General features: G+C 35.7%; 2 protein-coding genes and 1 pseudogene across 2 annotated transcripts; 1 reads left to right on the top strand and 2 right to left on the bottom strand.

Annotated features, from left to right (window-relative positions):
* Positions 1–66,388: 66,388 nt before the first annotated feature.
* Positions 66,389–67,671, bottom strand: LOC148674547 (uncharacterized; annotated as a pseudogene).
* Positions 67,672–75,413: 7,742 nt separating this feature from the next.
* Positions 75,414–173,132, bottom strand: LOC148674546 (G patch domain-containing protein 2-like). Its single transcript, XM_088624742.1, has 10 exons — positions 172,974–173,132; positions 162,891–163,598; positions 159,831–159,895; positions 156,668–156,850; positions 156,180–156,259; positions 112,714–112,781; positions 107,745–107,784; positions 102,663–102,727; positions 91,751–91,839; positions 75,414–78,239 (listed from the first exon to the last, which is right to left on the bottom strand). The coding sequence occupies exons 1-10, from the start codon at positions 173,021–173,023 to the stop codon at positions 78,070–78,072; spliced, it is 1,518 nt and encodes a 505-aa protein (XP_088480868.1). The 5' UTR covers positions 173,024–173,132; the 3' UTR covers positions 75,414–78,069.
* Positions 173,133–173,330: 198 nt separating this feature from the next.
* Positions 173,331–253,858, top strand: spata17 (spermatogenesis associated 17). The gene is made up of 10 exons (XM_088624744.1): positions 173,331–173,433; positions 173,937–174,026; positions 182,861–182,942; positions 195,527–195,577; positions 198,334–198,437; positions 206,951–207,074; positions 215,707–215,928; positions 225,753–225,901; positions 236,069–236,198; positions 253,699–253,858. The coding sequence occupies exons 1-10, from the start codon at positions 173,366–173,368 to the stop codon at positions 253,777–253,779; spliced, it is 1,101 nt and encodes a 366-aa protein (XP_088480870.1). The 5' UTR covers positions 173,331–173,365; the 3' UTR covers positions 253,780–253,858.
* Positions 253,859–288,358: the final 34,500 nt, after the last annotated feature.

The raw sequence follows: 288,358 nt of genomic DNA, 5'->3' as shown, positions 1-288,358 counted from the left end.
GGCCTGTGTTACTTGTTTTACATTTGGCAGCTTGTTTGTCTTGTCAGTGTTACAGTGTTAGATGTACAGTAAGTAAATTTATTCCAATATAAGTGGAGGATGAGGATTAGCATAGGATGTAAATTCTATCCGTTATATTCTTGAGCATTGTATGCATTGTATAATTTCAACATAACTTTGATGGAGTTCTGCACTTTTAATAAAACATCCTAACATTTTGTTTGTCTTTGTTTTACTTGTCCATATTATTTAAAAGATTAAATAATGTTTCTCTTCGTACTGACATTTCAAAGTTGCACTTTGTTGACCACTGAGACTGAGTTTTTCATAGATTGCCAAAGATCTCTGAACTTGTCTATACATAGGTAACGCATTAACGCACGTTGACTAATGTAAATTGTAACTGATGCTGTAAGGTGATACCAATAGCTGTTTAACTCTTATACTATGACTATTACCATTAGAATTGCTCATTCCCCGATCCGTGGGTCTGTCTCTGCATGTGCCAAGTTACTTTAATTACATACTTAATGTCTTTGAATTAATATATGAAATTATAAACAATAAGCTTTTAATGTGTTAATGCTGGACTTGGCTTACATGGCTATTACTAAATTATTAGCACAAGTAAGCAAACATAATAAAGAATGTTGTGCATATGGAACCATTTAACAGGGGAGATCAGGAGGTGTCCATATGCAAACAAAATCCTACATGTAAACATTTTTTTATAATCCTTATTTTTTTAATTGGCTGAATCAGATATGTATAAAGACAGAAAAATAATGCATTTGCACTTTTATGGTCTTGTTGGCTTGTCATGCCTGAATGCATCAACATGTGTTTGACTGGAACAAGATTTTTCCATGAGTCTCAAGTCTCCTGAGTATTGTACTGCATGTAGAATGACAAATGATTGTTTAAATATTTGTCCCAGGTTTCACCAGATTGCCAGGATATCAAATCTCAAGACTTCTCTGAAAGGCAGACATCGGGACTTCTCTGGTTGTCTCCCAACAGGTTTTAGGATGACCAGCATAAGACTATAAATTTTTAATGAATTTAGAAATCAAACCTACCTTATTTCCTTTGTTATTTTATAGATTTACTAATGAACTGGTAGATCATGAAGTAACATATACATATAATATCTGATATATCAGGTTTATTTTAAAAATAAATGACAAGTTAGTCATATTTAAATTGACCAGTTTTACTTTACAGATTTATCAATATGCTAGTAATATTGTAGAATTACCAGCCATTAACACAGTGTCTCATTTTTCAAATAAACTTTTGGAATCGATACATTAATATATATACAATGTCAGCTATTTTTTTGTATAAATAAACAATTATAAACACATTAGTTAGTAAACACATTAGTTGTGAGTTTTGCTTCCAAAATGCAGGACAATAAGTTTGTACAGTCCTGGAGATGCAAGGTAGGCCTCTGACAATTAACACTTGAGAACCAGACCACTTCACACATTCTTGGTTTAAAATACTGTATGTAGATCAGCCGTGAAGGGATTTTCTGAAATTGTGGCAGTAGTGTCAACATTCTGTGGCCCAGCTTCTGGCAATGAGCACTTGGGGAGAGATCACATAACAAGGGTGACTGCCAGCCTGCCTCCCATTTCTATGGGTAGAGAAAAGTGCTCAAACCACCACGACTAGGAACTGCTGGATCGCTGGTAGATGTGGTTTGGGAGTCTGTGCCCCTGATTCGTGTCCTACTTCAGGTACCATTTTGAGATATTCACATCAAGGTTTCAGAAAGTACAGTACCTAGACATGCAGGACAGCACAAATGAAGATAAAGTGGAAGATATTAACAATATGTATTTTTCGTTCATATCTGTCAGTTACAGTAAGTAATAGGAATTAGATTGCTTACCATACAGATTCTAAATTTCATATAGGTTCACAAAAATGGAAACAACATGAATGTGTTTGAAATGAAATTGTAGAAAAATATGTTATATCAGAAGTGTAATAAAGAAGACTATAGTCAAGCAGAAACCTTTTAAATACTTGCTTAAGGAGGTGCATCCAATTACTGGATCTAAGGGTTCTTATACTTAATTATACAAGGATATTTACTGTTGGATCATGTTGTTCTTAGATCTTTGTGATATACATTTAATGCAAATCTTCATATTTTATTAAGACTAGGTCATTATGGAGCAGCATAGACATACACTATATTGTTACTCCCCATATGCACTGAACTAATTCACCTGGGATCTTAACTACAATGAGCTTGGCTGCATTAATGTTAAATTAAAATTAAAAAAACACTTGATAAATATGTATTTATTAAGCTAAATTGTGAATATTATTGCATTAACATTGTTTCAAGAGAACGTAGTTAATAGTTTTGCTTTCAACTGCACTTGCACCCCTTGCTGCCCAGTGTTAAGATTACACCATTGACACCAAAGGGAGTAATTAAGTACTGTATACCAGCAACAATTAATTTCCTGAGTAACATCCTCATATAAAAGGTTACCTGAACTCATACAAAAGTTTGGTTCCTTTCAAGATGTGTGAGACAGATCGTAATTATACATTAACCTTAAAAAAACACATAATTACAAAACTGTTATATTTAAATATTGATGTAATATTTGTTTCTGTTGGCTTAAGAGCTGAGGAAATATGTAACACTTCTTTATTGCAGTGTTTCATATAGCTTACATGAAGCTATATAGGAAGTGGACTATCTTATTTTATGTGAGGATTAAAACTGGTTGTAAAGTTAAAATAGCAAATTAAGTTTAAGTGGGGTTGATGTTTGATCTTCTTCACTAGTTGAATCTAATCCTTCTTTAATTAATCCTTCTGTACAGAGGCATAAAACATGGCTTTTGTGCAATTATATGATTAAACTTAAATAATATTCCTTTATTGCATCACAGAAAAATTACTTTGACACTAGAAGCAAATTGAAGCAGTGGTCTGCAGCCATAAAATGCATTTCAGTTGAACAAGAGATATTTTTAAGAAGGACTGACAAGAATAGACTTACAAATGTGAAGCAAGCTCTTAATAAAGCTTGATATTTCTAGCTCTTGTTCCTTCTTCCAAATTCCATTAGTCATTTCTGTGATATTTCACTTCTATGTCAATTTTTAAACAGCAGTATATTAATTAAAGTAATGAAGTGCCATAACATTGTTGTATATTAAATATTAAAATAATATGTATAAGAATTTCAAGTGGAATTATTTTAGATCTGCAATTATGCAATTATAGCAATTATTCTTTTAAAGAATCTTAGACTGTTTTTATAAAGGGTGACACGTTTCTTACAGGGACTTTTGCAGAGGACAGTTAGGACAGAAGTAGCTATGGATACCTCTCAGCAGCCAATGGTGAGTAAGCAGTCAAATGTATCCTCCACAGAATCAAATGAATCCCAGGAGACGTGGCCCTTGACCTGGTGACTGAGGGAAAGAGAAATGTACATCTCAGTGGTGGATAGACATGATGAAGATATCAGTTAAAATGTAAGGGACTCTCTGAAGGGATTTCAAACCTAGTAGTTCTTGCTTTAAGACACAAGCTTGTAAGCACTTTGGTTAAATATTGGAATCGATACATTTTACAGTGCCCGTTTATTGAAGAACAGGAAAAAGGTTACAAAAGAGAAAACATTCAAAAATTATTATTAATAATAAATATGATTCTTTACATTAATAGGGCAATTTTCATATCAAAGGATCCCTAAACATTTCACATGTACTATGTACCAGCATATTAAAAAATACAGCCAAACTGTACAAGGTATTACCGACTTCTACCCGAGTTAGGCCTGAAACCGTTCTCATTGTGAGAACCATTCAACACAAAAGTTTCATTAACAGAATATTTGTCAAAAATGGAATCGTTGCATTGTGCATACGTTCTCTTTTGGTTTGGATAATGCGGCCTACTTATTTCTCATTAAAAATGTTATTCAGTAAAGTATTTCTTGCAATCAAATCAGTGGAAGAATGTTGGACCTGTTTGAAGAACATCTGAACCCTAACCCTAACCTAGCCCAAACCCTTAGCTAGGGTTAGGGTTAGGATTCTGACAAAACGTAGAACATTTTTGATTGCATGGCTATGTTTTAGGACAGAAATGAAATTTAGGAAAAGTGGTATTTCAATGTTATCTTCACATTTTTTCTTACATAAATAGGTGTATACACTGCATTGACCTTATAGGAAATGTTCTCTAGAATGCCCTGAGAGCAAAAGTGAGAAAATTTGATTATACTTTTAAAACTCTTGAATTTGTCATTGAATATACAGGCAGATTAACAAATAAAGAGAAAATGTATGAGGTATTAGTGACTTCTACCATAGTTAGGCCTGAAACCAAACTCATTGTGAGTACCATTCAACCCAAAAGTTTCGATAACAGAATGGAATCTTTGGATTGTGGATACATTCCCTCTTGGTTTGATAAAGTGGTCTAGGTATTTCTTATTAAATATTTTATTCAGTAAAGTATTTATTGCAGTCAAATCAGTGGAAGACTGTGGGACCTGTTTGAAGAACATCTGAACCCTAACCCTAACCTAGCCCAAACCCTTAGCTAGGGTTAGGGTTAGGATTCCAAAAAAAAGTAGAACATTTTTGATTGCATGGCTGTGTTTTAGGACAGAAATTAAATTTAGGAAAATTGGTATTTCAATGTTATCTTCACATTTTTTTCTTACATACTGTATATTACTGTATACACTCCATTGGTCTTATAGGACATGTTCTTTAAAATGTCAAGAGAGCAGAAGTGAGAAAAGTGAATATACTTTTGAATTACATCGATTACTATAGTAGATGATCCACTTTATGTCCAAAGCATAGTGCAGCAAGCATGACTATACTATACTTACTATACTAGACTATACCTACTATACACCTCTGTATAGTAGGTGATACTAGAAAGACATTCTGCTAAAGCAGCCCCACTATGCAGCAGAACAGGTGGAGATATGGGAAATTACTTCAATTTAATTAAGTTTAAAATTTAGGTAGGCCAGATTGAACAAGGCCAGAGTGGTATTTAGCCAGGACACTAGGTTTAATTCTCCTAGTTTTGTGTAGAGCACCATGGGATCTTGAAAGACCTTGAAGTAAATTCCTTAGTTTAACAGCTTTTTAGAAGGACAGCACTACTTGTGTTACAGAGATACCTTGACTGCAGGGTGTGTATCATTATGCAAAATTGCTTATGAAGTTGTTTCTAGAAAGAATACTTTGAACATTATTCTGTACCATAACTATCAGTGCTGAGATAAAAAAATTGGAATCTGTAGTACAATTTTGGGGATTATAATTTCTTGTCATGATGTCCTTGTTTGATTGAAAAAGATCACTGGTGTGTAAAGTAGAAGAATTAAATGTTACCTGATATATTGTAGTACTATATTGACAATGTACCATATACAGTACTTTGTTGTATGGAAGTCTATTAAAAAGTCTCACACCAGTTCAAGGCATATCTATGTATGGTGTAGACAGTCATACCACTTTGGATGCCTAAACACATTAGAAATCATTTAATTTCATCAAAACGAAATACAAATTCTTAATAAGTAATGATCTAGTACAGATCTTGTGAAGGACCTTCGTGAAAGTGTAGGAGATAACATTCCTTCAAGAACAGTATGATACACAAGAGTGTAAAACAGTTTCCAGAAATCTGCTCAGGATGCATTTCTGACAGAAACAAAACAAAAAGCTGAAAAGGACACGAAACAAGCCATGCAGTGGCTTGACATTTTGTCTTAACAGATGAGTCCATGTTTGAGCTGTTTGGCAAGAATCAACAGCAGATTTTTGAAGGTGGACTGGAGAGTAGTTTATCAGTGTATAACAGCCACAGGAAAGCATGGGGGTGGATCAATACTATTGTAGGGCTGCAACTCAGCCAAGGGTGTTAGGGATTTACATAAAATCGAGGGTACCCTGACAGCTGACAGGTACAGGCTGATTCTGATTCATCATGCCATTCCCCCTGGAATGCATCTCATAGGGCAGAAATTCATCTTTTCACATGACAGCGACTCCAACTGTACAGCCAATGCAGTGAAAAATGTAAAATCTGGAATGTAAAGATGCTTATGGAACACTAATGCCCTGTCCTGCACAAATCCTTTATAGAAACATCAGAAACGATATGAGTTACATGGGTGCAAAAAATGGCAATCAAGCAACATAGATGAATTGCGGGAGCTATTATTGGATATTTGGATCACCATTTTAGTGTTTCATTTATAAACTGTTTGGGAGCATGTAAAGAAGACAAATATGTTATTGAATAATACATTTACTTTATTTTGTACTTGCCTTTTTTCATAATTTAATTTGTGTGGATTAAATATTATACACAGTTTAGATGCTTCAGACCTGCATTGAATCTGATCTCCTGCTGATCTCCTGATGGGCTCAAACTTTTGAATGTTATTTTCTAATTCCATTTTTTAGTTTGTGCACAGGCTCTATGTCAAGTAGGTACTTACCTGCATTTTTAAACAGCTGCTTTGATTGTACATGATGCTTTGGTTTTCCCATCAGCCTTTAATATTAAGCAAAGAATTGAAGATGTTTGCCCATTTACTACTGAGGCTTCATTTTGCTGACTGTCATCTCATTTATAAAATTCTACGCATGTTGCGTACATTTGCCAATTACTCCTAACAATATTGCTGGTGCCTTTTCTAATTTATGTTTACTAAGTTATCACTTGCAATACACAGTAGCAAGGCATTGCAAAGAATGTTTTTTATAAAGCCACCAATTATTTTCTTTTCACAATACCACAATTTGGAAGCAGTAATTGCTAATCAGCATGGCATGTCAGCATGGAACATGCACTAGCAAGAAAAATGAGGATCATGCACACTTGTCTAGGTACAGGCACTTATCATAGACTTCTGCCTTTATTCAAACCTTGACTGGAAACCTTGAACAGTGCAAGCTCAAATGGCAAACATGACAAACCCTGGAACTGGAGAATTGGAGAAATCCAGAATTCCCAGGAGGTACTGTATCTAGGAGAATGCAAACTTTTTTATATTAACACAATCTTGGGTATGTAACTCTGGGGCTGCTTATTTCATTTAACTGTCCAATGTCCTTCTTTCAATGTCTCAAAAACAGAATGAGTATCCCCACTTTCTTTTTCATTATGGTGTTTTATTTTTCAGGATTTTGGTAACCCATGCATACTGTACCTCTTCTAAATGTCACTACAAAAGAAAACCTCTGGTGCTCAGTGAGAACAGAGTGGTGCAGATGTCCAAGTTAAGGTTTAATAATGTGTGCAACTTGACCCACAATAGTAATCACAGGTTCTTTCTCAAACACCTCATTGCAGTGTCCTGTCACAGGGTGTACCAGGGCAAACATCTGACAGGTAGTCTCCATTCCTTAAAGTTGGTAATGGTGTCTTTGTCAGCAATATACTTTACACTTGTAAGTGGACTACTCTTGCAAGGATGTAATTTATGTTTGTATTACATCCTATTCCCAACCTATACTTGAAACGAAAGAGGTACTGTTGATTGTTATCCTTCCTAGAAATTATGTTATGAAGTCATTTTAAAATAATTTAGACATTTTCCATAATCATGAATATAAATGGGATAATCTGCCTTAAATGTTTGAATGATGTTGTGTTCATTATGGCTTTCTCTCTGGTCACACTGTTTTTGTCTCCACTTCTATTCCAAGTTTGGAAACACCAGGGTCAAATGAATGTGTAGACTTTATTTCATGAGAGCCTCTGCTGGTATGAGTCTAGTAGTGGTCTGTAGTATTATTCTATAACTGAGACAGAAACGGGAGACTTGCTTCCAATGGTCCATCAGATAACTTCTTTATGTCACTTTTACTGCTCTTTCTGCTGATCTGTAAAATAGCTTAAACATACAATACCAGTGCAAATTATTGTAGCCATTTCTTTTCAGAGAAAACAATTAGGCTTGAACATTCTGCCATCACATTCAACCACTTGTCTAACAGTTTACAGCTCTTGAAATGTAATTAGTTTTTGTTTTTATTTTATATTACTTTTTTTTTCTCAGTGCTTCAATTGTATACAGTACATTCAATATTTTCTCAAAGTTGACTTGGAAAAATGTTTTTCTAAATACCCCTACTCTGTGTAAAATGTGTTGGACTCATTTTAACTAAAGTATTTGGTCCAGTATGTACTGTTATGAACAGTAGGAATGTCTATATGTCTGCACTCATCAAGTTGATAAAGTGCTATTGTCAGAGACAGCTTAAAACTCTACCTGCAAAGTAGTTTTTGTTTTGGCAGGAAAACAAGATACAGTAGAAGAAATATCATTGATATTATTAGAAAATGTCGATCCATTGCTATCCTATTTAAGGAGTCACTAGGCACTTGGCATGTTTGTGCTAAGATGTATCTGAAACTGGATATGAACTACAAAAAAATCCAAGGCATTGTTAAATGACAATAATAGAACAGTTCCGACAAATAGAGCAATCAGAGCAATTTTTTCTGTAAATTTGAAGAATTCAGCACTAAATAATGCTGTTGAAGATAAGTGTGCAAGATGCTCAAACCATTCCAAGAAGTCACCAAACCTTTATAAGGAAAACAATATCATATTCTAAAGTGGTATGTGGCTCCTAACAATACTGGTGTTCCTAGAAAGCTTGAAACTAAATCCAAAGCTGGATTGAACACAAAAGATTATCTTTGGATTCAAATCTCAACCAGGTTATCAAGCTTAGAGTATATCCTTAATTGTCAATTATCAATGTTTCTCATTTCAAAATGTTTCTTCAATAGTGACCAAAAAAGCTGTGATCAAAAGATTGTCTAACAGGTAAATGTGATCTAGTTTCAATTAAGTGAGTATGGATATACACATTTGCAAGCATTTAGGATGATGACATTGGAAAGATCTGTTTTGCAAGGTGAGGTGGAGATACAGTATATGCAGGAAAGAAGGATCCGACTTATGACTCATTACAATATTGGACATATTGGTAAACATACAAATATGCTTTGCCTTTATTGGCACAATAAATCATGATACTTGTGCCATCAATTGAAAGTGAAATACTCTCCAAAGCAGTGGAAATAATCAGAATCAGAAAAGAAGAGTAATTGTTTCAAATGTTGACGAAAACTCATTTTGAACAACTGGAACCTATTCTTGAATAAGGAGTGAGATTTGAGAAACTAGAAAAAAAGTCAAACAGGAAAAAAAAGAGCTTCAAAGCAACACAACTGAATAAAGAGAAAGTCCAAACAACTTCATCCAATGGCAGCTGGTTCTATTTTTCCCTCATTAGTATTTTAATTTCCTTTTACACAGTTTCAGAGTCTATGCACTGACCACAATATTCACAATATATGGTTGGATGGCATTATTTTTCCCAAAAGTGTTGATAAAAAAGTTTGAAACATACTTCTCATCCTGGTCACCAGATGTACAGTAGTAACCTGAAAGTCCACAAGAGTTTTCTGTAAGTGTGCAAGCTTTATGTTATTAACAAGGACACAAGAACATAACTTTAGGGTGGCTTCTTCTTTCTTACTGTCCAAAGACATATGGGGCACTAATACTCACACTTACTATATTAGCCTTCACTGATTCAACTAAAAACAAAACTCAGAAACCTAAACAATTGTTACATAATACACAATATAGCAAGTAATACAAGTAAATTACAGCAGTAAAGCAAGTAATACTTTCTGTCAGTATATTAGCAATATGTAATCTTCTGCAAATTATGAACAAAACTTGTTTAGTAAAAAGTCCCAAGTCTAAGCACTTAGGATGTACAGTAGTTACCAGATTTATTTGTACATTTTACATATGTTGAGGTTACCGTTTGGCTTGACCGTTTCTACAAACAGACAAGTACTTGGATGCTTACTGTTAACAGCAGCAAATACACACACACATATGTGTACACACAAAGTCAAGAAATAAAACTACTTTTGGCCTGTTTCCCTATTTCACAGCAATAAGATTTGATTCCACACTTCTGCACACATTCACCCCTCCATCTTTCTGGCTATATTAATATATTATTGCTGGCAGATTAAATTTTCAACATGCAGGGGGTGATTTCAAGCTGGCCACTATCTGATGACAGGCAGGATTGGTGGAGAGCCTTTCAAAAATCCATATTGGCCTCACCTCCATCCAAGTGCTATTGACAGTTGTCAGTCTAGAGGTGATATCACATAAACATTTTCCGATTTCTATCTCGGGTTTCCATAGCTGAGCAAAATCCTGTTAACTTCTGACACAATCATCTTTCAGTCACCAACACTGTTACGTACATCCCTGACTCCCAACATGTTTTCAGAAATGACAGAGCTCTATTTTGTAGCACAGCAGCTAGTAGAGAAAAATACAAAAGAAAGTGCTCAAGGAAAGAAATGCTAAAGAACTACAAGCTAAAGAAATGCAAAAATAAATTGGACTGTATCCCTTAAACAATAACCTCATACTGTAGGTTTATTTATACAAATATTGCATTAATCACTATTTAAATAAAAAAGATGTCACCTGGTCATTCTTACAGCAATATGACAGATTCAACTAAGAAAAATCATCATCCATTGCTTATCACCAGTCATTTAGATAAATTGAATTACGTCTTCAAAAACTTGCAACACCAGTTGGCCTCTATGATCCAGATGTTGCAGATTCAAGCTTGGGTGATGTCACACGTCTGTGAACAGGTTTCCCCATGAAGCCTTCCACTGCTTAGTCAGCCAGGGTTCTCTCAACTCCTGGTGAAATAGTGACTTCCTGGACACCTGCCGGCTTGCAATGACAGCATCAAGCAATGTAGCTCTCATTCAATTACCCTGAACCTCCTGCATGCTGCTGTGTAACTTGTAGCGTGTCAAATGATTATTTGCTGGGAGAGTGGATGAGTCAGAGGGGCCTCTCAATTCTTCTGCATTTCTTCCATGTGGGAATGGAGGTCATCACTGCATGCCACGATGTGAAAAATAGAATTGGTGATTACAAAAATTGAATGGGTCTAATGAAAAACAAATAGCTATTCCAAATCAATTAAAAACACCATGGATATCATTTAACCAAAAATAAAGGTTTATCATATGAATGCTGTAAACACAATGACTGAACTGCAATTTCAAGAGTAAATACTTTAGTGTGTAAGAATAAAAGCAAGTAAAATGGTGCTAACATGCTTGGAGGCTTTTTGTTGTTCTTCCACTAGCAGGGGTTATAGTAAAGGCTTTAAATCATTCCACTCTTCAAAGTCATGCAGTCCCCTCCACCATACCCTTCCTTGTCAAAGATAATTATGGATACATGATTATTATGTTTGATTTTTATATCTGGAGCCAAGAAAATTCACTTACCATTCACTGCCTACAGTAAAACATTGAGGTACTTACAGAGCAGGTTTGTCAGAGAACAAATAAGAGGTTCTGTAAAAACAAGGCCACTTGCATAAAGCCAAAATGTTATTCAATTTCAATTCAATTTGATATCATTATATTAGGAAGCGTGCTTGTGGTTTAATGACTTGCTTTTCAATATTAAAGAAACTGGAAAACACTAATAGATCACATCTAATTTCTTTTTAAAAAGGAAGAATATTAACAGGTTGTGATTCTAATGTATTTTGATTCATGCTTCTCTCTTCACTAGTCCCCAACCTCATGGAAAGACTATAATATAAGTTTGAGTGCACAGCTGTAAAAATTGCAACCATCGTAACCATACTCTGGGAAGTTATTATGACTCGACATCCATATGCTAAGCCTTCTTCAGGTGTGATGGAAACAGGAAAAGTAGCAGAAATCATTCAATCATGGAATGAACCTATACCTGTTCCTTTGCATGTATAGTAGCAGCTACTGTACCTACTTGAACATACTGTACCATAATAAACATTTAGAGAAGCTAGGTTGATGTAGAGCACTAAATGCAAATAATATTATATTTAGCATATATTTTAATGAAAAACGGTTACTTGAAAATTAATTAAAAGTTTGAAATAAGTACTTGTCTTGCTTGATATAGTAGTCTCTACATTTATTCATACCCTACATTAATTATGATTAATATTTGATTTCGTATACAAACCCAGGTATACACCAGGTATTTCAATAGAAACAAACTAAAAATGTGTGTGACTTTCAATAATGAACTGTATGTATAGAAAGAATATCTGTTAAAAACTTAGACTTGTATGATGTTGAAATCTTTAATCTGTCAGTGAATATTTCATTAAGCCTGCTCTGGTTTTGATAACCCTGTGTAGACATTTCAATGGAGTTTATAACAAAAGTTCTGAAGGGATAACAACAGCCAAATTCAAGCAGCTTCAGCTGTTCAAATTCTTAATCATTCCTGAAGTCATTTCCTCATGTTAAAAAATGCTAAATATATGTAAGACCCTTCTCTCACTTGCATTCAACTTTTGCATCCCTTCTCCAGCCCATCTCCATGCTTGGTCTCTCTGCATGGAGATTCTAGCCTCCTTGTCATATGGACAGGATATTGGCATTCAGCCATGAGGTTTAACTCAAATGTTCTATGACTCAAAAACTGTATAAACATTTTCAATACACTTAATTCCTATGTGGTGTTATTCCTAGTGAATACAATCTCAAACTATTCATAAGGGATATTCAAACACTCCAAGCAGAAGCTTTCAAGGCCCTCCAGACAACATGTCCTTCAGCTCATACCATAAATTAGAAACTGTGATAACCAACTGACAACACTGATTTTTATGCTGTCTTATACATTCTGTGATTGAGCTTTGTATTTTTATCTTATCGTAAACTCTTTTGTGATCTAGTGTGAGCTTATGTTAGAAGGCACTGGTTACTGAACAATACAGATTTGTTCAGCTGTTCTTTAATGCACATTAAGCATCTGGGCTCAGTCTACTCTTCCAGTCGACAGCACCCTCTGCTGCTTACTCAGAATTCCAACCTCACACTAGCTAGTACAGTTACCACCACATTGGTAACCCTCCTTCATTTCCTATTAAGCTACTCTTTGGGTTTCCCGGTTTCTTCCGCTGCTCACCATTTCCGTGTCACCTACTTCCGTACAACTAGCTCCAAGTCACCATAGCAACAGGTACAAACCAAATGGCATCATTGTCATAACTCGCTCATACAGCAAGGCTGAAAATAGAATAAAATAACATCTTGCTCAGCTGCATATGTCAGCAAGTGGTTCCAAATCCACATATTCGCTAGCTTGTGTTGTGGCACCCACAGCATACTTGCTTCTCAAACACTACAGCTGAACAATGCCAAAATTACTTATTTTGTTATTAGTTATACTGTATGTACCTACAGTATTTGGCTAAAACTCTGTACAGTTCCAGCAAAACTGCAAACAACCTGACTAGCTCTTACCTCATTGTTAAAACTCTGTATTAGTATTTCTGAGGATTTTTTTGATGGTCTTGACATTATCCTTTCTGTAAGGCTGCCAAATTCCCTCAGCTGGGTGAGCTACGCCAAATACACTCTGCATATGTCGTCTTTCTCTTGCATTTATTGGGATCTAACCAAACTACTGAAATACTTAATTTGTCTTCCATCAGCTACACTATGAGGTCCAATTTGATTTCCAATTCCAATCTTGAACATCTTGAATCCAGAACAATCTTGGAAACATTGTATGCTAAAGATGCCAGATTTATTTGAAGATTGTTGTCCTAATTCCCAATTGTTGTCCTTGTCCTTGAGTTATCCTAATTAAAAAAACCATAAACATTAAAAAAACATTAACAACAAATGTCATGTCTACTTACATTTAGAACCCAGAGGGGTAGGAACGATCGCAATAGTATCTTGATAATAAACACCACAGTTATGTTTTAATGATAATTTACAATTCATTTATAACTGAGATAACTTAACAAATATTGTTGACCAAATACCATCATTGATATCTACCTGTACATAGAGGTTGTTTTCCCAAGAAGACTATCCATATATTTTGTAATGGCTTCTTCCAAGTCAGAGTTGTGTAGTAGCCTCAGCCTATCCCGTCAAGCAACAGACGCAAGGCAGGGTACAACCTGGATGGGATGACAGTCCATTGCAAGGGAGACACACAGACAAAAACACTCACCTACAGTAGGATCAATTTTCCCAGAAGCCATTTAACCAACCAATTTGTTTTTGGACTACGGGAGAAAACCAGAGCACCTGAAGGAAACACACAAACTTGGGAAAACAAACTTCACACAGATAGCCCCCCAAGCCTGGAATTAAACCCCGGTCCCCAGCATTACAAGACAGCACTGCTAACCACTGCAGCACTGTGCTGTCCCAAGCACACTAAAATATTATAAACTTTCTTTATGATGAAAACAGACAGAAGTATCAGCGTTTCAATCTTCAATGATTTAACTTGAAATCTGTTGAGCTGGGTATGTCAAATTCACCTCTGATTTCTTGCAAACCTAAGAACATTATGACCAAATAAAGCAGATATGGTTTTCAAGCCTACATTTTTCTGATTTTGAAGGCAAGTGTTATAAATTGCTCTTGTTATGTTAAAAAAACAATAAGAGACAAATTGAAAATAAAAATGAAATACCCAGGAATTTTACAGTCCAAACAAAGCAGTATTGTATTGTAAGTCACAGTTTCACAGTTTTGTTTCTCATATGATTACAATTGTTTACAAATGTAGCTGACATTAAAGGAATAGGGTAGCATGATTGAAATTTCAATTTCATTCCATATTGATCTGTATCTAGGAGCAGTCCAATAGTACAGTATGAGACTGCTTAGCATGAGACCATGTCTTGACTCAAATATGTTTAATTCTAAGTTTCTTATTCCATCATATAAATTCAGATTTTAAATTGTTAATTTCCATAAAGAAAAAAATTAAATAACAAAGCAGCATTTTTGAAGATAAAAAATGATCAAATCATTTGATAATCATATGACAATTGTTACATCCCAGTGTGTGTTCTGTGTGTTTTTTTCTGTTCCACACTGCTGACCCTTGATTGTTCTCCTTTCCCCATTGGCCCACCATCACACCACGGTTTCAGTATGATGTCATCATCAATTAGCTCTCAGCCAATCAGAACACATTTTATGCACTATATAACATTGAGGTAATCAGCAAGGAGAGGCCTTTTGTTTGGCTTTGGCTTTGTTGTTTTTACGTTAGTTTCTCTGTACTTTCATTTGTTTGTATCTTCATCCTTGTTTTGTCATTACCTTGCCCAAGTGTTACATGTTCAACTTTTGTGTTCTTTTGTACCCTGCTCCTGTTGATTACTCTTGTTTTCCCTTATTTGTATTCCTGGTTTACTTGTGTTTTTGTGTGAACTTTTGTATATAAGGTTAGTTTAGGTTGTTGGGTACACTTTACACACTTAGTTGACTTTGTATTAGTACACTAGTTTAGTACGGGTGAGTGCCGTTTGTCTTGTATGGTTTTGGGTAGTCAGTGCAGGTTAGCTAGGGTGTTGAAGACGCCGAAGACCGTGTGTTTCTGGTTTTCTTTTGGAGTCAGATTAGCTTTCCCTCACTGTCCTAGCCAGCTCCATTTTTGTTTTTCTTTCCTTTGGCACCACTCTAGTTCCTTACCCTTATCACGCTTCCTAGTCCCTCACCAAAACCCACCTGCTTCCAAAAGGATTATCCTAAATGTTACACCCCTTTACCCCCTAAACACTTGGGGTCGTAACAATGTTTGATGGGAAAAATCAACAGTAAGAGCATACGTTTTTAAGGTTGTAACAAGCAGTTACAACCATGTTAGAACCAGTGATTAAGACAAATCCTCCTTCAGGATCTGTCACTTGTTGATCTATAATATAATACATATGTTAATTAAGAATGGCTGCACCATTACCATAAGACTAAAACTAGAAGAAGTATACCTGCCCCTCTAAGTCTTTTAATTTTGGTTTAAATAAGCTTGGTATATTCACTGTCAGACAGACAAATGTCCTCTAGTAAAGCTACTGCAGTTGTTCCTTATCTCGAAGCTATATTTAAAAAATATTTTTACGGGGTACAAGTATTAAAATATAAGTTATATGTATATTATAATTATGTACACATTGCTCTCTGTTGTACTGTTTGCGAATGGGTGGCAAAAAGACTTTTAAGGGAGAAAGAAGCTGACAGAAAAGGAGAAAACGTTAATCACATCATTCCCAATGAGAATGGCCATTATTGCGGACGACACAATCCAGAATAGTGAGGAAGGAATACACTACGGAAAAGTCATGCAGGAACAGGGATGAAAACAGGGGGGCGTGTCCATACGATGCTGGTGATCCGGGAAGGTGTAGCCGAGGCGAACAGTCCAGAATAAATCCAAAAGGGGGAATCCAAAAACGAAAGCAAAATGTCCAAGTCTGGGAAATCAGTTCAAACAGGAGATTAAAATCAGGAGCCAGGTTGGGACCAAGGACAGAAGCAGGTAGTTAAAAACATAACGGAGCCAGGCGCAACCACGTTCCGGGCTCGCACGATGCAGAGCGCCGGGCGAAGTGAGCGTCTGGCTTTTAAAGGCAAATAGAAACAAGGAAGAAACAAGGAACAGGTGGCCGGAATGATACAAACGAGGAAGGGCTGGAGCGCCCTTAAGAGGAGGGGTTGCGATCGTGACAATTATACTGTTGCATAGTAGCTCTAGTAAACATAGCACTCGGGCTTACTCATACTTCTGTCAGACTCTTGCTTATACATATTTTTTTAAATTAAAATATTTAATCAAAACTTAAAATGCAAGATGAACACTATTATGGGTGAAAGAAGATAAATATCAGCACAAAATGCTTTGGTAGAAACTACAGTCGCACTGGAATGGTGCAGTTTTCATCCATCCTTCTTTACAAATTTGCTCATGTTCTCTCAGATTGATTGGGGATTGGCGATGGACAGTAATTTTAAAGTCTTGTTACACATTTTCTATCAGATTGACTGGGCCACTCAAGGACATTCACTTTCTTCTTGATACTGTAAGTCCCTCCAGTGTAGTTCTGGCTTACGGTTTGAGTCACTGTCCTGCTGAAATGCTAATTTTCACCCAAGTTTGAAGTCTTTAGCAGACTGAAGCAGACTTTCCTCTAAGTTTTGCCTGTACTTTGCTCCATTCGTTTTCCACTCAATGCTGACAATCTCCCCAGCTAGTGCTGATGAGAAGCTGCTCCTAAGAACATTATCATGCCTGACAGTATGACTGGGTGATGTGGAGTGACCAGGATATTGGTGACTTGACATTTTCTCACATCAGCCATTTAACTTTGTAGCACTTTCAAAGTTGCCACTGGGCTCATGTTTGCTCATACTGTAGGTGATTTATTCCTCAACTGCTTGGTTTGGAAAGACACCTGGTTCTAAACCTGATTTTAAGTCTGGATTTTAACCTAGGCTTTATCCCTATACATTTTAGAAAGCTTAACGGTGTTCATGATTGAAACTTTGCTCAATAGTTACTTTGCTGCCAGTGGGAAAGCCCATTCTTTTTCCCTGTAACACTGGAGCTGGAGTCATAGAAGCCTGCAGGTAAAAGCAGCCACACCTGTCTGTTCCACTATGCTACAGAAGCTTGCTATCTTCACGGCTAGATGAACTTCATTAAAATCAGTGCGCTCTTCCACTGGCTGCCATCATTTGGAAACGTGCATGTTGTTGGAAGGAGGTGCTTGCTGCGGAATACAATGTCCCTCCTGGAGGTTGTTGTGGTTGGCATTGTCCAAACTGGCAGCTATTGTGCAGTGCTTTCCATCTGGGTGCCAGGTTCTGGTGATAAAACTCCAGCTGAGTGCTATTCACTGCAAGAGGTCATTCCATGATGCCATGTCATCTTTAGATTCTGCTTAAATGTTGTCTTTAATTAGAGCACAGATTGATTGAAAGCTTTGAACATAAAATCAAATTGGCACACAACTTACATGTGCTTCAGTTTTTGGAAACACCTCCAACACTGGCATTGCTTGTGCCTGCTGTGCTTGAGAGACTGACATGGGCCAAAACAAAGCAGCTCCCAAGCCATGGCCTCTAATTAATACTCTTGGCAAAGAGGCCCTTCATAAAAAATTAAAGTGATTCATGGCAACAACAACCTTGTAGCCAAAAGCTCAGTCTTGTTCTGGCACCCTTCAGGGATAGTAGTTTTGCTGGGGAAAGGGAAAGGAGCCGGGGGAGGTGGTGGAGGGGTTAGTCTGACATAGAAGACTAGGAACACTGATGAAACAGCTAAGACATTGCTGCCACAGCCAAGTCATAGAGATCACTGTTTTCCTGCCTCTTGTCAGATCCCATCTTTCTCTATGGCACTCAGAAGATGAGTGTGAAGTGATGGAAAGTGTTGATCAGCCAGGCAGTGAGAAGACAGAGGTAAAAGGGATGAAGGGTCTTTTAAGCAGGATACAGCCGTCCCAAAGCTCTTTATCCCAGCCAATGAGCTTTAGCAATAGAGAGGATTCATGTGGAATAGCAATGAGCCCCTAAGCTGATTTTTTTTACTTCCTTTACTTTTTACAGCCTTGTTTATTTTAACTGCAGAATTGCAGGATCCAGAAAGCCTCCGCCATAAGTGATGGAAAATAACTTTTAACTTTTAATACATAATTGCACCCCATAAATTATTATTAGTAAGGTAGAATAAAAATGACCTTGCAATGTATTCTTATGCAGGTTTGGGGAAAGTTAATTATTGAAAATCATCTGTTACACCTACCTTAAAAAACGTATTTGTCTTGCAGATTACTTTTACAATTAATAAGAAGAGGCAAATATTGTTTTTAATTTTAGTACTTTACAAAGTTTTGTAAGTATACACACTACATAAAACCACTGTACCTTTTATTTTTTTCAATTCCTTCTTACATACAGTAAGTACTGTATCTTGTAAGTGTAAAAAATACTTTTTAAAAAGATCATTGCCTACTACTGTTCATATGTGTGTGACTTTAACAATTCTACTCTGCTCTGATGAAGAACGAAGAAGCAAATCTTTCCAACAACAGACAACATCCGTCCATCTTGTAACTGCTTCATCCAATTCGTGGGGGATCTCAACAAGCGAGAGGCACAAGGCAGGGTACACCGTAGACAGGACACCAGTCCATCACAGGACACAAACGTATATTTTAAAAACAGGGCCAATTTTCCCCAAAGTCAATTTACCTACCAGTATGTCTTTGGACTGTGGAAGGAAACTGGAGTACCTAGAGGTAACATAGGGAGAAAATACAAACTCCATGCATATAGGACCCCAGGTCCAGAAATGAACCCAGGGCCCCAGCACTGCAAGGCAGCCATACTAACTACTGTGCAACTGTTATTACTTAGTGTAAGCTAAACGTTTTCTTAAAGAACAAATGTAAGTCAATTATGTGTAAACTATCTTTCATTTGATCCAATCTCAGCATACTTTGTCTGAAAAAAAATAATAATTTGAGGCACAGACGCCTAAATATATTATGGTTTTAGTATACAAAAAATGGAAAGTTGTCTCTTAATTAATAGTAAGACTGTTTAAAGGTACTGTAAGTATGTCATTTGTATTTGGAAAACTATCTAGGAATTTATAGGTTCCTAGATAGGAGTACTATTTCGTTTAAGACATTAATCACTAGCACATTGTCAGTATTTTTATAATTATAATTTGTATAAGTTGTAAAAAAGAGAAATAATAGCCACCTGTCGTTATGCCTTTTTCATGCTAAACTATTGTGAAAATGCTGTCTTTTTGTTTATAACAAATTGCTACGATTCTCTGAGCTCTGCTTAATGAGAAGAACAGAAGCTAAAAGGAAAGACGTGGGGTTAAATTAGAAAATAAATGTATATCAGAACTGTTGAGTGAAAAGTTCCCCCATCAACATTTGACAACAAGGAACAAACATCCCCCAAAAAAGAGCAAACAAGTACAGCACATATTGGCCATGGGGATATAACGCAAACATGTAATCAGGAGGATGCCAGGAAACTTGAACCTGTCCAAAGAGATCTGCAGCTCTGGGTGTTTAATTGCTCTTGATGGTTGCTGGTCACTCATGCATGGCAATGCGAGTGTCGCGCTGTTTCCTGCCTGCCCTCATTCCTGTCATTTTTAACTCCAGGTGATGAGGACTGCATTTGCAGACTGCGGCAGAAAAATATGCCTCTCAGACAAAATCAAATATGCACCCAAACGGGCAGAAACGCAACAAAAGGAGGGTATCACTGGATGCCCAAACCCTGTGGCCACGTGTTCCTAATTTGTCAGATGGCACTTTTATGAGGCCCTTTGAAGTTCTGATGCAAATGACAAACTTTACTTTTTAATTATTGATTACTTTCTGAGGAAACTGTACAGGACACCACTGAAGTTTTGTAGTGGCATTTTTGTAAATGAGAGACTAATAGCCCATTTGTATAATAATAGCAGCATGAAATGTTAGCGTATAATATGTAGTATGTGTGAAAGATTATTGTAATGTAAAAACATTGTTGTGGATGAGCCTGGTATTTCAGTTAAAATCAAGATTCTTATCACATTACCCAACAGTATAATTTCTCAGACTCCAGTCAAATAGTATTTTTTCTGTGTGAGTGGACCATGTGATTTTGATTATTAATAGAAATCGCAGCAGGCTTGGGAAAAAAAAAATCTACAATTTTCTTCATGTTAATGTCAATGACATGGGATAGGGTCTGCCCATCCATCCACGGTCGTGCTTCATAAGTGTCACAGCAATCCAGAGTTTATCCTGGAAGTATGGGACACAAGGCCTGACTACACCCTGGACTGACTTGGAGAGCACACATACACAAGGACAGAATGAAACCCAGAGGCAAAGCATACATGAACACAGGGAGAATATGCAAATTCCACATAGAAAGCACCCAAGTCTATAGTCCAATCCAGGGACTAAAAGCTGTGAGAGTGCAGTATTAACCACTGCAACACCGTGCTGCATGGGTATAAAGCCTTACTTTTGAAAACAACATTGTATTTTTGTAAAGTAACTCAATGGGTAGATAACCCCATATATTATTTACTAATGAAATCAAAGTATTTGGAATAAAAGACAACGCACTTCATCACAATTTATCATAAATACATTGTTGAATACCATTGCCAGATAAACAGTTTTTTTTACAGAGATACAGTATGCTCTGGGGTGGGAAAGGGAGCTGCTTAAAAGGAAAAAACTTTGCTGAGTTTCGATTTTGTCTTCTCTGACCACATCAATCACTTACAGTAGGTGCTTTGTTGCAAAACCCTTGCAAGATTAAAGTTGTTTTTTTATATTTCCTTATAAACCACCTTTATGGAGTGATAGAAATATTCTTGACCTATAGACATTTTCTCGCATCTCAACCATTAAACTCTGTAGCTCTTTCAATGTTGCTATTGATTTCACAATGGCATCATTAATTGAGCATCCTTTCCTGACTGGTCAGTTTGGAGGGCAGACTGATTTAGGCATTATCTGGGCACCGTCCACTTTTTAATGATTGACATGCTTCAAGTGGTATTTAGGGACTTGATATTTAGAGAAATGTTTTTAAACCCCTCTATTTATCTGTTCCTTTATACATCTTTATCCCTGAGTTGTTTTGAAAACACTTTGGTCTTCATGATTGAATTAGTGCTTGAAATTCATTACATGACTGAAAGACCTTACAGATACAGGTGTATGTCTTCAAAATCACATAAACCTCTATTATTTCTCACAGACATACATATATTAACTAATCGTGTAGTATGTCCGGGGTAAATTGGGGACCTAAATTCAGGTTTGCCAAAGGGTTTGAATATTATTCAATCATGACTTTTCCATTTTCTTTTATATTAATTATTCAAATCTTTTGTTTTCTTGTTTGGTATGAATGTGGAGTAGGTTATGTACAGTATATAACAAATATGAAATGCTTCTTCATTAACACATTCTTTAAAGTAACAAAATGCAAAAACTCTGAACAGCTCTGAATACTTCTACTAGTAATGTCCAGTATATGTAATCAATAACCAACAACTAAAAGGTTAATAAAATGTAATGAACAGTTCTTTCCAGACCCTATGCAGACAACACGATCCAGGGAAAAGTGAAGAAACATGGGGGGAAAAAAAATCATGCAGGATACAGGGATGGAAACAGGGGGCTTTTTCTTGGTGCACTGATGTTTGGGGAGGTGTGGCCAAGGCAAACAATCCAGGAGAAAATCCAAGGGGGAATCCAAACAAAGGCAAAAGTCCAAAACCAGGCAGTTAATCCAAGACAAACAAGATTTGGGAACAGGCACTTCCAGATTCCAAACTCCCACAAGCCCCAACTAAAGAGAGCACCTGGCTTTTAAGGAGAACTGAAAGGGAGTTGGAACAGGGAGCAGGTGTGGGTGATGAGTGGAAAACAAGGAAGGGCTGGAGCGTCCTTAAGAGGAGGGGTCTTCGAACGTGACAATAAACATGTTTGTTCAAGATTATACCAGATTATTTGAATGCCACCATAAAATTAGAGTGCCATAAAATGCTTTTAATAGAATTTTGAATGGAAAGCAGCATATTAACTTTTAATATTAAGATTAATTTTCTCAAAGCTGTACTTCTACCAATGAAAATATACTTTGTTTGTTATCTGCATTTCCACATGTGCACTGCATTCACGTTTTAAAAATTAGATGCACATGGGCTCAATTTGATAATTTGACAGATTAATGGGTTTAACATTATAGAGTATTTCACGTAAATCAGTGACAAAAAATCACGTATAAATGTATTGGGAAAAAAATCCAAAGGGGTGAATACTTTCTGAAGGCACTGTTTGTACACAAAGAAAGGTGATTTAATTTTCAAAATAACTTGTGTAGTGAGACCTTTGTTCATTTAATACGGTACATGTCGCACACTTACTGTATCTTGAATGAAATATAAGAGAGGACACAGTGGGTACAATTAAAGCACAGTCAATTGCTATAAAATGGTTTAGCCACATTGGTCTGCTATTTGAAGCTTTCTTTTTTACGTTTTTATGCTTACTTTATGCTTACTTACTGCAATTTATTTATGCTTACTTTATTTACAACCTATACTTACCTTAAAAATAACAATAACACTTGGAAAGCTTTCTTTACATACTGTATTTACCTTCCAAGCTGTTTGATAAGCATACAGTATTTTAATTATAGCTAAATTAGCAGTTTTCTATATTTGTTATTAAAAATAGGGGAAAATGTTGAAAAATCCATATGGAAATTATTTGTACTTTTCTTCTCACACTATGTTGTGTGACAAAGGCGATGATATGAATGGTAAACATGATTAACTGGTAACTAGACCTGTAGATAGATTTATTACTGTATATGGTATAGTCATGCACATTTCTTGTTTTAAAATTATACCATGGTTGTATTTTTTTTGTAAATTATTACTTTCTTCTACTTCAGAGTCATAGGAGTTCTTGGATGGTTTTGTTTTTTTCTGTATTACAGCATACGGACCAAGCCTAAAGTGAACATCTTCCTTCAGTGCTCTCCACTGTATTCCTCAGGCAAATAGCTAGATTCGTGCAGCTTTTCTGTTTTAGGGAAATCTTGGTGGTGCCTATAGTGGCTCACCTTCCACCAACATTAGTATTCATCACATTTGTAAGAGTGAAACCTCTGGTAGCTAGGGCTTCCTAATTAGTTGCAATTGGCTTTACTTCCTTAAGGCCCTTGCATCTGACTGTATAACTGTTGCACACCCAATAGCCTCAAAACATCCCTGTCAGCTTTCACTTAGGTAACTAGGGTTATTCACATCAAATCTCTTCCGAAAGAAGAGCTTGAAGATTCAGAAGGCCGAAACAACTAGCCCCCAGCTACACTAAACAATGAACAAAGGCAAGGAAAAGCTATGCCTGTTTTAATTTTTTTAAGACTTTTTTTATTCAGTTGTCTGGTCACCTCATCCACAGGTCAAGGTGAAGTTTTGCCCTCTACTAAAATCTTGAGGCTGAAGAGAAGAGTGAAAACAGACCATGGAAAATGTGGATCATGAGAAAAGATAGGCTTGTCCTTGGTTCAGCAACTAGACTTTACCACAGTATGCATCAAATTGATCTGCCCTGGAGGAAAAGTAGTTAATAACATGATGCTTTTAAAAATGAGATGGAAACATATACATGCACATTGTTGTACAGCTATAACAATAAACATGCTTGATTTTTATTTATCAATAAGCAAAGATTATTCCCATGGTCTCAGTTAAATACTTAAATAACTAGTATTTATTTCATTAATAAACTTCATGCCATTAACACAGATGTGTCTCCATGGAGAAAAGCTGAGGTATGCGAAAAGACGAATTCCTAATGCAAGAAATTGTATAGGGCTAATAAAAAAACATTATTATTATTATTATTATTATTATTATTATTACAGATGATAATGATCATTGTACAATTTTGTTTTTTAAATGAAGGGATTGAATGTACTGCTTGAATGTATAGCTTTCCTAAGAAGATTGTGCAGGTCATATTGAAAGCAATGGTAGGCAAGGACATACACAGCAATGGCTATTTCAACAGAGATGGTGTGCCATAATTCACTAGCCACCGATGCAGTCAGTGAGTTATAGCAATGTCAAATAAGTGAGGGAAAATGCCTGTTTTAAAGTCACTAGCACGGTAATGTATTTATTTACTAAACTTTTCAATTTAAATCAGTGATGTTAAAAAATAAATTTATATCTAAATGACAAAGTGATTTATAGGAATATTCACAAAATCATGTAATATACTGGTGAGGCAGGTTATAAGTCACAGAGTGTTTACAATACATACTCCTATGGCAAAGGTTTAAATTGAAGAGAAAAAAAAGGTAGGTTCAGTGACAAAGTCTGGTAGACATGATTAACATAACTACTCTGAAATTCCTTAAAGATTTCCAGATGGAAGCACACACATTCATGTGTTTCTGCAATCCCAAAATTAAATAACATAACATAATACAGTAGGACTGATTTTGTTGACGTGTAAAAATTAAAAGAATAAAAAACATAATAAAGTGGATTTTTTTAATAGAGAGACCTGAAATGAATATAATATATCAATATAATAATCCAAAGGGAGCCTACTTCATCCATTATTGAAGTGTAACACCTGGTTGATATGTAGAGATATTGTACACCATCAGCACCACTGCAAAAGTGGAAAATTACTTTCTACATCAAGTTGAATTAAGGGGTACATTTGGGTAGACCAGACTGTGCAAGAGCAAAGTGAAATGTAGCTACTAAAGTGGCCACTAAAATCCAGTGTCCTTATTCTTATAAACAGTTTAACATCTTATCCAAAGGACGGTACCTCCTCCAGTGTCTGTAAAGTTTGGACCAGAGGTAAGGGCGATAATTACTGGTCTACCAACACCACATACAGTAGTAGTAACTTCATTTTCTTTAGAGGTCCCCCATCCCACTATTAATCATACCCTGTCTTGCTTAGATTTTGATATCTGACAAGATCAGACTACATGCTGGTAATGATGCTTCCCAGCATGGCAGCCTGACACATCTTGAAAACACACAACAGAAGGATTTTATGTTATCCTGGCTTATTCATTGTTTCCTTTGTAGTTTCTCGGTTGCATATACTGTACTATAAAAACACATAAACACAAGGGTATCTTGCTGAAGTTGTTAAGGCTCCACCTTAAAAATTCCATCTTTCAGCCACATCCTGTGCTTATCTGGATCACAGCCTGCTCATCTCCTATATCATACAGAGCAAGCCTTTGGCTGACAGCAACAACACAGACTGTGATTTGTGAATCAGAGTTCGCATATTATAATGCAGAACCAGATCAAGATTAATTAAAGAGAAATGTAGTCAAGGGAAGGAAGGTATTTATGCTAAGCAAGAGTCAAACCTCAGGTATTAAGATATTTAAATTTTGCATTCTTTTAGGCATTTTAAACTTTCATAGTTGGGTGCTGAGCAATGCTTGCCCAAATTCAGGGACTGTGAAATAGTTTCTAGGAAGTCCGCTTTACTCGTGTGTGAAGAGAAGAAATTGATGGTTTTATTTAATAAGTCTTCATGCCACGCCTTTTTTTTCTAATGGATACATTGTAGAAACCTGTGGCATAGTTTGGTTAGGGTATGTCAGAATTAATTTCTAACTCAGAAAATCCAAATAACAATACAAAGATTTCCTCTAAAACAAAATGAAGCTTTCACAGTGTCTCCAGGCACAGCATTTTCTTGCTTTGGGTGATTAGACACAACTCACAGCACATCTCTTTAAAAGATAATAGGCATGTAATACAGAACCACCTTCCTGAGGCATAACCCTGTCTTAAACAGAGCTCTTAGTCAGCCCAGATAATTGCCCTGTAACAATCAATTAGTCATTCCACATGAGGACTCCAAATATCCAATTATTCAATTTCGTTAGCCTTCATTCCATGTTTTCCACCTGCCTTATCCATCTCATTAATTGCCAGTGTTTTGAGGTACCCAGATCCAGGTAGTTGTATGATAATTAATAAATCCCCTTGCCTCTATTTTCAATTAAATTGAAATAGAATTGGAAAGAAACCTATGCAATGTATTGATAAAAATGGAAGATGCAGTTCATTGTAATCAAGTTCATCTGTTTTTGCCCAGTAGCTCTTACAAATTGAGTAAACAAGTTGCTTAGGCAGTTGAGCCCTATTGTCTTAGTATTGCCATTTCAGGTCTGGGATAATTCATTAGCAGAATGGGTCTGGAATTTCCCAAGCTGTGACACTTATTTACCAGCATCACGACAACCTGGGTGAGCTTGGAGTAACGCCACTATAAGACACACAGCTCTTCCATTTGGTGCTTAAGCTCTTGGAAGTCACACTCACAGTGATATTTACAGCTTATTAAAACAATAAGATCCTAAGAAATTTCTGAGAAGTTTGTGCAAACATCTTGTGTATTCCTTGGCTGGATCAGAAGCTGTAGCTGTGAGGTATTTTGATTAACAATTGACAATTTCAACTGGGAATTTTATTAAATTAAATAACTGGCAATTTAAAATGTTAAAATAAGGGCTGTCTTGTAAAACCACAGCAATGTTTCTCCATCATTTTCTCTAGATTTGCAGTCTTGGCTGGAGTCTACCAGCCCATCATAATGTGTTATTTAAGCACTTCTATGAATACTCTACAACAAAGTTTGTAAACTTGCCACGTCTGAAACTAAAATTGAATGACAATATATAATGAGGTTGATATTTCAAGAAGAAAATAAATCATTTCTTGAAATATGTCCCTTAATTTTATGGAGGCTTGAAGAATATTGTCTTACAGAATATAAGACCTCAGAACACAGCTTCTCTATTGTTTAACATGATTCAGTTTGCAATTGTTAAAGCATGAAATTAGCTCAGCACTTGAAATTGGCTATTGCATTGAAATGTTTCTCATTCTCAGTCTCCTTTAGTATTAATAATAATTTTATCATAGAGTGTTTGTAATTATGGCCATACAAAAACCCATTGAGGATCAAGTAAAATCCTCAACTTTGATCTTTTATTAATGTGGCTATCCATTTAAACTCAAAGGATGAGGTAGAAGATTGTCAGCATTGTAATATTGCACTCCAACCCTTTCTTTATTGTTTTAAAATGAATAAAGTAATATTCAGCACACATTCTGCATTTTAGATAAATGGCGCTATTCAAATGATGTGTTTCATAGTATATTTTGGATAGGATTTGCATTAAGAAGGATGCTGACTGTCCTCAATTGACAAAAAAGAAAACTCTTGTATATCAGTGTACACAGTAGATACTCAGCTTTTTGCTGTATATCCATTGAGGTGTTAAACAATATTAGTATTGGGACAGTTCATGAGAAACCCATTTAAAAGAGATCAAGACTGACCACAATTTTTTTCCTTTGTCTTCTCCGTGCTTCCTAGGACACCATTTGAATACACCTAACAGAGTTGTTTGTCCTAACAGTTACAAAATAAAGCATTCCCTCCACTATCCTTGTCTTTACAGCTTCACTGTTGGCAAGGCTGTAGTGGGCTAAGTACCTCAGCTGTGTGGCCAAGAAGTAATTTCACAGATGAGTGTGCCTATGTCAAAGATTGAGCCAGACATGGAGTCCACATCTCTAGGCATTTTGTCCTACAACCTTAGAAGTGTGTCACGATATATTGTATATACATTTGGTTCCACTCACCTTTTAGAACATATTTAGACATGTTTCAGTCTTCTTTTTCTCTTATGTCAATATCTTTAATGTCATACAGCACCCTTCCTTAATTCACAATTCTCATTAAGCATAACTTCCATGAGGATTAAAGAGCCTGCATAATATGAACAGACACATTCAGAAACAAATGCTGAAGCAATAAGCTGGATTAGATATGATGGACACTTCCTTTGAAAGCCCTAAATATTGTCCTCTGGTCTGACCTATTCAAAAGACCACCCGTGATGCACAGTCTGAAATATCCTTTATTGTATTATTTTTATATACATTTACCTTTTTAACCAAATCATTAGAAACACAAATGTTATTATATCAGTCTCTTAGCCTCATGGTAGACTTTCATTCCCTGACCGTTTCCATTTCTCATATATTGCTTGTCACTACCTGCATAGCACTCAGAATATAAACCACTACGGTAATATTTCTGTTCCCAATGCAGCTTTACTGCACCTATGAAAGTCAGTAATCTTTAAATGTTCACACTGTTAACATCTGCTCAAACTTTATTGGTCCCAGCACACCACAAAAAAAGGAAGCTGCATAGGACTTACATTTAATGATGTAGTTAATGTTAACAGCTTATTCTGGGAACCAAATGGCTGAAAAATCCACAGCTAAATGTGAAACATTTGCTCTGACTGCAAACCTAAGTTGCCGTTTTAAGAAAATTAACCATTAAAAGCATTAAACATGTGTTGGCTGCAATATTATTTATTCCAAATGGTTAAATGCAGATAAATTCATTTTAGAATGCCTATTACTAATGTAAGAAAATATATCCAATGTAGGAAAATAAGTACAAAATAGCTCACACTTCACCGTCAGAGCTGATATTGCTACCATATTATGTCAACATGAATGTGAGGCTCATATGTTACATATTTTTTCTTATATTCCACATTAGTCAGGAATATCCAGGGATTAACTACAATCAGCCATTTATCTTAACAAATTATAATTTATTTGTGAGATAATCTTGCTTATAAATTAAATCTTCAGTGTTTTAAAGTGCTTTAGTTCAAAAAGGTTTGTAGAACCTACTGTACAATACCAGTATCATGTACCATTTGAGTTAATTTCTGTTTTCTGCATGAGAATAATTTGACTAGTACTGTATGTGTAAATTGGTAACTATAAAAATTACTTAATCATTGATTGAAAACAAAAAAGAAAAGTAAAATGGGGTCTGCAGCTTTGGGCATGTTTTTTTGTATTTCATTTTGTTGTACCAAAGTAAAATATACAGTATTCGGATACAGATGAACTGGATATATTCAAATTTGAATTTAAAAAAAACATGGTCTGTCAACATAATTAGTTGTGTGGTCAAAAAAAGGAGTATAATGTCTCCCTGTGAGATGCCCAAGCCTGCAATCATCTGTGCCTCCCAAGTAGCTGTACCATGTGCTTTTGATTTTAAACACCTTTACTTGTCTTCAAAAACCCCAAAGAGGAATACATGGAGCTAAATGTTAACTTTGCATTTTTATTACAGTAGCTGGGAGGGGGGAAAAGCTTATCTCCCTGACAAATAAAGAAATAAACTCATTGTCTTACATTGCACATTAAGTTAAAAGCACAAATATTCACCTTGCCAAGGGGACTGACCCTTTTGTGAAGCAATAATGTCCTCGCTCATAACACTGGGAGTTAAAGTTTGAATTTCAATGGTGCTTGCTCTCTGGAACATTCACAGAACATTTGGCAGTGTACACTGCACAATGAGATTTCTTCCAATGTCTGAACTTTTGTTTAAATGAAAACATCACTGGAATGATTGAAAGTGAAAAGCGTTATTCTGCCTACTAGTCAAACCAGCCTTCAAGATAATCTTTTTCAACATGAGTCTTTAGAGCACCTTGTCAAGAACTGATTCAGATTCAGTGCACCTTTAGGAATATTAAAAGAAGATATTTCTAAATTCACTCTTATTTCCAAACTAAAAATAAGAGTGTTTTTACTATTGTCATGCCATTCCTTTTTCCTGGTTCCTCTACCCAGTCCTTGACGGAAAATATCTGTTTATGATTATATTGTATTTGAGGTTTTACTAATATAATCAGACATAATTGAAATGTTAAGTGAGGATGTGTAGCAGTGGCTGAGGAGACACACAAGCAAAATATGTGTAAAAAATAAAAAGGGCACCCTGGAAACCCCTTTCTACTCCAAAATAGAGCATTTCTACTCCAAAATATTAAATTATATTATATCTCCACTGATCAGATCTGATTTGATCTGTTAAACTAAGATTTTTACTGTGATTTACTATGCAATAGTGTACTTTCATCATGGTGCAGCACAGAACAAAACTGATAAACTGTAGGTTCTCCAAAGTTTTGAGCTCCTGAATAAAATGTTCTCTCTCATTTGCTCATTGCACTTTGTTTCTGAAACAGAGAAGCTCTTGTTTAAGTACCTACTCCTGTTTGCCTTATTCATTTGTTTCTGTGATGTGAACACTGTCTCCTTTTCAAGACTGTATATTTGAGGTGATGTTGCAGTTAACAATGTTATGAATCTGCTATGTAGTATAATGAATGCCTACATTTTATGTTATCATCAGAAAAGGGTGTGCTCTATCAGAGGGAGGAGAGGAAAAAAGAAGGGAGGCCAAGCAGTAAAATGCAAAGAGGAACACGGGTGGCATAATGCTGTGAGCACCACCTCCAGACTTGCCAATAGGGAAGCGGAAAAAAATCTGGCAGCACATTTGTGACCATGTCAGCACTGTCAGTGCCACCTGGCAAGAAATGGGTGATTGCCAGATAGTGATAGAAAGACTAAAGTGGGGAAGGAACATGGGAACAAGCTCAATTACAGTGTCTGTGAATATCTGTCTGCAAGAGATGTTCTATAAGTGATCCACTCATGGTATTTCATTGTTCATGAGACCTCAGATGAAAATGAATCACTGTGTGAAATCAAGTCAGTCTTGTGGTCCATTATACTACTACTACTACTACTACTACTACTACTACTACTACTACTACTACTACTACTACTACTAATAATAATAATAATAATAATAATAATAATAATAATAATAACAACAACAATAATAATTGCTGCTACTGTCGTTTCCCAAAAATTTGTTTTTACAATTCTATAACAAACCTAAAGTAATTAAAGCTGAAGCAGAGAAAGTTATCTCTAAACTCAAATGATGAGGTAGAAGATTGTCAGTATTGTAATGTTTTACTCCAACCTTTTCTTTATTGTTTTAAAATGAATAAAGTAATATTCAGCACACATTCTGCATTTTAGATAAATGGCGCAATTCAAATGATGTTTCATTATATCTCTACATTAGTAGGGATTTCCCAGATCCTGAGTGCCATACGTTTCTGGAATCCAAACTAATAGCTGCTGTAACTGTGAGAGTGAAGTATAAAAGTCACACTATCTTTTTTACATTTAGTTACTGTTGAATGTTATTTTCAGCTTAGCTTGTGCCAATCATCAAGTTCTAAAGGTCAGGTTTGAAAATATGTGATATACACTGAGACAATTATGTCTGAAGCAGACTGGTAAGTAGGACTAGAGCCCTGGACTCTTCTGTCAACAGCAGGAACACACTAAGAAATGAAATGGCCCCAGGGGGATTTGACTAAATGATCCATTGCTGTTGGGCACATGTAGCTATGTAATTATACACACTCATTATGTGACTGGCAAAAGAATTATTTATTTATTTTAATTTTTTAAATTAGCAATATTCTTGATCACTAGTCATAATATTTGCACAGTTTGCCAACACACGCACCCACATGCACCACTTTAAATTTATCTCTGTATTTTGTTCTGAAAGAAAATATTACATTGTTGTTCCAAATGAATCATAAAAAGCAACTTTGATCATGATGATATATGTACTGTACAGTATACAGTATATCAATTTCAGTGGTATAATAGAGAATTTACTGGCCCAAGAAAGAAAACACATGACTGATGTGGTTAATTTCTAAACATATCATAATGTTCATTTCCCAGAGTAACACATTAAATGTTCTACACTCGTGCTTAACTGTTACATAAAAACTATGAAAACGAATATTCAGGTATAACCTCTTACAAATGCATTGAATTGGAAGTGCAAATTCTACACCCAATTTATTCATTGGAACACATACCTGTGGAGGATTGAAGAAGATATATTCAGCAACCATTAATTTAAAACAAGAAACTCTTTATTCCATATGCAGTGAAGCTACAATTACATAATGACAAGCATCATTAAGTGGTTGGGTGTGCTTCAAGCTGGAATGTCCCAACAACCTATTGAATAATACTTAAAATGTCACTGTTACACCATTAGCGCATTTCTGAAAGATTAAAATGCCAATCCTAACTTCAATAATTGGGATGCCTACATGCAATGGAGTTGGCACAAGACATATGGATAAGAGTGCCATCAGATGGAGGCGGTCAAAGTTCGAATACTGCTTAGAAACTGAAGAATCCGTTTGCAAACAATCACCACGAGGTTATCCATACACACTGTAGGAATCATGATTGAATAACGCTGTGACTTGCATTTAAGGGGATCGATTTATGGAACGGGATTTATATATTTTATTTTACACAACCTACTGTACTATCCTTCCATCCATTTTCTAATCCAATACAGGGTTGTGAGGGAGCCGGAGCCTGTCCTGGCAAGCAAAGGGTGCAATTTTGGTCACAATATTAATAGTACAGACAGGACAAAAATAACTTGGTAGGCTTACCTACAATATACAGTATTGTTATATGTTATACAGTGTATATACTGTATACAGTATATTACACACCATGTTATTTAGTCTAAAATAGCAGTTATCTTTAGTTTTATTTGTATAGATTTCAGCATACCATACTTACTCCTGTGTGATTCTTTAAGCACATTCATGCACAATGGTTACAGTATATCTATTGACACATTCTTTGCTCAGGTATTTTCTAGTGCTCTTTTATGAACTAATACTACAGATTTCACCAAGACTAATGATGTCCAAGAATCAAATGCTTTGTAAATGTTTATTGTGTATATTACTGTAAGTGGATTTGGCATAATCTGCTTAGTTAGGTGTCAGCTGTTACGGCCATGGACTGAGATTCATGTCAGGTCTTGTTGTAGACCCTATGCGATGCGGTAAGAGCTGGGGAAAACAGGAGGTGTGGTAAAAGGAAACACATAAGGGTTTAATAGTGCACAAAATAATAGTGACACTCTGTGAGACAGTGAACGAGGGAGACAAAAAACAGCATCCAAATCCAAACGGGTCCAAAGGCAGGTCAGGATACAGTCTGAGAGTCCAGCGGCGAGTAATCCATCTTGGGATGTGACAAGGTTAAAATCCCTGGGAAGGGGGAAAAACACAAACAGACAAAACACGTAGGTCCAAGGGTGATGGGGTGAGATCCTCCAAACCTTGGGCTCAGGAAGCGGGAGGTGTCGGGAATGAGGCTTATGCCCTCAGAAGATGGACATAGGGTTTCCTGGTACTAGGAGGGCCTCGCAACATCCTTACCCTAATGATGAGCCCCGAGGACTGGAGGAGCTAGTCTTTAAATAATACACCTAAGAAGGTACACCTGGGGAGCTTAATCACAGGAACAATGACAGGAATAGTGGAGCGCCCTCTAGGGAGGTATGTCGGACTTGACACCAGCTTCCTGTCCATAGGAGGAGAAGGCTCTGACCCCACCCACAGAATAGTTGACCAAAGGGTAATGATGGAAACAGGGTAGAGGAGGGATGCATGTGTATCCTGTACATGTGATATATACTGTACTGTATATAGCTATTGATGGGAATGATTATGATTTAGATCAGCTGGGTCAATTAAGAACTTTCTATTTTGTCTATTTGTTCAGAACTGTAGATATCTGCCCATAAGTCTAGAGAGGTAAATAACTACTCAACTTTCTTTTCTAACTTTTACATAGATTTTAGTTTGTCTGAGGTTTACATATCTTTTAATCCATTACATTAAAATTGTTCTTTCATCATACCTTTCCTACAATTGCCCAATAAGCACCTTTTATGATAATGTATAATTTCCAATACAGGGAACTAAATTTCTATAAATTGCTTTTTTAAAATTGAGTTATTAATTAGCACCACATGGATACTGGTAGCTTGACACCGAGTATAGATGTTCTAGATAGATGTTGGCTGTTTACAGTGTCATTTCTATCTACACCTAGCATACATTGATATCACACAACTAAATGTTGACAAGTCCACAATCTAAATTGTCTAATGTAGAAATATCACGAACAGTTCTTTCTGGGCCCTATGCAGACGACAAAATCCGGAATAGTGAGGAAACACTAGGAAAAAGTCATGCAGGAGACGGGTATGGAGACAGGGGGGCGTGTTCTAGGTGTGCAGGTGTCCAGGGGAAGTGAGTCCGGGGCGAACGATCCAAGACGAAGTCCAAATGGGAAACCAAAACAGAAGCATAAGTCCATGGCCAGGCAATCCATCCAGGAGATTAAAAACCAGGAACCGGGTCAGGATCAGTGGGGGGGATCGGGAACAGAAAGTTAAAACCATAACGGAGCCAGACGCAGCAGGACCCGGGCTCTCACAAAACAGAATTTAATGAAGAGCCTTTAATGACGTCTGTGTCTGGCTTTTAAGGGGGAACTGAAGAGGGGCTGGAGTAAGGAACAGGTGTGGGTAATGGGGCAGAACACGGAAGGGCTGGAGTGCCCTTAAGAGGAGGAGGAGTAGCGATCATGACAGAAAGCAGGCAGCCTTGTAACAGTAAAATAATCATTGAAATTTTGCTGTATTCATTCTCTACATGCCTGACAATAACTAAGGAGAAAAAGACATTTTATTAAGAAATATAATTCACATCCTCATATAAATTCAGCCTGTGGTACTTTTATTATCCAAAAGTAGGACGCAGAATGCAACAATAATTTTTAGCAAATAAAATTGTATTTTTTAGAATCTCAAGTACATGATGATTTTTTTCCCCTTCTTTTCAGAAATTGTGCCTATAAAAACTAATTTACAATCTTATAACTCCTGCTCTGACCTCTCTGAGACCACAGTAATTTTATGACAGGGTGTATGAATGGGTGTATAAAGATTACTGGGTGTATGATAACCCTGACAACAATTTTTCATTTTTGTGTAATTTTGATTGCACGAAACATACACAGATCTAAGTTAACTGTGCTGCAGACATAAGATGTTGACTTTTTTTGGTTGGTCTCCATGATTTAAACAAGATCATTAATTGATATTCACTATCAATTATTTTTCTTCTTCATTGATGTTCAGTGACTAACATGTAGGGCAGTGTAAATGCAACCATAATGTTGCACATGACTAACAAAGTTTTATGTTATGCACATTACTTAAGAACAAATAAAAACAATGCACTGTATAAAAGAATATTTTATTTAATGAAAAATATTGACAGTGACTGCTGTTGATTTAACTCTATACTTTAACAAGCTTCTTACATAAACCACCTACATAAACAAAATCAAATCATTGTCACTAGATTGGTCTGGCTAGAAAATGGGAAATAGTCCTTAAAACATCTTAGAGGCTAAACTTTTCAAGGCTCTACAAAATAGTACAATACAAAGAAATTCTGATATACATACATCATATGTACAGTACCTATTGAAAAAAAAATCATTGAAACTACTGTACAGTACTTGTAGAAAATAATTGATTTGTAAAGTACCCCCACATACTCTACAGTGACATCCATGATGACCTCATGTAGACAACATTCACTTGTATAAATTACTTCAGAAAAGGTATAAAAAGTCATTCTGAGTAAATACACTATTTTAGGTATTAAATAGCTCAATTTATGTAAAATGTAAAAAAAAACAGTATGTGAGTGTTATGATATTGTGGAATTCCATAAATTGTAGGGCCTAAATTTACTTTTTCATTTGCTAGAAGCCATTTAAAACTGACCAGTTTACATTTGTTGGCCACTCCACCAAGATAGACAGGTTGATTTGGAATTCTCACATTCAAAATTTTAAATAATCCCCTTATTTCAATACAGAAATTACATCTTTCTGAACTATGATAAGATAGACAATGTTATGCTCAAAAACATTTTGATAAAGAAACTCCCCTGCTTTCCTTGCAGTACAATCTTATTTTTGGCATAAACAACAATCCAGACTACATTAAATGTGTAATTTGCAATAGGACTAATTGTAGGAGTTCTGATGTACAGTAGGTAGTAGCCATTCAGTTAAATTTAGCCTTCAAAGTAAGCGTAAATTAACAGAACATAAATTATTCTGAAATGAGTAATGTTTTTTTACAAGCTAGCCAATACAAAGACGTCTGAATGGGCATTGTGTATCCATGGAATTTAGATTCATCAAGAGCTCAGACTGTATTCTATCGATCATGTTCACTGAGATACCACAAAATCAGAGAACTACAGTAATTGTCTGACAATCAGACAAAGAAAAGATTAAAAGCAGGTAATATCACATCAATGGAAAAATTATATCATTGGTAGGTAGCAGTTTGAACATGAGATCTGTAAGACAAAACAGGGTCAAAAGTAATGCAGAAATGTCTAATAACAAGGTTAGGTGTTGTTGACTCACATTCACCAGTTAAATACTAAAACTGTCAATTTCATACAACTGGTGTAACAGGTAACTCCTAACTTCAACTAACCTCTCTGCTGTGATGTTATATACTTTATACTTTATATCTACTTTTATGGAAGTTGTTGGTATATACAGTACAGTACCTTTAATGGTAAAAAGGTAAAGAAATATTGGAATTTTTCTTAATCCAAAGTTGTAGACACCATGTAAACAGTATGGTTTCAAAAGTGATTACAGAATGAACTATAAAACTTAAGTTTGGTAACAGGTGGCATAGGTTAGTGGTGATTTTGGTTACAGGTGGCCCAGCTCAGCCACTTTCTGGACCTAGAGTGCCATTTGTGCGGAGTTTGTGCTGTACTCTATGTTTTCCCTGTGTGTGTGGGATTCTCTGGCTGATCTAGTTCCCTCCAGGAGTCCAAAGACATACTAGTAACTTAATTGGCTTCTGGGAAAATGTGTCTTGGTGCTGTGTGTTAGTGTGACCTATGATGAACTGGTATCCTGTCTAGGTTGTATCCTGCCTTGTGCCTTTTCCTTGCCAGTATAGTCTTTGCCTCTCTTGAGACCATGTATCAGACAAAATGGAAGTTAGAACATGGATGGATGAAAAGGTGAATTTTGGTTACTGAACTCATGGTTTTAAGAGAGTTGTTTTGATGACCAATCAAAACTTTAAAAATTCAATTTTTTATCCTTTTTTTACATTAGTCTTTTTAGAAATGATAATATCAGTATTTGTAGTGAATTTGTATTAGCAGTATTAAGTCAATATCTGTAGAACAAAAGATACAAACAAGATGTATAAATATATAAACAAGATACAAAACATGAATCAAAATAAATATGAAATTGTGAAATGTGTAAGATTAGGATGAAAGTGAAATACTTGGGAAAACCTTTTAATTGATGCAATTGCTGCATGGAATTGTAATTATTTTTTCAATGTATTGTGTCCTCATTATTTCTTGAATTTATATTGCTTTCCATTCAAATACTGTAGGTATGTATTAGCATTTCCCCATTGGATAACACTGCGAACAAACAAAATAATAAAATGATTAACCAGAAGTTATTGTGTGGCATTCGTGACTTGATGAGCACTATACCATATTTAATTAAGCACTGCGTTACAACTAGCTACTGGTTTTTGCTCAAAGAGTTGGTCAAGCTGGATAAGGTACTGTAGAAATGGGTTTTGACAAATTAAGAGCAAATAAATATAAAGAATTCCTGAAACATCAAAATTCTTTGAACATACAGTATACAGTATTATGAAATGGTAATGCAGAGGGGAGGCTTTCAATATCTGACATATTTAGGTATGAAACTTCTTCTCCCTCCTTGGGTTCACTGGTGTCCTAGTTTCAGCCTTTCCAAGGATGGAGGTTAACTTCACTTACTGAAATGTATGTACATACTTTGGGGGATATCTTAAGAAAGTAAACTGGCCTCATTCCCCATGACGTCCCACAGTGAGGATTTCTACCATATGGCAGGACACATACCCCAGCAATGGCATGGAAATTCAATGTCACATCCACAAAGGCGCATGGATTTCTTGGTGTTCAAAAAGTTCAAACTGCCCTATCTAATGAAAGAAAGGAATGGGTTTTGGAAATGTACTTATTTTAAAGGAACAATTATAATTTACTTGCCAGCATACTGGCTACTTGTAGTTCTAAAAGGATATTATTATGAAATAAGACCAAAAAAAGTAGTCAAGGCTCATTCCAGACATAGAATTTTGAATGCCCCAACTGTTGCTGCCACCCTCACACAAACATATGACTGAGCACCCTCCCCCTCCCCCCAAACACAAAGCCAAAGGTCTGGATCCTGGGAAAAGAAAGAAGATGCCCTCAGATCAGACTTGTTACAAATGAAAAGCTGGTTTGGGCCTTGGACAACTATAATTAACATAGTCTTTTTTTAATTGTACTTTGGTACACTACCATGATTACCTGATCATTTCTTCAGATTTTCCTCTATTAAATAAGTACCTCATTAGCATATTCACAAATATTCCTGAATACCTTCTATTTTGTAATCAAACTGAACAAAAAACACTAGTTGTTAATTATAGTAGTCCAAGGCCCAAACCAGCTTTTCATTTGCAACATGCTCAAAAGTCTGATCTGAGGGCATCTTCTTTCTTTCCCCAGGATCCAGGCCTTTTGCTTTTGTGTTTGCACATGAGGGGGAGGGTGCGCAGTCATATGTTTGTGTGAGGATGGCAGCAACAGCTGTGGCATTCAAAACTCCATGTCTGGGGTGAGCCTGCCAGCACAGCATGGCACTCTCATCTGCCAAGCAGCTTGCTTCTTCCTACGATGAGGAGCTATGATATGATTAATGAACAAATGTCAGAACGTTAATTTTTTGTAACGTGCAAGGGAGAAGAGATTTTTCTAAGGGGGGTGGGGTTTGGGGGAGAGGGGGTGGTGGATGTTAAAACGGATGGGGGAGGTGCTTTAATTTTTTTGTGAATTCTGCACTGGTGGAGCAATCAGAAGCTTCCAGCCTTATAAATAGCAGCACAGATGTTGACAGCAAAATGCCTCCTTAATTACCATACAAACTGCTTTACTTGAGTGAACCGTTTAAAGCAGTCTCTGAAGGAAGTTCACTCAAGCAATTCGTCAGATTACGGCTAATGAACAATATTTCTCCGTTCCTATTTAGTGCTCATTAAAATGTAAAAGCCTTTCATTTCCAACAGGCACACCATAAATATCCCTTTCTGTTGAGCGACTTGTATAAAGTGGGGCAAATAAGTGGTTTGAAGAGTGCTGGCCAATTTATTATCCCTGCCTATCAGATGAGTTATTGTTGTTTGTCTTTGAAAAAAAGCAATCCTGAAAATTCCAGACAACTGAATATCAGAAAATAGGTCACTTGTTTTAAGATCTACGAATTATTCAGAGGTTCTTTGACCTAAAACTAATCTATACATAACCAAATGACAATCAATTACACCCCTGGCAGAGCTTTAGCAAAGGGATTCTAAATCACTTATTGAGTAAGGAACCAATTTGTGAGTTAATTTATACAACATTAATATGTTGATACTACAAGTTTTCATTTCCAGTCTAATTAAACTAATTACCTGCATAAAATTATTGCATTTTAGATTAAATTATTTTTGAATTTGGCAGTATTTGTATTTATAGACAAATTATTTACTATTTACTGTTCTTCAATAAACCCAATCCCTCACAGAAACATTCATTAGAGCTATTATTAAGGTTCACAAAATAATATCTCCGAAACATAAACTGAAATGTTCCTGTCTGAATAATCTGAGTTCATTTACTTACATACTGTAACAAAATACATTACCACTCTCTCACCAATTAACTCAAATATTAACAATGCATACTGTGAAAATTTGGAAAAATCTATTGTTACACATTGGAGCTGATTTAAGATTATTTGCCCTCAGTTACCAGAAAGGGGATGATAATAAATGAATTAATAAAGTCAAATTAAATAAAAGAAAATATTGACACCAGCCTACCTAACAAACAGATTTATAGAAGTTAAATAAAACACTCCAGTATCAAGGAATGTTGACTAATGGTTATGTGGCTTCTTTTGTTTCAAAGTAAAATGTAAGGCAACACCTTAAAAATATAGAAACATTAATTTATTAGGAAAAAAAAACATAATGGAAAAAAATACAAAATGCGTGCAGTATTATACTCAAATATTTGTAATAACTGTTAACACCTAGGCATAGTCTTTTTATTTTAAAAAAAATGTATTATTTAAATTCAGTTTGAGACAAGGGAAAGCATTTTTATAAAAACCAAGGTTCCGTCCAGGACAAAAGAAAAGATAATTTTCTTTTACAAATAAAATACATAAAATAAGCTAATAAAGAGGAAGGATGTTTCAGGCACGGACAATGTTGTAGTCAATCAGACAGCAGGTTATGGGTGGTAGTTCTGGATGTGGCCAGGATGCTTTTATGTGTAAAACTGGGTGTTGGTAATAACTCCATGCTTTGTAAATTTGGTAACCAGCAGAAAACTGTTAATGGTGACATTTACAAATACTACTATACTTCCGTCCGTGTTCTAACCAGTTCTTCCAAGGCAGGGCGCACCCTGGACAGGGCACCAGTCCATCGCAGGGCAGACAGACACAAACACACACTCACGCCAGGCCAATTTTCCTAGAGGCCAATTAACCTACCAGCATAATTTTGGATTGTTAGGGGAAACTGGAGCACTTGGAGGAAACCCTTGCTAAAATGGGGAGAACATACAAACTCCAAGCAGATAGCACCCCAGGTCTGGAATTGAACCCAGGCCCTTAGTACTAACCACTGCACCACTGTGCCACTTACTACTATAGCTAATACTACTTGCAAGCATGCCACTGACCATTAAACAATTTGCAATCATCAGAGTAAATCAGGCATTAACAGATCAGTTGATCCAGCATACGACTGATCCATAGCCTGTTCATCTGTCTTGGATAAGAACTGTCATCTTAAAAAAAAATGATCCACTGTAAATGAAAACAGTCAGATAGAACAACAACAGACTGAGAGATATTGCCCTAGCAGTGAAAAGCAGCGACATCGTGATGATGTGCAAGTTGGGTTCTTTCAAGTGTTACTCAACCTGCCCATCTAATCACCTCCCTGCACATTACTGCTAATGCACTGTTTGTGTTTCAGGGAACTGCTGCTCTCCCAGACGTCTAGAGCCCCTCAGTCTGTCAACTCTGACATTCAGGCTGATACAGACTTGTCAAAAAATAGTGGCGGGTCGCCAGTCAGCAGACAGGATTGGTCTTAGCTGAAACATGAGTGAAAAATATTATCATAATCTAGCAGACACAAAGGGAAACTGCGAGGGTCTCTTCATGCACCTTCTGTTATCTGTTTTTTAACTTAATCAATTTTGCCATCTCATGGAAATTTTAACTCATATCTGGAATGCATTTATTTTGTGATCTTGACACATTCTAATCCATTATATAATGTTTATGCTTTTGCTTCCTCATGATTATGCAATATATATTGATGTATTGCATAACAGGTTAATTTTTCATCTTCTCTATTATTCATTCTGCTATTTTTGTGTTCATGAACCTACTGTACTGTATATGCTATATACATATACTGTTTTATATATGCATGATAAATACAAATTTTATGGTGATAAAATTGCAATTCCAAAGGAGTAACTTGCAATCCCCACACTTCTGCCTATTCTGATGTTACATGTTTTAATGTAGTTAGAGAATTTAATAATAGCACAGCTACAGTATACTGAAGGTTCAAGACCCATACTGTACCTGTCTATTTTAAAAACCGAAAAGGTGTTAAGATTGTTTTTTTTTTCAGAGATGAGTAAATGTAACAAGAGTCTGGTGAAAAAAAAAACTAATCTGACCAAAGATTTCCTGAGGTAAGTACACTTTTCCAAATCATGTCAATCCTGAGCCCTGGTTTTGTGATGCAAACTGGCCAGTAGGAGTTTGAACAGAGATCAATAAGCTCTGTTCACTGGTTAAGCGAGCCATGAACAAAAACAATAGAGACTGCTGAGCAGTAATAGGTTCCCCATGTGAAAAATGTATTCTTTGAAAAATATTAGATTCCAAGATATGGTAGTTTAACCAGGTGAAACAATAAACAATAACAATGGGGGTCGCACCAGTTTTAAACACAAAAAGGAAATAATAATCAGAGTTCAGCATTATAGCAAAGTTGTTGTCAAGAATTTGAATCAAAGCTGAATGTTAGCTTCTCTTATGCCCTCTAATGAGTTTCTCACATTAAATACTCTTGTTACTGTAACTTGGGAAGTTTTCAAGAATTGAAGAAAGTAGATTTTGAAGCGTGTTACAGAGAATTAATTTAATGTACCAAAATTACATACCTTCCATTTGTTACATAAAAACATATACTGTAAGAGAGCAGGACGTTTGGCCAGTCTTGTGTGTTCAGTGGTTTAGTAGCTAAATAAAGCTGCACTTCCATTCAGCCATTTCTTAAAAGTGCCCAGAGAGTGGGTTTCAACCACCAGGCTTTGAATCCTGTTCCAGATACCCACAACTCTTTGTCCAGTTGTAACCCCTTGTCCTTGTTCCATTACCTTTATGTGAAACAGTTCCTGGGGTGGATTCATGGTGGTTTGGCCTATATTGTTTAATGGACATAAGAACCAAAAATCAGCAGGAAGAGTGCACAGAGTGATAAGTGAAAGGAGGTGCTAATGTAATAATTAATTACTGTCCGGCAGGGCTTAAATAACCCAGGTCGGTCAGTAATGGAAAAGACAAGTAATGGGGAGGCTCGTCAGTTCAATGAGAAGGCCAACTGCATCCCAGGTTAAAAGAGATTGCTAAACACAGCTCTTCGGTCGGAAAAAGGGAGCCTTGGGTACAGGAGAATCCGAATGGCGAGCCTCCTGATTAGAGAACCGAATGGGTCTGGAAATATGCCTTCCGGAATACCCTGGGATGCAGGTCGGCAAGCTTGAAAGCCAACTAGCTGAACAAAGGAACAAAACAGTGAAAGGAATTCGTGTGGGATGGAGTGCAGGCTTGAAACTGAGGCTGCTGCGCTGGGCGACGTGTAGACTTGAGGCTGAAACTGCTATGCAGAGCGAAGTGCTGGCTTGAGGCTGCAAACTGTTACTAAACACAGCCTGTCGGTCAGAAAAAGGGAATCTCCGGTACAGGAAAAACTGAATGGCGAGCCTCCTGAGAAGGGAACTGACTGGGTTTGAAGGGCAGGCTTGAGAATGCAACTTCCGTGCAGAATGAGACAAAGGCTAGAAACACAGGCTGATTCAAGGGAAGAGATTTAGAGAGTATGAAAGCAGTACTGCAAGTGAATTCTGGCGGCGACTCGATATGAAATAGATTAACTGGAATAGAAAAATACATTGGGTAATTACTAAATAACATGGATCATGAAAAAGGGATCGAGTCAGAGCAGCAAGCCCTGGAAAACTTTAAGCCCTTGTGATAATGCCGCAGGATGGCTGTTATGACAACAGTAAGCTACTTACACCTATGTCTGCCTTTGATCATCTTTAGAACGCACTAGTTATGACCATATCATTTTTTCATTTCATTTTTAACCTATATGAATTTTGAACCATCTGACCCTCCTGGTTCTTGAACTTATTTGATAAATAGTATAACATTACCAATGCTTCTGTCCTGCCTGTCTTTCCAAAAAAGGCGCAACTGTTAATTTCATATCAATTAGAATTTATAATAGTATGAAATTAACATAAAATCATTTTATCCAACTAATTCTCTGCTAGCCATATTTCAGTTATGTCATGTTTTCCAACTAGTTTTTGAGTTTTTGCAATTTCTTCCTTATGCTTCTAACATTTAGGTATAAACCTGTAAGAATGGATGTGCTGTTTTATGTTTGTTCTTTGCATTGTTTGGGGCATTTCTGATTCTACTACTCTGTAGTTACTCTTCACCAAGACATTAATGCCCCTCTTGTTTAAGCTCACAGTTCTCATTTTTTCCCAAAGGAACCACAAATATCATATATAATTCCATGTCAAATCTCCAAGTTTGGTCTTGCTTCCCTAGACTTGTGCATTGCTCAGAGTAGAGACAAGACTAGACTAGACTAGACTTTGCTCCTTCAAATTGTCTTGCAGAATCATCAGCTTACTTTTTCCTATGTCATTTATTCCAAAACAAAACAAATTCCAAAAATAATGTATCAACACGAGCACACACCAGGAGCCTGTTCAATTCCTCAGGAATTTCTGCAACGTGGGCATCTGGCACACAATACACCACATGAGACTCCATTGCACCTCTGTACACTATAGTGTGCACATAGTCCTTTATTTCCAAAACCTCCATTTTACTCATGGGGGTGGGATCATTGGTTCCGTCTCCTCCAGGCTAACAGTACCCAGGCCCATCTCCAACAATGCTTGAAAGTGGTTGGACATGTCATGACACCCTTCCCTTGAGGTGTTGCCAATAGTCACCAATTTAGCTCTCTAGTCCAGTCTCTCTAGTCTAAAGCTTCCCGATCCCCAGCTTCTGCTGCACAGAATCTTCCCGGAGGGCATATTGATAAGTTCCTGCAACTGTCCTGTATTTGAATTGCAGGAGAGGTCAGTAAGCTGGGTCTCTAAGACATATTGGACTCATTGTGCCAAACCAGCTGACAGTGCTTTCAGAAAAACTCCCTAGATGTCTCCAACCAGAAAGCTGGTCATTCTTCAAACAACACTCTCCATTGGCTTCATCGTGCTATTTGTTTTGGTGCACTTAATCAAATATCTTTATTAACTCAACTCAAGGCAGAATGGATATATACAGTATTTAACATGTTTAATGCCCTAAATGCAGAGATTGAAAAATGTGAAAGCGTTCTGTTGCAGAGCCTAAAGTTGAACCTGGAGGTTTTACTCCATGAAGGTATGATATGCTACATAAAAAATACAACCCCATATCTTCATGTGTAAATTTGCTTCGCCTTGGTCAGCCTTTTGTTTGTGACTTTTTTAGTCTTTTCTGTTTAAATTGTTGTAATGATACTGTTTCCAGACTAAAATGTATTAACTTGCCATGAACAAGAAACTAAAAAAGTATTTTGGCCCATTTTGCATTTTGAAGGAATAGCTTTCTGGAATCACTTTATACTTTGTGCAAGTTGACAAACACAATGTGTCAGTAGATTAATGATAATTTACACAGAGATGTAAAAAGTAAATCATCATCTTAAATGGTCCATGATGCCTGCATATGGTATGAAATACTCTCAGTACTACAGTACTTAATAATTTTCCTTAACTGTTCTAAAATGATTAAGGCAAGCTTCAAGTTTTTAAATATCTAGCTGCAATCATCCCAATGTTTCAGATGAGTAAAATAAACTAATTTGTGAGTGCATACAGTATATAAAGCCTAATCAGCTACAATAAAAAGAGAATGCATTACTGTCATTGCTATCATTTTTATAATCAGACCCGTCCCCCAATATTAATTTAATTATTGCTAAAATGTCAAACAAACAGGCTCTATATTTTCATATGTATTCACACAATAAATATGGTCAGGATTATTTCTATTTGTTTTTATAACTAAGTTGGTCATTTAAACTTACAAAGGGCATATAAAAAAGGGGTGAATAAGCTCTGGTTCTGAAAGACTACAGTTCTCTTTCTAGCATCTTTACTAGTTTAACCAGTAATTTAACTTATTACTTTGAAACCTGAAACAACCAGCCGCCCAGGGTAGTTTTTAGATGCTACTTAATATACAGAAGGGCATTCTTGTGCACTTTGGCCATACAATACATAATGGCATACTCTCAAGCACTTTGCATTTGTTCCTTCTCCCAGACCTTTACATGCATCTTTAAGACCACCTGCCATGGCACTGTGAGCTCCCATGAGGTTGGGAGACAGTCACTGTATGTGGAGATGGGATGCATTAGCAAGCTTCTTCTAGTAGGTATTAGGTTTCTAGCAACCACCACACAGAAATGACAGTGCTCGTATTTATAGATTGAAGGGAAAATAAACAAACAGTTGACTTAGAACAAAATTCTACTATGAATTCTTCTTCAGTTCTGACTAAACGTTGTCTAGAAATAGCCAGGAGCTAATCAGCTTACCAGCACCCAACCTAAAAACAAACTCTATTAGCTCACAATGTCCAAAGTTCAAGTTTCTGTTTTTTTCTTTCTGGTGCAGCACGTACATTAAGTCACCTACAGTATCTTCTCCAGGAATAAGATGCAGACCAAATCCTGTAGTCTCGTTTTCTTGTTTTTTTAGATTCTTACCAACCAATTGACTTCCTCCAACAGGTTAAGTGACACAGGATGCTGCCCTCCTATAATAAAAAGAAAAATGTGGAATTCAGAGAAGTTGAGTATAAGCTTTAAAATGTATTGCTAAGACCTCACTCAGCATATTGTTTTCAATATTCTAAGGGGTACAAGAAAAGTTAACCGAGGAGACTATTTCAGACTCAGTAGCAAAGCAAGGACAGAGGGTTGTGAACAGAAAGTAAAGGGCAATTTAGGACAGAGATTAAGAAACCTCTTAACAGAAAGAATTGTTGGTATCGAGTACAAGCTTCCCAGTCAGATAAATAAAGTTAATTATATAGACACTTTTTAAAAATGGCTGGAAAAAAATGTTAGATTTACTTAGCTAATAAATTATGATATAGACAACATAGACCAAATGTCCTCATAGAACTGATGTATAGAGAAGCATATAAGATATGACTGTGATGGACAACACATTGGCTATTTGTGTATAGTTTACCTTGGGTCCTTGTGATCAGTGTTTGGAATATGAATTATATATATCTACATTATAAGCTTAGGCTCTTTGGAGCCAAAGAAATATTTATTAATGATGGTTAAATAGTTTTAATAGTAGAAAAAAATACTGGGGGGGGGTTGATTAAGTTTTTGATCACCTTTGAATATACAGTATGTTGTGTAGTGTAACTCTTATTGTACATTGGTTGTCTAAGATTACACAGAAGAAACCTAAATACATATACTGTATTATATTGAATGAACGCCTGAAATGTAAATGTTATTTTTCCAATGGTACTGATAAATGTATTCCAATATGTATATTAAATATAATTCTATAATATATATATATATATGTAATACTAAGGTTCTATTTGGAATTGCAAGAATAGAGAAACCATCCATCTTCATTGTTCAATTAAATGGAATTACTAATTGACACACTCTCAAACAAACAGTACAGTTTATTTTAGTATATTTTTATTTTAGTACAGTTTATTTTATTTGTTAGGTCCATTTAATTGGCTGCAAACTGTAGTTTTTTTGATAATGTTTTAAGAGACCAGCATATGGGACATTGAAAAGAACATTACTAAAAAGAAAAAGATCACCACCCAGTATATGTTTGTGACTGGGGAGGGGTGGTGGTCTGTGATGGATACTGGAGCCACTAACATTGAATGTGAAAAAAAACTGCAACCATCATTGTCAATTCCCAGAAGTCTCAAAAGTAGACATTTTTCTTGTCCTCAGGAGGGCCGTGTGTGGACGCTGGGTGTTTAAGGGAAAAGCCTGGACTCATGTTGCCTTCAGTGGTGAAGATGTTCAAGATGGCAGTCCATCACACAGCCTTGCCTGCATATGAACAACAGATTTGTCAGCATGTGACAGGTTGACAGCCAGGCTTCCAGCAGCTTGTCCACTGTTATTAAATCAGTACCTCATCTAAGTGCATAGCAAAGAGGCAATCTACTTCCTCTATTGTGACGGAAAGTTTCCAGTGAAAGCCTGAGCAATTACCTTTGGGGGGTGATGCCAGTTTTCAACAGAGGAGACCCCATCAAAAGCATTACCTTCTTCTCCAGGCCATAGCTCTTACTGCTAGCCCCAACGACTCTGACTATCTCACTCATTTGTCTGCTGGCAAAGGATGTCTTCCATAGGTTAGCTGGTAACAGACACCTCAGAGAACTTCAGTTGAAAAGAGGACTTTGTAGTCCTGAATCAGAGGAACTTTTTGCCATGAACTGGTTGAGTTTTAATTCCTCATACATGAAAGGGTAATGCAAGAGTCAGTCTTTTACCTTTTCCTTGTGAGACACTGGCAAAAGCAAGATCATGGATATTTGCACCATCAGACTACAATCTCAAATTCAGCTAAATAGCATTATTTTAAATACATTTTGTTGGAATTCCTGGGTATAAGGAAGAACTTAATTTCATTCAATCCCTTTAATTTATTTATATAGCTCATTTAATCCCAAAGGTTCTCAAAGTGTTTTAAATACTGTACAGAAGGGTGTCAGCCCCATCCACCATTGAAATACGCTACCTACTAACTTCCAATTCTGACAGTTTGGTTCCACAACACAAATGGGTAACATCTGAAAAAAATATTAATCTTCTCTCTGCTGAGGTATTGTACATTATGCTGTACGTTTTTTGCAATTTTGGAAGACACTGCTTGGTGTTGTTTTGCAACATGGCAGAATAATACTAAATTCCAAGATAACAAGTGAACATTGCAGTATTGTTGTGTTAACATTGTAAATAATGTTTCAGTAACATTCCCTAAAAATGTGTGTTTCCAGAACTATACTATTGTTGTAACAGAAGAAATAAGGTTCTTGATCCCGAGATGAAGTGAAACAGATGAGTTTATTGCATGCAAGGAACAATAAAGCCGAAGTCTTGTTTCCCGCAAGAAACAACAAAACCGAAGTATTGTTCAACGTACTGTTACAAACTTTTGGGTTATATAGTGTTTTCTTCTCCGTTTCTGACGTCACTCGGTCTGATGGTAAAGAGGGGGGTTCATGGTATTTGGCCAGTTTACGATGTTCTGGGCAAATGGTCAGTTTAACATTACACCCAGGGGGGTTCCTAGTTTAACATTACACCCAGGGGGGTTCCTAGCTTGCATCTGCAATCCTTATCAGTTAACCCCCTTTCCTGCCATAAACCCCAGCTTGTGACTTAGAAGTCTAAACCCCCTACAGAAAGGATTAAATTCAAACCCCCGTCTTCACATCTTTCTTCATTCCCCCCTTATAAAATATGGCATACGTCAGTGTAGCCTATTTTTATACATACAATGTCAGGGCAGATCTTTCCTTTCTTGGCGAACAGGTATGTATTGCCATGTCATTGTACGTTCCACGGTTATAGCAAGATGTGATACATGTTTTTGTGAATGTGATGATTACAATTATACATATAAACAATACTACTCCTACAGATAAACACTATAAAAAGGTTCCACCCCAGGCCCCAAACACAGACTTTACCCAAGGCCCAATTCCCCAATTTTCAGTATAATAGTCCTGATATTTCTGTCCCTCATTGTAAATGTGTTGGGCCAGATCTGAGATGTGCTCAGAATTATCAGGAATATATGTGCAGCATTCAGTGCCAATTACTGCACAAGTTCCTCCTTGGGCCGCCAGTACATAATCTAAAGCTAGTCGGGCCTGCATGGCCACTGTTCTGAGGGCTACCATCTCATCATTAACAGCCTTCAGACTAGATGAGGTAGACTTTGCTAATTCTTCTAAAGTCGAGGCCATTTGAATTAACTCTCGACTCAGAAAGTTCATGCCGGCTTGTGGAAATATTATACCTAAATAATATTCCCAATCAGCCAATTTTCTTTGTGGTCTGTGGTTAGGTCCGAAGGGGCTGTGGATTTGAACATGGATATGAGGAACCACATATCCTAAATAACATGAGCCAGACCACTGGGCTGGCAACCATGGGTAGGCTCGTTTTCCACAAATGAAAGATGTTCCGTTTGGCGCTCCCCATGCCTCTGAAAATAAGAAGCTTATACCGAATTGTGGGGTGTGCCGATCCCATCCTGGAATTTGGAAGGTAGAGGTGGATATATTTGCAGCGATGGTAAGGTTGCACCAATTAGTGTGCTGAAAACATACGTTTCCCCTCACGTTCCTTATTGAGAGTCAGGTATGGTGGTGTATGGCTTCTGTTATATTTAGGAGCATAAGAGCCTGTGAAACACGTGGGCTCTAAGCCTCGCTCCTGTAGATATTGTAATGTTTTGCAGGTTAAAGTCGTGTTATGGCAACCCCCATAGTTTGTCATATTAAAATCTCCTAAATTATCCCTCCAAATGATCATGCCTATGACTTCCTCGCGACGCCAAGTAATGGCTCCCATAGGAAGTCCTCCCTGTACATATTTGGGTAATGCGGCACACACCCAGCAGGCACTTTGGTTGGTTTTCTTAGCTGTCAGATAGGAGAGGCCTAAAAAGGAATTAATTCCATGTTCTCCTTTGTGGGAGAGATGATCATTAATTCCTGCGGAACATAGTCCTACAGCAACAATTATTGTTATAAACAGAAATTATTTCATTCTGAGTCTGTAAATGGGGATGAGGCTCGTCGGCAGTGTGGCGCGTGGATCCAGCGATCTTTTCCTTCCACTCGAACCGCAGACTCGGTTGTCAACAGGATCTGGTGGGGTCCGTCCCACCTGGGCTGGAGAACCTGTGAAGGAAATTTCCTGATCCACACCCACTCTCCTGGGATGAGGTTGTGCCCTCCTTCAGGTGGTGGTCCCCACGCCTCCAGGACCTGCTCGCGGGCTCCTTGGGTGGCCTCTGTCAGCTACTTGCAATAATACAAAGGAATGGTTGATCCATCTGAGGAAACCCCAGTCTCAGCACCTGTAAGAGAACTTGTTTCAAATTATTACAGGTGGCTTTTGCTGCGGGAACCAAGGCAATCTTGTCCTTGTACTGCACTCCCCCCTTAAGCAGATCTGTTAAGAGTTGTGCTCACCCTGTAAAAAACATTGCACCCAGGCCCTGTTAAAATTTCACAATGCTAGACACAAAAGGGCCTTATCATAACTGCTTCTATTAGACACTCTCAAGCTGAAGCAACTCAGACTTGTGGGTTTCCTTGTCAGGGGAAGCACTCAGAATACCATCAACATACTGAGTGATCACAGCCAGTTGAAGCCACGTGATACCCTGTTCTGCATAGTCATTCTTTGTAATGCATAATATTCCAACCCAATAGATCTGGAATAAAACCACCCATTAAAATCTGGTACTCGGCAAGTAAAACTTGCTGTCCCAATACTCCTGTGGCCTCCTGCCATCTTCCCCTATACATTGCTCTATAGTACACTGTTGAACAGAGGAGTGAAACAAGCATGACAGTAGTGCTCCAGTATCCCCTAACAGAGAAACCATCACTCCATTAACAGTACATTTTTAACCACTGGACTGGGACAGACTTAGGGAGGCTACAAGGGATTTACAGGATCTAATCGTTAGGTAAACAGATTTTCTCACAAGACGTTATTCTCCCCAGTCTCGATTCTAAACCTACAGCGTTTCAGCATGTCTGGTTTCGAGACATTCGAATAAAACCAAATTGTTTCCACTATTGCAACTAATTGTATAAATTACAATTTATAATAATTTATAATAATACAAAAACTGTTTAACTACTTTTACGTCCACCTGTACTGTACTTATACGTTTCAGACGCTCTTATATTTTCCAATCTCCTTAAGTTGATTTTCGTCAAGTCTCTTTAGTTACGTCTCTAGCCAGTCCCGCTGGCTAAACACACTCACACCGTCATTTAGTAGACCAAAACTCACAGTTACACACATACATGCCGGCACACAAATTCATAAAACACACATACACATCGAGAATATATTTTTCTCTTCGTAATACAATGTGTTTTACTTTTACATGAATCCTTTTAATTCCTGAAGCGCACTCCAGGTTCGCTGCATTTCTAATTTCGGGTGCGGTACTTTAGCCCACCGGTCAATATCTTATGGTTTTGGATTTGATCGTATTGGGGGTTCAGGGAAGGTAGGTGCGAGAACGGACCCCCTCGGCGGGGTGCGAGACGGAGTTAGAGTGGCGCTGTCATCAACGGCACCAGCCCCTGCTACATCAAGTCCTTTCCCACTTCAAGTGAGAGTACAGACCTGCGGGCGCCCTCCCTCTAACAGGGGAGACCCTGATCCGTCTTTATCACACTCATACCAAGTGTTATCCCAATCAGACCCCCCTTCTCCATATGGCCACTGAGGGAATTGATCCCAATTATTTTCGTTTCCTGCCTGTTTGTTCCCCTGTGGGAGAGCAGGATATAACTTAGTCGCCGGCTGTAGCACATTAACCAGTGCAGCGTGACCAGGAGTTAATTCCTTCTTTAATTTCTCATTCTCCTGTACTGCCTCTTTTAGCTTTTTTTCCTATACTCTTTCGTAGCGAGTAAAGTATATTTTCTTCCGGGTTTTTATTTTCCCCGTAAACACACTTTTAAGTCACATCCCAATTTCTTTTTTTTTTTTCGTCATGTATCTGCCACTGTTGGTGCCGGCCGTGCACCAGGGTGGGAGCTACATGCTTGTGCTTTTGCCAATCAATACTCATATGCTTTCTTTACAGGCGTCTTCGCCCCAAATTCCCTCTGACAAACTCAGCCTTTTCCATATTTTTCTCTTTCTTTTCCGTCAACTTACACTTTTCCGATATATAAACGGACCCTTCCACCACTTTCTCAAACCATCAGTTAGCACACATGTTCGGTCTCTTTAAGATTTACTTTTGTCGTGTGTGAGGTAACAGCTCATTCAGTAGGGGGATGCTTTCACTTGAAAAACCTGTGCATTACTGCACTCATTCAGCCAAGGGCGTCTGTTACCTCCAGATCTAAATGCCTCTCCGAGACTTTAGAGAGGACTTACACCGCACTGTTCACAGGTAAGAAACGAGACCTCGAAAACCCCCTTTCTTGATCAGTAATTCACCATCCCCAGAACGCCAGCATCGCTGCTTTTGCCCCGGGGTGGACTTACGCACTGAGCTCAATCAGGGCGATTCTCGGGTCTCAACGTCCTTTAAATCCTGCTACTTAATGCTTTGCTCTTTTATTATGAGGTGTGTTTATGTTAGTGTCGTGCGTGTGTATATGTATTTCACAAACAAGGAAAACACCAAAAACATACATACATATATCTCTTCTACTCCTGTTTCCTTTAAAACAAAAAAAAAAAACCACGCCACGCCAATCTGTGCACGATCAAGGCGTAGCTAATCTCAGGACCCCGGGCGTAATTAAAGCCCACACCAATCCTGGATTATACGTGCATTTAATGCACCACTCAGCTCCAGAACCCCGGGCGCAATTAAGGCCCACACCGATCCCGAGCCACAGAACTCCGGGTGCAATTAAGACCCACACCAGTTCTGACCTTCAGAACTCCGGGTGCAACTAAGACCCACACCAGTCCTGAACTACGTGCATTTAATGCACCACTTGCTCTAGAACCCCGGGCGCAATTAAGGCCCACACCAATTCAGAGCCTCAGAACTCCGGGTGCAATTAAGACCCAAACCAGTTCTGACCTTCAGAACTCCGGGTGCAATTAAGACCCACACCAGTCCTGACTTCACGGTAAGGGTCCAAAACCCGTTCAAAACTCCACGCGCAATTAAGGCATACACCAGCTTCGAACGCCTGTACACAATACCGCGGAACCCCTGCCAGACCAAATTCTGGGCTTACAGCAAACAACCCATTACATACACCGGTGCCTTCCCCGGGCCAGAGGAATTCAGAAACTCACGTTTACTCCGTCATCTCGGGCGATTCTCGCAGGGAGCAGAGATTTCCCAATCGGTCAGAGAGAGTCGGGACTTTTAAATAAAAGAGGAGTCCTTACCTCTTAGTTATGTGCGCGCTGACCGTCTCTCCTGCCGATGGGAAGTTCTGCGCCTTCTGGAGCATCCGCCGACTACGCCAAATTTGTTGTCACAGAAGAAATAAGGTTCTTGATCCCGAGATGAAGTGAAACAGATGAGTTTATTGCATGCAAGGAACAATAAAGCCGAAGTCTTGTTTCCCGCAAGAAACAACAAAACCGAAGTATTGTTCAACGTACTGTTACAAACTTTTGGGTTATATAGTGTTTTCTTCTCCGTTTCTGACGTCACTCGGTCTGATGGTAAAGAGGGGGGTTCATGGTATTTGGCCAGTTTACGATGTTCTGGGCAAATGGTCAGTTTAACATTACACCCAGGGGGGTTCCTAGCTTGCATCTGCAATCCTTATCAGTTAACCCCCTTTCCTGCCATAAACCCCAGCTTGTGACTTAGAAGTCTAAACCCCCTACAGAAAGGATTAAATTCAAACCCCCGTCTTCACATCTTTCTTCACTATGTTGCATCTGTTTTGTGATGTTATATTATTTGGTTAGCTCAGATATTGTATAATCACAAGCTTTGAAAAATTTAATTGTGATTAATAAAGCAAGTGATTTTTAAAGTAATTTCAAGATCATTTGAAATCAGTATCAAATACTCGTTATCTCCCAAGGGTCTAACGACATTATGGGAGATTTTCATAGAGTTTTCCTAGTGATATACTGTAACATTTGAATTTAAAACATTTGAGTCATGAAGAGAGAACTTTTCCACATCAGCTATGTTCCTGGTGTTATATTATGCATTAACATTCATTTGCACATTTAGATAATGGAGCTTAATTCCATATATACAATATACGTATTTCCATATACACAGTATTTAGAATGGACTAGGGGCATTTTGAGTACAACATGTGGGAAATCAATGTCTCTGATTTTATGAAATGATACAGAAGCACTGGGGACAATGGTGCCAACACCTTCACATATTTGGTACTCTAGGAACACTTTTTGTATGAAATGTATGATCCTGCCTCAGAGTCTGACAGAGATTGACCATAGCTGTTCTTTCAAGGTGCAATCAGGATTTCAGATTGTCATCTCCTACATTATTCCCAGTTCTGTACAGCCCTTTCTGTGCTGCTGACACCTCCAATGGGATATATCAAGTAGAGGCCCCTCAAGCTCAGAAAAATTGGCAGCTGAAATTGTGACTCCTAGAAACTATTTAACTTAACTATATAACCTTTTTTCTTGTACACAACCTGTTGTTTCAAGACTGGTTATAGACCTTTTGTCCATTCATTAATCAAAACATCTGTTTTCAGGAGAAATTTAAGTCCTCATAAATGTTGTTAACATTTATTTCCTTTTAAATTTCCACTATTAATTGCCAAAGAGTCAGAAATATTGCAGATCATTAAAACATTCATCAATAAACATACATTTCAAAATAAGATTAGCATGATTTTTAATAATGAACTATGCATAAGGACCTTTGGCCGCAGTTTGTTAATTAACACTGGTGCTATTATTCGAAAGTCTCTTCCAATATGACAAATAAAGTTCAAATAAGGAAGATAAATGTTATACAAAAGAACAGATCATTGGACCTACTGATCCTCATAATTTTCCATTACTTTTGCATATAGTACAGTAGGTGCCAATATGACCTGTTTGTTCTTAAGATATTAGTGATTAAAGTACGTTTTGCTAATTATTTTACAATCATTGCCATGAGACAAAAAATATACAATTTACTTGTTTTACCACATATTCTCTAATTTTTTAATGCTTCAAAGGCTCAATTTAATAAAATACTGCAAATAAGATAAGTTAAAAATAAGACATAACCAATGACCAAGAGAAAAATAAAACTTATAAGATGTGAATAATGTTTTTAAATAATGCAGTTCTCTTGAGTCTTTAACATACCAGCTGAAGTGCAGAAGATCTGATTAACTCTGTCCCCTGAAAATGAAATTAGGGCTAAAGAAGAAACAGAATCATGCAAGGTATGTGTGTTACAAGTGTAAGCCAACAAACTATTAACTGTTTTACCTCTATAAGTGAATGTTTAATCTCAGATTAATTAAATACTCCCTTGAATGCAATTAGATTAAACAGTTTTGGTTTCTGATTATTTTCTTATCTCACTGAGTGAAACAATAGCAAAATGGGTCTGTTTTAGCAAATTGTATTTCTATTTTTAAATGCATTTTTAACATCTGACTGTTGAATAATAAGCTTCTATTTTCAGTAAATAGAATGAGTCAAAGTTTAATCAGTTTTTCTGATATAGTGAAATATAGCTTGGTGTTTTCTTTTTTCGTTTCTGTTTTCTTACAACAACAGGTGCAAGTGCACATTAACACTAAATCCTGGAAATGTGTACTCTCAAAATGAATACATTGCATTAAACCAATGTGCTTAGAAATGTTATAACAGTTCCTTTCAAGATGGAATATTTTCAACAGAAAAGCTTTTCTAAATGTTCCAAAAAGTACAAGTTTAATTTTTATTATTAGTGATTTATAATCAATCTAATAAAAAATACATGGGCCTCATGAGAAGCTCAGGTGGCAAAAGTGCTCAACCAAGCTAAACTGTTCCCCAAGTGGCATCACACAATTGGCACTGCGGTGCCAGGGGTAGGGTAGGATCAGTCAGCTTGGGATCTGACGTGAGGAGCCTCTCAGTGCTTGTAGGCTTGCATTGTGGATATGAGGGATGTGCCTCTTAATCAGGTAATGATGCACCTCTGGATCAAAGTTGGTCTTGTTTAAGGATTCAACTTACACAGTCCTGTGTCTTCCAAATGTCTATAACAAAAAAATGATGATTCTAAATCAAAAATAAATATTTTTACTTGTCTATGTTAGTTTATAAACAGAATATTTATATTTATATATTATTTTTGGATGGAACATTAACACATTCCCTTTTCAGTAAAACAATCGTTTGTAATGTAAAACAAAACTCCCAGCTCTTTGAGTGTTTTGCTGTAGGATATCCTCAATTTGGGAACAGATGAAGAGACTCAACTGTTCCTCATGCAGTAAAGTGCATCAGAGTTCACTGGAGGCACAAAATCATGGAACACTATGTGTTTGTGAAATTAAACAAATAAATGCTTAATTGTGTTTAATTCATGATGCCAGAACTGCAGTTTCAGTCTTAACTGAATATGACAGAACTTTGCAACAATATTTCTCCAGAACTGACCTTCAAACTAAAAGGTGAAATGCTTGATCTCTTTCTTCAATACATTTACCTGTGCTCTGTGCATGCTGCTAATTTTTGTGAGCATTACACATTATAGGATTTAAACAATATCCATGTTCATATCAATATCTACAAATCTTATTTTAACAGTGAATTTTTTTTTATATAAGCAGAACATTCTGATATATTTTGGCATGTTAAAGGCCCTTGCATAAAATTAAATCGAATCAGAAAGAGGGTGAAATTGTCTTTGTGGGTGTTGAAAAGAAAATCGTTGCAAGCAATCTTCACTTAATATCCAGCACTGACTTCTGTAACATGTACTTTCTCAAAATGATAAAGCGAATGAGTCTGCACCAGCAATAACTGCCCAGAATGCAAATGAGAAATCAAGGAGCATTAAGACAAAAGAAACATTAGAGGGAGTCTCTTCAAGACATGCACCGCAATGGGCTTGAAATATAAAATATTGACATACATTTAATACTTTAAATTGATAAAGTTTGAAATACTTTCAATTCCACTGTTTTCTTCTTGTCTATAAATATGAAATAGATATGTAAAACAAAATAAAATATAGGTTCAGTAAGTCAATTCTTGATGACAGAGTCATAGCCTGGCCCTATTTGAACAAAAGTAATCAAGTAATTATGTTAGCAAGTTAGTTATTCTTTAGTTAGCAAGAATGAAGTTATTTAATGAAAGATGGTGCCAATAATAGAAGTTTGATTGGTTTTGAGTACGTTTTAGTCAAGACATACTGTAGCTTGAAAGTGTTTCTCAAAACTTTTCATTAACCCAATACCAATGCACTTTACTGTATACTGCAATTTATACTAAAAACCATCATTTTAGCAAAACGTTAACACTCAATTCAAGCATCATTTTCTTTTAGCCGAAGTGTGAAGTGACTGCTTTGAAGGACTGGTGTTATACTATATTTACTAACACACATTGTTCACATCAGAAGAGGTCTCAGGCAAAAGATACAAAAACAGTCAATTCCATCTTTGATTTTATTTTGTAGTTTACTTTTATCTTTTCTATGGTTTTGTCCTTGAGATTTTTCACAGAAAAATGGCAAAATCAAAACTTGTTTTCTATAGTTCTACAGTATAGCAATCTGTTCCATTCATTGGGTGGAGATTTCTGAGTGGTTTCATTCAATCGTTTAGAGTCTTATATAGCTCTAAGTAAAATAGGCTCAATGAAGGCAGCTGCAATGATTCTATAAAGCCAAGCACATCTTGCAATATTGTTCCTTGATTCAGCTAGGACTAGAATTTGGAAACAATCCTGATTTGTTTCAATATTACGAAGAGTGTTCAATTACAAACTATGTTTATTATTTATTTGTATAGTTCTTTTATTTATTCTCATTTAAACTTGATGATATAACTAATACTATGGTTTACAAAATACCTCAAAGTATGTGCAATTTTTCATATAATTTTGAAAACAGTCTTCCTAAATTATGAGCATGTGAGTGTCATAATAATTAAAAGTATTAAGATTTTTTGTAAAGATTATAAAGCTTGTCACTTCTTTGCCCAACAAATACACAAATAATTAGTCAGTATAGGATATCGAATGTTCTGGGAAATAGACTGAAGGCATGTAGCTGTCATATGCAGCATATCCCACCAGTAATTCAGTTACAGAACAGCCTATAATGAAAACTAAATGTATACTCATCAATACAGTATATGATGTTGTAGCCAGCAACAAGATTATGTTAATTTTCCTTGATGATTTCTTGAAGAGTTATTTTTAATGTTTTAAGGGTCTATGGGTTAGGTTTAATATAATTAACTCATTTTTTTATTCTTATACTGTTAAATTATATTTCATACCAAAATAGATTAAATGACCTTAATTATAAATGAGTACTAATGTCATCCCTAAGAGTTGTTCAAATTATTTTTAGTTTTGATAGGCTTTGAGATTTTTTTTTCAGTTTTCATAGTCTACATTTTAATTATTAAGATCAGAAGCTAAACATAAAAATAAGCCTTCAGAATGCATATTCTGCTATCTCTGGTTTGCGCCTGGGCCATGGCATTAGTTGACTGTGATCAGGGTTCCTTAACTGCCAACTGTGTAGGCAGTAATTGGCCAGAGTCCTCTTGCCTTTCAGTTGTTTAGACCTGTTGGTTGCCTGACACATTGGCATTGACATCAGTAAGAAAACAGCTGCTCCTAAAATTAGTGCTCTCTGTAAGGCATTGTGGAGTCTGGACAGTGAAGAACTACCACACAAAGTCATACATTATAGTCAGTGTATTCTGTCCTCGATGCCATAGAATTAGTTCTGACTAACTCACAACATAGCAGCACAGAAAATACAGAACTTCTATAAACAATAGTTACATTTACTCTGAACTCTGCACATCAAATTAACAAATTAACTAATAATCAACATTAAAAAATTATAAAATAACCAATAATAAATTATTTGTCATCTAAATTCTTGTGGAAAGAAAACAAAAACACACTCTTTTGCAGCTAGTGAGGACATACAGATGTGAGCTAAATCTATTCCATGCACAATTTTAAATGCTAAAGGTATACAAAATATGCAATTTAATCATAATGCATTCTTTACAATAAATCAGTGACAAAAATGAGACTGGAGATATATAAGTCAAAATGAAAATAACTCAGAAACATAAAGGTGGTAAAACCTTTTGCCTCTAGTTGTTTATCTGTTTTCTCCAGTGACCCTTTTGGTTAGTATAATCGTGCAGAGGTCAATAAATAACTAAATTGTGATTTGCTTTTAAGATAATCACAATCTACGAAATCCAATCCTATATCCTATTTACTGGGAGTGTTAGCTATTTGAAAATTAAAATGAGTCTTTCATCCGTGAGTATCATAAATGGGTATTTATCAGGATTATAGGATTTTGCAGCCCCATCTGAACATATAAACTCGACTGTGTTTCCTTTTCCTTTTTTCATTTTTTTTCCTGCTATATAATTACCATGCGATGGTAACAAAAGTGACATGTTTGAAGAACAGATAAAAAGACATAAATTGGCCAGTAATGGTAATATTTCCTCATCTTCAGAAAAACCCATTTATTCTCCCTCTCAACAAATCAAGGCACTGTCATCCGGCACTCATCTTGTGGCCGGAGGGGCCTCAACAATTTCTAGATGTAAGTGAATACTGGAATGCAGATGAGGCCTACTAACTAAGGCTTTCAACCAAGGCATCTGGTCTTCGCTTTCCTCAATTTCTAAATCATCCATAATGGGGGCAAGACCTCCAGAGCACTAAAAAGAGGGAGCTGACATGCTGGACAAACTGTTAATTTTTTTCTTGAAGAAGCAGCTATATTGCACATCTGTCACTGCTGTGCAGACAATTATTCACACAGTGGAAAAAAAAAATCTGCTGCCTGTTTCTGGTGCAGTTGTTAACAAATCTAAGTGGGGATGATTGTCTCTTCTGAGCTAGAGGGTTCTGCAAGTGTTTATTGACTCCTTGTTTCCTTAATTCTTCATTCATTTATCCAGTTGTGTTTGTGTTCACAGATTAATTAATAGCTATCATGGCATTTACCCCATATGATTCCTAATTAATAAACTAGCAACTGAGACATTGGAATTTGCCAATTAACTATCATTGCTTCTCTCTCTCTTTCCCCTTATGCCAGACAATTTGTGAGTATGGAATGTATTTGACTTCACCTTCAGGTTCTTAAGTCACACTTGGCATTTAATGAACATAAAATATACTGTAGCTAGGCTTGTTTTAGGAAATTCCACTAAAAGAGAGTTTGGTATTCATCTCTGTATTTCACCTTCACATTGCTACAGGAACCTGTAAACTGTAATAGTAAAAATATATTTGATCCTTTTGTGTTTCTTCCTTTTGGACTTTTAAATGAGTAGCTACAGTAAAAAGCTCCCAGGATATTTACATTTCTACACACAGCAACAATCCCACATGTAGAATGAGAACTGTGGACAAGCTCCTCCAACCCACCCATCCACCAAGCCATTCAACAGTGCATTCATATTTTAATGCTGTAGCTTAAAAGAACATTCTGGAGGACAACAGGAGAAGAGGGGTGCCTCTCAATGACATAACTACAAGCCTGAAGGCATCCATTATTCAGGCTCCAGGTCGTCGCATGGGAAAAAAAGATTGCAACTGCATAGTTGTCGATGTCCAGAGGCTGTAACAGGTTTTCAGTTACATTTTTGGAGAATGAGGTGTATTGTGTATATTTTTGGAGACCTCTTTAGAATGACTGTGTGATTTGCTTTTGGTAATATTACAATTATTGCTTCTCACATAGAGTTTGGTCTATCAATAGATGGTATATTGATACAGTGGAACAAGTAATAGGTTTATTCCATGCTGAAAAAAGAAGAGAGAAAAAACACAATGTTTTGGCCGTGGAGCCTTCTTCAGGTGTGAGAGAGACAAGGCAGTAGGCCAAGGTAATGTAGTGGGAGAACAAAGGCTGGGAGGGAGGAGGGGTTAGAGGAGGAAGCAGGGGACAGGAAGAGAGGCCAATCAAGAGGTGTGAAGTAGAAAGGTGTGAAATTTAGTAGAATAGTAGTCTGTCGTTAAAAGAAGGGGGAAGGTGATCCTAGCTGCAGGATAAGTTTGGTTTCAGTAGTCTTTCTGATGTATGATGTTCGGAATACTATCTTTGAGAACACAAACGGAGAGATTAGAGTGGTCGTGGCCGTCAGAGGTGAAATGAGAAGCAATGGGCTTGGAGAGATCTTTAATCTTCACAGCCCTGACGTGTTCTCTGAAGCAGTCTCCAAGTCTCCTTCCTTTTTCTCCAATGTAGAGAGAAACTGGGCATTTACTGAAAGAGATACAGTAAATAAGGGTGCTGGAGGTACAAGATGCCATCTGGGTGATCCGGAATTGTCCTGAGGGGCCTTGAATGAGTGTGTTGTTGGATGTGTACTTGCAGGTGATACAGTGAGCTCTGTTGCAAGGGGAAGTACCTGCTGTGGATGGTTGCTGAGGGCGGTCAAGGGAGCTGTGAACAAGAACGTTGCGCAGATTAGGTGATCGGTGATATGAGATGATGGGGCGGTCAGAAAAGAGGGCCCCAATGGAGGGATCATCCTGTAGGATGGAAAAGTTGTCGTTAATGGTCCTGGGGATAGGAAGGGTGGTAGGGAAGCACCAAAGGAATGCGGTTCTTACGGCGGGAGTTCCTGATTGGGTTGAGGGTCCGAGGGGTGTTTTTGGCTCAGGCAAGGGCCCTGTCAATAACACTGCTGGGGTATCCTCTGTTGATGAAAAAGGAGTACATTTTGAGGGCTTGGTTCTCAAAATCAATGTCATCGCTGCATAGTCGTCATAGCCGAAGGAACTGTGAAAAAGGGAGAGAGTTTTTAGTATGTTTGGAGTGAAATGAGCTATACAAGAGATAGCTGTGTGAATCCGTGGATTTGTAATAAACCGAAGTGGAGAGTCGGGGGTAGTTGTTGGAGAAGTTGATGTCTAGAAACGGAAGAGTAGTGGTAGATATTGTAACGCTTACGCCCGACAGGTACTGTGTAAGAGCCGGCTTACCAGAGCGGTGATGTAGCCGCCCTTCCCTGTAATAGCAGGACCACAGCCCCTGGGCTGTAGAGAGTTCTCTCTTTAGCTCACTGGGCTGGGTCCCTGTTGAGTGACGCGGGAATCCCGGGTTCGAGCCCCCGATGGTGCGGGGCTGACCTAATGAGGCAAGGGCGCCCACCTGAACCCCGTTGCGTTACAATATGTGAACCGTATATTTGAGGGACGGGTGGAAGTTGGTGAAATGTTGCAGGAAGAACTCAAGCTGATCGTTGGAGCATGTGGCGGCACCGACGCAATCATCAATATATCGCTTGTAGAGGTCAGGGACATAGCCAGTGTAGGAAGTGAAGAAGCGATATTGGCATAGCTGGGTCCCATTCTGGTGCCCATGGCAACTCCACTCACCTGTTGGTAAAAAAGATTATTGAAGGAGAATGCATTCAGTGTGAGAACCTATTCTGCAAGGTGTACCAGGGTGTGGGTGGGTGGATCAAGCACTGTGCGTTTGTCCAGCGTGTGCTTGAGGGCTGTAAGGCCATCATTATGGGGGTGTAAAGAGACGTGATGGCCATGGTAAAAATGTAGCATTTGGTGCCCTGAAATTGGAAATCATTAAAAAGTTGGAGTGCACTGTACTGATACAGTGGTTAGGATTGCTGTCTCGTAGTGCTGTGGTCCTAGGATCTGCATGGAGTTTGAATGTTCTCCCTTAGTCAAAAGACATATTGATAGTTTAATAGGCTGCTTGCAAAACTGAACCTGGTATGAGTGTGTCTTTGTCAGTTTCAGTGTGTACCCCACCTTGTATCTGTTTCTTGCTGGGATAGGCAGTGGCTCCTAAGCAACCCTGAATTGGAGAATCTGAAGGAGGATGATTCGGACTCCATAGCCGAAACATTGTGTTTCCTCTCTGGTCTTTTCAGCATGATATAAACCTTTACTTGCTCCATTAAAAAAATAGGTAATTGTCTTATATTTTCATAGTTTTAAGAAGGAATTAAACAAAACTCAGTGTGGATTGCAAACTTGTCAACAATCATTTTTTTCTTTGCAAAGAAATTAGGTCTCATGGTGTGAAAGCTGGTGTAAATCAGACTCTGACTGAAATGGGAAGGCAGTCTGTGGTAGTGCAGGAGCATGCATGGACTTGGAATGTTACCAGAAAAGATCGGATCTTTGACTTCAACTTGAAAAGGATAGTGAAAACATCAGGGGACAGGGGGGATTACATTAAGGGAGAAAATTTTACCTGATTTTTAACTGAAGCAAAAAAGATGAGCCAACCATTTTTCGGAGGACCTGACAAAATCACTGAAGGAACCGAGAACAGAGTTATGTCCTATGGAACTAAAAACACATCGAAAAGTAAACAGGCCTCATTTTAATGGTTATTCATAGGAACATTAAGTGACTGATCACTGCTTGTTGAATTCTTGAAAGTACTCCAGCTATCCTCTTATTTTTAACTAGGGTCACTTTGCTCAGGTTAGAATTAGAGTTTGTGGGAACTGGTATTACTTTGTTAAGGCGATATCACATTGTCAAATCTTTTCTTCAACTTTGGTGTACTTGTTACTTATTCTACTTTACTCTTGATATGGGGGATTTAAGAAATATAGACAAAATAATGCTGGTTTACAATTCATTGAATCCAATCATATTTTTCTAAGAAACACAATCTGAAATTTCATTGCGATGAAGAAATTATTATTGGTCATTGATCCAATCATCCCATAAGGGGAGCTGTTTTACTTCATAATGTTGTAAGTTATTTCTTCTATGACTGATGATTGTGGCCTTTGGCAAATAGTTACTGTTAATCTTGGTAACAGTATAATTATTTTGGCAAACAAGTATGATTACAATGACAGAAGGCTTAATCCAGTTGATTTTCTTTCAGTAAAAAAGACACAATTTCATAACTGAATGAGCTCTCTGATGAATGGTTAAATCAATATCTAACTCCTTTGTCGTCACAGAAGTCTTACACCTGGGTTACAGCCTTATGCTTTGACTTGGATGTAGAAGGTGTCATGTGATTTTCTCACCCTAATGAAATTCTGTTTATATTGTTTCAAAGTAAAAATGACCCCTTCTCTTTTAAGCTATCATAAAGGGGGTATTTTAGATATTCCTCATGATCCTGAATCTGTAAATATAAAAATTATTGGAAATTCATGGTGATATTGCATATTGACAAATCCATTGTAAATATCTATACTGTAACTTAAATGAAGAAATACTAATGAATAGCTCACATGATACATTTTTTAATGTGGAATTATTTAAATGTAAAGTATTGCAATGTGAACTGGTGCTGAAATAAGATAAAAAACGTTTCTGAATCTGAAATGGATATGTACAGTATCATATGAATTTAGTTAAGAGAGCCTGTTTAAACAAGGTGAAAAAAGTTTAAAACAAAATGATACAAACAATATTATAATTCACGAGGAATGACAGCAGCCGAAAGCTTGGGAGAAATTAGAACTGTTATTGGGATGTGGAGATTTGCTGTAACCCGCTTGGCTGAGGGCTAACCTCCTGGCCGTTGGAGGGGGAGGATAGGACCCCCATGCGATCAATTGGGTAGCTGCAAGGGTGGAGAGGGGGTAGAGGAGGGATGCAGAAAACGAACAAGGAAGAGGAGAGGGTGACGTTTGATATATATGGAGACCGGTTGCTTACGTCAGGTTTAGTGAGAACTGCAGCAGCTATGTCGAATGAGCGCGGCTGCCTTCATTCCTCCCGAACTTTCATTAAAAACTCCATTTCACGAGGAATGACAGCAGCTGAAAGCTTGGGAGAAATTAGAATCGTTTATTGGGATGTGGAGATTTGGCATAACCCGCTTGGCTGAGGGCCAACCTCCCGGCCGTTGGACAGGGAGGATAGGACCCCCAAAAGAACCAAGCGAGACCCCCAGTCACCAGTGCAGAAAAAACAAGAACAAAAGATTATTGGACTAATTCAGCCGAGGAGAGAAACTGCCTGCTTGAGGATACCTGGGTTAGTTTTAATGTATGCATGGTAAGCCTCGGAGGATCAACGGTCGAGTTGCTTGATGAGATACTCGGGTATGCCTTGGCAAGCGGCGGAGGATGCAGCCCCTGATCTAAAGGAGTGCCCGGAGAATTTTTCAGGAGGGTATCACGATACGGCCATTCTCGTTTACGAACAGAGGGGCAGTAAGCAAAGATCCGGCAGAGGTGCGAAGATGTGCGTAATGGGATAAAGGCTCATAAGGGCTTATGTAGGAACTGAGTTTGAGATAATAGATGAGAGTGCCGGATCTGAGTTGGTCGGTTTTGCTTTTCTTGAGATAGAAGGTCAGTGTATCGGAAGATAAGATGGAGATGTCAGATAAGCAGGGTTGAGAAGAAGGATCGAAGGATGTGGAAGCAGCGGTAATTTCAGATCACCTTAGGAAGATGAAGAAGGCTAACAAGAATAAAGATTCAAGAGTGCGGTCAACCCAGGGTGAGTGGTAACCCAGTAAGGATTGAGAGTTCAAGGGGCAATCCCTAAGAGGATAGTTTGCTGGGCCAGCTGGAGAAAGTGATGGAAAGGATGATTCAGAGGAACGTGAGTTCCGAATAGGGAGGTACTGTGCACAGGTTCGGTCTTGCATCTGGTGCCAAGTTCCTGAATTTCTGACATTGAAAGCGAGAGAGAGAGTCATCTATCTCATTAGGGTGGCCTGGAATGTGAGCAGCTACGAGGATGAATTAATGTGTGAGAGAAATCCATTTAAGGGGGCGGAAGAATTTCATGATAGATTGGGATGAAGGCCTTTCTTTGTTGATTATATGATCTACTGCATAGATGGCCAAATGGATGAGGACGGATTTTTATTTCCAATTGTGGCCCCAAAGAGAAGCGGCAACGACAATTGGAAATATTTCTAACAAGGCCAATGACTGGTTGGTGAGAGGGATTGAAGAGAATTCAGGAGGCCAAGGGGCCGCAAACCATTGGCCTTTGTAATAGCCTCCGAAACCGACTGAGGGGGCTGCGTCTGTGAAAAACTGGATATCCTCGGTGTCAGAGAGGAGGTCATTGTAGAAGAGAGATATGCCATTCCAGTTGGCCAAGAGAAGCTGCCAAAGCCTGAGCTCGGATTTGCAGTCGGCTGAAAGGCTTACGTGGTGGTAAAGAGAAGGCACGGAAGAGGCGAGGTTGAGAAGGTAGACCGTCCTTGAGGAATGATACGCATGGCGTAATTGAGGTGGCCGAGCAGAGAGAGAAGTTCCCTCTTTGTGCAAAATTTGGCGGAAGAATAGGTAGAGATATACATCTGGATCCTGTTGATCTTGTTGCGAGGCAGGGAGGCGGAGAAATTGATGGAATTGAGGGTGATCCCGAGGAATTGGATTATACGAGAGGGGCCAGTTGTTTTGTCCGTGGAAAGAGGTACCCCTAGTTTCCTAAATACGGAAATAAGTGTGGAGGAGGCTCTTGCAGGTGGGGTGTGAGGAAAGTTTATGGTAAGGAAATCGTCGAGAAGGTGGATGAGAAAAGGAAGCTTATAGTTATTCAAGGGGATCCAGCAGAGAGCTTCGGCTAAGGTACCGAAAATTTTTGGGCTACTCCTACATCCATAGGTAAGGCGGACTGCGAAGAACTTGTTCTGCCAATGAACTCCAAAGAAGTTCCAGAAGTCTGGGTCATGAGGCATAACTTAAAAGGCACTGGAGATGTCGGCCTTAGCGAGCCAGGCACCCGGACCCACAATTTTGAGGAGAGAAATGGCGTGGTCAATTGTGGCATAGTGGAGGGAGAAGTCTGAGCTGGGAATAAGGCTATTGAGACTTGGCACGCGGGAGTTATGAGGGGCTGACAAGTCAATAATAAGGTTTTTTTTTTACCGGAATACTTACGGACCGCTATACCAATGGGATTGACGCGGTATGCAGGGAATGGGGGAGAGTCATGTGGGCCGATCATGAAACCATTCTCGACTTCGGATGCTAGCAAGGAATCAACGGACTGGGGATCAGCGGTGGCAGATTGCAAATTTTTGCAAAAGACGGAGGAAGAAGGAAGTGTGCACAGGCCTGGTGAGAATCCGAAGGAAAGGCCGTCGAGTAAGATGTGGGTGGAAGAGGGGTCGGGGTGACGGAGGAGGTTGGAAGCAAGAGTGGGGATGTCGATTGGGGTAGACAGAAAAGTCAGTAGTCATTTGGGAACACTGAAGGTGGAGCGAGCATGGAAGGGCCGGCGGGGGCAGGCAGAGCGAGAATGAGCTTCGCCGCAGAAGCTGCAAATTTGAAGGAAGCGATGAAGGGGAGAGGTACGTGTAAAAATTTGTTGGCCTCTGATCATCACAATGGGGCGGCCGCGAATGTCTTTGGACCGGGAAGGTTTGAAGAAGAACTGGCGGGAGAATAGATGCTGTGGGGGAGAAGGGGCGGAGTCAGGGTTGAACTTGCGGACGGTATCTGGGCAAAGATTTGATGAATGTGTCCAAGAGGAACAGAAGTCGCAGGAAAGAGCTCGGACGCCAGTGAAAGTGCGGCAGTAAAGCTCAATGTCGAGGGCTCCCCAGTAGGTGCGCTGGTTCCATTGGAGTAGGTGGGCATCGGCCTTGGCCGAGAACTGCTTATGGTAATCGTAGAACAGGGAGCCCTCGAAAAGGAGAGATAGATCGGGGATGCTGTGCATGTAATCGTCGACTTCCTGACAAAGTTTGGGAAAGGCGGAGCACGTGATGTCACGGAAAATGCTGAAAGCCAAGCAGAAGTCGAAAATTCGAAGGACTGAAGCAGAGTGAGGGTCAGAAGATTTGAGAGCAACGGAAATCGAGCCGCAGTCAACTGTTCTAGAATCGGAGTTGAAAGTGGAGGAAGAGAGAAAGTGAGCTAGATTGACGTCCACACCTCATAGAATTTGCTGCCGGGGTGAAAAGGGAATGGGAGGAGGACTAAACTTTAGTGTGTTAGGAGGAGCTGGGAGAGGAATGGCTGTTTGGAGAGGAAAGTCCTTAGTAAAGGGGAGATTGGAATCCAGGGCCGAAGGCATGGGATGACGGATGCTGTGTTGGACACTGGGGAAGGGAGAAGATGAGGAGGGAAGAAGAGCGGAAAGCAGATTGTGGTAGGAGGGGTTAGACGGATCTGGGGCCTGAAGCTCGGTGGCTTGGGATATGGAAGCCGAAGACTGTTGAAGAGGAATTGAAGCAGGGGTGAAGGCTGCGTGAAGGACTGAGGAGGCTGCCGAGTCGTCTTGGACGTCAGGGGGTGGGGGAGGGTAAGGGCCGCCTGCTGGCTGAGCTGGGGGTCATTTACTAGCTGGCCTTTGGGCCGTGGAGACAGCAGCAGTTGCGGAAAGGAAAGAAACCGGGGCCGAAGGCACCAAGCTGGCGGAGCTTGAGCCGTGTTGGAGGCCAGAGGTAGAGACAGAAGAGAGTGCAGAAATTAGATTAAGCAGAGAAGGGGTGGGGGAGGGGCGTGAGCCTGGGGCCTTAGACTCGGAAGCAAGGAGTTTAGGGAAGGAGGCTGGGTGGAAGAGGCTAGGTGCAGTTGTTCAGCAGAGGTATGGATTGCTTGGGGAAGAGACACAGACACGGATATATCAGGACAAGACAGAAGACGCAACAGGCAGAGGCGCGGGGGTCCTCATGTTGGGATGAGTGGCGGCGGCGCGGGTGATGTCATCAGAAGGCGCCGGGGGAAGCTGTGGAGCTGATGTTTCCTTTGTGTAGACTGCGGTTAAGTACAGGGAAAACAGAGCTTTTTTGGAAGCATTTCTTTTAAATTTGATGCCATGTTTTCGAAGTATCCTCTGGAGGGTTGCTACGGTCCAGTTGGAAATCGCGAGGGATTATCCAGGAGAAGGGGGAGCCGATGTGCGTGAAGCGCGGCGGCAGGGACATCCTTGAGAGAAGCAGGGTTTATTTGGAGACTTTGCCGTGGGGGAACGGGAAGGCTGGGTTTGTAATGAGAGAGGGACTATGACGGCGGAACGCAGTCTTCGGCGAGGAGTTGGATCTTGTGAGGACTGGCTGGGAGATGAGCGGCGCTGATGTGGCACGGTGGCTGAAGGAGGCGATGAGACGGAGGTGAGGGGAGCAGTGGGGGGAGGACTGGACGAGAGGGGTAGGAGAGTCTACTGCACTGCAGAAAAGGTCTTCATCGGAGCGGCGGATTTGTAGATCCATGAGAAGGGAGCATGGATTCGAGCTAGGCAAAAACGAACCATGCAGAAAACAAACGAGGAAGAGGAGAGGGTGACGTTTGATATATATGGAGACCAGTTGCTTTCGTCAGGATTAGTGAGAATTGCAGCAGCTGTGTCGAATGAGCGCGGCTGCCTTAATTCCTCCCGAACTTTCATTAAAAACTCCATTAAAATCAAATACTAGTGATAAAATGATATTGTTGTGCACATCAGAATATGAAAACACAGAGCGAATCATTAACTCTTTAGAAAATGCTTCTGCATGTGTGGTAAGAGAGATGGAGGTACAGGTATGTGTGACAAAGACTACAAAGAAACCTTTTTCAATACTCCCACAGGTCTTTGTATAAAAAGAAGTGTCGCCTGTTCTTAGTCTTAAATGCACCTCCATATACTTTTCACTGGTGTCCTCTGGTTTGCTGTTAATTCTGAAGAAATCCACTGATTTGACTTTTAATACTTGGATCAGGTCCTCCAGTAGTCCTTTCTGCTTAACAAAATGATTAATTTCTTTTAGTCTGTCAGTGTAGTACATTTCTTTAAGACAGAGAATGTATCTAGTTGCTCTTCTCTGGACTTAACTGCATTTTTGTGAAGTGCTATTTTGTACACCATACTCTAAATGTAGTCTTATTAGTGCACTGTCTATTTTAACATCCATCCATTTTCTAAGCACTTCATCCAATTCAACGAGCATAATGTGGGGTACACCCTGGATGGCACGCATGCACACAGTCACACTAGGGACAGTTTTCCTAGAAGCCAGTTAACCTAACAGTATGTCTTACGAGCACCTGGAAGAAAGCCACAAAGACAAGGGGAGAACATACAGTAAAAAACTCCAAGCAGATAGCACCCCAGGTCCAGAACTGAACCCAGTGCCCCAGTGCTGTGAGGCAGCACTGCTAAACACTGCACCACCAAGCTGCCACAATTGAACATTATTGATGTAAAATTATTTTTATACAGTATATCCTGATATACCTTTTCTATTTGTTCTAAGCACTGTCTATAAGATGTTAATAATTCGTAACCATAAACACCTAATTAGTTTTCATAAGTAAGACTAATCCTTAACTAGTATTTAGTAAATATAGGGCCTCAGTGTCTTACTGATAATAACTACAGGACATTACCTGGCACATAATCAATGGTTATTGATAGAGGGTTGCCATATGTTATTCACAAGTTTTAAAGAAATATAAATTTACAGTCACCCCAAAATATCTCTCCCAAAGATTTATATATTATCCTAAATGAATAAATGAATACAGTTACATAATAATAGGTTTTTAATAATTGTTTCTGTTAGTTGTAAACTGGACTTATTTAAACTTGCATTGTGAATTATTGTGTGCTTCTGAAGAAATTAAGCACGTCATTACCTCATTTTTCACAGAGGACCAATAAGGTTAAAGGTAAGCCTGGCATTAATGAAGAAAAGGCAACAGCCAAAAGTAAGTTGAAGTGTTTCTATATACAGTATTCAGACTTATGAAGTTCCATTGAAATAATGCTGCCTGGCCAGAAGAAGAAAAAAAACCACACCAAGTATGTCAGGTGTGCAAAGTAAATGAGCCTTCTCTCAGTCGGAGACTAGCAGAAGGAGCGTTCATGGTCCACTTGTCAGTTGCATATCTATTACAGCAAATCAGTAAAATAAATGAGTGGTTAAAACTTGAAGTTCCAACAGAATGCCAAATCTCTCTAGGCTAATTTTTGTAGACTCATCTCCAGGCTCATCAACTATGCACAGCTGATTATTATGAGAGGGACAGTAAAACACAGGCATTTATATGCCTTTTCATGGGTATCGTACTGGGCTCACAAAGTCTGTTGCTTTCTGCTGTGTTTGATCACAGGGACATTCAAAGCAAAGAAATTATTGCATTTAGTGTGTAGCAGGTGTTTTGTCAAATTTCATTTTAGTGTAAAAATATATGATTTTCTTTGGTAGTTATTATTATTATTATTATTATTATTATTATTATTATTATTATTATTATTATTATGATAGTTGTAATTGCAAAGGAACTTTGAGTCAAATAATTTTTTTTTCTGTGTGTGCATTTTCCTGTGCAGGGTTTCTGATTACAGACAAACTTGTATGTATCACACATTTATAACTTAACACTTGTTGCATTTCAAATTATGGGTCTTTCTTCTGATTCATTAATGCTGTTTCCACTTTTGAGTTCCATTTTTCATGCTGAGCAGTCTAGAATAAATGCAGAACACTGCCATATGAAAAACAAAATTGGTCTACCCAAATTTCACCACATGTGTCCTCTTCCAATTCCACATATATTAGCTTAATATGTGAGCATCTGCATCAGGCTTTGCTATGAGCTACCAGATACAGGCATGTTTGTGTCTATGTCATTTCTGCATTGTGCTGAGTTACAGTTGCACTATATGCAACCTATAAAAATATGTAGCAACTCATGTTCATGTTAAGCACATGTAGTTACTTTGAATTTTACTAATGTTGTTTCACAATTCTGAGAATGTGAAAACATCTAGAGTCAGTCTCCTAATTCTGCTATTTGCATAGTGTACAGTATATAAAGTCAAATCAGCAGCCAAGGACAGCTGTTTCTCCCTTATTAAAGATGATCAGAATAACATTACAAATAACACGCTCTTAAAACAAGACATCTTAGACCTAAGAACTTTTCCATGGATGATACATTCAACTATTTGACTGGACAGAAGACAAAGAAGACAAAGAGCCCTAATAAGCTACAGTATCTGACTTCTAGCTTTGACATCACAAAAAGTGGAAACAGAAGTCTTCCGGAGAGTTCCACATCTGTGTTCCAATCATTTGTTTTAATGTGAATACCCATATACACACATTTCAGGGCTGAGTGAGAAGAGATACAGTATAAAGGAGAGACAAGTCTTATTTACTGATGGACACATACTGTACTTAGACTGCATTCCCATTCTGTTCTGCAGAATGCAGGAATTAGCAGGCCATGGACCAATCCTGCTAATTTTTTAGCTCTGTGAACATTAGCAAAGAAATTTTGCAGAACACATATCAGCCATATCACCCTGCAACTCACAACTGGCAACCCACTGAAGCTAAGCAAGTGTGAGCCTGGTCAGCACCTGGATGGGAGACCTCCTGGGAAACTAAGGTTGCTGCTGGAAGAGGTGTTAGTGGGGCCAGCAGGGGGTGCTCACCCTGCGGTCTATGTGGGTCCTAATGCCCCAGTATAGTGACGGGTACTGTAAAACAGGCGCCATCCTTTGGATGAGACGTAAAACTGAGGTCCTGACTCTCTGTGGTCATTAAAAATCCCAGGGCGCTTCTCGAAAAGAGTAAGGGTGTAACCCTGGAGTCCTGGCCAAATTTCCCATTGGCCCTTACCAATCATGGCCTCCTAATAATCCCCCTCTATGAATTGGCTATATTACTCTGCTCTCCTCCCCACTGAGCGTTCTGGCGCACTATGGCTGCCGTCGCATCATCCAGGTGGATGCTGCACATTGGTGGTGGTGGAGGGGAGTCCCCATTACCTGTAAAGCGCTTTGAGTGGAATGTCCAGAAAAGCGCTATATAAGTGTAAGCAATTATTATCATTATTAATTATTACATAAAAATTGTGAAAAATTAAAATGATGTAAAACTACATGCTTTTTTTACATTTAAAACTAAAACTCGCTATTCATATACAGTACAGTATATATCTCTATTTCACTACATACTTTATATCAGTATATCCTATTCAGAAAAGATAAGAAGGCCAGTTTGTGTGAAGAAGGACACCCTGTATGTTACTGCTTTGTACAGGAGTTAATAATGCAAAACAACTACCTCTCATGGTTCAGATAAATCTCAACTCCATCCTTCCGTGCTGACTGGCTTTTTAAGCACAAGGAGATTGCTGTGGAAGCTGAGAACCTCCACAACGCTGCCACAAGAAAGCACTTAACACAAATAAAAAATAAAATTGGCACAAGGAATCATTGTATACGAGTTAAAAATTAGTTTCATTTCTGATGATGGGACTCATAAAATCATAAGTGTATACTAAAGCAATAAAAACAAAATACATTACCTTTTCAGTGGGATAATTTATACCCCCCTTTTTATTATCTCAAAGAATTTAGAGCCAAGTCTATCCTGTTGTATCTCAGAGTGACAGGTGATTAATAGCGGTAAATAATGGAATATGAGGCACAATTTTTCTTCACCACACCTGCTTGCAGGGTGACATATGCAGATCTGACTTGGAAGAGGGGACAGCTGCTCCCTGCTTCATCACACAGTAATGCTCTTTAAAACTTTTAAAGGGGTACTCTTGCAAAGAGCTCACTAAATAAATTTAGCAATGTTGAAACCAGCCTTGTCCAACTGCTTTTATGCAGAACACCTAAACACCACAATGTTAAAAATGATAAAAAATGTGTTACTATCAAGGTTAAAAAAATCAGAAGCTGCAATATCGTTCAACCTGATAAATTAGACTGCTAAAAAGCGTTTTTACATTACATGCTGAAAATACTAGGGGGACATTCTTTTAAGAAACTTAATTTAGGAAACACTGGATTTCAAAATTCTTCAAAAACCCAAATGCTTGTTTACACAGCTATGCATTGTCTTGTTTTGAGTGCATGCACCTGTCTTTAAAATGAGTTGTGTTCATTTCTGGTCTGAATTAGATAAACTAGATTTGTACTCAATAAAAATAACAGAGGGTAATCCATTGGAATAAATCAATAATCACTACTTTTTACAGAGTATATATATTGAGAGATGCTGCCATCGACTACACTTTAATTAAACTGGCACAATATATACCTATTGATATACTGTATACAAAATTCCAATAGGCCTACAGATAGGTTGGAGTACAAAATGAAAGGTACAACACAACTCTTTATCCACATTTTATGTTCATTTTGTAAAATGAATGACATTCTGATCACTTTTTCTATTTGTTAGTAGCTTTCCTTGTTTTAAGCCTACAAAATGTGAATAGAAGTCCTCAAAATATCTTTAGAATGAGTTAAGGTCACCCAGTTAGAAGTCTGAAGTATAATAATTAATTAAATAATAGCACAGATATGGAAGGTAAAGGTATTTTAAGAACCCGCCTCTGGCCACATCGCTAACATCTGACCTAGAATTTTGTGCTTAATTGAACTGCTGTTGTGAATGAACAATGTTTTTAACTTTTAAAGTCAAATGTCATCAATCACTGGCTGTGGAGGATGACGAAATACAAATATGGCTCATGAATATTTGCTGACATTCTGAGACCCGTAGACATCATCTATATTTCTATCCCTCCTAACAACTTACATTAATGAATCACAGAAGAATGCTCGTGACATTCTCTGGGCAGAACATGGTATAAATGATTTGCACACCAAGACAAAAAATATTAAAATAAAGGAGGCAGGGCATATTTTCTTCATGATTTATTCAGTTATAAAGTAGACCTGATTTCCACAAGGAAGCACACCAACCAAGGGCCTGCTGCTTTTAATCAGTTCCTTTAAAGAAAATCAAAGCATTTTTCTTTCAACATTTGTTTTACACACATTGCTAGTATTTCACAAGACAGTCCTTCAGGAAAACCTTAATTTCCAAACAACATGAGCACTAACATTCAAATTCTGAAGAAGCATACTGTACATGAAATCTTCTGTTGTCGTGTCACTGTCAAACATGTTATAACAAGGTAATACTTAAAATTTTCTTAAGTTCAATTACAAAGTTGTCTCCAGTTACAATACTTTTAATAACAAGGCCTTTATTATCCAACAAGCAAGACCTAAAAAAAGTACAGAGTGCACATTACAATGTTAAAAAATAAAACAAATAAAATTCCAGTATCTATGTAGGTTTGATAATCTGCTCTAAAAATATGACATACTGTGTCCTGAGAGTATATAGAAAGAGTATGGTATGGATTATTACATCCAATTGTCTATTTAATGCCCAATATAATATTTCCACTGTTATGGAAGAAGATAGACTCATTCTATGTAGTATAGTCAAAGTGAACTTTGTACTAAGAAACCTGAAGACCTCTTTTTAAGATTTGGATTTCAGGGGCCATATTATACTCTGGATTATACTTGTCTTTTGTGTTTTCATTGTGTGGTGCATATACAGCGGGTTGGAAGCAGCAATGCTCAAGCCACATTTTCCTGTCAAAGTTCCAGTTTAAGTAGATGCACACAACTGATATAACTAAACCATTTGTAACTGACTCTATTGCAGCTTCCAAAGTCTGTTTAATTAAATGTCAGAACTGTCAAGAAGCACAAATGGCATGAATCAGAAACTGTCAGCCAGTAGCACACCACTTTTCTATTAGTAAGACAGCCTACGCAGTCTTTGATATGTTTTGAAAATATCTTTTTGAAATTCATTACCTGATGATTATGTCCTGTTGTAATTTGAAATAAAAATACTACTCAACTGTGTAGTGTAGGAAGAAGTATTGTGCTACCAAAATACAATTAAGGTTAATTATAACAGTTTTAAAACGGAACAAGGCAGCACACTGAACAACAATGTTTTAGGACTACATTAGCTGATACTGTAAATATGAGATATAAAATTACGCAAGGGTTATTTCTTTTCATCTAGTTTTTTGTGTTGTTGTGTTCTGGAAGAACAATCTGGACTTCCTTAAAACACTTTTTTCTGCCTGCTTTCAAAGAGAAAATATTTTTACTAAGGTAAACTGCAACTGCCCCTCTCTGAGCAAGCCATATGGTGTGGATGATAACAGAAAATAGTTATGACAGTAAACTTCATGTGTGGCAGGAACACCCAATGCACCTAGCGGGTACAGGGCTTAAACAGTTCCTGTTCTCCACTGGCATTTATTCTTTCTACACATTAAAGTCTTAAAGCTAACTCCGAACACAACTGAATATCATTACTTACTGTACATCTGAGGCTTTGAATGATCAGCACTCATGTATCAGTCTCAAAAGAGTTTGAAAAACACTGATACTGAGAGACTACTGTCTAACAGCCATAGTACAGGCCTGAGCAGAAAAGATGCCTGATTGTATTCCAAGAGTCATTATAATTAAAACAAATTTTTCAAAACTTTAAACTGAAAAACAATAATTTGCAAAAATAACTTCCTCCACAGGGCAGCCATTTGGCCGTTAAGTATCCAACTTCTGATTTAGGTTTATACTGTTTGCTTATGAGTGAAGAGCAAAAGTGACACTTCAGAGTCATATAATGAAGACTTTCAAATATACTGTTCTTTTGGAAAACTAACATTTGCATGTTAAAATTGTAAAAAGGGTACCATTTTCTAAAAGCAAATTATAGTAAAAAAATGTATGAAAAGTATTATAAAAAGAGGGTAAACAGGTACAGTAGGGACTGTCAGCTAGTATATTTTTATATACTGAAAGTAATTTACTCCAGGTTACAAAATGTAATAAAAAAACCAATCATTCTGCCAATTCATTATGAAATCAACATTTTCCTCTACAACTATAGTGCAATTAAACTGCCAGCATATTGAAGTTAACCAACATCAGTATGAAACAAGGTACACTTACAGTAGTACTGTATTATGGAGTGTTTAATTAGCTGCTATGACTACTATTCTTGTAAAGTACAGTACAAAGCTCCAACAGGCTGAATCAACTTTTGTGGCAGTCCCCTAGTCATTTGTTGAGGATTTCAATCCTGAAGTGCACACACTTGTGAAAGTTAATCATGGTGTTTTTGTGGTATTATCATGGCTCTCCAATGCTTATTTTTTTCTTTGTTGTGTCACTATTTTCTACATTCTGTGTCAAATATGATCAGACCTAATTGCTCTAGGATTTACCATAATTTTACGATGCCTTGTTTCAGTTCACTTCTAATTAACCATGGTATACCACAAGTATATTCACCTTCTGCAATGAACTGATATTTCCCAAATCAGGGATTATCTAGTTTTAGTTCCTTAGATTAGCATGATCTATTGCTGTTGGTTTCCACAACACAGGTGATGGTGGGTGGTAAGAGTGCAGTCTGTTTTATCCGATCTTTATGATCCATAGTGACATTTAGCCAAGACAGCAAGGATTCTCAGTTAAACCCAAGTCCAGCCCCTTTCGGCCTCTGCAGCGCTCTGATTGGCTCTGCGATCCCTTTCCCATCTGGGCCCAACCCCATGCCTGGAGTCCAGCCCATGCTCTGTAGCATCCGGTTGCCCACATTGTTCTCTGAGATTGGTGGAGCATTTTCACCTACAAACCCTGAGATTAAAAGAGAGACACAGGTTTAATCAGCACACGGCCATGTGGAAGAGAACAGGATAATCTCAATTAAGAGTCTAAAGCTTGGTAATTCTCTTAATTCACCTAATGGTTTCTGAGTACAGCCTGTCTCATCACATTGTGACCTCATGACCAGACATAACCTATTCTGAGAAGGTGTTGTGCTCTGATTCTAGTAAAAAAATAAATCGCATAATGCACAGTACAGTATGTGAATAATTGGCATGGTTTAGTTAACTTTGTGGAGATAATAACAGGGAGAGAATGTGAACAGAGTAGACAATTAAAGGATAAACCTTAGACAAAATCATTATTATATATAATACAAGATAAGTGGAGGGTATTCATATGTCATAACATACAAATCAAAGGAGGTTAAGAAGTTTAAGCTTCAGAAAAGATTACAGCCTATAGTCAGTGAACTGGTTCCCCCTCCACAATCTTTTGAGCACTCTGGTTTGGTACCAACTTCCCACCAGGCAGTCACATATGCTGCCCACAAATGAAGAGAAGATGTGCCATGTGAGGTCACGGCACACTGTAAATCTCTCATGAACATGTCGGAAACTAGCTAATTGCTCTACTGAGAGACAGGTTTTTTTAAAGCTTCTGTAACTGTTCTTTTGAAACAGGCAGCATTTTAAAAACCTTAACATGCATTATATTCTAAGTGTGTTTGCTTTTGTAATGAACATAACTATTTTGTTTTAGACTTGTCACAATGAAACATTTTTAAAAATCAAGCGTTTACTTTCAGAAAACAAAATAGTTTTTTGTTGCAAATGCATATCCAATGCATACAGTATATAGAAGAAATGAATGTAAATTTCTGCATTTCAAAACCATTCATTAACAGCACATCAGACTTCCCTTTTAGTCTTTCCTTAGCTGAACAGTTGAGCTGTTACATATGTCTTCACTACAGAATCTTACTGTACCTGATTATCTTTATAAGACACTATCACCTTCAAGATAGGGACATCTTTTCTGAACCATACTGTACACAAGAAACATTAAGAATATAAAGAAACAAATCTAATATACTATATATCATATACTGTATTCCAGCAGTCAGAATTACAGGTACGTAAGAACTGTCACTTCTAATACATTGAAGAATAGCAGAAAACTATTATAGATAATAGTGGTAGAAGTAGGAACAGGATTTAAAGAGCCAAGCAAGTCGGCAGTCCTGGGTTTCTGACCCAGGTAATAGTATATGTTTTTGTCACTACCATCATCAATTTTGTTCTTGTCATCTATTTTCTTGATGTATTTTTATAGATATTTACAAGATGAAATGTGTTCCTTTTTACATAAGCTCCAGTGAAGGCACTCTGACAGAAAGACATTTGCATTCACAATGAAAAATCTTCATTTTTTCAATATTTTACATGTTGTTAGGGACAAATCATTCACTTCCACTATGTTGTTGAAAATGTTTAATTTATGAATCTATATCCTGTATATATAATAACAATACTGTATATTTTGGCCACAAATGTGAGATTATTGGTGGAGGTTTCATGACTTTAATCAGTTACAATGCAATTATGCTATAAACAGATTGCTCTTTAATTTATTGTCTATAGTGTGAGACTCAAGTAGGAAGAGGATTCTGTAATTCTGTAATCATTTTTAGAGCTGAGTTAAAAACTGAAAGGGATGGACTGAAATGGATTTTGATACAACCATGACAAGACTCGTATGAGGCAAGCTTTATGGCTTGTCAACAGTTAATCTCTGATCTAACCTGTTCAGATACAAAAACAAGTTCACATTCATGTTTATTTTTCAAAGCACACAAGTATTAAAATGCACCAGCAGCTGACTTGGTCTGGTTTTAAAAAAATGTTGTCCAGTAATGCATTTAATTCCTTCAATTCCAGTATTCCTAATTTTGGAGCTAGATCAGGGGTCTTGAGCTGCTAGGAGGGACACATCTGTTTAATCATCTTGATGTAAAACAGCTTGAAGAACAGGTTTTTAAATTACCCAATTTTAAAAAGTGCATACCTAAAAATTGGATGACATTAATTTACCTTTGTTTTAGTATGCCTAACTTGTAAATGTTGATAAAACAGTCACAGGAAGTATTTAATATTAAACAACCAGAAAGGTTCTAAATATAAATTATGCGTAGGGTACATACTGTATTAACACTTTAATTCAGTCATTTGTCATGAAAAGAAGGTTCTAGTCCAGTTTATAAATAGCTGATTTATTAGCACCATGGGCTTATCACAGTGTTTATACATCCATCCATTTTTTAACCCACTTTGGCAAAAGCCAGAGCCTAACTTGGCAAGCAAAGGCCACAAAGCAGGATATGCTCTGGATGGGACACCAGTTCATTGCAGGGCACAAACAGACACAAACTGACAACGGGCCAATTTTATTTGAAAACCAATTCAACTACCTGTATGACTGTTGGGGGTAAACGGAGCACAAGGAGGAAACCCACATGAACAAAACAAGCCGCACAGCACTGTGCTTGACGGTTGGTATGAGGTGTTTGTGGTGATACGCTGTGTTTGGTTTTCGCCAAACATGGCCTTGTGCATAATGACCAAACATCTCTACTTTGGTCTCGTCTGACCAAAGGACAATGTCCCAGAAATCTTGTGGTTTGTTCAGATACAGCTCTGCACACCTAAGCCGTGCTGCCATGTTCTTTTTGGAAAGAAAGGGGCTTTCTCCTGGCTACCCTTCCATGAAAGCCATATTTGTTCAGTCTTTTTCCGATCGTTCTGTCATTAATTTTAACATTTAACATGTTAACCGAGGCCTGTAGATCCCTAGATGTAGCTCTTGGGTTCTCTGCGATTTCTCTGAGCATTATATGGTCTGACCTTGAGGTGAATTTGCTGGGACATCCACTCCTGGGAAGATTGGCAACTGTCTTGAATGTTCTCCATTTGTAAATAGTCCTTCTCACTGTAGAAGGATGGGTTTCAAATTGTTTGGAAATTTCCTTATAACCCTTCCCAGATTGATGAGCAGCAACAATTGCTTCTCTGAGTTCATTGCTGATGTCTTTTCTCCTTGGCATGGCGTTAACACAAACCTGAATGCTCCAGACCACCAAACTGCCAAAGGTACTGCTTTTATAGAGGTGGTCATACTTTCTGATGATCAACTAATCAAGTGCATTTGATAAGCAGCACCTGGCTGCTGATTACCTTCTTACAGTAATTCCTATGGAAGCAGTAAGGGTGTACTTAATGTTTCCCACATGTTTTCTGCATTTCGGCTTACTTTGTTGAATAAGTAATGACATAGTGAAATCTGTTATGTATTGTCTGTTATCTGAGGCTAGATTTGTCTGCTTATAGAAGTTGGTGACCAAACGATTGTTGTTTATGCCCTGATATGTAAAACCATTGAATTGAAAGAGGGTGTACTTTCTTTTTCACATGACTGTAACTGATAATTTGCAGTAGCTGGGAGTTGGTGTTGAGCAGGACACACCAACTAGATGTAAAAGCAAAACACATGAGCTACATAAAATCCAAAGAGATCTACAATTTAACCCAAAACATGTATACAGTATGATCTTGCAGTAGGTGTAAAAAAAACATAATGAATAGTAAAATTCGCATTTGCATGTTCATTGTAATATAAAAACAAGACCACGTTCAAATGTGGGTACTGGGTAGTGGGTACTTGGGCAGGCCTGTCGGCCTGTCGAGGTCTTGAAAGGAATTGCAAATAAATGAATTTGTGAATGTTACATTTGCAGATGCTGTGACACTACTGTATAGTATTAAACAATTTACATTAGTGAGGTAGGTGCACTTCAGTGGTACTATTTGTAACAGTGCTGTGGGACACTTTGGGATGAAAAATTGTATAGAAATTTAAGCCCCCCCAAGATCAGACCATAAGAAGCACTTACAGCAGTAGTGCTAGTCTCCAATGATCTACAAATTAGCAGTAAAATTATAAGGATATGGCATTTGACATTTAAAAAGCATTAGTAAAACATGTTACTACACAAATTATCTACACACAGCATACACGTAGGATATAACTTTAAATTACCATCTGACAACAGCTTGATGTTTACACCTATGATCACACAGAGCCCCGAAGATGGATGCTACCTAGAGACACAAAACTAATTAAATAAATTCCGAAACCCCTAGTAGTTTAGACTCAGAAACATTAAAACATAAATAAATGCCTCTCATTATATTATAATGTAATTTTCTTTCAATGAAAATAATAAATAAAACCATGTTCAAAATGCATTGGACTCCATTGTATTTCTCTCCAAATAGAGCCCATTTTAAATCACAAAAATATCTTTACATGAAAACAATTTTTGTCTTTAGATTAACTGGCATACACAATGGGTATAGACTCCGTGAGGATAAACACAGAAAAAAGGGAGAAGAGACAGCAGGGAGTTACGAGTCGGGATGAATAATCTTCACCATTGATCCTGATCATCATACGTTTGTGTCGTGAGAGAGGTTTCCTTTTCATCCAACTTAAAACCAGATTCTCTCCAGGTACTATGAATACTGAAAGACTATACCAACTTTTAGCCTTATTATTTAAAAGATTTGCTTATTGATTTGAAAATTATAATTCTGTTTACTTTGTAATCCACAGGTTAAAAACATCTCTCCTATTTTGATGCATTGATCCTATCCTATTGATGCACTGTTTGAATAGAGAAATTGGTTCCAATTTTTTTTTTTGAGCATCCATTTAGAGATTGAGATTTAAGCCTGGTTAGGATCCATTTTATTTAATAGGACACAGTTTCCCCTCTTTGGCATATAAGGTGTTTAGTGATTAAAGCCTAGTGACAAAAGTCTGGATATTTTATGTCTTTAAAAAACTGTATATATAACAGTTTATAGTATAGTCCTTGTTTGTATTCTGTAAAGTGTTCTTACTACATATGTTTTCTGTTTTTCCTGTGTAAATCATTATTTTATTATCAAGCTTTGCTGGATAAAGTAAGACGTGCCATGTAAAACTCAGTAATCCCAGAATTTAGAGGATGACATTATTTTTAATAATTAAAATTATCTTGAATATCAATTTTATGGCAGGGCCTGATTTATATTAATTTAATTAATTATATTTGATCATACCCCCCTCATACAGAGATGTCAGTGATAATCAAAGGTGATGTCCAGTTTTTATTTTGTTCCTTTCCAGATTACACTGAAAGACAAAGCAAGAAATGGATGACATCATCATCCCGGGACTTTTTATTTTCTCTTATTCATCTGGGCAACAATATTTTTTTTTTAGAAAGTACGTCCTTCAAGAATTTTACTTTTATGTCTATAAGGTTAAAAGTGATAATAGCAATACTATTTTTATATCACTTCTCTGTAACTCATTCAAAGTGCATATACAATACAGTTTGGTTGAGATCAGCAAACCTGATCTATTAGCTAGAAACCATATAATTTGTAATGAGTCAAGGTAAATGGGCTCTTGCAAAGTTCTGATGAAGACTGCCCACATGTGTTGAAAGCAAGATATCTGGAAATTGGTCATGGGAAAAATCAAAAGAGCCTAAGCCTTTTCTTCTATGTTTGTGAGAACTGCAGTATTATCTTGCAAGAATATCACCATCTTCAGACAGATAGGCATAGCTATAGAGAGGGAGATATAGTATCCCTCCTACAAAATCTTGTCATACCATGCAGGAGCTACAGAGTCTCCACCTGACATTACTATCACAACCTATACTTTCACATACTTCTTTATTTGGCTGTAACCGGATCAATGAATTTTTTTTCCAGCCTACAACCATGAAAAACTGAAAAACTAGATGAATAGAAAAAAAATCCTAGCAAGCAGATGAGATGATATCTATGCTCTACGCTGTTTCATGACTCCAGCACACTGTGCCACCAAGATATAATGCAATACCCAAAACTACCCATACCTTAAATTTGATTGACTCACAGCAGTCAATGTTTTAAGATACTGATGCTTGTTTCTTGACAAAAGTTTTTTTAACAAAAGATACCTGACAAAGTTTCTTGTCATTCAGCCAGTTTCAGAGGAGGATAAAAGTGTTTTTGACAAACCAAAGATGACGTCTAAACCACATGAGTAATCGCCTGTGTTATGAACATAATTTTACCATAGACCTTGAGGAATATGTCTTAAGTCTCAGTCTCAAAAGCCTAACCATGTCATCTGTCAGCATAGTTTTAAATCCGGGACAACTTCCTGTAAACCTCTACAATGGTACCAAAAGTCATGACTTTTATTCCTGGTGCTTTGATTTTAAAGGTATTTGAAAATAATGGTGGAAAAACAATATACTGAAAAATTTTAAAAATAGGTTACTGATAACTTTATTGCTTTGTCCTGTAACTTTGTTTTTGAAAAATGTATATAAGGTAAAAAATAAATTTTTAGATTCTATTTATTATATGGTTATGTAACCTTATACTGTTAACTTCATTATGTTGGCTGTTTGGCTTTGAAAATGTTTTAAATCCTTATTATGCATACAAACACACTACATACATATAATTTGTTGTGGGCAACTTGTATAGCAGTTATTAGACTTGCAATGTACCCCCCCTGGGATAAAAATGCACTTTAACTGAAGTTGCCAGTGGCAGGATCTCTTATCCTCCAAAGTTCTGCCCACTGAAGCAAAGACAGACACAACTGCTCTGCTGGGTTACAAATGCCTGCCTAAGCCATGACGGTTCATCTAGCAACAACATACGATGAACTCAGCAGCAAGTTAATGATTATCACCTGTCCCATTAGTCTCATTAGTAGCTCTGGGTATAAACTACTGGTGGCTACAAAGCTTAAGCCTCCAACAGCAGACAAAGATAACCTTGCAATTTGTCTAGACCGACACGACAGCATCTTTAGGGACTTAGAAAAATCTTTCTCAGTCGAGTTTCAAGGTCTAGCTGGTCACGGTCATGTTAATTTAATATTATTTTAAGAAGGTTGCCAAAGCACATTCCGAAAGCAAAGGGCTAGTGATCTTGGAGAGGATTTATTTTTAGAATTCTTGGAGAAATTAAGTTGTCCATCTTCCAGGAGAGAAAGTTCAAGAAAATATATTACAAAATTTAAGGTTTGCCTATCAGCAAACATTCACTACAGATAATATTTGATGTCAAAAAGTTAACATTTCAGATAAAAAGTACATAATAACTAAAGGTTGAGCAGGTATGGCACTGCACTGCAGCTACCAGTATGCACTTTTTTGCCCTGACACCCATTACATACAGTATGTACTGTATAGTCGATTTCCAAAAAATAATGGCCATTATATTTTATTACAGCACCATTTGATTTAAAATAATAAGTTGTTCTAATTTACAAGACGTGCTCATGAAAAGCATTTTTCGAAGTGTATTTCATTGTTTTTTCAACTTTGCAATTTTAAAAACTATGCTTGCTGTGATAAACGTTTAAATGTCCATAATTGTCCGTCTTTTCTTGCCTATCACATGACTGAAAAAATGGGTGTCAAAGGGTTTTGCTTCAAAGCATAGAACATTCAGCAAATTAAAAAAACAAAACACCTGCCTTCAAAACCATTATCTTGTGATGATAATATACGCAGAAAGCCAAGCAAAGTGATATCATGTATCCTGTACTAGAAAGACACAGCCATTTCCATTTTGAGGTTCAAGCTTTAGGCAATGAATTAGAACCTTGCTATGTGATACCTTTAACAACTGCAGGTGGAAAATGAGTGCTAAATATTATTCTCTGGGTACAGCCTGATCTGATGAGTTACCTGTCTTGCTTTACACAGTGTCTCTGTTTATATATTAATAACTTGTTATAATACTGTCCACAGGTCTTATTTGGGTGTTAAGAGATTAATCCCTTAAGTCTTCCGAGAAAGATCTCTTTATAGTGCATGACTTACTAACACTAACATCCTCCACTAGTTCTTTGTCACAATAACAATTTTAGCCCTTCTTTCCCTTCAAATATCTTCCCAGGTCTCTCAGCAAGGTAATTCACTTGTGTAATTGGTGCAAGAGATGAAAATCTAGTATCGGTCTCTCTAGCCACTAATCTATCCAGCTGACTGCTAGCCTAATTGGCAGCTTGTTTAGTAATTTGGATCCTAAAGTGGTTTTATTGATGTTGGATAAACAGCTTTATAAAAGGAGGTGATACATGCTGCTTTTGTTTAACGACTGATACATTTTTAATTTTTCAAGATTTATCTTGAAAATATCCCGTGGAAAAAAGTTCAAAACCAATCCACCCTTTTAAAGAAAATCCTGCAAATAAAAAGGATTGTGAGAATCATAGCTCTATAATTCTTAATTAAAGGTGTTTAAAACAGTATTCTGACATAAAGCCCTTGATTTCTATAATAGTGCATATTTTTAGGTCGTTTACTATTAACTGGAGATAATGTAAATTGATATTTCATTTAAACTAAAAAACTATTTTCATATATAGCTTCTGTATAAGTTTAATACAAATATAAACACTATTTAATCAATACTAACTTTCCAAACCAGTGTACCAATGTGCCAACATTACTCTGGACCAGCTGTACAACATTTCTCTCACAATAATTGCAAAAAGAACAAATAATGCATTCTAAAAAAGCATTTAGACTACTGAGGAAGCACTTTGTTTATCAATGACTTCCCAGTCTCTTCACTTCATATGAAAAACCTATGAGTTGCTTTCACTGGCACAGTGAGTTAGCAAAGTGTATGAATATTATGCTGTGATAAAAGGCATTAAGAAGAGCAAACAAGGTGGATTTTATGAAAACAAGATTTTAGCAAACATAAGTGAACTGATTGATATATTTTTTAGTTCAAGTAGGTAGCTGCGTCGGAACGTCGGTAGCTGCGTAGGCTGCAAAAGAACAAGTAAAGGTTTATTCCATGCTGAAAAGAGAAAAAAAGAAACACAACGTCTTGGCTGTGGAGCCTGCTACAGGTTTGAAGAAACTGTTTCTTTTCTTCGCTTTCCAGCATGGAATAAACCTTTACTTGTTCCTTTGCATTATATTTATTATTTTATTATTACCAAGGCAACTTGAGTAAACCAGACTTGCAGACACGTTGACATTCTTTCAATAGAAAAGATCTGTATAATTGCACAGTTTCTAGATTACTAGCAGCAAGAAGAAGTAGCATTAAACTTGTAGAACATGACATAAACATAACAACGGCTGCCAGACTATACAGGCATTTGCAAATGACACAACATACTTACTCTGATTAGGTTGAAGATGATTTTTAGTTTTCTAAACAGACACATTCTTGCTGTTCAGTCTGCAGGCAATGGTGTATACAGAGGATCCAACAAGGACATTTTGTAATATACTGTAGGCGAGGAACCAAGTAAGTTTTATGTAGGAATCCTTACTAACATTGCAGCAAGTAGAAAAGCCTGAAACACGAGTGATGTGTGGAAAATGGGTTTCACATTAATGAGGGGAATGAAGGGAATTAGTCTGGTATACCCTACAGTTGAAGCTGATGCTTCTTCATTTCTGTTTTAATCTCACTGTTCCAAGGCAGCTGGTATTGGGTGATACCAATGCTTTGGATCATTACTGATTAACATTCATCCAGGTGTTCAATATAGCCACTATGTTTCTAATCATTTTTTATATCAACAGTTGCTTATACCAGCTAATGACACAAGAACTTTAAAAATACATGCTTGTCTCAAAGTGCACAATTGTTTTACCTTAGTAGGGACATTAGAGCAACTTGTAGACTGCAGCTTTTACAGGCTTGAAAATAATAAAACGTAATTAAATGGAGACCACATAATTTGGGATGACTACAGTAGATATTTGTTTGGAACTATTAACCTCAATGAGTTCAAAACCATATCATCATTTTATAAAAATAATTGCAAACCATACTTGCTGTAAGGTTCTCTTGAGCCATTATTGAAGCATTTATCTTCATGTTTTTTATTTGCTTTTGGCTAATACTGAAAGAAGCATAACGGATCTAACTGAAATCTTCTATACAATACAAGGGAAATAAAAAAAAGTCTTCTCATCAAAACTTTTCAAATGCTGACAAATTATTAAAATGTTAACATTTGGATTTGCCCTATTTCTGTCAGGATGAACATTCCTAATGTGTGTTTTGCTATACTGTACTTTCATAGCAGAGAAATTGTGTTAAAATATATCACCCAGCTAGACAAGCGTAATGTACCATTCTACATCAGTGATCAGGTCTGCGTATGCAAGTTCCTCTGAAGTTAAGAAGATTATTTCCTTGCTCAGTTAATACAAACGTAACATAACTTCTCCGTGGGGAATGTCAGCGTAATTTCATGTGCAAAAGCAAGCTTTGATGTTCTGCTCCCATATCCTTGTACAACAATGAGAAAAGGCAAATTTTCAAGGGCTTTGATTTAAAGGTTACGATCTTTATCTCTCATTCTAACTCTAAAGAAAATTCTTCCGTCAATGTTTTGGCTATGATGGAGTCCTGGTACAGGAAACAGAGTAACCAGCACATCAAGGTTTTCTTTCTTGACCTAACTTACAAAACCTTTAACTTCCCCACTCATTTAAGCAGACTCATGTCTGCAAAACCAGTGCAGTCATCCCTCCTCTTTAACGACCCTTGGTACCTTTAGCTACTTGTCAAATATTTTTCTTTATGCCATTTTCTTCAATGTACCTGACATTATCCAAGTAGTCAGCATGACCAGTACTGTCTGTTCATTCAGGGTTCAATGCAAATGCTCCACTTCATTTTATTTTGTTTTTAAACCGATTTAATGTCAACGGACATACCATCAATCACAGTAACTTACCATTTCATTGAAAGAGTAGCTTTTGCAAGTTCTTTAACTGCATCTAAACCTAACACCTATAATTCTGATTATATATTTTAATGTTAGTAAAAATAAACGTTAAATCTTTGATTGTACGTGACCTTTTCAACTTTGTAACATGCTTGATGACTAAGTAACTTCGTTCTAGCACGTCATCACAATTAAACAGTCTTTTAAATGTTGAACTTATTTGTCATTTTGACTCTTCAAACACTGGAAACAAATTCCTTATTGGCAAGAGACAGGTGTCTGGTTGTAAGGTGTGCAGTAATTGTAATATACCTGGAACCATGGAATGATTTGATCATTCCATGGGACATGGAGGATGAGGGAAAGCTGATTCTCCAGTTAAAGAATAATAATACATTTTTTAAATAATATTTTCTATCCTATTCAACCTGGTGAGTTCATGCAACACCAACACTCCCAAGTCCTCCTATGTAAGCTACAAAATTATTAGAGCATAGCATGTAGCAACATCTCATGCCTGTAGGCTGAAAGAGCAGAGACAGAATACATATTGTTTCCATCCACAAACACACTAATATATATTCAAAATAACTAATTTTTCTGATGTGTCTTTACCAAAATTCTGCAGCAGACATGTACTATGACGGTACATGAACATGCTACATAAGATGTGAAATACTGCTATAAAAGCTTCCAAGAAAGACATTTTACTTGTGTAATTCCAATATACTATAAATGGTATGCTTATCTGTGGCATATACATTTGTTTTTATTGATTGATAAACATATTTAAGAAAAAATAATTGCTTAAAAATGATGTGCACATTCATATATACAGTACACACAATTCCTTGTTCATCATATTTGCCTTTATACCAACACCACAGGGAAAAAAAGAAACTACACAGTGTTTCAGTGTTTCACTGTATTCTGGCAGTCTGTGACTTTTTAGTCAGGGAATATGTATAATTATTAAAAATTCACTATATTTCACTTCAAATGCAGCATCAGCTACTGCTGTAAAAATAAGAGCAGAATAATGTACTCCAAAGTTTAAATTATAGTTCTGTTCTTAGAGTTCTGAAGGCAATGTCTAGACATTTTTCTTCAGTGACTTTGTACATTTTAAAATCAATATCTAGCTATATCAATATTCAGTTTATTTTATTCAATTATAAATGCAAAGGTTAAGAGTGCAGGAAAATCTCAGCAGAGCTGAAAATAAATAGTATGATCTTGTCACAATTAATAAATATTTAACTGATAACATACCTAGGCTGCCTCAGGCAATGACTGAGTGTTGAAGTTATGTTCTAGCACTACAAAGAAACATCAAGCTCCTTCATATCCAAATTATTAATAGAAATGTAAGTGATTTTATATGAATCACATATATTATTTTCATTTAGATTTAAACTTGTTCAATTTACAGAACAACACAGTTATTTAATTTATCAGATGACAAACTTTCTACATATTCTGCATGCTGTTGATTTCCAAGTAAAATTGGAACTTATTCATGTGTCCTTGAGAAGCAAAGAGTGTTAGATTAATAGTTAAAATGCTAGAAATTAAATTAAAAAACGTAATACTCATGATAGCTGTTTAGTTACTTGTCTACAGATATGTAGTACCATCAAGATATTTTTCTTGTGCAAATAACTTCACATGCTGACCTTATCTTGAGAGAAAAAGAGACAAACAACTTAAAACACAAACAAAAATATTATTTATTCATAGCACCATTATTTACTCAGTAGGGTTATGAACTTCATAACAGCATGGACTTTTGTCCAAATGTATGTGCAGCAATTCTAACAAACATCCTTAGAAGTTGCAAGGATCTCTGTCCCTTTATAAACAAAAAAAACTACCAAGGTGATTTAATTAGGAAATATACTCGCTCTCCCATGTTGCGCATCTCCATCAGGAAAATGTGGGCATACTGGAGGTGACATGAAATTGGTGATGTTTGTAATTAAAATGTAAGGCCTAATGTAGTGAAAAGGAGAAAGATGATAAGATATTTCATATAACAAAAGTAGTATAAGTGAACAATTAAGACATTAACCTGCTATATGTTTTCAGTCAACACATAACATTTTTGTGCTTCTAGGGTAAGCTGGAAATTACCATCAAAAGCAACAGACCTCAGTGAATTACAGGACCTAAATGAGGAGTAAACATGTCTGTGTTGCCACATTCATGTTTAAAGAATTATGTGTGCACTAAAGAATTTGTATGTACTGTATCTTTAAAGCTTTAATTTGTTTGCATCTAAGAATAAAAAAACTCGGAAAAGATATAAAGCTTAGCTTTGCTAGCTATTTTATTTCAACCTGCTGCTCCAAAGAATTCCCCTTTTCAAGAGGAGGGGGCATTTTCCATTTTCTTTTTGTGTAGAGGAAGGAGGTGGCTATCAATGACCAATTTTGAGCATGAGAGCTGCATGAATTTAACAAGAGGAATAAAAAAAGGAAAAACCCTTTTAGTAAGTGATTTATAGAAGAGTGATGAGGGAATCATAGATCACACTAGAAGGATGACAGTAGCTGATGGGCCATATTAAGAGCACTAATGCCGTCGGAACAAAATGTAACCAATCTTTGAACGCTGTCATCCATGCAATATGCCTAATAGAAACTCAAAAACTATCTGCCTGTCAGAGAGGGGGAAAAATTGAAGGTAGATACTGGTTATAAATTTACCTGTTGTTGTGGGTCCCCCCATAGGTGCGGCCTTTCTTCTACGCTTGATGTCACCTGTGCACAGCGAGCCTAAGTGCACGCTTGTTTGTCTGCAAATTAATTTGCAAAAGAAACGATGAGCAGAGAGAAAAAAAGACAGCACATAAACACAGAAGCTTGCACAATCTGAGCTTAAATCACTACACAGTCAATGAAGACAGAGCTGCATAATAAAGCCACCAATCTTGTTTATATCAAAACATAATTATGTTTGCTGACAAGTGTTCAGCGCCCAAACCCTGGCATCATAAATTGTTACCTGAATGAATAATATAAAAGGAATGCTTTTTAATTTTCAAATCTGGCAATCTCCCTTGCCTCATAAAAAATCAAAGAGTGTGTCACTTTTGACAGGGAAACAGTTAAGATTAATTATCTAAAGAGTCGACAATACAGACGGTGAAATATCAATAGGTTACTAATGCTTCACTGTCACCAGCACCTTAAACTACAGGAGCATCTCAGCCAGCTTGCTGAGACAAACATTGTGAAAAATCACTTAAAAGGATGTATAAGTGAGGCTAGAAGCTACAAAAACACAATTTTATATAACTCTGCCTGAACTACTAGGAAAGAATACCCTTTATTTCATGACATAAGGACTATAATTAGGCTTTAGCAGGACAAAACAAATGTGTGTGCCCTGTCTTTGTTAATTTAATACAGCAAGTTTGTTTCAACTGTGTACATACAGAATGTATCATTACACTTCAGGTATTTTGTTTTAACCAGAAAATTGAAACATTTATTCTGTCTTCAAAGGCAAAACATATTGAATGAAAGGAAGAATTGAGGAAACATTTCTGTGCTGTCCAAAAAATGTTTAAATATAACATTGATGTGAATTGCTACCTATAGTTTACAGTACATCAAGACAATTACATTATTTAAAACACTGTAGTAAGCTATATGACTAAGAGCAAACATAGCTAAAATGAACTATATTGATCATCTTTAAAAAAAATCTGCAATGGCAATTGGTGCATTTTTGTGGATGGATCAAAGGTAAAGATGTAGCATCTCTAAAAATACTACTGTGTAAGCCACTTTTTTTTTCCATCCTGGAAGTTATTTAGAATGCCCCTTGCAATTGGCTTTTCTGATTCAAAATCTGGGTCTATGCAGACCCTGGCAGGTCTCCATCAGCCTTTAATACCCATTTCATTAAGTCAAGGACCACGCAATACAGCATTGTCTCCAGTAAAAAAAAAATAATGAAACGGCACTTGTTTTACTGGTCCCTTTAAAGCAAAGAAAACATAATTAAAAAAAAAATGGAAAAAAATAAAGTCATCCCATTGAACCTGGAGACCTATGGTGTAGGACTAGCTGCAGGTTTTGCTTGAGTAATTTTACAAAGAATAACCTGTTATGTTGCATTGAGATATCTGGACTATTGATCGGTAAGATGAAGGTACTCAGGCCTCCCCCACCCCCCCAAGTCCACAGCATGGAAAGAGGGAGAGGCAACAAATAGCACTAAGTAAGGACTACTTTGTTATTGTTGTCACCCTCCATGTAGCACACGGCAGTTACTTTTTAATTTAAAATCAATGACAGTCTGAAAGGCAGCCCTGTTCCATCAGCATAAATGAACCATTCGTCTTTGCAAAGAGCAACACTTTGATCAGTAGCCAAGGTGAGCGTGAGATTTTTTTCTCTTCTTCATAAAGCAAAGACTTCGGCATCAGATACTATAAAAAATATGGTCTGAGCTTGGGGAAAAAGGCCTTTGTAAGTAACATTTTTTAGATAAGAAAAAACCAACATAGGCAGACATACTTGAAGGCCAAAAATGTCCTCAAGGTGGATAGCAGCAGAAAAGAGAAATGGTGTAGGAAGCTTAATAAAGGTGTACACAGAAGAAAGCATTTTTTTTCAAAAACTTGGAAAAAAGATTCAGTTAAAAATGTGAACATTTAAAATGCCAAATATAGCTATGATCAGATAACATGGTTTGAAATAATTAGGAACTCGTGACTTTGAAGAAACACTCCCTGTGATTTTAAAAGTACATTTTTCTTGATGTAAAATTCTGTTCTCTGTTTAACATCTGGGTCACTTTTTGTTCTGTCTTTTGCAGGCTTTTACAGGTCTCTCCAGTGGCGTGCCAGAGCATATAGCATGAGTTTTAATTCTGGTGAGTTGAAGGAAACATCCTCCTAAAAACTATAGGTTTGTGAAAGTAAGCCATCATATACAGAGAAACAGTATTTTTAGGGAATGTCCTTTTTTACATTGTATTTAAGTCAAATTACTATATTTCCATGCACATATGCAACTTCTTGCATCAGGATTTAGCAAAAGTCTACAATGCTTGGTTGTATAAGCACTGTGATGTTATTACCTATACTGGAATCATTCATGGCCACTAAACTTAAAAAGGTTGAAGTTCTTTTTACTCTCTCTCTCTGTGATTTCAGGGTGTCTAGATGATTTATGAAAAAAAGAGTAACATCTGATTCTACAAATATTGCTATTTTATAAGAGCCAGAGAAACCCACCCCAACACCCAGAAATCAAAGGCTTCAGACATATTTAGAAAGACAACCACAGGACTAGACAGATAGACAGGTAAAACGCTGGGGACCTAGACATTGGAAATATATATTTGCTGTCATGTTCTGACATCTCTATTTCAAGTATATTGCTTTGTGTGTTTGTGGAAGTTACTTTTTATGACAGCAACAAATGATGCATAAGAAATGTTCATTGTTTTTCCATGTTGTTTCCAGGGGCCAGTTACATGAAATTGTAGAAGAACTAAGGTGTATTGTTTAAATCCAAGAGCTGGAGAAAAGACATAAGCTTTAAGGATAAGTATAAAATTATTGTAGAGGTGGAACACTGGATGAATAATGATGCACTGAAATGGGGCATACTGTACAGAATGACAACATACTGACATATACCCCTATTAAATCACTGAGAAGTTATCTGATCCTTTTCCCATTCTTTTATACCTAACATATTGATACCAGAATTCTGAATGAGAATTTATATAAAATAAAATAATGATAATAACAATGCTTTAATAAAATTTGATAAAATGTAACACATTATATTTACTTTGAATCAAGCATTGTGATTTGTCTGTTGTCAAAGGGGAAAGTGTTGTGAACTACTGAAGCAATCTAAAAAAAGTGAAGAAAACAGAAGTGTTATTTTGCAGATATGTTGAAACATGAAATAAAATAAATACAGTGCCTTGCGAAAGTATTCGGCCCCCTTGAACTTTTCAACCTTTTGCCACATTTCAGGCTTCAAACATAAAGATATAATTTTTTTATTTTATGTGAAGAATCACCAACAAGTGGGACACAATTGTGAAGTGGAACGAAATCTATTGGATTTTTGAAACTTTTTTAACTAATAAAAAAATGAAAAGTGGGGCGTGCAAAATTATTCGGCCCCTTTACTTTCAGTGCAGCAAACTCACTCCAGAAGTTCAGCGAGGATCTCTGAATGATCCAATGTTGTCCTAAATGACTGATGGTGATAAATAGAATCCACCTGTGTGTAATCAAGTCTCTGTATAAATGCACCTGCTCTGTGATAGTCTCAAGGTTCTGTTGAAAGCGCAGAGAGCATCATGAAGACCAAGGAACACACCAGGCAGGTCCGTAATACTGTTGTGGAGAAGTTTAAAGCCGGATTTGGATACAAAAAGATTTCCCAAGCTTCAAACATCCCAAGGAGCACTGTGCAAGCGATCATCTTGAAATGGAAGGAGTATCAGACCACTGCAAATCTACCAAGACCTGGCCGTCCCTCTAAACTTTCAGCTCAGACAAGGAGAAGACTGATCAGAGATGCAGCCAAGAGGCCCATGATCACTCTGGATGAACTGCAGAGAACTACAGCTGAGGTGGGAGAGTCTGTCCATAGGACAACAATCAGTCTTACACTGCACAAATCTGGCCTTTATGGAAGAGTGGCAAGAAGAAAGCCATTTCTCAAAGATATCCATAAAAAGTCTCGTCTAAAGTTTGCCACAAGCCACCTGGGAGACACCCCAAACATGTGGAAGAAGGTGCTCTGGTCAGATGAAACCAAAATCGAACTTTTTGCCCACAATGCAAAACGATATGTTTGGCGTAAAAGCAACACAGCTCATCACCCTCAACACACCATCCCCACTGTCAAACATGGTGGTGGCAGCATCATGGTTTGGGCCTGCTTTTCTTCAGCAGGGACAGGGAAGATGGTTAAAATTGAGGGGAAGATGGATGCAGCCAAATACAGGACCATTCTGGATGAAAACCTGTTGGAGTCTGCAAAAGACCTGAAACTGGGACAGAGATTTATCTTCCAACAAGACAATGATCCCAAACATACAGCAAAATCTACAAAGGAATGGTTCACAAATAAACGTATCCAGGTGTTTGAATGGCCAAGTCAAAGTCCAGACCTGAATCCAATCGAGAATCTGTGGAAAGAGCTGAAAACTGCTGTTCACAAACGCTCTCCATCCAACCTCACTGAGCTCGAGCTGTTTTGCAAGGAAGAATGGGCAAGAATTTCAGTCTCTCGATGTGCAAAACTGATAGAGACATACCCCAAGCGACTTGCAGCTGTAATCGCAGCAAAAGGTGGCTCTACAAAGTATTAACGCAAGGGGGCCGAATAATTTTGCACGCCCCACTTTTCATTTTTTTATTAGTTAAAAAAGTTTCAAAAATCCAATAGATTTCGTTCCACTTCACAATTGTGTCCCACTTGTTGGTGATTCTTCACATAAAATAAAAAAATTATATCTTTATGTTTGAAGCCTGAAATGTGGCAAAAGGTTGAAAAGTTCAAGGGGGCCGAATACTTTCGCAAGGCACTGTAGTTATTTAATAATTATGCTACATTATTGAAAGCTTTTTTTTGTGCTAGGTCTATGATCAGCAGATTGCAGATCAAAATACGGAAGTGCTGTCTTATAATCCTGTTTTTAATCTATTATGATAAAATGTATTAAACATAATATTAAGGTTTAAACTTGACATATTTCTGAAAATTGTAATGCACAGTTACTATTTATTTGCTGAATTAAAGAGATTGAAAAAATAAGTTGTTCGTTTGCTGCAGAGGTTGTGTTAACGTCTTTTCACTTAGAAAATCAACAAAACATGTACAGTAATTTGGCCAGGGTTGCCCAAACTTTTGCATACAACTGTATACTCTAGGTAAATATAATGACAGTATAAATGCAAAAGATTTCCATGGGCACATACTGTACACACCACTTTTAGATTTTAAATGGTAAGATGAATTGTTGATTCATTGAGCAAAATTACTATCTACTAAAATCTACATAAAGAGCTATTATATAATTAATACAAGGACAGCGCAAGTTATAATCATGTCCCATCTGAGTAATGAAGATCAAACGGCTGTTACTGAGTACATCATTAGAATGACTGTACAGTACCTTACTGTCTGCATGAAAATGATCAACATGCTTGGATACACTAATATACATTTTCCACCTAGTTAAGGTACAGTACTTAATTATGATGGTGTGGTATCACAAAGTGTCAGCAATCTCTTTCTTTTTGTACTAAAGGAAAATACTGTGGCATAGAAGACTGATACATCTATACTAAGAGGACTGATTCTTGAGACTGGCTACGTGGCATGATGTTTTGTCATATACAACTACCAAGAAATTACAATGATTTCAAATACAAATATGCAAAGTTTAGATTTTAAATTAACTGTTCAGAGAAAGTTGTGTAAATGTAAATTACACTGCATTCTCCATCAGAGGATACCGATAATTATGACACATTTTCGGTTCTTGAATGAATTATTCTGAAGAAAATGAACCAAAATACACATTCTGATTCTGCTATTTAATAAGTAAAGTGGCACATGAAACAGAATAAATGGAAAAGTATGTGCTGTCGAGTGGCAGGAACTCTTTTGTTGTGTAAGTAAGTAGGATCACAACATAAAGAGATAAAATATTATAAATACAGATTTCATTGGTAATTGAAATCTGAACCAAAGTATAAAACATGGACACAATGGAAAAAATTACCAGCACAAATGTTCAAATATGGCCATATCATGTGATGTACTCTGCATTACCAATGGGTCTATGCTAACCCTAACAATGACAGAGGTGCTCAGGGACATCAGAGTATTTTGTGAAGTGCACAAATGTGGTTTCTACAAAACACTGTCCTTTTTTAAAGCCAAACAATCTAACCTTTAAGGATCCACTCCAGCTGTCCCTGGTGAAACAATGTAATTCCAGTTCCATCACTCTAAGTATGCAGTGCTCTACACTGGGGAGTGAGAGGGCAGGAGAGCAATGCAGTTGTGCTCAGCACATAAGAAGCCCCTGTCTCTCATTTACAACTGGGGCTGAAACCAACCCTGAAGGTAAGGTTAAACACCTTGGCATCTACCAGAAATAAAATAAAATCAGCCAAGCACACGTTCAACAAACATCAAGTCATTCTATACCCACATTGTGGTGCAGACTTAAGGCAAGCCGAAATATTATTTCAAGAAATATTTAGACATGCAGTCAAACAACACAGCCTTTCTGTAGAATTTATATAAAAAAGTATGGGCAAGCCTGACCCTTAATTAGCCATTAGGTCAGCAATATGTTTCTTCCAATTTATATACAGTAACAAAGAATCACCACTGGCAGGAATGCATTTTTTTTTTGCAATCCTTTCAGTTTGCAACAATCTTGCTACAAGCCAGTATATATAAATAGTTTGTAGATATCTCTCTTGAAAGACCTGGTATTTAGAAAAAAAAAGCTAAGACTGTATTGCCTGAAAACTTGGCTTTTGATGCAGTGGTGACAGGGACTGAAGCTACTAATGTCAATTGGGATAATGTTGAAAGAACGACAACAGGTACTTGCTCCCCAGTCTGACTGGTTGTGCATACCGAGGCCTGTCAGTGTATCAGGCCTACTCACAGCCACCCTCTGGTCATAAGCTCTTCCCTAGCAGATTCAGATGAGCTGAAGAGACAAACAGATGTGACTATGGTTCCTGGCGTTTGGCAAGAACACTCATTGTCAAGGAGAAACATATAGGCCTGGACAGGGCATCAGCTGTACAACAGTGCAGGAGCCCTGCGAGTGTCAAAACAGCAGAAAGTTACGATGAGCAAAAGAGCCAAGGAAAGCCAGACTAGTGTGATCACATACTGGCCAGCCAAAAAAACCCTGCTGTCAGAACCTATTAAAACCCAAAGGGGAAACTGGAAATGCACAACAAGGAAAAACCGAGTGAAGCTAAGTGACTGCAGAACGATCATAAACACGCATTTAGTTTGTGACTTCATCTGTTATGGCCTTAGATCCAATTTATATGACCAGGGTATGAGAAACAACCTCTCCCTTGCAGCTCAGCACTGCAGGGCGTTGTCCTGTAGTGATATTAATGAGAGCGTGGAGATTTTCACAAAGTTATCTGAAAAATGCAATCCTCATACCGCACTTACAATGAATAAAAAAAAATCCTTATCGAAATACACTTAGGAAAAGACAAATGTAGTGTTATTTACTATCAAGTCTGCAAGTTTTTTAGATTTTCTAGGTAAACAGTAGCAAACGGTAAGTGTAATGTGTATTCACACAATAGCAACTCAGATTATTACCTTTGGAAAGTGCATCAGTCTTTAATGACTTAGATCACAGCAGTCTTGAATAAGTTACTTACTTTTTTAGCTTGACACTTTTCTTGAAGGCAGGCAAAGACTGCCAGTACAGAAATCCAGTTTCAGGAATGTAACGTTTTGCCACACTGTCACAGAGTTTCATTAATCTTTATCATGAGACCAAGAGCACAGATTGTGACCCTTGAAGTCCTTATCTTCCTTATACCTCAATACATATTTTGAATGTCTTTTCACTTACTGCACTGCAATTCTCAAAAACAAAAATAATTTAAACAGTTTCTTCTGTCTCATTTTACACCCAATGTCAAAAGCCAGCTAAATTGTTTTTTTCAAGATTCATGCTATATTTTAGTTCTTTACATTTTGATGTTTATTTTCATTTTGTTAGCATACTACAGAAGGTCATGTAAATAAAAAAGGCACTAATAAAATCTTTTTGTAGGGTGTGTTTTCATGGTAAATACACAACAATGATGGAAATGCGCTCTTATTTTCTCCAGACAATCAACAGATATTGGTATATTGAAGGGAATCTGTCTCACAAGAACAGACCAGTCTGCCCACACCTTCTGAAAACATGGCAATGCATCTCATGAATGATCCTATTTTGTGCATTTTTATTTAAAAAAAAAACAGTCCGTTTTCCATTGGGAAACACAAACACAGAATATGCAGTAAACCAAGTGAAAAATATTCTATCAAGTACAGAATAAACAACTCATTTCTGTAGAATTACAACTAAGATGTACTACTTTATGCCATATTATAGCTTATAATGTTGGATTGCCCTGAATGAATAAAACATTTGATCTGACAAGATTTTACAAATTTAAGAAATCCTTGTATTTAAAATGTCTTTAAATAACCGACACTGAATGTATTTTATTCCTGTTCTTCTATGGCATATCCTGAAGTACATGCTAATGTACAGTACGTACCTCCTAGTAGATGTTATGCCAAATATAGTAATCTGTGAGAATAATATGAACTAATGTAAAGGACACTGGTGAAAATAATGAAAAAGGAATATGAATATGAGGAGGAGAAATTTGAAACTGATATTCTGTGGCCTCTAAATAAAATGTCCAACAGGAATTTCTAGATCTGGATATGACATAGATGATTAACTGGGTACTGTACAAGTATACAGAATATTTGTTCACACATATTATCATAGAATAAAGACCCTAAACAACTAAAGAAAGGAAAATAAAAAAAATGGAAAACTAAATCATGTTATACAATACAGGAACAGTATTTCACATTTACATTTCTTTGATTTCAAAGGATATTTTAAGACTGAGCATTTGCTGTCAATGGCCACCAGTGATTTACACCAATAGAATGTGTTATCCACAGTTCTATTTTTAATTCAATCACAATGAGTGTTTCCCTTGCAGCAGATAAAAAACAACCAACGGCTATATTTGCCTAAAGTGAATAATAAATGTAAACTTGGAAGCCCCATATTCTAATTTTACATGTTATTATGTAGTTCCACCTTTAAGACAAAAAGATTGTGCTAAATGTGTTGTGGCTGATGTGACACTGGAAGCAAAAGTTCTCTTTATTCAAGATAAACAAGGGATGCTTTTCAAACAGCTACAGACACTTGGGGAAAAGGAAAGCTATCTGAAATCTGTGTACATCTTTGTCTCTTTTGAAGATCAAATAAAACAGAGCTGTAATTCCATTTGTCACTTCTGTGTAATAAAACACAGTGATTTGTATCAGTAGATGAACACCAAAGAGCTATTCAGATGTAAATTGCTCTTGCACTTTCTCTCATAGGCTAGCAGAAAAAAATAAACTCCTGCCTTACATATAACAACAGTACCACAACTCCCAGTTACCCTTTCCATACAGATTAAAATATTATTGTCTATTCCTTTGTTTCATCCATTATTATTCAGTTATTTATTATTTTAACAAAGAAATACACATGAACACACATGTGGGTAAAAAAACACTAAGCAATGATAGTCAAAAAACCATCAAAGAACAGAAGTAATGTTCAGTTTTTGCAGAGATCAAAGTTTAGAAGTATATTTTGATTTTACTTTACAAAATTGAAAAATAAAAATGTAGTGTAGTGTAAATTGCATTATGTAACTATTTTAATAGGAATTTTTAGGATATTAATTAATTTTTAGGATATTTCAGGATATAAATAATGCATTTGTATTTGGTTATAACATTAAAATAATAATAAAATAATCAACAACTGCCAAAATAATATGTATACGTTAAATTATTTATATATAATATACTAGATTCATAGCTTTTTGTACAAAATAGCCTACTTAGTACAGTGCCCCAAACTTTGATGCACGAGATAAGGTGACAGCTCTATCTTCACCACAGTCCCGTCAGTCAAGAGACCCCAAACAGCCATCTAAAAAGACTCAGGTTAATACAGTCCTGCTCTATACTATGATAAACTTATGATTTGTATCTCTAGAAGCACATCATCTATGATCCTGTTAAAATGCAGAGGAAATATTGACCTAGGCTGTAGATTATGATGAACCCTTACACATAAAGTGCTAGATACATGTACATGAATCTACTTTAAATTTATGCCCATTTTTATTGTTCACTGTTGTTTTGTGTAGTACCTTACTTGTTGCTTATGATAATTCAATTTGTTCTGTTAACAACAAATTTAAAAGCTATTCAAATATAGTTCAATACATTTTATGAAAGCAAAGCTGCTGAAGCACTGCTCCTTCACAGTCCAAAATTAGATATCAATATATTAATACCAGAATTACCTGTAAATATTAAAGTAACAAACTCCAGGCCTTTAAAATTAGAATCCAATGTTCTTTACAGTTCCAAAAAGCTATAGGTAGTTGTTTTATTAAATTATGTATAATGTATTTGTTTAAAACTCGCAGGCAGATAAAGATAACTTTCAATTTACAGCATGAGATGTACATGTTTTTAATATTAATTCTCAAGATGGATGTAAAAACCTTGTATTTTCTAATGTGTTCTTGACAGGCAAAGAACCACAAGAAATAGTTGCAACCATGAGAGCAAGAAAAAAAAAGTAACCATAAACAGCAACACACAAGTTCAATACAGCACAAGGTTATACAGCAGCTTGTAAAAAAAAGAACTCCATTCCTAATACAACATCAATAATAAATACTTAATAAAGATACACAAGAAAAGGACGATACAGTATTCACAGAGGGCGGAGGTAGAATAGCAAGATGGTATTTACCTGCTGGCAGTTTTTAATGAGCAGTTTTTCCTGTGCCCTCTGTCTGTTCGTGCATCCCACACAAGCTACAGAGAAACAAAGTCATCGCAGTGTAAAGACATGACTGGTTCAGCTTCAAGGCTTCAGGAAATGATGTACCAACTTTGCAGACGTATTTTTAAGTATCAGTGCCTGATACAAAGGGAATTAGTAGGTACCAACCATGATTTCTGCAGTTATTAAAACAGGCTTCTATCATGTAATTTCATGTGTATTACAGAGACTGGACTTGATTCACAATTTGTCTTTTGATGTGCCATGCTTTAGTTTCAATAACTGCATGGATAACAGCATTCTCTTACTCTCAGTGCTCCGTTTTACATGTCAAAAGTATGCAACAAATTACACTTAAGCATTTCGAGGAAACACTGTACTACCAAAATAATATATTCAAAAGCAAGGAATGTAACAAAAATCCAACTGTATTAGAGAGTGCAAAAAAAAAACATTTTTTTTACTAAGAATACATTTAAATGCCTCCTAACTCTTAAAACTATTTTTGTTTTCATTTGTAGAAAGACCAGATGAAAAACTGGCTTAAAGAAATTAATGACATCTTCAGCATTAGATTATATATGGTCAATGAATTGGGTTCTTCTTAGTAGCATTTTCTATTTTTCTTTAAGGAGTAAGCTATCCAGTATTATTATTTTATCCAATCTAGAAAGAAGGAGAGCTGGCTTTTACTTTATATTAAAATCTCCTTAAAATCACCATTCTTATACAGTAATATAAATCCTTAGTGTTTTTATTTAAATCATGCAGAAAACTAAGTCTGAATGTCTAGTTTATACCACCTTTTAGCAGTGCATGATAGTTAGACACATTCCTCAAAACCAATAACAAAATATGTAGCTCTTTTTATTTCTTTTGCCACATTAATAGTTTGCTTTTACACAATGCTTGTTTTCACACATTTAGTGGTGGACAGAAAATTCATCCAAAATCATTACATCATCAAGGGACAAAGAAACTTTCCTTTAAAAGTGAGCATGGTGAGTAATTGAACACTGAGTGAAAGAAGTGAGCATTCATAATCATCATCACCTCAACAAATAGAAAGGTCATTTTAGTTTTATATTTAAATTACCTTTAGTTGATAAATATTTAAAACTTTTTTGAAAAAGTTTTTCAACTTTTGTACAGAGGAGAAAGGTGACAAGTGGCCCAAGTGGTCAAAGAAAAGTGCATGTTTCCAAAAGGTTTTAGGTTGAAGTTGCTTATATGAGGTCTGTCAAACATAACATAAAACAAAAATCCTAGTGTAAGTGAAAGCATAGGCAGTTTTTGATATACACAGTATTTCACCCCTTTATCTGTGTAACAATAAAAACAGTTACCAAAAATAATCTATAGAAGGAGCAGGAAATATTAAAGCTCTACATCAGAAGAGTTGCTAGATGCTCTAAAATACATTGGTGCCTATCCTATAAAACATTTAGCATTCTTCAATTCAAAATGATTTTGAGAACATAAAGCTCACAGCCAAGATTCATATTGAATTTCTCTAATAAAAGAACTGAATTCAGGCCAGGTGGTTGCAATGACCACACCAACAATCTGTTTCATTTTTTTTAATTCTGTGGGTGAGTTAGGTACACACTTTGGACTGTTGTCATACTAAATTGCAGGGATACATTTTATTAGCCATAAACCACCAGGCATCATTTTAGACAGCACTATGTCTTATTGCATTGGTGCATTTAAGTTTCCTTCAATCATGCAAATGTTTCTAGTCCCTGAAGACCTGAAACATTCCCAAACAATGAAGAACCTTCCAACAAGTCAGACAGCTGGTCTGAACAACCGGTTTTTGTAGACTCTCCTTTTGTTCTCTGTACTTTCCGCCTTTGGGGAAAAAAATCATTTGTTGTTCAAACATCTGCAAGGACTTTCTGTTTACATTTTGGCCAAGCTATTTTATGTTTTTGAGAAGAGACTGTGATCTGCATCTTGTACAAGAACACTTTTATTGTCTCAAACTGACGTGTTTTTTAAGATATTTTTTAATTTAAATTTGTCAAAAAGCAGAATAATACAAAATTTGAATACCAGCTCTCCCTGAGATCAGACATGTGAGATCAAAGTGCTATGTACTCCAAGCCCTACGGAGAAGAATTCAATTAGAGTTCAATTAAAAAATGTTAAGATAGATCAGGATGCAATAATGCCAAAAGAGGGATGCTCCTAGTGCCTGCAGAGTCAGTACCCTTTTAGCTGTGGTCAGACCAACAGACCAGTTCTGATTCTGTTCCTTCTGAAGCCAAGAATCTAATTATCATTCAATAAAAATGTTCTAGGTAAAAGCAAGGAACATCCTTGCTTGGAATATGGTATTTCTAAAAGGAGAAAGACATTTCTAAAACTTCACCATATGTCACACTCCTGAAACAAGGCACTAAGGCTGATCCTCTTATGATTGCACCTAAGAAGGGTCAAGAAATGTTTAGAGGCTCAAGATCAGGATTTTTGGAAAATGAATGTATACAATCCCAAATATACGTCTTCACCTGTAACATTCAAAACACTATTCAAATAATTAGGTTCAAATGAAAAGAGACCATTCAAGTTGATAAAGGCTTTTATGAAACTTCTAAAAGAATAACACAGAGAAAGCCCATCTTTTTATTTCACTTCAGAAATGCAGTAGATAATGCACTGGGTATGTAGACAACCTATCCTCCAGGGTATATCATAAGCAAAGCTTATATTGAGACAGCAATCACTGCAATGAACAAAGATCATCCTCTTCAAAAACATTTGCTAGAATGTGGATTCCTATATACAAAGTGGTTAAGAGAAAAGGAAATTACTTGCAAGGCATTTTTATGCCTTTTTATGCAAAAAAAAAAAAAAAAAAAAAAAAGGGGCGGAGCGGTGGCTCTGTGGCTAAGGATCTGCGCCTGTGACCGGAAGGTTGCCGGTTCAAATCCCGTGGCCGGCAGAGGAATCCTACTCCGTTGGGCCCCTGAGCAAGGCCCTTAACCCCAACTGCTCCAGGGGCGCCGTACAATGGCAGACCCTGCGCTCTGACCCCAAGCTTCTCTCCCTGTCTCTGTGTCTGTGTCTCCCTGGAGAAAAGCTGGGGTATGCGAAAAGATGCATTCCTAATGCAAGAAATTGTATAGGGCTAATAAAGAAACATTAAAACATTAACATTATTATGGAAGCTGGAAAATCAATGATTATTCCATTCTTGGCAGAAACAGAAACAGAACTGGTTTGTTGATCTGACCACAACTTAAAAAAAAACTCATGCTGCAGACACCGGGAGCATAGAAAGATTTTCTGAATCTTTCTATTAAACACAACTGTCCAAACAACAGCCTACAGTGTCTTGGGAACACTTTAATAAATTAAATCTTTAAGTCTACAATGAGAGAACAGATTGTATTTAAATTGATGCCAACATACAGGAGTGTAACCCTTAAACCAAAAGGCACTGATCCCCAATATAATGAGTATAAATACAATTTAAAGTGTGGCAAAGCTAGTAGGCAAAATGTCACCTAAGGCCACAACAGGTGGTGAATGTCATTGGTCATAAAATGCCCTTTGAGAAAGACTGTGTGGCCATGGTGCGCTATCTTGGCCATATAGAACTCCAACCACAGTGACAGCACTAATTTTCCAGTAGGTGTTTTTTTTTTCTAATGCAGTGATACTTCTGCTTCTGGAAAGTTTCACAGGCAATATTTCTAGGTTTGTAATCAATATGGAATTTAAAGGTAAAGAACAACAAACGAGAACCAACATCAATTTTTGCAAACTGCAGTTCTGAATGCATTAGTTGACTGTATAATAACTGTATGATACAAAACTTGTGCTTTGAAAGAATGGAGGGAGGAGTAATTGAATAGTAGCACTTTCTTTAATTATTTGCAATTCTTAACGCATCACAGCTATTATAAGACACATTTTAGAAATTGCAAAGAGCTTATGTTTTGGACAGTGAAACAAGATAAATAAAAGAAAAAACTTTTAACATTAAGAGGACAATGGTTTACTACCTTATTTAGTGATCTGTCATTCTATAGCATGCCTTACTAATTACATTACATTATAAAGGTAACAAAATAGAAATCAATACGTTTTTGTTTTAACGTTCAGCAAAGGCATGCAAAAATTGGTTTTCATTTACAAGAAAATTACAGATTTGTTTTAAAGAATCTACAAGTAATTCAAAACTTTCAGTTTGCAGGTCTTAAGTCCCCATATGTAGGGTCTTAATGTCTTTGGAAAGCATCATAGCGAGCCCTTAACCGCTTTTAGGTTGATTTAGGTGCTTTCAAGGTAGGTATTTTAGGTATTTTGTACCATACTGTGAAATCCAGCTGACGCTCCCACAGATATCAAGCAAATAAAATAATCTAATTCAAGGTATTTGGTGAAATACTTTTTATTTGATAACACTTTAGAGTTCACCTTATTCACCATGAAATTATAACAATGTAACAATTTCCTAAATATACAAAAATGTCACAAATTATAATTCAACATGGAGACATCTTATCTGATGTATAAACAACAAGCATTTAGTTTTAACTAAATTGGTCTTCAAAGATGGAAATATCAATGCATTCTATCTTCTGTCTACTACAGGACTATTGTCAACATGGGTGACACTTCATATTTGGACTTCCAAATATCATTTATAATTACTTCATACATGCAATATTTCAAGAAAGTATTAAAAAAAAGTGTCTGAAATGAGACAAAAATCAACCTCTACTGCTGACTAATTGCATGTTAGTAACAAGGCCCTAAGGATTGACCAAAATGTGGACTGAACGGAAGGGGCCAAAACTGATCTGAGGAAGGCTCAAAGAGAACAATATCTATCACTAGCATGTTCTCTTCTCCACAACACAGAATTGCACCTAAAGGAGAGTGCATTCAAGGAAAAGTAAAGTTCAGGGCACTACCCAAATCCACTGCAGCAATGTTATTTGTTATGCAATTTTGTGAAAACAGTTGCAAAAATATGGAAGTACACTGGCAAACATTCATTTAGACAGAATCTACATTAACATAGTTCCTTACCTGACTGTGCTCCCTCCTAGCTCCAGGACTGAACCAAGAACTATAAAAGAAAAGACAAAATTATCCAGAGAACTATATTTATAGTCAACAAGTCTGGTGCTAGCATTCTGGCTTTTTGGGGTATTTAGTAAAACAGATATCCCCCTTAAACCCTGACATACAGTATTTCCCAGCTGATGAGTTTGATACCGGTTATACGTTTAGTGAATACTGAGCTAAATAAAAAAAAAAGAATTCTTTGATATTTTAAAGATGAATGCAATTCACTGAGTCTTCTCCTATTAAAAACACTTTTCTCAACCACATTTCATAAATACAAGAGAACTGATGCTGATGGAAGAATTTTAAATAATAAGTAACTTTTATCATGAAGTATAGAATCACTTACAGTATTGATTTAATAACATCTAGACTACAAATTCCTAAAAAACATGTTTTTTTATAGAATTGAGTATTAGCAAATGACTCCACTCTCTGCAATGTGAGAGGTTGTTATAATAAATTTTACTCCCTTGGTGTTTTTCTTCTTTTTTGTTGATATTGTACAGGCCAAAACAAAATCTGGTCAAATAAATAACTCATTCTGAAATATTTCATCTTAAATGACACCAGAAAGTACTTTTCCTCTACTCAGGTTTAAGTTCAGTTCACAGGCTCGCAGCAGTTAGGGAATCAAGAATACAAAACCAAGCTCATTTCCTCAAGTTCTTTCTAAGACCTCATTAATCTAACACCTCCTTTAGGAGGACCCAGATATCACCACAGGAAGCAATCTCATTTTTTGGAGTGGAAGGATTAGCTATTTTGTTCCATGACCAAATTTGTGCATACATTCTAAGACAGCAACTTCACTTGAAGGTTCTTACAACCTTCACCTGATTGATCCTCACAATTCAACTTCTGAGACAGACAGCATGCCAGAGCACATGAAAGATCAATTATTTAAAGAAGGTAACACTCATGCCACCTGCACCTTCCTTTCCAGCTGTTCTACACAACTTTTAACCCTGGTAATCTCCCCCTTGACTACTATAACTTCTTCCTGCCCAGAAATTCTAGCATCCATCCATTCCAGCTCACCTAGAGCTGAAATCATCTCTGTCATTTACCTGCTCACCATATATTATCTCTTAATCACTCTTCGCAAACCACTACCATCTTCCCCCCATCGGCTTCCTATTGCTGTACGCACCCACAGCTTTCTCTTTCCACTCTCTCAAACATTCTGCTATCTCAGTCTCTTATCTGTCTCCTCTCAACCTTTCTGCACCCTCACTTCTACAGCAATGTCTTCATTCATGATGGAAAGAACTACCCAAAGAAATCTAGATCAGTTCCTGAGACCACCCTTCCGCACCAGCTTTAAATTCTTGTGCAAAGACAGCACTTGTGAACTCTCAGTTCCCTTTTACATTGTTAAGTAACCCTTATTTCTTTGACTGGTATAGTAATCTGCTATTTATAACCATGCATTATAAACATGGAATACATACCTACATGGTGCTTATATTACTGTTTTTTTTATACACACTGATTATACAGGTCTTTATTTTGTTTGATGCAGCATTTGTTTTGCATTTCCAGGGTTAGGTGACATTTGCAAGGGTTAGGTGTCAACCAATATACCATATTCCCTATACCATATTTATACAGTACATATGCTATGATTAAAAAATATAAGTAGCCCCCCTTAATGATAATTAAAGTAATAATGAATTGTCTTTAAGTTAATTAAAATATCATTTAACTTAAAATAACTAAAACAAAAAGTGATCAGAAACTTACTCAGCTAAAATAAACAACGTGAATCCCTCCTCTGCGTCCACCAGATGCCTGCACTTTCTCTCTGTCTTTCCAGCTAATCCCTGCTCTGTGATGATGATGATAATTATTAATATACTATTCCATACACTAATACAGCGCTTCTCTTAACACTCCACTCAAAGTGCTTTACGGATAATGGGGTCTCCTCTCCATGAACACCAATGTGTAGCACTCACCTTGATTGCATCTATAGCCAAAGTGTGCTAGTACACTCAACACACATCAGCTACCAGTGGGGAGATGAACAGAGCAATGAAGCCAGTTAATAGAAAGGGATTATTAGTATTGACTGGTAAAAGCCATGGGAAATTTGGGAAGGATATCGGGCTAACACCACTATGTTTTTTGGTTTTATGTCTCATCCATGGGATGGTGCCATTTTTTGTAAATTACAGTGTCCCCATCACTGTACTAAGGCATTAGGATCCACACAGAGCGCAGGGTGAGCACTCCCTACTGATGCCACTTACACCTCTTCCAGCAGCAACACAGGCTTTTAAAAGAGGTCTCCCATCCAGGTACTGACCAGGCACACACCCCCTTAGCTTCAGTTGGTTGCCAGTAGTGAGTTTCAGGGCGATATAGCTGCTGGCAAGATTAGCAAGCCCCAATGTAAAGACAAGGCTAATAAAACTGTCAGTGAGCCTGTAAAGCTGTCTCCAGCCTTCCAGTCCCCAAGCTGCTGATACAGAACTATAAGCATTCGTTACAATACAAAAACAAGACCACACTCAGATGTGGATGCTGGGTATTGGGTCTCTTGAAGGGGGAAGGGAGAGGCTCATTCACCCGCTAGATTTGTCTCACTATCCAAGTGTATTGCCTGGCTAATTTGAAAGTTGCACTTAACAATCATCCTGCACTGCTCTTCTTCCATCCAAGACTCAATCAGATGGATGAAATTGCAAAAAAAACATGAATGTTAAATTCAAAGAAGTAGAGATCCTACTGTACTTGCATGATTGCATTCTTTATATTTACACATAATTTATATTATGTATATTTGGTAAATCTTCCCGTGTGAGGGCATCTCAAGGAAAAAAAATAATAAAATAATCATAATCATTCACTATCCCTTGGAATAGCAGGATGATTGTCTTCCATAAACACAAAAATGACTCATAAGGCCAATAACGGTTCCCTGGCAGATTGAGCTGGTGTTGTCTTAGGATATATCAGCTAGTGGCTACAAAATCCTTTCATGATGAGCCGTGTTAGATGATTTTGCTTTGCTTCCTCGTTTTGATATCTTGGGGTTTCAATTTCCCAAGAGCTGACAATGATATTTTATTTTCTCAAGTTTGCTTTTACTATATATTTGAAATACTTCTTCTCCTTTGGGATGATTGCCTTGGGTAAGATGGAAACAGAGAAGCTTCTTTGGAAGCCAAGAGTAGGACATCTGGATGACTTGACAAACCCAATGGAGGTAATAGTGGATGATCGTAGCTTTGATACTTGCAGTGCCTACAACATCAGAGAAAACTGATGTTGGTTAATCTGCCTTACCACTTGATATGTAAAAGTATCTACTCTAACATTGGTGATTTGACTCCTTTTTTTAGTCCTTTGGAGTGTTGGTATTTTGTCCATGTTGGCTCTTCCCATCTAATGGGGGCGTCTCATAGCTTTATATTCAAGCAAACTGGTTAGAAACAAATCCGTTTTGACACATTGTTCAACCACTAGACCACAAAACAACTCAATAATATAGATCTTTTTTCAATTTTGTATTAAGCAAACACACTGATCCTCTTATTGATCAACACCCAGAACACTGGTCCTCAGTGCTGATTCTAAAAAGCCACACAGTCGTCTCGTTTTCATTTAGTGTGAACTCTCTCCAAGTTGTTCCTGAATGAATTAAAGTGATAACTGACTTAACTGGTGTAAATTATCATTGCTGAATAGACTGAGATCCTCAAAGAAGCTTGAAAAATTGTAGCCTTTCAAGAGTAGGAGAAAAGAGAACTGTTCTAGAGTTTTCTTTTTTGCTGGACCACCACCCTTTGGATTATAACATACAGGTATTCAGAAGATTTTTTTTTCAGCTTGTTATTATTTTGTAGCCTTGTCCTTCCATCGTTACCTTGTGAAGATGCACATGGCTCTGCATATGTTTTGCTGGCCTTTGCAAACATGCTTGTAGTGCAATACACAGTTCTGAATTATGGAACTTCTTAGGATTTTGACAAAGACTACAAGTTCTTTTATACTTGTGGCAAATGTGTTTGGGTTCTTTTTATTTAGTGTGAAAGCAATGAGCTTAAAGTGTAGTGCAGAACTATTTTGTGCATACCTCATTGCCCTGAGAGAGAAAAAAAGATGTTTAAGATCAAAGCTAATGGTCAATATGTGATAATTAATAAGTAAATATACACAAATATTATTAAGTTAAAAATACATTTTTCCACGTAACATTTTTTTCATTTATTGTGCTTAGCATTTGCAAAGTATTCTGAAGTAATATAACTTAATAGGTTATATTTAATAGGATATAGGTTATATCAGTAATCATTTCAGTGTTCCTATTTCCAAGCTTCTGTTACACAGTAACTTTGATATTCTAACTTTCTACCTATGAGGACTATGTAAAAAGTAATGCCCTACTTTTTTTCTTTAGTCAAAATGTATTTAATGACAGATTGTTGCGGGGCCATCTGTAGTGAAAATGTGGAATTCTGCAACAAAAACCTGGAAATTAACAAATTGTCAAAGTGAGCCGTTACATTTTTGGCAACACCCATTTATACCTTAAGGCCAGTACCTACCAGTCTGTCTAGACAGCAGTGTGGAGTAGTGGTTAAGGCTCTGGAGTTGCAGCTAGAAGCCTGTTGGTTTAAATTTCAGGTGGAAACACAGCAAAAGGCTGTTTTACCTTTGAGTATGGTATGTCACGCAGATTGGTACAGTAAAATGTCCAACTGTATAAATGTAAGTCACTTTGGGGAAAAAAGTATAAGCCAAATCAAATAAAAATAATATCTATATAGAAAATATATCTGTGGGAACTGTCCCCCTTGTTGCTGTAATGCGCAGAAGAACCTTCCTGGCTCCTTGGGAAATCACAGCCCAGGAGTAGGCAATAATAAATAAGGCCGAGCAGTGGTAATGATGGGGGATCATTGATGTAAATGATACTCACTCGTGATGATGGGGATCCTGGGAGAACCGAGCCAGTCTCTCATTACAGCCTGGCCCAGGAGTGCTAATCTGGGGGAAAAAAAGAAAACAAATCACTGAGAGGGGAGCATGATGTATGCACAGCTGTCAGAAGGAAAGATACAGTGTGGTTTTCCGTAGGGAGGCTATATCCCACCTACCGAGGTGAATATATAGATACTCTGGATATGAGGATGTTCACTATAGGCAGCACAAATACACTGGCAGAAAGGATACAGGAGCTGACATTTTCAGACCCCCTAGGCTGATTATAGACTCTTTCACATTCCATAAGATGCAACTCAAGAATCATATAAAGTACAATGCTGAAATTACATAAGATTACCCATTTTCATGCATTTTTTTTTAATGCAGGGCAAAAAACAAGCCTTATTCTGCATTTTATTAAACACATTACAATGCCACAGAATCAATTTATATAGACCTTTAAAAAAAAGAAGGTGACTACCACTGCCAAAAACCAGGAATTTTGTTCTTATTAAAAAGATCCCCAAATCCAGTCTACATAACCCAAAGCTATGACATTCCTAACTACTGTTTGTCTGTCAGATTCTGTGAATATTCTGAACATGATTTAAGATTCTTAAGATGCTATAAAGACTTTGTATTTAGAGACACTTTCTGCTTTTATGTGAAAATATTATCAATATATTTTCTATTTGTGAAAAACTGCATAGTGCACTGAAATGCTTTTTGAGCAACAAAATATTTTCAAGTAAGGTTAATTATTTGCAAGCAGAATGAATACTGTAAGATGCATGTATATAGAAAACAACATTTGATTTGCAACTAAAATCCATACACTAAAATAACATCCTCACTTTATTATTGTTTAGGAAATAAAACCAAAGTAGCTTCTATTACTTTAAATCTGTAAAAGTGTACTTGAACATATAACACTTCCATAGTTTCTGTCCTACAAAAGTTTCCTCTTACATCTTGCTGTAGACCTTAATCTTATGCTGATCGCAGTAGAAGGGTTTTAATAGTATTGCACTGCATCCATGGAATACAGTAATCCATTCTCTACAGCGAGGTGGTTAGAAAGACAGACTGTGCCTATGTCATGCTGCGTTACATGGGTTCATGATCACATTATCTCTTGGTGAAGCTGACAGTTTTATTCAGTTTACAGTATTCTGTGTTTGCTGGCGACTTATTTCCTTTCGCCTAGGCTGCCGACAGCCCTTTCCACACCATATTAATCTTGTTTACTGACTTATCTCGGTACAAATATCAGAAAACTGGACTTTTTATCGGTTGCAGAAATAAACATGATGTTGACAGAAGCAGAAGCTATTTTCAATGGTAAAATTGGTTCTTTACCTGCAGCTGTATTTGTAAAAACAATAAAAGTGTTTGAATTCTGTGTAGGCCAACAGTGTGAATTGCATACAGTGGGATAACAAAGGTGTGAAAATCAATACAGAGTTGATGATAAAAAAAGAAAGTCTATGTAATACGAAAACAATAAATGTAAAAAAAAGGTACAGAAAGACAAGCTGTGCATTCTCCCTGAACTTCAGCTATCCTTTTTCGTTACCACAGACAGTGTGGCTCTTTGGTTTTGCAATTAACATTTGAGGTCTACCTACTATAATCATTGCTTTTATAATCTATTTTAGGATTTAACATTAAAATGTTAAATGTGAAGAAGAGAATGTGAAGAACTTTAAAATCTTTACAAACATAAATACTGTGCAATACAAAAGTGTCACATAAAGACAAACTGCATGAGTTTTAACATTATCGTGCCTTGCATTTTAAAGTTAATTAGAACAATATAACTAAATATCTAAATTAGTGTACAAAAAAGTAAAAGTGGTATAACTAGCACATAAGCAAAATTAAAATAGCATTAATGAATAGGCTTCTTTTAAATATACAGCAAAAATAATTTAACAATATTTCATTTTAAATATTGCATTAACTTAACAATAACCTTGATGGAATTTCAGGAGTTATCACATTTTACAAATCTTCTGAAGTCAATCGCTGAAGTAAAATTGTAATCTGAACAATTCATATAAACCAAAGGTGCAGTGCTGGAGAATGTGAAGCAGTTCATATAGCGTGGGGTTCAGCAAGACTGATTATGTTTATTCCCTTCACAATTACAGGCGTCCATCACTATGATATTTCTTTACTTATACGGCAATTAGACAAAGCGTGCAAAATGAGAAACCATAAAACTGGAGAGAGCACATACATCTTAATTACAGCACTTTTTTTTCTCTAATTTCAAAGCCTTGTAAAGATTTGAAAAACAAACTTCATTTCAGAGATTCCAACACTTAACCTGAATGCAGTTCAAAAGATGCATGCCAGACATCTTTTTATTATTTCATTTCCTCCACCTTGGTGTATTCAATCAAAAAAATGTTAGGCTTAAAAAGAAGAACACTTTAGTTAAAGCCCACAGCCCTGCCACGCAAAGCTCCACACTGTGTGTCTTCACAGATATCACAGATCTACCAACAATATTTTCAAGGCATAGTGCAGTCCACTTAATTGTCAACTCATGTCACCAATAGGTTCTTACACTCTGCAAACAATACTTCCTCACCATGTTTTGCTCTTCCCTTCAAAATATCTAAAAAGTCTTTCCCTGTCAGCACATTTGTATGACATAAAATAAAACAAGTTGACACTGACCTTTTATTGTCAATTTAGTTGTACTACAAACTGACGTAAACCTTAAACAGCTTTTCTAGGTGTTATAAATAAGTGAAAGCGATATACTGGTTTTCAAAATGATAGAATGCTTAAAAAAGGCTTAAATAGCAAAAGGAACAGCAGTGCCTTTTCTTATAGTTCTTTAGACTGACTTTTTTGTTCAGTACAAGAGTTCAGTTTAATTTGTATTAATGCACGATTATTTAAACAATTTTAATATATTCCAAAATATTAACAGAAATTTAATATACTTTTGTTACAAACTGCTTCATCAATAGGTTTCACAAGGCCTTTGAATCCTAAATTTCAGGGATTTTACTAATTAACAATAGCTCAGAAAAATGTGTTATACAAATGGTCTGGAGCACAGAACTGTCTGGAGCACAGAACTGTCTCTTTTTAAAAAAAAATCCCTACATACTAAAGGAAAACTGACGAGAAAAATGTTCCAAAGGTGCTTTTACATTCTTTCGCCAAAAATACCTCTAGAGCTACATCTATAATGGTGCTACTTTTTGTCTGCTAAATCAAATGAGTGTATTTGCTCAATAAACACTGTATTCTATTTTCTTTTATTGGAGACTTATGTACTCTATAAGATTGGTCCTATGAAAACACCAATAAGAACAAAACAAAACTATGCTTTGTTAAAATCAAACTTAGAATGTACTCAATTAAACAACAAAACTCTCTCAGGCTGATGTCTGTATTTACTATGAAGGCCTTTTGGCTCTTTCCTATAATCCACACACTTCACATTTATCATCAACCGATCAATTGTCCAGACTCCAGTTAATATTTTTTCATGGATAAATCATTTATCTGCTTTTACGACTACATGATAGATGAATTTCTTTTTCCATCTCCGTTGCGGAAGACTGCGAGAGATGGGGAACTATAAATTGCTAATAAGCTAACAATACCTTATTTTGAATTCTGAGTTGTTTGTGCAGGAAGCAAAGACCTATACAAAGACAGGCAAAAACAAAATCTTGTTGACGACACGTATTAGAGATGTACAGCATTTAAAACAGCAGTTGAACAGAAAAAAAGGTTTGTTAACTAGATTCTTATAAAACCATTTTATTCTAATCCCTTTCACTCTTTGGGTCTTTATGCTGAAAACGGTTAACAAAGCAGATTACATTTTCCCTTCACATTACTCATCAGTTATTTAAAATTTAATTTTCCAGATGAAATTGAATCTCCTCTACAACCCCCCTCCCCCCATAGTCTGTAGCTCGCTTTCTGTTTATAGTCTATTGTGCAACATGCAGTGAGTGGCCTCTGCTGGTTAAATAAGGGCAACATGAGCCATAAGTCTGCAGCTGCAGCAGTGGATGAGAAATACTACTCTACCACATCAGAGGAGCGTTTTACAATGACAGAAAATAACACAGAAGGATCCACAAAACTGATGGCTACCAGCATCTAGAGAGCAACATCTTGCAATTCCATGGGCTACAGCTCTTCAAAATAGTATGCACTGAATACCCATGGCAGCGGGAAAAAAAAATGTCTTTCTGAACATGTGTCTTTTTTGGTAGAGGACCCATGCCCAGCTTGAGGTCCCTGCTTCCCTCCAAACTATAAGTGAATTAGCCATACCATATGTCTACGTATAATTTGTATTTGTCTTCAAGCTACGTACTTATACACAACATGGTATAGTTCCTCCTGGGATTCACAGACAATGAGTTTAAAACCAAATTGAGCTCAAAAACAAGAACAGTTTTATTTCCTTCTTGCAAGACATTTGTATGTGGGGGGGGGTGTGAAGCAATTATGAAGACAATTTACACCATCAGAACAAACAGCTACAATCAGAGCCTTCACAAATGAAGAGCAATAAATCTCCTGGATCACTTTTTGCCCCGTTTTAGCCTTGTGAAGTTGTTGACCCGCTGTGTGAAGGCAAAAAGGCTGCTCAGTTTGATTTAAATCTCAAAAGTATGATAAAAACATGCAAGTCTTTTTTTTGCAGGAAGCAATCAATATAACAATGAAAACAGATTCAAAGCAGGGGACATTGTAGTGTAATTCATACTTTGTGAAATGCAACCTCCCATTCAGTGTGGCAAAACAAGGAGGTTTACAATTGAGCACTAATTAAAATTAATTTCTACACGTATTTTTCTTCTACAAATGCACCTAATATATCACCTATTGGTTACAATGCAGAATGAATACAGCACAATTTACACATGACCCTGTGATACATAAATACATCTTTATTAGTGATTTTAAGTTGAATTGTAAGCCTAAGAAAAAAAGCGTATACATTTTAACAGATAAACCTGAACTAGTGACAAGTGAAGCAGCTAGAGCTTAACATTTGAGGGATACATTTAAAGCAATATTTGGCAGAACATAATCTAGACTCTAATACTATTTGACAACCAATTTTACAGAAGTGCCACTTACTAAGGTCTATTCTATATCAAAAAAGTATTTAAAAGTATTTTTTCCCCCACTTATCACATCCCTTTGAATTATAAACAAGAAACTTGGAACTTCATTGATCAATATTTTGTGTAAACATCCCTGAGCAGATAGATTTTAAGGGGTCGGCTTCTTAACAGAATTCAGACAGAGGTACACATCTGTGGTGAACAAAGCTCTGCAACGGTGCCATTCTTTCCCAAGGTTTGTGTGCATGGCATGTTCAGCCAGATTTACAACAGAAAGGATATTTCAGTTATATTACAAGTCTCTCATTCACACAAGCGCACAGGCAGGCACCATGCTAAGATTTTTTTTCCATTTTCATTTAGCTTGACATCTTTGCCAGTATGTAGTTCATACATATTGCTTAGTTAAAAGGTTCAGCCTTTTTCTGCATGCTAATTTCCTTTGTAATTTAAATAGTAATTCTTCACCACTAACTTACTATTTTAACTACATGTATTATTCTGATGTTCTTTTTCATGTAAAAACACACAGTCCAGCCTAATTATATGAAAACCTGCATAGTTTACAATAAATATTTTTCAGTCAACAAGTAACAGCACTCCATAATATTCCTACCTTCTATCTCAGTTCCATTCTTTTATCCATTTGGCTGAAACCACATACGGCCTTATCTAACTGACATAGAAGATAACCCCTCCATCTCACTTGACACAACTGGGATATGACATGGCGACCTGCAATAAGCTTTACTTAATAGCCTTAAAAAGACACTGTCTAAATGGTAGCCCAAGTCATGCACTAATAAAAAAGTACATTAAAAATGTCTAAGGAAAAATATAATGTCAAAAATAAACTAATAGAGTTTAGAAAGAATATCATTGTTTTAGTTTTTTCTGCTAATTTCTGCTACCATCCCACGTATAACTTTGCTTAAGTAATAGATTTTCAAATTTTAGAGGGTTAATTCACATGCTGCAAATAGACAAAACAGAAGTACTCCTTATAAAGCTTAATCTCAATTGCAACATGATGACTGCTCTTATTTAAATCAGTCAACACTTGAAGCCAAGAGTATGATAAATACATCAAGAATAACAATAATAACACATTTCTTTAAAATAGAATTATTTTATTGTCATGCCTTTGTATGACCTTTACAACTGACACTAACTTATTCATAAGTGTAAATCTTCTTATTATGGAAGCAGAAATAATCAAAAAGGCAACTGCAATTTAAGCAAATAACATGAAACAATAGGTGAACTATTTATTCAATTTAATTTTAACATTTTATTTAATTTTGAAATGTATTTCCTTCTGGTTTTATATATATATATATTTGCCAGTTTTACCTTTGTCTGGAAAGAGTTTAGAATTACAGTTGCTGATGATTTGTACTGGGAGACTGCTAGATGTTCTTAGTTTGTTGATTCTAATGTGCTAACTATACATAGACTTTTAGATATATCGAAGACACCTGGTACTGACCATTACAACATTTTAATTTATCTAATCTAACCTCAATAATGTTGTACTAAGTCTACACATTTTTTATCTTTCCCTTATCCAGGTACAAAAAAAGCACAGCAATGAGAAAAAATATTGTAAATAACACATTTCCAAGACTAATGATAGACAATTAACCTTTTAAGGAAACATTGATATTTTGCATATTTCCTGCATTAGTGCAATTAAATTAAGGAATTGAATTAACCTTTGCTGTGCTATGCCAATATTTAACTATTTTTGCTAAGTGAACTACAAACAACCTTATTAGTTCAAATTACTTCAAAAGGGATCAAAATGAAGTAGGTCTAGGTGTGATTTTTAAGATGTGAGTCACTTAATTCCTACCTAATTTCTATTAAATGAATTGAGTAAATAGTTTTCCAGCACTGAAAATATATTTAAAAAAATGATTCAGTCATAATTGGTCTGAATCGTAATTTTGTAGTTCTTGGTTTCGCCTTTTTTTAAAATCAGGGAATATATAGTATCTGAAAAGACAACATCAGGAAATGATATCTATTCAGCATACAATGAAATGTGCACTTAAAATAACAGGGGTGGATTAAAGAAAATGAAAAAAGGATTTCTTCCTAGTGCTTTTTTTTTCTAATGAAAAAAAATGGTCCACACTTCTAATCTTCACAAAGCTACATTTAAAAATTAACATAAATTCAGTATCATTTTCAAAGGGTCTTAAAAAAACCCTATAAATCACAGGTGCAAAAAACAGTGTACTGTAACATAAGCTGGAGAGAAAGCTGACGTAAACAGTGGTGACTGCAAGCAGTCGCACCAGTCAGGTGAAATATGAGGACAGAGGGAGCAAAGTGAAAGGGTGTCACATCCTGGGCTGTGCTCCTGAAGAAATGTATGTGGAGAGTGACAGCAAGAGGTAAGGAAAAGGACATGCAGGAACACGACAACCCAGAAAAAAAAGAATGCAACATTAACGTTGTTTCGGACGTGGCTTGGAAGAGAATTGTTATATTTGAGATGAAATAGAAAAAAATAGACCAAACAAATCAAACTTTTAAAAAAAAGATAAAATGTCAAGTCCTGTACAAAGAAAGACGGTCAAATATTCCCAGACTGGGACTGTTGTTGTTAATGTGGATTTGTTTAGGATAGCAGGAACACCCTTTTCCAACTAAAAATAATATTTTATCTGTTATCAAACCACGTGCTGTTATACATTTTCAATAACAATTTTTAAACAATCAATTTCAAATCATTTTGATTACTGAAACCCAGAGACCGGGTTTCTAGAGATCAAAGCACAAAGTGTTCTTGAACTAGTCAAGATCAGTCAGCCAGACTCCCAAGGTTTTATTTTTTTATTTTTCCCCAAATACAGTCATTTACAAGGTCATAACGAACAATGTAAGGTAAGGATCAAAAGGTCAATTTTAACGAGTTAGACAGCAGCTGGATCTAATTACAAGCATCTTTTGATAACATTTCATGTCATGCACCAATTAACTATAATTTTTGCTGGTACCTTCACTTCTGATAATCATTTATAGTGGTAGTTACAATTTCAGTTAATCACCTTATATGACAGAATGTGTGATTCCCTATTTCTACAACTCCACACAACTCTAAATGGATAACCATGAACTAAAAAAAAAATATCTCACCCTTCCCCCAAACAAAAAAATACACGGATTATTATCTCTGTCCCTTATGGACTTTGGAAAAAATAATTGTACAGAAAGTTGTAATAAACTGTAGCGTATTTGGCTTTAAACCTGCATAATACACAAGAGAAGATTTTACAATCAGAGCTCAGAATGTTAGGGAATTTACCTTGAAAACCAGGCAAGTCAACACCTGGAAGAAAATATACTGTAGTTCTGAGATTAAAAGTAGAACCTTGGAGCTTAATAAATTACATATGTAAAAAACAACTATGACATAATTGCTTGGACCCACTTTATACTAGGTTTCACACCACCCGGTAATGAAGCATTTTTCAGATAAAGTACCTAAAACATCTCAAAGCAAAACTATTACTAGCTTTTATTATAAACACCTGACAATGTCCACTTTTTTATTTTCTGTTATTTGATCAAAGACAAATAATGTTAAAATAATTAAGTGCAGAATGTTATTCGTTATATTGTGAAGAATTTCCATTCTTTTAAACGTATAATACTGTATAAATCATTGATGTAAATGTTATCAAGAAAATCATGCTAGTTAGTTAGAATCACTTTGCTCAGACTAGAAAAAATATAACAAACCTATTGTTAATCACTGTGAGTTCAAGAAAAATCCTAACATTACTCTATTCTTCTTGTATTATAAACAGACAGCTATTTGACTACTTTTGCCTGAGAGACCACGTTCATATGAGATTGAATTCAACTGCTATCTTCAACCTATTCTCAACACATTCAATTAGTGAGGTTTGTATGACAAATAACTGTGATAGCACATATTCTTAGTGAAACCTTAAGGGCCTTTATAACCACTGCCACAAAAACTCGGCATGCCTCTGTAGCAGTCATTTGTGACTTGACAGTTCCAAATCATTGTCACCAGACACCAAGCCGAGCTTATTTCACACCAGAAATCAAATTCGGATTCAGCCAGTCTCTCTTTTCCATTAAATTCTTCATGGATACAGCAGTGTGATAAAATACCTAGCAAATACATTGTCATGCTGAGCATAAGCACTTTATTGCTCAAGCACAGCTGAGACGGCAACATAAGTTGTCTGTTTAAAAAGAAAAAAGCGAAGGTCTGCTTTATTTCTGGGTTTTCAGAGAACACAAAGAAGGGGGATTCCCTCTTAAAAAAAGAAAAACAATATTTAATAGCTGAAGAAGTTCATGGGTGCTTTTGTTACAATTAGAACCTGCCAAAAACTCAGCATTAAGTTAGCATTATTGTGCTTAATTAATACAGAAAGCAGGTTCTCTCAAGCAATCAAGTTTACCAAGTAGAGTAAGCTAAAATTGTATACTGAGAAGCATTAAAAAGAAAACAAACACCTTTCAGTATATATTTTATACCTGCACTTTGTGCCATTATTTTGTTTTTCTTCACACTCCAAGAGTAGCACTTCCTAAAGAAAGCACTGGGCATAACTAACAGTTAAAAGGTTCTACATCCATCAAACTGGAGATCAGGAGTCATCAAGTAGCAATCACACACAAAACTTTACTGTGATTAAATGTTTATTTCCTTTGTTTTGAATTATCTGAGGTGCTTTTATTTTTATTTTTTAAGCATTCAAAGCAGAGCAGAAAATGAATACCGATTCAGATTACATTGCACAGCTCTGTTTCTACACCTGCATTTTCCTCCTCCTCTGAAAGACTAATTGTGGAATTTAAAGGACAAGTGCCACTGACGTTTTGCATGGAGGCAGGTCAAACTTTTATTCCTCTCGCCCTACAAACAATTTCCAAGCCCCCGCTCGATAAATAAATTTGGTCTCAGCTCTCCCAATCAGGAATGGCGCAATCCCCTCAGTAGCAAGCCAATGATAAATGGACTTATTTTCCCAAATCAAACACTCAAATTTAAATTTAGATGAGTTAATGCAAAGGTCAACATTGTAATCAGTTCTTTTGATCTTTATAGAATTTCTGGAGTAATACATAATAAATCTGAAACAAGGCAATTTGCAGCTCTGTATGTGCGGCTGGTAATAAAAATCTTAACGATTAGGGCCTTTATGTACTTAGGGAGCATTTTATAGTAATAGCTATGGAAAGGGCTGCGACGCAGGGGAAAGACAGTGACACAATACTCCACAGGACATTACAGTCAGGTTGTTTACAAACTGTGAAGCCACCAATAATCTCATTGGTATTATAAAAGATGGGTGCTGTTCAAATACACAGCCTAATTTGATGTCAACTAAATCTAGATTCGTGTTTTGTGTGAAACAGAAGTGAAAAGGCTCTATTACAATCCCAACTCACTCCTCTTCCTTTCTAACCAGTTTTAAAAGCTAACAAAAAAATGACTGCACCTAAACTTTGGACAGAAGGGGAATATTTTTCAAACACTCTATGCCACTGAGCTCAATTTGGGCCTGGCAGAAAATGTTATTTTAGATTTTACCCTTTTCTCTTAATCAATAAATAATGACTGTCACTATGCCAGAATTAACTTGCCACTTATTATGCATATTCAACAAACATCTTAAATACTCACGGCGTGATGTCTGCTCCACAGAAATTCCAGGAAAGGGGCAAATAAGAATATGATGCCTCACTAAGTTGGGTTTTAATTAAACCTTCTAATTGTTACAGTGAAACCTGCATTTCATGCATCAAGTATGTAAATGTTAGCAATTGTAAGACATTACAGTGACAAACTGCGTCTGTGTTGCCCTTATTTAATAAGCTCTCAAAGCATGCAGTCGAGGAACAATGCAGTGTACCTTGAGTGCATTTTGTAGTAAAATGGAAGGGTAAATGTACTTACAAATCACAGGCCTTATTACTTAAAAGAGGCTTTAAAACCAGTTTGTTGTGACTACATTCAAATGGTCCACATTCAATGGTATTCAAAAATTAATTTACAAGCTGTAAATTTTGATTTTGTTATTCATTTTTCTATACGGTTAAACACTGCAAATACAATCACTTTTTCGGTGGTGTTGATCTAATTTTGCATTGAATGGTTTAGAAACTAGACTCCTGGACACAACTGCCGCAGCCTCAGTGACTGCAGTGCTAAGGAGAGAAAAGGAAAGAGAAAAAAAAACAATGTCCAATGGAGAATTTCAGCTGGACAATGATGAAAAGTCCATATGTTAGAGTGCCACCATAAATTATGTCGAAACGTATGGCTAGGCCGCTGAGGGGCCTCCAAAAATAGGCTGGGAACAGCTCTGGCTGTGTGAAAACAAATTGCCCAAATTTCAGCATGAGAAATCTGGTGTTCTTGACATTCATGTTTATATAGCTATCAGGGCTCTGAGTGAAAGGTATAAAGAGTACCAGACGCACAGCAGAATACAGGGAGCAGGCTATTCCATGAAGACAGCTCAAACTTCCGGGAATCTGCATGAGCCCAGCACTGGGGGGCCAGAAGATTTATTATGGAGGAAAACACAATGAAGAATGGGGATTTGTGAGGTCTAAATGATAAGACTAAAATTTTCAGGATGTTTTAAGGCATGTTTTATGGTGGGGTATCATTTCTTAGAAATAGGACATGGCAAATCATATGATTACATACTGCTTACTGTACACACAACTATTTTCTAAAGATTGCTTCTTGAAATCTGAAAATGTAGTTACTATGATCTGAAAATGTATAACACAAAAACATGGGTTCTATGATCTAAGCTTCTGACAAACATTCGAAAAAAAAGTAAACTAAACTTGAAAATCGGGGAAATAAAATATTTCCTGGCGAGTGCTGTTATAGCATAAGGGGAAAGACTGACCGTGGAGCAATATCGTGTTCTTAGAGACTACTGTGATAGATGTAAATGTCACAAAGCTTTTAGTTTAAAATATTCACCGTCAGTGTAATAGATAAGAGGCATATTGATGACATAATGTTGAATGTCAGAGCTTTAATGTACAGTGGCTATGCCATATTGTCCCACAGTGAGGTGAGATCTGATACCTGCCCAGAATGACAGACAGCTCAGACCTGGCAAGCAGTGGGAGAGAAAAAAAATCCCATTTACAACATGCCAGATGGGACTGGCTGGATGCTTCATCGCAAACAACTCATCCTTCTTTGGGCCTACTTGTCCAGCTCTCCTGCAAGCCCTTGGCAGATAATGATGGATATCAAAGCTATGGTAAAGTGGGTGACAACAGCAGCCTTGTTATAGCTGCCAGTCTTCTTCTGCTCCTGTCATTATTACACATTGAAGATTTATTTGAGTTTATTGTTGTGCGCTGGGTGCCAGCCATTTGCAATTCATCACCAGCTATGGAAGGTTCTGGACAGTGGCTATGGCTATAATTGCCACCTCCACCTGCCTCTGGAAATTATGATGGGTCACTAACTGTGGCAGACCTCCTGCTAGACCACCCCTGCAGGCCCTGATACTCATGCACTGTCAAAAAAAAACAAACAAATAAATATTATTATGTCCTGCTTCTTCACATTAAACAAATAAAAACAAGTTCTGTCAACTTCATTCAACTTCAAACCACAATGGCTTTAAAGTAAACACCAGACATTTTCAAAATAAAGCACTGTAAGTGCTCATCACATATCAGTAGCAGCAGGTAAAAACAACAAAACATTGGTAAATACTATATATACGGTATACGTGAAAAGCCCTGGTCTGCTGTTAGAATACAAATTACACACTATTTCTTTCATGTCAGAATTATTTTTCCCCTTCGATATGCACAGAATCAAAGCCTGCATATACCCAGAGGAATGAGGCTGATGCTGTTTATTTGCTAACCCATGCCATTATGGTAACTAACACTTATTTTTAAAAGTACAATTTAATATTCTGAAATTCCAGTGGAAATAAAGACCCGAAAGACAAGAGTGCAACCTGACCATAATAACTTGAGTAGCAGTACTATAAAAAAGAGCTCTTAAACTCTTAACTTTTCACGACACTTAACTTTTGTTATATTATACACAGCCTCACAGCTCTTAGTACTGGGTTTACTTGAGGCCTGGGATGCCTTCTATGTGGAGTTTGTATATTCTTGATTTGACGACATTGACTTTTGCTAGGTTTCTTCCCACAGTCCAAAGACTTGCTAGGTTAATTGGCATTTAGAAACTGACCCCAATGTGCACATGTGAGTCCGTGCATGTATTTATCTGCTCTGTGATGAACTGACTCCCTGTCCTGGATTTATCCTGCCTTGTTCTCTTTGTCAGATTAGGCTCCGTCTCACCACGACGCGTACACGGGGCTCAGAGGTTATTGAAAATGGATTTCTACTACAAAAATTGAGTGGCCCAAATAATTGGACAGAGAAAAGCAAATGAAAAGATGGCAATAAAAACTATTTGCTCTAATATGCTTTCTAAATTCAAAATAATTATATTATTTATCCAACAGTATGACACATAAGGGAAACTATTAATATATTGCAGTAGTATTGGTCTAACAAACTGAGAATGTTTAATAAACCCATAGCATTAAGTTACACAGCAAAGACAGAGGGGCATTATTAACGCAACAAATGGTCATGGAACCAGTATCACCTGTTGCATTTTTAATGCCTCACAGTACACACAGTATAAACTTCCTATACACCTAAGCACCGAACGTCATGCTTTTTGACATGTTCTAAAACTGAAAAAAATCTTGTAGTCATGGGACTTCTACCATTTAACAGTGGAAATATTAAAATGGACAATAGTTTGCCATTATAGTTTTATTTTATTAATGGATTGATCCCCACCGATTCAGTGTGTTATTTTTTTTTCCTTTTGCTTCACCTTTAGTTCATAAAGCAAGTCAGGTAAAGCAAAACAGCAGGATGCAGTTCAATTTAACTGAACTGTCTGCTTAATTTCCTACTATAAATTCGGCAGGCTGCTTCCAATGACAATACATTCATTGCTCTTCCATACATTATTTAATCCTCCTTCAGATTTAAACATGTAAATATTTCATATTGCACATTGATCTGGAACATCCAAAGACTAAAGAAAAAGTGTCAAGCCCTCCTTGGTATCCATAGAAGGTTCATGTAGGCCAGGCATACTCTAATTCTTTATTGTTCGATGTGTCTTTTCCACAGATGTTGTCCTTCATTTTCAATTTTTACTGTAGATGACCACAGAAATTTTATATTTCTACAGTATCTAGTCTATACGTGAAGACATACAGACATCTGTACTCAGGGAAAGAATTCTGAGCCCAAAAGTTTCCATAGCCTCCACTACATGTCCCAAGGTGTTCTGCCTCAGTTCTCAGAATATACAGTATATGGATAGTAAATTCAAACCATATTTACTAGGGCCCATGTCTGACTGCCTTACAGTTTATCCTGTATGTTTTTTATTTTTTTTCATTGTACTTTTATTTTTGCCTAAACATACTAAATTTAACAAATATATTCCAAAATACATATATATATAAAACATATATTTGATCACTGCCAAAAACTAAAACAAATGTGAATAACAAGTAATAACAAATTATTCTTCAATTATTCAACAGTGTCTATTTAATCTATAAAACATCTTCCACCAAGGCAAGCAATGTAATTCATATATTTTCAAATATTTCCTGAGGCAAAAGATTGCGTTTATCTAACAGGACAGCATAAGTCCCATTAGAACAAGATGTTAGCTACAGATTGAGAGGGGAAAAAACAAAAAAAAACACAAACAAATTGAAAAAAAGGACAGGCATGCATAATCAGTTGTCTCCTTGCAGCTCAATTAGCCCTCATGTAAAACCGAAACATGTAAGGAGAAATGAGGTTCTGACATTATCTGTGCCAGCTAGATAATTACACAGCCTTCATTTAACAGTAGGGCAACACGACTGTAGCAACAAATTAACTCAGCTCCATTTGCAATTCATGGTGTGTTTTCTCATTTAATACCATTTGTCTTACCACTAGTGAATGCTTCCATTTATTTTTCAACTCATGAGAGCACCCAGTTTGACGCCATGCATTATATCATTATTGACTGTATACTTTGGAGTTCAGCACCAGTGACACTTGCTCTTCAAATGATCCTCATGATTTTTTGCTTGTGCCTGATGAGAACTAAGTCAGTTATTCTATTTTGTTCTTAATGTACGGAATCTAAACTCAAAGTCTTTAAACGAAAAATGAAAGTAGTTTTAAACCACCCCTGCTCTTAACCCCAGGGTGTTGAAAACATGATAAAGTTATACAGCTTTTCATTCAAAAATTACCTGCAAATCTTTACGTGTAATACAGGTGGTTCTTTAGGCCATTTTAGAAGTTCTATTGCATATGTAAACACTACTGCACTGTAGTAATATGCAGATTTTTGTTTTCATTTATTGATATAAAACAACATTATTGATAATCTTAGCTAACTTATCGTAACTGACTAACAGAGAATTTAGACAGCAGGTCCCAAAGGTCACCATTAAATCCAAATGGTTTCAATTATATTTTTACCATAATTAGCAGAATGTTATGTGGAAGTACTGTAAACTTGCATTACATTTAGGTTCAAAATAAAATCACAATGACATGCATGGATTATTTCATTTTAAGCATATGTCCTTATGCCTTAATGATCATTATCATTATGTCCTAGACTAGCAGGTTAAAAAGAAAGCTTTATTTTTGTTTTGACCTGAGAAGACTAAGAGGGAAACGGACACTTTCATCAATGGGACACAATCATCTTGCAAATAACTGTTCTTCTTCCAAACCTGTTTGGCCAAGAATTCCACACCTGGGCTCCAGCATTTATAGTTTTCCCTTAGTTCATTCACACGGATAACGGAAACATATAGAGCTTGCTTTGATCCTTTGAAAATTGCTTGCAGTTTTCTAGTTATTTTTGTTGTTCTTAAATATCCAAAATGACTGACAGCTCGTTAAAAATGCACCACACAAAACGAAACTCTAAAGGCCCTGTAATGAGTTAAACTGTGTAGTGTATTACAAATGTGTTTGCAATAGGCAATGTTATGTAGCATCGGTTTATTATTATCATTACATTACTTTAGTTCTTTTTATCCACTAGTAAAGTGCTTTACTTAAAAGGAAAGGACACGCTTCACGCACCACTGAAGTGCTGTACCCACCTAGACTATGTATGAAAGCTCTAGATGAGAAGTGAGAAATTATTTCAACAACTGAAGTCAGGGGATATGTTAGCTAGGCCAGACAAATTGCAATTTGCTGTTTCAGAGAGTGCCATAAGATCTTAAAAATTCAAGTTGCTTCATGGATGTCTTATGTAAAGAAAAGCACCTCCTACAGCAGGGGTTGGAAACCTATGGCAAAGGGCAAAGGAATTTTTTTAAAGGCATGTGCAAAAAAAGCAGCACATTCAATAAAAGACTAAAAAGACACAAACTAGTTAAATATGATAAAAACTATGAAGTACTAAGTACTTAAGATGTATAAAGCTTTGTAATTCTCCACAACATGCTACCCAATGAAAGATCTTTGGCATTAAAGAAAAGATTCACTTGGTGTATTAACTGCATTATTTTTAGTGGGGCTAGTGTATTGTTTTCACACAAAAGCTCACAATCTGTTCCACCGATAATATTTTTCAGTGAAACATTTTGCCAAGAAATCAAAATTAAAAAAGCAAAGTTGTTATGGTAAGTGGTGCACTTTTTCCCCTTTTCTCACTGTGAAATGCACATGCAAATGTCTCTGTCAAGGCACAGGTTTGTAACATTCAGTCCAGAACAAAGTCACTGGGCTATTATACATCATCCCTGCCCATTGATGAAGGAACCCCCTCAATGCCTTCTGGTAAGGTAAGAAAACTCAGACAGAAGAACAGAAATGCTCTGTAAGTGGTTGGATGAGTTCCACATTAACTTGTTTGGAGGGAAACATTTGTCAGGCAAATGAAAGCATGAATAAATAATTTTAGTTAACTGTCCAATTGTTATTAATTAGCCAGCATTAAGTTAAAATGTGCATGGTAGATGGTGTATACAAAATCTATGGAAAATGTAAGTATTATATATTTTTGTTTGTAATTTTTACACTAAATTGAAATTTATTTCTAAATGTATCATACAGCACTGTGAAATGCACATTACTGTAGGCTCCTGCTTTTCAATTCCAAGTTAGCTAAAGTGGACTGAACCCAGATGCTCTAATTAATTGAAATGAATTTATCTTAACTGGCCAGCAATGTAAAGATACAGTGGATATAAAAAGTCTACACACCCTTATTGAAATTGTAGGTTTTTGCGATGTAAAGCCAGAAATCAAGATAAGGTCCGCAAGGAGCTGACAAAACATTTTCAACATTATTGTTGAAAGGTGCCAATCAGGAGATGGGTATAAAAGAATATCAAAGGCATTGGATGTACAATGGAGTACTGTGAAGACTATCATCAATAAGTAGAGAAAATGTAGTACCACAGGGACATTGCCAAGATCAGGAGAACCCTCCAAAGTTGATGACGGAACAAGGAGAAAACTTATCAGGCAGGCTACCAAGAGGCCAACAGCAACACTAAAGCAGCTGCAGGAATTCTGGCAGGTATTGGTCACTCCTTGCATTTGACAACAATCTCCCACACGTCTGCACACATCTGGGCTATGGGGTAGGGAGGCAAGATGGAAGCCATTTCTCACAAAAAAGAACATCCAAACCCATCTAAATTGTGTAAAAAAAATACATTCAATCACCCTAAAAAATGTGGTAAAATATCTTATGGTCTGATGAGAACTTTTGGCCTTAATTCTAAAAGATATGTTTGGTGCAAAGACAACACAACTCATCATCCAAAGAACACCATACCTACTGTGAAGCATGGTGGTGGAAGCATCATGCTTTGGGGTGCTACTCTTCAGCTGGGACAGGAGCTCTGAGACTCTAGAGACTTGAGCTCTAGTCAAGATAGATAATGACTAGCTCCAAATATCAATATATTTTGTCACAAAACCTGCTGGCCTCTGTCAGAAAACTGAAGATGAAGAGGAATTTCACCTTACAACATGATAATGACCCAAAGCACACATCCAATTCAACCAAGGAATGGCTTCAGAAAAGGAAGATCAAAGTCTTGGAATGGCCCAGTCAGAGCCCAGACATGTAGAATGACCTAAAGAGGGTCAAAAAAACTTTTTTTTTTACAAGGAAGGATAAAATCCAGGTGTGAAAAGTTGATAGAGACTTATTCACAAAGACTTACTGCTGTAATAAGGTGCAAAAGGTGCTTCCACAAAGTATTAGTTGGGGGGAGGTGCACACTTATGCAACCAGGGTGTTGTAGGTTTTTTAATTTCAATTATTTTTCCTAATAATTAACTATTTGTTTTTCTTTCGTTGGGGGGCAAGGTCACATTAAAGATGGAAAAATGTCTGGCATGATTTATCTTGATTGCTGGCTTTACACCACAAAAACCTGCAATTTCAATAAGGGTGTGTAGGCTTTTTATATCCACTGTATCTTTACATTGCTGCCCAGTTAATGTAAATTCATTTCAACTAATTAGAGCATCTGGGTTTCTGAACCAAGTATGTGATGTTATGTTTTGGCTCTCAGATGGAGAAGTGAGAAGCTACTTCAGCAACTGACTTTAAGGGGAGGAGTGTAGGTACACCATAATATGTAAAACCAGATTAATGTTAACCAGGACTCCAGGATAATGCCACCTTTCTTTAAAATGTGCTATGGGATCTTAAATGACAAATTAGTTAGGACCTCAGTTTAATGGATCATCTGAATGATGGTACCACATATAAAATCCTACATCCCCTATAAACATACTCACTGGGTCACTGGTTCTGGATAATTGCTATCTAGTTACTAGGACACTAAGATTTAATGCAGGATCCTGGTTCCCTTACATCCATTAGAAAACATTTTCCTTGGCTTATTCATCCTTAAACTCAAAAGCTACTAACAACCAAATGAAGAAAATGGGCACAACATCCTGCTCTCATTTGTAATCTCTAATACTCTTTCGTTCTATGTCCCTGTATTGACATTTGACAAACGTGACTCACCCAGCATAGCCTCAGCACATGACTGATTTGAAGTTGGGTGACATGAACCTAAAGGGGGGTGGTACACATACATTGAAGAGCAGCTGGGTTTGGATGGGTCTGAAGTCAACCAGGTTTCTCAGCTTGGAGAATGGCAACCACTGAGGCCAGCAAGGCACATTTATGCCCTCAGTTTTGCTGTTCTAAGAATGCTGTAGGCTTGGAATGGGAAAATAGGCAGATGGCTTGTTGTTCAAAACAAGAGACTTCAAGACTGCAGCTATGAAAACCTTTCAATCTGTGCTCGTATGAGGTTTCTACCTATAATCCAAGCTGACGGATGTCAGTCAGTTCTTAAAATTGTGTAAAAAAAGAAAAAAATAAGTACAGATTTTCAAATGAAAGCAAATACTTTAAAGAATACATATTCTCTAATATTTCATGTTACATATCTCACTTTCTGTATTATGTGAAAACTATTACAGGCACACAGTAGTTCCTGACAGCAATTACAGTTACAGGCACACAGTAGTTCCTGACAGAAATCACCTTTGGAGAAGATATATTTATTGAAATAGGTAGTGTTCACAGAAAGCAACTTACAGTACACAATAGAAACAATAAAAAAGGATGCACACGTTACTATTCATTTAAGGAAAGAGACATATTTTGCATCATGTAATGTCTGGGGTATGAGAAACGAATACTAAACAGTTCACTTCCCCTGCTCTCCAATTGCAGACCAATACATAAGTTACAATACAAAACATTGCTGTCTGTTATTTTATACACATTTCTAATGTTTTTGTTAACAGTAATAAAAAAATATTCAGATACAGATTTGAGCAAAGTCCAAAAACTAAAGCTGGTTTTTAAGTCACGTAAAAAAAGTTATTCGCTTCTTCAAGAGTAATTCATTGCAATGTTCTAGCATCCTATTGTACCCTTATCCTGTAGATGTCCTCTTTCACCCTCCAACCCACTCTTTGTATGCCAAAGATTAGCACCCACACCACAGTTTTTGATTATGTGACCCAGTGAGCCTTATTTGCAGAGCTTATTGTTGCAGTAAACTAAAGAAAGTTGCATCTGAAGCAATAAAATACCCATGGTCACAGAGAAGGGCACATGAACAGTATTTCAACCTAAACGCAAAACAATGAAACACTTAACAAAAAGTAAAGAAAAGAGCACATTTTAAAAACTGTCACATTTTAACCAGCTTTTAAAATGCTCTTGAATAAAAAAAAATAGAAGGTCACCTTTATCTACAAGAATGGATGACCTGTGATAGCCATCTTTTGATCCACCTTTAAAGAAAGACAATGTTTGTTATGTTTGAATTATTTAGTGAATTGCGAGCTGCATACATTTACTAAGAATGAAAATAGCTTTGCAAAGCTAATTTCTGTTAATGAAAAAAAAAATTACACATACCAATGGATGACTTTAGAGTGTTATAACATATTTCCTAGTAATGTATTTCTAGCAGTATTAAAATGGAAGAAAATCTACAATTTGAGCTTATTTTCAACAGGTCAGATGTCTTAAATGATTAATGTATATTAAAAAATCACGATAGCACCCTTGCATAATCTTATCCTTAAATACTAAAATAAATTCTTGTCTTAGCATCTTAAAATGTTCGTTGTCATTCCTGATAAACTTATGAATGTTCAATGTCTAATGTTCAAATTTTAGAAAACAGTATTGAATAAAAATATCACAAGTATTTCACTTATCTAAACGTTGATATTATGCCCGGATAAACTGCACAGATGGTCATACTACAAGAAATGTTTCAAAATGATGATCCAATTAAATATTTTTCACAAATGGGACTTATTAAAAAGACATAATGACTATTTTTCCTTTTCTGAAATGTTTTTTTCTCTAAAAATAAAACAGGATGCACAAAAAGGCATTTCCCAACCTATCCACATACTGTATTGTGTTTTCTCCTCACACTTAAACTGGAAATGACCATGAGGTCTGGTTAAAAGACCTATGATTGCAGTGCTTATGGTGGTAAGACCCATATAAAACACACATAATCTTAACCTCAAAGTTACTAAGAATGTCTGTATGTCAGAAACTGACACATCATTAGGTTTAAAGCCAAAATAAAAAATAAGGAAGAACTAATTTGAACTTTATTAATTGAAAATCAGCGGCATATGGCTTTGATACATTTTACTTCCTTCAGAAAGAGTGTTGCTTGTGATAGATGGATCAATTATTTTCAAACTGCAGCATGAGTGTGAGAGAAATGTAAAATCATTAACTGGTGCAGAAATGATATTATGGAGTATGTTTTTGAAAACCTACTGCTAATCCTATGTTGGTTTCATACTACATGTGTTGTTTATAAAACCCTTTTGTTGTATTTTCTAGCCAATAAATGCTATATTAAAACAAGTATTTATGGAACTGAAAAACAGGTTTCCATATTCTACAGCTTTAGCCTCTTCTACTGTACTTCCAAATGAAGTTGTATCCTCTGTGTAAAAAGCTTTGACTTTGATCTGATTCTTTTTTTTTTCAGAGAATAATCAGCAACTGGTTCCAATTAGTTAAAATAAAAAATGCATCTTAAAATATTCAAATCAAAACTCTTAAAACCAAATGGTTATGTTTAATATTTGTATTTAACAAGTTGCTCTCATAAATATTTTAGTTTCATAAAAAAGTACATTTGCACCCTCTAATGCAAGGCTATTTAACAATTTAAGTGAAGCAAACATTATTAAAAATACTCTTCCCCTCTCATTTATTGAACCTCATTTACAAACGGAAGTCACAGTTACGATGATCTAGTTAATTTAAAATACAGGATTTTTTGTCTCCAACTGTACATAATTCACAGCTAAACTCTTAGAAAGTTAGGTCAAAATATCTGATAGGCTCCCTTTCTTACAAGTGACTCTTAAACGGCACAAAAGTCTTTAGATTTATTGGCTTAATTTACTGACCTCTAGCATTTAAATCTTTGGGGCAGCGCTCTCTCAGAGTACCCTGCATTTTGAGAGCTGTGCAACACAGGGGGTCAAGGTCAGCCAGTTTTAGCTGGGTCAGGTTCACACTGTCTACTCCTAGTCCCTTTTGCATTCAATTACAGAATCACCTGATGGTGAATTAGCATGACAACCTAATTTACCTTTTCACCCCAACTGATTGCAACCTCCCTTCCTCCCTGGACTCAATATGCTGCCATGTCCTGTCATGGGCAGTGTTTGGTCTGAAGACAAAATAATGGAATGCATTAATTACTGAGGAAGTTCAAATCATTTCTAAGCACCCGAGAAACGTACAAAATTCCATGAAACAAGACATCATTTTATGCTAAACCAAATGGCTGCTCTTATTCAAATTCACTTTATCTGTACAGTTTTACTTCACTCTTGGGAAGCTTGCATTGAAATTAGCATCCCAATGGAAAGGTGCCGACAGACTTTGTTTCCACGCTACACAATCAAAGAACATTACAGATATGTTGTTTCTCCCAAGTTACTCCAAATGCGGTTTCAATAAAAAAGAAAGCACTTATGCACACTATTGAAACCTAAAAGCAGTGAAAATATCTTCAGTTTTTTATTTCTATTTTTGGTAGGTTCACTGGCAATGCCTGCTTTTTCCAGGTTTATTAAAGATTCAATTTAAAGTCTATAAATGTAAATAAATGACCTGCAGTCTGCCTGTCCCTCCCCAAAGGTGCAACTTGTATGAAAATCAAATCTATAATCCTTCACTGCAGACAGCAACGCATCCAGTAATGGCAAGTCAAATAATTCACATGCAGAATTGAATCTCATGGAATTAAATGAAATGCTGTTATAATGGAATGAGCGCACGACTTGAGAGAATTGCTTACAATTGCTCATACATGAGAAAAAGGAGAGCTAAGTCTAAATTAAGATGTTAGCTGTGAAGTTTCCAATAGGACCTTGACACGACTGTTGACCTACTCATGACATGATCACACCAGCGAGGATTTGGAATTCTATTAGTATTACCAGAGGAAAAAAAAGTCAAGGAGTCATCAGGAAAGCAAATCTATAGCTTCTACTCCATCAGCCAATTACTGTTGTTAAAGTAGAATTAGATGGGTATTGACAATGTGAGGGGGATGGGGATTAAGCAGATGACGGAGTGCAAAGCTGTCCGTGTTGCTGCACGGTGAGAGAGAGAGCTAAAAGTAAGTTCCAGCAAAAGGGTTAGACTGCTGTAGTGTGAAAAGATGAGCATTTCAAAACATCGGCACTTTCTCTGTTGCAACAGAAAAGCTAAATATACATTCATTAGTGGAGTAGTAAGGGACAGCAACCAACCTGGTCTTAAAATCACATACGATACTGGACAAAGTGCAGTAATGCACTGCATTTAATGTCATATTGTTGTTTTTAGCAGAAAATAGGTCAAGAAAAATAGGCAATATAAAGAAAAGCTCCTACACTACAAATAACACCATCATGCATGAAAAAAAAAATCTCTAGGTTTTGCTACACCTAGAAATACACTAGTGGAGGTTTTAAAGCCTTTTTTTAAAGCCACTACTTTTACCCAAAATAAAGAACTAGGTCCAGAACTTGATGCTTCCTTATCGGTAATGCTTGCATTTGTCAAAACATTATAATCCTCACTCCTTTGCAACACTATACAACATGATGTAACAGCACGCATAAGCCTTTACCACCATTTGTTCACATGACACATGCCAGCACAGCAGTATGTTTGCTATTTTTTATTGGGCTATATGTTTTCATGCATGTTGTTTTACTGAGTTGAGTAAAGTCTATGAAGAAGGGCTTTTTAAGACTCATTAAGGTAAAGCCTTATAAAGAATTTTCACTTATATGTCAAAGTTTGGTACTGCTAAAGTTGAAATTTGATGTGAAACAAAAACTAAACTAACCCAGATTATAGTTCAGAACACACTGTACTATTCCATTATAAGAAAATGCACCATATGATCTTTATAATACCAAAACAATTTATACTACTCTAAATCCCCAACATCTACCCTCTTAGTTTAGCCTCCTGATTGTACCTATACATATATACACGTGTACACCTGTATTGTCAGACATACTCCCAGTAATACTATCCCGATACACAAATATTTTACAAACAAGTAATTAATACGTAGTAACAAAACACACAACTACACTGAAACAAAGGCAATGACAATCTTTAACATGTGTCCTCATTGGCTGGCTATTGCAGGGACTCTTGAAAAGTTACATTGTTTTTTCCTGATCTGTTTGCTTCGGTTCGTGTAGCTTTTGTTTTCCAGAATCATATAAAATGGCTGCTTGCAATTTCCTGCAAAAAAAGATGGTTGTATAAAATAATTGTCATTCAACGAGCAGGTCTCCAACAAAAATTGACTCAAAGGGGAAATCAGGTGTAAAAACAACAATCAAATTATGATCAATTACTGTTTAAAACATTACATAAAGGCATGATGGACACATGCTCTAAAATGTCTGCATAATGCCACACTGCCAATCTCAAAAAACAGTCTTTCACTACAGCCTTCCCCAAAAAGCCATCCTACAAGAAAGGAGAGGTATTTGTAATGTAGCACTCTGATGAAAAAAAGCACTCAGTACAGTGTCTGTAGACACTAAAATGTCTGTATAGAAACACTGTGTGCTGGGAACAAAAGTGATCTCATAAATCAATATGTAGCAATATTTCACTTTTATAAATTTAATCGTGGCTCTTTTGTCCTACACTGTTAAATACCTCATAGCTACCTTTAAGTCTCTGTGTATTCTGTATATAGATGTGTAAGGCAGTGTTTCATGTCTGTATTTTTTCTAACTTAATCTTAATTATGAGGCTGTCATAGAGTGTAAACAGAGTCTGTTTTAAAAGGAATGAATTTGAAACATTGCAAGACGTTTTACAATCATTTGAAAGCAAAAGAAAACCTATAAATCACAGGAGAACACAATCCAGATCCACATTCCACAATCCTGGTCCTGGAGAATCACAATCCAGAAAGTTTTATAGATCACCGTTAACTCAGCAATTCTAAACACTTGAAATAATTCAACTTGTTAAGAGTAGGTTTTGGTTTCAGGTTAGGATGGATGTATGCTATGTACCAAAGATGGAAAAGACACCTTTACAAGATACAGAACATGAGACTGAAATGCATGGATCAATGATGACCTCAGGGGTCTTCACCTGAGTGCTTGGACTAATTCCAGAACCAACAGCAGCCGAACCAAGGTTGACACGCTTGTGAAATTGATAAGAAGAGCCGATCATCTGTAACTTCAGATGCAGACTCCAGATGTAAAAAGTTTTGCTGCATCCAATTCTTAACATCATTTAAGCAGTGTGACTATGCAGATGGTGCTTGATTAATATATGCAAATAAATTAATTTAAAATAAGTTAATTTTTAATTAAGTTACTCACTTCTACCCCTTCCCGTGAAGCACACAGCTTAAAATATACATATTTTCAGTGTTTTTCTGATAAAAGATATACTACTGTGTTGTACAGGATGGTATGACAAAATAAAGAATTAAAATCAGAAAAAAAAGAATGAGAGTCACAAGCACGGGAAAAGTCAGAGAGTAAATTCAAACCAATCCGACGAATTCATGCCTGGCTGGCAGATCTTTACAAGTTATTGGAAAAATTGCCGGAGTTAATATTGACACAGCAATGCGTAAATCAATACATTGAGAATGAGCAATACATTTTAATTTAAAAAACGCCCAACTCCAGCAGTAAATCCATGCAGTTTAGCACACACACAAGCCCAGAAAGGATTGTTATAATTTTACATTGCTCAGATCCAAGCTCCTTCTAATATGCAATGCATACAACACCTATTTAGCCCATCATTTTGCAGAAAAAGCAACATTAATCTTATGTGAAGTTCAATTTGACTTATTTTCAATTTTGAATACCCTCAGAAACATCAAAAAGGGGTACTTAATGACGTGAAGATTACAGTTAGCACATCCTTTACTAAGCCTTCTCATATAATACACCTAAGTATGATCTTTCTTTTCTAACACGCTGAACTACACACTATCATGTCCCTTTTGTTACAACTTGTTCCTTAACACTTTAACTTATCCGATCAAAGTGATAAGAGTTTCCCTTAACTGCCTTGTTCATTCAGTGTTATAGGTCCCCACAAATAAAAGAAATCAGACTGGCATGTCTAGTACTATAGACAAGGATTGAATATACTGAATATGTGCAGCACAGACAAAATGGACTTGTTTGACTCTTGACTGGTAGATATGGAAAAGTAAAGAGAAGACATTAATAACTATGTCAAACCAATGGGGAATTCTCATTTTAAGATGTATTGCAGTATAATGGGTTATTGATAGGTATAACAGAAACAGATTATCAAAGCTTACAGCTGCTTTTTATATCTGTATTTGTGGTTTCAGATTTATGCATGCCACAAACTATGTATTGCTATGAAAGCCATATTGTCCCCACCCTCACAAAAAGCACAGGTACAAACATTGGAAATGATCACTAGACCTTGTCAGTTCTCTGAAAAAGAACATGCCTCTCAATGTTACATCACCTTTGTTGAAAAACTCCTACTGTAAACTCAGTTCTGCGCTGGTATTTCTACAACATATAAACAAAATGCAACGAACTGACAAGAATAATTACAGCCGATCAAGCAGTCTAATCCATCCATCTTCTTACCGCTTTATTCAATACAGGGCCACAGGGAAGCTGGATCCCAGCAAGCAAAGGATACAAGGTGGGATACACCCTGGATGGTACAGCAGTCTATCGCAGGGCGCACACTCATGCTCTGTGTTACCAAATATTTAATGAAAAATATGATAATTACATTCATTGTTTGGAAATTAACTTACCAATTTTCCGAAGATGAATCATACACTAATGTTCCATTTTTATAAGTACAAAAAACAATCTAAGAATGCTACTGTGCATACCACCTGAAGAGAAAAAAGTGGCACTTTCAAAACTGCTGCCCTTCAGATTCCAAATATTTTCATACTTTTCAATGTATTATTTTAATTGGATGTCTGAAAAGTTTAATTACATGTGGCTATTCACTTTTTTTTAAAAATAATAAGAAATACAATATGGTCTTATAATGAAAGTCATGAATGTATTTTGAAATACTGAACAAACTACTAATAACAGTATGGAGTGTGGCTAACACAATAAGCTGTGTGGTGATAACTATTTGGTTTAATGATACTGTTAAATCTGTCAAAGGTGGCAGTGAACTAAAAAGCTGGAGAAATACGGTCTGAAAATGGTAATATTTAAACACTTTGCACATTATGGACCTTAAGTATTAAAATAAGAATTGTATTTGCACAAAAGCAATTGTTACAAATTAGAGCCCTAGCACTTTAAAATAAACCAAATGGACTAGATGGAATGAACGGCCTTGTGTTTCTTAATGTTCCAACACTAGAAAAAATAATGTTAAAATGTTCTACACAAGAAGTTTTACAAGAAGAGATTTATAAGAGATGCCACACACTATTTACAGCATTTTGAAAGAAGTACTGCGCATAAATATATAAGCCTGGCAAGAAACATTTATATCCCCCATCAAAATGTAAGGAAAATGGCAAACACTTGTGCATTAAGGCCAACTTGGTGAATATACAGTAGCATGGGAAAGGAATACAGAATGGTTATGAACACCTTGGACAGTAAGTCATAAAAGATGAGCAGACATCTAGAGATAGTTGCTACCAAAGTCAATGACCTGGAAGTGAATAAATCTACTGTCAGTGACTTTAAAACCAGGCAGAAGGCTTCAAACAGTAAAAGAGTACTTAGAGTACTTTGAATCTCATTTTATTTAATAGTAACTTTAAATTATGTAATAATTTTAATCAATAGTTATTTTTTTATCAAGATAACTCCAGTTGTTGAGCATTCTATTCTGCGTGCAACTAACCAGAAACAAAACGACTCGCTTCAGATAAATGATATAATTAGAATTACGATGAGCTGGAGACCCACTTTTACGGCAGGACATTTTACTGGCGCAATTTGAATGAAGTATCTTGCTCCAGAGTATAACAGAAGCATCTCACCCAGGATTTGAACCCACAACCCTCCACACCAGAGCCCTAAACACTACTTCACACTACTTCCTATAAACCAACTACTTACTACTCCTAACAAGATTTTGATTATTGTTCCCAATCAAATGAAATTGTAAGATTGAAAATGTAAGTTATGTTTATTATTGTTATTATTATACAAAAAAATAAGTTTTATTTTCCTGATATCCTTTAAACTAAGGGGTAATTGCACTGAGATGATTTAAAGTTCACTGCTTAGTTTTAGTGTTTATTATGTATTTGAAATGGTTCACTAAAAGCATCTGGAAAAGTATAAAAAGATAAAGAACAGCCAATGAGACCACAAAGTCTGCGCAATAAGAACTAACCAGTGCTTGGACTATCTGACAGCATTACGAAGGATGAAGCTTAATCAGGGCTGAAATGTAGGAAAATGGTTTACTGCCCCTCTTCAATTAAATTTCTTGGTAGACGTTCTTAGCTTTTCAGCTTGTTGAATGCACTGCTGATCACAATCATGGACATTAACACTAAGTTAAAAAGTACTTGAGGACATATGGCTCAGATAAATAAGCACCATTTATTTAAACATCACAGGTGATTTACCAACTCAATATGCCATTTGCTATAAAGAGCTATGTATCCTATAAAGAGCTACAGTATCCTATGGCACACCGCAACACTCTACTTTACCCATGTTTAATGATAAACAGTAGTTATAGAAACTCAGTATTTAAGAGTGCCAAGTATTATAAAGTGTAAATAGTTACCACATGGCCATCAGATTTAATTCACAAACCAAAAGAGAACAAAATGGAGAAGTTGTAGATGGTGGATTAAGCCATATCATATCAAAGGAAGGAATGAAGTGACAGCTGAAGAGGGAACTTCACAGCATGACTAGAGGGCCTGTTTTAATGCTCAGCCAGCAGGGCTAAGGGCCCAGAGATATGAAGCCACTTGAAGAGTTGGCTGTCATTCCTATGTGGGCCGAGATTGCCATTACACTAAACAATAGTCTGCGACAGATAGGGGGGTGGGAAGTAGAAAAGAAACAGGTTTCAAACCGTGATTAACAACTGGCTCAGCTGAGTTCCAAGCTGGTATGGTTAACAAAAGGCTGGGAACCCCGGAATTCTCCAGCTGACTACTTAATGTAATGCATTAACTCCTTACTGTCCAATGACTTCATCTTGTAGTCTCAGATTAGTCTAGGCATAGATATGCTTTTAAAATTTTAAATTAAAAAAATTACCATATGGATTTTTTTAAATATTATGCACTTGAAATGTTTATGTGTTTTTATAATGTATTGATTGGTTTATTCAAGGTACAGATACCTGTCATCATGATCATGATGCCTTGTCTTCATGATATGAGAAGAATTGCAAGAAACAGGACACAAACGTTAAAAGAAAAATTCTCTGTACCAAAAACTGTCTAGATCATTTGAAATTGCTAACTATAGTCGGTAGGCAAATGTCAGAAATGAAAAATATAAAGTGAATTTAAAAGTATTCGATGATTGTATTAATCTCACATTGTCGTGATTAATTCTGGTTTAGATTCTGACTGCTGTAGTAATAAAAAAAGAAGAACATTCTTTATACACTTTATCTAAGGTGTCTAAATGACACCTCTCTTCTAACTGCACCCAGAAAGAAAACTAAGCCAATTCCTGGCTCGTTATTTTCCTTGGTTAACTTCACTTCCAATTTATTTAAAATATAAAAAGGTTGGCTCCTTTTTATACAACTGTGTTTGTGATTATACAATTTCTCCAATTAAGGAAACATCTGAAACACATCAGTATTTCTGAACTGCATCAGTTGTTTTTTCTTTTAACTTAAAAAATATATATATTGAATGCATTTGCAATAGTTTCTAGTCAGATAAGAACACTATCTGCATGGCAAAAGGGCAATATTGCATATCATACCGGAAACAGAAACAAAAGAGGGTCTTTAATGAAACCTACACATTATAAATTAATAGCTTTAGTGTAAAACTTAAATGTTGCCATATACAGTATTATACTGGCAAACTAAAATGTATCATTCTCTATAAAACAAAAAGTGCTACACTGTCTCAAGGTTTAATTTATGTCGCTTCAATACTTTTCTAATTTCTTTGCTTTTAAAACACCTGAAGCACTTGCAAATCATTCTTCCCACATGGTTAAAAATAAAGAGGATGTTAATAAAATTCACTATATAAGCAAGATAACAAAGAATGCACCTTATTTGTAGTGAAAATGCCTTTGTACAGTGGAAAATAGACATGTTGTAGTAAACATTCATAAATAGAGTATTCATATAGTGGTTATATACAAATGAAGAGTACATTTGAAAATGTACAACAATCACAATTATGATATTAAATTAGTAAACTATGGGGAAAAAATCCCATATAATGAGTACATTTTTCTATATTAGATCTGACATCTACCAACACCACAAATAATACTAAGCAATTAATGCCTACTGTTTTGACAATTTTTTACACAGTTGAGGTACATGTAAACTGCAAATGAGCTTGACATTCCAGACAAACAAACGCAAACATAAGAAAATATCTATTTTCCTACTAATGATTGTTCTAAATCCAGAACTCTTGTACCTCACTTGTTTTTCTGAATAAAAAAATTCGAACTAAATACTTAATGAGTAATCCATAATTATTAGTTGTTTCAATTTAAACAATGCACTGCCGCACAGGGAAGCAAAAAACTGTAGCCAGGCTGGAAACTGCAGTTTTTCTCTTATATTTTATAATTTTTAAGATAATGTATTTGTGTGACTTGTGATATGATGGTCTGGGCAGGAGTGTCTAGTGTCTAGTCGCTACAGAACACCACTTGTAGTGATTGATGGAAACCTAACTGCACGGTGTTACATTGATCAAGTCCTGGGACCTCACTTGCTGTCCTTCCTGAGGGCTCATTCTGCAATGAGTGATAACATTCCAGCAGGACAACACACATCCTCATGCTAGTCGTGTAACTGTAGCTTTCATATGAGATTTACTTAAGTCATCTGTGTACAACAAAGCAGTTCACTGGCAAGAAAAAAAATCCACTATGATCATAATTATGCAGCATAAAGTGCTACTTTTTTTTTCTTCCTCAGCAGACAATTAATATAGCACAGGAATGCACTGGTCTTTTCACAATGTCTCTGAGACATGAGAACAAAAACTACACTCTGGAGGAAAAAATGTAAAATAACAGTAATAATGTAGATCCAGACAAGCTAAATACATATACATGGTCTTTCTACCATTTTTGTGAAAGGACAAACTGAAACAACTTTGGCAATCCATAATACAATTAGTCTAAAACACTTCTTAAATGAAGCTGAACATTTTTAAGAGGTTTATTCCCAAGTTCCTTATTTCCAAGAGGATCAAATAAAATAAATGTTAAACAATAAAATGTGCACCTCTTATCTTCAGCAGTCCAAACTCTACAGCATGTTCTACTATATTGACGTTATTTTTAGATAAACTGATAGCATCAGTAATTAATTCTTGGTCTTGGATGAAGAAAACATCTGTTTTCATCCCATGTAATTAGCATAATTAATGAATACTAATCAATCCAAACAAATGATTTCTAACACCTAAAATAAATCACACACAAATCCTACCCAAGACTGACCTAATATGTTTCAAATAGGTAATTGATCAAAAGTAAATTAGACAATGCACAACTACAAACTTTATTGTATTATCCCTAAGTACTGCATAACACAACAAATAATTCAGTCAAAGAAAAGGGACCCAGTTCCAGTTTAATCTTTCTTTCTAATCGTACATTTTTTCAGTACTTTTTCAATAGTTATATTAGAAAATACAATTCCTTCAAGTTGCAAATTTAGTACTATTGCAGGGAAACCGGTCAAGAACCTACTGCACATCAATCTGATCCATTTTAGGAAATACGGGTCTGTCTTTTCCCCATTCTGTACTAGTGAATGTGACAAGATGCATATCTAACATTTCAACACCAAATGTTTGAATATGAAATACAGATCGCAATAAGGTAAGGACTAACATATTTAAAATAATCCAACACTAGGATGTTGAATAAACCTCCTTACCTTATATGCCAAGAATCACGTGATACAGTATAATGAAGGAATGCATAGAAGAAATGATTAAACAAAACTCACCACATAATACGACAAATATAAACATATCACATATACAATATCTTGTGAAAAGAGAAGGCCAAAGGACTGAAAAAGTAGTATTCTGCCCAAGAGAATGCACGTACTGTATAAACCAAACATATAAAAATGTCACTAGTTAATCTGGTACTGGTGAATTGGTAAAGCAATGTATAGCCATGATCCTGAAAATGTGTCCAGTAAAGAAAATCATCAATCATCAGCCTTTCAAGAAACATGTTATGGGACATTCTGAGCAGGTGTGTAGTACAACAAAGATTTTTACATGGGTTTGATCTCTCTTGACGATACAGCTCAGCTTTTGGTTTTCTTAAAGGCTGCTAATGACAATTCCAAAGGGACAGGAATTGTCTGGCATACAGAGCCTTAAGGGTTGAACAACGCAATCTGATTTATTTGAATGTGTTGCACAAGTGCTTGATGAATACGGTCTAGCACGGAAAGATGACTGGAATAACAATGGATGAGACACCAACAAGGACCGACTGCAGGGTTAGACTTACTACTTTTAGTAAGTCAAAAACTAAAAGGAATGGAAATGTTTTGAAATATTACTGTCTTTTCTTCCAACGGTAACTGTGTGCAAAATCAATTGGTAATGTAAACAGAGATCAGAAAAAGGAATTTCATCAGACCAAAAACACTGAATCACCCACAGTTCAGAGTGATGTGGGAGTAAATGGGATGCATAATCTAGAGATGTACTCTTTCATTCAGAGTTTTAGTGGCAATTTTTAACCCCCATGTTAAAACAAAATAGTTTATAGAAGAAAAAAGGATGCAACACAAAACTCCTGTCAAACAAAAATGGCTTTGGAATCTTGCTTTCCTGGCTGACATCATCCGTCAACTCAGTTTTTTGAATTTGCAATTGCAGGGGAAAGGGCATCTCATTTATCACCTGAAAAACAGCATTAAGGCCATTGAACAGAAACTGCTGCTTCTTGAACGGCAAATGAAAGCTTCCAATCTCCAAATCTTGTTCGATTCGCAATTCGTAAAAGAAAACACAGGTACTGATTGTACACAGACCTGTTGCAGGAATTTTTGTTGCGATTTGTGTGAAAATATGAAAAATGACCAACTGTACATCCATTTCCTTGCAATGTGCCTGAACAACTGTAAATGCATATAACTGAATTTCATTATGACACAGGGTTAAAAGTAATGTACTGCAGCACTAGCCTCTAAGACGTTTGAATGTATTTAGCTTAGGTATTCTGAGCACAGATTCAGAATACACAAGCTTAAGAAATCAAGCATGCAAAAAGTAAATATAGAAAGCTACCTACTAATGGAAGTACCAACTTATGTGAACAAAGTTTATGGTTGATGAAACGCATATTTGCAGTTGTTCCACATCATTTACAGATATGAAAAAATCACGAGGTCAAAGGAAAAACTCCATTCATCTCACTGAAAGGCAGGCACCTATTTTAGTTACATATAAATACACGAAGCAACAACGATACTTAGAAATGTTTATGTTTATTTTCTATTGAATAACATTTTCTATTTTAATTTGAATATAAGTATTGTTCAGGGAAGAACAGAGATAACTGAAAAAGTATTTGTAGTATTTTAACACATTTCAGCAAAGCCTAACAACAAAAGGAAAATGTATTATTTTAAAGTGCATGTGCCTTATGAAAAGCAGCATGAAGAAATACGGAATAGTTAACATTTATACTTGTGAATTATAGAGATAGGCTAATTAAGTCTCATTGTTTGGAGTGAATATGATATATATTTGGCCTGCCAACTTCAGTGGAACCTGGTAACTGGTCCTCAAAGCACAAAAGTTTGGGCATTCCAATTTATTTACACACACTGAGAACTCTGCAGGACTGTATTGTATTTTTTTCTTCCTAAATGATATACTGGATTGAGTATTCTGTACAAATGTCTTCAAGAGAATCCTTGCATTGTAGAGTACAGAACAAATTCAGGCAAATACAGGTCAGATACAGTACATCCTGTCTTAACCGCACACAAATAGATCTGTGAAAGAAAAAGTGCTGTTAAACCATGAAACATTACCTATTAAATGAAACATCATCATTTGGGAAAATACACATCTATACACATTGTTTCAAACATGCCTCTAGGGTTTATGGTGAAAAAAGTATACACTATTTGCCTGTGCCATCGGGAACAGTATTTAATACATAGAAGACATTGTAAATTGCTGTCAAGTTCACTGCTGGATGGTTTATCAAAGACTCAAGGGGAAAAGGTACTATCTGTGCAGCACATTGCCATTTTTATTGATTTCATTTATGCTATAACAGTGAGATTCCTCTTCTTTAACTATTAAATTGGCCCTAAATAGATTTTTCCATTTGACACTGCAGCAAAAGGGAAAACATCAGACCATAACAAAAGTGATATAAATGTATCAAAAACAGATGAACAAACATTGTGGAAGATTTATTACTAGAATTTTAATAAATCCAAGAAAGATGAATTGATTTTGGTTGGAGGTATAAGCGACAATTTATTGGGTGGGAAGATGCATTATTTTCCAATTGTTATCAACCTACAGTAAAACTGATTTGTGTTCTATTGCATTTTATGGAAAAAGGGAAAGGAACTTTCAATGATTTAGATTAAATGTATTAATCAAAATCAGTGACTGTGAACTATATATCTACAAGTTAAGAAGATTTTTGACATTTAATTCTGTAGCAATATTTTGGCTCTGTACCTCTCTTTCCAAATCCAATTGCGCCACAGTTGGGAGATTTCTCAGTTTTAATTTTATGAGGCTTAAAGTAGCTTTTAACCATCCATGCGGCAAATAACGCAGGATTAGAAATATTTAGTGTTTTCCTACCCCTTAACAAGGATAATCCTTTTGAAACTGAAGTGACCTTTGTTGCTTAAAAAGATAGTTATAGCTCACTTGTTAAATGAATGGTTGGTAATTGCAGAATGTTTTACAGTGATAACTAGACAAGAAAAAGAAAAGGCTGTGTCTTACATCAGACATTCGCAAATGAATATTTAATTCATGCCATTTAGCAGAAACATTAAAAATCTTTAAAGAGGTTGTGTAATACCTTTATATATCTCATTACAAGAGATGACACTTAGTAAATCACAAAAAAATATGTGACAAGGAGAGACTTAATTGCCTCAAAATCAATGCACATCTTGTAAAACATTAATAATAAGCACATAGTTTCTACACATTACCTCGATGCATATATTGTCAGCCAGATTTTTTTACACACATCTTTTGCTGGTAAGAAATTTGAAGCAGCAAAGTATATATTATAGATGTATTACAATGACATTATACAAAATGAACATTTTATTTAAAACCCTTGATTACGGAATATTTTCTCTCCCTAATGGCCCCTCTTTTAAAAATATGAAAAGGTCTTTGACATATCTACTGTACATCGCTGGTAAAAACTGTTTACATTAAAATGGATATAACTCGCGAAAGGTTATCTAATCAGGTTTTTGTGTTTTGCTGAAAGATACAGTACCCCTTTCTATTTCTCCATGGTAATTATAAAAAGGATCTTTAAAATAAGTATTTAGCAATGTAAAAAATGTAAGCATGATCAAAGAAAACTGGGTGAAAGATTTGCTTTACAAAAGACTGAGAAACAGCAGGCAATGTTGAATGGCATGTACAGAAGTACATCTTTAATAGAAAGATAAAGGCAAAACATTATTTTGATTTTGCACTATTTGGAAAAATATGCCAAATTTGATTTACTGCTACACATATTAAGTCCAGCTGTACAAGCTCTGTAATGATTTGGAAAAAGGAAATCTTAGAATAACCTATTTTGTTTTTGGGAAAACATGCTGAATCTCCAGCTTTGACAGAAATACACAAGGGGATGCTATTATACTTATATGACAGTTCCTATTGCACATCTGTAACAGGAGACAGTTGTCTGTTCAGGGAAACCAATTTATCTAGTAAGCCAGGGGTATGAGGGGGAAATGAGCAACAGAATCTTCAACTCCAGCTTTCTGTATAACATGTATTAGTTCCAAAGTTTCGATCTGCAGTCCATGTGATCCCACAGCAGAGGAACCTATTATCTTATGCATTTTGTCCCAAGGGTATACACAACACTTGCATATCACAAGAAACAATGAAAAACAGAATGTATTTTGAATGTAACACTTGTAGGAGAAAGTGCTGTAAAATGGAAGTTATCTTTTTATTAAAAAAATCAGATCTAAAGCATCGGTCATAATCAAATGTTTTTTTATTCATACGGTCAAAACGTTACAGTGTTGTAACAAATTACTGTAATTTTTTCCACCATAAACAATTATAGTCAGCTGACACCAAGGCTAGCGTTGCTTTGCTGCCCGAAGATTTCTAAAGATACTTAGACTTATAGAAAGAGAAAATAACTGTAACCGACAGTACTGCCTACAGAAATCAGCCAATGAGATTACAGGATACTAGTGCATAAAAATACTTTATCTGTTTGTCTGGAGTGATAGCCAAAATTGAACAAGCCTCTCTGAAATTAAGGACACACGAGGCAAATAAAAGTCTACACATTAATACTGCAGTAAGGGATCTCATAGCTACACAAACAAGAAATTATAATAATAACGTGCAACATTGTATTAAACTAAGTTGTAAAACTGTACTATAACTAAAACCAGCATATAGAGGACTTGACAAACAGTAAAGGTGGTCTTTCAAAAGGCAGGCAGAGCCTTATTATTTAAAAACCATTTGAGCCTAAACTGCTAGGATTAGAGTATCTTCAGTCTGTTCGGACATCCTTAGTTTGCCATGCAACACTGGCCTCTTTATCTTGCAGGGACATTTTACAGTTGTCAGTGGTACCTGAATTACTCCTCCTCCAATTGATACCATTTTCCATGTAGGCATTGAGGAGGATGTAGCTCATAAAATAGCAAATGATTCAAAGAATTGTGCATTTCAGAGGAAAGCACAGACTGTCCTCATTCCTTTCATACTAGTATGAGAGTCATAGCAGTGAACATACAGTATGTTAAATATGATAAATACTTCTTTTGTCTGGGCTAGGGTTGGTGATGATATTTTGGATAAGTAAAACCATCTTCAAATCACTGCCAGCACATTTACCGAGGCATATGAGAAGATGACACTGAGTATACACTTAACATTTAAAACTCCAAAGTCCTCAATTGACAAACTCAAAATCCACATGCTATGGTAGCATCAATTCATAATGAGTTCCAGGAGGATGTAGAGAGAAAGCATACTCTGCCTTCCAGGACGTGGCTTGTTCCTCTAGTTTCCCTGTGCTAGCCTGCTGATTGTTGAGGCAGAACATCTCATTCTTTGGGCAATTTCTCTCATAGGTTGACCAACTTCAATCATTACAGAAACAACAGTAACAAGGTGACCATAATTATACAAATAGGGTATCATGCTAACATTTTCTGTTTTTGTATTAATTGAATTTGTGTTACTTTATAAGATTTATTCAGAGTACTGAGCTCATGACATGAATTTATAACTTTATCTGAAGAAACAATGCTAGTTAATATACACAATTGACAGAATTATTAATATTTGATTTTCATGTAAAACTGCTTTTGTATGTTCATTGTGCAACAGTATGTTATCTGTTTTGAGATTTCAACAAACAGTTTATGCTTAAACATAAATCATTTGTTACAAAAAAGATAATCCACATGTGTATGAGTAAGTGTGAAAGTTGATAACAGAAAATTATAATTTGAACACAATCACTTACAAAGATGACAAAAGTCTATTTGAGACATTGGAGAAAATCAATTTACCTTGTATAAACATCTGTGCTCCATGAGTGTGCTTCATTCATTTTGTTTATTTGATAGTTAAATTGGAGAACTTTTCAGAGAGAAGCAGGCTTTTAAACCTCCACCTCAGTTAAGTCACATGCCATCAGGCCCATGAAAACTAATCTATCAGTTGTAATAGCTCCTATAAAACAGCACCAAGAGATTGCAATAAGCCTAGAAAATAGGCTACAAATCCAGGCTATGCTCAGGCAAGCAGTGAAGCAAAATAAAAATAGGCAGAAATGGGATCAAGGGATAGATAGCGTGTACCTGAACCATGACCACAGAAGGGGAAAGTTCACAGGCCAAGGTCTTTACGAGATTCTCCTTCCTTGGCTTTAAAAGAGAATTGCATTGATGGAGACAAGAGCAGATAAGTTCAGAACCTGGTAATTACAGCCACTTTAGAACAAATAATAAAAAGCTCATGTATCCCTGGCCTTTTAAATGCTCTCTTGTAACGCCTTTGTCTACTATGATTTCTTTCCATGACTGATATACAGTGCCCTGCAAAAGTATGTAGTCCCTTGCAATTTTCATATTTTGTTGCATTAAAGCTTACAGCCATGACTCTTTGGAGTAGCAAATAATACTGGTTATATATACAACCTACTCGTCAATTTAAAAGCAAACATAATTAAGTAAATAATTAATGGAAAAATATAAATGGAAAAAAGTCGTGATTGCATAAATATTGAAACTATTTGTTGTGGCAAACACGTTAAATTTGATGCTCAGAATTACCCTTACAAATCACAATCAGTTGTGTGGCTTCTGTCTGTGTGCAGTAGTAGTTTACATGATTTCAGAATACACCTGAATCTGTAAGGTCCCACTGTCAGGTAGTGAATTTGAAGTAAAGATTCAACCAAGGAATTTTCAATACATCTCAGAGGTAAGACTTGTGTAAAGCCACAAATCATAAGAAAGATATTAAAGATTTCAAAGACCCTTAAAAATTCTTTAAGTATGATAAAGTTGAAGATTAAGAAGTGGAAGGCGCTGCCAAAGGAGCTTCATCCAAATATAGAGTTTGCTACAGCCTATACAAGCCAGTCACCCCTTTAAAAAACATTTAACCTTTTTGTCAGCCAGCTAGCAAGTTGCTTATGATCGGTAATTATGTTGTTAAGATTAAATTAACATTGGTATCTATAAAATGACTGCAGAGAACCAGAGTGAAAAAAGATTTCACTCTGAAATAAGGTTTAATAATATGACCTGCCCAGTATTAAAGTTACTGTTGTGATTTTTTTATGTTGATACTAGTGACATAAAACTATTTATGGGTTATACTGGAAAACATAAATTCTAAAGGCTTTACAAGTATTGCTATAGACCACCTAATTGTACATGTATATTGCAAGTATATATATATGAAGAAATAATGCATGTAAACATGATCTGGTATTAATGGTGGATTTAAAGTTCACATACATTTTGAGAAACTGTGATGATGAATGCAGTAGCTGAAATTCATATGGTTGAATCAGTTAATGATGGCTTCTTAACTCAGTTTGTAAAAAGCACTTACAAATTGATTTCAATTGAAATACTCCTAAAATATCAAGTCCAAGTCTAGGAAAATACAACCTGAGAGGATTAATGTAAATTTTAAGAAAAAAACAAGGAAGAGCAAAATTAAGAAATATATACAGTATATACTATATCAGAACCTCAAACACAAAGAGAGAAAATAATATTTTAGAAAAGGAGATAAAAGCAAGCAAACCTTTTCAGTAGTGACAAAAGTGGAAACTGTAAAAGTTGAAGCAAACAGTTTAAGAGATAGTATATAGTTAGTACAAGAAGATTAGAAGACACAAAAATAGTACACATGCTAAAAGAAAATTTTATGCACTTTTTTTTTCATCTCAACTACTTGCCACGGGCTGTATAAGGAGCTCCATCAGTCCTAAGTAATTTTAGCTTAACTGACACTGAGGCATTACATGGACTAGAACAGTTTAAAACTAATAAATCACCAGGGCCTGACATTATTTTCCCAGTTGTACTTAAGGAAATGAGGAATGATATTCATAGACCTTTAACCAGGATATTTTAACTGTCACTAATAATGGGAGATGTACCCCTAGACTGAAGAACTGAAAATGTAACACCAATTAGCAAAAATGGGGACGAAACTGAATCAGGAAGCTATAAGATCACTTTTACTGTTGCTATAGGTAAAAATCATATCTTGAGCCTCAGCATAGTAAAATAAATATAAGGTTGACAAGCAAAAAGTGATGCAGGAAGTAGGATATCATTCACATTGGTGATTCTTTTCTCAAGTTGTGGCAGTTTAGGTTGGTTTACCTGCGTTACACCAAAATAATGCATGGATGGAATAAAAAAAATAAAGAATGTTTCAATATATAGCAATAAGAGTGGAATTCAAATCAAGCAAAGATATGCTCAAACTTTACCATGACACTGGAAGAAATCATGCGTTCATTTTTGGTCACCACATAATGGGTATTACAGCCTCAGGGATAGTTCAACACGTTATTCGGGTGTTTACTAATTGCAGACAGGTTTAGGAAACAAAAACCTTCAATCGTGACAAACCTAGATAGAGCTGGTTTGATCCAAGTATATAAAATCACAAGGGGTATAGAGAAAGTCAACCAGAAGTTTAGTTTGGACTTAGTAGCAAAGTGCTGTTCAGATAGTTAAGGCCGAAGACTGCTGGACTCCTTCAAAATGTGACTACTGTAGGACTCATTATTAGAGCACAACCTTAATGTGGTTACAAGTGTATCTTTTGTGCTTAATATGGTTAAAATACACATGAAGGTCAATTAAAATTCCAACCACAAAAGAACGAACAGAGTTCCATTATTAATTCAGTTCTGTTTGTCAATCAACACTACATGTGTGTTTAATAAAACAACTGCATTAAGTCTTAAGTCAGTGTACAAATAATTAAATTTCTTCTGCCTAACAGCTGCAATTCATGGGTTTATTTGAATTAAGCAGGCAGAGAAAACAAAAGAGCACCTACAGTATGCACGCTTTGTAAAAAACAGCAGAATTTGACAAGCTCGTGTTTGTTACCTTTTGTAAGTTCGTATATACTTGAGGAAGTGGATAACAACATCTTAATATCCTTCAAAACAATGAAGAAATAATATAATTGGAATGTATACTACTTTCAATGCTCATAATTGTAACTCTAAAAAGAATCAAATTTTGTAAAACTGTTAGAACAATGAAACCATCACAGTCACCTCTCACAAAGGTCAAAAGAGAAGTGTTTTTGTAAAAATGTAGCACTATGTACTATGAACCTGGAATTCCCCTCCAAAGTCAAAGGTTCCACAAACTTTATTTGTAATTGATTTCAAAATACGATTATATGTGAATGCGTACATGAATGCAACATAAAAAGTAATTACACAATTGCAGGGACATTTTTAATATATTGATTGCTAATTACACAGAGGTATTCTGCGTTTTGCAAGATTTTCTTCTTCTTAAGAAGCAAAATGGAAGACGCATTATTCCATGCTATTTATATTAAAAAGATGTGCTAAATATGTTACATTACACATGAAATATTATGTTATCTAGTTCTCCCCAAGTTTATCTACATGAGTGGTATACTGTGTATATATATGACGAAATGTCACAAATATAGGCAAGAACGAACGCCGCAAGTTAAATCAAGTTATATAGGTTCAACTAGATTTATAGGTTGTAGAGGTTTCTTGTAATTTAGCTCACTGGAGATTTACATGCATTTGCAGCCCTAAGTAGTGACTTTTTCACAGTCGCACGAACATTTAGGCCAGCGAAAATGTGACTTCTTTCTACCAAAGTAGGAAACACTGCTATTTTTCCCGATGACACTCAGCTGTGCTGTAATTTCAGGAGACACAAACTGCTCCCTATGCTTGTGAATTTCTAAATTTGCGTTCAGTTGTTGCTCCAGTTCATGCCCTTCAAGCAAGCTTAATGTTTCTCCTGCTAAGTGGTTTATCTGTAATCTGTAATGAACATGAAAATAACAACAACGCACTGCAGTGGCCACAGGCACAAAAATATAAAAAAGTTGAATAGTAAAATTCTAGTATTTTATTTTTACTGTGTGCACTCATATGGTCCATTATTTAAGTTAATCTTTTCATTAACAGAATATTATTTAATACTAAACTACCATTAATTAATATGGTATTTTATAAACACAGTTGTATTAAAGCTTGCAATTAAACAGTGGAAAGTCAAATTATACAGTATATCAAAGAAAGATCCATCAAATCAGAAAGTCACATTTAACTTCCAACAATTATTGCAAACACATTCAAACCGCAACAAGTTAATTGAAACAATATAGAGCAATAAAACTTGAAAATGGCATTTTTTGGTGACTAGAGTTCAGACATTCTTGTTGTTAATACAGAAAGCAAGGATATGGCAGTCGTAACAATGAGCAAGTCGACTGTTTTAAAGAGGATATTCAATCCATATAAAACATACTTGTTATAACAGTCAATAAATAAACATTCCTAAACTGTTTTTAAGCCCAGCTAACAAAGTGCCTCCTTTAACCCAAAAATATATAGCTCATGTGGATCTCAGATCATTATTAGAGTAACTTGTATGTATTTATTTTTATCTACATTGCAGGATATGTTTGCTGATTAATTTTTAACTCTTTTTTTGGTCATCCTTATTATAAAGCTGTGAAGGAAACACATATTACAAATAAAGATTTCTGACAAGACCGCTGCTGACTTTAGGTTTAAACATACTGTGGTAGAATATAATTAAATTATTTCTTCTTAAATCGATTGCCTTGAAAGTATTTTTTATATATATTGCACTTAGATGGAAACATGATTTAATTAATTGAGAAATTGTCTGTATACAGTACATGAGCTTCTGTAGACAGCTAATATTGTCTGCATACACATGTCTTAGATGAGGGTGTGTTCTTTTGGCTGTATTTATGTACTTGAATAAAGCCTTTTCAAGCCCGTGGTTGGTATGGAAAGTTGCATTGTTGTATAAACTGTAATGCGCTTTCTGAAAATAAGCAGAGCTCCAACAAAGTTGGACTGAGCCACATATGGCTCATTCTGGAGTACAGGTTCTCTCATGAGAAGGTCAGCTTGATTATTTAGTTTATTAATTACAAACATCAGAAAAAGAGTCACCACATACCTTTCCTGCAGACTGCTGCACTGTTGCTCTGTTCATTCCAGATGGCACCCCATGCAGATGATTCAGCCTTGCCTGAAATCCTGGGAAAAAGTACACATGGTATAAAAAAGTATTGTCAAAGCAGTACAGTACAGCTTAAACACAAGCTAGTATTCTGCGATGCTACAAGAGGCAGTGAATGAAAACACAACAAGCCACTGGTACCGGTAATGCTAAAAGCAGCCTGTGACAGATATTAACCATTAATGAGGAGTACAGAACTGTCATGATCTGCTTTTTTGCTAAGAAGGAACTTCATCCAAAAGTATAGGCACATCTACAAAGGGTAAAAAGAGGAGTATGCAAAATTCTGAAGTGAAACGCTGAAGCTTGTCAAGGTAATGACAGTCTAATGCGTTACTGTTCACCTCTAAACCATCACTGGAGTAAGCACACGAAACCCACTAACAGCCTAAGAGTACCAGCAGGGAATTAAGAGTGCAACTGACCTCCCCGGGCTTCTTTTGACATGAGGGGAAAGGAACCGGTGAGGATGCTGTTGAAGACAGGGTCAGACAGCTCTCTCTCCAGGTCTGAGGAGTCCTCCTTCTCCCACCAGGGGATGACTCCAGCAATGCCACATGCCCCGCCAGGTTCACCCTCATAGAACCAGTCACTCTGCTCGTCGTCACCTGAATGCATTTAATTAAACCCCAGAAGACCATCAGACGGGAGGAAAACCCACATCTGAAGTAAGTTAAAAGGTTCCTTCAGCAGCAACTGAACTCTACTGAAGCACTAGAAATGCATCCTCAACTTGTGGTTCTATTTCAATTCTGACTCCCAGCAGCATGCTTTGTAATTTACTGCAAACTAAATTCCTGGGTGGATTTATGTCTTCATAAAGGGAGAGGAAAACAATCAAATGAACACCTATGAAGTTCATTTTTATTATTGCACAATCATTTACTAAAAAAAGTTTCCGAAAAACTTTTTTTTAAAGAAAAAAATAATGGATGTTAATCGAATGTGATTACACAGTACACCTAAATTTTGGTATTGCAGTAAAATGTTCCTACACAGCTGCTACAGTGTTTCATATACTTGTACCAACACTGAGTCACAATAAAGTGGGTTTTCCCCAAGAGTGAAATTTCTTACAATAACTAATTCAAAGGTGCTTCCCATTAAACACCATTCTATAAGGTCATACTGTTTGATATTCAAGCATTAGAAATTCACAATAATGGACTTCGTTCAAGGAAAAAGTTGTTCCATGATAATAAGACACAACATGAACTATACTAAAACACTAAGGAAAAAAAAAACTAAGCTTACATTTAATACAAAGTGGTTTAACTCCCATATAATTTAAAAACTTTATTTAAAATTGCTCTATTATTTATTGCACTTAATTACTTGGCTATTTTTTTTATTTCACACCTGTACGTGCTTCTGGCAGAATGCATACTTCTCATTACAATTGTTGCATGCTGTAAACTTTATATAATATTTGTCACAATGAACCCAAGAAAAACATGTCTTCATTTTATAACTGCTTTGATTGCCCTAGTAATTTCCTCTTAACCCTCATTCTTCCTTGATCTCTACTGTTTCAGGTCTTTTTTCATTCACTTCCTTCCAACCACCTACAAGTATTCTTCATTTTGCCTGTCCAACACAGACCAACAGAGCAATAACACTTGGGTGAACACATGTGGAGATGCTGAGCAATCAAGTGGTCCCAGACTCAGTAAAAGCACTTTCACAGTAAAGTCCTGAATCTGGTAACTGTGTAAGGAAAGTATACAAGTTAATTCAAATATATATAAAATGTGTCCACAACTGGACTCCCTGGAGCAGCACATCTTTCCAAAAGTTTTTAAAAAATAGGACTGGGAAAATGAACATTATTAGATTGTTAATGTAAAAGCACAGGTTTATTAGTGACTTAATTAGCACCTACTGGTCTTATCATTCCAGTTCAGAAATAATAATAATTAGTGTGAGGAAAATTGAGTTTTAGCTTTTTATTTGTAATAAAAGGAATGAATTATTCATCCAAAAATAAAAATCACCTTTAATTGATCATGTAATATATTGTGGTTAATGTTTCATATATTTTTCTGTAACAATTTTAAAATTCAGTTTACATCATACTTAAAAAATACCTAGTTGTAATGCGCATAAATTATAAAAGTTAAGTGTTACATAGGCACAAACAGATTATGCAGGCATTCAAAATTTGGGGTACTGGTTGCAAAGTTTTGTAATTTTAGCTATAGAAACGGCACTGAATTTCCAGTGCAGCAAATCAAAAAAAGACATTTGTTACAAAACAGTAAGATAACCTACTAATCCTAGTCTAGCAATTAAGAGTTTACAATAAAATAAAAAAATCAGGCTTTCATTTTGAAAAAATGTGAGCAGCAGTTTAGCAAATAAAGTTAATCTAAATTTTAAAAATCATGATATACAGCATTTAATTGTTAATTGTTAATGTGCTTCAGTGCGAGTGTGCACAATTTTATTTTAATTTGTAAGTCATCTAAAATTAGAGGACAGGTTCTAGGAAAATGTGGGAAATTAAAAAAAAGGTTAATTTGTCACCACATTGTGTTTTTTATCTCTGTATTATACTACAGTATACAAGCATCACCTGTTTATCTTCCCCTTCAGTCATCTGCTACTTGTTGACATGGGTCTTGTCATTGAATAAGCGAGATAATATTTTTAAAAGTTGGTGTTCACTTCTGATCATTTCAAAAATATGCTGAAAGTTCAAAACTACAATAAAAATGTAATTTTTACATATTGCAAAACATTTAGGATATCTGATTAATCTTAAAACCCAAATCACCCAAATACGTGACAGCAAGATTTTCTTAATCACACTGGCTGCCTACTCATAAGTTGAAGGTCCAAAAATATGGCAGAAAACATTTTTAATAGTCAATGATAATGTGTAATTAATAATTGTGTTATTTGAGAGAGATTTTAAATTGAAAACAACTGCAAACAGATGTGGCTGTATTAGATTAGTAACATAAAGACCATTTAGAAATTTTGAGAAAGTTGCTTCCAAATGAAAGGTGACACACAAATTAAGAGACTAGAGGAAAATGCATTACTCCTATTTTATGGCTATTTTATTAAGAAATCCATTCTTGCTTTCAACTCATAATTGCAAATTTAGACACAGAACCTAGACAGAAAAGACCCAGAAAAACAACCTGAGGTGAGAAAAATGTATATAAAATATAATCTGCTTCTAATAATGGGACAGCAGAGCACTTTAGTGTTATTAATTCACAAATTCTCAAAACAACCACCTGGCTGTACAACACAAACAGTATTAAAAAGTAGCAAAAACACAGAATTAAGTTAGGCAAGAAGAATAAACTTCATTGCATTTATACAATAAAGGTATTAACAATGTAAATTTTACTTCTTACTGTTTTTACTTATTTACTGCATTACTATACATTTCTGCTAACCTGTTAACTCAAGTTGCCTTGTAGACTATATTAAATAAAGGAAAGATTATTTTTAAAAAGTACCTTTAAAGGTCTGTACAAGAATTCAGATCAGTAATGTTTAGTAAAGAAAATAGTATTGAGATTATTGTTATTATGCTGCATTAAGGAGAGAAAAAAAGATTCACTGTAGTACCTTGTCTCCCCTCATCATTGGTATACAAGCCACCGTCGCTACTGTTGCTGAGGCTGCTAGTTTCACTGTAATAACAAACACAAAACAAAAAGAGAAAAAAACAGATCAAAAGAACAATTGATCTCTGAATCGTAAAATTATAAAGAAACAAGCCTGTGCTCAGATGGAAGTTAAGCCAAAGAATGATCGGAGTGGAATAAGATTTTTTTTTCTGGGGTGGGGGGGATTGGGCTGCAAATATCCTGTTTCCATTAACTATAGAGCATATTATTTTTGGCACATAAAACTGCAGGAATCTAATGGGACCCTGACAGTAAGCCAGATGTGACTGCAGCAAGGCGCCGACACAAATGATGCATTTTATTATTTGCCACCATCAAATGCTCGCTGCTCCTTTCTTATGCTGTGCAATTCAGCTTGATCCCTGGAACACCGCTGCTCGATAAAATAGGAAAAACCTCAATCAAAAGCAGGCTAAGCCTTTCTTCGGGACATGAAACGGGAGAGCCTGAAGCTCTTATTACTTTCTTGAATAAAAAAAAACAGAAACAGAAAAGAAAATTTGCAAATATACAAAGGCAGGCATTGCTTGAGTTACCTGGAAGAAGAAAATAAGCTTGGAGAAATAGATTTAAAAAGTACATACATAAATAGACAGATACAATGCACCAATACAAACATGTAAAAGAAAAATAATAACTCCCCCCCAGGTCAAAACTGCACTAGCTATTTCTATATACCTGTATAGTATTTACTATATGAAATAATGTGGACAGCACACACACAAAAGTTTATGGCTAGAAACTTAGTAAAAGTTGAATAACGCTAAAAAAAAAACTCTAAGCAGGTGATGAATCTCCTGCTGTGACAATGAAGCCGGCAGCACCAAATGCCCTTCTACATGGGGCACAGGAGCAGAAGGTTTATCAGTCCTTTCATTAAAATTGTATATCTAATGGATTACTGCTGTCTCTAAGCAATACGGCACAAATAATGATAAAATACCCTATATTTAATAATTTTGCACAATATTCAATTTATTACCTTTCCAGGAATATAGGTTGACTCATAAAGATACAATTTGCTCTGCCACTTTTTAACCCTTTTAAACAAAAACAGTCATTACCGTCCTGAGTTATCAAAGATACAAAGGGACCATAGTTAAACAGTACAGAAATAGATGACTGAAAAAAGTATTACTGGCATACTGTATATACTGTAAAGCAAAAAATGTATGAATACCAGAATTATTACAGCTAAAACCAGAATTCCAGAATTCATTTAATTAAATTTTCCATAATCCACTGCTAAGTAGTAAATTAGGACAAAACAAATAATAAAATCATGTTTGTTTTTTAAAATTTCTTTAAAAAAGTAATGAAAAGGGAAGCATATCTACAGTGATATGCTTCTATAGAAAAACGTATGCTGTTCTTTGAAAGAATGTAATAATATCCCCTGATAACCTCTTTCCCTATATTAATATAGTTCTTTTGAAGTATGTTTTCACGTGTTTGACTTATGAGATCTGTTTTCAAAATAATCAAAGACCAAGGGTACCATGGTCTTTAGTGTGAAGGACAAAAGAAAAATTGTTTGCATTTTTAATTAAGTGCTCCCTGGGTTAAGAGTAATCTGTTTTTACAAGGGTTAATGTTTGAAAGGCAGATGTTTAACAGCAAGCCGCACACCTAAAACCTAATGGCATAAATGGCCTTTTCCTCTTACTCCCCCCCCCATCAACCCCCTACCTGCATAAAAATGCACATATATAGATACACAGTATATTTGTTTTTGTCAGTTTCCAAACTTAATCTCAAGCCCACCTGCTCAGTTTGCAGTATTCAAAATGAAAACAGAATTAGGTCACAAACTGAAGTGTAAACATGATCAGGCTTCACAGCCCCTCCAGGTGACATCTCATCTGTGTGGTGGAAAAAAATGATGACTTACACCTATCCGTGTTGTCAAAATACTACTTCTGAGGCAATTACCATTGTAGTGTGCCTGCTGCTGGGTCCGGATGGATGGGGTCTGCTGCCAAAGGGTCAGTCTTTCCCCCATATTTCTAACGGCAAGCTCAGGTGTTGCAGGACAGCAAATTGGTCTGTGCCTGTCAGGGGTTATCTGTATTGCAGGCAACCCCGCAGCCACCTCATGTCCATGCCAAACACACATCCTGAATATTTGACTTGGCCATCAAAAGAATGATAACTTCTTGATGAGAAGTGATAATCTCTTAAGCATAGCCAACTGAAAGTTACCAAGTGGTGGCAAATCAATTGTCAGGAAGGCTATCAGCATCTGCAGATCTGTCAGTTTTCAAACTGTCAAACACAGCCAATAACCAGCCTTCCAGCACACAATTTCATTGAGAGGAAACTGTAACTAATCTGCTGAACTATGTTACAAAAATATGCCTATTTAACAACATAGACATTATCCAAAGTGTGTTAACACAATTAACAAGAAAAGTTAACAGGACAAAAGCTAATCTGCTGTGTACATGGCCTCTTTGACTACTTTTCCCCCTCAGTATTTGCAGATAGAATATACTGAGGAGCAAATGATAATTATATTATTTTTGTGAACATTTCCTTCATTTCAACACTAGTAGCATGCTCATAAAGCAACTCCATATCTAAAAAAATGGAAATAAAAGTAAAGATGACATCTATTCATACAGTATATATATAGACATTTTGTTATGTACAAATTACAAGGTACTGTAATTTGCTTTAATCACTAAAGAAATCATATGACACAATGCTCAAATAAGAACAGTAAAGGCTTTTCTGCAAATCTAGCCCTGTTATTATAGCTTAACGGAAAGCTAGTGATTTTAGTCTTTCTTTCTCTGTCACCTCCATACAATTCCTTCTCCTTTTTCACAAAAACATATTTAAATGTACTTAGATATGCAGACTCCTTTCTTTCAACAAACTGCATAGTTGTAGTCACCACAAAACCTATTCCCCCGAAGGAACAATTTAGTGTAAAAATCCACTAGTGAAGGTGAAGGGGAAAAAAAAAAGAAATAACACTTGAATCTTTAACCACCTGTCACTCATCTCTTCATCAGAGCCCTTTTGATCCTCGTAGTCCATTTTGTCTTTGTTTGCACGGCCAGTGTCCTCACTTTCCACCACCACTCCCTCGTCGGCCGCCTCTTGCCCGTGCCTACTGGCAGTCAGTTTTCTCTTTTTCAGTTTGCTTTTGCCGTGCTCAGGCGGCTTGGTCGAGGCCTCCTGTGGGGGCAGCTCCTGGCTGGCACTGCCCTGCTGCTTGGTCAGTGTCATAACGCTAGCGACCTCCGCCGGAGGGTCGACCGCCATGCGCTTTACTTTCCTTCTCCTGCGCAGGCTCCGACTGCCCAGGCCTTCCGCCACAGGGTCCTCGTGCCACACGGGCCTCTTAGCCCGACCCGCTTCCAGAACAGAAGTTAGGCGGCGCTTTGCCCCGAGCAGCTGGTCGTCCGAGTCGCTGTGGTCTTTGCTATGGCTTGCGCTCCGGTAATCCTTGCCGTGCTGCTCCTCCAGGCTGGACTCCGAGCCCTCGCTCAGGTAGTGGCTGGGCTCCCAAGGGGGGCAAGCGTTGTCCGAGCGCCTCTTCCTTCCCCGCCGTTTGCGTGCCTGCCGCTTCAGGAGGCACCCCACTGAAAGGGAGTGGTCCCCCGCCTCCGCGTAGCCTCCCCGAGCCTGCTCTGAGCTCTCCTCCAGCGCTGACACCAAATCGTGGACCAGCTCGTCCATCGTTCTGCGAAAGTGCCTGGCAAGGTGGGAAAGAGGATAACACTCAGCCTAGGACCTTTCACCCGGGAATACATAGCTAGAGCACTGGGAAAAATCTGAAGTTCTTTTCCCCCATTAGAGCTTTTCATAACTTAAATTAACTAATAATTTGCTTAAATGGAATTCTTCTTTGTTTTTACCAAGGATTTAAGATTGGTTATGTAAACAGATCCATGCAATCTAATAAACTGTGACTTCTGAGAACCGTAGCTCTGTTGAAGTCTAAGAAATCAGTTCATAGAAGTGCCAAGTCGAAAATATGGATACAGTAAAGACTTCCAGTCATTCTTTCCTTGGTGTGAAAACACCTGCTGAAAGTGTGATTTAAGAGTGATTCTGTAAAGCAGACACTCACAACCCTTTTGCTGCAAGCCATATTAAATTTTTCCTATTAGTGATTTACAATTAAACGCATTGTCTACATATAAAGAAATCTAACATAAACACAGTAAACAAAAGTATAGAACAGAAAAAATATTTTTGGTTTTAAAGAATACACATGGGCAACAGCACCCTCTAAGGGTAAGTGTTACCTGTAGAACATACATAAACAAACTGAGTGAGTGAGCTGTGCCACTAAATGTAACAAAGTAGGTACCTTACACCTAATCTCATTGGGCAATAACGCAAGTATTCTAAAACCTATTCTAGATGACCTGTTTGAGAACTACAAAGCATGTTAAATACAAATTAGCAAACCTTTACGAAAATAAGTCAAAAAAATGTTCATTATTCTACCACTCTGTCCAGTCAAAGAGGGTCTTATTCCAACTGGATAAAAACAGCCTCTTAAAAATATTTAAATTGCTTTGTTACACAGTAACAGTATAGTATGCAAAAAGGCAAAAGTACAGTATGTGGTCTGTAAATGAATGGGGTACTTTAGCAGAGTTGTCTCCAATACAGAAACATTCCTCTTACTACTGCAAATCTGAATCATATCATACAGTAAACATATAATTGCATAATAACTGTACAGGAGATAAAAACAAACCATTGTAATGAAAAGCCTTTATATGAAATCGCATCTTCTTGCAAAAGCAAGCAAGACTATTCACCAAAACGCAGTGAGCTGCAATGTGGAGAAATGAAGTACATGCTGTGCAAATGAAAGGAGTGATCAATGGGTAGAGGAGTAAACAGATACAAAATATTAACTGATAGCATTTAAAGCAGCATGAGTGATGTCGCTGTCATCACTTCTGAGCACGTCTCCATCTATAACCTTGCTCAGCCATTATAGCATGCATCTGTGCTACATGCAGATGTTTCTCAGAGCTTTACAATAAAAAAAACATGATCTGTTGGCATAAAATTGACACCTGCTTTTTGTCAGGGTTCCCACATCAATCTGCAATTGATTTCAAGTAAGGGAAGGTCCTTGAGAAAAAGCTTTATACTTCTACACCAAAAAATAATTGTAAAATATCAAGAATTTCGTCAAAAGAATTTGAAGAACATTTACTTGTTGTAGTGCTTTATATCACATCAACTTTCTAGATAAAATAATTTCACATTAAAATCTGTAAAATAACTAAGCTACATAAGTTATCCTGTAAAGTGAAATGATTCACAATATGGTTGCACATTTGTGCAGTTACAAGCTTTTTATTTTAATGCTGCAGCCATATCTAATAATTACCTTATTCTTTTTGAGTCTACTATACAACTTCTTTAAATGTAACAGAATGGACAAAAATTATTTAGCAAACAAAGGGAATAAAAGAATTATGTTAGCTTTTAATTTAGTAAGTAATTAATTCCTTGTGTCACGGGGCGCTATAGACAATTGGATTTGTGTTTCACTTGCAAAGAAAATAGTTTCTTCAGTTTAGGTTTATTTCATCCCACAAGAGTAAAATCTAGTCAAACTTGTGTTTCTCTGCAAGTGAAATAAAACTTCTTTAGTCCACTTGTAACATCATGCAGACCAGCTGCCTGAAACCACAAATAATAAAAAAACAGAACTCACCAACCCCAAAATTCCAGCTACTACTTGATTGCTTTCTGGCTTTTCAATTCTATGAAATAGAACACTGATTTCAAGTATTTGGGTATGCAATAATTTTTACACTGAATTATGTCTGTACCTCTCACTGCTCCTCTGTTATGTATGTCTTAATACTTGTGAAAACGATCTTGTGCAATGGAAAGAGTGTCTTAATGTTATACTAGACTGGAGTTTTATAGCATAAAGTAAAAACATTTTCCCCATGTAATAATCACATGATTAAAAGTTTTCTTTCTGACGTGTTATGCTTTAGCAATAAATCTCAATGGTTTTCCGCAAATCAAGAAACTCTAGTTTATGGAGCTGCTAAGATAAAAAAATAAAATTCTCTATTTCATTACAACTCTTTATTTAATCAACATAAGTTGGCCAATATCAGTCTCTCATTTACAACAAACTAACCAAGAGCCTTACACCAATATTGTACAGGAGAGGAAGAAAAGGAAAATCAATAACAAATAGGGCGTAATGTAATAGGACGAGGCAGTGTTAACAAGTCAAAGTGTCAGGCATAAAATAATTATACAAGTCACACCGCCCTTAGATATGAAGGTGGACAGTTTCAGTTAGGCTGCAGATTATTCTAGTAACGACAGAAGCAAAAGGAAATCACTGGTACCAAAAGTTGGTAGTTGCTTTTGGGAGGCTCAGATTAATAAGTGTGCTACATCTTAAATGGTTTGAAAGTATAGAGAACAGTAATACATCGAGACAGGATGGTGTCTTCACAATTAAATATCTCAAAATTAATTTTAAACAGTGAAACATTCATTTAGTATGCAGAGAGAAGGCCAATTAATCAAAGAATAGAGGTCACAATAAGTGCAATAGGGGGCACCAGTGATAAATCGTAAGGTAAAGTGGTATAAGACATCAAGTTTTCCAAGAGCCGTTTTAAAGGCCATTCTGTAAAGCACAACACCACAGTTGAAGATGAGGACTACAAACATTTGAACTTGTGTATGTCTATAGGAATGTGTAAAACAAGATTTGATGCAATAAAGAACAAAATAATCTTATCTAATAATTTATAAATAAAAAGTATTAAAAGGTTTTACTTTTAAAAGCAAATATTGAATGTCTAGATATTCATAAACTGATATTTATATATACTTATAATTTTGCTTTTGTAAAAATGTTGTGATTCTTAAAGGATAACTTTATGTTAAATGAATGGCATAAACTAATTTTAGCAGATTTAACAGGAGATGCAGTTCACAGAAAATCTAAGGAACTTTATTCCAGTTGACTGTACCTGCATATGAGATTATGTCAATAGTAAAGGTGCCTAATGCAAGAAAAAGATTATGTGCTGGAGAACAGAGCACGGCCAAGAATAGAACCCTATAAGACTCTCTTATTACCTGGGAGGAAGTTGTCAAACAAATCCTTTAAGATTTTACACACTGTAGTTTTGTAAGTTATTCTGAACATACAGTATCTATATCAAAACCAATACTGCACAGCTTTTCAGAAGGATTGATCCACAGTATCAATAGCCTTGGGTAAAACTATAAAAATAATGCACAAGTGTATATTTTTTATAATATCACTTTCAGGCTGCTGTAACACATCTACACCTGGAATGGCAAGCAAACATCATATTTAAAAGGGCTCAGTATCCCTGAACTTGTTACAGAAGTGCCGTCATTCACTTCAAACCTAAATAATGTAGAATTCACTCTTTTAACATTGTGAAGTTTGCTGCTGTCTAGGGAGCTCTATGCTATACTTTGAGCACATGAGGGAGCGCATGACCAAATGCCGACAGCGGCAGAGCAGAATTCCAACTATGGCCTTTGTGCCACGATTAGGATTTCACAACCTTATGTCTATCAGTCGCTGAGGTTGCAGAAGAGAAGAGGGAGGAGTTTAGAGGGGAAGAATCTGTAACAGGGCTTACAGAAGTGACATCACCCCTTTGAAATGCAGGCAGTGTTGAATTCTTTTAAGGCAGAGGACCCTGCCTTTTGGCATAACAGAGTTTGCCACCGTCAAGGGAGTAGTGCAATGGATGCTTTTTGCTTTCCAGTGACAGTGACTGAATCCTGGCAGGGGAAGAGCAAAGCCTAACTCCTCACACACATCACATGACATCGCTGCTATCTAAAAAAAGAACTTAACTGCGTGTTAATAACTTTTTTCTATCATCTTAAAAAGGCAAAGTAAAATTGATATATATGTCTATAGCATTACATATGTCTATAACATTCAGGGTTGACTTACCACCCCCCCTTTGAAAAGAGTCAGAACAAGGGCGGACTTCTGCTCTGCTGGGATATCAGCCGTTTTAAAATAGAGAATGAGGACGAAGGTCAGTGGAATGGATATTATACGAGCCGCAGGTATTCGAAAAAAATGATGCGACAGCTCTACTACTTCAACCGTTGTGAAGTTGAAAAAAACCCACGGACAGATACACCGGAAAACAGTTTAAGTGTCTGGAACTTTCTCCTTCCCATTTTGTGTTTTATTCGAGGTCTGATCCAAATCTTTTTTTTATTTTTTATCATTGCCTTTCACAGTCTAATAATCAAAATTAATTTATAGTCCCGCAGTAATTGTTGTCGCCTTTAGTTAGCAGTTTCTGAAACTATAAGCAGTTTTTGTGTATATTATGCAATTTTTCCAATCAAATATACACTATTTAAGTCATAGAAAAATAATTTGGGTATCGCTGTATATACAGCATACAATGAAACAGCATATTTTAGAACCATATGAAGATGTATCAGTGGTAACAGTGTTATAATACAACCCACTATACCATGCATTTAGTTATAGCAAGGTAAGATGATAGGTATTACAATATAATAGAGTTTTATGGAAACATTCCAAACAGCATCTTTTTAATGAAATCTTTCAAATGAAACTAAAACTTAACAGTACACAGAACGATAAAAAACTGAAATTACTGGACAGTGTTTTTTATTAGATGGGTGGCACAGTGGTAAGCATTGCTGCCTCGCAGAGCTGGGGCCTTGGGTTCAGTTACAGACCTGGGGTGCTATCTGCGTGGGGTTTGTATGTTCTCCCCATATTTGCGTGGGTTTCCTGCCACATTCCAAAAACATACTGGTATATTAATTGGTTTCTAGGTTTGAGTGTGTGCGTGTCTGTGTATCTGCCCTGTGAAGGCCAAGTGTCCCACCCAGGGCATACCCTGCGTTGAACTCATTGTTTGCTGGGTATATGCTCTGGCTCCCCTGCAACCTTCGAGTGGATGAAGTGGATTTTTATATAGAGTCTCTTATTATGGTTTGTTGGCACTGTATATCATCTGAGGAACATAAATGCTAATGCTTGTTATAATATGCAATAGAAATAATGAGATCATCCACATACAGTCCTAAACAATGACACAGTTTTAAAATGACACAGTGCTGTACCTAAAATTGTTCTAGCTTCAGTCTCTCATTTCAGTATAGATGCCCACCTTTTGGGCATTTTGTTCTCTGCACCTTCAAACTGTTTATACCCAAAAAGTTGCAAAATCCCCTAGCCCTCTTCTTTGGATACATTCAGGCATTCATGATCTTCAAATATCATAACATAAAATTAAATGTTCATATACATAAACAGTTCTTAACTGCTGTTTGCACAAGCAGTATAAATATGAAAGTATTACTAAACTTCCACAGCAAAGAACTTGGAAGAAAATGGCTGCTGTCTGTAGACAGGTATGACAATGTGAGCAGCAGAGCTAATATCAAATATCTCTTTCTATAGCGTGACTTGCAATTTCCACCAGACACTGTTTTTCCAACTCGCTTAGCGTCACTGAAACTTGAATTGATATTGCCCCCGCAAAGTCCATCAAGCTTTTCACTAAAATTATTTTTCTCTATCAGTTGAAGAAATCCACATTGCAAGTCAGATGTTTTGCCTGATAGAGAAATCTAATTTTAATTTTTACCATGCTAGTTGAAAGAAAATAATATACCGGAATCAGAAAATGCTTTTGCTCTGTGTGCTTGATAGACCTGTGCAAAATCTGATAAACGAAAGCTCCTCTATAACGTGTAGTTGTTCTTCCATTCACGGTGGTGCCAATGCATCATATTTTATCCAAGTGGACAAAAAGTTAAACTGGTAATACTAATGGAGAATTTTAATTAACTGCAGTATGCAATCCTTAGATTTGAAATTGCCTGAATTGTGGTGCACTGCATGGTAAACAAATATGTACATGAGCATTCTCTGTGTCTGTCCTTTACAAAACATTATGAAAAACCTGGGAAACACACTATTTAGTGAGTGTTTTTTTGTCCAAAATACTGAGCAATATGGCCATCACAAGAGAAGGAGAAGTGTCCCCCACATGTCCAATATATTACTTAATCTATCAGCAACATAAGTATTTTTCTTCATAAAATATTTTTTGAAAGTCAGCATTCAAAACACAAGCTTGATACATGTGTGATATGTTTACTGTGTTAACAAGGTATACATTGCCTCACACTTAGTACACTTCACAGTTGCTCAATGCAACAGCTTTCATCACTCAATGTCATTAGAACAGACTGTTGTTATTATGCTATTGCAAAATAACTAAGAAAATGTGAATAGGTCTAATTTATTTTCACATAGCAATGCTGAACTTTTATTTTCCCATATAAACAATATGTGTTTTGGAAACATCAATCATTTATCAAGATCAAATTATGTTTTATTGCTAAATGCAATTGATTTTAGGATTAATACAATATGGGACACTCTACTGTACCACTTCTTAAGAAAAAGTCAGGACATCATTTAATATAGCTCCATGCTTATGTGCCAGGAAGTTGACATGCTATGCAAACCCATAACAAGGGTTATCCAAAAGTACAATGCAAATGCTTATTGAAATGACTAAGTAAAATACTTGGACAAAGTAAAATAAAGAGCCATAAAAGTTCTTGTAGAAACCTAGCTGAAGGAACATGAGGATAGTACACCAGACCTACCAGCAGAGACTGAGATCCTTTTTGTTAAAAACATGGCACTCATAAGGATGTAACTTTGCATACTGAAATTATACCTAGATTAGGATCTAAGGGATGGGCCTAAAAAAATAAAAAGCATGATGGAGAAAAGGCAGCAGTCAAGATGCAATAGCGTTTTCTCACAACTGGAAGTTCCCCATTATGACACTGACATGAAAGCAGCAGGTGATGTGTCAGATTGGCCTGGTGTGATATCATTAGCTGGAGCCAGCAGGTGAGCTTGAGTCGGAAGGTGTTTTAAGCAGGCTATATCATCAACTGCAAAGGAACAAGTAATAGGTTTATTCCATGCTGAAAAAAAGAAGAAAGAGAACACAACATTTCGGCCGTGGAGCCTTCTTCAGGTGTGAGAGAGACAGGGCAGTAGGCAAAGGTAAAGTAGCGGGAGAACAAAGGTTGGGAGGGAGGAGGAGTGAGAGGCCTTTGTTCTCCCGCTACTTTACCTTTGCCTACTGCCCTGTCTCTCTCACACCTGAAGAAGGCTCCACGGCCGAAACGTTGTGTTTTCTTTCTTCTTTTTTTCAGCATGGAATAAACCTATTACTCGTTCCTTTGCAGCCTACGCATGCTGACGCAGCTACCCACCTGAACTATATCATCAACTGTCAAGTTGCCTTTAATGTGATAAGCATTAAAACACGCATATAAAGCTACATAGATACTTTAACATCCTGAAAGCACTTTAAAAACTTAATTTTGCAAAGTAAATTTTGGCTGCACACCACCGTTAACACCAGTGAATTTTAAGAAACATTTTCTAACAACGCTAGATCATTCGCCTATCTGGCCTGGTTGGTAGTTATGAAATAATTGATCCAAGGATCTTACCTAGCCATTCCATGAGGGATATCAGGGTTTCAACTTGAACAACACGGCAAGGTGGAATCGTTCCATATTCCCACACTTCTTTCCCTTCCCTTAGCTCCAGTATAATAAGGTGCTTGTTTTGACTTTCAATGTCTAATGCAGTTTCTTGCTGACACGTAACTGTTATGTGAGGATGGCTAATCTGACAAAAAAATGATTTTCAGAACTATTTCCTCCATAACATGCAATTTCTGCATTTGTTATTCAAGGGACAATTTTTGAATGCTTTGGCGATAATACAAGGAGGGGATATTTTTGGAAGGTACTTTTCTGCAAATATTGACTAGCTAATGAATGTACTTTAAAACTTTAGTCAAAATAAACTACACAAACACACAAGGTTTCAAGCTAAACGTTCTTAAATTATGATTGTTTTCAATTGATTCTAGTGATTATAACCAAAATGTTCAAAATGCACTGAAAACGTAATTCATAATTTTCTGTTTAATAACTATTTTAGGTAGTCAGACTCTGCCTTTAAAGGGCCTTGTCAACTGGAGTCTTTTCTTGTAACTAAACCATATATTATTTACAATATTACACAAATCAAGAATTAAAAAAAAACTCATGAGCACTTAGTTTGGCCAATTGTACCATTACCTTGGGCGCTAGCCTTGTGAACACACTGTCTCCGAGGCATGTCTGAATGCAACATCTCGGTTCTTATTCGTGCCGTTTACATAGCAAGGGCTTAAGAGTTCAAGCGATGACAAAAGAATGATATACCAAGATCTAATTCTCAAGTATTACAATAAAACATAGATAAAAAAACGAAATAGCTTTGCATATTTCTTCAACTGAATTTATTTCATTTGCGCAGGTTTTATTGTGTGGGTTAAGGGTTTTTAGTGTTCCCTCATAGGTCCAAAATACAAGCTTACATATACCTCTAAATTAAATTTCCCTGCCAATAGCACACCGTGACCAGTGTAATTGCACTGTACAGAAGCTTATTATTAAATTCATTACCAAAAGATGAACCTCTTTTATTTCAGAAATTGTATAACAATTGCATATTGATAGGATGTTCATTTTTTTTAAATCGTGTTCCCGGGAGGGGGTGTATGTCAATCTTGAATATTTTTTAGAAATTAAAATACGATTGAAATTAAACAAGAAAGGAATTTTACGTTAAAACACCAATACTATCTTCATCAACCTAGGGTTTTTGTATCTAACAGAATTTGGAATATTAAATCTCTGTTTCAAATGCCACGTGAAGTTTTGCAAAGCAATGAGATCTTCAAGTTTGGAATCATAACTGTTCATTGTAGATTTTCAGACTAATCTACGAACTAACCAAAGAGAAGATGTCAAAACAGCCTAGGCCTAGATTAATCTGCATTTTTGTCACCGAAGCTGTGACTGGTAGTAAGTGTTATGGAACAAGTGAGTTGTGACAACACAGGCACCGGCAAAGGTGATCTTAACATAAAGCTGACAACTGTTCTGTGTTTAATGTTTCCAAATTAAAAACATAACTCACCAGCTGGTTTCCACTTGACCGAGGCTCCTTGAGTTGGCTGCACGGAACATTAAAAGCTCCGGAGACTAGTTATTCACAAGTGAAATCAAACTTGACACGTTTAGGTGAACCACCATGATGGTTCAAAAAGTGCACGGGAAACGAGCTACGAAACAGGATGTCGGACCGTACCACACGTACGCAAATGAAAATAGATATCAGAAGAAATATAATTCCTTATTTTAGATGATAATGTATTTAATATTATATAAATGTTATTTGAAAATACTTTAATGTAGTTTTAGTTTATATCGTGTGGAATGTTTTCTACATTATATTTTGTACTCTCCCCTACCTTTTACTTTGGTAGTTTATTCTCGTTTCCACAGAAACGAGTGTAAACTATCAGAAACATGGCTAAACTGTTGAAGCTAGAGAGAAGGATAGAGGGTTTAAAGGAAGAATATTTTAACAGACACAGGTAAATTACAGACTTAAAAAGACATCAGAAAAAATATTGTATCTTACGTCAATATTACAAGGAGATGGTTATGTATTGCATTTATTAATTTAGCCGCTCCAGTAAATTACCATAATGAAGCTGTTAAAAAGATAACCAGCAATTAATCAACTATCAGTGTAAATGTAATGAATATTACACATATTGTACTCCTGATATCGCAGATAGCTCTGCATTTTAAATACACTACAAAACAATATTTATCTCGTTTATCAACACTGAATACATTTTACAACTCTGCACAACTCTGGTTCTCAGGTCCAGGAACCCTTTTCTGTCAAGTATGATGTAATAGTCACACCTGACTATAACAAAAGTTATAGCCTAAAACTTCAGTAGTACTTTGAGATGTTTGTGGGCACATCAAAGTACGTTGTGGATATTATAAAGGGCATCTGTCTCCAAGGAGTATTGTGACAAAGTTTTGGAAAATTCCAGTAAGTTTTTTTAATGCTGTATTTCAGGATTGCAGAAGAAAACCGAGGAAAAGAAAACAGCGCTGCTGTTCAAATACAGAGCTGGTTCAGAGGGTGCAGAGTTCGAGCCTATCTTAGGTAATGTTTTGTTTTATCCAAGAGAAGAATCCTTTTAAAAAACATAAAGATTCTACTAAAACAGTAGGAATGCAAATGCAGTGCCTCATGGCTTCAAAAAACATCAGTACAGCAATCTGGTCTTACAATTAGTAAGGTGTAACTATGCTAAAACACACAACATATACACATGAGGGGCTAGTTTCACAGACCAAAATAGTTGGTAACTATTCAGGTAACTTGTTTACTTGATATAATGTTATGTTCTCCAATAATACTGCTGATCACAGTCTGTGAACCAACAGTGTCTGTGTGATGTCAGCATAAACAGACTTCAGCTTGGTAGAAGAGTTTTTGAAACTGTACTGATGCATCATTGTAGCTAGGTAACCAGAATGATGAGAACAATGTATTGTAACTCCAGAAGATGTGTTATTAACTAACATTTGGCCTTCTGTACAGCAATGATCATTTTAAAAGTATGTTCCAAGTATTCCACAAGGTTTTGCAATAACTGCTGCATTAACTTAGTATGGTCACCTTCGTCTGAGTTTGTGATGAAGATAATGATGGGACTTAACTACAAATTCCATAAATTCCACTTGTTTTCAACTGGATTGTTCTAGGTGTGGTAAGTGATGGAAGTCTGTTTTGTGCTGCTCATGCCAACCATGGACTGCTCACTACGGAGGGTATATTCGTTAGCCTGGGTGTTCTTAATATATTTACCAGTGTGACAATTATATTTTAGTGAATAAATGTGTTAAATATGTGTGTCACTTTTAAATCTCATGCAAGTACATACTGTATCATACATATAATAAGACATACCTTAGTCATTTATTATAAAAGGTAATATACTTGCCATACTTGGTTTCAGAACTGTTTTACAAACACAAATAATTCATTAACACCACTAGGAGTGTTTTGCTCATGAGACATTCAAAACCCAATACAACTCAACTCAACTTTGACATTAGATGAGTGTAAATGATAATGGAGAATCCAAAAATATGTTCTAAATAGGAACAGAGCAAGTAAGAACTACTAAGAGACTTGGATGCGCCATTTATATTAGCTTATTTTTATGTTTGTTAACTTGTCCAATGGAAAAATCAAAACACTTAAAATTACTCCTTATTTAGCACTAGTTAAAAGCATGGCCTGTTTGTCACAGTCTATATTTCCTGACATTTAAGGATCTCTAAATACATAATCTGAAGTCTGATCAAAACTAACAATGAAAAATTGTTTTTTACATGTTGCTATTCCTCTCACAATGAAAAGCAACCATACCACATGTACAGTAACAACATTTTAAACTATTAAAACTAAGCTTTAAATATATTTCTCAAATGACATTTGAGTTCTTTAAATGGTTCTTTACATCGTAATGAATAATAATTTTCATAAATCACTACTAATTTGCCAAACGTTTAGTAGCATCTAGACAACCTAGATACTAACAGTGTAAGAAACAGAAACCAAAGTGTCAGCCTTATTCATAGAATTCCCTTTCAAATTTGGCAAATTTCAATTACATCTCAACTTCAATTGAAATAGCTGTTTACTGAAACTGGACAAATTAAGTAAATTCAAACTCACAATAACTCGACCTACTTAGATGCTTATACACAGAAATATGTATACAATATATCTATAAGACAAATCTTTCATTCTCATATAATTTAAAAATTTGTTCTGTGGTATCCTAGCAACATGTCAAATTATAGAATAATATGTAAGTGAAACATACAACTGTATGTTCGAACAGAAAAATCTAACTTTTTGTTTACAGTCAAGAAATGTGTATTTGTGAACTCAAGATTAATAGGAACAAAAAATGCAACAAAATGTATTTTGTTTTGGTATTTCTATGCATATATTTAATGACATCATACTTTTTGTTCTACCCAGTGATTTCAATTGACCATAAGTATGGAGAACATTCATTCTATAAGTACATTTCAGAGTGTCAATGTACAGTATGGGTCATACAGTATGTTCAGGCAAAAACTGACACCCATTGAGCTCACCAAACTCTTCCTGTAACTTGCTTTGCTAACTCTTTTCTGCAACCTCTCTAACATCTTGCCTGTTCTTGTGTTGTTCTGATCTCCAGGCCTTTTTTATTGTTATGTAAAATGCATGCTTAACTGGATTTAACTTTGCCAATGTTACGTTTTCCACTTTTTTTTTCTCCTGATTGACTCTTTAGTAGCATTGGCCGAATGTTTTGGTCATTGTCATGCTGCATGTTTGGCTTTTTCTTAAACATAAAACAAAAGTACATTTAAATATAAAATCATTTTTTACATAGACAAACAAAATATTTCTGGAAACTTCAGAACTCTATCTTCTCACTGGGATATCTAAATCCACTCTAAACAAACTTACTCTAAGTATACACCCGAAGAAGGCTCCACAATTGAAACATTGTGTTTCCCTTCTTCTCTTTTCAGCATGGAATAAACCTAATTACTTGTTTCTTTACTGTAAGTATGTCCAGAATTCAACAGTCGCAATCAATGATAATCAAGTGATCACATTATAGTACTCCTGTACTGGAGTCTTTGCACTGGCTTCCTACCAGGTTTTGTGTCGACTTTAAAATGTGTGTGCTCATGTATAAGGCTCTAGATGGCTTAGCACCTCAGTGCCTATCTGATTTATTACCTTCCAGCTCCCCACATTGCAACCTTTGGTCATCTGATTCTGGTCTCCTGTTTGTCCCCCAAGCTCACTTACACTTTCTGGGTGACAAGGCCTTTTCTTGTTGTGCCCCAGAGCTCTGGAATTCTGTCCCAAAGGATGTTGCATACCCTGAGAGCTTTCAATTCCAGACTCAGAACATTTTTCTTCAAAAAGATTTTTATGTGATTGGTGTCTGTGTCTGCTCCTTGCATCTTCTACTACAATTCTAATCCCTTGTGTTTCTTTGTTCTAATTTTGTTATCCCCTATCTTTGTTACAGTTTTGAGCCTCCTTTCTTTCTCCATACTTCAACTTTTCCATCACTTTGATAAAGGTTCATCTAGGTCTCCTCACTCCATAAAACATAACTCACCTCCTCTTCGGACTTCCTAGCAAATTCTAATCTGGCTTTTCTTTTTTGGTGCTGACAAGAGCTTTATGTCCTTCAGAGTAGGCTTTATAAAACAGCTGTCTTCTGCAAGCTTTGGATTTTGATCCAGTATCTGCACTCTGTAGGTGATGGCTATTGCATCAACATTAGTTTTAGGGTTTTATTTCTAAAGAACTCTGATAATTTTTCTGTCATCACCTGTAGATATTTTCTTTATTAATCTGTTTTCTTTTCATTTTTTTATTTTTCAAAATTGTTGATTTTGGTGTGTCTGGTTTCTGTGCTGATGGTTCTCATTGAGATTTTTTTTATTTCTGCTTCAAAATTGTCAGCTTTTCTTTAACAGAGAGCTTTTTAGTTTTCAACTTGAGCTTCAGCTCCAAACACTGGAATAAAAAAAAGTTGACAGAATGTTCAAAGCTCTTTCATTTGAGCCTAATTGCCCAGCAACAAATACCAGATTATAACTGAATTAACTTTATTAAAAATTAAATTCTTAGAAATTGTATTGATCATTTATGGGTTTTTTTATTTCATAATAAGTGTTTATTATTAAAGTTCATAAAGAAAAAAACTTTTAGGACGGAACCATGGCGTTATGTTAAAGACAAACATTTAAAAAAGCTCACTTAAATTAGAACAGTAAATTATGCAGTAAGTATTTTAGTAAATATGTACATAATTTTTTAAGTGTCTCACTTTAGTAATCCTCTTAAAACTCACTTAAGTCACTTAAATATTTTTATTAATATGGTGCCGAAGCCTTAATAATTACTCATTACTTCCCCAGGATTTAGGTGCTAGAGTTCATTTTGTAATGGGAGAACAAGCTCCTGTAAACATTTAGCATTGCATGGAGTTTCAGTCAGTCACTTTACAAACTATTTTAATTAATGTGGGTAGCTGCGTCAACATGAGTAGGCTGCAAAGGAACAAGTAATACTGTAGGTTTATTCCATGCTGAAAAGAGAAGAGAGAAAACATCTGAGAGAGCCAAGTGCTCCCAGCAAAAATATCAGTTGATTATATTTAAAGATTTAAAATTTGACATGCAGTATCAAAGTGTTTTCTTTATAAAACTTAATGCATACTTGACCTTTTTTCCAGATATTTTCAAATCTTTAAATGTCTTAAATTAAAATAAATGGAAAATTAAAAGAAAATTGCAATCCTCACGGACCTTGCTTTTTATTTCCCAATACTCTCCGAAGAATTCCCAGAGGCAATTTTCATTGAATAGTGGTCCCGATAGCTTTTGAGAGACAGAAAAAAAATGGTTATCATTGATACAGCTAGAATATCATATTGTTTTTGTTTGTAATTAAATTTGACATCCCTTCACCATGAGAATGGGTACTCAAATTTAATGCAGTTCTCATTAGTGTTCCACAAATCATAGTCATGGTATTGTCTATTTGATTGTTACATGATAACAAATTCCTGTACTTCACTCTTAAAAGATATCTGGTTAAGTCCTAGTACTGTAGATCCCTTACTTGCATTTGTTTTGAAAGTACTCCCTCTACAGTTTAAACAAGAAACATAAGAGTAGGATCTAATCCCCTGCAGAGGACTTGTGCTTCATCAGTTTGTCAATCTTTGAAAAGACTGAGCAAGACCCAATAATTAACAGTATATGAAGATTTTCTATACTGTATGTGGAAAAATAGTCAGAACATTATCAAGCAAATTGTAAAATGTTCATATCCATTGAGTGAAGTAATATATGAAAATTATAGTTTTCTTTGCAGCTTTTTTGGGGTTGGTATTGCCTTGGAGTTGTGCTTTTGAGTAGTTTCTCAATAATGTAAGTGACACACTTTGTTATATATCTGTATAGATAGAAGTTCTATCTTCATGAACATTAAATGCTTGTTTGGATAAATTTTTATGCCTGCGTGTATTTATGTGGCATGTATTTTCACTCTATTTTGTCTTGTTCTGCTTATTGATGCTCAGTGACTGAGTCAAATCAAATCAAATTCAAATTCAAATCATGTTGTGGAGATCAAGTTATTGCTCCTTTTTGAACTGGCTGTATGGGTTCAATGCCGAGATAGTTAACTTGTGGGAGAATGTATTCTTCAGCAATGTACTGTATAATTTTTCAGAAAACATTGTGTGCATTATTAAATGCTGTTTTAGGTCTGTTTGCTGGATGCATTCCTTACAGTATTTTGCTAAATTAATTGATTTTTCCCAAAGTGTTAAGTGTAAAATTGCCATTCTTCTGCAATTAAACAATACAAGCACTAGTCATCCAGGAGAGTTTATGGAGATCTAGTCATCCAAGAGAGTTTATGGAGATTGTTTTTATGTAGATTATTCTGATGAATAGGGACCACTAACAGGTGTGTTTTCCTTTTAAGTCCCACTATAAGATTATATTTAAATAGAGATTCAAAACCAGCATTAAACTTAGCTAAACTGCAAAGTCTGTTTTAGTGGAAGAGTGAAGTTAGCTTTGGACTATAGCAAGCCTGAGTGTAGGGTCTCATCATTTTTTCTAAGTAATCTATAATAGTAGTTTTACATATCTTGATTGATATCTTAAAATTGATTTTAGTGAGTGATTACATTTTTACTTTTTATACACCACCCCTACCCTCTCTATCTTATAACACTATTGTTTCAATTAAATATAAAAAATTAAATTAAGAGTAATAATAGACCTGTTAAAAGAAGAATTATAATATTTTTATTCATTAGAAAATGTTTAAATGTTCTCAAAAGAAGCCTGCTTGTTTTTACAAAGCGGTAAGAGTGCAAATATTACACCAGTGTACTCTCTTAACTTTCTAACGCTGTGTTTCAAAACGCTCCAGAAATTGTTCACACCCCTTCCCAACATGGCTAAGCACAGTGATGCCTCTATTTGTCTTGTAGTCCTTGCTTCACTTGTTTCCAAATAGGATCACTGAGCTTATTGTCAGTATATAGGGACTCGACAATGCTCAGTAAATATTGAAAATATTTTATTTTCGAAAGGGTACCTGTATTGACAATCATTATATGGTTATATATCAATATAGTACTGTATCTGTGGCCAAAAATATTGGTCAGACTCTTCTTTTCATTGTCCAGGGAATTTAAGCATTACTGCATTTTAAGCTTTGTCCGAATGGTTCTAAGATGTGTTGCAAGTGATTTGACATCACGTGAGGAAATTCTTGACCTTGTACCCATCAATAGTGCATATCAATAAATTGTGGAGTCCTGCATTATATTATTGTGAATCGTTGTATTGTGTATAGTGTGTTATTATATTATTATTGTGGTCTACCCAAAGGCTGAGAATCATGCATACGGTAACCCTTTGAAGTCACACTTCAGAAGTGTAATGTCATGAAGCAATGAAAGCAATTCATGCAATACTTTTTTTCAAATCCTAGCTTGTCAGTGATCCTTTTTAAATTTTTGCTAAATGTAAGAACAAGAAAACATGCAAACTTTTGATTCAATTTACTATTTTTTAACTTTGTATTTCGGAATTTAATTATGAACAACACAGATACCATACAAGTATATATAAGAGTATATACTGTGTACTAAATTCCTTCAAATTTGAATTGTTTTAATTATCTATGTGCATGTAGCCTGTTTTAGTTTGTAGTCTCATTGTATTGTTCTGCTTCACTTTCAACCTCAAGTATGAAGCTCGTTTACATACATAAAGAGCAGAGTATAGGGCAATTCACTACGGAACATTTTACAAACCTATACAGATTATTATAAGATGAAACAGCTTTGAAACATTATTTAAGCCTTCCTATTACTTTCAGACTTTCATTTTGCTAAATGTACAAGGCTCTTATTTCACCTGACCTTTTAATCTTTCCTTTCAGACTGGTTTCCTTATTTAAATCAGATCATAGAATTTTAGAAATATTCTAGTAACAAAACCTGGGTTGAAATTATTGTAATTAAACCACACTTCAATTAAGACCTAAATGCAATACAGCACATTCTAAAATAATTATGCATCTTTTTAACATGAATCTACATCTGTATCTTTCTGATCCAGCTATATAATTGTAGGACCAACTGTTTGCAAATGTAAAAATAATTCCTGAAAATAAAACAATGAAAAAGGCCTGCTGCATCACTTGATGGAAAGTGCTGCTTGTACTCTTCTCAGATTCATATTGTAGGGTCAGACCTACTTCCAGGCTGTAGGTTAATTTAGATTATTTTAGTTAATTGATTTATGTGTTAAGTGGTTAATTAAGCATAATTTGAGACCCTTAAGTGCTGCTCCTAGGTTACCATTTTCCGGGCTACAAGACTATTTTTTTAGTGTAATTGATTGATTTTTTTTTTTTGTAGCAAGGTTAGTGTAATAAAAACTCACAAGCCATACAAAAATGTAACAGAAAGCTCTACATGCAGATACAGTAAATACATGTGCATAGACAATTGTCATAATTGGATGTAGAAATGTATATATACTAAACATGCTACAGTATATGCTCACGTCTTATCAAGGAGTGAGGTACTGTATAGTTCCAAAGCCTGAAGGACAGTTATCCCCAGAATATAATTTGAAATACATAATACTGTATTTCAAAATATTTTATCAGCTCCAAAATATAATTGCTTCCACATATATCAGTCTCTGTCCTGTTCTGTATAGTCGGTTGTGTCAACAAAACACTTATGCTCTGTATAAACAGGCTCTGTCTGGGTTGTTAATGCAAATGTAAATTTGTTTTTAATTCACTTGCTAAATAAAGGATTTAAAAAAAATAATAGTAACACCAATGACTTTAGTTCTCTATAGTGTTGATATTCAACACATACTTGACATCTATCCAAAAGGATTACCACACATTAATTTCCAATTATTATTGACATTTTTTCAAACACTTACATTGTTGGTGCATGGACAAATACTTCATGTGCTTATCCAGGATCAGAAAGTGGGGATTCAGAAAGTGAGTTCTAGTGAGGATTGTTGCAAGATGGAGCCTTTGTGGGAAGCATAGAGCACAATGCAGGTTATCCCTAAAAGCACATGAATGCTTGTCCCCTTGGACAGATTGCTAGGAGAAAGGGAGAATTTAGAATAATCAATCCAAGCTAACCAGCATCTCTTTGGGAGGGTAAAGAAAATCAGTGTACCACAAGACTCTGAAGCTGCCACCCTAACATTATTTCATATAAGAAATATGATGACATGAACAATAACCAACATAACTATGCAAAATAACGGGTTTATGGTGTACTGTAAGTCAAAATATCAAATGGTGTTTTAAACAAAAGTTAGGGAGGAGAGGTGCTCAAACCCTAATTTCAGTTCTACCTACATACAGTACGTATTAATAGAATGTTTCCAGTCTACTTGCGTATTTCATTTGCACATCATTTCCTCAACCCAATCTTTGACCTTGTAGCAGCTCCCTGGCTCATCTCTCATTAAAATGAAAACGAAGGGTTGATAACCCCACCCTTAAGCATCCTTACGGACATGTTGTTGTTCACCTCACCCAGGCAAGTTACACAAATAAAGCTTTCTAATTGAATTGTGTTTTAATCAGGATTTGTTCAAACTACTGAAATCTATTTAAATAACACAAAACAACACAAAAATGCAATATCACACGCAGACAAAATTGCTTGATTTCAAAATTAATAATAATAATTTCATAAATCATAATAATCATAAGATTGTCATTGCATTGTTATCTTTATTATTACTGTTACACAGTCTCTTTCTTTGTTTTAAAAAATAAAATTATATTGATGAGTATTGAAATCTGTACTTTTTCAGGCATCTGAACAGAAAGGCAACTATTATTCAGAAAATATGGAGAGGCTATACTGCAAGAATACTATACAGACAAATGATAAAGGTAAGGCTGGATGTCTATATTTCCTTGTACTTATCAGCCAAGTAATGCTTAAGGTTAAAGGTTAAAGGTCCACCACACAAACATTGAATGGGTGCAACTGGTTTTCAACTTTGACTTTGACATTTTCTCATCTTACACACTTATAGTATCTGTCATTTACAGTATTCTCTTCAATATATGCAGAGGAAGGATAAACCTCATGAAAATTTTGTTATTGACTTCCACAGTATTAGTACATCTACAATAAGCAGTCTAGATGTTGAAAGTTACCCATGCTTCAGACAAGTACAGTATAAGAAAAATGAGACAATAGAATGCTAATGGACTGAAAAAAGCCTATCCTGGAAACATAGGGTACAAAATGGGGCTAGTCCCTTGGAGATATTTTTTGGTAGGTCCTAGTATTGCTATTATTGTCATAATTATTGAGTATGCTTCTGATGACAAGTAGAGCTTAAGAAGACTTAAAAACAGACTCTTAAACCTTTAAGGTGTATCATACTTAATAAAAAGAAAAAGGTGTCCCAACAAAGGTATTTGTGATGATAACAGAGATCACAGACAGGTAGATGTAACAAAATCAAAAATTATAAATACTCTTTCTCTGCATTTGTATCTACACTAGAAAGAGCATAGTGGCTAATGAGCTCTAAAGAATATTTATCAGTAGCATTACCACCTTGTAGCCTGATCTCTTCAGATCTCTGAAGTTATGTAAGGCTAAGCCTCTTACATACTCGGATGTGAGACGAAAAAAGAAGGAAAAATGAGGCAGGGCTGGTAGGGCAGTATTCCATCTGGACACAAATGTCCAGATCAACACCCCAGTATGGTGTCAGGGAACATTGTGTGCTAAGGAAGCAACATCCTTCAGATGAGACATCAAACAATGGTCTAGACTACTGTTTCATTAAAAGTCCAATAGCTTCTTTTATGAAAATGTATGGGTGCTAATCTCTAAATTCCACTCTTGGTTTGTTCTGATTTTCCTAAAGGTCCCCATTACTTCAACTGCTGATGCAATTGAAGTTGTGTATGGGTAAGGGTACAAAGGCACAGTATGCAGTTGGGTACTGCATTTTAGTCACTTTATGTATATGTAAAGCACTTTGGGATCCTTTGAGATTAAATGTATTATATAAATATAAAATGAATAGTAGTATCATTGGAAATAATGCTAATTACAATAACAGAAGAAATTGGACATGCTAAAAAACAATAATTGTGTTTCAGGAATCCGTATTATTTTAGAAATGTGTGATCAGAGGTAATATAAATAGAACTGAATATCAATAAATTGAGATTTCCTTTATGTAAAGTACTGTTTATCACAATCTACTTATAAATGGATGAAAAGCATTATTTCCTGCTTACCTTTGAAAATGTAGATTAAAAGGCTAAACTCAGAGGAAAGCTGACTAAAGAACCTTTATAGAAAAAACAGCTATGAAGGAAATTAATTTATACATGAAAAACAAAGGGAATATCTTGTTTAGTGACAGTCATTTTGTTTATGTGAAATGATTTTGTTTACAGTTGAGTTGCAGCGGCAATAATACAAAATGTGCTCTTGGAGTCACGTGACCCTGGTAACAGATACCTGCACTACATTGTAATAACCTTCACATTGGTATTTTGGCATTATTTGGCAGTATTATTGTACTTGTGATCTCAAGTCACATTTAAATGTTTCTTTAGTCATTTTAGTTTTAACAACATTTACATTGCTGCTACAAATTCAAATTATTAGCAATAATATGACACAGTCTTAATATCAATTAACAAAAAATTAAATAATATTCAAATTCAATTTGTATAATATAGAATATTGAAATGCTCTTTTAATTTAAAGACGTTATGAAGAAAAATATATTGTATAAGATCACTAATCACAGACAATAAGCATGCACATTAAGTTGGTTTTTAAGTCATTAAAGTAATTAAGTCAGTAATATTTTAATGTTGATAATGTTCATCATTTAGATTAATTATTATTCCCAGAAACAATACTGAGTGTCTTTGGAGTCATTTATTTACAGTAACAAATGCAACTCAAAAAGCCACTTTGAAATAGCTGGTCTTTACTACTAGCTAAATTTCTTTAGGCCACCTTTTCATCTGTCAATTGAACGGCCCTCCCTTGATGATCCTAAAGCCAGCTTAGATTTATTTCCAGCAGCAACAATAACACTGCAGTGGCCGTGGTAATAAAATCATTGGTCGGTGTTGTCGGTTACTGCAGCCTGAATACAGAATGTAGAGTTAAATTTTTTCAAAGTGTGGTGAGATTAATTCAATAGAAATTGGATAAGGATGTGAACAGCAGGGAAAACCTTAGTTTCATTGCCAATAAAATTTAAAATAAAAACTTTCTAGTCTTGGACTGTTCAGCCAGTTTTATGATTTCTCTACCTTCGTTCTACCTTTCTCTTCTATCAGCATCTTTGTGTTCTGAAATACAATCTGGAGTAACACAGATTGTTCAAACTGGCAGAGTGTCATTCATGGCTAGCTGATTGTTTCAGTTTGACCTTGGTGATTTTATATCTGCTTGTAAATTAGTGAACTAAGGCAGCAGTTCATGCAGACACTGCAGCATATGGAAATATATGAACTTTGCCTTTTCACCCATATGCTTTGGCTGTACATCCATATGTTTTTTGCTTTTTAAGGTAACTGCAAATCATGTTTTCTCTTGATCAAGCTTCATTCACAAGAAGTGACTTTTTATAGCCAATAAAAAATCCTGAGGTTGCCAGGATAAAATGTTTGTCTTAAAATGCAAATATTAACGGACAGATTTCAGAAAAATCTGAAAGAGTATTGTCCTTATAGGCGTTGTATATAAATTAACAACTAGGCTTTAAACCTTTGTTATTTGTTTAATACAATTTAAATGTATTTATAACAGAAAACATGTGGACAAAGACCCCGATAGTTGGGTTACTAACAGTTAATCGTTATTCATATGGGGTTATTCATTGCCTACATCCAACGACATACAGAGGACATTATAAATGAGTGAAAATAATGATAAGTTTCATGTTATTATTGAATATGCAACTGAAAATACACATCAAATAATCACAGTATGTAACCTTGAGTTGTATTCTTAAATCTGTAGGATGGGATTAATTGTTTCTTGCAAAAAATACATATTTTTATTATTTGTATGGATATACAAATTGTCCAGTCTTTTAAAATATTCTAATTTTTAAATAATTATATCTGTATCAAGCATTAATCTTATAAAGCACAATCCTTTCACTTACAATGATAATTCACAGTTGTATTTATTTACTGTAGTAAAGCTTTTACCTGAGAAATCTGAGTAAAGTATCTTGCTAAAGGGTATAGAAATGGTCCCACTAGGGATTAAGTCCTAATCACAATTCCATGCTTTTTTCCATTCCAAGGCGATATACATATAGTAAGGAACCTACAGTACTTATCCTCTACTTGGATGTTTTTTGGCAGTTCATGTCTCACCCAAAGGATAGTACATTTTATAGCATAATGTTCACTATACAGTGACAGTGGTTTGGAAATTCTGATCCAGAGCGAAGAGTACCACCTACTGGTCCACTAATACCACCTACATCAACAACCTGGTTTACCGTAAAGATCTCCAATCCCTGTGTTAACCAGGCCTGCCTCCCTTATCATCCTGGATCTGATGAGATTAAACTACAATATAATAACTCTACCTAAATTAACCATTTTTATTGGAATTTGTTTGCTTAACGTTATTTATTAGAAAATGCAAAGGGAACTTTTTCCACTGCCTCAAAAGCTTTGAAAGTTCACTTTATGTTTATAGTTTAGATGAGGTTTAAATGATTAAAGATGCAAGGAAAATCACTCTTTAGCATTTTTTCAAAACAATTATGTACATTAATCCTCATGAGTTCCAACCCATATGGAGTTCAGTGTCTAAATACCGTGAATATAAGACCCTCTGTTTATATCATGTAAACTGTTAATGAAAAAAGCAACATAAGAAGGTGGTATAAAACGTAAATCTACTTGAATTTAAAAATACAGATGCAGCCATTCAAAATGGGTGAGGTATTTCGCGGCATACCCCGGTGGGCGTGTCGCGGTATCACGCGGTATCACGCAGTGTCACACGGTGTCACGTGGTTAATCGCGCGTCATTTGACGCTCTGCCGGAAACTATCCGGCGTCACCTTGTAAAACCGCCAGGGGGAGCTTAACCTCTCATGTATAGCATTTGAGCCTTTAATTTTGAACTGTGTATTACAGCATGTTAATCATCAGTCATTAAAATGTTGGCATATTTTATGAAAGCAAAATTGCTCAGCTGGACAAAAGTACATAACCTACCTTTATCAGAAATATTTATGCATCAAAGCCTTTACTGAAGATATTACAAATGGATGGCTTTGGACAAGCTGTATACTCAAAGTATAATTTCTTTAGCACATTTGTACAAGCACTTGGAATCTGTCCAAGCCATACTTTGTCAGGCATTTTGTTTTACTTCAACGGGCATAAAAACTTCCTTGCTTTTAACAGGGCGTTTCATAATTTCTAACTACGAAAATGATTTAAAATGCGACACTTATCATTCAACTAGAGCTCAAAATATCACAAGGATCCTCAAGAGCACAGCAAAGAGTGTATTAAAAGACACTTGTATTTATCAACGCTTTCTTTTCCGTATACCAGATTTTATGGAACCACTTCAGAAGGGTGTCAGCCAGTCAGATTCCAGGAATCGGTACTTTAAAGGAAAAATACACACCGGTATTCCATTTCTCCCTAACGATTTTAAGCATCGAAGTATTTAACTAGCATGTGAAATAGCGTGTGAAAAAGTGGTAGTTTTAAGCTTTTCTGCCAATATAATATGGAATCGCGTATCTAAAGAATTTAATAACGGTATGATTATAGTCGTGTACTGCGACAGGGCTGTGTAGGGCTGTTTCGCCTCCCTGTTCACGCGAGTTGTCTTGTAGCCTACTGGTCTACGTGCCTGACTAATAACTGGCAGGTTGTGTGTTCGAATCCAGCTGGTGCTGGACTCTTCTTTTAACAAACATTTCTTCGAAAAAATAGAATAGCGATATTATGGACAATCAATTGACTTTTATATTTCAAAATATCACAACATGATCGATTTTAAGTCATTTTTGATAACAATGAATAGTCACCTTCTTCCCTTCTGACAGCGGTTCCTGCTTCTATTGTGTGTGTGTGTGCAATAGAGTAAATTTTTATAGAGAAATGGAGGCTGGACAGTATGCGTTACAATATAAACATTTATATTGATTTAAATCGTGTTCTGATTTAAATCGCAAACGCGTGTTTAATTATGTGTTTTTTAATCATAATCAGGCTAATGCATTTCTACATTTCTGTATGAACCAGTTTAGAGGTTCATACAGAAAGACAGCTTGTGTTTAAATTGAGTGTAAGGTAATTTATGCTTCTAAAGTCATGGTCAGCATTTATTATTGTACTGTGCTGTAAACTTGTTCTGTGCCTAGTCACATTATTTTATAGCGTTTTTATTGCGTTATTAAATCCGGTGGCGCTGTGTGTTAGTTTCCTGACTCCCATGTCACATGGTCTGTGATTGAATCCCATGGAACTATGACTTTATTTTTTAACAAACATTTCTTTGAAAAAATGAAACGTTTCCCTTGGTCAGAGATTAAATAAAACCTCACTCGCACCAAACAAATTTATATTTCTAAATATCACAACATGATCGAATTTAGGTCTTTTTAATAACAATGAATAGTCACCTATGCGTTACAAAATATACATTCATATTGATTTGAATCGCGTTTACGATTTTAATATATGTGTTTAAAGGCGATATACTGTATAAAAGCGCTGATTCCTATGGAGTGTGTTCCGCCGGGGATTCAAAAAATTTATTTTAAATAAGCTGATAAAGCTTAGACTAACTGTATTCTAGCCTGTATTACAACAGAACATTGGACAATGCAACGTAAATTGCAAAAATGCACTTGGAATCTGTCCAAGCCCTCCTACAAAAATTATTTAAACTGCGACACTGATCATTCATCTCTAAATAAACTTTATTTTATATAGCGTTTTAAGCGAATAGGTAATTAGATTGCTCATAAACCTAATCGCTTTTTCTACATAAACACAGCGTGATTGCTCTCTGAAAATGCTTTTCCTTTATATTTAGGCTCAGATTTCAACTATAGATCGTATTATTATAAACTTTCTTGGAAAAATGTATTTTATGTAAACCATGTTTGCTATTAATTCATTTAGGGCTAAAATACGTTCATTGTCTTCCAATCGAGTCGAGTTGACATTGGAAGCTTGCCACACCCGGACTGTTAAACCAACGCATTAGCACGTCAAAGCCCATTGAGGGTATTGAGCCAGTATTGGCTTTAGTATTAGCCATACAGAACATTAAAGTGCCCCTTTTCCATTCAGCGGGTGCCTGAGCCGCTGTGTCCTATCTTCTGACAGTCGCCGTTGTGAATGTCTGTAGAGTGCATCTTATTTTTAGTACTATATTTTTGTATTATATTCCCTATTAATCAAACTCTAAGAGTACGTATCGGCTTGTCCCCTCCTCCCGCCCCTCTCTGTGTGCAGTGGAGCCTCCTGTCCAGCCAGCACGTGTCCACAGACATTCACAACAGCGACATATCATAAAACGTTTGCACATATAGTTAAATTATTACTTGTTTTTCAGGAAGTTATAAAAACACTTGAATTACTTATCCAGTCTCTCGAAATAAAGTTATTTTTCAAGCAATGCAACAAACGTCCGGCAATGTGTTTTTTTTAATCCAACATTGACAGCCACATCTTAAATCTTGTCATTCAGGTCTTTTTTTCTCTAGTTGAATTGTGGTTTACACATCGCACGACTTTAAAAGCTAGAAAGATAGGTTTTGATTCACACTAGCTGGCGAGCCTTGTAAACAAAAAAACTAATAATAATGTAACATGCCACTGTTTGTTCATGAACAAAGTTAAACTGAGATTTCCTTAGATACGCGATTAAAAAAAAATTTGAATCCACATTCCATAAGAATCAGCGCTTTTACAGTATATATCGCTTTTAAAGGTGGCTTCTCAAAACGCTTTACAGGATAAAAACAACCAGAACAGCAACAACAACAATATTGTATTTCATTGCACTTTGAAAACCAAGTAATAACTTAACTATACGTGCAAACGCCTGTGTACCCATAAGTATCTTATTTGCCTTGAGTCCTGGCTATGTCTCTCCCCTTCCCCCCCCCCTCTCCCTCAATTCAGTTCAATTCAAGGTGTTTTATTTGCATGACAGATGGGTACAAGCAGTGTTGGGTATGTATATTGTAACGCTTACGGCCGACAGGCACTGTGTAAGAGCCGGCGTACCAGAGCAGGTGACGTCACCGCCCTGTGATAGCAGGACTACAGCTACTGGCTGTAGACAGATCTCTCTTTAGCTCACGGGGCTAGGTCACTGCAGAGAGACGCGGGCGTCCCGGGTTCAAGCCCCTGACAGAGCCCCCGTTGCGTTACAATATTTTGATATTTACACCCGGCGCGGCACCGAGGGAGCGTCTGCATTTATAACTTAGTTTTTAAAATTAGTCAAGGAATATGAAGCATCTCCTTTTACTTTTAAGTCCCTTAAATACATTGAGCACAGCTTTCTCACCACTTAAGATTGCTTTTGATACCATCCTTACACAAAGCAGAAGGGAAGCAGAAGGGAAATCTTAGTGCCTGAGCATAAAAAGAATAGGATCATACTGCAACGCGTGTGAAGTCCATAAACGATATTAATTTTGGAACTTAAACATACAGTATATGTTTAAGTTTATACAGTATATAAACAATCGCGTATCTCAAGAAATTAATAAGATATAATTATATTCATGTAATTCGTATAATTATATAATGCCAGCGAACTCTTGTTTTTATGTCCACTATAACTACGCTGGGCAAACGCCCAGTTCATCTGGCATTTTCTTTTACGCTGCGGGCATTCTCCTGGTCTGTGTCTTCTAGGATATAATGCCAGCGAACTCTTGTTTTTATGTCCACTATAACAGACAATCTCCTTTGCTTTTAACCGAGCGTTTAATAATTTCCTAAAATGAAAATGATTTACTTTATTTCCCTCACGGGATCAATAAAAGTATCTATCATCTGTCTAAACTATGGGACAGAATTCTGGGGTCTCCCCATACCAGAGATTATGGTAGGGCTTCAGAATGGTGATTGGCTGACACCATCTAACACCCCTCTGATTGGAGAAAAAAGACGTGCTGGTTTGCTATACTTACAGTACTGTACCAGGAAGAGGATTTCTTTCTGTTCGAAACGTGTATTTTAAAAGTTTAAGAAGTAAAAACCTTACAGCGTACACAGATTTCATTATCTTTGTCTTATGCAAAATAATGTTCACCGCTCTGTCTAGCAAATTAATAATAAACTTTATTTTATATAGCGTTTTAAACGAATAAGTAATTAGATTGCTCATAAACCTAATCACTTGCTTTTTCTTTTTATTTAGGCTCAGATTTCAACTATAGATCGTATTATTAATAACCATAATAACAACCAACCAACAAAAACAACCATATAAACATAATACCAACCAAAAACATAGATAACGACCACAATACAAAATCAAATATATCAAACCATTATACTCTCCCAAATTCATCCAATTATCATATTCCCGCCCCTTATGCGAAACCAAACCCTCCTCCCATCCCAGTTTATCCTCTTTATCATCCTCAAAATCTACCTCGATTTTCAACTTAAAGCATTACTGCTTACTGGGTTTTTGGGGGAGGTGTCTTTCGCTGGAAATCTCTGCTTCCACTTTACTCAACCCTCTCTGCCGGAGTGCTGGCTGTGACGAATTAAACCGGTTTCACAGGTATTTTCAAAGTAGGAAGTACAGTGTTAAGTGGTAGCTGGGCTCCTCCCTCAATAGAATCGCTTTAACATGCTAATGCGTTGGTTTAACAGTCCGGGAGTGGCAAGCTTCCAATGTCAACTCGACTCGATTGGAAGACAATGAACGTATTTTAGCCCTAAATGAATTAATAGCAAACATGGTTTACATAAAATACATTTTTCCAAGAAAGTTTATAATAATACGATCTATAGTTGAAATCTGAGCCTAAATATAAAGGAAAAGCAGTTTCAGAGAGCAATCACGCTGTGTTTATGTAGAAAAAGCGATTAGGTTTATGAGCAATCTAATTACCTATTCGCTTAAAACGCTATATAAAATAAAGTTTATTTAGAGATGAATGATCAGTGTCGCAGTTTAAATAATTTTCGTAGGAGGGCTTGGACAGATTCCAAGTGCATTTTTGCAATTTACGTTGCAATCTAGAGCTTTCTGGCAAGAGGAGACACCCAAATTATAATGTAACATAACAACATAAAAACAATAACAACAATAGTGGCTGGGCAAACAATTTTTTTTATCGAAATACAAAATGAGATACTGTATAATGATGTGCATGAACAAAGGTATACTGCAATTTTCCTTAGATACGCGATTAATGCTTCGTAGGAGGAGGCGCTCTTTTCCTCTAGTCTAACAGTCTGTCCACAAACAAAACATTCCTGTTAGACAAGAGGAATTGAAAAAAAAACAATTTTGTCAATGAAAACCGGTGTGTGTGTCTCTCTCTGCTGGATGTCCCTCTCACTCTCTGCTGAATGAATAAAATAATTTTATTGAAAATGCGTTTGCGATTGTCTGGTATTTAATTTGGTCCCTTTTAACTGTTTTTCGATCTACTGTATTGCTTTGAGATGCCACTTTTAAAGGCGATATGTAAAATAAAGTTTTTTATTATTGTTATAGAGAAACATGATCAGATTTTCCCTGGTTCAGAAAAAAGATCTAAAGTGCTACACATAACTTTCTTAATTCGATGTATTTAAAGCAGTGAACTACTGTAGGTGTCACATAACATTCAGAAATACAATCACGTATTTGACAAATAAAAACGATTACAATCTAATCCTTCCACGTTTGATCCCAAAATCCCAAGAAATATAAATCTTGACGGGTAGAAAGCTATTCTGAAAGTTTATTAAGATACTTAGAAGACAAAGATACTGTATCAATTTATGTTGCATTAGCCTGATTATGATTAAAAAACACATATAATTAAACACGCGTTTGCGATTTAAATCAGAACACGATTTAAATCAATATAAATCTTTATATTGTAACGCATACTGTCCAGCCTCCATTTCTCTATAAAAATTTACTCTATTGCACACACACACACACAATAGAAGCAGGAACCGCTGTCAGAAGGGAAGAAGGTGACTATTCATTGTTATCAAAAATGACTTAAAATCGATCATGTTGTGATATTTTGAAATATAAAAGTCAATTGATTGTCCATAATATCGCTATTCTATTTTTTCGAAGAAATGTTTGTTAAAAGAAGAGTCCAGCACCAGCTGGATTCGAACACACAACCTGCCAGTTATTAGTCAGGCACGTAGACCAGTAGGCTACAAGACAACTCGCGTGAACAGGGAGGCGAAACAGCCCTACACAGCCCTGTCGCAGTACACGACTATAATCATACCGTTATTAAATTCTTTAGATACGCGATTCCATATTATATTCCCTATTAATCAAATTCTAAAAGTATGCTTGTTGACTCCGGTATCACGTTAGTTAAAGACTTGGAATACTGGTGTGTATTTTTTCTTTAAAGTACCAAGACCAGCTATATACTGTATGTTTATGTTCCAAAATTAATATCGTTTATGGCCTTCACACGCGTTACAGTATGCTCCTATTCTTTTTATGCTCAGCTACTAAGATTTCCCTTCAGTGGTAAAATTCAATATCTACAACGGGCACAGTAAAGACGTTTACAGTAAGTCTTTCTACGACAGACCAACGGACCACGAGTGCCCCTGTCGGTCAACCAATCACGTACCGCGGTACCCAGCGTCATCTTGCGTCATGATACGCGACACCGCAGCCAATTACCTGCGGTACGTGTCTGTACCGTGCACTTTGAATGGCTGCATCTGTATTCTGTTTTTTATGACACATGAAACCAAAACCTAGAATAATTTTGAACATACTTTGAAAGTTATATTACAGTACTGTATATTCATTTATATTTAGTTTTTAGATTTATTGATTGGTTTAAACAGGGAAAAATAAAATAAATCTTACATTTTCTTACAATTTATAGCAGACCTTTGTGAACAAAAAAAAATGAATTTCCATGCATACACTTCAAGAATTAGAAATGACTTTCAAATTAGAATGAAGTATCATTGACACAACCATAATACAACCATAACAGTAAAACTTAGCCATCTTGCATTTTCACAGCTAGAATGTAAATTACCTAAATTTCTAAGACAGATTCAAAGCTCAATAAAAAGAAGTGTTCAACTTCAGCCTTAAAAATTGCTGAAAGGGGATTCATTATTTATCATGGACCTTATGGAAAAATGTTATCAATGTTTAAACAAAAATCTGGCACCCTATCATGTATCAGTTTGCAAGTATTGCAGTAACAAATATACCATTTGATAAACTGTAGTAGATTCTATTGCCAAATTTCACAGTATCTTAAATATATTAGAGTGTTAAATGACTTTACATGTATCTAATACTATATTTCACTAAACCATGCAGACAATAGTGTTGAATTCTCAGATTTCATTCAGGCCTATTTTCTAAAATGCGGACATATGGTACTAAAGACTCTTGATTTTCATGACAACCACTCATGTAACACAGTACTGCAAATATGATATGCATAATAGGCTGTTCACTGCATTTGTAAATAACATATTGCCTCCAACTGCTTCTTAATTGCACAGATTGTTGATAAATAATCCAATCCCCGCCGCTCTCCACAAACAATTTGCTTTGGATCGAGTTTGGCAAGTCAAATAATGCTAATTATTTATGATGATATAATGTTAAACTGAATATTAAACAAAACAAAACTGTAAAGCACACTTGGGAGGCAGCTAAGGATGTAATACATTGCAGAAATGGTTAGAAAACACAATTTCTAATCAGATTCTAGCTTCCAGTTCCTTGTAGGGCTTAGACAGAATGTACCCTCTCTTTGATTTTTTCTCCTTCTTCTTATTGTTATTATTAAACCAGACATCTTGAAATATGAATTCCTTTTATGTTTCTCACAAGTTTCTCCTGAAATGTGCTCCAGTGAATAAATCATACAATAGTGCATGTCATCAGTTTGTGTGAATATTCCTGCCTTTGTTAGTCTATTCTCAGTGGAGCACCATTGATTATCAAACTCAGCAGAGAGCATTTTACCATCATATATCTCCATTAGCTTCTAGCTTGACTACCATAGATTTTTTTGGTCAAGTCTGCATTATGTATTAAGAAGCCTGTCTCTTCAATGGAATGTCTGACTTCCCCTTACTTTTTTCTCTCTTTTGCTTCTGAGATTAATTATGTATTATGTATAAAAAGACTTAACTTTCATATGTGAGATATCGGAAAGCTTGGATATATGTAACTGAAATGTAATGGTATCTTCTCTGTTTTCTCTTTTGATTCTCAGACAGCATATCTTATTATGAAGATGAATTTCTACAATGAGATGGCTGTCAAGGTAAATATTTCTCCACTTGTTAAACAAATGAAAAGTCAGTTGTGCTCTGAATTTGATTGTAATATAATAAGCAAACCAACATAGTACAGATCTGATTAGTGAGGTGCCAAAATAAGGGATAAATGAAACAAAAACATATAGTTTCAAAATTCAATACCTAGGAAGTTATTTGAGATATTTTTAACATCACTATCCTACATAGTCCACATTTATGATAGTATGTATTCATTATTGACTGCACTATGCTCACCACCTGTATATGAAGTCAGCATTGAATAGTTTGATTAACACTTTGATTTTCTTTCCTATAAGTCAAAGCAATTTGTATCTGTGTGACAAAAGCACATTTATGAGCTAAAGGTTTGTGTTTTCAATCTTACATTTTACAATATTATACAACTCCTTTTCTCCCTTGTGACATTGTAAAAGATGATATTGCAAGATTACATTTTTACAAGACTAACACACTCACTAACACATTTTTATAGAATAATGCTTCTTATTATTTCAGTGAAATACATGAAATCTAATGTAGGACATAAGAAAATCTTGTCTGAAACTTAACCATAAAGGTACTGCAGATTCATATCAGTTGTTTACATTTCTGTAGAAAGGTATCAGAAAATCAAAGCATGTAAGCATGAGATATCCCCAGTCAAACCAATCATGATACAAGTGTCAGAATATCCAGTTCTGCTGATATCTGTGCAGGGGCTTTCCTAAGAAAGTCAGTATCCCTTGACCAGCACAGGAGAAAGCATGTACATTTTCTGAAATATGAGCTGAATAAGGATGACAGATTCATGTCTTCAAAAATGGGGATTTTTACAATGTTTTTATTCCTAAAGCTGCTACAGCAAGAAGAAAAAGAATCCTCTTCTATTTCACAATGCAAGCCAACAAGAGAAACAGTGGCGTTAAGTTTCAGATGGAGGATTGATGCAGCTCTCTCACAGAGCATATAAAAAGTCCCCACCCAACCAGACAATTGTTGTTCAAAAAGTAGAAGAATTTCTGAATTCTTCTCTGATATTACTCATGCATTTCTGTTTTTCGCCTTGAGAAGGCAACAGTCAGAAACAGCTAATGATATGACCAAAATTTAAACCAACGACTATTGGGCCTAACATGTGCTCCAAGGAAGGCATTTTATCTCTTGATCATGTGGGGGCCCTACCCCTAATTCCTATTCCTGAATGACAGTTGCCCCTGATGTTTTTTAGAAAATGGGAAATTCATTATTGAATTCCCAGGACTGTTTTTATTATTAATGAATTCTTTCTTTTTCACTGCTTCTATATTAAGTGTTTACTAAGGGAATTTGTTTCACACTAATAGAAATCAACATTAAGAGAGGTCTTTAGAGGATTATGCCACCTAACTAAGGAATATGCCTCATTGATTTCAGTAGTTTAAAGGTCACTAAGAACTTGGCTTCTGAGCCTGCAATTACAGTACTTTATTTAAAAGTAACTATTGAGTGCTGATCAATTGGAATAATTGTTTTATACCAGCCATTGTTTTAATCTCCTAATTAGCCTGAAGGACATCTGTTCTTCTCTCATTGGGGCAGTGAGATCAGTCAATTTACTGTTTGCTCACAAGTGACTTCACACCTAAAGTACTGATTTACTGTCTTATAAGTGGTGGAGATGTGAATGTTTGGAAGTGACTTGATGTCAGCCCAACACTGAAGGTCTTTTGTTACTGCCCTTTGAAATCATCAGTCTGCTCCCCTCTCCCTTATATGTATGAACAATAGGAACATTTTCACACTTGTAAGCATTTTACTTAGTGGTGTAGTAGATGTGGATAAACACAAACTTTCTGAAAACACAAGGCCTTCAAATACTGTACATATTCAATTTTCCTGTTACCAGTATGCAGTTATTCAGCATCAGTAAAATGCAGTTTGAAATTTTTTGCATTAATCTGAATACTAGATACTGTATAACAAGTCTACTCCACTGAATAAAATAAGCCTAACTTTTGTCATGTTTGTTTTATTATTTGCTGCTGTTCCCAGCAATTGCTGGAAGCAAAAGCAAAAAAAGACTATTCAAGAAGTATTAGTCGTGTTTCTCACCCACTACCACTTTTACCATAGCTCCTAAATGCTGCTGCCCGTCTGTGCACACAAGACATAAGGATATGAATATCCTCATCAGTGCAACATGTACGCACTGATGTGCATACAGGGTGTGAAAAACTTGTATTTAATGTTTTACTTTCTCTAAAATTGCTGCCATCATTGCAAGAGTAATAACATTTGATGACAATATTAAAAGAATGGCCATGTAAGATGTATGGTCAGCATGTACAGTACTAAAACAAGTCAAATCAATTGCAAAATTTATTAGATTATCACAGATACTGTAAAACCACTGCTGCATTGTTATTGATTGTAGTATTGAAATAATTTCATTCGAGTTGCTTTTGCTGGGCAGTTTTGTTAAAGTTGCATATGATTGTGAAACATTCATTTTCACAGGTATTTTATACAGGCATTCTAAAGGCTGTATACATTTATACATACATTTTATATTATATGATAATTTCAAGAAACACTGAACACGTTATATAAATTATTAAAATTCAACCTTTAAATGTGCATTTCTCACAATTAAATGTAACAAAGATAACTATTAGCTACAGTATACCACAATATCAGACGTCCTGTACTTTTTACTGTACATTCTTCACCTGTGATAAGCAGTTGCTGATCATTGTATCTTCTCTTTTATGATTGTTTGCAGATTCAAAAAAGATGGAGAGGCTACTATATAAGGAAATATGTGCATAATTATTATGCAAGAAAGAAATATTTCGAAGGCCTGACTGAGATGAATGAAACAGTTAGGTAAGATGATGATCTTTTAATTTAAGTATTGCATTAAAAACTACCTGAATGTTCTGTGTTTTTTTAACCTAAAGTGACTTAAAAATAAAATAAAAAATAAAATTAATTCAGGTTTTAAAAATACACATCCATATCTATTCATATTGGTGATAATAAGTGACTAGTGTCTTGGAGTGAGCACTTTCATTCAATTATAACTCCCATACAGTAGTCTTCTAATCCTCTGTGGTTTTTTTTTATGTGACAACAACATTCTACTATATGGTAGATGAATGCTGCAACATTTGCAAAGATATGCCTGTTGACTTCCCTTGAAATTTTATTGGCTAATGGCGGCCATAGTTTTTTAATTTTTAACTTGCTTAGAACACTCTCTAGAAGTTCAGGCGGGTAGCTGCATTAACATGTGTAGGCTGCAAGTGAACAAGTAATAGGTTCATTCCCTGCTGAAAAGAGAAGAAAGAAAACTCAACGTTTTGGCCGTGGAGCCTTCTTAAGGTGTGAGAAAGACAGGGCAGTAACCAAAGATAACGTAGTGGGAGAACATAAGCTGGAAGAGAGGAGGAGCAAGGGTAGGGGACAGAAAGAGAGGCCAATCAAGAGGTGTGAAGTCAGGATAGGTGAAGTATCAGCCTGTCATACACCCACAGCATTTTACAGTTCTTTAATATTGGGTTATTACCAATTTTTTGGGGGTAGGTGTTTGATTTGACTGATTGAGCTGGATGTCATTGCCACTTTATTCAGATGAGTTCTGTTCTTGCATCCAAAGTTCAATGTATTAATGGACAACTTTTCCAGATGACGAATGGAAATGATGGATCAGATCAGTGTGCAAAGGCTCTTATTGTGCTACCATTATCAAAGGATTAGGCAACCTTGGCACTTACATTCCATTTAGACTTCAAGCCAGTCAATACTATATTTGCTTGATCGACCCTGCTCCTGAAGATGACTTAAATAATTAAGGTCTAGATAGAGCAAAGACTTCCTGTAGAATGGAATTCAAGTATCAAGGTTGCTCTGTCACATTCTATGTAGTTTTATCAATGTGGAAATAAAAAGGAGTAAAGGCATCAAAACTCTTTAATAGTGTGACCAACAAAGACAAATGAATTCTACTGAGAATTCTTGATCTTTCCTCTACTGAACATAGTGAATATGTGCCATTAAACCCATTTCTCCCTGTTGCCTCTTTTGTGCCAAGAAGGCATAATGCATTCTACTCCATACGACTACAGTACATTCTGGGGGCTTGGGGCAAACTGTTGAGAAAGTTTAATGGAAACAAGGGAAATCTTGCTTATTTTAAAGCTGGAAAGTCTAATTATTTTGGTCCAGTTTTTTAATTAGTTAAATTAGAAATGATATATGCAACCACAGATTAAAAAAAATGTTTGATACTATAGAAAAACAAAACAAAAAACCCATACCAAAAAGCAAACCTGATTCTATTTTTTCTTCTGTTTGATTACAAATGGTTATTTTGTACAAGTACAATTTGATACTTTTCATTTAACAAAAAAAGTAATTTGTATTCTTAATGCATTTCATTTACTTTCATGAAAACGATGCTATGTTTAGCGTGTTTCAAGTGGTTCTGATTAGAGCATTGCCCTTGTAAAGTTTAGTAAAATATTACTATATAGCTATATGGTAGTATTACATGTTAGTACAGCTTCTTTAAGTCCTCAATGGTTACATACAAAATTAATGCAGTGCATACGCTAGTGAGGAACATATTCTGGGCGCTTTTACAAAGATAAATTGATTTGATTAATTTAAAGGCTGAGTATGCAATCGGTAGACATGTACACTGGTAACCTCTAGCCTGCTATGTAAAAACTGCCCCAGGTTACAAGCAAGCGAATGATGTTATGAAATTAAAAATTAGCCACTGATTTAACTGAGTCCTTGCATTAATAAAACACACTATGCTTGGAGGGCAGAAAAAGATGCCATCTTTTATTTTTGACAAAAAACTTAAACCAAAGTCACATTTTTAATGTCACCAATATATTTTGTTGGAAAATATCTTAGGGCTTAGGCTAAAATTAAATGTAAATTTGTTAAGTGCTTCTTGGATCACTGACTTTTTTTTATATTTCTCAGAAGTAGGCAGTCCTGTTCCGCAGTAATGATTTTTGTCACCTGTGAGTTATTTCTTCCTAGACACAAGCTGTTGTGTTGAATGTGTTGCCTTTGTTATTGGTACATACACAGTAAAATATTTAAAGACTGCTTTCCCGATATTATGTTAACATTGATGAATAAAACTGCATTTTATGTGTTATATCTCTGATCTATTTTAAATACATGTAGAAAAAAAGGCCTTGTTAACAGAAATGTAAACTCAAGGTCATACAGTATGTACACATTTCTTAAATAAAAACAAAATTTGTAACAATGCCATTACAACATTATAAAAGGAGTTTACAGTAAATCTCTGCATGCACCTCTCACATATCCCTTTAATACGCTATTCACAAATCATACAGAATTTAAATTTAACTTATATTCAGTAATCTATAAGTAGAAACGTTAGGAACAAACATAAGTAATATTTACAGGTGTAACATGTCTTTTCAAAAGCATTTACCATGATACTACTGTACATCATCCCACTGGTCATTAGATATGAATTGGCATAACAGAATATGTTGTTTTCTACAGCAAATACAAAATTATTTTGTATCAATTTTGTTAACACTTGGAAAATGTTAATGGAGATCTTTTTTCTTTTAGAAATTAAAGTATTTTATTTCTAAATACTAAATATATTTTTCTGCCTTCTGTATTTAGTATGCATCTAGATACAAACATATATACAATGTGTATACTGTATATGTGAGCCCAATTGCTAACTTTCCTAAATCCATTTTCCATTTCTAAGTAGTTTTCTGTAACCACACTTTCTTAATGGATAGAATGAAACACTGGTTTCAGCAGCTCAGGAATCTACTAAGACCGTTACACAGTATGTCCATAGAATAAAACAATACTTGCTGTGATGTGGGTAATACTATAAATATTAGATCACAGAAGTAAGAAACCTTATTGTAAAACATGATCAAATAAGAGATTTGAAAACTTACTGTACATTGACCGTTTGTAATCTGTTACGTTTCTGCCTGGTACACTACATTTTTTGTGTTTTTTATAGACCTTCCATTAGACTAACAGGAATACAGGATTACAGAATACAGTTGTTTTCACATCCAAGAAGAGGTCTGTTTAACAGTTAATCACTTGTTTATTTAGTGCTTCGGGGGTTGTGATCAATTAGCAGCAGATTGCATTTATTTAAAATATTCTCTTTGTGTTAAGACTCCAGATCACCCCGTGACTGATCAGTCATCCTGTAAAGGTCTGTCTCTGAGATTTTAATCCATGTTCTCATGTCGCACGATAAATGATTTAAAATTTTACTAATGGCTCCCATTTAGCAACAGCAACAGTGTGTCGCATGCCAATGAAACCAGTCTCCCTCAGACACATTTAAGCAGACCTCCGCATCAGGCATGTATGCTGTTAACAATAAAGGATTTTCCTGTCTGTCATTTCATTACTGTCTGTGCATAATATGTTGGTAGGCTGGCCATGTTAAGATGTCCATCTTCATTTAACTATCCTTTCCAAATCTCTTAATGAAGTTAAGACCTAAGTTCAACCCAGTAATTCTGTGGCAAGAGTTTGTGCAATGTAACAATTTATCACTTGTCAAGAAAACACTTTTAGTTTCTGTGCTTAATAAGGGCATCCTCGAGGCTGAGTAATTAGAAGTGAACGGTTTGCATATTTACTAAATGCGGAGTGTCATTGCCACCATGGCCTGTTGCCTGCATGAATTATTTCTCTATCTGCAATAAACAGCTGGGTAATTATTACTGCTATAATCAGATAAATTCCCTCTGTAATGTTCTTACATGGCAAATCTTTTAACTCATCCCGAGCTGAGGAAAATTTATGGACTTCAAGTGGTTAGGCTACTTTTCACAGTTTTGTGTCCCTTTCAAGGACATCCAAGGAAGGGAATCCATTATAAATGAAAACCTCCTTTGGTTCATGTATATGTCTGTACTAGGTGCTGGAATAACAATGATCTTTCTCTGGGAAATGACACTGTGTAAATTCCTACCTGCACAAGGTTATAATAATAATAATAATAATAATAATAATAATAATAATAATAATAATAATAATAATAATAATAGAGGGCCAACAAACATTCTAATGATCTATTCTCTTTTCGAGCCTTGTATTGAATTATTTAATTGGACCAATTAAAAATCCATCCAGGTCACATAGAAATTAATTATTTAGTAAGACCAATTAAGCTTTGTTGAAATGGCCCTGAAGGACAGAATTCCCCTAACACACCTCTCATTTATGTAGTTCTGTGCTATCTGCAATTAAATACTGAACTCTGGAAGCAGCACATGTAATTATTGTACATAATTATTTTATTTTCAATAGCATTTGAGGTCTTCATCTATGCTTAAAGCTTGTCAAGAATAAATAGTTATAACACTCCATACTTAACCCTTGGTACAGTAACTATACATAACTTAGTCATACTTCACATACTTGTGAGAATTACTTATGAACCATTGAAAACATTTTAATTTCCTTTTCATCACAAATTGCCATCACATCACTGCTACCCTACAGTGAATTATGAATCTTAAAAAAAATAACATTGTTATTGTCTTTCAATATGAAATTTGTGCTACTTCCAATTCCCTAAGCAAATGAACTTTAAATAAGTTGTAAGCAATTCAGTAACCTGTCTTTATACATATAGTCTTATTTATTATATTATATATGTTTATACGTACAAATGTTTACACTACCACTGAAGTAAGCCAGATAATATAACTTCAAGTTAATGACTCAGATAATGTGGATAATTCTAACTGCTGTTGAACATAATGGTGTTATATATGTGTATACATAAACAAACTTGCTTATAGAGCACTGATCTTGCTTAACAGCTAAACATGGAGTGCAAGGACAAAGAAAGGTCATCAGTGTTAGCAACTCCCATCTCTCCCACAGAAATGGACAGAGCTAATGAGGTTTGTGTGGTACAGCACAAATCCAGAGACACAGATAGAGATCCCTTCAATGGAAACAAATTTGTTTGGCTTTGCTGTACTACATAGCAATTAATAATAGCTTTGAGATATGGGTTAGGAAAGGTCATTCAGCTAGCATGCCGCGTTATCCACAAACAGGTCAGCTGCTGTCTTCCTGGCAGTGAGGCCCTACAACTCACTAAAACTAAAACTAAACCTAGCTTTTTTAAACTTCCTAATCTAAGCAATTGTTAAGTGCTGTGTTACAAATATGGGACCATGCGATTTTTTATATCTCATATAATTCACTGTTTAATCCTACTTAAGACAAAATACACTACTGCACAATTAACAAATGGGTGTCTTTTAAATGCCACTGTGTTACATACACAGAGAACGTATGTTATATACTGCAGTGTTCTCTTTTTCTTATGAGTAATTGAAAAGAAAAAAAACATGAGAAACTTGAGGAGAGACTAACTTTCTTAGGAACTGGAATACCTTTTCCAATTTCCTATTTAAAATTATTTTTCCATTCATTAAAATTATAAAACGAATACAATAATTATGCAATTTTATTGTTTTCAGAATTATACTTTCCTTCAGTTTCAGAAATTTGGCATTTATTTAATTTCTATGTATTCTTGTTTATTTATAGTATTTATAGTGAACAGCATTTTTTATTTAAAAATGGTAGTTGCAATTTAGGTTTTATCTTGGTCAAAAAACATTTCAAATGAAGGATTCTTTAAGTATAATCCAAAATATTAATGTCTGAGGAATCCTGATTTTTTAAATTGATGGCAAGTCATTCATCATTAAGTCTTGGAAGGAGAAAGGCATTGTGTGTCTGAAGATTTTTTCTTGAAGGTCTATAAAGGTCTTTAAATCACCTAAGAAAAAGGCATTGTTAATTAACCAACAGTTTTATTTTTTAAATAACAGACTAATTTATCACTTTAATATAATGAATATAGTAACTTTCACAGTATATTTTCCAAAGCTCTTTTGAATAAAAAGTAAGGGGAAAAATGAATCGAATAGTTAACATTAAAAAAATGAATATTAACACACAACATGTACATGTAGTAGTTAATTATTTTTTTCTAACAGCCTAACAGAGATGTGATTTAAAGTTTAGCAGTAACCAGATAAGGTTAATAAGATGCTGAGTATTCCCCTTACCCTGGGAAGCTCCAGCTACTACACATTTGTGAACTGAACATGTATGAAGATAACATATTCATGTCCTCATGTCCTCACAATACACATTGGCACAACAGCCCAGCAAAGATGTCAGACAGAAGACTGACACAGCTCTCACTACACACAGAACGTGGAGGCCCACATTCTCTGTAACCTTTTAAGGAGTTTGAATAAACTAACAATAATGAAGTTGTAGTATATTCAAATGTTGGAGTATATATGTACTACAGTATATCCCCAAAAGACTGAGAAGATTTAGGTCTTTCAGCTTCTATTGAGTAGTTGCAATTAAAATATGTATATTTGGACTATTTTGTTTATGTAATAATGAAAAGATCTATAGTAATATAAAATAATAAAAAACATAATGAATAAAAATTTAAGAAATACTGCAAATGTTAACGTTATCCAAGATATACAGTACAAGTAAAACAAAAATGTTGAATATTTTATTACTGTTCAAAATATTCATGCAATAATTAGGCAACAAAAAATAAAACTAAACAGATATTTATATGTTTAGGTTTTGAATATTGTTGCATTGCGTTGTGCATATATTATTTGCATTGATGCTTTTAAATACATCTTGAGTGCTTAATTGTAGTATGATGTTTTTTTATTTTCATAATTAAACGTATAAATAACGTTTATATTTTGTTTGCAGTGATAATGTTTGACTTTTTATGGACACCCTATAGTAATTAAGCACTAATTAAATTAATGTTATTCTAAATTTTAATTAAATAAATATTTTCAACACAGAGTAAGTTTTGTCCAGTTTCACCCTTAATAGTAAACTTTGCAAACCCTTCTTGGGAAGTAGGTGAGCAGTCACTCTTGCTGGCAGATTTAGCAAACAACCCTAAGTACATGACTTAGAAGTGTATTTCATGCCTGGGCAAAAACACATAAATAACAAACCAAATAGTACTCAGTGGAAGAGTAACTTACTCTTCCACTGTTCAATTAGGATTTAACATTCCTTTTAATATTACCTATGTAACTGTGATAGCAAACACAGGAAATTTCCAATTAGAAAGGGGGGAAGACGTCTTGAGCAGAACACGTTTATTTTTGATGTAGCTATTGGAAATACACACTGGGACATTTATAGAATAGGTGCCCTTATGAGTCATGTGGACATACAGTATCTATTCAGTGCCAATGTATAGTATGTAGACGCATATGTTCACTCCCAGGACACTAGGAAAACTAGGAAAACACTGCTTTTGTTGCTGTTTTGAAAGAGAGGAAAAAGGATGAATCCCCCTCCTGTTTTACTTAAACTAAAGTTACAACTGGCAATGTACATGATGCAGTGATGCAGTAATACATGATACAGTCGATTGGCTTTGGCCTGCAGTAGTGACGAAAGTATGCTGGAACAAGCCAGTGGCATGAAATATTAGTGCAGTGGAGACCTCTAATGGTACAGGAAAATAATGTCTTTCCACAGGTTTCCGTCCAAACCTACATGAAGCTGTTGGTGGAGATCTGTGTCTAGGTGAAAGTGCCGCATAAATTGTACAGTACATCAGAATCGTGAATACAGTTCCAATTCAGGGTTGTGGGAGAGATGAAGTGTATTCCAGTAAGAAATAGAGATAAGGATGGATACACCCTCGACTGGACACCAGTCCATCCCAAGGCAGACACATTCAAAAACAGCCATGCACACACTCACACTTTGGGACAATAAATTTCAATGAAACTGATATGAAATATTGAAGAACAAAAAAGATTTAACAAAATTAAAGATTATCACTTGAAATAATTAAATATTGGCATACCCCTTTAGTCCCTTTACTTACTACTGCCTGTTTTTTACATACACTGATGAACTTAGCCTTCTCATTTCCTTTTTTGAGCCAGTTTAGTCAAAGATTGCTGTGTGAATACCAATTATTTGTAATTTGTGGTATTTAACTTTAATCTTCATTCTAAAATTTTGTATAAATTCTTATTTTAAATAAAATTATTTTTACCATAATTTGTTGCATGATGAGATTTAATTATACATAAAGTATTATTCCATTTATTGGTTATCAATTAGTGTTCAAATAGTATTTTTTTAAGTGCTTAGATTGTTTTAGTTTGTTACTGAGTTCACTGCATAGTATAAATTATATATATTTACCCTGGTACAGTATGTACAGAATATATTTAATCTGTACTCTTTTAAGTCTTGATGTAATGAATAATAGATCAGTCATTTGTCATCTCTCACAGAAAAGAATTGGCAGAATTTGCTGAAATCAAGAGGATGGAGAGAGAGCGAATGGCTCTGGAGAAAGAAGAGAAGAAAAAGTGTTATGAAGCACAGCGGATGCATTACCTCCTGAGTACTCATCAGGTTTGTAGTGCTTACCTAAGTCTTACCCTGTCATACTATGCAGCTGTGGTCTTCATTTGCATGTCCAGTTTGTCATAGCTAAAATGGGCAAGTAAGGCTTTTTAGTGTTACAGGATATTTTGAAATGATATCACAAACAGTTTCCCTTTGTTTTATTTAATTATTATAGACAGTTTCTGTATTACCCTAAATCACTTTAACACAGGAAACCTGTATATAACTAGAATGGTAGTATGGTATTGATTCCACTTAGTCAAACAGTGATATAAAGGGATAGGGGTCATTGTCTATAAGGAGCAGTAGTCTGTACAGTTTTTGACCTTTCACCTACTCCATCATGATGACTGAACCATTTCCAAACTAAATAAAGTAAATAATTAGATACAGCATTTTTTCTTCTCATTTGAGCTTTTCATATCTGTATGACTATAAAAAGGATATTGCAAGATGGAGAAGATTCTAAGCAAGTTGTTTTTTATGTATGCTTCCTTACTCTAATGTACAAACTTTGGATCACACTTTTCCAAGACATACTGATTGCTAGGACAAAAAGACTTATTTCTATAAAACATACATACATACTGTAATTACTTTTTGTAAAAGTAATGATCACAGCATTTCCCCTGGGTTGGACATCTGTAGGCAATACCAACATTGAAATGCAAAGTCACATAAGGGGAAATAATTGTGGATCATTAAAGAGCTCTTTAGGGAATGATTTACACAACCACTTAAATGCATTAAACATTTTAAGGGGTTTGACAACTAGTAACATTGTTATCTTTATCCAGTTTTATAATGTAGGGTTAGAGTACAGTATGTCATTTAACAGCAAGCTAAAAGCAACCTTAACTATTGAAGACCTAGCATGAGCTAAAAGAAAGAAGTCTACAAAACAGAGGAGAAAAAGTATTTCTTAAAGCATAAAAAAAATTAATTTGGCACCCTATGTTGGTGCCTTCAGTGACCACTTGTATGGATATAATATTTATGTAAGGCTTGTGCTGAAGAAAAAAATGATTTAAGGAAAATTAGTAAGTCTAATCAGACAACACTAACAATAATTTTTACAAAGTGCCAATTGCTGTGGTTAATAAAGAATCTGAATGAAAATTAGTTTACTTTAGCTGCATAAACTCAGGGAGTGTTTGCTGGATTTTTGAAAGAAGTTCATTCAGAAGAGTAACAGCAGAAGCTGACAAATGATCATGTTTCCTTTTACTTCTCAGTGAGAGTAATTGAATGTGGAATATCTTACTAAACGCCGGACTGTGACAGCATGTTAACACTGACTATCTCCTAACAGCAGGGCAATTATTTGCTGAGTGGGATTTTTATAAATCCCCTGGCAGTAGTATGTCCTGATAATTATGATGAAGTGTGCTGGTCAGTGTTGATTCAGCAGTCCCATCTCCAGCAAATATTTCATTTGCTGCTCTCCTTCATGCCTTTACGGTCATTACATTTCTCTTGCCTTCAACAGCATTATCCTTGTCTCCTCTGTTTGCCTATTCCCAGTTCCTGTAGATTCACACACAGTAGCTATGTATGTTGAAGGGTTTACGATTACTGGGGCAGGAAACATAACAGGCAGTTATAGAATGTGACAGCATACATCAGGAGCTAATATGCTAAAATTGTTCATGGACAGTCATATGATGGCCAAGAACAACAATTTTACTTTTCTGTTTTGTTTCCCATGTATGTTGTAGGTCAAAAGGAGCAGCTCTTTTGTTTAATCTCTGTAAAGGTTGAGTTATGTGTTTGTGAGTGGTAGATGCAGGACGATAACATAATGCAGGTAAACCTGCTATAGAATACCTTTGATCACCATCCATGCAAAATGCACTTGTGAAACATGAGTGCTAAAAAAATAACCCTTTAAGGTATTTTCCCATTATCATTAACCATTTAACAATACTATTTTTATTACAGAGGTCAACTTTCCATTGAACCTACAGTAGTTTGCCTTAACGCAAACAGAATAAATAATAATAAATTAATAATAATTTCTTACACTTATATAGTGCTTTTCTGGACACTCCACTCAAAGCTCTTTACTGGTAAATGGTAAATGGGGACTCCCCTCCACCAGCACCAATGTGCAGCATCCACCTGGATGATGCGACAGCACCCATAGTGTGCCAGAACGCTCACCACACATCAGCTTTCAGCGGGGAGGAGAGCAGAGTAATTAAGCCAATTCATAGATGGGGATTATTAGGAGGCCATGATTGGTAAGGGCCAATGGTAAATTTGGCCAGGACGCCGGGGTTACACCCCTACTCTTTTGGAGAAACTTCCTGGGATTTTTAATGAGTCAGGACTTCGGTTTTATGTCTCATCCGAAGGACGGCGCCTGTTTACAGTATAGTGTCCCCATCACTATACTGGGGCATTAGGACCCACATGGACTGCTGGGTGAGCTCCCCCTGCTGGCCCCACTAACAGCTCTTCCAGCAGCAACCTTAGTTTATCCAGGTACTGACCAGGCTCACACCTGCTTAGCTTCAGTGGGTTGCCAGTTGTGAGTTGCAGAGTGATATGGGTGTTGACAAATGCAGTGTAGAAACCAGAAGATTACTGTTCTATCAATTGCAACAGATGGGAACATCACAGTCTAGCACAAGAATGCTACATTTGATTGTATATACTTATAATATATTGTATATATATAATATTTGTGGTGGAATGGAATGTTATTTCTGTTAAAATACCTTGCATATTAATCCTGTAATATGATATTTTTCTCCACATCTTGATATTTATCATTTTAATGAGAAAATAAAAGGAAGAAACTCAAAACACAACCAAAGTTAGTAATTTAATTTAAGGCCAGACCAGGTCATGGCATCTCAAAACACGATCATACTGGTAAAATTGTATCATTGGAAACTTTATTAAGTTACAAAGGAGTTACAAAGTTTCAGAAAGTAGTAATACAAAAGAAAAGGAATAAAATGTGTCCCATTCAAAATTTATCCAGATACATTTTAAAATGTATGTTTTTCCACTTGCTTAGCCAAGTACACATACAAATACAATTGGTACAAAACAAGGACACAATGTGGTCTCTAATTCAATGAAACACAAACACCAAACAGACAGACAGACTGAATAATGTAGAGACCCACAACAACACTTGTCTAAGTGTACATTATTCAGTCTGTCTGTCTGTTTGGTGTTTGTGTTTCATTGAACCACACATCACTCAACAGTCTCACTCTTTCATTAGGTGTCCTTCCTTTTCTCACATCTGACTGACATATTTCACCCTGTCTGGTGGAAACCAAAAAGCTTTTAGCAGGAAATCTTTAAATAAATGTTACCTATTTATTTCAAATAAAGAGTACCTGATTAAAGGAATTAGTGGTGTGGTTCAAGCTAATGAAAATGTCTCTCTCATCCTAGCGTTAATCCCGCATCAGCAGGGTCTGCTTGTCGGCACGCCCGCCCCCATTTGGTGGTTTGAACCAAATCTTTGAGCTGATGTTGCCATTAAATGCGACCGAGAATACTCCAACCAGCGTCGCTCAGCCTGCCGTCGGAGTGTGGGGGGGGAGGAGGAGAACAAAGTAATGTAGCCAATTCATAGAGGGGGATTATTAGGAGGCATAGGAAATTTGGCCAGGCATCAGGACCCAAATGGACCGCAGGGTGAGCGCCCCCCTGCTGGCCTCACTAACACCTCTTCCAGCAGCAACCTTAGTTTTTCCCAGGAGGTCTCACATCCTGGTACTGACCAGGCTCACACCTGAATAGCTTCAGTGGGCTGTCAATTGTAAGTTGCAGGGTGACATGGCTGCTGGCCAAGCTAATGAAAATGTATTGTGCAATAAAATAAAATAAAAACTTAAATGCAAATAAGTTTTCCATCTGACCATTTAATCAATGATTAATTCAATGCTAAAAAGTAAAAAGATCGAAGAATAACGAATTCATTTGTAGTGCCTTCTTTAGGTGTGTGAGGGAATGAGGGAGAGAGCAATATCTTGAAGGGAAAGTAAACAAAATAAAAGACAGTGTACATTTAAAGGTAATAGTTAGGGTATAAGAAAGGAACTCCAAAGCTGTAAAAATCTGAGATAATAATTCTGGGGGAGGTGTTGACTATAGGAAATAAATTAATTGGATGACTGAAATGGATCATTTCTATTATTTTTCTGTAGGCACGTGTAATAACTTTGACCAAACTGCATACTGTAAGGATTTTTACATACCTTTTTGTCAGTGCAGTCTGTATTGAATTGAAAAAAAGCCCTTTGTAGAACATTCAGAACACACGTTATTAAAAAGATATTGCTGCTCTGGAATCAGTCAAGAGAATAGAAACCAGATATATTCTGGGGCTTAAAGGAATGTCTTATACTGAAAAACTAAAATAGTTTTTTTAGTCTTCAACAGAGAAGGATATGAGGGGACCTGATCCAGGTATTCAAAATCCTCAAAGGCATTAAGAAAGTCAACCCAGTGAACTTCAGAGTTAACAGGGTTATACAGTATGAACTAGAGGTCTCAAGTGGAAGCTATGTGGATGTACATTTGAAACAGAGACAAAGACATATTTCTTTACACACGAAGTTGAAGGAACATGTGACAGGCTAGACAGCCATGTTTTAAAAGCCATAACCCCTTCTTCTTTCAAGAAAAGACAGGATGAGATCCTCAGATTAATTAGCTACTATCTTTCCAATGAACTAGATCTGTAGAATGTTGCTTGTTGATCTCTAAGAAATGTGGCATATCTAGTACTTGGAAAAGACTTTGCACATGTAGCACTGGATATAGCACTTTAAGACTTTACATTTATTTCTTAACAAAGGGATGTCACAGGTGTTTTCAGGTTTATTACTGTAGGGGGAGTTCAGAGTTTTGAACCCTTGGGAAGTTTGTGAATATTATCTCAGGACAGATACGAATGCTCGTGACATAGGGAACAGAACCCGGAAGTCAAAACTGAAAGATCAAAATACTTACAGTACAGGGCCCTTCTTGAACACTGACACACTTGTGCTGGAGAAAACGTATTTCGTAGTGGTAGTCTTCTATTTCAAGACTGTGTTGTTGTTTGTCATAGTTATCACTTTAGTGATAAGGAGGGAAAAATAAGTTTCAGAAGCTAATTACTGAGGCAGGTCACTTAAACTGTTTGGAGAGGAGGGTGAATCTATGCCCATGTGTTTTCCTTTTAAGATAATCTATTTATAACCTTAATATTTGTATTTAATGTTGTAATGATATTAAAAACGTCTGCTTAAAAGCAGGTTCCTAACTAATTTTGTTTTGATATTATTTCTCTCTAGTGATTGAAAAAATCCTTCTACCTGTTCCGTATCTGTAAATGATAAAAAAGAAGTCCTTTACTGTCTGATCTGCTTCAGACTTCTTTTTAATTATTATTTATTTTTTTACAGTCATTAATTTTTATACTATCCCTCACGGTCCTAATTGTGAAAGAATCTATGCTTTCATGTATCAAGAGAAAAAAAAATGCTGAGGAAGGGAGACAGATGATGGATGGATGTCCACACAGGAGGGCTGAAAATATTAACATTATGCTAAGGATGACTAGCTAACAACTGGTGCATTTGCCAATGAACCTGACCTTCTGCAATTAATATTCCAGGTTATGCATGGACTGCTGTGATGATGAGGAAAAAAATATCACAGTATATAGTACTGTATATATAGTTCCATACCATGCTTTTCCAAAGACAATTGGCATGTACATTGCCTTACAAAAGTATTCATCCCTTCCAATTATGTCCCTTTTTGTTGAACTGCAAGTTGGAGAGCACCAGTTCAGGTTGGGGATTGTTTAGTGATTAGTTTACTGAAATTGCACACCATTTTAAAATCTGTAACTAATAGAGACCTGCGATAGGGGGTGGTCAAAGAGGTTATACTGTATGTACTGTAGTAGGCTAGGAAAAGGATTTCCCAACCGCGTGTGCTGAATTTCTTTTTTGGAGTTTATAATGTATATGTATAATGTTCAATTGTGTTACCTTAGCTGTTAGTAATTCACAATCACTCCTGATGTCATTTCCTCTCCTAAAGCACTATAAATAGTGTACAGTATGCAATCCCCTTCTCTCCCTAACATACGTCTTTTTGCACCCCACCTCCTCCCTATCTCCACCTTTGTAGCTACCTCTTGCTCACACCTCACTGTGCACGGCAGTCTTAGTCTTCTTGTCCTATGGCCAGGGGGGTTAGCCCTCACCCAAGTGGGTTATAATAATTATATAATAATTAATGCATTTTTAAACACTCCATAATCCTCTCGTACACTTAATTCCTGGGTGTTGTTATTCCTGGTGAACCTAGCCACTGGAATAAATATTTGAGAGGTAGGGATGGTTTTAGCTCTGTATCTCATCCTACAGAGCTAAAAAATATACTGTGAGTGAGTTTGTCTTTCCTATAAGCAAAGTTCCAGAATCTGGGCTTAATCTTTAGGTACTGAAGGTATTTCTGAGCACTGAAGAGACTGGAAACTGAATGTAGGGCCTGGGTTGTTTACATTTGTTGGAAGATGTATTTCCTTTTAATACCCTCCAGGAAGAGACTGTATCTCTAGGATATTCTATAAGATATAGACAAACAATTCCTGTTGTGTAGCATCAGAGAGAGCAGATTGTTCTGTGGATAGTTTTTGTTTGTATAGAAATCTACATTACATCCCTAAGCACTTGAGTTTCAGTTACTTTGCAGGAATGTTGGTCCATATTTGATCGGAGGGGTGAGAAGACTAGTTGACTGTAGATGGCCTGAACTCAGGGACAATACATAATTAATAATAATAGTAAATGTATAAGTTTAAATGTATATGTTTAAGTGTCATAAAAGCATAACACTTGCTTAAAACATTGTGCCAAAGAAATAAAGAAACTGCATGATTCGCTTGGTTGGTTTTAATTCCTGACTATGTGGTGTCTTTTATCAAGTAATTTAATTTGATGTCAGAACTTTTAGTTTTTTACACTTTTACTGTTTAAAAATCCCCTACATTATTATTCTCAAAATATAATTCTCAAATAAGTCAAGTGTTTAATATTAATAAGTATGGATGGCAAAATATGAGCTGCTGGAGTGATTCCAGCCTATATAGGACAATCTTAAACCGTGCACTGGTAAACAGTGTTAATCCATATTCTTCACTTTAAATATTTTTTTTAATTGTAACTTGGAAGAAATTGGCAGTATTTATACACTCTCAAATATGTTATTTTGAATTGACATTTGTTTAATCCACATATATGAAATCCCCATGATCAGACTTCTGGTTATTAAAATTAAGGGAACAATTTTAAGGATTCACTTAAGTTATTAAAATATTTTAACTTTTTTTGCAAACACATAGTCAGTCACCATAGCATTAAGAATAGATAAGACTAAATTAAGATTATTTTATCATTGCCTTATGAATTATTTAATTCTAAAATCCCTACATTGAAGACATTAAAAGAAAATATAGTGCAATAATTTGATTTGATCATAATTGCAAATTAGTAAAGTGTATGTAGAAAGCATGTATTTTTATTGATAGTAATACAACTCTTTGATGATCAGTTGTTACAGTTGTGCATTTTTGTTGCTAAAATGTTAAGGTGTTTGTTGATGGTAGAGAAGGAGTCTTTCTAATATCACAGTGGAATCTTATAATGACCTTATTCCCACCACAAAATATCCATATAACTGAGGAGTTTATAGTTTGCTTTCTCACGACCTCCAGAATTAAGAAAAACATTTGCTTTGTCTAAAATTTTAACAAGCAGACTCAAGTCATCATAATCCAAATTGACAATGGTTTTCAAGTATGTAATTTGAGTGTGTGTCGAAAGATATACATTGTTTGCTAAGCGAGATTGTTAGGATCCAGATGGAGAATGTCTCACCTTATTTGAATGTTTGTTGTGTATCCAGACCATCAAAGCTCCATATGTGAATTGTAATGCCTAACTTTTCATTTGTAATTTGGTGTTCTATTTCTCTGTGTTCTCAAATAGGATGTGGTTCTTTGAACTCTATATGATCTTACCCTCACCATTACTTTAAATTTGAGAAGTCAAGTTACAAGTAGGCCTGTTCCGTTTCAACATTTTCTTACCAACGCACACAAATCAATGTAACAAAGAAAACATTTGCAAACTTTTTAAGTTATTTTTCTCTTGCTGTTCTTTTGTATTTTGTTGGTTTAATAGCAGACCTACCTTGAATCAAAGTAGTAGAATTGGGAGAGGTGTGATTTTGTAGACTTTTTATAGCCTCTATTGCATTAATACAAAATTATTAAAGGCAAATTTGTTACAAAATCTAGACATCCATTGTATGAATATATTTAATCTGCACATGTATTGGTTTTTAAAACTTTGTGTCTTTGAAAGTCATTAACAAATTGAATTAGATTATGAATTGTTACATGATCAGATGTGATGTGTGATCTTAGTTAGCAAGTTTAAATGAGCTAATAACATTACTCCTTTACAGTAAAAAGCTAGTTTTATCATGGTATTTTTGTGCTAAAATATTGATCCTGAAAAGCAGCTAGTCTATGTTAAAGGCAAAATGAATTGTTATTACTGTATTGTAGTTTAAGGATGATTTTTACTTTTTTCCCCTTTCCCAGTGCCCTGGTGTCTTTAACTCACCATACAGACCTTTCCCAGATGAAATGGAACTGAAACTGCAGATGGAACTGAAACCACAGAGCATGAGACCTCTGAGCCTTAAGACGTCGTTCCACAGAAAAGAGACCAGCAAGGGGCTTGTGAACATGAATGTACCAGGATCTCCTTTAACCCTCACAATGGCACAGCCTTTGCCTCCCATCCCCAAGAAGAAACCACAGGTGAGAAAGATCAAACTTATAAAATTAATCTGGGGTTTGGAATTTTATTACAAAACTGGTAACTAAAAATCATTCGTTCTTCATTCTGTAGGTAATGATAAACAGCTGAAGCAGATGAATGAGGAAATTCAATTTTACACTTAATTGTATAGCCATATACATGAAATGAGCAAATTATAATGTAAAATACTATAAGAACATGAGAAAGGATAAAAATGAAAGAAATCCATTCAGATAATCTTCCTTTTCATATGCCATTAGCTAATTGATTATCCAGCCATTCCTTGAAAGAAGACAAAGCATCAGCTTTAACAACATGACTGAGCACCATGTACTGTACTCCCACTACACTTTGTTTTAAACTAACACTTCTCTTGTTAGTTTTAAGCTCACCTTCCCTTTCCTTTAGTATCTACTTGTGTCCTCTGTTTCATAATGTACTGTTTAATCTGAAGAAATCCATAGAACAAACTTTGTTCTAAACCAGCTTTTGAGGATTTTGAATCTAATCTGCTCTTCTCTGTTCTTTTAGTGAAGGAGATTCTCAGTTAACAACTATAACATAAATCCCTATATTTTAATTCTAGACATTTAACCACATAGCCAAACCATTCTGTTTGTCATTTTTATTGTTCCGCAACTTTGCCTGGAAGATTATGTCCTTACATACCTGAGTCTTTCTCATGAATAGCCTCTTCAAGTTCAACGTGTCACGTTGTAAATTTAAAGTTTTCTTTTGCTGTTCTCCATACAGGCAACACCCTACAATTGTTTGAATTAAGAGTTTTCTACCTGATATTTGATATTTCTCAAATTTCTTTTGCCGATTATACAGTTTTGATAATGTTTTTCCTTTGGTGTCATCTGCAAACTTATTTTGCTAACCATAGCAGAATCTTTGAAAAAAACATTAGGAAGAGCAGTGGTCCTAATACAGATTTCTGAGGTACACTGTTAATTACATCACCCTGATTTGTGCATTTAGCCCTTAGCTGTCCAATAACCTGAGGGCAATTCAAGAACAGTATGTTACCTTAAATGAATATTCCCTGCAATGTGAGAATTAATCTTTGAGAAGAAGAACACCCTTATTTCAGTGAATCTATCAAGTTAGTTAAGCAAGAGCAATTCTAAATCCATTCATGACTATCCTTTAGAATCTTGTTGCTATAAAGATGATCCTCTAGTTAAGTTATAATTACTTCTCCCATAACCTAGAATGTAATAGAAGTAACACTTATTGGTTTATAATTACTTGGTTTGGTTTTCTCACCCTTTTTATGGATGAGTGCTACATTAGCAATTTTCCAGTCAGTGGGTGTTAATCCTATCTTGAGAGGAGTTTTGTTAATGGTCTATGAATAGCATCTCGTGTTTCCTTAAGTACAATTGGTTCCCATCTGGCTCTGGAGATGTATCTATCATGTATGCTTCTAGTGCCTGTAATCTGCTGTTTCTTCTATGCTTATTTTGTTTGACATTTAAGTTTGTATTTTCTCATCCTGTCTGTTACTTCATTGGTAAACATTTTTATTTCTCTACAACCACTTTTGGAACTGTGATCATTGGTAGAGGAGAATTCAGATGTTGTAATTATTATGTTGGGCCAATAAACATGATAGCCACAATCAACCAATCAAAAGCTTACTTTTTAAAAGATGATACAGTACATTAATGGAAGATGCCTATATCCAAGAACATATGTAAATATGTTATTGGACACCCTGAACAAGAAAATGCTCTTGTATACCTGTCTATGTATATACTTTATATTCAAGCTGTGTACAGTAACTTCAAAAGTTGGTAAAGGCTTATGCTTTAAGAAGAATCCTACTATTGGTATGATAAATTTAACTTTGTATGATTTTTGGAAAAACTGGTACTATAAGTCACATGATGAATGATAACTCCTTTGGAACCCCTTATTTGCGTGAATACTGGAGTGCATTACCTTTATTCTGATTTTGCGATCTCTTCTCTATGTGAAAGAGGTCACACAATTTGGTGGCTGTAGTGAGTTTTTTAAAAGTGTACCAATGTTTTCTTTTGCATTTGATATTATCTTACTCCTGCAGAACATGCTGCTTGCTACTGTTATGATCATTAATAATTATAATTGATAAAAAACATTAAAAATATTATTTTATAGAGACACATACTGTATACATACAGTACATACTAGAGACTGTATACATACAGTCCAATTAAGAAAATGTTTGTATGTCTTAAACTTAAGTCTTGTTGTGCTGTGATAGATTGAACTACATTATGAATTAAATAAAAGAATGTTGAGAGTTAATATAAAGATCAAGACAAGCATTTTAGAAAAGTTTTATAAATTTCATAGCAAGTATATTTTATATTTCTAACCTGAAAAACAAAACTGTTTACCCATAAAGGATAGCCGTTATTTAATTAGTCATATAAACATTATCAAAATTAAATTCAAACATCTGAAACTTTTTGTTTTAATAATTTAATGCATATTTATTCTTTGTTGCCTTTCTAAAAAGATTCTATAATTCCATTAAAATATCACCAAGTACCATGAAATGTATTGGTAAGACAGGTTTAATATGCAATTTTATATTCTTTAGGGAAGTACAATATAGTTAAACAGTCTTCCAATCACATTTAACAATTGTTGGAACATATAGATGCCCAGCTAGCTTGAGAAATGTGTCTATCAACATTACGCTCAGACGTTTATTAAATGCATGTCATTAAACAGCTCTTAGCAAGGGAATACCACAGCTTTTAAAATAGCCTTAATAAAAAATTCTTTAAGTACCTTCAAATCTAGCATGTCATCTTGTCCAGCTGTGAAAAGTATTTGATGATACGTATTTGCCATTTGTGTTATTTACGGTCCATGACTTTTATGGTAACTGGTTCCTATTATTGGTTTCTATTAATGTAAAACATAAGTGAGCAGAAATGAGGCGTGAATCATTTCTTTTTATTAGAGCCACTGTCTTCACTCAGGCTGGCTGAGGCTCCAGCTGTGCCTTGTTAGTAGGAACTCATTAAAAAAGGAGATCTTTCAGAGTATGCGCTTTGCATGGAATGGCATTATCTCTTTACATTTTACAATCACAAAAGGCAGGGTTTCATTTTCTCACCTGCTAACAGTTCCAGCAAGATCTCCTTAATGCCAGTCTGCTATTTGATAACTATCTCATTGTGATAGATGGATTATATCTTTCCTATAGAAAGCAATGAGTTTGGAGACAGTGGGAGCTGAACCGTTGTTGATAGTATCAAAGATGATACCCAACTCACCTGCATGAATTAACTACAACGACACTCAGCACCTGAAGGTCAAACTGAAAGCGAACTGAAACAAAGAGTGTATTTTTATCTGTGTAGTCAAATGGCATAAAAAATGTGAGACCTTTAATCTTAAATCTTTGAGGATGTATATTTTTATTTACTGTAGGTATTTAACTGTATCCTAGTACTGTATACATAATGTGATTCTAATAATTTAAATTTGATAGTAAATTGTCTATGTTATCAACAGGATACCTTCCAAACACTCTCCTGCATCACTGATTTTGAGTTTGTTACGCAAATCTTTTTTATTTGCTTGGTCATCACTGGAGAGATTTAATCCTTACTTGTTTCAGACACAAATGGTCCCACCTCTCTAACTAAAGCTCATTTCTTCATTATGCCTCATGAATTTCCCAGTGGAAGTCAATCAGTATAACCCCAACATGAACATATACAGTACATAAATATGCATAGATCAAAGTACATGTAAATTTGATCTCATTCAATATTTCATCATATTTTAAATACATTTTAATACTTTATCATTTGACAGATTTAATGTGGTGGTCAGATAGGGTCCAAAATGGTAAAATAAAAATTAGACCTCTAAATAAAATATTGACTTCATCATTTTAAAAATACTGTATCATTGTTGCTGGGTTTTTACCCATTTTTGCTTTTACTACTAATCTTGCAGATTCAGGTTAGTGGTCAAGAATTTTAATTAAAATGCCACATATGTCTGTGAATCTTTGTCATATAAAAGTATATTTAGAGAATACAAAGGTTAGTGCTTTAAAGAAGAATTTTCCAAATTTTCTGCAAAACTGTCAATCAGATGAAATCAATCTATTTTTTACTTAAATATTAGATTTGATGAGTGACAATGCGAAGACAAAAAGAAGGAAATGTTGTGTAAGGAAATGAGTAGTTGTTTTTTGTTATGTCTGGAAGTGAAACTGAAAATGTTATTCTTGCCCTTAATTGGCACAGTTGAGCACACATGGAACATAATATTCCATTTCAAACAAGAAAAACAGGATACTGAGGCATTTACCCATGTTTTCATCAATCAATCAATCAAGGTTTATTTATCAATACACGAACAGAACGACATACAACGGTGTTGTCAGCAATGAAATGCTTTATCGACAAGCTTGATAGGAGGGGTAGAAGAGTAGAAGGACAGATGTTTACAGGGATTAGGTTAAGATTGCGATACAATAAACTATACAATGGCTATTTACAATACAATTACAATTGATTGATGTACTGTACGTTTCCCTATTCGGTATGTCTACACTAGAATACGTCATCTTGAACTTTTCTAATTAATATATTTAGATGTATAAGCTTTATTGCTGCAATGTCAACACAATTCAAAATGTATTTTTTTGTAATCAATTCATTTTACTCATGCGCTTCATCTACAGTTTGAAATACAGGTCAAAATGTTTTACAGTTGTGTGAATAACTTTCTCTGACTAGCTCTTGGAACATATCAGGGAGAGCTAGGGCTATCACCATTGTAGCCATCCTAACAACACATGAGATTTCCCACAATCTCCTGATACATATAAGATAAAAGGATAATTAGAGATTAAACTATTTTTCAGGTACAAACTTTGTCATTTATTTTACTTTTTATTCTCAGCAAAAACATTATTTTACTTATATAGCTGAAATTACTTGTTGCTACAATACTAATTTAATCAAAATGGTAATGTCCCATATTTTAGAATTTTAGACCAAATAGGGTCTTTAGATGTCTTATAAAATTTCTATAAGAACATTTCTTAAAGTGGAATATAGATGTGCCTGAAGAAGAATGTTTCTTTGTCATGGCATGAATCATCGAGGGAACATTTTCTGAACACCAGTATGTAGGAACAGTTCTTTGTATAGTGTATACTAGGCTTTAGAGCTTGTTTGAAGTTTTTAATTGGTTCTTCTTGGAATAGCATGTCACAAAGTATTGACATCTCACATCAGATGGGGATGTTTTGCCACAAAAACAGACTAGAGTGTTTTTTGGGTAAGCAGACATACAGTTAAAATCATTCAATTCATTTCTCGGGTGAGTTGTGATGGAACAATTTGTTTTCTTAATCTTGGTAAAAATTGATTTCTTGTTTGAAGTTAAGGGAAATAAGAGCTTTTCAGTTATTTTTTTTCATGCTTTAAAGGATATCTTTGAACTTTAGTCACACATAAATGTGATGAATTCCAAACTTACATACTGTTACATATTCTTATGCCATTGCATGATGATGGCAGGGGTGGCCCTGCAGGTGCTTCAGACCTAACAGCAAGGGCATCACAGTCCAGCAGTAGTGGTCCGTGAACTTCATAAGGGACTCTTCTTCATGGGGACAAGAGCAAGGAACAGAGAACCAGGGACAAGACCGGACAGAAAAGACAGGAAGACCGGCAGGCTGAAGCAGAGTCCAGTGTGAAATATCAGGCCAGAGGCTGGAGTGCAAAACTGGCAGGACAAGGGACTGGAGTGCAGGAAGTGGGCAACCCCCAAAGCTGACAACTGTGCAAAGCTCCCAGCTGCAGGGCTGAGATGTCAGGCCCCCGTGAGAACTGCCAGCTCACACAGCAGGGGCGGATATAACACAGAAAGAACGCAGTACGATGCTGACACCAGGGAACCAGAAGCACCTCACATGCACTGCAGGACAATTCCTGTGCGATGTGAGTGCCAGGGAAACATACTGTAAGTGTGCGCAATTACAACAGGCAGCTGCCACACCAAGCCTACAGCTCCACGTGGCACTGCTAGCAGCCAAAAAGCTGGCCGCCCAAAGCACACAGCAAATTGAAGCAGTGGATGTAACGAACAGTTCTTTCCGGACCCTATGTGGACGACACAATCCGAAGAAGTGGGGAAACACTAGGAAAACGTCATGCAGAAATACGGGGCTGAAAACAGGGGGGCGTGTCCAAAGTGCGCTGGTGCACGGGGAAGGTGTGGCCGAGGCAAACAATCTAAAAGTAATCCATAGAGTGAATCCAAAAACACAAGAAAGTCCATAGCCAGGTGATCCATCCAAACAAGGAATTAAAACCATGAACCAGGTCGGAACTGGAGGACAGGGAACGGGAACAGAGATTAAAACCTTAACGGGACCAGGCGCTTCCAGGTCCCGGACTCGCATGGTGCGGAAACCAGATGCAGAGCCAGGATGAGCGTCAGCGCCTGGCTTTTAAGGTGGGCTGGGAAAAGGGATCAGGTGCACAGAATTAAGTCTAAAGTGAAAGGGCTGGAGCACCCTTAAGGAGGGGGGACTATAATCGTGACAGTACGCCCCTCCTTTTCAGGGCGGCTCCGAAGCCCTAAGAAAAAAAAGGGGAGAAAAAAAAAACAATGGAATCCAGGTTGCCAGGGTGCCGTCCGCGGGGTCCAGGTGTTGGCTCTGCATTCTGTAACGAATAGTTCTTTCCGGACCCTATGCGGACGACACAATCTGAAGAAGTGGGGAAACACTAGGAAAACGTCATGCAGGAATACGGGGCTGAAAACAGGGGGGCGTGTCCAAAGTGCGCTGGTGCACGGGGAAGGTGTGGCCGAGGCAAACAATCCAAAAGTAATCCATAGAGGGAATCCAAAAACACAAGAAAGTCCATAGCCAGGTGATCCATCCAAACAAGGAATTAAAACCATGAACCGGGTCGGAACCGGCGGACAGGGAACGGGAACAGAGTTTAAAACCTTAACGGGACCAGGCGCTTCCAGGTCCCGGACTCGCACGGTGCGGAAACCAGATGCAGAGCCAGGATGAGCGTCAGCGCCTGGCTTTTAAGGTGGGCTGGGAAAAGGGATCAGGTGCACAGAATTAAGTCTAAAGTGAAAGGGCTGGAGCACCCTTAAGGAGGGGGGACTATAATCGTGACAGTACGCCCCTCCTTTTCAGGGCGGCTCCGAAGCCCTGAGAAAAAAAAGGGGAGAAAAAAAAAAACGATGGAATCCAGGCTGCCAGGGTGCCGTCTGCGGGGTCCAGGTGTTGGCTCTGCATTCTGTAACGAACAGTTCTTTCCGGACCCTATGCGGACGACACAATCTGAAGAAGTGGGGAAACACTAGGAAAACGTCATGCAGGAATACGGGGCTGAAAACAGGGGGGCGTGTCCAAAGTGCGCTGGTGCACGGGGAAGGTGTGGCCGAGGCAAACAATCCAAAAGTAATCCATAGAGGGAATCCAAAAACACAAGAAAGTCCATAGCCAGGTGATCCATCCAAACAAGGAATTAAAACCATGAACCGGGTCGGAACCGGCGGACAGGGAACGGGAACAGAGTTTAAAACCTTAACGGGACCAGGCGCTTCCAGGTCCCGGACTCGCACGGTGCGGAAACCAGATGCAGAGCCAGGATGAGCGTCAGCGCCTGGCTTTTAAGGTGGGCTGGGAAAAGGGATCAGGTGCACAGAATTAAGTCTTAACTGAAAGGGCTGGAGCACCCTTAAGGTGGGGGGACTATAATCGTGACAGTGGAGAAGAGCACCGCAGAGGACAGGTTCCTCAGGGGGAGATCGGGTGGGTCAGGACACAGGCAGGCAACAAGGAAAGTCCAGGCAGACCGGGAAGCAGGAGCTGTTGGAGAGTGGGACAAAGTTAGGGAGAAGGCTGGGGGTTTGAAGGTGCAGGGTAGGACAGGAACTGAAACGTAATGCCAGATTGCAGAGTAGAAGCCGGATAAGACATAAAGAACCCACAGCACCTAATGCACACTGATTTCTCATTGTTTTCAGGTGTTACAGGTAAATTGTCTCCTCAGCAACCACTGCAGGGCAGGCAGGAGATGGGAGGAGTGGCTTACAGTCACTACAGTAGCACACACCCCTCAGCTTCACTGCGGGGCAGTCATGATACTTATCAGCGCCTTACTTTGGAATCCCTTGGGACTAGAAATGGCCTCCACATGGTGAACAGATTGGACCTTACTGTCCATTGTTTTCTGGTTTAGTCTAGGTTTAGCTGACCGTGTGCACATGTGCAGTATTTCTCAGGTGTCAGCATATAATTGATTGAATGCCAGTAGGGTTAGGTTTGTTCTCAGTAGGTCAGCTATTCAAGATGATTAGCAAATAGTGATCTCTTATATTGTACCTTTTATTTTAGACAACATTTCAAGGATTATCATAACATGATTATTTGCACTGAGCATGCAGTAACTCTCATGCACTATCACGATCACAATCCCTCCTCTTAAGGGCACTTTGGCCCTTTCGTATTTTAGTTGATTACGTGCACCTGTCCCCTGTTCTGTCTCCTTATTTAAGCCTGGCACTCTTGCTATTCCTGGCTCAGCACTGGGAGATGGACGCCCGGAAGCCAGCGGGTCCAGGGGAGACTCCAACAGCATAGGTTTCATCACTGCATCCTGACCATCTGAGTCCGGGGCTCAGAGCGCCTGCCATCGTTACCTTAGTTTTATTCCCTGTTCCTGTTCTGGATCCGGATTTTACCTGTGTTTGTTTCGTCTTGGTTGGATCCCCCGTTTTGGACTTTGGATTGCGCCGGATTCCCCCATTTTGGACTGCCTGAACTTGTTTGCCATCGCCACGCCCCCCGAGCACTGGATCACTGTAGTCACACCCCCCTGTCTGTCAACCTGTCCTGATCCTCTTCGCCTCCCACCCCCCCTCCCATGTCCTTCTCCTCTTACTTCCGGAATATGCCGTCTGCACAGGTCCTGGACGAACTATGCTTCATGGGAGCCTGGACCGACTCCCGTTATAACAGTCATGCAGGAATATGAATAAAGATACTATATTTGGTTAAATAAATTGGTATTATATATACCTAAAACTTTAGTGACAGTGAAGTAATAATGTAATCACATAACAAAATTAGATATGGCATTACTTTCTTGACAATGGTTAGTTATTTGCAGAAAAGGTTAATGAAAACAATTTAAATATCCATCTTCAGTTCATGTTACTTTTGATGTTCTAAAATGTAGAGGTTCACTTTATAAAATATCAAAGCTTTATACTCTGGATTTTATCCTGAAGCTGACACACCAAACGTATATATAGCCACCTGAAAGTATTTTAAAAATAATGCTGAAAACCTTTTCAATGTGAGCAGACATAAATGAGTGGGCTTAGTTTGAACTGTGTGTGAGGAGTATAAAGTGATGAAAGCTGATAAAATTGTATACCCTTTGGTACTGTTCTAAATAGGTTGTAAAATGATGTAGCAAAGGGTTTCCTTCTCCAATACTTATAAATAAATAAATGGAGGGAACGTCCCCTGTTGGTTAGAGACTATATAAATTTATATATATGGCAGCATTGATTTACAGGTGAAGAATTCAGCTTCCAAATGTAAGAGTTTCCTCAATGCCCATCTATCAAGCAAATGTTATCAACCCATCATGCTATTTGCAACGGTGCATCAGGAGGAATTGCTTTTATTAATAATTTAAAGAAAATAGGAGTTTGTGGAGCTTTCAGCAGCCTCATGGGCTTCTGGTGTTATCAATAATGTGTCAGGAAGACCCACAATAAAACATTTACCTTATCCTGTACCTGTCAGGGGCCCTTCCGCGATCCTGCTGAAGTATTGCAGCAGCGCTTCAAGCCTCTGGAGCCAACCTTGCGCGTGGCCACATCAATCACGTCAGTGGAGGAGGCCAGAAAAGAGCTGAGACAGGAGGAGTGGAGGAACCGGTTGAATGACGAGCCGTAAGTTTTGGCCTTTTAGGTTGCACTCCCACTGCAGCTGTTTTTTTTTGTTTGCTTTTTAGCAGACACTTTTCCAAAGATTTGTATTTCCAAAGCTTATTTTTTTTCAGAAACAGGGAAATCTACTCTTACTGTCTGATTAGATGAGCATTTTAATACAGTTTTTATTTGGGATTGCTCCCCACACATGTCTGCAACATTAAAAGTCACATAAAGGCCAGAGCCAAATTTATTTGATTATAAACTTCTTTATAAATGATAAAAGCTAATTAAGGAAGGTACATCTGCTATTATTTGGATATGAAACAGATGGGGCATTATAGTCCTTAAATCAAGAATGCTTTCTGAGGAAATATTTTAAATTATGTTTCCTCAAGGATATAATACTTTTGTTCATTTGGAAATGTTGGTATTTCATCTAAATATATTTTCAAAGACTGATTTATTTTTTTTCAGTAACATGGGGGAAATTATCATTATGTTGTAAAATCAATCAACTGGATATGGCAAGGCCATATGGCCTCATATATTTTTATTTTATGAGGATTTAGTCTTTTGCAAAGGACAACGTCTTATATATTTCTACATTTACTACTGTTCAAAAGTCATTTTTACTTATTATATTTGTTTAACTTAATATTTGTTCTTTTTTATATAGAAACACTTTTACGGTGATAATCTGCTGAAATTTTAGCCATTTTGTTTTAAGATACAATCTCTATATTGTAGTTCAAAAAGTAGAATTTTAGTTTAATGGAGGTACAGAAAACAAACATATTGATAAAATCCATCAATTTGTAATCCTCTTAACCATAGGGCTGCTGGAGCCTAACCTGGCAAGATATTGGCACAAGGGAGGATACACCCTAGATGGGATGCCAGTCCATTACAGGGCAGACACTAACACAAACATGCACACCACTCACACCAGGGCCAATTTTCCCATAAGACAATTAACCTACTAGTAAGTCAATGCACTGGGAGGAAATTGGAGTAACCAGAGGAAACCATGTAAAAACATTGAGAACATACAAACTCCATGCAGATACCTCCCCAGGAATTCAACCCGGAGCCTCAGTGCTGTGAGGCAGCAATACTACACACTGCACCACTGTGCCACCCATTTATGAAATCTAATTTAACAATTAGGTTAAATTGGGAAATGTGATGGGCTAGCTACTGCACTACTTCAAATCGGCTGCTCTTGTACATTTTACATTAGTTGTAGTCATCAGATTTTTAAAGATTCTGATCAGTGTGAATTAAATATTGCTAAGTGAGAAATGTTGTCACTTTGTCGGTTTCACGTTTTTTTCAGCTTCACAACCAAGCTTCGAAATTGTATTAATAATGGTCAAAGTTGTTATAATAGAAGAAAACACTCGATTTTGTTATCAAGGTTGTGTACACAATTGGTAGAGACCTACCCAAAAATACTTATATAATTGCTGCCAAAGTGGCTTCCAATATTGAGCTCAGAGGTCTGAATATTTATGTTTTAATATTTTATTAAGGTTTTGTTGACATTCACTGTAACTTGTACTACCATTAGAAGCCTTTAACTTGAACATTCGAGATTTGAATAAAATATTACTTTTGTGTAAGTAAAAGTTAGTGTTATTAAAATCACAAAATGTGATTTTTGGACCAAATGTGATTTAGACCACAGTCACAGTCTAGATACATTTTCAAGGCACTTAATACTTTTAGAAGGATATCGTGTACTGAATATCAATTCACTGTTTTTTTACAATCCTAGAAAGTAAGTAAAACCCCCTGCAGTAAGCAAACTTCTAATTCAGCTTCCTGTTTAAAGTAATTTTGAATTGCAACATTGCAATCACTAGAGAGTTATATTTGTTTCAATTACTGCTGACTTTGATTTTACATATGACTTGGGTTTGACTATATAGACACTATGTATATATATAATTCTAAATCTATGTGCAACAGATTTAGAATTTTGTTTAGTTTTTTTTTCTTTCAATCACTGTGAAACAATCAGAACTAATTAATATGCACATACAGTATGGATTCAATGCCTGAGAAGCTGTTTTCTAAGTACAGAAAGTAATTTTAGATTAACTCAAATGTCAAAAGGCATTTTGTTTAAAAAATGAGATAAATAAACAAAAGTTTGATTATAGTTGGTTAGCAGTATTTTAAAAAATAATCTAAAGAAATATTTTTTTATAACTTCCATAGAGCAAGAGAAGGGAAGATATATGCTGTGACTAAGCTAAGGAATAAAGAAAATAACTCTTTAAAGTGAAATTTGTAATAAAACATTAAACATTAGCAACTTCAATTTAAAAAAAAAATCTTGACTAAAATATAATTATAAGAGGATTATCATAATAACATTTTTAGACTATTTTTTAACAGTCCCATCTCTGTTTAAAATCCTTCAATTTATTTTAATTACTAGCACAGTGTGCAATATTTATTAAGCAGCTCAGCCTTTTTTCAACTTAAAACACTAAATTAGCTAACCCCATTAACACGGAGTACTCTAAACAAGCTGTAATAGGAGAGGTAGTTACTGTGCAAATCGTATTATACATTTCGGTGCTCCAGGGCACGTTTAAGCATGATTAGCCCCTTTTGATCCAGCATTCATCGCCTTCTTTCAGCTAATTTCCAGTGGAAATTTTCAAAGAGGTACCTAAATTTGCCTTTTTTTCTTTCTCCGGCTTAATTTTTCCTTAATGAAGTCCAAGCACTCCATAACGCCTTTTGATGCAGATAATATTTTTGTGGATAATTATGATTTAAAATGGGGAAGACTTTTTTTTTCCCTGGCTGTAACTTAAGAAGTGTCGCAGCAGACGTTCAGCGCACGGCGCAATACTGCAAATGTCTGAAAGAGTTTATGTGGAATACAAATGGAGATATCAATTGAACACAGTGTTTTCAGTTATATTAAGCAATTAGTATACTGCAATTTGTGTTTTTTTAATCTAGTTGAACTGAGCAGTGTGGTTTAATTTAGGCCTGAATGCCTCTTTGCCTCTTCAAAGTCTAAAGATATCTATCCCGGACTAATGTGTGCTAATCCAGCATTATTTAAGTTAGTAATATTTTGTCCCAATTAAGTATGTATTGAATATATATTGGAATTAAACATACTGACTGTGCGCTTAGATTAAGGTCAAGCATTGCTTTGTTCCTATAATCATCATAATAATAGAAAATATAATGTGTGGTATACCAGTTAAAAATATTCCTTAATGTTGTATTATTATAAATCATTCCTTGTAAATGAAGGATGATTGATTAATAATACATTGAATTTATAGATTTAAGATATTTGTGTATTATTTTATAGGTAGACACTTCTTTCAACAGCAATATAAATGTGATATTATTCTATAACATCTAAGATACTAAGATACTGTTGCGAGTGCTGTTGTCTACGGAGCTCCATTGAAAAATTGTTTGATGATGCAACTTACAGAACTCCCTGCTGTATTTTGATCTTCATACTGTTCAACCTACTTTGTCTTCAGGTACACTAACTAAGTTAATGCACCTTTATTCTGGAATGAAGGTATAGCACTCTTATTGAATTCACTTACACTTACTCCTTTGCTTTTCAGTCTGGAATTAACCTATATTTTGTTTCTCCTTAAATTACCTCTTCTTGGGGCCACTATTGCCTCTGCCCCTCTCTCAGTATCCAATTTGCTAGAATTTGATACAAAAATAGTTAAATAATCGAAATATTATTTTAGTCACAGGACTAACTCAGTGGCCTAATCACCTGAATGGTTTAAATACATGAATTAAAATAATTATTTTCTTCTTCATGTATTCCTCCTGAACAAGTGGAACAAGTTTCTTGGCTAGGTCATGATTTTCCAGGAAAATTGTTTCTCATATGACCCATCTGATTAAATCAGATAGGGACTGTGATTTGAAGATAGGGACCTTCAAAATAGACTTCATTCTGGTTAAAGCAGTGAACTGCTAGGGTGTGGTTTAGCAACTAAGGCAGCTAAGATGCTAGGCGCATCTGTGTGTTCCCATCTAAATGTGAGATTACATCTCCCATTTTGCCTCCTGTTAGCTCTGCTTTAACACTGCTCCTACTGCAGTTTGAATACCTATTTTGTAAATGTCTTGAACAATTGCAGGTGGCAACCTAACCTAATAAAAAATAATCTATTAGTACTGTGTGCTCCATATTTTCACCAAACTAAACACGTAAAATTCCAATGTAGTTATTTTTCTCAAATTTGAATTTTCATTACTTCATATGATCAATAAAGTAGTCTTTACTACAATTAAAGATATTGGAAAATCACAAGTATATTGAAATAAGATGGAAAATGTATTGCTTTTCATTATCTTTAATTGTAGACATTATAAACTGTATTTTAAGAATTGGATAGATTCTTTTTATTTTTTATTAAAATAGGCACCCACAAAAATGGTAAATTGTCTAGACTATTTACTATTTAGTGTACCTTATATAAATAGCATCCTCCTTCAACTATATTATCTTAACACACATTTGTGTCTGTGTGTTCTCTCTTCATGTACTTGGTGCTGTGTCACTTTAATGTGACAGAATGTGTAGTTTTCAAAACCTTTATGTGGAGCCTTAGAATCTATGTAGTTTACACTTTTATACTGATATTGCACGGCTTTTTACCAGTTATATCTTTATATTTAGATTTTTGTGTATATTTCATAGAGTTTTTAAAAAATAAATTGTAAAGAATGGTGTTCAGAAAACATCTAATGCACTGTTATTGTATTTATCACCAAAATCCTACTGGATAGCCATATGATAGTGTTGTCTATAATCTTTGTTTCCTATTGGTCAGCATGTGAAAATTCAATCCAACAGTTCTTGAATCATTTTTTTGTGAAAGTTTATGCCAATTGGGCCTATTAGCCATCCTTTGAAATCTGTCAGCAGATGAACTGAACTGTCTTTCTCATTATGGCTAAAGCCTCATATTGCTGTGCCTGGTCCATTCAGCCACCGATCCCTGGTGAGAAGTCAAACTTGCCTTAATGGCTTTGAATGAATAAAAACTACCCTATTAAAATGCAATTCAGAGGCAATGAAAGCAGTAAGTGAAACAGCCGGCTACCACCACAACCATTGTGTATTCTGGGACATTGGGGCCACATTAATTTTTTCAGTGATGTCCGTCCCATGTGCACATTAGCATGGATTGCACTGTAATCTGTCTTGTAGGAGAGGCACTTGTCTCCAGTGAATAGGAATGTCTATGCAATATTGTGGCGTTCTTTAAAGAGGCAGTGCTTTTTTTTTGTAAATGTTTTTGTATGATTTCTGTCACCTTTTGTATCTTACATTTTTACCTAAATATGCAAAATCATTCCTGCTATGCTTTTTTTCTCAAAGGACACTGAAATCTCTAATCATACTACTTATGAGTCTTTGCAATCATGGATATGTGCTTGAATAAGAGAAATAATTTCTCAAAATCATTACTCGCAAGAGCAACTGTTTATGTCCACTAGATTTTAAACGTGCTTCTAAGGTTCAGGATTTTAGTTTTTTGTTTTACTAAACTACTTTCAATACTTTTTTTAGTGCATATCAATCTTTAACATCTACTTTGATGATTATGTAGGAACTCCAATGTTGAAATTGCACATAAACTGCTAAATAAATTAGCTTCAAAACAAGTTATTTTTTGTTAGAAATACTATGTATATATACTATATGTATTTCTTTGCGAAACTTTATTTTGTTGCAATAATATCTTTTTTTAACTTCATGGTTTCAAAAGTGTCATATTTAATTAGAAGGAATAGAAAAATGCTCACAGAAACAAAATTAATCAAAAGATGAAATGTGCTGTTAATTAAAGGATTTTTAAAATTGCTTAGAGATGAAATGGCAAAATATTAGAAAAGAGGTGATACAACAGCTTTGCTATGATAAAGCAGTGAAAAGGTTTACTACAGAGTGCTTCCTGTTTGTGTGCCAAGGTTGTTTGTTTGTTTTCTGATGAGCCAAGCCAATGCCCAGCGGAACTGAGGGAGCCCACACAGACACCTCTTGTACCATGCTGGATAAATCTTCCCTCAGCAGCGTGTCTTGGGTACAATTTGCAAAATCAACCTCCCTGTAATTAACATCTGGCATTTTTCCTCAGTAACAGATATTTACACTGAACATATTTCCCAACAAACAACTATTCTTACTGCACAGTATGTTTGTAACAAGAAAATAAGAATGGAAAATGTAAAACAGATGAACATTTCACAACTGTACTTGAAAGAAATATTATTACAAACAATAACAGCCATGCACAGAAAGAAAGTCTAATCAATTAAAAGTTGTTTCCATCTTCTGAAACAGTACAGACTACCACAATTCTTAATGTAGGAGAAAGGGCAAGGGACATTAAGAGAATATTTGCTGAAGATCAGAAGAAATTGGAAATGTATTGAACAAACATTTTATTAACATTGCCCAGTTTACAAAGGACTTCCACACCATCCCAGAGAAATCGTAGCAGAAATTAAGATTTATTTAGCAGAAGGTGGCACTCAGTACTAATGATTTCTGTCAAATGGCACTTTCTGAATTGAGAGGATTTTCTGAAGGATTTTTGAAATATCCTAAAGAATTATGAACGTGATGTACTACTTTCCATTTCAGAAATTAAATATTTCTTACAGTGATGGCAGTATGAATTGAACATGTAAAATATTTCATCGATAATTCTCAATATATTACCTTTCTCTCTGCTGTTCATTTTGGTGTTACAGTGCATGCACATCACTTAGGCCCAGATAAGGCTATTACTGACCAAAATAAATGAATAAACTGTCATCAGACATTTCATGGTGTGACTTCACTTAAGAACCCCACGCTCTCTCTTTAAAAAAAATATTTTATAATATTTTTATAAAATAAAAAAAATATTTTATAAAAAAGTATTGTCTATACTCATCAAGCTGTATTCAGAATGTGTATCGCTTATGAAATTTCCTTCTGTTTCCTCCATTTTTATGAAGAATAGAGTGGATTCTATGATGGAAAATAAAGAGTTTTGTTATGAAGCCTATAAATAATTACTACATTGTCTGGTGTGTCACACTAACTAGTTGATGCTTAACCAATTTAAGAACTGGTCATAGGATCACTGATATTGTTTATTCTTTAAGTGTAAGCGAACACTGAGCTCTTAGACCAGACAATCTGAAACTACTGTTCACCTTTCATTTAGATTAGTTTTCAACCTAAACCAACATTCATTGTAGTCTGTAGGAAAGAACTGCTAGTCTCGTAGCAATATTTAGATTCCAAAATAGCCTCTGTTTGACTCTCTATAGGCATAGAGGAAGTGCACAGGACAAAAATGGTACAGTCTGAGTACTGAGTGCTTTGTCGGTTAAATTGTGAAAACAGAAGGTTGCAGAAGATTTTGAAGAATCTTGAGACTGGTGCATGGATGTTAACATGATAAAAGATGAGAAAAGTGATTCAGTGACCCATTTATACTCTGAAGCCAATTATTGGCAGGATTTTAAGCTTGTCCTCTTTCTGAATTTCTATTATAAATTGTATATTTCCTGTATACAGTATATAAACATTATTTCCTACAATATAAATATAGTTCTATTAAAAATCTCAAAGCACTGTGCCTTGAACTGCATGCATTATTTTTATAAAATATTTGTAAAATCGCACAGTAAACCAACAAAAGAAAACAAATATAGTAAAACAATTATAAATTAAGACCTACAGTATAGTAAATTCATATGTCTTTAAGATAGTTTTAAAAATACTTACAGTTGAAGTTACTTGGGGGTTTGTGCTTGGACTTTTACCAGTTAGCATGTATATTTTGCCTTTGGTCAGATCATTCACCATCACTGAGTTGAGTTTCACTGTTATGCTCATGAAATTCAAAACCAGATATGACAAAAAAAAAATTAAATGAGAAATGTAAAGATTTTTAAATACTAAGACATATTTTGAGATGCAAGCAGTGCTATGGAAGATAACACACATACAGTGCACAGTCATGTATAGTTATAAGGTCTAATATTGAAATAAGAGCTAGTTATTATACCTTTTTATATTACCTAAAGTGGAGTGCCTTTATTATTTTTTACAATTACACCATCTAAAAAGTTAATTGTCAAATACTGTTAAAAGTCAAGGTTCTACATGTCAACAGTTGTTTAATTCATGTACATTTCTGAGATATTATGGGTAGTAAACTCAATTAAATTTAAGGCATTTATTATTGCCCTTTTTAATTTATATACTGTAGGTAGCCTGTATCACTATATTTTGAAAAGTGCCAGTTCTTTAGATAAACCCAAATCAGTTACATCAGCAAAACTGACAGCAGCAAAGGAAATCCAGGAGGATTTGCAGCAAGTCCTAGACGAAGCAATGATATGGCAAATTAAATTTTTGAAAGCAAAATGTCATGTTCAAGCTGAATGAATATATTTGTATTGATAAAAAACAGATATACTGATGTACAATGATAATGCAACATTATCAGTCTAGATTCTACATCAGTAACCTCAGTTAGCATACACATAATAGTGAACTGGTATTTATTAAGTGGTATTGTTTCTTGGGATTAAAAATACAGAGCTCAATTTCTGTGATTTCAGAAAAAAACATTAGGTACTTTAAATTAGGTATAGGTTTATATACTGTAGGAATTGTCAGAATAAACTGAATAACAATCAATAATTAACCAGTTAAAAAGACATAATTTTAGTTAACCATAATTGTTGGTAGTTATTGGCATGATTAAAGGACTGCCTGACTGGGAGAGAATCTGCCCAAATAATGATTCATCCTCCAACAGATTAGTCAAGATAAACCAGGAAGCAGGGACAGGTCACCTCCTAGAATGCAGAGGATCAGCATACTAGGCTAGGATTGTTGTATACTGTACATCCAAACACACAAATTCCAGGAAGAAATAAGCCTTGCATCAGTATTATGTATTATTATCAGTATCTTTCCATCTGTATGAAAATGGGCTGCTGTGCAGGGATAAAGTTACTTATTTAATAAATTGCCTTGTTCTGGCACTCAGAGAATATATGAGGAGTGGAGGCAGTGGAGAAGTGTATCATTCACCAGTGTTGGGGGTAGAAGTCCCTTAGTCACAAGTATAGCTCTGGTGTAGCTTGAGGGCAGATTTGCTACCCAGTTATTCTTTGAGGAAAGCCTTGGTCCAACAGTTTTTTTTCGTATCATTCCTGCAACTCAATGCAAAAGTACAGCTTTTTTAGAAAGACACTGTAAGGCCATATACAGTAGTGCTAGTATTAAAATGGTATGATGTTAAGAAAAAAATGTTGAGGATTTGCTATAGCATTTTTCAATTGAACATCTATGGGACAAACTTGCCAATGCCATCAGCAGAAAACAAATGCATCAGTCAACCCTTGATAGCTTGCTGCAGATCCACAGAAAGAGTCCATGATTAGGTCTATGCATCAATACTGCCAAGATTGTGTTCATACTCAGTGTGATCATACCTTTTTTGACACTTTACAGAAAACCAATCTACAGAAAACCAGACTTTTAGTCTGTATTTTTTTCAGTTTTCTGAGATTTATTTATGGCTATGTTAAAATTATTTGAATAGATTGCACGTAAGTGTTGTGCTTTTATTGTACATCTATACATATGTTAAAGATATGACATGGGTCACATAGTTATATTAACATTGCTTATACTACCTCATCAGAGCTTTCATCCTGACAGGTAGGCAAAATATTCCTAAAACGCGACTAGAAGGTTTGTAGGAATAGCTCTGTTTAATTTGCTCTAAGAGAGTTAATGCAAACACTGATTTCTTCATTTACTAAATCTAAATATCCATCAAACCCACAAGCTTTCAAACAAACTGTAACAAGATATTTAAGATGGAAATTAAATACTAGAAAAATTCAGGAGTGATGTATGTAAATACAATGTTTTTGGTGGATTAGCAAACTATAAACAGTAGATTTTCTGGAACAATGGGACAAGAAATGGATTCCCAAGGTCTGTGTGTCATTTTGTAGAACAATAAGCTATTGGAAACCAAAGGATTGGTTCAAGTGTGCTTTATGTGTTGTTTCTTCTTCTTTTTTTAGGTTATCTACCATTTAATACTTACATGATCATTGTTTTATGTTCTTGTTTAGATTCCGCCCTTTTGCTAATGCTCATAAGAACAAGAAATATGAGGAAATGATCAACACTTTGTCCAGGTTTGAACAAATTACCTTTGACACCAAACACCAAGAAAACCAAGAAAAACTAAAAGAAAAAAAAGTAAGTCTCACATTATTTAAGCATTTGTTTTTTGTTTTTTGTGGCATCATATACAGTACATCACTATAAAAATGCACACACCCGAAAAAGGCTACAAAGCTGAAATGTTGTGTTTCTTTTCTTCTTTTTTCAGCGTGGAATAAACCTTTACTTGTTCCTATACAAATGGACTTTATGCAAAGACTGAATCCTTATCATTTGCTCACATAACCAAACATTAAATGATTAAAATGATACTCTTGATACACAAAATACCGTACTGAGGTATTTTAAAAATGCTACATTTTTCAATAAAGCTATAAAACTATAAGTAATAAAACTATTATACATTTTTTATTCTTACACGAAAAACTGCTATTTACACTTTTCAGTTTAGAAAACTGCTATCACTGTACTTGACAATTTTCACTTGAGTTTTCAGAAGCCATTATTTGTCTCTGTTTCTCCATTTGCTCAGGTAGTACCATTGTCAGACTGGAAAAATTAATTACATGAATGAATAAATGAGAACACAATAATAAGAAAAAACAAAACAAAAGACACTGTCTCCAGTGTCCAGCAAATGACTTTGAAATCACTGCTGTAGATGCTCACCAACACCAGTTTCAGGTTTTATCACACTCAACATATTTTATATTTTGTTGCTGTTCTGCTGTTTTCAATGTAATAAAGCATTTGTCTCATAAAAGCTATCTAAAAACAGTACGTATTTTGTTTTTAACTGGCATTAAGTAAATATTTTTTTAAGTGTTGAACTACTGTATGCATTTGCAGTGTTCATATCTTTAATATTTTTTAATATTCTTCACAAGCGAAAATGGAAAATTGACTTTATACTCAGTGCTAAGTAATTGACTGTATTTCCTAAAGGGCTTTCATGGATGAGGGTGCTTAATTATCCCCTCGCAGCAGGTAGCACCCTGCTGCATTGAGTGCTATTGCCTAGAAATACATGTAGTTGAATAAAATTTTAAAAATAAATAAAACGGGCTGCTGGCAAGAGACATATGCTTTGTTGGCTAGATGTGTTTTACAGAGCCACTTGGCATTTAATTATTACCCATACCGCTTAAAATACTCTGAACACCCCAATGGATTAAATTAGAGGGCCTAAGCATATTGCACAGAACATAAAGTTGACCTTTACTGTCTGCGGGCTTTGGAATCGTGTGGGATGGAAAAGCCATCATATATTTAATGTGGCACAACACTATCTGCAGAAACTTGGGTGGGACTGTGGACTCGGTGAGCCCATCACAGTCTGTGATTGAAGCTGCTGTCACCGGCATCTTGACAGTAATGAACATTCGGCTTAATGACCGTAGTTATGATTATCATAATTGATGTGTGAATGTGGTGCAAAGAGAATCATTACTAGTCAAATTTACAATGGAGTTGGTTTCAGCTTTTGAGGGGTAATTGTATTTTTTCAAAGCCACAAAGAAGAGAAAACCATCCTTGCAGTTGACATCCCATGGGGCCTTATTTACAGTATTAAGTAGTCAAATAAGTAGTCAAAATAATGATGCCTCTTGTCTAAGATATAATCTAAAATGATTGTATTCCATATAGAATAGACGGGAGAGAGGCAGTTATCAGTAAACAGAATAACTACTCTTTTAAATAGTGGCTCAGCTAAAGGTGGTACTTTGTTGCTATTGGTGATTTACACCCTCTAGGATAATTTTCTGCAGGTGCTCTGCTTGTTAGCCACAATAAAAATACAATTTAAAAACATGTATTCTCTCTGTTCTGTCCATGTTGTCTCTATGACCCATACAGCTTTTCAGGACTTTGTTAAAGGGATGTGATGTATGCTATATTTGATGTATTTTAGTGAACAACAAGAATAACCTGAATATATTTTCATCTATTCTTTGTGGGTTTCAAGGTCTAAATATGATGACAATTTTTGTGTTCACAAATGCTCTTTAATTTCAATTTCTAATGTTCTTCAGTTTCTTTTATAACAATTTCAGTTCATTTTTTCTTCCCATAAATTCACAGCTCATTTCTTTTTTGTTGTTTTTGCAATCTCATTTTGTCTTCTATGCAGCTTTCTTACCAAGCATAGCATCATTAACCTGCTGTAAAGCAAACTCTCTGGCAGTAATTAATGCAGCATAACACGCAGCATGTCAAAGTGTTCCTCTTTGAGTGGATTAACATTAATTTTTTCAGTGGTTCTCTGAATATTTTTCCACAGAAGCATTTCTTAAAATTCAGATCTCACACATATGTCACAGTAGGGAGAACTACTTTTATGCCACACCATATAAACATTTACACTAAAAATATAAAAAAATTCAAATTAACCAAAGCTAACTCAGGCAGTGATTTAAATAAATGCACTGATCCACAAACACCATTAACTGCCTATAAAAACTGGGCATATACAAATCCATTCCCACTTTTGTGCTGTCTGACTTTGACTTAATATCCGTTCTCATAGGATTTAAAGATTATATAACATGCTGCCCTTGTGTGTCAATAAATAGTTTAATGTTTTGGCAAATGTGAAGCAATAACTTTACCATTTCATCATTGTATGGTACTATACTACTGCAGTGAATATATCATTGCTTACACAAATTACTCTCTGTATACAGATTTCATTTTTGGGACTCATACGATAGCATTAATTACTTTTACAGTATGTTTTTTGCTGGACTCAATTCCATTCATAAGGAACACATAAAATAGTACCATTTTTAAGGCCTGCCGTTTTTTAATTCTATGTGATTTTTAATATAAAACAGGAAAAATGTCAGATTGCAAAAGTTTATGGACTCTTTATGTATTAATCAGAACCTTGCAAGCAATTATGTAGTAAACGTGTGCCATCAACTAGTTTTATATTTGATGAAAAACTGTTTTTTGACTCTTTAATTTCTCTGTGGGAAAGCAGTGTCCCTTGATGATGATCCCCAGCTTTGAAAAATAAATTGATTCTAAAGAGGAAATTAGATGGTACTTATTATACTGTCTAACTAGTAATCCAGTGTCATTTGTCTGTTGCTTGATGAATGTCCTGCTTTAGCCTACCTTCCTTGTTTAACAATGAGATCTCCAGATCCATGACACAGTACAGAAACCTGCCTTTTAATGAGGCTCCATTGCCCGTTAGTTTTTGCATTGACTCAGAAGAAGATAATGATGGATATGGTGATTTTCAAGTGCATTTATGATTAATTTATGCCCATTTATTTTTTGGGGGTATTCACACCTTACAATTTTGATATTTTCATTAACATTTCTTAACATAAATGCAATATGTTTTAAGTAGATTAAAGAGAAACCATTGTGAGAAAAATGATGAAGGAAAAGGTGATTTTGAGCTACATTTCTAAAATATTGATAGTTTATATTTTAACAGCAGAGTGGTGAAATTAACACAGACCCAAATTACAATGTATATTTAGGCATCCCATTTCAGTTTCTGTCATGATCCACATGTCGAATTCTAAAAGTTATTTTCTGAATCTAGGTTTACTTCTGTTTGAACCCTTTTATATTTGCATATTTGTTTTTAACTGGAACTATAAACAGCATCCTCATACTGTTTATATTACAAAACAATCAACTTTAAAATGAAATTATTTCACAGTCCATCCTGTATGTAGTATAATATAAAAAAATATTCTGTATGTACATACAGATTTTCATTACATATACAGTAGATCAAAAAGGTTTTGATTATCTCTTTAGTTACCACTTTGTCATAAACAGTGTACTATCACATTTTACTGTAATTGCATTAGTGTTACTGTAGGTCTAAAAATCCAGATATTGTATTGTATATTGTCAGCAAAAACAAAAAAGTAATACAAAATCCCTACTTTTTCCCCTTTTCATATTCCAAATGTTACAGGGTTAAATGCAGCTTTGCATTCTAAGGTGAATTCTATTCAAGTCTGGGTCGGTTGGCAGCCCTGCCATGTCACACTCCTGATGCTTAAAAGTAATGCAGGCAGACAGAGTGACAATCACGTTGCAGTCTCCTATCCACAGTAATTAGTCTGTTAGTTAATGCGGACTTGATGAGGAGCCCTCATCAACCCCTTCATGCTGCTGACTGAAGGCCCATGTTTTGATGTTTGCATTATCACCACCAGTGCCAACAAATTGAAACACCAGGCTAATTAGGATGGCTAATGAAGTGCGTGCAGTGGCCACGGCTTGCCGCAAAGCCTTTCCTTCGATTCACATTAGAGTTTCATCAATCACTTTTTTAAAAGTGATGCAGAACCACTTCTGCCTATTGCCTGGTATGTTTTAATGTTGCTTCAGTAATTGCTTTTTCTCCTTCTACCATCCAAAGCTAAGGCTGTTTTTTTTTTCTTTTTTTTAATTATTGTGGGTGCAAGGATACTGGCAACTAGAAAATTTAGTTTAAAATGATGCTCTGTTACTGCCTACCCTTGTTAATCATAGGCTGGATAATGCATCAAAATGATATGTTTGATATATGGGGGTATTTAAATGTGAATGGTATTCATAATGAGCAATAAATAAATAAAATAAACTATGACAGTAGCTGTGAAGTATGCAATGGTATTCTGTGTAAAATTTCATTAGACCTCAAAAGCCCTCCGGACTGTGTTACATTAGTGACCAAAGGCTGAAGGTAATTCGCCATAACTGTTTTATTGGGATGTAAAATTCCACTGTCATTTCATTGGCCATCTAATAAACAATTCTGATGACTTAATTCTTTTTTCTCATATCAATTAACTCTTCCCTTTCCTTAACTCTTTTAACAGTTTTCAACTTCAGGATCAAAATGTACACTGTACATACACACATATATATTTTTCACATTAGGTTGAAGAGCACAAATAAATTCTGTCTAAACCATTCTGTCTGTGACTGACACTCCAAATTTTCTTGTCAAAAACATATCTTTGGGAAAGTCACAACATTTAAAAAAGCCAAACATTGTCTTGACGATTTGTCTCTTCACTTTTGTTCAGAAAATCTTGACCAGTGCTGTTAGTACTGTAAGTCTACTTCTCACAACTTGAGAATATGGAATTGAGTCTCTGCAAATCATTAGGTCTGAGTTGTTTTCCAGATGATATTGAAAGCTGTTTTATAGTGGATTATGGTTTTAATAGTGAAAATGTCTAAGAATGATATACCCTTAACAGTTGCATAAAATGCTACTCATGTATTTTCCAAAACTGAGTGGAAATGTGTTACTTATTGAATTGAATGCATCAGACCTTCATATGAGTTTGTAGAAAAACCTGTGATCACTGTATCTAAGGTACAGCTTAGGTGTGTTGCCTATCCAGCAACAGTGGGATGTTCCTAGATAGTGGGAACCAAACATCAACAGAGGTAATAAGTCATATACCCAATCTTCCATCTCAACAATTACTTCAACAATTTATCTACAGTCTTTGAAGTATGAATGGTAAGTGCTAATATGAAACTTATTATGAATTATCAAACTGTTCAACAAACAAATTGTTCTGTGAAATGAGCTTCTTCTTGGATGTTGTACCTCACTAATCCTGATGTGGACATTACCCTTATGTAAACAGTATCATTATGAAATCACATTTTTGACAGTAGGACACCAAAAGACATTGAATTGGTACTGTAAGTTGCCAGTTACAGTAGGTTTTGTTTCTGACCCTACTTGAGCCCACAGTTTGGAAATCCTTTCACTCCTTAAAGTAATCTACATTCAGGATAAATTGGAACTGGAAAAAATGTGATGTACTGTAGTGATAGCACACGATGATGCCATGCTATTGGAGAACTTCTCCAGATATTAACAAGCACTTTCATAAAAGAGGTTCCAATTCATAATGTTAATATTTCGAGTGATGCTAAAAAGATGTAATATTGCAAAACAATGTATAAGAAATAACAGGACAATATAAACATTTAGATCAGGGTCTAATTCCTGTTACACATTATTTAACATAAGGAAAGTCTAAAAATTGTCACACATATATATGTCAAAATATCAATTATATTAATTCAATTTTCAGTTACTATGAAGAAATTGAAGTTCTATCAGAACTTAGGCAACATTACACCTCCAACGAAGAGACAATGTCCTGAATTTAGTTTTATATGCAATTTATATAAATACAACCAATCAAAAGGAAAGATTTAATCAATATAAAAAACTGGAGCTTTCCTTGACCCTTCAAATGTAATCCAATGATTTCTGGGACATGCATAATAGACAAATAATAAGGAAGAATCAATTGAAAACTCAATTTAAAGGCTGCAAATACATATTATGGTTTGTGCTAAAATGGTTATGTTGACAAATGAAACAAGTGACCCCTGCTGATACAGCAAAGACTATAATTAAATGAACCCTTTAATGCCTCTCTGTCTCCCTGTAATCTTCGCATTGAGTCTGTGCATGGTCACATCAGTCTCATCTCCAATTGTTTTTACATTTTACTGTTGGATTTAGTTGGTGATTGTTCCAGAAACACTATTAACTTTTCTTTGGTTTACTTACTGTACATGTGGTTGAAAAATGGGTTCTCTGAAAGAATATTTAATTTAAACATTCAACCATTCAAAAGTTTAGTGTGAAATTGTTTTAAAAATTTAAAATGTGCAAAAAAGGTGATGCTGTCAGGCTTGTGTTGCTGCTGGATTGAATTTCAAAAAGCTTTCCTAGATGAAGAGGACTCATTGCTGATCCACGTTAGTTAACCTAAATCATTGCATTCAGCAGACATCAAATCATTTTACTTATTAAGTGCATTTTTGTTTCAATTCCTTCTATCAACTTTCGTAAAAAGGGACCACATTTAATTCTGTTTTGTTTCTGAAGAGTCTTATCTCAATAGGATTCAGAATCAAATTAGATAGTAATTTATGTTGTATAGTTTTGCTTCAGAAGATCACACATTGAAAATCATGTTTTTGTTAACAGCCTACTGTGAGAATAATTTTGTTTCTTGTATGGAATAATTTAGTTACCTTTGAATAAAGCTGCGGTATATCAGCAGTGCATCATATTTCGACAATATTTATAGTTACTGTGACTTGTGGTTATAGAATCAATTGATTGTCATACAACTATAAAGCAAGCTTATTGTTTGATTATACTCTCCTTCAGAAATTACCCAATTAATCTCTCATACTAAAATCTCAAATCTCTAATACTTCATAGAAACTGTTGCAGACTTTATTATTGGCAGGTCATATCAAAAGTAATAGTACAGTTATGTTCATAACACAGGTGTAATAACATACCTTTGTAACTGCATGCACTTAGGTACAGTATATTGTACATGTTTATTAAATAAATAGAACTGAGATTTACAGTATTTCAGGATGAGATATGAGGTATGTCCTGCGAGTTGCATTCACATTATATTACTTGCCTTACATTGGAAGCCACAAAAATTGTAAGTATTAAATTATTATCAGATCAAAATTGTTCATTAAATTTAACAAACCATGTTTGCAGTGTCTGGGTTCTCAATGTATGTAAGAAGTACTTGATTTTACACTGATTTTAATGTTCTAATTGATTGACTATATTCTTGCAATGACACATACAGTGATATTCTCAGGTGAGCTACAGTATGGTTCATGATAGACTTCCTAGGTTGTGGTATAATGTGAGAGAACTGTATTTGTCCTCTGTGATAATTCAATATGACTGATATAGGCATGGTTGAGTGAAGGAGCAACATTTTTCTAACTTGATTGTACTGATCTTCATATTTGTCAGGATTTCCTGGCATGTCCTTTCCTCATTGTTATAGCAGGAGATTCATTTTGTCCCAGGAATATGTCTGCTTATTCCAAGACAAAATATCAGGCCAAGACAGAATCAGAAGGGAATGTTTTTCCAGTTCTTTGAATATTTTACCTACCCAACTTACAATTTACACAGAAATACTCAATGAGTGAGTAAGCCATTCCAAGAAATACAGTCAACAATTCTTTGTTTCAAATTTAAATCTTTTTAAAAACCCTTACTGCTTGTCAAGAAAATATATGCATCTTAAGTCAGAATAAAACATTCTTTTAATTATTTTTTTTTTCTTGAGCGCATTGGTTAAATTCAACCCATTCATTGAAAACATAAACAAACCTAAGAGGAAAGCTGAATCTGGAGCAAACTTCATGCTAATTTCTAACCTCTTTCTACCATTGAAAAATTCAAACTGATTTTATAAGATACTGTAATAGAATTCAAACTGATTTTAAAATACTATTTAAGAGCCTGAGCTGAGTTTGAATGACCAAGAAAAAACAAAGGACACAAGGGCAGTCCAGAAGCAGGACTGAGAATTGGTTAAAAGAAAATGCATGCCAAAAATATTTAGTCTTTTTCTTGATAACAACTTCATGAATTTGATACAGTTATAACTTTATTTTGCTGCTCTATATACACAGTATACAGTATATAGTATCTCATCTTTATATAACTAAATTAATTAAAAAAGGGTAGTGAAAATGATATAATATGTGGAATGGGTGTGGTCGTAAAAGAAAAGGGAACTGGATGCATGGCTTTATATTTCTTATGACTGGTCTGTTTTAATGTAATAGTTCCACTTCAAAATCATGGTTAAATTTTTCACTGTAATAAATTACCTGAGTAAGCGAAAAATAAAAACTGCCTTTCAAATCTTAACTTAATAATATGACAGGTGGGATTTCCTGTTGCACTCTGATAAATATTTGGTCTACTATTCAGGTATACGATTCTTCTTACAAGAATACAATTCGCTGTTGTCCTTGTACTGTACTGTACATGTACTGTATGTAAAATTGCACAAAGAGAACAATGGATTTTTTGGGGGGTTTATTACAGAATATGGGTTTCAACTGTGTTGCTTTTTTTTCTTATAGTTGCAATTTTTTTATTGTGAGGACACACAACTAAATTGGTTTGTCATCAACTAAAAAAAAATAGAAATGGTGCTGTTATAGTGGATTAGCCACATAAAAAAGGTCTTCTCTTCTTTCACAGGGAGAAGTCCTTAAAGGCATCAGGATGTGGCTTGGGGAATTAAAAATTACAGTGCCAACTTCTTTCAGTTGCTAAAATAATGTAAACTCATTTTGCTGGGGCCAGGGTTCGTGTCAGGGTGCCTCAACGCGAAAAGTGCATTGGAAGCATTAGGACTTGACAGGGCCCTTCTCGAAATAAGTGAAATTAATGGAGCTCTTTTCATGTACGACAAGGCCGCGGCACCCCTTTCATGCTGCTTACAGTCAGAGAAAAGTCAATACTTTTTTATTACTTGATGTTGACCTACATTCTGTACTACAAGTGCCGGCCCCACTAATTGGTTTCAGTTGTGAAAAAACTTCATCCTAAAGAACACAGAAGCAAATAAATCAATCTTTTTTCTTTTCTTTTTTACTGAATCATCGGAAACTGAAAAATTGCAGGATTAAATGTCTTATTTCATTGAGAAAAGCAGTTATATTTCTTATTGCAAAAGCATTCTGCTTACATGTACATCTGTCAAAATTCAAACATGGAGCTTGTCACACATCCTGCCTTTAAATTTGTTTTTGTTCCATATATACTCACAACACTTGTTCAGACAATTGGGTTGAACAGTTCAAGTTACTTTGAATGAGTCTTCTTAATAATACATTAATTGAATAAGTATTAAATGTCAATTATATGTTTATATAAACAAATCAGAGTCTGTTTTATGTAACCACAAAGTTTTTCATTTTCATTTATGTTATCACTTTTTCCCATATGGAGTTTGTAAACAAAAGTTTGTGTGGGTTGAATTTTAATCATACCACTTCTGCCCTTTTGTATGTAAATATCTCGCCTCCTGAGCACCCATAGTGCATCTCTTTTGTTGCACCCCCTTTTACCTCCCCCCCAACCCCCTCCCCCATTTTCTCTTCCAGCAGTTTATTCCTTCTAAACGAGGAGGGTCTTGTGAGCCTGGACCTTATGGCTGGTCTGTCATTTCCTCAGCTCTCAGCCGGGGGAGTTACATAAGATTCCCTTATATATTCCCATAAATATGGTATATATCCAATGAATTAATATAGACCTAATTGAATCTGTCTGTGTGATTAAATAGGATGGTGCCTTTTCCCATAAGAGTGAAGACTTTTCCAAGCATCCAGATCATTAGAAGCTCATATTTGTTATGTAACAGCCTTGATTTTATGAACTATTATTTTTATTAATATACAAACTTCCCTGAAAGTAATAACTTGCATGCTACCTAGCCATATTGTAAAAGGTAACATATTGTTTTCTTTCAAGGAATGGCCCAATAAGATCTTTGGATCAATTAGCTACTAACTAAATTGGCCAGATGGACTGAATGGCCTCCTCCTCATTAAAAACTTTTCTCGTGTTATTAATACTGTTGCAATTACATTTTTCCATCTTGGTTTTAGGAAATATATCAATGTAAACAAATGTCTAATGTCAAATTTGAGTTAAACAAGAACTAAAAATCTCTCAAAATCCATCATATGGATTCAGAATGTTAGTACTGTCTGAAGATGCAAGTACGGTTTATTTTCAAATTTGCACGGCATGTTTTTTTTTTTGTGCCATTTCAATGTAAGGAAAGAGCAGTGATTACAAGGACGGGCAAACCCCCTCACAGGGCATCTGCAGAACTATGATTGTCAGAGTTCTGGACACTGACTGACAGAGGGATAGCATTCAGGCCTAGGAGCAGAAGATCGTTATGCCCCAGTCTATGACATTAGTTTGTCCTTCCTTAACTACATTTTTTTTTGTCTTGAAAAAAACTCTTTCCATGCTTACTTAACTTCTGATTCTACTTTGTTCCTGGCAACATCATCAACAAGCTGTATGGTCTTGACATATAATTACCAGCCTTGTAAAGGTTATACATTTTAGACAAAATCATTCTCCCGGGTGGTCATAATATTACTGCCCACACCTAGGGAGTGCCACAAGGCCCTTGGTTTCTATGGCAACTAGGCCAGTTATAAAACCTGAATCCAGTCCAACTAAAAATATCTAGATTTTTTTGCAGCAGTGCAAAAAGGAGGTCACGATTACTGTTGTGCCTCATGCATTCATCATTAACAGGCTGACTGGGCCTTGTAAAAATGTACTACAGCTATGATTAAGAGGCCCAGTCAGTTCCACCAGCTACATCTCCAATGAAACTATCAAAGGTTAGAGTTGTGGTTATGTTGTGGATAGGAAAAAAGGTCTTGAGAAAAAACCAATAAGCAGTTCCGAAAGCATTCTGGTCTCAGTGGTACTACATATCCCAATCAGATTTCAGGTCTGATAGTCTGCTAGGCATTTTCAAAGATCAGCTGTGCAAAGCAAGAGTTTTGTGTCATATTTTCCAGAAAAATGTATTTGTCTGCTTTTGTTGTTACAGTACAGTATAAAATGTTGCAAACAGGATACACTAGTGACACTGTTAAAATATAACATAGAATAAGCTGTCATCATTGACATTGTTAGGATAATCAGCCAAATAAATTGTACAACAGTTAAAGACCTATTCACCTATATATACAAAGTATATTTTTTGTAGTATTTTTTATTCCGTATTTGCTTAAACTTACTGTGACCTATCTATTTTATCCTTAGATTTCTTCAGATTTTAACATTAACATTTTTTAAAACAGGTTCACTTTGTGAAGTGTCTTGTATCAGGTGCAGATGTTGTTTGGATGAAATGATTGGTCTTAACCAGTTAGTAAAGAATTTGGCTTCAGTCTTCAATACCTTATACCTAAAGATGAGTTGACTGTTTCTTCTAATGAACAACTTACACTGATTATAAGAATTGTTTTTACTGTCTTGAGTTTTATTTTCAAATAGTAATAGTAATGCTTGCATTTTCGTGGAACATTTCATCTTAAAGGATCCCAAAATGCTCAGTAGGAGAGGACTCACATTAGAATTTAGCCAAGATATTGGGTTAATACTGTACCTCTTCACAATTACCAAACAGTGCCATGGGATCAGGACCTTGATTTAATATTTCATTCAAATAGCAGCACCTCTTGCAGAACTGTGTCACCATACAGAGACATTGATTTGAAACTTTGGATTAGAGGGAAGCATACCATCTGCAGGTCCACCAACACCACTTTCAGCACCACTTGATTCTACTTACAGGTCTCCATTCTCCCTGCTAACCAGACCCACACTTGCTTAGTTTCTGGGATATGAACTATTTATTTTGTAAATAGTTTATTTTGTACATAAAGTAATATCTGGTTCTATATAATCTGTTTTCAGAAGGTTTTCCAAAGTCAGTTATCTGTTCATTAGTAGTATTTGATATGAAGTAACAAAATCAAATATTTGAGAGAAATAAAGTGAAATTGATATTATCAGCTACAGTATGATGGCTGGGTAAGGAAAAGAAAAAAAAGAGAGTGTATATACTGTAGCTGTAGATATGTTTGTTTGTGTTTGGAAGCTTCAGCTAATCTAATTTACCTACAATAAGGAAAAACCAACACATAGAGGAAGGCTTACATTTATATCAGTCTTAAGTGCACTCAAAGTGCTTTACAGGTAATGGGGACTCCCCTCCACCACCACCAATGTGCAGCATCCACCTGGATGATGCGACAGCACCCATAGTGTGCCAGAACGCTCACCACAAATCAGATATCATTGGGGAGGAGAGCAGAGTAATGAAGCCAATTCATAGATGGGGATTATTAGGAGGCCATGATTGGTAAGGGCCAATGGGAAATTTGGCCAGGACGCCGGGGTTACACCCCTACTCTTTACAAGAAACACCCTGGGATTTTTTAATGACCACAGAGAGTCAGGACCTCAATTTTACATCTCATCTGTCTCCCATCCAGGTACTGACCAGGCTCACACCTGCTTAGCTTCAGTGGGTTGCCAGTTGTGAGTTGCAGGGTGATATGGCTGCTGGCCATAATGTATAGTGTATAAGTATAAAGTATGGAAGCCTATTATCCCTACAGAAAAAAAATGCATTTAAACAAGATATTTTTTGTGTTTTAAATGCAATAATTACTTTATAAACAATATTGCCTAATATATTAATACCTTTCAATATATATGCCATAATATATAATACATAATACAAAGTACCATTTGAATTAACAAAAGAGAATATTGTCACATTCCACATTATGCAAATTATAAATAGGAACATTGTGGCAATCATTATTTAGAAAACATAATTCAAAAACTATACTGTAACCTGTAACATACAAGGATTGACAGAAATATTCTGAATCTCGATATGTTTAGAATGAGCATTATTTACTAACATTACATGGCATTGTGCTCCAGTGGCACTGAAAGGGAGTATCTTCATGGTGGCCAATTAATCACATGTAATAGAATAATGAATATTATTGGAAGGGTTCTGTATAGGCCTCTGCTTCCTGTAATACTGTAGTAATACGGACACTTTCATTTCATGTGTGATTATCATGACATTCTATTGAGACAGAATTAACAAGCAGCAAAGCTTATTATTTTTGTATGAAGATTATGCAGGAAGTTGTGTTTTCTAATTGCACTGAAATATTCTGACAATTGATAACAATTAATCTTCCATAACAGAGAGGCTCAGAGAGGAAAGGTTTGTCATGACTAGCACAACGTTACTCTTGGAGTCTTTTAGTAAGGACATGGAAGTTGGTGAAGGGGAATTCTATCTGGATCAATAGTAATTGGCCTTTGAGTGCACAAAAAAGCTTGACTGAGCCCTGTTGAGGATTGAGCCAGAGTGGAATAACATATAAAGTAGCTGTGCCACTTGCCAAACAAGGATTCACACCCATATTTAGAAGAGAATCATCAGGATAAATGTAAAACAATTAATTGGTTTCTGAAAGATGGCACAATGTTTTTTAGGAAACTGACAAAAAAGCAATAGAATACTTAAATATGGCAAAGTAGAGATATTGTATCTATCTAGCATGAAAACCACTGCTGGATGATTTTTTCAAATCATAAAAACATTCTATAAAGTCACATCTCAGCATTTCTACAATGAAGGCTATTTGGTTTGTGTGGGTAAATTTTGACCTTGACTGTCCAGTCCTCTGTGATAAACCGTTGAAAGACAATCAAATCTACAAAACATCTCTTCAAAAGCAAAATACATGAGCTGCAAAGAGCTCAATGATGAGAGGGCAGAACTCTCTAAAAAGTAATACCTTAATTGTAAACACTACCATATATTATTTGACTTATTATAAATGTTAAATAGCAGTTTTTGTTTATAGGGCTCTGCCGTAAGATGGAATGTTTGTGTTTGACAGTTGAAATGAAATGATGTTTCACTTGTTTAAAGATTTAAACAATTTAATGATCCATCAAGTTCAGTCAGTAATCCATCAAGTTCAGTCAGTACCAAATATTTTAATAAATATTTATATTAATTTAAATCTTAAAATTATTTGGTACATTTAGGTTTGTGACAAAAAGATACAGTACCATTCTTTCTAGGTTCTCGGTCCGCTTTATACAATTTTGCTGTCAAGATTCACAGTGTGATTCAAACCCTGCTTTTGATCAAGTAGGCTACCTCGAAGTTCCTTGTTTTTTCAACAGTTTCTCTCAATGGAGATGGATTTGGGGATTCAATCAAGGTATTCCCCTTGAATTTCAAAGGTCAGTGTAACATAAAGGCAATACAAAATTAGTCACAACCGATCACATTGGATTGTAATATATTTACAGTGTCTTAAAGCTATCTGATAATGATATTGAATTGTTTATGATGTTTCATTTAGTTCCATACCCTAATTAATATGGAGTAGAGGTGTAATTTGAATTAGTTTGCTTTATTGACATTCACTCATTTGGCTGAAAAGTTTATATTTATTAGGTAATGAGATCTAATTGTGGGTGATGATAATAGGGTGAGTTCTGCTTACAGCTGGTGGAGAGGAGAAAAAGGACTAGAGCATCTTGCTGGAAGATGAAAAATGTACAAATCTAAAATGTTCTCCCAAGTCCCAGGTCTGATGTAGACTGCAGCAGGTTATCTTTCAGGATTTCTCTGGACTTTGCTGCATCCATTTTGCGTTCTTTCTTCACATGTCTTCCAGGCCATGATGCAGTGAAGCATGCCCATCTAGCATGATACAGGCACCACCATGCATTACAGCAAGGGATGGTGTTCTCAGGATACTGTGCATTGTTACACTTGCCCCAAATATAGTGCTTAGCGTTGAGGCCAAAAAGATCAGTTTTTGTCTCATCAGATTGTAAAATCTGTTTCCACATGCCTTCTGAAAAACTGTAGTTAAGGTCTAATGTGAGTCATCACATAATCTATGTCAATGTCTTTTGTTTGTGTGTGAAGGTTTGTGAAGCACCCGTGCAATTTCTGCTGTATGCACAGTTTCTCCAATCTCAGCCATGGAAGACTGGAATTCCTTTAGAGTTGTCATAGTGGTGACTTCCTTGACTGGTCTCCTTCTTGCCTAGATACTCAGTTTTTGAGGATACACTGTTCTGCACAGATCTTTCAGTTCAGTTTATTGTCATATGCACAAGTGCAATGAAATGCTTATTTGCATGTATGCTCCAATACAAAAACAGTAATTAAAATATAAACACAGAACAGTGGCAACACCAACAACAAGTTAAATAACATGCTGTACATCTTAGAAATAAAAACATCTGTGAGAGCCAGTGGTAGAGGTAGAGTTCAGTAATCTGACAGCTTGTGGGAAGAAATGTCTCTGAATCTGGAGGTTTGTGCCTTTATGCTCCTATAACACATACCAGGGGGAAATGGGAAGAGAAAAGTGAGAAACCAGGATGACTGGTATCCTTAGGAATACGTCCAGCCTTTCTAACACAGCAAGTTGTAAAAATGTCTGAAATAGAGGGGAGCTGTACTCCAATCATAGACTGGGCTGACCTGATCACCCCCTGTAACGCCTTCCAATCAGACAACGAGCTGCTGCCAAACCACACTGTAATACATTACACTCTCAATATTCCCCCATGTAAAATGTGGTAAGGACAGTTGATAATGATGATGGTAGTGTCATCAGCATATTTATAGGTGGAATTGGAGCTGTGTCTGGCCACACAATTGTGGGTGAACAAGGACAACAGCTGGGGGTTAAGAACACAGCTCTGAGGGGCACATGAAGTATATTGATGGTCAGCGTGGAAGAAAGCTTTCCATTTACCCTCACAGTCTGTGGTCTGCTAGTCAGGAAATCCATAATCCACCTGCGTAGAGAGGTGTTGATGTCCAGGTGTATTGCCCGGGTGTTTATCGTGCTTTGGGCATATTCAATGCCGAGGAAATTTTCTCATACCCTTTCTCTGATTGGTACTTTTCAATAACCGTATCTTGGATTTGCTTTGAATGTTCCTTTGTCTTCATGATGCAGTTTTTGTTGAGAGCTGTAGTTATCAACTTAATTGCACACATTATGATGCCATTCCGTGACTTCTAAGGACAATTGGTTGCACCAGAGCCTCTTTAGGTGTTTCATAGAAAAGGGTGGTGAATATTTACAGAATGCAATCAATTGTTTTCTGTTTGCTATTTATAATTTATTTTTGCAGGAGCTGAAGATTTCCGTTTTCACTTAAACAGATTTCTATTTTGGCAAAAAATCCCAGTTAAATACATTATGATTCCATATAGTAACACAATAAAATGAGAAAAAGTCCAAGGGTGTGAATACTTTTAATAGCCGCAGTAAATTCCTGGTCATATTTAAAATAGAATTGAGGCCCATACCTGCTAAATTACTGTGCTAGTGCTATGTCCATCTAATTGTAAATTTCCATTTAATTGGAACATTTAAAACAATTGCTTAAGAATCACTGTGAATGATACCATGATTTTATAACTGACAAAATGTAATTACTTTTTTATATGTATCTATTTTATTGTTTTCAATTCAGGTAAAAAAAGAAAAAATCTAAAAATACAAACATAAAATTTAATGTCTGGACATGTTATTCAAAAATGTTGTTTTTCCTTTTTTTTGCTATCAGCTCTTTAGTGGACTTAAATCATGAGAGAGAGCTATTAATCATAGTCAGGTTCAATTGTTTGCAGTTTCTAGTCTGATTGAGTGTCCAATTTTCACTAATAAATGTAATTGTGTTTTAAAAAAGGTACTTGTATAACTGCCTACATTTTGCTAAGGCCTTCAATTTTATTGTTTTGTTCATTTGTTTTGGTTTAATGCATATGAATCACCACTGAGTTTTTATGTTTTCAATTAAGTGTTGCACAGAGTATGAATCTTGTTCACCCTTATGAAAAATGTAGCATTGCTTATGGTAGTAAAAGCAAAGTCAAGTGCTAAATTGGTACAGTATGGTAACACATTGTTGATCCACATGATGCAGAACCGTGGAAAAACAAAATAAATGGCATAAGCATGGCAAAAACACTGAGAATTGTTCAGCAGGTGAGCTGTAGTAAACATTTATAATGCTAAGCTCTTTACCTTTTATGAAAACATTACATTCTATGCTTATTAAAATATTAAACTTAGTTTTCTTTTTTTTCTGTCATTTCAGCCATTCAAAACAGTCTTTACAACAGTCCACGTCTTCGACAAATTTGGGAGAATGTACTCCAATGCTGGAAAAATTGTGTGAGAAACACCTCCAATTAATTGTAGCACTTTATGTGTTATGAAATGCTGTGATAAATAAAATAAAACAGGATCAAAATGCAGTATGTTTATTTTTTCTTTGTCATCCACACTTGTCTACAAGGTACTAACTTTTTAATATATACATACACTATTATAAATGAATGCATCTTTAAATAAGATATAACAATCTTTGGTATATTTTATTGAAAATATTTACTATGTTTGCAAAATGTCTGGGTAAAAAATATACATTTACCCCTTTAGGGTACTTCATCCTTCATAATATCAGTTTTTTTCTCTAAGTTTGAAAGAGATGGAAGAAGCTAATGTCAAAATTAAAACAACTTCTTTTCTTTATACACAATTTTTAAAATTTGCACAAAATTTACTTACATGAGGAAATATTACACTTATTCCTGGTGAAGAAGAAAAGTTGTCAAAGGAATCTTCCCTGAGCCACCCAGTTAATGCACTTTTTCACTATTAGGGAATCTTACCTCCCATAGTTACTTTTGTTTTCTGACAAATGCCTAAAGCATGGGTGGGTTTCTAAAACCCAAATTATGTAAGTCAATCACCAAAAACAGACAGAAAAATGAAAAAGCAAAAATGAAATAAGCATGTTTCATATTGCAAGTCAGTAGGTTTTCCAAATCCTGAAGTTTCCCGTGAAAGATATTCTGTCCTGTAGGTAAACATACTGTACCATAGGTAAACAGCCTGGATGGTATTTGCACAAACTGTCCCTTTATCTTATTTTGTTAATTGAGGCATTTACAATGGCCAGAGATCCGGGAACTAAACCATTTTAGAAATTATTACCTTGGACTAGTCTTATTGAACAGGAACAAGTAATGGGCTTATTCTATGCTGAAAAGAGAAGAGAGAAAACAAAATGTTTCGGCTGTGGACCCTTCTTCAGGTGTGAGTCTTCTTCAGGCCTTCTCACACCTGAAAAAGGCTCCACAGCCGAAACATTGTTTTTTCTCTTCTCTTTTCAGCATGGAATAAACCTATTACTTGTTCCTTTGCAGGTTACGCATGCTGATGCAGCTACCCACCTAAACCACTAGTCTAATTGAAGTTACATCATTAAGTAAGCCTGCATTGGAATGACACATACTGTATGCATAGTAGGCCCTAAGACAAGATAAAAATGAAACTGAAAGAGAACCTTTGCAAAATTCCATTGAGGACGTCTAGTATCACCTTCTGCATTGTGTGCTACAGTATATAGCAATAGCATGGTATTATACATGGGGTTATTTAAAAACTGAAGCTGAGAAGCTGATCTCAAAAGAAAGTGTCAAATTAAATTTGATTTAGTTTTACCTTAGTCCTTTTGCGATTCACTAAAGCCTACTTATTGTTGGACTGTTTTTATTAGTATACTGTACTGTATGTATATTGCCAGTCCTTCGTATAATGTTATGGACTGGGTGAGTGGGAGCTAATTTAAAGTCATTTTTCAGTATTTTTTATTTTAGATTTTAACCTGTCAGCCAACATAATACAAAACCCTTTAAAAGCAAGATAATAACACAATGAAACTCTGTGTCTTTTCCTTCATTCTCTTGACTTTTCACTGTAGACCTCTGTGTTGTGTTTTTTTTTCTTTTTGTTAATTGAAATCTCAGTTGTGTAATTAAACCCCAGACTTAACTAATAATTTTTGCTAATTTGACCTTTCTGAATTGTTTTTATTTCTGGAATGATTAGAGATTTTTATTTTGTTCTAACAATTCAAAAGTAATTTGAATTTGAGGAAGTCCTCACGGGGTCTGGCAGTAAGAAAAAGACTGAATGCTGTGGTTATACAGTACCTCCTACAACTTGTTGCGATTTCTGAGCTTGAAATAGCAAAACAGCTTAAGCCCAGGTTGGTTTTTCTTTGGGGTTCCATCATGAGCTGGTACCTGCACACCTCAGAGCCAAGATAATTTTTAAGTGGACCATTAATTTTGAAAACCTAATTACATCAATTGGCACACACACACATATAGTATTTGCACAGGAAGATCAGAAATTAGTTTAGTGCTGTGCACACATTTGTGTGCCAATTTGTGCACTTCCACAAAACAAATAGTTATTATCTATATTTGGCACAGCTACATAAATTCAATCACTGAATCATTCTCTCAGTGCTGTGCATAGAAAAACATAAGATAGGGATCTTTGACCCTAGTCATAGAGAGCTCTCGTCCAGCAAGCTTTATTGACAGCCTTTAAATCATCAAATTCTAAAGGCCTGGAAAAATGTAACTATGATTAATTATATAGGTAGTATATTCAGTTAAATAATTTAGAAATCATTTAAAATGAAAATCAAAACATCACCTAGCCCACAAAAATTGGCGTTCTCCATATTGGAACATTACTTGCTTTGTTGATCAGTTGCTGTAAAAAAAGTGATCCTAATCTTTAAATAACAAGAGATTTAATGTGACCTATGTATAAGAATAAATGGAACTCTCCAGGACCAGGGTTTGTGACCTTTTTCATAAAACATATAAATGGTTATATTGGTTCAACAATGATCCAGAATAAAGTGCCTGCAGTGCTTTAACTATTTGTTTTAAGTTGAGGGACCATTGAACTGAGAAACAGATTTTTAATTATATTACATGCTATGAAGTCTTAATTCACAATATCACAAAAAGAAAGATGCAATTCACACTAAGATGGTGGTAAATATTTTTTTCTATTTAATTTGAGATTGTTATATTTTAAGATTTTAGTGATAATCTTGTCACAAATACAAAAATGGATGTATCAGTGTCTAGATGTACAGTATATCTTATATCAAAGCATGAAATGTATATTTTAAAATGCTTTCAGTTCAAGATAATTTCTTAATGGAGTAGAAATAAGTAGGCAAAACTGAAAAGAAAATACAAAACCTGGTATAAATAGAACTATTCTTAATTCATTAAAAATAAACCTTCCTTTAATGCAACAGCAAAAATATAATCAGACAATATAAATGCACTTTATTTTGTGATTTTGTTTTCCTCTGGAATCAAAAAAGTTTTCAGTGTGTTGGCACTGAAAATAAATGTCCTTTAATTTCAGTGAGTGGAAGAAAGGCGAACTCTGCTGATCTCCATTCTCCCACAAAGATTTAATTCCAACACATAATTCTGAGTGCTTTGTTCTGTACAGCAGTAGCTGCACATCAGCAACCCACTCTGGCCTTGTTGATGAATCAAAAAGCAACAGTAATTTGGAGATGCAAGAGCTATCTCTTTGATTGCTCCTGTTCTACAGTAGTCCATCACTTCACAATAATTCACCTATCGCTGACTCTTGTCTCAGAAACTGCACTTTCCCATCAACCCGATTAGAAACTGCGTTTCCTTAATCAGATTAATCTTTTTTTCACAGAAAGTTTGACCCCCACAAAAAACAAAGCCCACCAATTGTAGTATCAATGTATGATGTGCAGCTCTTTTTTTGGTCTTCTTTTAGTAGTAGTAACAAAAAAGATTTTTAAATATTCTTAAAAGAGAATTCATGGGGCATAATTGTTGGTGAGTTGCCTACTAATTAACCTACAGTAGTAGATTAATTACTCGGGGGTTCACAAGGTCCTTTTTCAGAACAACATAGCAAACACTTGTATTGTGCAAAGACAGTCTCTGACATTTAAATTTATTTTTCTTTTTTACAGCAGAATTGCATTAAAACTAACACTGCCCTTTAGTAAGGTTTTATCTCAGTTTTTTTTTGTTGCTTTCTTGTCTTGTCTAATGGTCTTTCTCTCTGCTGCAAAGTTTAATGGCAGCAGTGCAACTAATAACTTTTATACCCTGACAAAGCACTAAAATCATGAGAGATGTCTCAAACATATTATTCCAGTGAAATGTGAATTATGGAGTTTGTCTGCATCCATCTGTCAATACTTTCCCTTATGCTGATCTGGAAGATGTTCTACTGTTCTAGTCAATCACTTCACAGAACTTCAAAGCTAGTACAGTAAGTGGCTGTATTGACAGCCATTGGAATAATAAGCATTGAGCACTGAACTAGAGTTTGTATAAGAAATTTACCACAATGTCTCAGTAGGGAATTTAATTAGCCATGATGAGCTTAATCTAGAGAAACCAACTCAGTTTCCAATACAGTAATTTTCCTTAAAATTAAATTACATTTCTTATAGATTTGTTAAGGTGTTAGGCAAATACTGTAATCCTTAATGAAACCTGTGACTATGTCTTCTAAAATGTGAAGGTCATTTGGCAAAACATTTAGGACCTTAAGCATATATCAAGAAGGACTGGATCACACCTTTGTTGATGATCTCCTGCAAAGGAATGTTTCTGCTTGGCTGTTACTGGACTCAAATCCAGGTAGAAGTGCAACGCAGATCCCTTCATTGAGTAAAAATGTCTACACTTGCCTGGTTTCTTTTAAAAAGAGTTGTCTTTATGTTTTCAAGACAATCATGAGAATAAACAAAGATTTAGATTACCAGATGATCTTGAGAATAAACAAGGATTTAGGTTTCAGAAGAACTGTCACATATATCCTCTACTGTCTATGGTTTTGATGCATAAATCTATCAGATTTGGATACCACTTAGGGATTACTTTATTTAGGAATTAGACTTGATTATAATGTTCTGATCCCCCTGGTAAACACACTATCTGATGTTTATTGTCTCGATCTCTTTCAACTTCATTCATCATATGTAGTTCAGTATCTACCTTTCTGCCCGTTGCTCACTCAAAACATTATCAACTCTGGAGACCGACTGCTATAAAGTTGTCATTTATGTGCATAAATTCTCACTTTTTCCCACAATTTGCTGCCATCTCCATTTTCACAAGCTTCATTTGCTGACCTGTAGACAGTTGAAATTGAGTTTAAGCAATTCCAGAGGGTCAGACCCTTTCATTTTCTTCTTACCCGAGGGAAACAGGAGAGGAGACCAGCTTAGAATCTGGTTGTGTTATTATCATAGTGTTTAAATGAGTCCATGTCTTGTATTAAGGTTCTCAGTAATTTATAATCTAACACGAAGAATTAGTGAAGTACTGTACTTTTTATGAGAGGAATTGGATTGGAGAGTCAGTGCATTGCAATAAACTCCTCCAGGAGATGGATAAAGTAAATGTCACGGATAGGGGATAGGGGTGACCCCTCAAACAAGAATTCTTCTTATTATGTTTACGACTGTGCCACCTAGCAAATATAAAGGGTGCCAGGCCCCTTATTGCCTTGCCACAGGTTCTTTTCATTTACCAGAATCACCAGTGCATCCACAGATCAAACAAGACAGTCACAGTACTATACATAATATCCCATTTATTTACAGCAAACAGTCTTCCCTTCACATAAAAAGCCATGTAACACAGGCTTCCCATGGCCACTAACACAATACACAGATCACATTACACAGCTTACCGATTAGAGTAATCTAAAACCCCATTTACCAAAACGTCAAAAGGAAATACTATTTCAGTATTTCAGTACTATTTTCTGAACCCAGTTCTGGTCAGTGACCCGTCGCTCCTCCTTACACCATAGAGAGTAGACAGTGAATGTATGTTTTACACTTCCTCCTCAGTCCTGGAGTCCTATACCCTGTTTATCTCCGAGCTCAGTTTTAGGTAGTGTGGGAGAAAGCAATGTTGAGTTCTTCCTCTGCTGCTACTAGCTCCTGGTGTCTGAGTCCTCTCTTGGGTCCAACTGCTGCAATCTCTCCTACATACCTTATTTTTTCCAATGGTGTCCTTTATCTACTGACTGGGGCTTTTAATGCCTTTTAAACAAAAGGCTCTTGACTCTTCCACTGGGGGGTGGGGGGTGAGTGGGTGTGTATGTCAGCTGATGTTTTTGTAAGGAATCCCCAATGAAGAGGGATGCGGATAATATCGTCAGGCGAGATCGTGGTCGAAAGGTGAAAGGAAGTTCGAAATCCAGGAGATGCGAAGAGAGGTGTATAATCCAAATCAGAAGGCGAGGTGGAGGTGGAGGGGCAAAAGAGTATTTCAGAAACTGGGAAAAGTATAGAAAGCGAGGTTCAAACAAAGGCGGTGTAGAGCTCTCTAAGAGAAGACTCAATACAGAGCAGCAGGAAGCGGGTTTGGATGGTTTTAATAGCGCTGAGTGCCGCACAGTAGAGCTTGTGCTGACGGATTGAAACGTGCGGCGGCGCTTGTTATTATTAACCCGCTGCTGGTGCTGATTAGTTCTCTTGTGGGTTGATCTCTGCTGGCTGGTGGTCGTGACAGTTTTGTTCTATATTTTCCTGCTCTCAGGCTTTAGTCACAATATCAGGGCCAGTCAAACTTGTCTGCAGCCTCACGCATTACCCCTGAATGGTTTGGTAGTGCAATTGCCCAGTTCTAATGTTAAGAGAGTAATTGATCAGAGCATGAGACACAATTATCACTAATGTGTCATCAAGGGAATTCACATCCACACACACCCTTGACACCTGGTGTCCAACCCAACCTCTCTACTCTGTGACTTAAACATATTGCATTTTTGTGATGTTTCACTTTGTTTTATACCATCACAGTGCTTTTATTTTCCATCTCACTGTTTTTATGTCTATATAGTTTTGGGAATTTTTGGTGTCTTTTCACCAATTGATTTGATCCAGTCTTAATATTTAGACTGATTAGAAAATAACCCTAAAATACAGCAAAAAAAAAAAGTACAAGCTACATTTGTTATGTAAAGCTAAATAAAAGACATGGTCTCAAGCAGTTTGAAACTAATGAGAAGGAGAAAATTACATTATAACAAGCTACATGAATATTTTTAATATGCATCTGGAGTACATTTATATATGGAACATTTGGCCTGTTTCTGAATTTTACATTATGAAAATAATTTCAAAAATAACTGTGATTTTCTTGGTTTTCTCTTTTTATTGATATACCAATGTTGTAGTCGAAGGAAAATACATTTCAATTTATACAAAAAATAACAATATAAATTATTGATCATTACACATTGCAGTAGTTCAGGTGGGTAGCTGCGTCAGCATGCGTAGGCTGCAAAGGAACAAGTAATAGGTTTATTCCATGCTGAAAAGAGAAGAAAGAAAACACAACATTTCGACCGTGGAGCCTTCTTAAGTCATTAGTTACTCATTTGTTTGCTAAATATAGGAGAAGTATATTTCAGAAAATCTTTTAACGCATTTAGAATACACTTTATGGGGCCTCAACATGCAATTATTTCAATATATCTCTCTTTTAATGTTAAAGGTGTATAAATAATAAACTAAAGGGGAACTATATGAAGGCTAGATATTATAAACCCAGAGAAGAATTTAGTGGGACACCATGGTTAACATACAAGTTGCAAATGGTGTAAAATCAATTATATAGTCTCCAGTCACTATATAGTGCCATTGGCTTGGAGCTTCTGGGTAAGGGGGAAGAATGTCACTTACAGGTCCAGTAACTTGAATTTTCTTGACGTTCTCCCTTCCCACTACTGACCAGGTCCAGCCGTGCTTAATTTCTGAGGTTTGACAAGCTTAGGGTACAGGGTGATAACACTGCTGCCACCTTGTGTATAAATATTTATACATATTCTCATGACACTTCCCACTTTCTCACTTTTCATTGTTGCAACCTGGTGAAGTTCTTATTTAATATTAAGTTGAAAGTGTTCTACCTCTAAATTTACCACAGTTTTAGAAAACTAACCCAAAGCTGGTAAGTTCTTACTTAAAAATGTCAGTTAGATTACTTTCACATATGTACAAAAAGAGTCATTCAATCACTCCTCTTTTCATTCTGTGCCCATTTGTCTGTATGTGCATAAGCTGTGTATTAAAGAAAAGGTAGCAAGTGTCCCTTTTGCCCTAAAAAATCTAAATTAAAAACATGTTGTAAAATAAACATTTGTCCATCCACAGAGTGTAAGAAAGTTATTGTGAAAAAAGTAATTAGTTCCACTTACAAGTTGTTTGTGTAAGAGATTACTTTTTAATTTTAACACTTAATTTGGGGAAAATAATTTTCAAACTGATTCTCTTCAAAGAACAAGAAAAAAAAACAAAAAATACAAAATCATTTGAAATTAATTTGTTATATGATATTAAAAAATCTATATATGAGATACACTGTAAGATTAAAAAATATATTTTATTCTCCTAAAACCAAGAAAATTATAATATATTGTTTTTATCATACATTCTTTATTTCATTTTGACAATATGTGACTAAGGCTGTGGCTTTACTGTTCAAAAAACATCTCTCTTATTAGATAGGCCTCTATTAACACATACTGTACAGCTTTGCCTTGCAGTGATAAATATGTGATTTTTTTTTACTTTGTTACAAAGTGACTCCAGTCAATTATTATTGATAACATGGGGTTTTTTATGATTGATAGAAATGTGTGTCTGAATAATTTTCTTTCTGGCTGCTGCTAAAAGTAAACTCTATAAATAGATTTTGAAAAGGTAAATTACTTTCCTTATGTAAGCATTGTGAGATGGTGGTAATGCCCTAAATAGCGAAAAGATAAAAAGATAAAATCCCTTTCCCTGAAAGTTGAACTGTCAGTCCATCCACTACATTTTTACACCACAAGCTCTGTGGTGCCAATGGCATGACTATGGTACCTCTGAGCAAGGATATCCAAGGAAATCCTTTTCCAACCAGAATACCCAAAGTCCAGATGTGCCTGGCCATCTGTGTATGGCCATGTTTTCTGGAACCCCAGTCTCCTCTCTCTAGGACTAATCTACTGAATGAGCACATTAATTGACAGAACCACTTTGGAACCTCCAAGCTAGATAGAATTTTGATGTCTTTTCTCCAAGGAGGTTTGATGATTGTGTTGGCCATTAGAGGAATTCCCTTGTGAAAAGCAATTGAAAAACTTTGGCTTTAGGGTGCAAACATAAACAAGAATCACTTATTAAGGACGTTTAGTGTACTGTAAGTCAAATAACATTCTGGTACAGTATATAGTCACATGGGGAAAATGATAGAAAGAATAGTAATACTTATACAGATTTAGGGAAATAATTGTAAAACCTATCACAAAAAACACTGTGTTCCTTGCCGTCCATGCTTTCCTTAACAACATACTGTTTTTCCATTTGTTTGTTATTTTGTTTGCATGTTTGGGCCAGAACGAAGATGTCTAAAGAATGATATAATGATATAATTTGCCTATATGTGTTAAACAGAAATTTGTGGAAAGTGAAAAAAGAACAAAAAAGTGTCATTTAATGATCATCAAAGCTCCTGTCTCACCTGCTGTGTTTGCTTTCCCTGCTTCATATCATTTAGAGAGATCAATTTGTGATGGACTGTCCAAGGAGGATTAACCTTGGCTCAGGTTCCACTGTGGCCTGGTGCCAAACTTGCAGACGTGCTGTAGCTGGGACAGTGGGACGCCGGCTGTTGAGCTCTCTTGCAGACTGACAGCCATATGTAGAGAAAATGTGGAACCAGAATGGAGTTGAATATATTGCACAGAGAGAGAACCCCTGGCGATTTCTAGGATGGAGGTTAGGAGGATCTTAGTATAGAAACAAAGATCCAGGCAGAACATATGACAATGTAGCTTTCTGTAACTCGGCAGGAGCACAGGGGAAACAAAATACAGCAGAATGAAAAGAAATAGGATCAACGGCTCTGGAACAATTAAGCAATACCTGTATCAGAATTAAAAAAATGTATATCTTAACCTGTATCTATAATATGTTTGGTCTTTCTCAGGTCAGTAGTATCTAACATTTAATATCATTTATTATACATAATTAATTATACAGTAATACCTTATCGCCCTTTTCAATTCATGTTCTACAGAAAATCATTAGTTTTGTTACAAATAAAGAAAGTATTTCACATTGCTCATTCTTTAGTTTGGGGCATGTAAATATTGCACTTATTGTTGTTTAACTATTTTAGTGATCTCAAGCCCATATGTTCAGAAATGATATAGGGTCGTCCAATTTTACTTCCAGATGAGATCTGAATCTCTTAATTAGACCAATTACTGGCTTTATTAAAAGATTTTAACACAATTGTCTTATGCTCATTGATTATCCAAACCTGCCTATAAATCAAGACTTTTGTTGTTAAGGACCGAGGGCACAGATAACTGAACTGTTCATTTATTTTGTTAACATAAGTAGAATGATTTCCATTTACTGTATAAGTGTTTTCATGTCTTTTCAGGATAGGAGTGAAAACCTGGTAAACGATATGTAGGAGCACTCATAATAAATTAAATTAAAAAATAATTAGTTCAAATAGATTGACTCACACTGACCTAGCAGCCCATAACGAATAAAATTAACTTTAACAGATCTAAAATCAAGTTTTTGCCCTCTCTCAATTATACTCTTTACCACCAGGTGGCAGGGGTCATGTCTTGGTTTCCCTCAAGCCTGTTTTGCTAATGTTAGAAGAGGCAAAGCAATACATTTCCACATTCCCTTGGCATATAGAACCTGTAAGCATTCATATCAATGTATTGAGCTGATGCTTTTATCCATTTCATTGAAGCAGTGTGGATTGAATAGCTTGCTTAAGGGTGCATTAGTAGTAGGCCACCAAGCAGTTGGGCCATGCAGCCTTTCAGTTATGAGTTCACAGCCCTCATAACCTCACTACAAAGTGATCTGCTGACTTAGTTCAGTCCTGCTTATGTGTCCAAATGTGGTGCATTATGAGTCCTTTCCTCATATAAACGTTGGGAACTTACATTATACAGCATGCTAGTTTAATTCAATACATTTTATATTATTGTCCTATAATATTTCTTTCCTTTATACAAACTAACAATGTAAACTTTGTAATGGATGGAATGGGATGGAGCTATATGCTAAGCACATAGAAATTAAAAATGAATGACGATATTTAAACACTATTTGACTTCACTAAAGTTATTACACAATTTTAATAAAAACTTGCAGTATTTCATTATGTTTATGTGGGAAGCTGTGTCAGTGTGTCTTGAATGTAACTTACTTTTTCCCATTCTTTTTTTAAGAAAGATCAACAGCCAAACCATTTTGTTTCTCCTACCTTTTTTTCAGCATGGAATTAACCTTTACTTGTTCCTTTGCAGAGCATTTCAATACAGGTAATGAACAACTTAATTAAGTAGAACAATGTGCAGTACAGTACATGGCACAGGTAAATGCTGTTTCATAAATACAACACAATACCATACAATTCACCAATGCTTACACCAGTAAAAATGATAAGTAGATAAGAAATCAGTCAATGTAGAATAAAGGCAATTGTAATTTTATATTTTCCCAAATGGAATGAACTATATAAGTTCAATGAAACTTAACCTTAATTTAGAGGAAATTTTATTTAGAGAGTGGCATTAAATTACCATTATGGCTTCAATCTTCAAATACATTACCAAATAAATTGTCTCCTACTTGTTAATTATCTGTTGTTTTGGTTTTCTTAATCTGGTGAAAAAAAAAACTTTTTTTTTGTCTGTGACACTTATCCTTGGTCTTTATTTAACTTGCACTCTATTTCATGATTGAGATATTTAATTTGCTGGCTGGATTACATTTCAGGATTCAGAAGCACTTCAGCAGCAGACCTTAAGTGCTGCAATTCTGAAGATGAAGATCATTGCTTTAATATATATTGACCCTTATTGGGCACGTCTGTTGCCATGTATTGTAGGTAGATTCAGCCTGTCATTCATGACAAGTGCATTTAACAGTGAGGGGCCTGGGTGCAGAGCACTGGTTCATTTTGCAGCTTTTGAAAGGCAGTGGATAAGGTAGGGGGTCAGGGGTCAACAATCAAGTGACGAGCTGTCTTCAGATGCTGCAGTGTCACAGCAGGAAGCATGTCAGGAAAGTTAGTCTCCCCACCTCCTTCTGTGCATTCTACCTGTCCACTGTGTATCTGTCTTCTCCCTACACGAGCACAGATTGGCAGCTCCACACTGAAGCGCCCACCAACTAAGGATTAAATTAACTGCTGTTGCTGATAATAATTTAGAAAAATAATAATTCTTAAAAAAAGAAAATTTAATGAATATGGAAGTTGCAGAGATTGATCCAAAAATGGACTGTGTAGTATAAACGTGTAGTAAAACAGAATACATTATGCAATGCAATATTGAACATGGGAATAAACACAGAGCCTCAGATTAAACTGAATCAATATCTTTGAACCCTCAGATGTTTAAAATTCTTAAAAGTTGACTTTTAATGAAATTGTTTTAAGATCATATTATTTGAAATATAGAAGTCTTTGAAAAGAGGTCTGTATTATTTCTGTGGAACTCACTATAATATGTAATAGTGCAGTGGCATGGGAGGACAGCTATCTATTGAGTCAATGATACATTATGTTACCTAAACACGACTGACATATTTTGTCCCATTACTGAAGTCATGGCAAACAAATAAAACTTTAGGGGCTCGGTATTGTTGTTTTAGACTTTTATACATTGTTTAGACATTTGAGTGAAGAAATTAAAACTAAACATTTTAATATACAGTACAATATGTTTTACTTTTGTTACCTTAAGCACTTTACAGTATTTTATAGTGGAATCAGGAATAAGAATACATTTACCTGTTATGATTGTCTGCAATGGACAGTGTACAGCACTCAGTTGTATCAACACAACAGACAAGATTCTAAAAATAATTGATGGATTACATGAGTAATCTCAAAATCAACGAAGTAATGGTTTTACCAACTTGACCACCATAATAATGATGTCATATATATGTACTGTACAGTATATACAGAATAAAAATAGACATGGCAGTGACTGCTCAAGTCCAGTCAGTCAAATTGTAGCTCACAACCCTGAATTATTGGCAAAGGTTAATTATCAATTACAAATTTCAGTTAGCCTTATAAGAGCTGAAAACAAATGAGAAGACACAGGTTACAGGAGAAAACGGAAAATAATTAACCTGTGCTTAAGAACATTGCTACATCAGAAACCAAAGACACAGCAGTCCCCCAGGATTGGGGTTAAGGACCACAACCTTTGAGGATTTTGAATAATTTAATCCAGTTCCTTCACAGTTTACTTTAGTTCAAAGCTAAAAATGTTTAGTTCTTTTAGTCTATAAGTGCTTTAAGTTCTTTCTTTGAGCCCAACAATATACCTCATTGAGCTCTCAATATACCTTGTTTGCTTGTGTCCGGATGGATTCCACACCGGCAACATTCTTCCGTGTTGTGGTAAACAGAGGTATTCTAAAACAATATTCTAAATTAGGTCTTGCTAGTACTTTACAACATTAATATTATTTTAACATTACATTCCTTGGTTTAAATTCTATATTTTTTGTACCCTAACATTCTGTTAGAACTTTTATTGCTTTCCCACATAGTGTAGAAGATGAAAAAGATGTGTCAAAAGAAATACTCTACTTAAGCCTTTTTCAAAGATACCTCTTTTAAACTCAGTGTTTCTCATTTTATATTTGTCATTTATATTTTGGCTACCTGCATGTAACTCTACATTACATGTTACCTGCTGGGTGTTTGTCTAGTCTTGAATTTCGTCATTTTGTTTTTCAACTTCATTAGCAGCCTCAGCAGTTTTTGCTGATCCTTCTTTATTAATATCTTTTGTGAATTTCACCAGTTAGCTGTACCAGAATGAGGTTCTAATTCACATTTCCATAGTTCCACATGCAAAAGAAGTAAGTCTTTATGGCTTATAATAAATTGATTCAAACCTTGCACCACTTTATGGATGGTTTCTATTATAGCAATTTACCAGTCAATGGGTAATGAGTTTTAAGACTCATGGGTTTACAAGTTTAACAAGACAGGTAAAATCTGGAATGACTAAATACTTGGGAAATGTGGGTTTATTTAGACCGATTCAATTAATAAACAGTTCAAGCAAGTCATGAAGAGCACAGATGGAATAAAACCAGAAGATCATGGAGCTCTACTACACCATCAAACTTACATATTTGATGTTCTCAAATCATAGAACAGCATTATTAATATTTTCTACAGATTGGGGGTTTCATAGCACAGAACTGTCCACAGGAGCAAAAGAATTCTTATCATACCAAAATGTATCATCTGTAAATGACTTTTGCCCTCTGGCTCTTTGTACAAACATTCTACATTGAATTTATTAGCTTTTTGAAGAAGAAGCAGATCTTTTGTGAATCGTAGTGCATAGTGGTCTAGCAGAATCCCAGCTGAATTTCCTTCAGTCCCCAGTGTTCTGTCAATAACAGCAGAATATAGAAAATAATATAAATTCTAAAAAAACAGAATCTGTTGCAGTTATGCTGATAATGTGTTTGTTTGGGTCTATTTAAATAGCATCTGAGTGTATAAATGTGTGTCACAATCTGCATGTGCTGTAAAATAACAAGAATATTGTAAGAATAATTCCCAGTATCTTTGCAATTCAAACACAAAATGTGTTTTGTGATTAACCGTTGAAAAACACTTCCATATTCTGTCTGAACAGGCCAACTTCAATTACCCATTGTCCAAACTTATGTGATCACAACATTTGCCATTTTAAACATACCCATCAATTAATTACCATCCTACTTATTAAATAAAGCACCTTAATAACTGCCCCATCCTCAACCTTTCCGATCTGCGGCACACAAATTTAAGTAGGAAAAGCATGCTTTATAATCTTTTGATTATGTGCTTGTAGCCATCAACTAGACACAAATTAGAATTGGTTCTCCTACAGATTGATGAAGTCAGGAATCTAGCAGATGTTCAAACAGATGCACTATAGAATGGAGTTTAGTAATTTCACAATTACATTCAGATGAAAGTCTATTAGGATGCTGATGTATGCTCCCGAGAAGGCTGGGCATTTCAAAGGGGCCAGTATGTTGGGAAATAGAGTGTGATTTGCCCATAACTGTATCATTATTTTGCTAACTACACTGCAGTATCCTTACTGTTTAAATTTTATGAAAGGTGTTGAGTTTATCACTGATAGGACTAATTGCCTCATCACTTTTTTAAACTTCCAAGAATTTGTTATCCAGTACGTTTTGATCATATTGAAAGTACTGCTTCCCCTGTGCATTATGAGACAATCCACTTGGTGATCTCTGAAGGAAGCCTATGGACTTTAGGGAAGAACTGAAGAGATGGTTAAATACTAACACGGTGAAAGACGGAACAATTTACCTGTAGTGGAAGGCGAAAATAAGCTATGAACCTGCTATTTAACAATGCATTGGTTCAATTACAAGATATTCAGACTGATAAGAATTTTCAATATTAATAATGACTGGTGGAAGTCTGGAAGCATGAGCCTACATACTCAATTCAATTGACACCTAATGTCTCAGGATTTGTATGGTTTTTAACAAGTTACCATTTTATTAAGTATATACTGTAACATGGGATGAAACTGATGATCTTAAGAATTTGGGAATGTGAGGGATATACCATTGTATTCTGACATGTATTGTTTGAAGTTACTGGGTATTATCCCAATAAGCCATCCCAAAAAAATGATGGATGTTTTTCTATTTCATGCATTTTATTTGAATGCATTATTGAATATCAATCTGTACAAGATTGAAGAAAATAGTTTAGAAGCGGTTTCTGGTGATGATGCTGAAGGATCAAACATTTACTTCTCTTATTTCACTAATTTTCTTTTACTGTGTAAACAATTTACTAACATCATTTTACTAACTATCCTGCTAGAATAATGGAAAATTACTAACTGCAACTTATGTATGAGCTGGCTACACGCCTGGAACGTGAAGGGCAGAGCCAGCTTCGGGCAGCCTGACCAGAACTGAGAGCACCCGATATTTGCTTAAGACATGATTAACAAAATCTAGAAGTACATACTGCCTGCTTAAACAATAAATAAAGGAACCCAAGAATGTTCTTACAGTATATCATGTACCAAGGCTAGCAGCCTTGGCTTTACACCATATATGGCTTGGAATTGTACTGGAACTGTTCTGGGTGGGTTTTCTGTTTGTGATTTTGTATAAAAGCATCCTTTTGTATCAATTAATTGAGTCAGTGCTTCATCGGCTTTGGCTCCCGTGTGCACACGTAATGAAGGTAATGCCTGCTTCATACACACCTGGATTGTGTCTCCTTTGTTGGGCACAACAATGCCAATATTTATAAATGCTAAAATAAAGCTGCATTCTATCTTTCTTTTGCTGCATGACCAGTTATAGCAGAAACACATTCTTGTCCATAAGACATAATAATGTGTTCTTAAGAATAAATACTGTAAAACCATTTGGATAAAATGATCACAATATCTAGTTACTGGTAATAAAACAATTCAAGCCTTAAGTAATACCTCTAAAAGTATATTTTCCTACATCCATTATAAATGTTTTCTTACCAGTGACTCTAGTGCAAAAAGGAGTAAAGTTTTCCTCTCTGAATTAGCTTCATTACTGGATAAGCCACTAAGGTATGTAAAGCTTTGTCTTTTTATGTCACCATGATGTTTTGTCTATTGATAATAACACCATGGTTTGTGGAAGGTAAAACATTTTCTCAACCTTTTAATAATGGTGAATGTTCAGAAGAGGTACAGTAGGAGATATACAGTATTCACATTTGTTTTCCAGTATAAGCAATGTTCATTTGAATGATTTCTTACAATAAAAGCTGTGTCTCCCAACCCCAAAAAAACCTTGTTGATGATAACAATAAAACCATTAGTTCATCAGTTTTGTTTCATTTTCTTGGTTCTAGTTGGAAGAAAAGACAATCACATATAGAATTATATATCGAAACATTCTTTGGTAACTTTGACAAAGTGTTTTTAAAAAAGGGTTTTACAAAGGGTTTGTAACTTTTTAGAGTCCTATCAAGGTCACCAATGGCTTTAAAAATTATTTGATCACTCACTAAAGAGATTTCTGTAATGGACAGCTGAATGAATTATTCAGGGGCAGCGGTCCTGATTTGAGAAGGATTCTTATGTAAGGAAAGAGAGTTACAAAACAAAGTAGAGATGCTGACATGCAGCAGTGCTATAGGAGCAATAGGAGCAAGCAGGCGGGGCAAGCAGACAAGGCAGGTAAGCAGAGGTGCAGGCAAGATGCAGCTGAGCAGCCAGGCAGCTGTGCAGCCAGGCATCCACGCAGATGTTGCAGAACTGCAGGCACGCCTTGAATGAACACACAGGAAGAAGTGCAAAGGAAAATCCAAATAAGATGGTTAGGCAGGCATGAGGTCAAAACACTGGAGAAAATTCAACAAGGTAATTTAATCAGGGTCAAACACATGAAGACGTTAAATAAGCCTGAGGGAGATCCAGAAAACTTAGTTGAGAGAAGAAGCAATGAATCAGGCCAGAGAAGTTTTCAAAACACGAGGGTAAATATTGCAAACATCGAAGAAACAAGTGCGGAGTCAAGACTGAGTACTGTAATGTATAGTAGGTGGAGTGGAAATAAATACCCTGCTAGGAACAAGGTAAGAGCCCTTTAAATATGGGCCAGTGGTATTGACAATCTACCCAACTGCATTGCAACAGGAAAGGGCAGATTGTACAATTAACTTGGTTAATATTCAGATCCTACAGTTTTTTAAGACGTTCACTAATGAAGTTACTGTAAAATTACATCATTATCTCTATTCAGAGCACCAAGCTGATGCTTCTACTAATGTTAGATGCAGACAATAGTAATACCAAAATATCACTTTTATTTCTGTGTATTTGTTTTCACTGTTAGCTGTTTTTGGTGAATACCACTAAATTAAGAAGGTATCAAACCCACATTAATATGTTACAAATGAAAAGTAATGACATTCTCTAAAATGTATATAAATCACAAGGAATATTGACAAGTGATTTTACTGTGATGTGCTTCAAGAAAAGACAGGTGTCTGTCTTTAGCAGGTATATTGACAAGTGCCTGTCTTTGACAAGTGCCTGATGCTTGAGTGACAGAAAACCATTGACAAATAGGATTGATGACAGACAGTCCTTGAGACACCCCTTATTTTATTAAGTTTATCATTCAGGAGGACTCATAGTAAAGCTGGAGATAGCAAATGTACTGATGTGTGACACAAAATTTCGTTATAATGAAAAAACACAGAAAGACAACATGGTTTTAGTTTAGGTATGGGGTATTCTGAACAATTAAATACAGTATATTAACCCTCAAAGAAAACTCAAAAGTGTAAGTTTTACATGAACAGGTCTTTGCACACATTCAGTAAATAATGTTACATTATTTATTAGGCTGTATGTGTGCAAAGACGTCTGCTGATTGATTCCGAATAATTTTTCCTTTGGATATTGTAATAGCTCTAATTATGTTATTTATCTGAATTAAAATTGCTGAAATAGATTGATTAAAAATCTGTAGAAATATTTATACAATATATAATTTTAATTGGTGGGAGAATAGTGAACAACACAAACAGGCTCCACTAATAAAAATCATCCACTTACTGTACTACTAACAATCTACTGTTCAGTCCAATATATACACTCTATGCGTTTTATGCATTAGAAGAAAGACTATAGCCACTTGAATGAAAACAATCTGCATCCCTTGAGGTTGTTATAGATATTGACAACTAAGGGATGAAATCACCATTTTCTGATGGCCTGAGAACATTTGACATGGCAGCAGTGAGAGTGATTGTTTCATTCACTGATGAATAACATTTTACTATTGACATACCTGACAGAATACAATGTGTGTGAAGAAGTGGTGATGAGCTTTATGTTAACTGTTATATTGCTCAAGTCCAGTGGTGTGGGGGTAAAATGTTTACACCTGAACGATTGACTTTTAGGAGAAATCAAATTAATTGTTCTACAATTAGCCCTTCTGAAGTTACACAACTCAATTTACATTTGATAATATTGATCTGATATTGAACTTATGATTGTTCAAAATGAGGCTGCAAGATTATTTTCCCAGGTTAGGTGTTCCCAAAATATTACCCCAGTTTTGAAATCATTATCATTGATGTCAAAATTGCTCTCTTATCTACAAATCTTGTCTCTGATCAACATCATTTTGTCAATCTTTTACAAAATAGGTTTTTAAATTAAATATTTCTTTCAAAATTTAAACTTAAATGACACAGTTGTCTTCTGTCGTGTATTAAGCAAATTGCTGAATCTCCCTTATTGCAACAAGATCTCTTTGCTATTCTGTTTACGGACAGACCAAGCAGCGCTGAAGACAGCCTGGCGACCTACACTCTGTGTCTACAGTTAACATGTTAACAACTCTGCCATCTTGAGAATTAAGAATACACAGAAGATTGCAAGTGAGACCAGAGAGACCACAGGTGATATGTAAACAGATAAGATTTCAGCAAGTGGCAAAACATGATCAGAGATTGAGCAGTTTTGATTACTGTGGTTGGTTCATTGTATCATAAAAGAGAAAGGGTGGAGAATTAACAGAATCAGGGAATGTAACCCCTCAATACAGGGTTATAGAAAATCTTGCAGAACAGGAGGTGAGGTTGTAGGGGAGAAAAGGGATTGAAGATAGGTAGGATACGCTAATGCATATGCATTCACAGTGAATATGCTGTAAAGCATTAAAAAGACTAAGGGAAAACTTAGAAGCCACATAGTAGCCTTAAAATGCATCAGGGACATTGATGACTGTGTTACTAGAGAATAAATGAATAAGTAAATCTGTTTAATTGTTTTCTTATTATTTTTGTATAAATATTTAAACTTTTTTCTTCATACTGCTTTATTTACACTTGTTTTATTTTTTTAATAATGGGTGCCAGCATGCCAGCTTCCCAGGCTCTAAACTGTATTTCCTATTCTGCCATTAAACCAGTCTGTCACACCTGCAGATACTGTAAAATAATTGGAAATTTTAAATTTAATAAAGTCAAGCAAAGAAGAGAAAAACAACTCGTGCCTCATAATTCTGGATAAGTGAGTGGATGGACAGTTTAAGAGTTACTTTAGTCTAGGGAGGAGATGTTATATTTCATATACAGTACATTATATGGATTATCCATCCATCCATTTTCTAACTGCTTTATCTAATACAGAGTCTTGGGGGAGCCAGAGCCTGTCCCAGTGGTAAGCAAAGGGTACAAGACAAGATGCACCCTGGATGAGATGCCAGTCCCTTGCAGGGCACACACAGACACAGAAACACACACACTTGCACTCTCACACCAAGGCCAGCTCACCCAGAAGTCAACTGACCTATAGATGTAATTCAAAACGAGCGGGGTACGCAGCAGTACAACGCGGTGGGCGTGTCGCATCAAAACACGTCATAACGCATCATTATGCATTACCGCATTTTACCGCATGCAAATTAGATTATGTTAGTAGTATCCATAATCACCTTTTAAAACCACCAGGTGGAGCTAATAAACCTTAACCTCTCATGTACAGCATTTGAGTTGTCACCAGAAAACACCCGGTTTCGAATCCCCATCACTCCTGAGGGACGATCTTTATTCAATTAAGAATTTAAGTTGTGAACTCTTTAGACTTTTAAATTTAAACTGTGTATTACAGCATGTTAATCATTAAGCATTAAAAAGTTGGTATATTTTATGAAAGCAAGATTGCTCAGTTGGACAAAAGTACACAACCTATTACCTTTATCATAAATGTTTTAATTATGCATTATGCATTTTATGCATCAAAGTCTTTACGAAGATATTACTAATAGTATTAATAATGAATGACCTTGGACAAGCTGTAAACTCAAAGTATTACTCTGGTCCACTAAATCTCCGATTCACCATGCCTTTCACATGCTCTTAAACGATATTAATTTAGGAACATAAACATATTACGTAAACTGTACTGTATATGGCTTGTATTGGTAGTTTAAAGAAAAAATACACACCAGTATTCCATTTCTCCCTAAACATTTTAAGCATCAAAGTCTTACATGTAGATATTTTGGAAACGTTTTGACATGCTCCTGACTATATTACGTTTATATACTTTGCAAGAAAAGTGATAGTTTTAACCTTTTCTGTGAATATGCTCATTATCGTTATGCTAAAAGCATACTTTTAGAATTTGATTAATAAGGGAATATAATATGGAATCGCGTATCTAAAGAAATTAATAACAATATAATTATATTCATGTACTGTAGCTCAAACAGTAGTATAAGACTTTCTATTGATATGTGTATGGCTGTTTCACTACTTGTCATGTGGTGTGATGGCTTAAGCTTGTGTCATAAACCTGAGGTTGGGTATTCAAATCCAGCCATTGCCATGAGTTTTCTTTTAACAAATAAACCTTTCTTTGAAAAAGTAAAATAGCAAATATTATGGACACTATATTTACATTTTTTATATTTCTAAATATCACAACATGTTCGAAGCTAAGTCATTTATTAATAACAACTGTGGGAACAGGCCGGAGCACCTGGAGGAAACCCACTCAAACATGGGGAGAGCATGCAAATTCTACACAGATAGTACCCCAGGTCAGGAATTGAAACCAGGCCTCCAGTGCTATGAAGCAGCAATGCTAACTACTGCACCATTGTACCACCCCTACTGTATATAGAACATATTATTAGTTATTCTTTTATGCTAAGTATCAATTAAATAATCTTAATTTTTCTTCTTGCATTTTATAATATAGATAGATGTTTTATTAATCCTGTGTGGGAAATTAAAGTGCAACAGCAGCCAGGCACACTCAACACAGTACACTGTAACGTCCTAATACAGCAAAATAATAATAATAATAATAATAATAATAATAATAATAATAATACAGTAAGCACAGTCAGTGAGAAGTGTAATAAAAATGCAGTGTAGAGAATTGCACACAGTACAGAATATACAAAAACAAACCAGAATGTACAGTACAAAAGAAGATGTATTGCACAGTATAAATATATTGCACATTATCCACAAGCATATATTGCACATCAGTTGTAAACAGAAAACCGGCTGTAAACAGAGAATTCATGTTTAGTCCCAAAACTGGTCAATGTTACCCCTGTCCAGACACAGTGGATGAGTTGTAATGTCTTATGGCAGAAGGCAAGAACGTCATTCTGTAGCACTCCCTGTCACACCAGGGTTGGATCAACCTATTGCTGAACGGACTCTTCATTCTCACAAGCATGTCATAGGGGGGGTGATGTAATATTTACTGTTTCACAATGTAATTTTGTAAATTATCTTTCAAATGTAATTAGCAACCTGAATTACATTTCCTCTAAAATAATTTACTGTGTACTTTTCATTTTGTTTTGTGTAGAGACATTATGTAGCAGCACCCTTGGCTTTTGAAAAATATCTAACATACTGTATATTACATTCATACAACAAATTAACAAAAAGTTATGTGTTTCTAAAACACATAAGCTTTTGTACAGTTAGTCATCATCTTGGAACATTCCACAGGACAGATTATTAGAGGTTAAGTCAGAATGACTAAGCGCTTCTTGCTAGTTTAACATTATCAATTAGATAGTGTTGTACAATACTGTGTTTGTTAGTGGCATAATGGATAAATGAAATTCAAACAGTAATTGGCAGCAGCACATTTTTGTGTATATTGTCTTCTGTATAAGAAAAGAAGTTGAATATTTTCTCTGTTGTTCATTTGGAGTTTGCAAGAGAGTTAAGAAAGCCCTCAATCTGTAAAGTCATATAATCTGTGTTTATTTTACAAGATTTTGTTGTTGGGATAAATTAAATGAAGAAACCCAAAATACCTGTTTGAACTCCAGGGGCAGATAAAGGACACGTTCGAAATCTTTATCGCTCTTTGTATTTTTAATCGTTCAATTTCAATGCTACAAGCACTTTCTGAGTGCTTTCCATGACCTTCCCTGCACCCTCCCCATCACACACTGACACATCCAGCCTAAGTCTGCGTCTTGCATCACCTCAGGAAACTTGTGGCTAATTTCATTATTTCGGAGAGAAAATGCAAATGAAGCCAGACAGCTGGTGCCTTCCTTGTGGCTAGGAGTGATGGAGGGCCCCGAGGCCTAGCTCATCAGTGGCTCTAATACCCCTCTGCTTAGACAGGCCCCACCAGGGAGATGGTGGGGAGGCTGCTTGAACAGCAGGACCAGATGGTTAGAAAGGTAGAGCGTCGGGAAGAGCCGCTCATTCAGTTAGTCAAAAAGGAAGTCATGATATCAGTCACCTGGGCGAGAGGGTATGTGGGCAGCTAAAAGCTTCCACCGCCTCTCACTTACTCACAGGGAATCGTGGCCTTCAAGTCAATCAAATCACCTACTGCCGGCATGAAACTACGGCTTCTCTCTCCTGCTTTATTTCCAGTTCAGCATCAGAAAGTTCTCCCACCATACTCTTTAGATATCAGCCGCAATACTTTGTATGTGGAGCAGAAGTCTATTGTACACATGGAACGAATTTACATTTTTCTTTTTGGAATTACAACCCAATTGTTTGCATTAGGTTATACAGTTTTATTTATTTAAACCTGAAAATAATAAAAGCCTAAAAAAACTAATTTGGAAATTTGTTTGAACAAATTTAGTCTTTGGAGAACATTGACTTTTAAAAATATTATTTATCAATATCAATTCTGATATATGACTATATATAGTAATAGTCCTTTTATTTTTTAGAAAACATTACATTGACACATGAACCACAAAATTACATGCAGCAGTTACAGTTTCTCATTAACTTTTATTTTCACACATGTTCAACAAGTCAAATTACAGTTCTTGCAGTCTGTTGTACTGAGGGATATTAACCCTTAGATTGGTTACTGAAACGTTTTGTGACATACAGGTACTAATTTTTAGCTTAGTCTTGAGACCACTTAAGTATGATCAGTTTGCTTGTCTATTTTTTCTCTTTAAAGTCTTAATGTGAGTATAATATTGTGGTTAATATAGCTGAATAAAAATAAACATTTTTTAATGACTGAGCCAGTATTCTTTGAAAGTTGTCAATCAATTTGATAAAAAAACACATTCACAGAGTATTGGTTTAAAATGATTATGGACATTAATAAAATGAAATATTATTATTAAAATATAGTAAACAACCAAGTTACAACCAAGATTTATTTTTTTCTTCAAATGGTGAACATTATATTAATCAAAAACACATTTCCTTAATATTGAGTGATTTTTATTGAACAATGTTGAGAGAGTGCTCATGTTTCCAATTACAGTGTAGTTAGAAAGTGTCACAAAATGATAAATATCATCTCAAGAAAGCAACTGCAAAATAATTCACCATCTCTTGCTACACTGTATACTGAGTTTGTTACTGCAGATCAGTCCTACATAGACTGCCATTAATTTTATCTTCTTTCATTTGAATCTTTCAAAGAAAAAAAAAATAAATTTAGGATGAAATTGTATACAATAATATATATCTGAGAATTTATATTATAAACTATTTTTGTGCATGTCTATGTATTTTGAAATACAGTGGTTGTGTAGATGGTGTAGATGTGTATTATTTGAACTAATGTGAAAAATACAGATATATAAATTGAAATGTAATGGGGTTGTTGATGGGGGAAGCATTGTTGTAGTTAGTACATCTGTAAATTTGCAGAGGGTGCTATGATTTCTTTTCACAGACGTCTTCTTGTCAGGGTGAATGGTACCTCTACGTTGTTCACTGTGTAATTATTTATGAATTACATTTCTTTCTATAACTCCCAATGTCTATGCATAAGTATAATATTCAACAGAAAGACTGTCATCAAGCACTTTGTGTCAGTGCTTCTTAAATTTGTGTCAATTGTGAACTCTTTATAAGTACATAACAGTTGTTCATAGTGTATTACAGTAGTAGAAATAGTTATAAATATCTAGTTAAACATACAATTAATTATAAGTACATAGGTACCAGGTTTATTAACACTGCATTAATGCTCACCTCTGTATAAATGATTGTAAGAGTTTTATAAATGACTTTGCAATCTTAACTAAAGTGTTACCCAATGCTTACAAGGCAAATGAAAGACAGGCAGAATGGAGTCCTGGCAACACAATTAAACCTTGCTGAGTATCATTTTCTTGAAATTAAGGTATACAGTATGTAAGATGGTTCTTTTGAACTCCTGCTTGTGCAACTTAAATGTCTCCAAAAGTATCAGTTTTACCAGTGATCAGTAGAACTTTATTTTCTGTTTCTGTTTTCTTTTTTTCTCTCAAAAGAACAGGACAAAAGTTAATTGAAACAAGAAGGCAGAGATCAGCCCAATCTAAGGAATGTTTTCATCCAAGCAGCATAGAGAAAACCTTGCCACTTAGCTGCCACAGACTTCGTCTGCACACAAGATGAAACGAGATGAAACTGGGCAAAATGAGCAGAACGTCTGCTGACACCACTCAGATTAAAGCTTAGCCACAGCAGAGTCAAATACACCCCTCTAGCCATTCAAGACCTTAGTTTTCAACAATAATCTGACTCTTCCCTGATGTAAGCTAAAGTGTTTAATTTACTTTACATATTCAGGTATTTTCTGCAAAGCAGTGCAAAATTATCTTTCTGACCATGAACTCTTTGTTATCTCTTTAACGCTACTGTCATGTATCCCGCAGTTTAGAAACGGGCAGAACTTGTCCATGATGCCCTCCAGCCAGCGTCGGTGAGACTGAAGAGCTAGTGCGAGCCGTCAGACGGCCTGACAGCCTGTCACCGTTGAAAAGCACATTCATTTACACAAAATATTTTCAACTGTTTGGCATCTGCCAGGCTGCCCCAACCCGGTTTTCTCTTTGCTCCCCCCCCCACCTCCTCCTCCCTCCCCTCCATTCCAATCCAAAACAACCCTCCGTTTATGAACAGAGTCCTGTTTGCATTTAATTTTCATCAGGGTTTAAATTTAGCTATCAGTTATTTTCAGATGCTGTCAGCTAACATATGGACATCCTGCAAGGGGCGGAAGGGGGGGTCAAATATGTTAGATGAGAGGTGGGGGGGGGGGAGTCCAGAGTTTCTAATAAAGACAGTGTGGAATGTGAAACAAGGAAAAAATCTAACTGCAATATAGCACACTGGCCCCATCAGGGGTATGGGGGTCAGGGAAGGATAGCAGAGTGGATTAGTTGCTCGATTCGCTAGAGTGGCGTCTGAGTACCCCAGGAGCTTCTTGATATATCAAAAAATGATGGAAAGACACAGTTCAATTTGTCCCACTTTCATAAAAGATAATTAACCTGTCAGTCTCAGCACTTTAACAACTTCATTAAATTGGAACTGGAACGGGAGCGGTAGCTGGGGGGGTGCGGGGAGGGGGGTGTGTGCAAGTGTTCATCCCAACTGAAGCGCTGCGAGCACTTTTTTCCCCACTAAGCATATGTCAAAAAATATAGATTTAATGTAAGTATAAATACAGTATCTAAATGGCATATGTACTTCATGTAGGATATTTAGAGACTTGCTCATAAAGATATTAATTTCAGAAATTACAGGTTGCTAAAAATACAATCCAGAGAATTCTTTAGCCTAATTTGTTAAAATGTCCACGCAATTTACTTAAGCCAGAAGGGAACAGAATGATTTTCTATGGAAAGCCTGGAAAGACCTTGGTTAAAATAATACTGTATAGTCTTGGATTGAGGTTAAGAGGTTAGTATATTGCAATTGGTTCCTAATCACCTGGAAGATGTCAATTTTTTACTGCGCTTTTTTTTACTTAAGGATGTTGGAGCTGACATTTTTCAAGGGCTTCTTTATTAAGGGGCAATTAACCCTCCAATTCCCAGGGAAGCCATGTGTCCACCTCTTAGTGCCAGCAGCCATGGAATTGCCCATTTCCCAGTAAATTTCTAGAACATTTTCAATAATGTATAGTTCAGTGTGTTTTGGTGTGCATGAACGAGTACGATAGACTCCCACAAGCACAATGACATTGTTCTACCAGTATTTAATAATACCTATAGGCTTTACAATAAAGAAGTAATTTATTTTTGTGCCCTCAAAACAAATTCGCCATCTATGTACTGTCCAAGAAAAATATTGGAGAATACTCTAATAGTGGTCCACTTCCAACTGCAACATGAAGTGGTATCCGTCCTGCTAGGTATTCACAGATGTCTGTGGGAGGTACTGAATGGGACCATTCAGGATCACATGATGAGAAAAACGCTTTCCATCCTTTTGGTTGTGTAGCGTCTTACAGCTTGATTTTTTTATCGGTGGGCCTGCTGTTGCTTTTGGAGGTACTGTACAGCAAAGACATGTGCTCTAACACTCATACTTCTTCTGAAGCAGATTATTCCATTCCTGTAGTAAGACGTTGTACGATTGAAAGGTTGTAATGTAATGGCTACCAGTGGAGTCGCCAAAAAAAGCAGTCTAAAACATACTTGTAATAAAGTTTTTGCCTGTTTAGCACTCTCACCTGTATTTACTAATTGTTTTATTGATGGTTTGAAAGATGTGTATTATCACAAGGTAAATTATTTGTTTTTATCTATAAAAGGTTGTTTCACAGAGGGTGAGTTGCTTGAAGTGGCAGTAACAGAGAGAAATCCTTATATCCCCCAAAAGAATTTAAGACATCTTTTTATTATTTTATATTGTTTAATCTTGTGCTACAAACCTTTAAAATAATTTTGGGAAACATTCTGGATCTCAACAACTAGCTGTCATTGTGGTGATTCAAATTTGCAGATCTGCTGAGCAAACCTGCTCATTAGACATTCACACCACAACAAGGCAAAAAAATTGCGAAGTTGATTGCTAAAGTTGTGTTACTTAGATTGGGAAATTAAATTAAGAGCCTATATACAAAGTTTAAATGTCTTCCTGTTTTTAGAAAAGGTAAAAAAAATCCAGTTAACTAATCATAGCAAAATATGCTTAAAGAACATTAGGTTCAACAGTAAAGTCCTCTATTATGTACAGAAAACAGCTATGCTTTAAATCAAATCTTGCAGAAATTGTTACAAGCTAGCTAATTTATCTTTTTTAGCTTTTACCTGGTAGCTTTGTTGAATTTTAATTTGTCTTAAAATATTATTTTAGGGATTACCTTTTATTCCATATAATGGAAAAGATCCCATATATAAAATATAAATGATATTATGCAATGCCTCACACACAAATTACAGAGATGAATACATGATCATTGTCAAAATGAGACTTAAACCATTGTATATCACTATTCTGTGCTCATGACAAGATTAAGTATTCAGACTAAATTCACATCACAAAAATATTTTTTAATTGAATACCTGATAACAAAGAGGGTAAACATTTGTGAACAATTACTCTTAAAGAACTAAATACTTGAAAGAAGTTGACATTTGATCTTTAACAATAAATGCTACGGTACCCATCATGTTAATTTTATTCTTGAGCAGACATTTAATATTTTAATGTAATATAATGAATGCTGTACTGTTAAAGTGATACAAATGAAAAAAGTGCTAAAATATCCCTGTGTAAAATAGTCCATGCAATTAAAGAATGTCAATATTTCCATTCTATTCTGCACTTTTTCAGTGTTGTAGAGAAAAAATACTTAAAATAGTCTTGTAATCGAAGATTGTTTTAAATTCTTCCATATACTGTACTTCATTCCATTACCATATCATTGCCCCTTGACCATACTGCAGTTTGAAACCAAAAGGAATTCCAATTTCCAACATTCAAATGAACTATTTACATTTTTGTCTCAACAATATTTTGTTCAAAATAAAAAGAAAAGATTATTTTCTATCTCTATTGTCCCATTTGAGAATAAACCACCTTCCTTGGATAGCAATTTAATTTTTCAGGGAAGATACAGAGAAGATTTCAGTCGAGAAAGCAGCACTCAAAGAATGTGGGAATTTAAAATAACTCTGTAAATGAAATTATGGAAAGATATTAATCTTGTGGCTACAAAAATACCACTTTGGTGTTCAATCATATAAAAATGTCATGGTGCCAGCCAGCATCCGCTTCATTTTGCCACCATGACACTTTTAGCAAAAACAGATGCTGCGTGAGTGGAAGTCTTATGAGCGCAAACACCTGGCAGCCTGGGTTTTCTTCAGGCCCGTCAAGTTCATCGCCTGGGTCAGGGGCAATGAACTGTGATGACCGACTAGATACACTTCTGTGGGTTTCTGTGACCAGCTAGGCTGTCGGTGCCCTGCAAGGTCCCTAAAGGAACCTGGCAGTGACAGGATGAATATTCAAATGTTTCCAAACCTTTTGGTGAAGGTGAAGGGGGCTTGTTGAAGACATTTTCATGAGCAGATGGACTCTGGAAACCATCTGCTTGCAAAGCAACTAAATGTTCAATGATGCATTGCGAAATGATTTAGCTTTCAAGGATCCTCTGAAAATAGTCAGTAATGATGACATCTGCACTGAGAGTGAACAGTCTCTTTTAGATATGATCTATCACTTCCATAAACGATTTCTTCCTTAAAGAGACAGCATATAATTTATGGTACGAATAATTGTGAATTGTTGCCTGTGAAAGATATATTAATGAAATATTCCCAGAGTTGTTTCTTAGGGATGTCACAACTGCATTCTGCTAAAAAGTCTCAAAGCGTTTGTCATAAGATCATGCTGATTTTGACATATTGATCATAATGATCCAAAAGTCCAAAGGAAAACAACAATCATTTAATTAAATATTTACATTGTAGCTCATGATTGAAGTCACTTTTTACTAGCTAAAATAGATTTGATTTTGAGCCCTTTCCAGCAAAATTATTATCAGGATAATATTCTCCAAGTGTACTCTTGTTTTCTTCAAATACATTTTGACATAAACAATTATTAAAAAAGTAACTGAAAAAGTAAAACTTCCAGAAAAATAATGACCACTTTAATTATATTGTGAGCTCAATATAAGCTCCAAAATAATTTTCTTAAGTGATTCTTTTTTTTAAATGTTATTCATCATCATATTTAATTTTATACAAATTGTATAATTCTATACAAATGACATGTTGTGTTTAACACAACATGAACTTCAGTAATGAAACAGTATGAAGTTAATGTTTTGCAGCAGCCAACAAAATTTTATCTTATCCAATATTCATCTTTTAAGTTTTGAAAACCTTTTCCCAAACAGCTGTTAGATGTATGCAAATGATCAGTGTCAGTGCAGATACAGTATCAGTGATATGGACCCTATGGGTAAACTGTTGTCATAATACTAATATTATGTAATATCTGCGCACAGTGTATAGGTATGAGAAAAAAAATGCATTAGAGCCTTTTCTTGGTGTTAATTGATATTCTTTCCACTATTCTGTTGCTGTTGATTTTGACTTTAAAAGCAAGAAAAGTGTAAGGCATTCATATTTAAAAAGAAGGGCTCTAACAATATATTACCAGTGTTTTGACATTTGTTGTGTCCATTCAAAAGTCCTGTATATACTGTAGATAAAAACATGATGAGTAGTAACTAGGAATGAGCTTTCACAGGTGCCCAAGAAGATATTTTATTCAAGCCAAGTAAAAACTGATTCTGGTTCCTCCTCCACATTAAACGGATTTTCAAATGGAAATACCACATTTTCATAACATAACTACAAAAATGTAGTTAGATGTGTACATTACCTTCATTTAGGGCCAACAATAAGTTGTGTGCTGTGGTTTCCTTTCACAGAAAACATTTTCAAGAGGGAATCTTATTATATAGCCCCTTTATCAGTTGACATTGTCTTGAATAAACAAAAACATTTTTTGTCAATTCATTTAGTAACTTTAAAAGGGGCAAAGTCCTTATATGTAAACAATGAAACTGTCTAGGTGTTTTTAGAGATAAAACCCAACTTATATGTATACTGTATCTTTGCACAGGAGGAATGAACCTGTAAACATCCCCTATAAACATATGTTTGTGACAAGGTATCTAATATTAATGTCCACTCGAAGGGAGCTGTGGTCTGCATTATGTTTTTGTAACCACTTCAAAATAATATTATGTTAGACAGTAGAATGAGATAATATTGTTGTTTATAAAATGAATGTTATGAAAAATTAAAGCTAATTGATTATTAAAACATTTAAATGGGTGTAGATTTCCATTCTGCCCTTCAAAATGTAAAAGAGCCTTACTCTGTCCTTCTCTGGGGCTTTATTCCATACACAAACACCACTGTTCCCAGCTTTTCTCCCAAATGTAAATGTATGCCATCACTTCACGTGAAAATAACCACAATTGGATACTGACCCGAGGCACTGGATGTAGAAAAGTGAAAAGACCCCACAGGTTGAGCTGTCCCAGCTCAAACCATTGCTCTGCTGCCATATGGGAATAAAATGTCCTTGAGTCATTTATTACTACTAGTCTTATCATATACATTTCATATGCAGCCCTTAGGAGAGAGTCATAAGCAATGTCTATGGAGCTTACCTCAGAAAAGTTCTTAAATCCACTTGGCAAAGTGTTCAACCTTCTGGCAAAACTGCCAATTTTAGGTGTACTGCTATTAACAGTGCTATAATATGTAATTATCTATCCATTTTCTAAGCACCTTTTCCAAAACAGAGTCACAGGAGATCCACAGTCTGTCCTGGCAAGCAAAAGGGACAAAAACCTACACAAACATGGGGAAGAATATAAAGACTTCACACAGATAGCACCGCAGGTCTGGAATTGAATTGAACTCAGGCTGCTGGGGCTTTGAGGCAGCTAACCACTGTGCCACCTTGCCACTCAATGAATAATAATGACTATTATAAATATGTTGTCTATATATTTTATAATATCAATTAACCATTATTTAAATATGTTTGGTGTAAATATTACATTGAATGTTTCTGCATAAATAGGCAAAGATATCTCTTACAATTAGTTCTGAGACCTTTTGGAATATCATTCCAATGCTTTAAATAAGAGCTTAAATATAGTATTTGTACATACTGCATAGTATATGTAATCCCAATTTCTTATATTATTCTTTGTTCAAAGGATCAGATAATTGAAATCTCAGCTGGAACAAAAACCAACAGGTGCTAGGGTCATGGGAACCAAGACTGAGAAGCCCTGGCCTAGAAACTTCCAGAAGGAAACAAACCTGCACAATGGTACCTGCAATTGATCAAATATTCACCATGCCATCCTGAAATTAGTAGAGACCAGAAGTGTTTTTGACTTTCCCAGGCCAGATGAAATGTGCAGAATCATTGAGGAATAGATGTTTTTGCAAGGTTAAAGATGTGGAAAGCAAAACAGAGAATTGATGAAAGCTGAACTTATAGGACAGGCTAGGGATACAATGAAAACACAGGAACTTGGGGTGTAACTGACATTTTCCACAAAAACAGTGCAGAAAAATCCAGGTAAATCCATTTTTCTTACTTCTTATTTAGTATTTCTGTTTTTAGTATTAGTATATCCTGAGGCATTCATTAAAAGTTGAAAGATGAAATTGAACATGTGCTAACTATTGTGATAGTGACATCATTTATACTGACGTTTTAATTTTTACGTTTATATGTTTTAATTTTTTTGTTCTGAGAAAATTCTGGCACATTTATTCAAGTGATTCAGATCTGAGTTTGGCCAGCTGTTTTTTTCTGCTGTCTTGGATTTCTCTTGCTTTGTTGTTTTTTGATACTTTTTGTTGTTTAAAACTTTTAATTATTTTATATACCTTGAATTGGCATCAGGTTGTGGCTTTTCTCTGTCTGGTATTGCTCATCTCAATTATTACACTTATCTCAATAATTTGACAATTTGCATTAAATTATTCATGTTTTTTTTTTCTGTAAACGGTGTGGTTAAGATTAACTGGGGCAGAAAGATTGTAGGGGAAAAGAGTATTGACCTCTTGAGAGAAGTCTCAAATCTCTCAAAATGATGTTTTTGACTTCTTATCTGTTGGGATCACTGCTCAACCCCCCCCCCCCATCAACAAAGTCACTGTCACCACTACTTCAATGAGAAGGAGGCTGACTGACTCCCTCATTCTAAGCTAAATGTTAGTTTCCAGGCCTACCAACCTACTGTATGGCAGTGGTAGAAGTGATTCTCATGGGTATGAATGTAGGTTATTCATACTGTCTTGTGAGCAATCTTTAGTGTTGAACTAAGCCAGGCAATTTCCTGATCTTACTTTATTTTTGTTTTGAGATTTGTGCAATTGACTTACATTTTTGGGTGATTTTTTCTTCCCAGCTCTCCCTTTCTAGTAGTTTTATTCAATTCTACCTAGTCTTTTAAATGAAGGCACTTACCCATTCTTCATCTACCTGCAACATTTAGAAAGTTAGCCATTAATGAACAAATATGTCTACAAAAAACTGTGTGTAAGTGTTATTTATAAAGTTCTGTAACTTACTTTGAAAAACGCTCTTGTACACGACAAGACTCTATTTAATATCCTGTGGACCAATAAATCACATTTCACCCTGAATGGCACACCTTAACACATTTGGACCCATTCAATTCCTAAATATCTGTGTTCGAAAGTGACCGTATGGTGCAGCCTTTTCTGAATATGCTTAATTTTCAGAATGTCTAATTCACAGAGACAGTGATATTATCTTTCAAAAAATAGTAAACACAGTTTCTGTTTTCAGAAATCTTAATCTACTGAGACTATGCTATCAGCTCTTAGAAGGTGAAAAACTGCATTTAAATTTGGTGAGACAACAGTTTTAAATGAACAAAGTAAGATAAACACTTTTGAAGGCCAGTGCTTAATAATAGAGTTTTCTGTGCCTGTGAAATATGACCAATGAAAAAGGTAAGCTTTCAGAATATTTGCTGATAGGTCAGGCCTACAGTACATGATTATACCAGATGCAATCTGCAATGATTTCATCTCCTTCTGGAAGGAAAATCTTCCAAAGGAATTTCCCTCTTCTACAGACACATTTACACCTGCTAATGTGTCTCCAAAAATCGAAATGAGAATTACATTTTATCTGTTCTGTACTGTACAGTATGTAGCACATCATGCTTACATGGATTAGTTAATAGTGCTGTACAGTTTAATGTGTTACTTCTTAATTAAATTCATTATTTAGTATTAATTTTGATGCCAGGTCATGGTAACCCACCACACAGTTTTATATATGAGGTAAATTAAAAAACTCCAGTGAGACCATTGAGTTTTCATATTTTTCTGATAGTTAAAAATAATTTTGCTTTACAGAGCTGAATGCCATCAGAGGAATAGTAAACAGTTGTAACTTATAAGCTCATTTGAAGCACTATTTTAATATTGATTGACTAATTTGAGTTCTGTGTCCTTAAAAAATCAAATACAGTAATTTTTAATTGAAGCTGTTACATTTTCAATATTCAGCAGTACAATACATTGAAAGTACCACCAGAACACAAAAAGGTGCAATTGTTCTGTTGTGGTATATGGGTGATATTCTTAAAGCAGGAAATATGCAAGGACATTATGAATTTCAATTTCAGGGCATATGCTTCCTCAAAGAAAGACCGTCTACCTACTTATGTCACTGGTCAGCCTTGAAGCATGTTGCTACCTTGAGAAAAATAAAGGGCAGAAATATAGTCATGTAGTGTAATTGTACTTCACAGGAATGAAGTTGGATGGCAAAAGATATCTGTTTTCCCCTGAAACCACCATTGCTATTTAAATGCAATGGTGTTGCTTAAAGCCATTATGGATTAAATGTGTATTTTATTGTTAATCTAAGGTTACATTTAAACTTTGCATTTATTGCATGCGGTTATTGTTGGCTCAGAGAATTGCTGAGAGAGCTGAA

Source organism: Lepisosteus platostomus, chromosome 3, assembly GCF_059453375.1.
Source record: "Lepisosteus platostomus isolate fLepPlt1 chromosome 3, fLepPlt1.hap1, whole genome shotgun sequence".
Classification (NCBI taxonomy): Eukaryota; Metazoa; Chordata; class Actinopteri; order Semionotiformes; family Lepisosteidae; genus Lepisosteus; species Lepisosteus platostomus.
This window is presented reverse-complemented; position numbering and strand designations above follow the sequence as displayed.

Bases quoted from the DNA above. Each gene is read 5' to 3' on its own strand.
- spata17 (XM_088624744.1), top strand. From the start codon at position 173,366: ATGGCTAAACTGTTGAAGCTAGAGAGAAGGATAGAGGGTTTAAAGGAA. The intron at 174,027-182,860 runs GTAATGTTTTGT...GTACTTTTTCAG, and splicing joins AGAGTTCGAGCCTATCTTAG to GCATCTGAACAGAAAGGCAA. The intron at 207,075-215,706 runs GTTTGTAGTGCT...CCCCTTTCCCAG, and splicing joins ACCTCCTGAGTACTCATCAG to TGCCCTGGTGTCTTTAACTC.
- LOC148674546 (XM_088624742.1), bottom strand. From the start codon at position 173,023: ATGTTCCGTGCAGCCAACTCAAGGAGCCTCGGTCAAGTGGAAACCAGC. The intron at 163,599-172,973 runs GTGAGTTATGTT...CCACCTTGCCAG, and splicing joins GGTCAAGTGGAAACCAGCTG to GCACTTTCGCAGAACGATGG. The intron at 102,728-107,744 runs GTAAGGAACTAT...GTTTCTCTGTAG, and splicing joins CTAGGAGGGAGCACAGTCAG to CTTGTGTGGGATGCACGAAC.